The sequence below is a fragment of the Crocodylus siamensis genome, chromosome 1 (genome assembly GCF_052110815.1).
Source record: "Crocodylus siamensis isolate JL-2025a chromosome 1, ASM5211081v1, whole genome shotgun sequence".
Taxonomy (NCBI): domain Eukaryota; kingdom Metazoa; phylum Chordata; order Crocodylia; family Crocodylidae; genus Crocodylus; species Crocodylus siamensis.
The window spans coordinates 274,460,764-274,683,235 of NC_143395.1; the positions used below are offsets into that span (position 1 = coordinate 274,460,764).

General features: G+C 43.0%; 1 protein-coding gene and 1 long non-coding RNA gene across 2 annotated transcripts; both read right to left on the reverse strand.

The window, feature by feature from the left end:
• Window positions 1-15,058: 15,058 nt before the first annotated feature.
• Window positions 15,059-84,884, reverse strand: RAI2 (retinoic acid induced 2). The gene is made up of 2 exons (XM_090062907.1): window positions 84,749-84,884; window positions 15,059-17,839 (listed from the first exon to the last, which is right to left on the reverse strand). Exon 2 carries the CDS (start codon window positions 17,732-17,734, stop codon window positions 16,064-16,066), a length of 1,671 nt encoding a protein of 556 aa, XP_089919033.1. The 5' UTR covers window positions 17,735-17,839; window positions 84,749-84,884; the 3' UTR covers window positions 15,059-16,063.
• A 44,103-nt stretch (window positions 84,885-128,987) lies between these two features.
• Window positions 128,988-146,439, reverse strand: LOC149874506 (uncharacterized). The gene is made up of 4 exons (XR_016439950.1): window positions 146,303-146,439; window positions 136,019-136,136; window positions 135,723-135,836; window positions 128,988-134,453 (listed from the first exon to the last, which is right to left on the reverse strand). It is a non-coding gene; the product is annotated as an uncharacterized LOC149874506 (long non-coding RNA).
• Between the last annotated feature and the right edge of the window lie 76,033 nt (window positions 146,440-222,472).

Below are 222,472 nucleotides of genomic sequence, written 5' to 3' on the forward strand. Positions count from 1 at the left end.
GGTGAAAAATGGTTCCTATTCACTCCCTTCATGATTTTATAGACTTCTGTCATATACCCACCTCAGCCTTCTCCTTTCCAAACTGAAGAGTCCTAGCCTGTTTAGTCTCTCCTGGTATGGAAACTGGTCCATATCCCTGACCATTTTGGTTGCCCTTCTCCATATCTTTTGTAAGTCTACCATATCCTTTTTGAGATGTGAAGACCAGAACTGCACACAGGATTCAAGATACGGATGAAACATGTATTTGTATGATGGCATGATGATGTTCTGTTTTGTTTTCTGTTCTCAATGGCTTTTTTGGTTGCCACTGCACATTGAGCTGAAATTCTTCGAGAACTATTGTCTCCAATGACTTCAAGGTCTCTTTTCCGAGTCATAACATCCAGTCAGAACCAGGCATTGTGTATGTATAATTGGAGTTATTTTCCCCACTTGCATTACCTTGCACTTACTGACATTGAAGTTTATCTGCCTTTTTTTTCCCCCTCAGTTTGGTGAGATTATTCTGCAGCTCCTCTCTGTCATCTTGGTATTTGACTACCTGGAATAAGTTAGTATCATGTGCAAATTTGGAGATTTACTGTTCAGCCTTATTTCTAGGTCATTGAAAATGCTGAACAAAACCTGATCCAGCACAGCTTCCTGCAAGACACCAATTTTGACCTTCCTCCATCCTGAAAGGTGACCATTTAGCCCTATCCTTTGCTTCCTGTTTTTCAACCAACTCTCGGTCCACAAAAGAACTTCCCCTCCAATCCTGTAATAACATTTTTTTTTTTAAATCCTTTGGTGAGGGGCCTTATAGTTTCATAGTTGTTAGGGGCTGGAAGGGACCTTACAGATCATTGGGTCCAGCCCCCCTGCACTTGGACAGGAAAGACTGCTGGGGTCAGATGACCCCAGCAAGATGGGCATCAAGATGCTTTCTGAAGATTGCCTGCGTGGGTGACTGTACCACCACTGGGGGGGGCCCTGTTCCAAACCCTCAATACTTGACTTGTAAGGAAGTTTTTATGTCGAGCCTGAAGCAATCTTCAATCACTTTGTGTCCTCCCCTGGGGGGCCTTGGTGAATAGATGCTCCCCCAGGCCCTGATGTACTCCCCTGATATACTTATAGGCTGCCACCAAGTCCCTTTGTTTCAAAAATCCAAATATATTGGATCCCCTTGTCCATGTACTCATTACCCTCAGCAGATTGGTAAAACTTGATTTCCCTTTTTTGTCATTTTTGAAAAATGAAGTTAAAACGTATACAAACAGAAGACTACATAAAGCAATTAAACAATGATGGATCTTGAATTTCATGTGCCTGCAGATGTGGACTGTTTGGTTGCATCTGATACGTGTTTGGTTGCATCTGTCGGAGCTGGATTTGAGCACCCATAGCTCTCAATAGCTTCTCTTGAAATTCTGATTGCTGGTAGTTGGCCTTTCCGACTGACTAGTTATTCAAACAGTGGACAACACCCAAAGCCTCTGTCCTGCATTAAGCAGAGACCTAAATATTTAAGACAAAGGTTTTAATGCCAAAGAATGCAGACTTCAAAATACTTCAGATTTTATTACTCTTACACAGCAGTCTATTGTTCTGATGCCAGTTCTAGACAATCAGCTTGAAATTTAGAAGTAACTTGATCACGTAAATAGTAATTTCAAAGCAAAAAATGGGGAAAATACAGAACTTGGGGTGTTGTGAATCCCATTGCTCTCAAAATATATTGACTACATACAAAAAGGAAGATTATACATAGAACGTTCTGTCTACCAGGGAGGTATTTTCCTCCCAGCATGGTTACGCTGCTGATCCATTTCCATATTGTTATTTCTCTTGTTTTTATATGACAACACATTTAATAGCGGTGACATAAAATTAAAATTTAACTTCTTGGCATTATGATTAGGGATTATGATACACTTCTACAATATCCTCTCTCGGTAGTCCTGCAACTCTTATTAGCAGAAGGTTGACTGGGAATAACAGAAATGAGTGTTCCATGACACGGCTTTTCAATCATTGCAAATGACATGGTTGCAGCTACAACATATTCATTATAGATAATTGTATAAATATTAAAATGCTCCTTAGGATTTAGGCTAGAACTCAGCAGCATCACATTGTAAATTCATTTGGTTTTCTAAATGCCGTTTTTTGTTTATTTTATTAAAGGTGTTGCATTATTTACTTATGAGGATGCGGGTGGGTGGAAGAGATGTTTATTCAGGCATGTCACTTTAACTGCTTGCAGTATTAATGTAAACACGGCTGTCTTTTTCTCCATTAATAAACAAGATCTGCCTGGAAGCCATACTAGCCTCTCTGGAGTTTTAATTGTTACACAGGGAATACAAAATGCATGTTTCAAGGCTCCTCAATATGGTACCTCATGCTAATGTTTATTTTGTGTTGGATGTTTTTGTACGGTAGAAGATAGAGACTTAACTCAGGGTATCAAAGTCTTGGCCTGGGGGGGGGTGTTCTTTAGTTAGTGGTAGAAAGCTTTTGTTGGACGTTTTAAAGTGGGGATACTCCAAGCTTTATTTGATGGAGTAGATGCTATATTAATAGTTTTGGGGGTGAGTGAATAGGGAAAACCAATCACTCACTGCCATTTTCTAATCTCATAAGGTCCTTGTGTGCTACCCACAGAATTTTTTAGAAGAACTTATAAAATAGTTGGGGATCATTGGGTGTTTTAAACTTCTTTTACTATAACTTAGTAGCCAGAAACTAGTAGAGATCAAACCAAATGTCCAGCCAGTTCTCCTGGGATTGCCAGCAAGTGCTCTGTTTGAGATACTTGCTCTGACACAGATGTACCGTGTGAGAAGCATTTCCCACCATCTCTGTGTTACTAGGTATATTATTATTTTTTAAATTTTGTTTCTGAATTTGCACTGTTTGTGTCTTTCCTAACCATTGCAAACATCTCATATCTACCTGGTGGTTACGTCCATGTTCTCTGCAATGCGTTTAGGAAACTAAAAAGATCACGCTGCTATTGTTCATATATTTTGGTATATTACAGTATTTCACTTGCTATTTTAAATCCACTGCTGAAAGCTTCATTTTGTTTATTCAAAAAGTGATGCTGGCAACCAAATGAAAAGAAATGAGTGCTTGGGATAATACTCCTTAGTATAGATCCTTGAAAAGGGACTTACATGGAAGGATTACATATACAAAGAATTACTGGATTTGTAACAGTACCTTCAATAAACTGTCATGTCTGAGAGATTGCTGTATCCCTGCATTTATCTATAGGAGGATTGTGGAGAGAGTGGCCTATTTTCATCAGTCTTTAAAAAGAAGGGATGGGAGGTGTTTTTATTGATCTTTCATCCTGATTGACCTACAGGCTGTATGGCTTACACAGTAAGACAATCTAGAGTAGGACATGTGAATCCATCCTAATAAAACAGGGTACTCCTGATACAAACAAGGCATCGAATGAAGCTGAAAATATAGAATTCTCCTTACCATTGCAGCACTTCAGTTTGAAATTTTCTTCAACATAGGTAGATCTGTGGGCAATTAGAGTATGCTTAAAAGAAATGAAAATGGTCTCTGAAGGTAGATCTTTAGGGCCACCTCTGTCTGCTTTGGCATTGGTACTGTAGGGAAAATAAACCAACTAGTGAATGAAAATAAGTGTTTGAATTGCCCATGAACTCTGACACTCTAGCAATAACTGAATTGGATTTGGGCTGAAGTTCTGTGTAAAATGCTTTCCTCTTCCTCCTCAGGTTGGATGGTAGTCTTCCATTACTAAAAAGTTGGTTCTTACCCAAACAAGTAAGGATCCATTTCTGTAACTGTGTGTGTTTCTGTTGTAGTAGCCTTGCATGATTTTCTTTCCTTTTAGAAATTGTAGAAAACCTTGATAAATATCACTTCCTCCTCTACCCCCATATAATCCATGCATAACCACTGTAAAACAAGTGTCAGGCTTTAGGAGGCTCTGAGATCCTCAAATTTTAAGAAATGCAGCCTTATTTACTGATTTTATGTGTTTTGCCTCTGAGATGTTCCTAAATCATATACATGTCCACTCTTGATGCTTATGTAGTTGAAGAGAGTCCTAAAAATACTTTAGGTATTATTTCATACACAACCCACTTACCCCTAGGTTTGTTTGCCAGTATTATCCCTGTTTTGCCCATACTGAACCCACTATGCTTATTATTAATTGCAATCACCCCATCTTGTTCTGAAGTAGCATGTTCAAGCCACAGGATTCTCCTGGTCTCTGTGCTCCATGGTACTAGTTAAGGAATTGTGCAGTGAGTTGAAGTTAACTTTATCCATGAAATATATTGCAGGTTTCAATTCAGTCATGACTTACAATGCTAAAATATTTAGTTCTGTGTTCTTAAGGTGGCATGAAGAAATTTTCAACTATCCATGAACGTGGATTGATCTCAGCCTTCTGATCAACTGTTCAAATAAAACTGCCCAGGAAGAAGAGTCTAAACAAAAATACTCCAGGGCAAGAGGCAAGATAGATAACTTTCCTCATTGAGCTGAACATAAAAATGGTATGCTTTAACTCAAAGCCTATTACATTATTTTATTTCTAGTTACAACCGCAAGAGAGTCACAGAGGATGCATTGCGTGACCACCTTGACAACTAATAAGTACCTGTGTGGACAGTCTCAGCAGTGAGGCCAAGGACAAAGAGGCATATGAGGGTAGTTTCATAGATTTCATAGACATCAGGGCTGGAAGGGACCTTGCAGGAGATCGAGTCCAGCCCCCTGCCCAAAGGGCAGGAAGTCAGCTGGGGTCATAGGATCCCAGCAAGATAAGCATCCAATTTACTCTTGAAGGGGTTCAATGTAGGTGCTTGAACCACCTCCGCTGGCAGACTGTTCCAGACCTTGGGGGCTTGGACAGTAAAGAAATTCTTCGTTATGTCCAGCCTGAAACGGTCTTGCAGGAGTTTGTGACCATTCGACCTAGTCATCCCTTGGGGTGCTCTGGTGAACAGACGTTCCCCCAGATCCTGGTGGTCACCCCTGATAAACTTATAGGTGGCTGTCAGATCACCCCTGAGCCTACGCTTTTCCAGGCGTCCCATGTCTCTCAGCCTGTCATCGTAAGATCTGTTTTCCTGACCTCTGATCATGTGTGTGGCTCTCCTCTGCACCCTCTCAAGCTTCTCCACATCCTTTTTGAATTGTGGAGCCCAAAGCTGGACGCAGTACTCCAGCTGCGGCCTCACCAAGGCCGAGTACAAGGGGAGAATGACGTCCCGGGATTTGCTCGAGAAGAATCTATGGATGCAAGCCAGCATTTTGGTTGCTTTACTAGCCGCAGCATCGCACTGGAGGCTCATGTTCATCTTGTGGTCAATGATGACCCCCAAGTCTCTTTCTTCTGTAGTGCTATCCAACGTAGCACTGCCGAGCCTATAAGGGTGCTGCAGTTTTTTCCTCCCAAGGTGGAGAACCTTGCATTTTTCGGTGTTAAACACCATGAGGTTCTCGTCTGCCCATTTGCTGAGCTTGTCCAGGTCAGCCTGGATCACCCGCCTATCTTCTGGCGTGGATGCTTTGCCCCAAAGTTTGGTGTCATCAGAGAACTTGGCCAGTCCACTCCTGACTCCAATGTCCACATCATTAATGAAGATGTTGAACAGTATGGGTCCAAGGACAGAACCTTGAGGGACCCCACTGGTAGGTAGTTAAGGTAGGAAGTGTCCTTTAATGGCAATTGTGACACACAAGCCTTGGAGTATAGAGGCAAGTTAAGGACTGAAGTTCAGGTAAGTGCCCCAAAATGTCTGGTCAACATTTTCCAGCTTCTGTGTGTAGAAGGGTGGGCATCTAATTTTAAGTGGCAAGCTTTTTCAAGAGTTAATTGCTTGTAAAACTATAAGTATCCCAATGCCCTGAAAAATCACACTACTGCAATTCAGGAGCCAAAACTTGCAGTTTTCAGAAGCACTATAGAATAGCCAATTTTTACTCAAATTAACTTAAGTGAGAGCAGGATGAAGCCAGTGCTCAATAGTTTTGAAAGTCCTGCCTGTAATACAGATTTAGGCTTTCCAATTAAGCATCCAAGTTGGAAAAATTGGCTTAGGTATTTTTCCAAGCCTCTAATCATCTTCACCCTTCTAAAAGTGTCTCAAAATGTTGATTCTTACAGTTCTTTGACTAACGTTGCCCACAGCCGCTGCCCACCTTTCCCTCTGGTAACAGTCTCTGCTGGTGCCTTTTCCTTCCTCCCATGTGTATTACACAGGTGGGAAGAAGGGCCATGCAATTAGTTTGATATGGCTATCATCTCCTGAGGCAGCGATGTTCTCTCCTTGGTGGTTGCAGTAGGACAACAGCACTGCTCCCATAATGGATTCCCGCAGTGTTGGGTTTTCCTGGAGTTTTTTTCAAATTGACCATCTCTGAGGTTTCTAAAGCTGGTGTGTGTGCATGGATGGATTATTAGATTATGTATCCTTGCTGAGATCCAAGCTGCCAACCAAGCAGTAGTCCATAGGCTTATTTGTATGACTGATTCTTAGGAACCGGAACAATAATTCAGGTTGGTTTTAGAATTTGGTTTAGGATTTAGCCTCAGTAAAGGCTATGGTTGGATTGCGCTGCCACAAATGAAGCTGGGCAGTTTGTGCTCAAGGGTGGGTACAAAAGTTGCTTTTTTGCCATTTAAAGCACGTTATTGCCATAACTTAACAGAAGTGCATGAGTTTACAGCATGTTGGCTCCAACAGAAGTGCAATTCCTGGGTCTAACTCATGGTATTTGAGAGAGTATGCCATGAGTTAGACTGATCCTCCTCATCCAACAGACATTAGCTGTTGGATTGGGAGATAGCTGATACAGAGGGAGAAGCTGTCTCTGTAGCCTCTTCTCCTAGCTCTGCGCCCCCCCCCCTCCCCCTTTTCTGTCTCAGGATGGAAGGGGAGAAGGCAGGGGAGGGAGGTCTGTTTTGGTATTTCCCCAGCTGTGCTGGAGAGGGGGGAGCCCAACTTCAAGGGGGCTCCAATCCACCTGCCGCACCCTCTAGCACCACCTGGGCAACCCCCAGAATGAGCTTGCTCCACTCCTTTCCTCATCCCCCCATTCTGAAGACAGCGCTGGGATCAGGGCTGAGCTGTCAGCTGAGATGCAAGTTAATGAAGGTGCTCTGCTTTGGAGCGCCTTCCTCTGAACTCTTATGTAATGAGGGCTTAGATTGTTGCAGGATTGGATCCTTTTAAAGTGCTCTGCAGCTGTGCACTTGTGCTTGGTCACAGCAGTAAAATGATTTCAGGGGCCAGATTGGGAGGAAATTGTCACTTCTGTCTGCACCTTTCAAAACTGGGTATAGTGCTTTAAATTAACCCTTGTGAAAATGAAGTATTTAATTTGAAGCTCTGTATTTTACAGCACATTAGCCACCTAAAGTGCTTTAAATAAGTTCTGTAGACTGATCAAATTTCTGACCAGTGAAGAAGCCCCAGGAGGCTGCAGAGTGCCCCCTGCCTCCTAGCCTGAAAAGCATAGGGAGGCTCAGAGGTCTTCCCGCCGACCAAACTCTGCACTTCTGTCATGTTTAAAAGCACTGTAACTTTATAGTGCTATAAAGGGTGCACTAAATTACAGTACTGTAAAAGGTACACAGGGCACTTCTGTACACACCCGCTGTACCTAATGCAGCTTTAGGAAGGGAAACTTCAGTCTTGGGGGCAACAGTTCAACACCTTTCACAAGCTCCAACTAGGGGCCCTTAACCCTGCTGCATTCTGCACCTGCTTTACAGGCAGCAGTTTCCCTTCTGCTTGTGGACTAGTGTTCAGGTTCATCTCCCCTTCCCTTCTGCCCTCAGCTACTGTCATGCCAGCATTAGCCCAAAGATGAAATTGGCACACTTAATCTACCAGCTGAAGCATAGTATCTGCCCTGCCTGAGACCAGCCCTATAGCCTTCAATTATCAGCCTCTCTGATGAAGCTGCCACTTTAATTGAAATTTCCCTGGAGTTTGCCGCCAGATAGTAATTTGCTTACTGAGGGGCCAAGGCAGCATGCTTTCAGTTTAGCCAAAAACAACACCCTAATCTCATGCCCTTGTGCATTGGGTCATACTATGTTGTTAGTAAACCATCCTTGCATGTGTGACATTTGAGTACAGGAAGCAAACAGGTTGGGAAAGATTTAATGTTATCAAAGAAAATAGAAATGTTAACCTGGGGTGAGTGATACAGTCTGCATGCAGTAAACATAGGGAAGAAAATACATGAAGTGTAAAACTATGGCAAAATCAGGATGGACAAAATTAGGTGGGGATATTAAAAATTGACATTAGTCTCAGAGTGGGATTAGCTAGGCTAATTCAATAGTCAGAATGAGAATTGCTGAGCTGCGATTATGTAAGAAAGAGGTTTTAGTGCTATTATCCATTTTAGGAATGCAAAAATAAATGTTCGTAGCTTTGTCTTCTCCAACATGAGCAGTTTTGCTGAACAGTTTTGTTGTCAGGTGGCCAATTATGGAAATTCCCCATTTCTGCGTACTAAAACTGGCCACCGTTACGTCCAAGTTGGAGCACATTTAAAAAAAAAAAGAAAAACCATGTCAGGTGTTTTTTCCATGTGGTTTCTTATCTAAATCTCTAGCCAAAGCATGTCCATGTGGTTCCACCTTGACTTTGAGGCTGAACCCTTGTCTTCGCTTTCCCAGCTCACTCAGTCCTCCTAACTCTACTTTTTAAAGCGGTGTCAAAAGATTCCCACCTCCAGCTCTGTCAGTGAATCATTGCTTCCTCCTCCTCTTCTGAAGTGCCTTTCTGGAGCTAGATCTGTCTTAACTAAGAAACAGAAATCAAAGGCAGATGCGTAGGGGTGAGAATTAATTTGGCCAGTCCTAGTAGAAGCTCAGTTGCTGGAAACCTATAGGCATGGACTAGTTGTCTTTCAAAAAGATAGTTTGTAGTTCAATTGGAAGCTATAGGCTTGATGCAGAAAACACCCGGGGAGATTCTATACTCTGCATTATGCAAACAGGCAGACTGTGTGATCAAACGGTCCCTTGAAGCCTTAAAAAAAAAAAAAAAAAAAAATCTATGAATTATAAAGCACTTTTTCTTTGGGGCCTGCTCCTAGATTCTGTTACTTACCTAAGGATGCATTTGTGGTAATCTCTCGCTGTCTGTTTTTAACTGGTGATAAGAAGATCTAGAGGAAAAGCTTGCTGCTTTTTCTTGTTAAATGTAATCAAAGTATCAAAGTCAGTATGTACAGACCTTTGTGTTATTTAATTAGTTCCATTTACTTAAAAGACGACACAAGATGTGGTAAATGATTATCAGGACAAGTCTGGAATGACTGCATCTTAACATGAATGACTTATGCAGATCTTCCCAAGTGAGGGCTCCTAAACCTTTATTCCAGAACACAACCTCAAGTATTCTTTATAGGCAAAAAAAGTTTGGTATGTTACTTAGAAGAAGGGACTTTTTGATGCATGCCTAGTAATAAAGGATATAACAGCTTTTCCAGGCATAGTGCTGAGTTTTTAAGACTTGTCTTAGAGCACTTCAGGGCTTACAGGTCCTGTGCTGCTATCTGAGAGGGGTTTCCTCTCTCTTGGTACAAATGCCCACTTTCCAGCCCTGCTGCCTTCTATGAAATCGTGTCCATCTTCAGTTCTTTTATTCTTTCATTCTTTCCTTTGTTCTTTAGTAATCAGCTGCTTGGAAGTGGCTGAGAGGTTTGGAATGTCACTAACCCCAGTGGCGAGGTAGGACATACTGCATTTGTCAGTTTACAGCAAAAGCTACAGTATGTTGTAATTAAATAATTGTCCTTTCACTTAAGCTCCATTTCAGCTGGTGTTTTATTACATTTTCTGTAGCCCAGTCTCCTTCTTCACCACCTATGTAAAAAGTATCCTCCTAATACTTCCATTCCACTATGTGGTGGCATCCTCATATAAACACTAAGGTCATAAGATCCAAAGGCATTGTGCTGTATGGTTTTTTTTTAATTTAAATATTTATTTTTCTCCCAAAATGGATAGAGTTTTTCATATCTGAGCATGCTTCTGTGTGGCTGAAATCTGAAGAATAGTTATTCAGTTATTGTTACCTGGATTTCAGCAACAGAGTAAACATTCAGAGTGGATTAATTTATTTTTGAAGCTGGACAGCTCAAAAACTGTCTGGGTTTAAAACTTCAGCTTTAAATATGCACTGCAGCTCAAAGACATACACAGGGTTACCAAGGGAAGAAAAAAATACTTATATGGATTAAAGAAATTAATGGCAACTGCTGTTTCTGTTCTCATGTAAGTGAGCCAGGCTGTCTGGATTGAAGATGGCAGTAACTGATTCCAGTAAGAGTGAAAACACAGTATTTGACTTATGCTTCCATGTTTTTTGTATACAGTTGAGCACCAAGTAGAACTATACTATCTGGCACAAGGACATTAAATGATGTGGGGTTTTTTAGACAATACTATGTTATTGGTGCTTTGTGACTCCAATTGCCATGTAAATTGTTACCAAAAATGATGTTACAGCAGAGCCCATATGGGAGCAGGCTAGTGCAAACTTTTAAAGTTTTTGGCAGGGCTGAAATTCTATTCATGCCAGTTAGTTTGCAGTGTTAAAGGCCAAGCATACCTGAATTTTATCTTGCCACTTAGAAAACACCAGTGGGCCAAATTTTACAGGAACTTCTAACAGGATATAATTTGAATCCATGAAATAGAGGCTGAGCCACAAATGGGAATGCATATTAAAAGAGCTATTCAGTGGGTACATTTTATCAGTTATGGGGAAGCTAATCCATCAAAGAAAAGTAGCCAGTGAAAATATGCATGATCTGTGGGCTCTGCCCTCCAGGCTTCCTGGTACTCATGTTATAGGGAGATGATGAATATTCAACACAAATCAGACTACTTCCACTCTGATGCATGTGTTCAACAGTTTCTGATCACTGCTGCCTTTTTTTCCCCAATGCTTTTCATGCTCTATTTCCCCATCAAGCTGATTTTGCCCAGTCAATAGCTCTGATTTTTCTGCTGCTCTCAATCCCCAACTCCATCCCTTTTCCTTTCTGCCCCTATCTTCTCCATAATCACGACTCAGCTGTACCACTTTCCTCACCCAATCTTACCATTTCCCAGATGTGGCTTTCTTCTCACCTCAGCAAGAGCAGGAGCTGAGATGGCAATCCTGAGCATCTCCAGAGCAAATTCAGCAAAGCTGCCAATTTCCTGTTATATTTGTCCTTTTCTTTTGGCCAAGCAGTCTGGAATTGTTCTCTCTTCTCTCTCCCCTAAGCCTTGCTAACTTTTTTAAAGGCAATATATTGACAGGATCTGGCAGGAGTTCTTCAGGCCCTGCTCTTGACCACCATGTTTACCTCCTAGGACTAAATATAATTTCCCTTCATGTCCCTCAGTGGCATCTATATAGCCTTGTCACTACAGTTTGGGGCACTTGCATGCAGTGTGGGAGTCTATTTGCCTACGTAGTGAAATACAGTCAGCCTGTGCATGAACTTGCTAGGAGTAAAATAGAGTAGGAGGCCCTACCACTTTCCCAGGAAGCTGGAGAGCAGTGGAAGTCTGAACTTGCATTTCTTGCTTCCCAAAGTGCACTGAAACCCAAGCTCCAGCTCAGGGATTTCCCAGACCCCTTGCCAGCCCTCCTGAAGCTGCCCCACTAATGGTCATAGGATAAAAATGGATAAGGAGCATTTGCTAAGTTCCTACTCTATTTGCAGAGAGGCTCAGGCTAGAATCCAGGGTCCATTATTTTCCAGGGCAGCAGCCGTCTCGCTAAGCTACACACAGTCTAGCTTGCATGGTTCCTCCTGGCCTCACATCTCTGTTTCAATTAGAGGCCCTCCCTTTCTACCCCTTCTACTAGGTACCAGTTGGACAGCCCAGCTCTAAATGAAGATGAAGCTGACCATCACTAGGAAACAAATTAATGCAACAGCATACCTACTACCCAGCTCCTGTGAGGTGACCTGACTCAGCAATAGTGCTGCACTGAATCATAGAAAACTAGGGTTGGAAGGGACCTCAGGAGTTCGTCTAGTCGAACCCCCTGCGCAAAGCAGGACCGTCCCCAACTAGATCATTCCAGCCAAAGCTTTGTCTAGACAGGCCTTAAAAACCTCCAAACATGGACAATTCCACCTCCTCTCTGAATTACCTGTTCATGTTTTCTGCCATCCTAATGAGAGAAATTTTCCTAAAATCTAACCCAGTGGTGGGCAAAATGCAGCCTGCCAGGCCATTCCATCCAGCCCGCGGGACCTCTACAACATTTAGAAAATTAATATTAATCTGCCCTGGGCTGCCTGTCATGCAGCCCTCAATGGCTTGCCAAAACTCAGTAAGCAACCCTCTGCCCAAAATAATTGCCTGCCCCTGGTCTAACCTAAACTCGCTTTCCTGCAACTTGAGACCATTGCTCCTTGTTCTGTTGTCTGCCACCACTGAAAACAGTCTAGCTCCAGCCTCTTTGGAACCACCCTTCAGGTAGCTGAAGGCTGCTATTAAATCCCCTCTCAGTCTCCTCTTCTCTAGATTAAGCCCAGTTCCCTCAGTCTTTCCTCATAAGTCATGTCCCCATAAGTCACTGCCTCCTGGCCTGCTCTGCCATTTGCGTCAGTCTCTGGGGAACTCCAGGGTTGCATGGAACAATTTGAAAACCACTACACTACACCATTAAACAAGTATGAGGTCCTACTCTTTATTTATAACCCACTTAACTGCTTGGATGCAAGCTACCATGAAGAGTCATGTATCCAATTCAGGAGTCTCCAAGGCCATTACATGCTTCGAAAAACTGCTTCTGGCTAAGACTGAGGTGGGCCAAAGTATTTGCATATCCCCACCCTTAGCTCTAGAAAACTATATGTAGGATCTATCTAGATAGCCTTAGGATCTTATACTACAAGACTCACCTTTAGAGGTAACAGCACTGACAAGAGAATGTGGGAGAGAGGAGGTGAAGGACAAGTGGACAGAAGGAGAGGGCAGGAAAAAAAGCTACAAACCCCCAAATCCAAACATGAATGAAGGTAATGAGCTTACTATTCAGAGTACACTCTGCTACTACTTCAGTGCCAGAGAGAGCTAAGATAGCACACAGTAAAAACACCTAGGGTAGAAAACATCCCCCTGCTGCCATTATGGCTTAATGACTTTCCTTCCAATTTCAAAGAGGTGCTAATGTCTCTATTAACATCTACCAGAGATGGAAATACCATACATCAACAATACAGCTGTGCTTCCTGGTTCCTGAGCAGAAGTTTTAGAAGCATTACAAAATATAGCAAATGTAAGAAATGTGATGGGCCAACATAGCAAGACTGACTAGAAAGAGCAATGATGCGAGGCAGATGTTCAGTCTCTGAGAGTAATTAGGTGCCTAGTCCTGTGGCTGCATCTCCCACAGGCTGGCAGGATATATAATTTGTGTCCTTGTGATTCGGAATGCTAGCAGAGAAAGAATGAGTCAGGAACATGGCGAGCATAATTTGCTCAAATTACCATTGTGCATTGTGCAGAGAGACTCCTCTTCTTTTATCTTGAGATTTAAAAACAGACATCATGGCAGAAAGGATAAAAAGCAAGTTGTGACAGACCTTACCATTGGGTAAGAAAGTCTTCATAACAGGTCTCCACCCAAGGCTGGGGCTTACAAGCTAAAATCAAGGGCAAGGCAGTTTATAAAGAATGTTCCTCAACTGCCCTTTTCTGATTGTTTGCATTAGGCTGCTCCTATTGATTTGTAATGTAACATTGGGCATGTTAACATTCAATCAGCACTATGGTAGAACAGTAGAGGTGGGCGCTGTACATCTAAATATAGTAGTTAAAAAAGATTTTGAAGCATTTATGCAAAGGGAATATAGTATTTTTATGAGGATCAGTGAACTGCTACTTGCTGCTTCCTGTTTATCACTGTTCTTTGAATTATTTGAGAACTAAACACAACAGCAGCTGATGCTGTGACTTTACTCATTAAAATCTTTCAGTTGTGATAAACTACTATTTTTGGTTTGAAAACATCCCACTTGAAACACAGTGAGTGGAAAAGACACTTGGGAGAGGCATGCCACATGGTTTCTAAATCCCACGTCTCTGTACAGCAAAAAAAAAAAAAAAAAAAAAAAAAAAATCACAATAACCACCTTTCACACGTAATCAGCACTTTCTAGAGCAAGGAAAAAAGCAAATTTTTACTGTGTCACTGAAAACAAAAAGTCTTACGAATAAACGTTAATGGAGTGGCTGACACTTCAGCCTATTTTCCATTCAGCCAGCTCTAGAGGAAGTATAAGGCTAGCTTAAAATGCCTATAACAAAGCAAAAAATAATGGTGAGTTATATTTAAACTCTTGGTCCTCCCAGTAATAAGATGGCACTGCAGATAAACCAAAAAGATTTCTTTACCTTGCAGTTGAAGATGCAACATCTACATTTTTAATTAGACTATACGTTTGGGTCCAAATTTTCCTAAAATTAATCCTAATGGCACCAGGCTGTTGAACATCCAACATTTCTGAAATGTGAGGCCAGGACCTTAAGATCGATTTAGGAATTCAGTGTTAGGCTCCTATTTTTTATAATCTTTATCTTGGTCTCAGGAACTCCCACAAAGAACTGCAAAGCTACCAAGCAGGAAACTGGACACCACTCAGTTGCGGCCCAACAAAATGAGGGTCAATTTACCTGATACAGCATCCAACTTATCTAGTTAGTTTCCTTCGGTCTGTCTTCCCCTCTTTCTTGAATAGAATCAATGCTGCTACCACAGTCTATCACATGACATTCTTAAAATATGAATATAATAATATGTATATAATATACTATATAAAGGGTAAGGATTGAGTATTAAAAGGAAAATGCAACATTCATCTAGATATTCCTCTTCCTCTCATGTTCATCCTAACACCTAGATATGTTACAATGGTAGAAGGTGAGAGTTTAGAAACAGTAGTAACAGTTATATAGCTCAGTATAGCCCAGTAGTAATACAGGTCCAGCCCATTTTCATACACAAGTGCAACCATCACCTAGCAGAATTTTTATTTGAATTTTACATTCACATTTCGCCATTCATGTTGGGTGGCTTTTACACTGTTACGTAATAGTTACATTGTTCTACTCTTTCATGTGCATTGGTTTCAGCCATCAAGAAATGGTAAAACTAACAATGAACAACTGTTCCATATATCTATATTCAGGCTGGGAAAAATTATGAGTTTTTTCCTCACCCGCTGTCAAATTCCCCCGACTTTTAGGTTTTGTTCTGTTTTTCCCTTTTAAATCAGTATTTATGTTTAGCGATTACAAACTGATCTATATTTGTTTCTACTAATCAAGCTGGCATTTCCTGTGCATTTGTTATGTATAACATGAATCTTTTTCTTTCACTTTTATTGAAGACAAATCAAAATGTATCATTACTGGCTGTTCAGAGGTGCTCTCTGATGGTGCTGTTGAGCAATATAATTTTTCTGAGCCTGGTGATCTTAACATTATAGGGCTATAACACAGATAAACTTGTAGTGCTTTACAGTTTACAGACTTTTGCCAAACCTTTCCATAGAATGAAAGCAATTTATAAATGACAAAATACCGCAACCAATTAGCACATACAAACATTTATTTTGAAATGTCCATTCTACCCATTATTAAGAATTACATCAGCAAAGCACTTCATGGCAGTGAAAACAGCTCTCACCCCTCTGACTCATCCATTTTTCCATTAAAGCTGCAAAATGTGCAATCTGCTTGAAAAATAAGTTGCTTTTTATTTACTTTTTCATGAAAAGTAAAAAAAAAAAAAAAAATTTTAAAAAATCAATAACCAGAAAGACCAAACCAAAAAAAAAACCCAAAACAAAAAAAGAAGACAGCCCCAACTTATAGGGAATCTACATATGAACTTCTTCCATTCCCCCCAAAAAATAACTTACAAAGATAGTTTAAAAGTTTTAAATGCATTTTAAACCCAAGTGCATGTTATGTTATTTTATTTCATAATAATAATTATTATTATATCTTAAAATTCTAAAAACTCATAATTTACTTTCTTGGAAAAAAGGCAGCGAGCCGTTGCTTCTTGATTGGAAGAATATGTATTTCCGGTGAGTTCATTTTCTTTAACTTTACACTCCTGTTTTTGACAGGTTTTCTAAGAGCTTCTGCATTATCCCTGGACTCTGGCTGATTCTTCACATCATAACACTGCAGCACAGAGTCCTGTGGCATGTCCCTTTTAAAGGAAAAGTTTTTGGTGGATACTCCCGAGAGGCCTTTTATCTTGCCACAGAAAATAGTGGGCACAGCATCTTTGACAGAGACTATCACTTTGGCTGTCTGTGAAGTGCTCACGATCTCAATATTATTCCCAGCCTTGGGCTCACAGGATGTTCTGCTAGTCTGATCCACCAGCCACTTTTGCTGTTGTCTCAGGAGGTCGGATGAGTTGCTACTGATGATTCTGCTGTCAACCTTGGCTGAGGTTTCATGTGGTTTTGAAGGGATAAAAGGAGCTGCAACACCAGAGAGTTTATCTACCATGGCATGAACAGCACTGTCCATTATGGAGCCAGAGGAAAGGGCACTAGCTGCTTCAGCCTGGACCCCCATACTGCCCATCTTTCTACAGGAAGCAATTGACAAGTCTAAAGCTCCATCTTCAGGTGAGACCTGAGGACTGGCTTCGCTAGCCTTTAGCAAGGGCATCGTTTTCATGGAGAGGTCCAGGGCTTCATTTTCATTGCTCATCTTGATGACAGTGTGGCGATTAAGTTGGGAAAATTCCCTTGTGGGGATGAAGTCAAAGGGTTTTGACTCCTCCTTCTCCAGAGGGGTTTGGGTACCTTTGCAGGAATGTGGAGTGAATGACGGCATCTTGGGGTAGTCCGGATTGACCTTGGATTCAGGACTGTGAGGCACAGGAATAGGGACAGGGATAGGGATGGGGACTGGGACAGGTAAAGGAACAATCACAGGGTATGGTACCAGAAGGGTGGCGGGCGGTACTAATGGAGACAGAGGGGAACCAAAAGCCTGGGGTGGGAGAGAAGAGTAATCAGGAGGTGGCTGACAGGGAGTAGAGCCTAAGGTGCCCTGGGAAGGAAACAAATCCTGAAGGACTGCTGCAAACCCCGGTGTCTGAAACACTGGGGGAAGGACAGGCTCCTGGGTCTGGCTAGATGGTTTCTGATCCAGTAGCTGGGGTTGTGTGACAGGGGTGGAAGAACCCTGGAAAATATTGTTGTGAATGGGATTTGTAGCACAGGGAGCACCCTGAGGTAATACCAATGGAGAATTTAAATGCTGAAACACATGTTGCTCTAAGAGGACAGGTAGTGGAACCGGACCTTGGGTTGTCATAACGTAGGGAGTATTGTTGCTGGGAGTAATCTGAGGGGTGGTACTCCCTGCTACTTGCAAGTGTATTGGCAGAACCACAGGGCTGTCCCCTAAACAAATTGGCTGGAGCACTGTGGCTGCTACTTTAAGAGCGACCCCACTTTGGGACTCAGCAGGTGGGGTGAGGATGGAAGGGGCTGGGACAGTCACTAGTGGAGAAAGTGCTTTCTTCATCAAGTCTGTTGAGTTGATGTTCCAGGCTTCAGCTGTTATCAGCTGAGCAACTCCATTTTCTAGTTTATTGTTGGCTATTGTGGAAGGATTGCTGGTAACATCCATGGGCAGGTTTTGTGTGTCCTTATACAGTTCCTCCATTTTACAGGACTTCTGAGATTCTGCTGAATTCAAGTTTACATTGCTGTCACCAGGATCCGGCGTGTCTCCAGGCTGCCAAAAGGGTCTGCACCAACATAGTTTGGCCTGCAAAACAGAAACATATTTTAAGCAGTGCATAAATCTCTTTCTTAAGCTAATATTTGCAGCTGCCTTTAAAGAGCCACACACACACACACACACACACACACACACACACACACACACACACAGTTAAATGTTTCCACACTTCAGGGTAACTGCTCCATTATACTATACAGTATATACACATATATACTGTGTATACATACAGCTATGAGTGCTATATGAAGAGTTCTGGAGTACTTGTACTTTGCAATAAACACAGATAATTTACAGGACTGAAGAACAACTGCAGTCAAAAGAAAAAGCCTCCAGTATACAGTTTAAATGAGAACTCAGGCACATATATTTCACATTTTTAAACAAAGCTTCATGCCATGACAGTCCACGGCACAGTCAACAGCCACTGCACTGTTTAAACTCAATAAAAAGCACAAAAGCAAGCTTTCCTAAAAATAAACTGTTAGGAAATGTACCACTGTGGGGTTAAGAAGCTTCACAATGAGTGAAGGGTCCTCACTCAGCCTAAAATAATTATCCTTTTCAGTCTTTGAAGATCTTGCTAAAATAAATCAGACAATCTACTCATGCATTCACTAAATAACACGTTCAAAAACTGCTGTTAACAGCATAACAAAGAGCAATTAGTAGCTCAGCAACACAAGTCTGTAGTTTGATCGTATTGTTTATTTGATAAGGATGCTTTTCTTCCTACTAGGAAAACCCCAACACTTGTCCTGCTCCAGAACTAGATAATGACAGTAATATGAACCAGACATCTTATTAATAGGATACCAAAAAAAAAAAATCAAAGCAACTTTAAATTCACTCTGACAGGCTAATCCTTTATCTTAACCAAGCAAATGTCAGTAAAAAGTGCAGAGATCTTTTCCCCATATGAGCACTGAGAAATTTTAGCTTCCTTCTTAAAAAGATTTTCCTTTCTAGAAGGTATTGAATTCATAGGTATGGTTCCCTTCCCCCCCAGTACAAATTATTTCTACCATGAAAGCTGCCACATGCACAACTTGTCTTTAGGGGTTCCTCGTACAGTAGCACAGAACATGCTTCTCCTAATTTAATTGCTGCATCTTGTCATGATAATTGCCGTGGAAATTTGTCCATATTTAGTCTCATTACCCTGGAGAAGAATAAGAGCACCCCGAATTTACATTTCCACTTACACTCAACTGAATTTTATGACCTAAAATTATGCATGCATTAATGTTCAGGCATTTGTTAGGCTTAACAGTTCAGGGGTTTTGTTCCCTTTTATTCATTCAGTAGTGTTTGTTGTTGTGGTAAAATGAAATGCAACTCCAAAATTTGACATTGAGAGCCTGCAAAGCACAAGAGTATTTCCACTGACTCAGTGAGAAGACCCCCTGGTGTAAATTTACTCATGTGTAAGTGTTCATAAGAAGAGAGCTATAACCTGTGAACTAAAGAGGGATAAGAAAACACATGAAAGAATAAAAAAAGGCCAAGGCAGGAAAAAAAAAAATCACCCTTGTTAAGATATTTAAATGCCAAACTCCAGACTTCAGGTACCATAATAGGTGGCAGATCACAAAGTGTAGACTGCTAATAATTTAGGCCGCTTAAGTAATATAGTAACCGTTTATTTATTATTATTTAAGAGAACCTATTTTCCCCTTATTACCATGCGGACCTAAGGGAATAACTGTAATTCCATGATATGCCTTGGATAATATTCACAGTTTCCCCCACTTTCTCAAAACAAAAGATAACTAAAGACAAACAAATATTTATTATTTTCAAAGAGTTAAAAAAAAAAAATCACTGATTCAAAGAATGCCAACTATGCTTGTTCTTTACTCTTCAAAAAGGCTACCTTGATTCTTTCTTATTTCAAACACTTCTTAAAATAAGGACAATGAAGATAAATACTTGGCAGGTTAAGATTTTTAAAACCAACACTTCAATTTCACTAATATTAACAGGTAATCCCTTTAAAAACAAATCTTTCACTCCTTTTTATGCTTCTTTTCTATGTTTAAATCACTTTCAAATTTCTTTCTTACTGTATTATCTAAATATTGAAAGAAACAGCTGAGAATATCAGAACAATGTATTTTATATCACTATGAAATTACACTGCGTGTTTTTGACTGTGTTTATTTGACAAAGTGAGATCTCTGCCCATCAAAAATTAATGACCCAGCAGTGTTAGGAGAGAGCCTTCTAGTCCCCTGAGAAATTCACTTGATACTAAAAAAATGGGGAAAAAATTAAGATGAAGATTATGCTATAGAAGAGACTTGAAGGATTAGTGGGCTGAACTGGCTCAGAGAAGGAAGCAGAGATAAGTGCAGGAGATGACAGTAAAACAATAAAATCCCACTTCACTGCCTTAAAAGTTACTACACTGCAGGCAGAGGAAATAGCTAGACTAGGGAAAGACACCCTCATATATCATAAACAGACACCTTTAAAAAGCCATAGGTATTTCTTCAGCACAGTCAAATAGTGTTTTCCATGCTGAGTCCCATGTGCCTCTATATATTTTGTTGAAAATATTTCTGGCACTGCTAGAGGCTCTGGCCTGCCAGCAACAAGACACAATTTTAAGAGTAGAAACTGCAGTTTTAAAAGTGGTAATTGCAAAGGAGAAAGGTGAAGGGGTGCAGTGTGTTAAAAGGTTATATTATAAGGTAAAGTTGGGTTTGTAGATTTTTTAAAAAATTATTATTATTCATGGCTCAAGTATCCTAGCTGGTAGACAAGGACATATTATAGAACCCTGTGGGCAGCATGGAATAGATAAGATTTTTTTGTTTCACACAATTGCCATTTCTGTCTGTTATAATGAGTCTCCGAATATTTGGGGCTTTTCTTAAGACCCAATTCTTGGAGGACTTTGATTATAGGAAACACTCTCAGGTTTCTTCTTGAAAAAAGCATGTTTTTAGTCCCTATGGTTTAAGGGACATACTTGAAAATGTGATGCCCAAAAAGCTTATAAAACCCTGCGTACTGTTAAAATACCATGATTTTAGAAACTACCCATAGGATTTTGAAAAGCAGGGTGCAGATATTGTGTTGCATCACTGTATATACCAAAACACATTTCGCTCCTGGTAAAAGGAAACTAGAAGCTGTATTGACATGTTAAGGGCCTACAGCTATATTATTCTATTTAAGATCCAAGCAAAACCAAGTATAACTTTATCAGACTGTGCATCAATTTGCTATACCATAGGTTATGTTTTAAAAAACAGTAACTAGGCAAAAGTAACCAAAAGATGTTGCTTTTTTAGTCCTGTAATCATTAGAATTAAATGTATATCTTTTTCAGATTCATAAAAACTCCTGAAGCTTGAGAGTTCATCCAGTGCTTCACTGGAAGTTATTTCCAGACCTGAGTTCATGTTCACTTGGTTTAACATTTTCACACCTAAATTAATATTTTTAGTTAGAGTTAAAAACAGTTTGCATGGCTGTGAAATAGGAGCTACATTACTGGGAGCAGCAGGAACAGCAGAATTGCCGAAGAAAGAATAGCTTGATCAGTGAAATTTTAAGACCATTAAAAATGACACGGGGTCATTAACACCTGTGCAATAAAGACTTTAGAAGGAATCAAGTGGATTATAATAAGCCATGAAGTCAGATGACTCCCTCACAGCTGCTTGACTAGAAATGCTGCTGCCACTCCAGGCAGTTTGTTTTAAACTTTGGGTAGAGCAGGAATCAAAGTGGGGGCCACTATATCCCCTTCCCCCGGGGATCTGCCCCTGAAGTTGCCTTCAATATAGGACAGTAAGATGAAGAAGGCAGAAAGGAAGAGCACAAAATGCAGGTTTATTTAAGGATTGAACGCTGATGAGTTTTGCGGATATGCTCAGAGCATTCCCATCAGATCTGCAAACACACAGAATTGGAGATTCTGCTTTGCAATTTAGTTCGAAATTTGATGGTCCTTGTAGCATGCTGTGGTCTGCCAATACTTCTCTTATGCACACAATATCTGTGCAACTGCTAGAAAACAAAACCACGCCTGTACACAAGATAGACCTCCCTCATTTCCATGATAATTGTCAAGCAATTTATCGCAGGAAGAAAATACAATGTATTTTGAGACCTTTCAAAGCATTGTCGTCTACATTGAAGATATTGGAAACTCAAGCAGAATCATTCACAACATTTCCAAGCCAATCCAATTACACAATTCTTGGTTATATTAAAACTGTGTGACATACTATGCATGCAAAGAGAAACAGATCCAAGGCCCAGACTCCCAAAAGGTATCTAGGGGCTCCTATCCACGTGCAGGAAGCTGGCTCTGACGCACATGGAATCCAGCACTAGCTTGAAATCCAGTGCATCAGAGCAGACTTGAAGAACTGGAAATAAATGTGCTCCTGCAGACTCTGGTGTCACATATATTAATGTCTTCGTGCCGAAAACTGGTGGCTCATTTGATGAGCTTTAGTTCAAAGTGCCCCACTGCCATTTTTCCGCATGGGGGGAAACTGATGCATGTGATGCTTGGGTGCTTTTAATTAGAAGCGCTCACCAATTAATGCCCCCTCCCCTCTCATGCCTCCTGGAGCACATGAAAAAAATGCCCTAGGTGCCTAATTCATGGGACTTATTGCCAAAATACCTGTGGATGTCTGGGACCATGGAAGCAGGGAGGATTTTTTTTTTAAGGGGTCATACTCTCCTCTACATTTTAACACCCAATTAACAAATCAAAAATGAGGCAGTCATCTGGGATAAACCTCAAAAATATGATTCAGCTCATCATACTGAATCATGGCTGTGTTATATTTCTCTCAGCATAAAAATGAATATGGAAAACTTAAAAAATATTCCTCCTGCTTCAATGAATGTTGAATATCTTAAACTTTAGGATAATTTTTCATCACATGCCACTGACATAACGTACACCTAATTATGCAACTTAATATAATTTACTGAAATCACCTTTACTGTACTTTTACTATCTATGAAAAGGCAAGGATTTCCTAGGGTGATATTTTTCACTGGACCAACTATGTAACTGCGACAGAGTTAGACAAGCTTTCAAATGCAAGGCATTCTTTGCCAGGTCTTCAGGTCATCCCAATGTCTTGCCTTTGTCTACCACTATCCCAACCACAGAGTTGGCTCAATAAAAAATATCACCCTAAGAAATCCTTACCTCTTGCATAGCTTCTGGACTGTCATGGCTATATCACTCTTACTATCTACCTTTTACTATCTACCAAGCTTCAGTGTGAGAAGTTCGTTTAACTGCATTTTCCCCACTCACCTGTTTAATATTTGTTTGTTTTAATTGAAAATAAGCTCTCTGCACACTACAGACCTCCTGGGTTCCCTACTGCAGTGGTGACATGACTTAAAAGTGCAGAATATTATGCAGTGATGTATGTTATTCTCTAAGCTGCTACATATTAGTTATATGGAAATACTATTAAAAAGAGTGGTGATGAATTCTGTTGCGTTACGTCCTGATGATAATTGTCCAATTAACTTGCGTCAATACCGCTATGCGCTGTAAGGGGAAATAATAATTTCTCTCTCTAAAATATAATGAAAATATATTTTGCTTGCATGGATTTATCACATCTTTTACCTACTTATATTATTTATTCACACAGCACCCAAAGTATGATAGACATTTTATTTTAAAGAGCCGTCTGCCATGGAGTGTTTTGTTTAGAAGCTTCTGGAAAAGTAGGGTTTTGTTTTAGCACACTCAAGAGCTATGAATAAAACCAGAACCAACAATCCTGCATGGGGAGAAAATTATGGCAGAATTTGGATTCGGGGCGGGGGGGCATTTTAATCCTGTACTCAGCATCATTAATACTTCTGTGAGGAGCAACCTATATTAGGCAGTCTACAGTCCAACAAATTTCCATGGAAATTTGGCCAGTTAGCCACATTCTCCAGGGACAAACAGAGTATTTCCTCTGTGGAGTTTTTCCGATTTATAAAAACTTAACCAAAACTAAAATCTAGTCTGCAGACCAAAAAATCATGTCTACACATTGCCCCTCTCTCTGACAACACACATTGGCAAAAATCGAGAAAATGCTAAATTTTGACATTTACTCCTCACTTGAAAGCAGTATCTTGGAGGTGGTGGGTGGGGGTGTCTGTGTGGAGGGCCTTTGGTAAATCTCTTACTTTTCATTTCTTCATCTTCTCTGACATTTAGCAGACCTTGTTGCCAGTCTGTATGTTTAACTTTCTCTCTGTGGAAGATGACCTAATTGGCTCAGCCAGGGAACACTTTACAGAATCTGCAAAAAGAATCCATTTAATCATTTTAAAATTTAAAAAGTTCTTGCCTGCAGCACCCATGTGTCTGGTATTGTACGGATCCTGGTACTGTATGGATTGCACCCCAGTATTGTATGGATTATGAACAGCACTACAAAAATAAGCCATTTATCTTGATGTTAGTGATGTGACTACAAGGTTAAAGGACTTTCAGTTAATTTAATTAAAAATATAACTAAGTTTGGGCACCCAAATCTCTACTTGGGCAGCCTCTCAGGCTTCCTAATAACTTAGATGTATAGTATTCTGAGTTTAAAAATTCTGTCTCCTGTGTCTCCTTACAATCACGTACTGAATGCAGTCAGTGTTGGCTGAGAATTTTGACTGTGGTGTGTGCCAGTGCTCCTGCTAGGACAAAACGCAGAGGTTCCTGGCTAGATGGTCTTGCTCCTCTACTCGGGGTCAGAGCGATAGCTGTATTTCTGATCAGGAAGGAATTTTATCCCATGGTCAGACTATTCCATTACTAAAACTGCAAAAGGATTTGTAGAGGTTGGTTTGGAGGGATAGATGCCCTCCAGGTGACCTTCCAGCCCTGCTTCTCTAAGATTTCATGAATGCCTCAAATACCAATGGGCAGAAATGTATTCAGTTCATACTGTCCTAATCCATTTGTAGACAAAATAAGAGGTGTGTGTGCATGACACTTTAAAGCAGGCTAAATGCTTTTGCACCGCTTTAATGGTGTCGGTGTTTGCACGCCTCAGCAGCGTATTGCACATTGATTCTGGCCACTGTAGGAAATTTGGTGACATAATGCGCTTTAAATGACTTAGGATGCAACAAAGTAAAACTCCTTCGAAGAGTTTTAGTTTACTACGCCTACAGCTGTGGAGTGAAGCACTGGGCTCTGTGCAGCTCCACGGCTCTGCAAGAAGCCCTGCAGGCAGCCTGGCAGCAGCCCAGGAAAGCAGGCTCTGCCCAAGAAAAGCAGCGTGCCTGATTATTCAAAGGCCTCACAGGAAGCGGTATCACATCAGGAAGTGATGTAATGTGACCTCTGACACCAATGAAGTTGCAGGAAGTGACAATGAAATGGGTCTGGAAATGTGTTTTAAAATCCAAAATAAAAACAATATAAAAGCAAGAATGAAATAATACCAAACACTTGACTAAAATAAACACTTTTGCTTCTACTCACTTCTCAATGAATGAAAGAAGCATAATGTAAGTTGACAGATCAAATGTGGAAAAGATAATCAGCCAGAGTGGAAACTAATCAAAGCAACAAAATATGGGCATTTTTGAGAACAATCTTCAAGAAGATTTACTTTTATTGCATTAATAACTTGTTAGTAACACAACTTTAACAAGTAGTAACAAGTTGAACCCCAATCCCGCACAAAAAGAAACAGAAGCAAAACACAATCCAAACACTGGACAGTATTTTAACAGACCTGGTGCCCAGCCGGCCTGGTGCCATGTCCGGGTTGACATGGTGCTGCAGGAGCCGCCTGGGTAGAACCAGGTTGGCACCTGCCAGAAAAAGCAGCATGCAGCTGAAGTCGGCTTCCCGCATGCTGCTGGGAACAGGAGGCGGCTGCCAGGGCTGCATCAGCCAGCAGAAGCGGCAGTGGAGCCGTGTGCCGCTCGGTACTGACTGCTCCGCCGCCGCTTCTGCTGGCTGGTGCAGCCCTGGCCGAGCTCCTCCCGTCCCCAGCAGCACATGAGAAGCCGCCCCCTTGGGGCCTCATGCGCAGGCAGCCAGGCCTGGAGAGCCGCAGTGCCTGGGGGGAGACTGGCCAGGGGAGCAGGTGCCGCCTTGCTGTGGGGCAGGGAAGGGCAGCGGAGCTGGCTTGAAGCGGGCAGGTGAGGAGGCAGGCACAGGCCGGCGGTGCCAGAGGCCACTGCTTGGACTCCCGCTCGGGGCCGCTCTGGCGGCACAGGGCACGGGCTTGTGTCGGGGCAGGGAGTCGGGGGCAGGAGCACGGGCACTCCTGGTCACCCATCCTCCTCACCAGCGACCGGCATGTCCCGGGCCGCTCCTCCGCCACCCGGAGGCAAAGTTCTCCCATGAAGGCTCCATCCTGCACCTGGCCCGAGCCCATGCGGTGCGTGTGGGAACCTTGTCCCTTCCCCAGCCATTAGGATGCTGCTGAGGGGCTGGGGGAGGGACAAGGGGTGGGAACGAAAGTAAACCATGTTTACTTTTGTTTCCTGTCGCAGCACTGAGGGCCACAGAAAATGCCTTGACAGGCCGCATGGCGGCCCTCGGGCTGTATATTGGACAAGCCTGCCCTAGCAGAAGCATACATGGTGTAGCCCTGTTAGATTACAACAAAAATCTGCAGTCTGCTAAATACCTTGTCACAAGGACATGGGAAATGAAAGCCTTTCCTCACAGGTCACATTTCCCAGACTTCTAATAATTTTTCTTGTACTCTTTCTATTCTGTCCACATGCTTCTTGAAATGTGGGGGCTCAAAACTAGACACAGTACTCCAGGTTTGGCCTCCTTAGGGCTGAATACAGCAGAAAAATCACTTCTTTTGATTTGCAAGGAGCATTCCTGTTAATACAATCCAGTATGCTTGGGACATTTTGCAATAAAAGCAAGCTGTTGGCTAATATGCAGTCCCACCTCTTCCCCGCTCCCCCCAGTCCTTTTCAGTACTGCAGTACTTTCCCGGTCTATATTTGTGAAGGCAATTGTTCTGCCCTGTCTGCAGGGTTTGGCACTTGTCCTTGTTGAGTTTCACCTGATTGATTTAGGACCATTTCCCTAGTTTATCAAGGTCATCCCTCAGAGCATCTGCAGCTCCATCCAGGCTGGTGTCATATGCATAACTGCTAAATTGTACATGCAATCCTTTTCTCCATATAACAGATGAAAGTACAAAACAACATGAGTTCCAGTACAGGCCCCTGGGGAGCACCATGCAACACCTCATCCCAAGTGGACATTGAGATGCTTCTGGTTTCTCACTGCCTCCTCATAAAACAACGCTAAACTAACTAACCCCTTCATTTCAGCTTCCACAAAGTTCTGGTTGAAACCCCAGTATACACCACCCTATAAAGTCTTCACAGCTTTTTAACTCCCATTTTCAGTGAAGAAATAGACTTCATTCAAGAGAAGTGCAAAGCAGTGCCTGATGATCACCATAGCCTGGGCTTGATGACACATGGGAAGACCTAGATACAGTGTAAGATGGCTCTAGGAGGTCTCACCAGTCTGGGGCCAGATTTCCTGTCTGCAAGGCAGACTCTGTGACTTCACCACTATCTGTGGTGGTTAAGGATGACTTTGATCCCTTCAACTTTGCATGCCCAACACCTCCTCAAAGTTTTGCTTCCCTTATACTGTACTCCTGGCTAAGGCTGAGGAATTCACCTCTCATCCCTTCCAGCAAATCAGGATACAAAGAGAGGTCCTCCAGGGAACTCCACTGCTTGACAGAGCCACTGGGAAAGGTTGACATTTCGCTTCCTGGTTTTCTTTAAGATCCCCAGTGACCATCCCTCTGGGTGAGATAGCTAGGAACTCACTGGTGACAGAAATGAATTCAGTCAGCTGTAAACTAGGCACTGAGGAAGCAGCTGAGAGGAGCAGTCCTGGAGGTAATACTGTCATCTGTGCTCTTTGCTTTCTACCTCTTCAGTGTCTCAGCTACACTTGTATTTCCTTACCTGTTTACCAACATGGAGCTCTTACCATCCTTTATGTAGCCATGCAGTGGCCCCTGGTGATTATTTTTTTTCCTTTATGTAGGAAATCTGTTCTGGAATCTAATACGAATACTGTAAAAAAAAAAAAAAATGCCCCTCAATAGCTAGACCATTGAAGGAATACCTTCAGAAATTCCTTCAGAGGAATATCAGAATAATAGCCAAGGTTCTAGTTGCAGAATACGTGAACAGGCATTCCTCTAATAAGGGCTCTTCCTCAGCTCCACTTACATACATTGCATGGTGGATCCATGCCTACCAGTGACAAGGCTCTTTCTCATCCACGTCCAGGGTACTGTCAGGGAAGGAAATCCTTGGAGCAGTACAAAACTGCATGTTATTGATAATATACTGACTGCATGATCTTTATATATGATATGTATGAAGTACAGTATTTCTGAAAAGCAGTAACAGATTCTGCAAGTTTTTAAACATTCATCTCATCCTTTTAAATATGTTAATTTAGAAATACCTAAAAGAGTTGCCTGCTTCATGGACTAATCACCTGCAGAATTATATATTAGCTTGCATGGTAGCATGCCAAGTATCTATAAGCAGTGATCCTTTCTGTGGAGACGGAGGAGGATGAGAACTTTCTTTTAAACCAAAAAATAAGCCTATGCAATTTATTATTAAAAACTTTTTTTTAAAAGTTGCCTCAGGTCTAACATGATCTCTATTGCCAAGGATGAAGTAGGAGGCAAACAATGAATCCTAACGCAAGACCAGAACATGTCTGACAAATGTCAACCTTCAGTGATTTGTTTCACCCAGCTTAACACCTCCCCCTGAAAAAATGTGTTGTAATGGAAATCCCATATTACCCCACACAGCACTCAGGCTGCTGTATTACTAGATGCATTTTCCCTGCCTCAGCCCCATTTACTGACAATGATGATGGCTGGATGAAAAAGCCAAGCAAAGTGATTTTCAAAGTGATCGCTGCTAAAGCAGTACCTAGTATTACATAAAAAGGCACCATAAAAACAGCCAGTTTGAAATTACCTGAGATTAATCTTGCTACTCCCTAAAGCTCAGGTCCCTCATATCCATAACACATTAGAGTTCCTACTACTTCTAAGCCCTAAATGGTTGTGCTATAAAAGGATAGCATCTTGTAACAAGTTCGAAAAAAATCCCAGAAACCACATTTTGTTTCATTTAGTATGGCTGTGCCTCAAAACTAGGAATCTGCTTAGCCTCGAGTAGGCAGAACATTTGATCTGAAGACACTCACTGCATGAAAAAGTACCATCTTAAACATGACTTTATAAAGGCAGAAAATAAAATCAAAGACTGTAATGACTGCTGAGTCATGTGTAAGGTAGATTTTGTTAGCTTCATTCAGTATAACAGCTTTCCAGGCTTGTTAACAGCAGCCTTACTCAGAATTTCAGTTCAAAGAGGCTGATTTTGAAAAATGTCCTAGGCAACCATGAGGTTATTCAGTAAAAGTCAACTTCCCTTCATGTTTCCCAGTGCAATGAAAATCCACATGGACTCCACCCAAGGCCTGATAAAATATTTAATAGGTCAGCAAGTGCCATGTCCTGGTGGTAAAATCACTCAGCTCACACCTGCATAAAAGTGATCCTCTGGTGGAAAGATGCTGCAGTCTTGGCTCTTAGGGTAAGGTCTATGTGGCAGACTGCCATGTAACACAGAGATATCCAAGCTAGCTTGGATACAGAGAGCAATGTAGGCAAGCAGCATCAGACTCCACTAGGGCTAATTTATCCTGCTTCTCAATGCTGAGCTCAGTGCTGCTGTGGTAAGACAGCAGCACAAAGCTGCAAGCTCATGCACCTTTACATTACAAGGCAGTTTGCAGCATAGGCAGTTTGATGGCAGGTATGAGGTGTGGAAAGCACAGCTGAGATGTTAGTATGCCCTGATGAACTCTGCTTGCTCTCACTGTCCCAGGAAGTTGTTGGTAACTGTTATAAGAAGATTTTCCAATTTATACTGGGGACTTGATCAACTATGGGATGGAACTAAGGCTGAGGAAATGCAAACATGGCTTCAAAGCCACCTTTTTGCTCTCTACCCACAATTAAAGGCTTGGGTTGAAACCATGGCTCCAATAAAGTCAGAGGCAAAATTCCCAGGGAGCTCAGTGGGGTTGGGATTTCACCACTGGACATTTGGGCAGATTATTCAGTACCTTATTGTCTGTAGCCATTTCTACTAAGACAAAATGGTTGAGAAGTGCTATCTAATTCTCTCCTTCAATGCAAAAGGGTCTTAATTCCCAGTCTGAATGTCACTAACTCCTATACCTATAACCAGAGAGAACGAAAGAGAGATCATATAAAGTGGATTCTGTTGCACGTGTACAGATTCTTGATTTGGCACTGCAAGAGAACACAAGTTTAGTAAAAATCTCTCAGAAATCTTGGATCAGTGAAAATAGATCAACAGAAATTAGCTGCAAGGAATATAGCATGTTATATTCACTCATACCCTGCACTCGTGTCCACAAGCATGAATTCTTAAGCCCCTGGAAAGCCCTGTTGTTCATACCTGCAGTGGGAATAATATCTCAGATACCTGACTCACGATAACCACCTAGTATAAACCCAATGAGATGTAGTTTCATATTGGTGCTGGTAGTTGAGTAAAGGCCAAAGAGGGGATGGTGCAAGTGTTTTGGATACTAGCTTGGTAGACCCCTCCTTTCTTACAGCCTTCCCAAGTGACCTTGAGTAACTCACTAGGCAGGTCTGGCTTCTGTGACATGGGGATAATTATCCTTCCCCACCTCACACAAATGCTGTGAAGATAAACCCAAAGACTGTAAGATGCTCAGAAACCACAGCAAAGAGGGGCAGATAAGTGCCATGCACAGCTACCATGAATATTTTGATCAGCTTTAGAATCTCGGGATCTCATGCAACCATTTTGGCCAAGACTGAGTAGATGCCACTTTCTGCTACACGTTTTTATAGGAACAGGTGACCTCATTCAATTTTATCTTGAGCTCAGTTAAATGCTGTCTGCATTGAGAATGGTTACGTGAATTCAAAGAGTTTCATTCAGCTTAGGAGATATGGTGGGCAAAGACTGGGAGTGATAGACATCCCTAGAAAAAAATACCCCTGTGTAAAAATATGATCTATTTTTGGGGAAATCGCACGTGTCAGTCTAAAAAGACTAGTTCCCAAGCTCTGCCAAATCTTGCCTTTCACAACTTTCACACACAAAGCGCATTCAACTTTGGGTTGAGCTTCTTGGAAGAATATGGAACTACGTTAGCACTAAGAACGCTTCTTAGACTTGAAAACCAAGCTGCATGATTTTCCTATGGGAAAAATATTTGAAACACTTTTTTCCCCTGTCATAATTAAATCTCCCCATTGACTGATTATTCAGTATCATTTTCCTTCATAACATTATAATCTCCATCAAAGCAAAGAAAAATGAGCTGTTTTGAGAACACAGAGCTAAAAAAAACAAACAAAAGCAAGATTATTTTAAAATACTTTTTAAAACATGCATTTTGTTTTTTTAGCAAATGATAGCTAGATGATAACATAAGGGAAAAAAAGGAAACTAATTAAAATGCAATAGCCAAAAGGAAGGGTGGGGGGAGGCAACTCCAATATGATAAATACTTGCTGCTTTTCCAGTGAGACCTTTGTGAAACAGTTTCCAGAAAGAACTTTGTGAAACAGTTTTTTAAATCATTTCAGTTCCTACAAAGGATTTCAAAAGTTTTATGACAGTTAAATGACCTCAAAGTATTTTTAGTTCCATGTCTAAGGTTTATACTCAGCAAAGAAAGTGTTTGGTTTACTAATTTCTCTTGACTTATTTTCACTGATTCAAGATTTCTTAGATATTTTTACTAAACTTGTGATCTCTTGCAATATCAAATCAAGACTGTACAGATGCAACTGAATCCACTTTATATTTTCTCTTTCCCTCTCTCTGGTTATAGGAGTTACTAACATTTAGAAAGGGAATTAAGACCTTCTGGCATTAAAGGCGAAAAGCTTTGTACATCCAACTTTGCATTAAGCCAGTGTATTCAATGATGAAATTCTAGAGTTGTAATAATTTAACAACTTCATCAGCCCCCTTTTTACCTACTCAAATGATGCATTCTGGCATCTTTCTTCAGGAGTAAATGAATTTAAACTCCCTAAACCTGCACTGTGATCCATTAGTGCAGACCATTTCATCCATGGAGAGATCTGCTGACTTCTCTGGGATTCTGCGATCCATGCCAGCAATCCCAATACAGAGGACGTCAACTCTTTAACTCTATGTGGTAATCTATGTGGAAACTACAAACTGCCTTGTCTTCACTAGTTTGTTCTGTTTAGCCACCTCTGTAAATTAGCACACCCATTTCTATCCTAATCGAAATAAGGCCAAAATGGGAAAAACTTCAAAAAACAGGGAAGAGATTTTCATGAAACTTGACTGGCTTTGTAGAGCTGTTTAACACTTACGATGACCATGAACTAAGTACTTTGGATGGCAAGTATGACTATCTTAATTCTAAAGCTTTGCTGTTACATAGCTTCCTACTGCACTGCTCCACTCTGGCTTACAAAGACAACCTAAAATAAAACCAGAAAAAGTCAAAACAAAGTAAAACGTTCCACCCTGAAATTAAATGTCCACACTAATTGTGAACATTCACATCTAAACCAACTTCAGTAGAGCTTGGCTTGACATAATTAAAACAAGCAAAATACAACAAAAAAGTCTGACAGAAGTCAAATTTGAAAGAGCGAACATGCTTTTGTGCCATTTTTCATGCCAAAATGGTAAATCCCACCTCTCAGTCATGGATAGGAAATGTCAGAAGTCAAGTGGAATCAACCTGGTCGCCGTACGTGGAGAAAGAAGGGAGCAGATTGCAGTCAGTCTAGATAATTAGTAGGCTCCTGTGCACCAAGGGGCAGAACAGGAGCAAGGGGCCTGGCAAGCAGTCATAAATAAAGAGGAACTTGGTTGGACAGGGCAGGACATCTGCGACTGGAGCTCCTCCTATTTCCCCCTCTGTGGCCTGGGTGTCTCATGTTTGAAAGCAATTTCAGACAACAAACTGCAGTAGTGGCAAAGTGCCACTTGGGGGAAGAAGATTCATTCCCCTTAAGCACAGCCTATTTGAGATGCTATCCTTGCTCCACTGAGGTTAGCAATAAAATGTTCCTGGGCTTCACAGTGCAGGTTCAGGCCCTAAATGCATATCCTTACCTTTAGCGGGCCCCTAACCTTTTGGTAAATCAAGCCCAACTTGTTATTGGCCAAGCTTTGGCACTCGTACTCAGTGGAAAGTACAGCTGTGTTAAGTTTCAAACCTTCACCATTTTTTCATAGCCCTATTTAGGTATGTGGGGATAAAATTCTCTGTTTTGTATTCTTCTGTCAGACTCCTCCCCCCTCCCCCTCCCGGTTTCCATTCTTGCAAAAATTCCAAACCACTGAAAGGATTTGACATTTACTGGCCAGGAAAAGGCTCCCGTAATATCTAGCAAAATGCAGTATTCTTATTTTGTTTCATTTCTTGACACTTTAATATACTCATGCTTATCCTAAGCTGCTGCATCAAGAAGTTCATGGCTTTATTTTTTAAAAACAGGCCAAGTGACGTATTCTCTCCTGGGCTGTCAGGTTTAAAACAGTCTTTTGATTGAATTCAAAGTAATGCCAACATGAGATGCAGCTCCACAGTACTGATAGATGAGATCAGAAAGCCTCACAGCTCTTTCAGTGTGCATTCACCCACAGAGTCAAATTTTGCCCTCCTGGAGGACCACACACTTAACTGTGAAATATCTGAGGATGTCTGCATGCCACAAACAATGTATATATAACTCAAGATAGCAAAGATTTGTTTTGATAGCCCTGACTGCCTCTGGGTTTCGATCTCTATGCAGTTAGCTGGCAAAGACATTTATAATCATACATGCACACGTGCATATATCAGCATGTGTAATTACTTCCATTTCACACTCTTCCCGTTCTCTATCAGATTGTGAGTGCTTTGGGACAGAGACTACCTTTTAACATATGTTTTCTATATAATACAATACAATTCCTGGTCCAAGGGAGTCTCCAAATCAGTTAGAGCTTCTATGTGCTACTGTAACTCAAATAATCTTCCACTGTGCCTGTGCACTTACAAATAAAACCTATATTTTCCCAGTAATATAGCCATACAACTCTACTTATCCATTTGTTTCCATATCATGTCTGTACCTAATTTTGTAAAACAGAACGGGCTTCCAGAATTCTTTACTTTTGCTGGTATTTACTATGTTCTTAACTGCAAATAACATTTTCTAAAGTATAACCATGGTGTGCTGTATTATCAGAGTTCCTACAGCTAATCCTAAAGAATATTCCCTGACAGGATATCCTGGTCAAGATTTACATTATGTTCGCACTATTACACAAAGGTAAGATTTATTCTAACCAATGTCCTGAATATACAATCCAGAACATCGTTTTGATTAGCTGCATAGGTTCTGAAATACAAAACAATAATATTTCAGATAATGGAGGTAACACAGCCAGCAAAGCAAACTAGCTAGTGCTATGGCAGGTTAACATAAATATTCTGCTGCTATAAGCCAGCCAATGTGGAAATATTTGTATGGCTGTGTTGGAAGAGACTATTCTGATGAACAACAATGAACTAAAAAAAAAAATCAGTGTGATCCATGCTTTCCTACCAAACCACCGGAGGCTACATGTATCATTAGGAATTAGAATATATAGAATTTTGTAGTAATTCTGTTATCCTAAGGATGCCTACATAGTACCAAAATAAACTCTCTCAACCATATGATACAGAATTCCTGACAAATTTACTGCAACATTTCCACTGCTATGTATGCTATTATGCACCATCTATTCAACCCCCCAAAACTTATAGAAAAGCAGAATATAGGACCACAATGACATCTTTCACAGATGAGACTACTACATTAATGGATCAGTCTAATCCATCATCAGAGTCCTCTGGGGAATGTCACAAGGCCACACTGATCCCCTGACTGCAAAATTTTGTATTGGCTCTCCAGTTCAGTTCAAAGAGGTAGCTTAGAAGTTTTCACTGCACATGAGAAACTCTAAGGGTGAAACATGCTAGATGCACCCCAGCTCTGGGTTTTACACATAATCTTAATTACTCTGCCTGAAAATGTGACAGGGCAAAGATTTTCAGCTTTTGGTTAATTCCTCACAGTTTTATTCAGAGCGGAAACACAGCATGCAGACATCATATTATGAAATAAACGTGGATTGTTTTCTGTGAAATGTAAGCAAAGCGAGTCTCTATTACAGAAGAAAGCAAAGAGGTTTTGTGCTGCCTGAAACATACTTCTGGCAAGCACTCCTTTAAATAAAGGTCAAGTATAATGCTCTCACGACTGAATAAGCATATACACAAAAATCTACACAACTGTAGCACATCCCTACTGCCTACCCTTATAAAAGAAAAGCTAGGGGTCTGATTATCTTCTTAGACACCAATATAAATCAAAATGACTTCTTCCACTGATGCTTTACCAGTAAAAAGATCAGGATAAGAGAATTTCAGGTCCATGGACTCTTTTCTGTGAGGAAGGATGGAGGGAAGCAGGTCTCCACCTTGGGAGGAAAAACCTGCAGCATCCTTACAGGCTCGGCAGTGCTACACTGGCTAGCACTACAGAAGAAAGAGACTTGGGGGTCATCATTGACCACAAGATGAACATGAGCCTGCAATGCAATGCTGTGGCTAATAAAGCGACCAAAACGCTGGCTTGCATCCATAGATGCTTCTCAAACAAATCCCGGGACGTCATTCTCCCCCTGTACTCAGCCTTGGTGAGGCCGCAGCTGGAGTACTGCGTCCAGTTTTGGGCTCCACAATTCAAAAAGGATGTGAAGAAGCTTGAGAGAGTCCAGAGGAGAGCCACGCGCATGATCAGAGGTCAGGAAAACAGATCTTACGATGACAGGCTGAGAGCCATGGGACTCTTTAGCCTGGAAAAGTGTAGGCTCAGAGGTGATCTGATGGCCACCTATAAGTTTATCAGGGGTGACCACCAGGATCTGAGGGAACGTCTGTTCACCAGAGCGCCCAAAGGGATGACGAGGTCGAACGGTCACAAACTCCTGCAAGACCGTTTCAGGCTGGACATAAGGAAGAATTTCTTTACTGTCCGAGCCCCCAAGGTCTGGAACAGTCTGCCAGCGGAGGTGGTTCAAGCACCTACATTGAACCCCTTCAAGAGTAAATTGGATGCTTATCTTGCTGGGATCCTATGAGCCCAGCTGACTTCCTGCCCTTTGGGCAGGGGGCTGGACTCGATGATCTCTCGAGGTCCCTTCCAGCCCTGATGTCTATGAAATTATGGGTGGGTTGTGAAGGTGTCTTGTTTCTCTCTTATTCTGCCTATTCTCTACAACAGATTTTCCAAGATACATCCCTCTTGTTTCTTGACTAGAAAAGATTTTTCTTTGTCGATATTTTATCCATTTTTTCTCCCATTTTAAATTCATAGAATCATAGAATCAATGAGTCAGAAGGGACCTAGACAGATCATCAAGTCCGACCCCCCTGCCATGGGCAAGAAGGAGAACTGGGGGTGGGAGGGGTCATAAGACCCCAGCCAGGTGCCTATCCAGTCTCCTCTTGAAGATTTCCAGGGAAGGTGAGAGCACCACCTCCCTGCGAAGCCTATTCCAGGCTCTGGCCACCCTTACAGTGAAGTAGTTCTTCCTAGCATCTAACCTAAACCTGTCCTCCCTCAGCTTGTGGCCATTGTTCCTAGTGACTCCAAGGGGGGGCCCTGATGAACAGACTTTCCCCGAGTCCCTGCTGGTGGCCCCTGATAAGGTTGTAGGCAGCCACAAGATCCCCCCTCAGTCTCCTCTTGCGGAGACTGAAGAGATTCAGGTCCCTCAGCCTCTCCTTATAGGGCTGGCCCCAGAGGCCCCCAACCATACGAGTGGCCCTCCTCTGGACTCTCTCCAGGTTCCCCACGTCCCTCTTGAAGTGCAGTGCCCAGAACTGGACACAGTACTCCAGCTGCGGCCTGACCAGCGCCACACAGAGGGGGAGCAAGACCTGTCTGGACCTGTTAGTGATGCCCCTGTTGATGCATGACAGGGTGCAGTTGGCTCTGCCTGTTGCTTCGTCACGTTGGCAACTTGTATTCATCCTGGAATCGATCATGACTCCCAGATCCCTCTCTGCTTCTGTGCTGCCGAGAGGGGCAGCCCCTAACCTATAACCATAATGCTGGTTCCCTCTCCCCAGGTGCAGCACTCTGCACTTGTCCTTGTTGAACCGCATCCTGTTCAGCTCCACCCACTTCTCTAACTTATCCAGGTCTGCATGGATGCACTCCCTGCCTGCTGGTATTTCCTGTGTTCAAACATTTGAAAGCCTTTATTTAGCAGGGAAATGCTAGTTCATACTGAAGGGCCTACTTCAGAGACTATTTAAAGGGAAAGAGAAGTGTGCTTTTGCCTTCATGTTCATTCCAGGGCACTGATTCATAACCAGGGTGCTGTGGCACCCTAAGGTGCCTTGAGATCCTTTCAATCGCCTTCATCCTTGTGGGATGCCATGCAATGTTAACACTATCAGGTATGAAAATGTGATTTACGAGTGAAACCTAGAGATTTCAAATGGGAATCCATATAGTCAAAACATTCTGACCTGCTGTGGTCTTCCTAGAGTTCTCTGAAACAGAAAAATAGTCCACTATTTTTCCATAGTCAAGAAACTAGTGAAAACTAAGAGCTGGCATTTTCCTAGAGGTACCATAAGCCTAATGCGAGGTGTCATGCACTTAAAAAAGGTTGTGAACCACTGTTCCAAGCCATCTGAATGGTTCAGCAGGACCCTTCCAACCCAGCAATCTAGCTTCCTTGTTTAAGAAACAGCTGATACTACACAAGAAAGTATGTACAAATTTTCAGCAGAACTGAGGTAAACTGAAACAAAGAAATATTTTCTGTTTCCAGAAAGTGTTCTGTATCCTGCCTAGCTACACAAGCTGTAATGTACTATACACATGTGCCTTGCATCAAGCAAACCTATCCAGAGAATAGCACGGTCACCCACAAAAATCATCCCACTCCCTTTACTGTGGGAAGAAAACCAGCAAGCATCAAGCATACTCGTAGTACTGGTTTTCCCACTAAACAGTTGTCTTAGTTGTCAGAAAGACCTAAAACTTGATTATAAGAGGAAGAGTAGGTGGATCCAGGCAGATGTGACTGATTGGCAGGGCTGTTAACTATCTGTAAATTTATGGACACTATAAAATATGTGAGAAAGCTGCGCTCTTATAAAAACAGGCAGCCACCAGAGCTTCAGTGAAGCTCTGTGGTTGGAAAGAAGCTGGAGACAATGCTGAAGCATAGCTTGAGCACAGCAGCACCACCTGGGCTTGGTACGGATACTCAGGAGGTTACACTGGGTTGAAAATGGCTGCCCGATTGAAACTTAGCTCATCCTGGTGCTGACTTTACATTTACAGACCCTGTCTAAGTGACAAGCTATCAGTCTAAACCTGTAACTGAACAGAAGTTCCATGCACACAAACCAGTCTAAAAATTGCAGAACCTGGTTTAAGATAAACCTGGATCACTATAGTATCAGACTCATTCGATTTAGATCAAACTGTTGCATGGAACTTCTGTCTACTTTCCCTGCTCAGCCCCAGGACTGGAAGAACAAAACCACAGCCCTGGGGCTGCTCTTTTTGCTCCCTCCTTCCCCAGCACTGGGCTATTTTTTGGCCCCCTGGTCCCTTGCTCCCCACCCACCAAGCCATCAATCTTAAACCCCACCCTACAGGCCATTCTGAGTACAGCTGCTTTTATCAGAGTTTGCTGCTGCCAGAGCTGAGCAAGTAAGTCCTGGTGTGGAGAGGGATGGGATGGATGGGGGTGTAGGTTCATTGGGGGGATGCCATCCATGTGTCACATCTACCCCCCTACAGGTTGCACCTGACCCCCCCTACCCCTCATGGCCTTCCCAACACCTTGCAGGTCACACCTGCTCCCTCTACTCCCCCTGCAGGTTGCACCTATCCTCCCCCACCCCATCCCTTGGCAGACCCTCAATCCCCTCCAGCCTGCTGGACTCCCAACCCCACCAGCTAGCTCCCCACCCCGCCCCATCCTGACTTACCTGATATCAGAGAGGCATTCTGAATTGATCTAACCTTAACCTAATGTCCCTGAATGCCTGTACTTAGCAGTGGTGTCTGAATATGAGTGCAAATCCCAAAGGAAGGTCTTTTCAGGGCTTTGTGGCTCACGGGCTTTTCTCTATAGCTCCTTACCCCCCTCCCAACTATGTGCTCTTGCTGCTGCTGCATCCCCTTTGCTTGTAACTGCTTTTCTTACAGGTAGGCAGACAGTAGGTCTTTGCTGGGGTCTGTACCAGGATGGGCGGAGTGGGGCCAGAGGGGGAAGGCTGGGGATGGGTTGGGGGACATGAGTACAGTGAAGGTGTGTTCACCAGGTATCAGAGCCTGGGGGTGAGTAGGGGACACCTGAGGGGTGAGGGAGCATGGTATAAAACTAGTGCTAGTCAAACAGGGTGGCCAATCCAAAGCCTTTTTTTTTTTACTGACCATTTCCAACATTTTATTGAAAAGCAAATTTTTTTTACTATGTTTTATGTTAAATCCCTGAATTTGAACAGTAAAGATGGACATATGTCAGTAAAAAAGTTTGAAGATGGTCAGTAAGAAAAGGAAATTGTTTTGGGCAACCTTGATGGGTAACATCCATGATGTTAGCCCTTTGTTGAGATGCGGTCCACACCATACATGTGTTTTGGAAACTCTGGCAGAGCTGAATTTTCAGACTGGATGGAGATGCCAATTCAAGCCAAATTTAGGACTAGCATTTTTTCATAAGAAAATGGAAGCAATGGCCAAGTAGTGTCCAAAAAAACTCCTTCTGGGAATATCAGCACATTATAGTTTACCTATTAAATGAGCATCTCTGTCCTGCCAGAGCACCATAAATTTTCCTGATATCTCTCTAATTTGATGCATCAATATTTTTAAAATATGAACTTTAACAATAGGCTGTGATAATCTGCAATGTATTGCCTGCATTTGGGCCAGCAAGACTTCCAACAAGTCCTACAAGCACACTTAATCTTAGGAGCAGTTCAATAGGACTGGAGTTGCAGGAGAAATTAAGCTGCACAGAAGGGCTGGCATGATCAGAGGCCTTTCACCAGTGTCACTAGCAACTCCATGTGCTCAAATCTTACTACAACCAGGTTTCAGTCTGCAAAGGAAATGCTCATGCAGCATATCTACAAACACTGTGAAAAAAAAAAATCAGCAGGCTGCATTGACTTGTGCCTGATTTTAGCAATTTTATAATTTTATGTTAACCAAAGTAAGCAGGAGAGCACGAAGCCTACAAAATTAAACACAAAATCCCTAACCCAACCCCAAGTGTACCCGTAGCCCCCTTTTTTCTTGAAAATGATTAAACTGGGACAGGTATACCAGTCCATAAAAGGAATATGTTGAGACAGTACAAGGCTCTGTCTTACCTTAGTTCCCCCCACAAATCTATTGTAGCAACATTCTGCTTTTCACACCTTGAACACTGCGGATAACCACAGAAAAAATGAACATGCTTCTAATACAAAGGTCAAGATCCTCAGCTGCTGTGACCTAAATGGATGATGTGGCCAAAACATGGTTAATAAGCTTTTTATTACACAGCAATAGTTTAAAACATTTAGTTAAAGCAGCTATAGAAAGAGACAGAGAGTGAGAGAGGGAGGAGAGAGAAAGAGATGGAATGGAAAGGGCCGATCCAGTTCCTTAGTTTAACCCACTGCTTGAAGTAACAAGGCTGTTTGCTTTTCCAAATGGACTCTCCAGCATGTGTCACTGCAGAGCAGTTACAGAGACTTGCTATGGCTTCAGAGCATGAGTTCAAAGCCTTAACACAGGACACATGTTGAAGACTGCCCACCCTCTCCCTACAAATTATTCAGCAGTAAATGGGTACTTGGTTGTTTAGGCCAGGGGGGAGGGAGAGGGAAAGGAGTCAAAGGTGTCCTGAACCATGCTAGCTATTCCCATGTTGGCTGCAGTAGCTGGCAGGCCCTTCCCTCACCTGACCTGAGGGGCCATTTAGTTTGAGAGGACCTTTCTCTTATTTTCCTTTTAACAAATGGGCCAGTAACAGGGAAGGGAACAAAAAGAAATAAACGAGCCTCAGTAGACGATGGAGATATGACCAGTAGCTCCATCATTATATAGACCTTCTGGTTTACGCTCACAGGTAGAGGAACACTTATAGCCATAGTCTTTGAGCCCCTTTGCTTTTAACAGCAGCTACACTGGTATTCTGGGAGGAGGGAAGCAGAGGATCTAGTGCTATTTTGCATGAGCGCAATTGCTCTGCATCTTGTGTAGACAAACAGAAAATGAGTGCTTTTACTCCTTTTGCACTAATTAAATGAAATGTGTTTGTCAGAAGTCTGTTTCTCACGAATGAGGAAGAAGAATTGCACATATTAGACACCAGGAAATGAGTTATAAATACAAACTTATGAGTTACGAAAGATGGGAATTTATGCAACTGAGGGTCCTTCTACATGTGCAGGTAAAGGCACAATAGGATCTAAAGCGTGATCCATGCAACTGCCTCCTGTCATGTCACTCATGCACAGTAGGAGGCATAATTGTGGTTGGGTGTAATAGGATCTGATTCACAATCCCATCAGGCTCCCCCTGCACCAGAAAGAAACAAGCTCCTGCAGGTGGGAGCCCTTTCAGTTGACTGGGCTCCTAGCTGTAGCAGCAGCCCGTATACCTCCACACAGCTGGGAGACTGCAGCAGCTGGTCTCCCAGCTGTAGGGGTGCACATGGGCCCCACAAACTGGAAGCTTCAATCAGCTGACAGGGCTTCCAGCTACAGAAATCCCTGGCCCCACATTCAATTAATGGCATGGTAGGAAGCAGCTACAAAGTTATTTCATGTATTTTGTGGAATAACGTAGCTTATTCCTCTTTTTATCATGTCATTTATGGATTGAATGCGTGGCAAGGTGACCGCTTAAGGTGTGAGTGACTGGTTAATCACACCTTAAGTGTATTGTGTAGATGGGGTCTGAGTAATCTCTAATGTGGGAAAGGCACTCTGCTATCCTTCCCACTAACAGATTCTCTGAGGACATTGTACAGGGAATTCCTATTCTACGCTAGAAAAATTCTATGGGAAAAGTACTTCCTGGATCAGGCCCATAGTAATCAATAGACATTCTGCAACAAAAAGGTTATAAAGATGGAGCTATAACTAGAATTAAAAGAGTTCCTTTTTTTTTTTTTTGACAAAGAGTTGGTTCATTTTTAGAGTACCGTGGCTGTTGTTTATTAAGATACAATACCTATTCTAAGCTGAAACAGTTATTTTGGTCTAAGTACACTGGAAATATCAGAGTGAATTTGTTATTTTAGTATCCTTAACATAGCCAATATATATATAAAGGAAGGAAAACAACAAGAACAGAGATTAATGCAATCCTCTCACTGAAAGAAAAAGGAAAAAAAAAACAAAACAAAAATGCAGCAAACACAAGGAGATAAGATAAGATGATATATTTTGTCTTAAGATAATGTTGAGAGCCAGCAACTCACTTGCTTTCTCCACTGACCCGCTCAACCACTGGGATAACAATAGGGTGACCATATGTTCCAGTCTGGCCCAGACAGTCCCAGATTTCATGGGCTATTCTGATGTCCTGGCTGGTTGCTCAGAATTGAAGCAAAAGTCCTAGATTGGTGCCACCCCACCCACACATGCCCAGCCTTGCTCCTCCTAAGCCGACTGGAGGCAGGTGGCAGGCTGGGCTGAATACTGCTCCTCTCCCTGGGGCAGGGTGAGCTGGGAGAAGGGGCCGGGGCTCAGACACCTGCGTTGGGTGAGCCAGGATGGTGGAACGGGGTGGTTGGGACAGGGCAGAGGTTGGATCTGGTTGGAAGCAACCCTTATGCATAACCCCCTGGCCTCTGCCAGCCTGTGCAGCGCAGCCACACAGAGCCTGCCCATCACAGCCAGCAGTCACCAGCAGCTTCATGTTCTACTGTAGCGGCTGCTGCCGAATCTTGGGCTGCACTTGGTGGCCCTGAGCAGCTGCTGCCAGTGGAGGGGAAGCACTATGTGAACATGCAGTATGGACTGGGGAGCCCGGGGGACACTGCAAAGGAACAGCTCCTAGCTGGGTCCAGCTTCTGCTTGCAGGAGTTATAGTCTGGCCATGGGCCTTTGCACTGTCCTGCCCAGTCCCTACTTCACCATCAGGACTCCTGGCAGTTACAGGGTAGCACTGTGTATGCATGTGTCTGCACAGGGAGGGGGTGTGGAGGCAAAGTGTGTGTCTAGGTATTTGGGTGTGCTTGCATGTGAAAATGAGCACCCCTATCCAAGATTTCCCCAAAATTGATATTGTCACCCTAGATAACAACCTTCTCCTGTTGTCAACTATCACAGCTTGTCCTCTAGTTCTGGTACCACCGGTTTGTGCTGCAGTGCTGGCGATTCACAATTCAGATCCTCCAAGTTGAGCTAGACGGCATGCAATGTACATGCACAATTTGGGTTTTTAATTTTTTTTCTTTCAGAAAAACATCTATGGAACCATAACACACAAAAGATGTTAAAAGAATATTATTAAGGCTACATAAGGATATTCAGAAATCAGCAATCTCTTGGTAGAAAACCAAAGGGTGCAGAGATATTCAAGCTTTTCTTCCTAAGCAAGAATGGCCACTCCAGGAAAAAATTAACCCAGAAACAACTGGGGTCAAATTACTCCTGGGAGAGTTTCTCCTGGGAGACTGAATGCCTGCACAATTCCCCTGGCTTAACTCCATGTCAGCACTAGAGGAGGAGTGGAGCCAGGGGAAGGGCTCCTGCACCTTCTCAAGACTGGGGTTACAAGTCTGGAGACACTTCAGAGACCTGCCCTGTAGATCAGAAGGGGAGGGGAGGAGCTAACACAGAGAGCACTGCCTCTTGCCTTCTTCCCCATTCCCCCCAGTCATTCCGCATGGTGAAGAGTTAAGTTTGCACAGGCAACTGTTAATCTAGCATTTCCTACCTTTCAAGTACCACATTTGGTCTGCAAAGTAAATTTTTAATGCAGATATTTTATACATAATCAATATATTCCAATTTTTGGACTTGTTTCATTAAACGTGCAATGAATCTATTTTCAATGGTACTGTATTAATGAGTTTTACTGGTACAAGTTTATTTGCAAGACTGTTTTAGAATTTCTACTGCCTGTTTCTTATGAAGCCAACATGCTCTGTTTTTAATAATCACATTTTTAAACATGTTTATCTGGGTCACTGCTATTTACAGTCTAAGGAGATTTATTGCACTCTGCATCCTGATTAGCTTCAGCTGAATGAAAAAGAAACAGTCTCTCTCTCTCGCTCCCTCTCTCTCACTGAAAAAAAAGGTGGTAGAGATCTTGTGTAGCTTAGTGGATAAATGCTTGAACACCTTTGTCTTCTAGGAATTCAGAAGGAGATCAATCAGTTTGGAAGATTATTCTCATATTTTTCTCACAAATTATGTGATGCAATTGGTAACCTCAAGTTAGAAGAAAGGAAAGGAAAATAACGAAGCGAAATAAATACCGAGAGTAATGATAAAACAGGAATTTTCATTATGATCTCTCTTAAAGTCTTCATTTTTACTATTTTAAATTTCAGACAATAGTGATCCTTAGACATGCCAAAGTATAGAAGCATTTACTTTCAAAACTGTCATTGAGGGGTTGTATTCATTGCCATGTAGTGTTCATTATGAAGCTTAAGCTACATGGAAGCTGGTTTTGATTGTATTACTTAGGAGACATAAAAGGGTAAAGGCTGTGTAGAGAAAAGAAAGCAGGGGATATTGGACATTAAAAGCAATACTTTCCTAGCTTCTGTGGGAGGATTTTTAACACTCTTGGCTTGGCAGAATATTCTGTTTAGTAAATGATTAATTAAAAGAAACTTATGCGGACAAAAAAAAAAATCCATCTGGTAATGACAAACTGTTGAAAGGCAACGTAGAACTCAACATCTAAACATTTTCATGAAGTGAAAACCACAATAAGTACAGCATCATTTTAGCATCACACTGTAAGTCAGATGATATACAGACAACTGATGATGAATTTATTTCAAAATTACTATTAATAAAATTATTTTGTTTTGGTGAAAGTTCCCTTTATTATGGCAAGGAAAGCTGAAAGCTGATACATAATATTTGTTATGTCAGCAGTATGTCACATGCCTTTGGGGATGGGGAAGAAGCAGGGTTAAGGTAGGGGCGAGCCCCATGTGCGTTATGATGAGCTCCAAGCTTGATCTGAGTTTTTCATTTACCACAGAAAAATGTGGTAAAACCTGGAGTTTCTCATTTTAGGGGGAAACGCACAGATTTTCTCCTTCAAAGAAGAAAAACGCAGGAAACAGTGGGTTTCCCCTTGGCAGAATTCCAGCCTGCGAGGTGCTGGGGGGAGTGGAGGAGGGCAGGGGACACCAAGTGTATGTGCGTACATACACATACACATGGCCACCAGGCAGCTTGGAGAGCAGCTCCCACAGGTAAGTTAGCGGGGAGGGGGGAAATTGAGGCCCCCATGGGCAGGGAGGGAGTTGGGTAGGGCGGGAGCAGGAACTGGGGCTGCTGGGCAGTCCGGGCACCGCGTGGGGGTTGGGGCCTGGGGCTAGAATGCACAGCCACAGGGCCCAGGTGGGGAGTGGGATGGAGCTGTGGGCAGCTCATCCAAAGGGTGGGGGGAGTGGGTTGGCTCCCCCACACTGTGCACACTCCTAGGGGGGAACATGGGAGGCACGTGTCCCCCAGATTAGTGCGTGGTACAGGTGCAGGCTGCCCACTGCAGGCTTGGGGCGCTCCACCCTGTTGCCCTCCCCCAGAGCCTCCACAGCCCAGCAGACAAGATCCTGGTGGTACAGGGTTCGCAGCATTGAACTTCCCTGTCCTGCTCTGCCCTGCCATGCCAGGTTCCCCCCACTGGGCTACGGAGGCCCCGAGGGAGGGTAGCAGGGCAGGGAGCCCACACTGCCCCCCGCCATGGGATCTGCTGCAGCCATGCCAGTTGTGGGGGAGGGGGATCCAGGCTCTGCGCTCTGTTCTGCTGCAGCAGCCACTGCCTCCCACCAGCTGCAGCTGGGGCTTGGGTGCTGCTGTGGGGGGCAGGGGTGCTCTGGCAGCACGGGGTTCCTTCCAGCAGGGCTGGGGGGTTGTAGCTTAGGAATGAGGGGCAATGGCATGGGCAGGGCACCAGCATATCAGGACTGCTCAGCGCCACACAGCAGTGTACAGGGGGACAGCCACAACTGGACCCACATCCTGGTAAGCAAAGAGGGCAGGAAGGGCAGGAGATGTTATACATATATGCGTGACATTTCATGCATGGAAAAACATGGATTTGTGGCAGGGGGGTGGCATTAATCTAAGAAAATCTAAGAATTTGCAATTTTTTTTATTCAGGAAAACCAGGATCCCTGATCATGACCTATGAGGTGGGTGGATGAGAATAGGATGGAAGTCTACACAGACAAACACAGGGTACTGCATCTAGGGAGAAGGGACCACCAACACACCGATAGGCTGGGGAACACCCTTCTTGTTAACACAGAGACAGAAAGGGATCTTGGAGTCATTGCTGACTCCAGGATGAACATCAGCTGCCAACGCGAGGAAGCAGTCAGTAAGGCTAGAGGACCCACGTTGTGCACCTACAGATGCATCACAACCATGGAAGTGATCCTTCCCTTCTATGCAACACTGGTCAGGCCGCAGTTGGAGTATTGCATCCAGTTCTGGGCACCGCACTTCAGGAAGGATGTGGCTAGCATTGAGAAGGTCCAGAGGAGGGCCACTCACATGGTCAAGGGCCAGTGGGTCAGGCCCTATGAAGAGAGGCTACAGGGCCTGAATCTATTCAGCCTCCACAAGAGAAGGCTGAGAGGGGATCTGGTGGCCATTTACAAACTCACCAGGGGAGGGACCAGAAGGTATTGGGGGAGGCTCTGTTCCCCCAGACACCACTGGGGCTTACTAGGAATAACGGCCACAAATTGTTAGAGAACAGCTTCAGGCTGGACATTACAAGATATCACTTTACAGTCAGGGCTGCCAGGCTCTGGAATGGACTTCCAAGGGAGGTGGTGCTCTCTCCTACCTTGGGGGTTTTCAAGAGGAGGCTGGACAGATATTGGGCTGGGGTATTATGACCCCACACTTGTTCCTGCCCAGGGCAGGGGGTCGGACCTTATGATCTCTTTAAGTCCCTTCCGACCCTAAACACTATGAAACTATGACCCCAGAAAGTGTGGACAAGCACCCACTAGGTTCATGGAGTTCAGGGCAAAAATGTAGTGTAGCTCTTTCCAATGAGTTCTCACTCCAGAAGGAACAAGTGAGTCTCATGTCTTTTAATTATTAGGGATACTCTTGAAATCTACTGGAGAAAACTAATAATGAAACAGTTTTAAGATGACCCCATTGTTACTATATGGAAGGCAGTTCTTCTGTTTGTACTGGCATCACACAGCTGTCCCTGGTTCACCAAGGCCTTACACTTTAATACCATCCCCAAGCATTCTTCCCAATACTATTGATAAAAGGCTTGTTCTCTTCCCTTTGCTCTTTTTATGGTTGGAGGAGGAGGAGGAGAAGAGGCAGGGAAATAGCTGTCATTTTGGGTTGCTAAACTGCAATTACTGATGGCCTATTTCTGCCTGTGAATAGGAAAGGTCCTTAACTCATTATTGCCTTTGGTGTAGGAGTTAAGAGATGCTCAGCATTGCCAAGGGTTGGGCCCACAGCTTCTTCAGCAGAAAGCTAACAATTGCCATGCAATTACTAAAATGTTGATGTCACAAAAACACTAGGTTGCAGAAGTCATCTCACCATGCAGCGGAGTTAATTAATTCCCAGCTCTGAATACCAGCTACATGAGACAGAAAGAGATGAGTATGTAGTTGGCACTTTGATATTTTTTATTGACTTAACCGTAAGTGACAGGATGTGGTAAATGCCAACTCTAAAATATAACAAAAATGGAGAGGGAAAATGGTGGATTCTCCTCAAATTATTAAAAAACAAAACAGGCGAGTGGCCCATTTTATAATATACTTTGAATTTGGTTGTTATGGAAATATAGGTATGTAACAGGGAACTAGAAGCTCCTGTTACTTTAAGGGACAAGCTGTAGCAGGTAGGTCCCCAGATGGGGGTAAAACAAACCTTAAGGGTTAGCTGCAGGGGAGCAGGCAGCCAGGGATCCCTAGGCTACAAGTGCCTATTGCAGGGTCACCTGCCTAGCAATAGGATAGCAGGGTAGTGCCCCAGTCAGGCAGCATGGGTATTACTATAGTTTGGCCAGGGAAACAGCAGTAGGCTGCACTGGAGGCTGAGGGTACGTACCTATGGCAGGGCAGGAGAGCATGTAAATCGGAAGAGAAGGAGCCCAGGGGATATAAGAAGAGGGTGAGTACAGCCCCTGAACTTGGCAGTGAGAGGAGCTCCTGTCAGCTCAGGTCGGTGAAGACTGGAAACTACAGGCCTTGCCAGGTACTCCCAGGTCTGAATCAAAGACTGGGGAGGAGGTATGACAACCCAGATGGGTACACTTTGAATTTAAATCAGCTGCTTGTATTTTTGTTCTAGTGTATCCCAGAGGGCAGCGTGTGGCTTTAGGAGTGGAATGGAGCCACACAGGGGTACCTGAGGAGCATGTGAGGTTCTGAGCCCTGCCAATGAAAGCAGTCTGGGGCTGACAAGATATTGAGACTGAAAGGTCATGCCAGAGCCAGTAGGCCTAGGATACCAGTCTCTAGCTGTTGTAACCCATAGGTTAAGGCTAAAAAAACCAAACCCTATACAGCAGGAGATTTTCCATCAACTTGAATGGAGCCAGGGTTTAACCTCTACAGGAAAAAGCAGCTACTATTTAAAGGCTTAGAGTAACATTTCAAAAGCAGCTGATAAAGTGACATTAGTGCCCAAGTCCCCCTGAAACCAGCAGAGCCCATGTACTTCTGAAAATGTTGCTCTAGTACTGGTCTGAAGGTCCTGAACACCCAATCTTGTTTTGTTTGTTTGGCTATAGACAAAATTCAGTAAACATCTGGACTGCTTCTTCATGAATCCTTCTTCCCTCCCTATATATCACTTTACTGCCTGACATTTAAAAGTCACCTTCTGATATTACTATTCACTTTGAAAAGTGCCTTATTACAGAAATTGCCCATTGAAATTAATGTGAACAGAGTAGCCTGAGACACTACTCCACATTAGCAAGGGTTCAGGACCTGGACCTTAGTAAAGATTTTATCATAACATTTTTAGATATTTACAACTTCCTGCACATATACCCATACAGATTAAAAGGCAATATAGTTTTAAAATGTGACATGCAGGGCTTCAGTCAAGGAATCAAACTGTAGAGGTAAAATGAAAAAAATAAATTGTCTGAGCTATTTTTTAAAGCAGAGATGATCACCATACTATTCTGTCTGATGGATAGTAACAAAAGTACTGTTAAGCATATTTACCAGAACAAGTCATCATCAAACAGAATTAGGGATCACCTGAAAAGTGTGTAAAACCTTCAATTTTTTTTTTTAACAGGCATCTTGCCCTTTTATTAAATACAGGAGAATGTGTGGGTGATCAGGTGGGTGTCGGTGACCAAGCATGTTAATCTGAAACTAATGTAATAGTGTCCTTTTTCCTAATCAAAAGACTGGTCAAGTCTGCAAGGTCAATATACTCAGATGGATGCCATTTCTCTATTCTGGCATAACATGATAACTTCTGAATGTCACAGTTGGATTAGTCCCAGAATATCAGGAAATATTCTAGGTGCCAATGACCCCCTTTCCCTCCCTCCACCCAAAAAAAATTAATTAGTAAGGCTGTGAAAATTCAGAAAATGAGAAGAAAAGAAACAGGGAGTCCCTAGCATCTCTGTCAATCATCACCATCAAGCAGCTCTGGACTGGGATAGATCAAAGAAACTGCTGATAGCAACCACGAATGCCTTCAAGCATAACAAGAGTGTCCATTATCACAGTAGAATTTTATGTTGATATCATTCAAGACCAATCGGCCAGACAGGAAGAAATAACAGTGGGGAAAGTGGGGGTTACACATGGCTGTAGCATGGGGGCAAGGAACACAGAGGGATCCTGGGATAGGGACCCACCCAGCTCATGCCATGGAGAGGAGAAGAGTGCAGACTTCCTAGCTTCGGGTTAGTAAGAGTATAACCTTGCTATAGGTGAGAAGAGAAAGCAGGCTACATAAAGTGCTTCTAAGTGTGAGGGAAGGGGTAGGGGAGTTGCACAAAGTTTCTGAAGCTGTGGTGGATGGGAACATATACACAGGGAGTTTGGGAATGGACTGGAGGGATGCAGGAAGGCCCCAGAATGTACAGCGAGTTTGTCCTACAGAAATTACACAACATGTGATACTCCATGCTAATTAACAATAATAATGCCTCTGAAAGGTTTTCAATTCAATTTTGTCAAAATATTTAGCAAACACTAAGGAACAAAGCCTCCTGATGGGAAATTGATACTTACTTAGTTTTGCACAGAGCTCACACCTGACTCAAGGACCTACCTGTGCAAATTCAATTGCATGGTTGGGACCTCCAGTGGGTGGCACACCCATGAAAAATAGTTTTTCTCTTTGCTCCCAGGCCATTGCTCTCTCAGCTTTTGCAAAAAAGCATTTGGCACTGGCCTAACTCTGTTCCTAACCAACATAAATAAGAAGTCACTGAGAGAGAGGTTAAGCTGACATCAAATGCTTTAGAGAGGAAAAAAAACAACATACAAGCTGGCAGTCACTACCAGATGGAAAATCTCATTGCACTTCACATTCTGGGAGTAAAAAAATATTGTGCTGAAACCATTTATGAGTAAAAATCTATCCTGTCCACAGAAGTGCCAGTTTTATATAAATACAGTTGTTTACTAAAGCCATTCAGAATATATTATGGTGGCACTGAAGTCAAACTCCTGTAACTGACTTTTACCAGTTATGCCTTACATTCACAAATCAGAGAAAGCAAAAATGATTAGAAAGCCTGCAGGTGGTGCTGTCCAAGAGAAATACGAGAAGCACCCCTTCACTGAAAGGGTAAAATTAATGCAATTTAAATAGTGTGCTGCCATCCCATCTCAGAGGTGGAGACACTAAGGTAAGCAAAATGGAGTCTCAAAAATTCAAATAAACACTCTTTTCAGCTATAATTAACAAGAACAAGACATAGCTGAAGAGCCAAAATCAATTTTCTTTTTAATTATTTTGAGTTAATATAATAATTTGGACACAAACTCTCTCCCTCCCCCTCACATGTACACACCTCAAAATGGCCATTAACACTGGAATTAAATGCACTGTGCTGTGATTTAGGGGTGGAAAGAATGTATGGTTTCACTGTACGGGGAAATATTGCTGTGTAGATATTCTCTCCTGAAAAGCTATTTTCCGATTTCAGTAGCAATATTCAGATAATCAAAATAGTTATTCATCTTCTACCCCAATAGTTGTGTATGTTATCTATATGGATTTATTCACTCCCCCCCCCCAGCTGGGGAATAATTGGGGTCTATTGACACAGGTACTATTGGTACCTGGTACCAACAGACCACAGAGGTACATACACCTGCTTCACTTTAGCTCCCTTTACCTAGATCAGGAGTGCTCAAAGTTGGCCCACAGAGCTCCCCATGGGTTGGGACATTTGACAGCAGGGGAATGGTGGCCACCCTCCTGCCTGTACAATTCCCAAACCCCAAGCCAGTTGAAACCCAACCTCACTGTAGGGCTTCCTTCCCCCTGCAGGGTCCGGCAACTCCCTCTCCTGCTACATTTGGATTGGGGCTAGGCCATGCCCCCTTCCTCACAGGAGTGGGTTGGGGCCAGGCCATGCCTACTCTCCCCTGCAGGGCTTGACCATGCCTCCTTCTCCTCCATCTGCCCCCCATCAGGCCATGTCACCTCCCCTTCCACCCTCTGCCCCTGAGGCCCAGCTTGAGGTCAGGCTGCTTCCCTTCATGCAGCTGGATGGTGCCTTCTGCACCCACCCTGGGCACAGGATTGGGACCACCAGTCCAGATCTGGCCTGTGGACAGACCAAGGATTGCTCATGGGGCTCGCTAGGGCAGAAGCACCACTGACCTAGATAATGATGAGCACCACTGACCTAGACTTCATTTGCAGTCCAATCCTGCAAAACGCTAAGCATCCTCATCTATCACTAAAATGAATGGAAAGAGAAAGAACTCAAATTAGGCCTTTTTAGGAATTGCCTAAAAACTTAAGAGCCAAATGCAGTTCTTTGCAACTCCAATTGTATGAAGATGTAACTCCATTAAGATCAAATGAATTATAGCCACACAAGTCAGAGAGATGAATCAGTCTCAAAGAATGTACTACATTAGCTTTAGAATATATTTCTTTGCTGCATTAAGCAAGAGACTCTCTCTCTTGTTTGAAAAGTGAAATTTGAGTTTCCAATCAAAAGTTGGCTGGTTTTGCAGCCAGGCCATCTGGTGGTTTGATGGAAGACTGGAAACTGGGAATCCAAATCTGATATCATCTGGATTTTTTCAACTTGGAGAAGGGTTCATCACATGATGCCATCCTTCCCACTGTCAGCGGGAGAGCATACTGATGGGATACAGTGCCTGGAGGTGTGGGGGAGATGTGGTAACCTATTCTCCATGAGACAGATGCTGGTCCCCTACCCCCTCTTCAAGTCTTCCACTTTCCCATTGGATGGGGCCAGGGCTGGCTGATTGATTCTTACACACTCCCCTCCTGCATATTTCAAGATTTCCACAGTTCTAAAGTATCCTCTTTTCCATTTTTACTTCCCTAACCTCTCTCTTCTTTCCCTCCCCCCACACACACTTCAAGTAACAGCACAGAAACTGTTTTCAGGATGCTGCAAGTCTGACTCATTTTAGAATCAGGAAAGCCTCTTTCCTTTTGGTTCAGGTTGAGTTCCAGAGGATTTTTCTGCCAAAATAGCATGGAGGGTTGACAGCAATAGGATGTGAAAGTAGTATTAGGGAAGGTAAAACTGTTTAGCTTACTGTACCCAATGCAGGTAAAAACCAAAGGGACAGCTCCCAGAAGAAATAAAACTAGATTCTGCTAGAGAACTTTGTACTTGTTGGAGAATAGAATCACCATAATCTCTGTGGGTTGACATCCTCCCTCTATACTCTGTCCCTCCTAAGTGGAGAGGTCTGACAAGTGAGCCAAGTCCTGAGGAGGGTCTACCAAAAGTTTTCAGCTATGGAGTGGAAGCCCTGCAACATTATCAGAATCTGTAAAATGCCATTTATGTGAAGGGGATGCGCACAAAACACCCCTCTCCAGGGTTAAATTGATAAAGTTGCAGTCTGATCATAGAATCAGAGAAAATGAGGTTTGGAAGAGATCTCAGGAGGTCATCTAGTCCAAGCCCCTGCTCAAAGCAGGATCATCCCTAGGTATATCAGCTCACTTAAGACTTTGTCTAACTAGGTCTTAAAAACCTCCAGTGATAGAGATTCCACAACCTGTTTGGGTAACCTGTTCCAATGTTTTACCACCCTCCTCATGAGAAAGTTTTTCCTAATATCTAACCTAAAACTTCCCCTTTCTGCAACTTGAGACCATTGCTCCTTGTTCTGATTCTCAAGTCCATCCTGGCATCTTTCACTCATTTCATGTTCCAGTTGAAATTAGCCAAATCAGTTCCAAATCATACCGATTGAGCAGAACTCAATCATTCCAAAAACCATATCAATTGAGCAGGCAGAACTCAATCGTTCTAAACACCATGTATGACGGTACAACCAGCGCGCATCCTCCATCCCAGACTCTCATTCTGAGACTTCAGATACTCCCATATCCATTGACAGGCATCCTACGTACAGGCCCAAGCAAAGACATCTTGGGATTCGGATGCCCCTTGCATGACTCAGTTGAGGCCATAGGACAGTTTTTGAAAGGGGGAGTGTGAGTGACCGTAGGTTAATACAGAAAGGATGGAGTGAGGAAGAGAAGAAAGTGTCATCAGGGGTCCTAACGGCTACCACCCTGCCCCCATGGAGTGTCTAGTAAGTCAAGGTGCTTCCAAACTATATCAACCAAGGCCAATTCTGATGTCTGAAAAGCCTTCTAGACGGCTTTTGACTTTGTCCCACTTAATCACAAACAAGCACTCACAGCTCTTATCAACAGATATGCTCCTGTGAACTTCAGAACACAGAGTCCTTCCCTAGTCCCTTGGAGCTTGTAGACAAAGCACGGCACTGTGCCCCTCTTCTGTTCTCAGAACCTTTAAAAACTAAATCCAAGGCTCCGATTCCAAGATTGTTTTTTATTCACATACTCTTCTACAGTAGTGAAAAGTAAACTAGCATGTCAGTAAAAAAGTTACCTGTATGCATTTAGTTCAGGAAATAATGGTTTAAACTATTTATATTGCAAGAGTTATACTGTATTTTCTTTAACACCAAAATGAGTAATATCAGCATTTGATCCAGGTTGTTCATTTTGTTTATAATGCAAGTCATAACAAAAAACTTTGGTGGACAGGTATGCTCGCAGCCATAATACCTTATCTGGAGGGATTATTAATGTTTATGGATGGCAAAGCTAAGCCATCTATATATTCAGTATAAGGACCTGGGAAACAAGAAAACAGAAAACTCTCCTAATGAAATGTCAAAGCCAACTAGCTTCACTAAAGCTAATCCGCAAATCTTGATGACAGTGCAGATTACCCAGGCTGCTAAACTGGCAAGCTTCCAAAACAACTCATCTCCTAGGGATTACACCTCCATTTGGGGTTGCCTTAGTTTGAATTATTTGGAGCAACCCTCTAGGAAACCAATTTCAACTTATCTATTACATTTTCAGTGTTTTCAGTACACCATCCTGCATGATAAAAGTATTAAAAACAGCAGCACACATGAGTGCAAACAAAACCCAGCAAAATTGACAGGATTATGTAACTACCAATGAGTGGAAAAATATCAGACTGCGATGTTGACAGATGCTGAATTATAAACCTCCTAAGAACTTTAAATTTTGGCAAACAAATCCCTTGCTCTTCATCTACACTGCTTTAATACTTGGATTTAAAATGCACCCATGATGAAAGATTATTCCGCCCCCCCCCCACTGGCTAGCTACAGAGTAATTTTTTTTAATTCCCTGTGCTGTGCAGCTCTTAGGTGCCAGACCCAGTGAATCAAAACATTTTATTGTAATTTTATATTGTTTACTTTTGCAAGCTAGGATCTTGGCAGAGATGAGCATTTCCTCAAGGGACTGAGGAGGGGGAGGGAGGAGGAATGGTAGGAAACATGAATACAGCCTTCCTCGTTGTCTCAATAGGGACAGTGGCTGGAACTCAAAAGGAAAGGCGTCTGGGTAGACATCTGCCTACAAATTTAAATGAACAGAAGAAAGAGCACAAAGGTAGACTGAGGCCAGCATATAAGTAAGGATCAGCAATCAAGATTGCTAAAGGAATGCCAACACTTCCTCCTGCCATTCTCGCTTTCTACTCAATAGGCTGCTACTGTCAGCAAGAGTAGGGCAAAGATTTCCATTTGTCATTCTGCAAACAGTAGAAAGAAGGAATTTGACTAGTCAGGTAATCCTTGCTGGGAGGAGATGAGTATAAGGAAAACTTTCCCAATTCATCACTGTCCTGCACTTCAGATAGCCATACAGCCCCCATGCAAAACAAACGTATATTCTGATTTGACACCCTTTATAACTACTTTGCAACAATACTTTGGTGCAGATGGGGAAAGACCTATGCTGGATACCCTGTCCTTACACAACAGTGAGAATGTATGGTCTGAACCTATATGACCTACACAGGCAACATTCCTGCACTTACAGCAGGGTGCTCGACCTGGAGAAGAGCAGCACAAAATGGCTTAATAGATGCATACAGCTGGACTGTTTCTTACAATAAGCCTGGTCCTCTTTATGCCAAATGATGAAGTCTGGCAACTGGCAAAGCCACAGCATCATCAACCCATAATTTTTTTTCCCCTCTTATGCTCTCTTTATGCAACCCGCCCCCATCACCTTTAAAGATTCAGCTCTCAGAGTCTGGTGATTATAAGACAATCACAATTTTCACAAGAGGACAAAAGAGTAAATTTATAGCACTCATCTGGAGAAGGGAGCTTGGAAACAAAGACACTTCCTATATATCAATATTTAAAATTCTCGTGACTTTGGGGAGGTGGAGTACAAGAGGGATGGACTGGAGTTAAGACTCAACTATTACTCCAAGACTCAAGACCCAATTACTATTGGTATTGGACTGCAGTTCTAGGTGATGCTGTATGAAGGATATAAAAGTATTCAGACATACAATTTTTGTTTTGTATAAACAAGACATGTTGAAAGCAGACATTTATAGTATTTTAGTAGCACTGTATGTAGGAAATGGATAAGGGGAGGACAACTACATGGAGGAAATACAAATCCATGATTTATTTATTTATTTTGCTACACAAGGGCTAATTCCCCAGTTACAGTACTCCAACTGGACTGAAACTATTCCATTTTCAACCAGATGGGTGTGTGGTTTCATATGCTCGGACTGAGCATGATACCCTTGAGTTATCAGTGGGTGCCACTGGTGGCCTGCACGACTGTTGTGGAGTAGTATAGCTGAAAAACCTTCCATCCCTCTGTTATGGCACACTGTCTGGTTAACTTTGACAAACCCAAACTGCAAGCTTTCCCTTAAGCATAGCAGGTGTCCCTGCCCACTGGAATAATATATCCAACCCTCCCAAGGTTTGCTACATAGAGAGAGAGGGATCCACAAAGATCCCTTTTGCAAATTCATCATAGCAGTAGACCTACTGCATTTTTTTTTTTTTAAAGAAAAGGTCTTTCAAAACAGCAGTCCCTCCTATTTTATTACTAATGTCTCTCCTCCACAAAAGGCAGGGGGCTGACAATGGCTAATGTTATGTCTGGTATTAACTTGCTGTGAATACCTCTCAGCAACAACAACTGATAGCAAAGCAGTCTACACATCCTCCTGTTTGTACATAATTCCCATTTAAAAGATTGCACCATCCTCACACCAATATTACACAAGCATTTAGGCTCTTAAAGTCAAGTCAGCCAGACAGAATGGTGCCATATAACTACGAACAACGTGGATTTTTTTTTATTACAATGCACTGCACTATTATTTCTAAATGCACTGACAGTAATATGCAGTGCGTAAAAAATATACATTCATCATAAAGAGGTTAGATACTAATTCCTGTAGCTTAATTTTTCGTAAGGGCACCATGCCATTTTTCAATTAAAAGCAGGATAATATTATTAATCATAAAAAATTGCTGATGTGTAAAATGATGTTTCCTTCCTAGCTCTGCTGTGGTTTTATTTTTAATAGTATTCACTGAGAAATGTCAGAGGTACAGCATTTAACTTAAGGCTGGTAGCAATACTGAAACTACATTGTCCTTCAGAATGGGTTAAATCAACTGCTGCTGTGTGGATGGGAGCAAATCTGAGGTAAACGTGAAGATGGACAATTCAGTGCACCTGATGTGGCCCTTTGGCAGGCAGCTTCTGGAGGAGAGCAGCATATGCTCTGACATGGGTAGATCCAGGACTTTAGAAAGGGGGTGTGGGAGCAGCAACCTGCCCTGCAGGGTTGGCTGCACACCAGCTCCCAGCTTTCCCCCACTGGGGGCAGACTGTGCCACAGGACCAGTAGTAAGACTTTTTAAGTCCATCAAGCAGATAAGAATCTTCCCTTTTGCCTCCCTTCCCTTCCAAACTCACTTGTACGTTCCCTCCCATTCTCTTCTGCTCCCACCAAATACTGCTACTGTTCCCAGATAAGCTAGGAATGAAGGGCTCTAGAGCCATTCCTGCCCTCTGCAGCTAGCCTGCACATGGAACTAGCACTGGCTGGAGACAGCAGCTGCAGCAGATGGGCTCTCTTTCCCTGCATCTGCTCTGGGGCTGGCAGGGAACACTAGAGACAGACATTCAAAAAGCCTGAGCCTGAATTGACTCAATCTTTGCAGGTTAGTCTAACCTGGCTAGGCTAAATTAGCTTGTAACTGCACAGATGTCCCAGATATGCAGGCGCATGACTGCAGTGGCTCAGGAGAGAAGGGGGGGAGGGGAGCGCTAGAGCAGCCCTCCCTTGCCTCCCACTATGCTGTACTGAGGGGGGTGTTGCCAGGCTCTGGCAGCACTGACTGGGGGGGGGGGGTTCCCCTCCTTCTGAGTAGCCCAGCAGGGAATTGATAACACAGTGTTTATCACACCTAACTCAGTGTTTATCACCCCATATCACCCCATTAAGAAAACAACTGAGGGACATCTCCAGCTACTTGTTGATTTTGCTTCTGTCCCATCTGCCACAGACTGTAGCCAGCATGTGGTCTGCTAGCTAATGCTGAGTGGTGTCTGTGTAAGGCAGAGGGCATGGGTACAGGAGGGGTGGAGCAGGGGGAAGCCAGGCAGATGCCTGCAGTGTCTGCTGAGGTCCAGTCAGGAAGCAGAGGGGAGGGACCAGCTCTGCTGTGGAACAGAGAGCCCTGCCCAGCCCAGAGATCATGCTGGGATGCTGGGGGAGTCTGGCTTAACTTAAAGCAGCAAGGGGTCTGGGACAGACATTGCATAAACCAATTTGAGCCAAATTGGTTAAAGTCTGATCGATCCTACATTCAACCAGGTTTATCTCAAAGCGGTTTAATTCATTTTCAGACTGGTTTATGTGCACTGAACATCTGTTCTGTTACATGTTTGAACCCATTTCTGATCACTTAAACTGGTTTAGGTGTAATGTCTGTCCTTAGCCCAGGAGGGACTGGGCAGTGAGGCAGAACCTACCTACTTTTCCCACTGTCCCTGCGTGAGCCTAGCTTCTTGCAGAGCCCGCCCACTTCATCAGAAGCAAATCTAAGGGATAGATCCCCTTACTTAGAATTTTTTTCCCCACTCCCCTATCACTGAATGGTTTAGTCTGCAGAAGTGAGGAGCCTTCCCTGACCACTGGGCAAAAAGGGGGAAAGAGAGACAGAGACAGAAATCCTTTTTTTTTTTTTTTTTTTTTTACTTTTTATAAAGGTTTATAAAGGGGGAAAGAGGGTAACAATCCAACAAAAAAAAAAAAAAACTGCCCATGCAGGGGCCCAGGTACAACAGACAGAGCCTACGGCTCTGGCTTGCAAGCCCAGACCTCAGCAGCAAATCTAGAATACTGGGGCCCTCCTCAGACACAAGAAAACGGGTTTCCCTTCCTTCCACTACCTCATGTAAGCTCTGCATGGCCTGAGCCAGTGGATTCAGTTTCAGAGAGCTCAAGAGCAAGTTGCCCATTTCCACACAAATCCCTTACCTTTCCCTTATGGCTTTACATTCAATAGCCCAGCAAGATTAATGTTTTGGGCATATCCCTACCTCCGAAACTTTTCTGTGCCTTTCTCCAGCAAGCAGAGGGCCAAAAGGAATAAATTATGTATTTTTCTCAAAGTTAGATTAGCCACAGCAAATGGATTTTCTCCGAAATTCATGACAGCGCAAAACAACCTCCCCCCCGAAACCCTTAGCCATGAGGCACAAAGCAAAACAGTGGATGTTGCTCACACCTTCTCCGCTGTACTAGGTGGGGAATAGGTGCTGACTTCATTTTTTGGAGGGGAGGTTACTTTTTGGTGGGGGGGTTATGTTTTTTTACATTTTATGTGCAAAGCAAAACCGAAGTATGAAGGGACTCATAATAGGAGAATTTAACCTCTGGCATTCTCTATATTTAAAATATAACAGCATCAGAAATGTATTCGGTGGAAGAGGGTATGGGAGCTTGCCACAAAACACCTCCCTTCCCGCCAGGTTTCTGACCTTGCACCCATCAGCAGACAGAGAAATAAGTCTGCTTTCCTTTTCAGGTACATACTGAAACGCTTCCACAATTGGTTGACAGACGCCATTAAAACACATGCTCATGGAATGAGCGTTGTGCCTCATGAAACTTGCCATTTTGCTGTGTGGCAAACTGTATTTTTCTCTCCCACAGACCCCACTTGACATATTCCCTGACTTCTGCCTAGATTCATAGGCTGTCTAGCTAACTGGCCCTCCCATAATCTAATTAGAGTACTTACCTGCCTTGAAGTTCATCACTTCCCAATTAGCTGAAAAGCCACATTAGCACCACTCCCTTCTTATTGTTCCACCTTCTTACCACCCTTAGCTTCTTTCAGAGAGGCTGCATCCTTTTTGTTTCCCACACTTTCATCACAACAATACTCTTCTGTTTTCTCTGATACCACCTGACCCTACTCGTCTTTACACTTCCTATCATTTCACTAATCCACTTCGTAAGTGTACATTATGTATAGGGACAAGGCAATATGACAAGACCTCCAGAAGACCATCACTACAGTTACATACATGTTACTCTTTCACATAAGTCAGCAAGAGCAAGTCCTGGCCAAAGGAGCATTTTATGTCCAATTTTGCAAAAACAAGTAGAATAATTAAGACCCAAAGGAGGCGGAAGGGAGACACTGATCTCACAAACGTTTCTGGCAGGAGCAGTAGCTCGTGTCCAGACAAGTAGTCCTATTAAGATCAGTGAAGTGTGCTCACATAGCTAAAATTACTGGACTGGGCTTATGCGTGTACCTGGGGTTGATACGACTCACAGATGTTAGGAAGAGGTTAGTAACCTTGGACCACCAAAGCAATAAACAGAGATGGATTAATGGTCAGAGATATGCTGGGCTTCTCAACAAAGACTTCTGATTATCCTCTGTCTAGTGGTGCTTATGGGTGTGCTCACTGACAGTAATTGTTACAAACTACTGAATTGTAGGAAAGAGAGAAAGTACGAGCTTTGAAAAAAAACCCCTAAAACAAAAGGACCCCACTACCTCAGACAAAAGTGCGTAAGGTGAAAGCTAAAGAGCAAGCTTTGTTGAGAGTCTCAGAAATCAAATTCACTGCAACTACTTCACTGCAATCAAATTCATAGCACAAACCCAAGGTTGGCTTCATTACCATGAGAAAATTCAGGCACTGAAATCTTACAATATTAAACCTAGGTAATAATTTTCTATTGATGTTATTTCTTCTTCTCATTTTAAAAGGTGAGAAAAAGCTATGTGCACTGTGAGAATGGGAGAGAAGGATTCCTGTTTGATACTGCCGAAAGCTACACAATCATCCAATCAAATTAATTAATACCATACAGTAGATATGAACAAAATAAAGCCCTGAATAGAAACACATTTGCAAATACGTCTTCTAAATACAAATGTAACATCATATTTCCTGATTTTCCATCACATGCTTTTTCTACAAAAATTAAAATATATAGATGCATATATTTTAATCTTATATATAAAACCCATTATGGAGCTATTTAAATCCACTCCATTTCTGGGATGATTAATCATCTTATTTCCGTGTCATACTGTATGTGAGAGAGTCAGAAGTTCAAGCAAAATGTCTACATTTAATGTGATATTTTAATGAATCTGCCTTTTTGTTTTATTTTATAATAAATACTCTTTAACCTTACTGTAAGACCTAGATGTAGAGCACTCACTGCAATTTCAGCTTCCTTTTTATTCCTTTTCCCTCAAGGTTTCCAGCTATGTTTCTCTGCAGGAGTCAAGTGTGGTAAAAAGGCAGATGAGGCAGGGTTTCTCAACCGCTTTTGATAGAGGCGAGGTGGTCAGCTCTTTACTGACTTTCTGCAGTACTGCAGCTCTGTACAGTACCAACAGTCCTGCTTTACGAGCATGCACCAGACAGGAAACAGACCTGGAAATTTCCAAGCTGCGTTGTTTGATGCACTGTTTGAAAAGCAGCACTACATGCATAGAAAGGACATTAAAGAGAGCATTTTTCAAAAGCTGCAGTTGTGTTGCTAATCCATAAAGCTTCAGCCATAAAATAGATCTAGGGATGGGTTAAGGAAGCCATTTTAAAAATTTAATGCGTTTCAGAATAATAAAAGGGAACTAGCAGCTTATTTTGTGGATGAGCCAAACTGTTGTATGTATTAAACAATCATTTTTAATACTCTAAATAAAGCTATTCCTAATGCCTGTGAAGTACTAACTGCTTAAAAGATTTTAAAATCTGTTTAATTACCTACATATTATAGTCTTCAGTTATGCTCACATGCACCACACACACACAGAGAGAACATGCATCACGATGTAACCCCACCATGGGGTGACTGTATTACTAATGAATGGTCATACATACATCCTCCCAGTTAAGTGACAATTAAAACTGGCTGGCATTTTATGCCACCACGTCACTTATAGCACTGGTTGTTCAGTGTTGCCTCTTTGATTCTCCATTTCTCCTTTATTACGCTTTTTCTGTAATTAGGGAGGGAAAGTCCACTAGTTAGGGCGCTGACCGGGACTCAGGACACTAGCAGCTGGATTTCTGTTCTACCAGAGACTTCCCGTCTGCTCTTCAGCAAGTCGCTTTTGTTTATATTCTAAAGGTATATAGATGTAAATAAATCCTTCTAGGCATCTATCTCCCGGTGAACCTAGGTACCTTTAAAAATTTGGCTACAAGCCTCTGTCTCTCTCCATTACTTACAAAACAAAGCAGGCCCCGGTGTGGAGAGCCGTTCGTGGTGGGACCGGAGAGCGGTCAGAAGGGAGCCGCCTCTCACCTGCAGCGTACCGCATGTTCGTGGGGAACCTGGTGCTAAATCATTCGTAGACGACCTGATTCTGGGTCAGGGTTTCGTGCGTAGCAGAGCAGCTACCTCGCTGCGATCTATTGAAAGTCAGCCCTTGACACAAGCTTTTCCACGGGTGATGACCTGGTGAGGGGGCTGCAGGTGATGGGCCACCTGGGAGACAGTGATCATCGCTTGCTGGAATTCACCATCCAGCGTAAGGTGGCAAAGGGCTGCAGCAAGGCAACAGCCCTAGACTTTAGGAGGGCTGACTTCAACAAGCTAAGGAGGATAGTTGGGGAAGCGCTGAGGACCCAGAGGGGAAGGGAATCAGATGTCGAAGGTGAGTGGTTGCTCCTTAAGGAGACGATCCTCCATGCCCAAAGGGAGGTAATCCCAACAAGGGTCAAAGGGAGCAGGAGGGCACATAAACCCCCATGGCTCACTAAGAGCATCCGGGAATGTCTCCTTGCTAAAAGGGAGGCATATACCCAATGGAGAGATGGGGTCATCGCCAAGAAGGACTATGTTATAGTCGCCCGAGGATGTAGGGGGGCAGTCAGGAGGGCCAAGGCAGAGTTGGAGATAGGACTAGCTTCCCGGATTAAGGACAATAAGAAGTCCTTCTTCAAATACATAGGGGGTAAAAAGAGGGTCCCGGGTAATGTGGGGCCCCTGCAGGACACGATGGGCAACTTAGTCATCACGCCAGATGACAAAGCTAACATATTTAACGATTTCTTTGCCTCTGTCTTCCTAAGTAGGGACCAGTTCAGCCACCTCCCTGCTGGGCCCCCCTCGGGCCCCGAGAGAGACACGCCTGGGCCAAGGGTTAGCGAGGAGTTAGTTAGGGTACTTCTGGAGAAGCTGGACGTGTTCAAGTCCGCTGGTCCGGACGATCTTCACCCTAGGGTTCTACAGGAACTGGCTGAGGTCATTGCGGGACCCCTGGCACGGCTCTATGAGCACTCGTGGTGCTCTGGCGAGGTGCCGGAGGACTGGAAGAGGGCCAATGTGGTCCCTATCTTCAAAAAGGGAAAAAAAGAGGACCCGGGAAATTACAGGCCAGTTAGTCTGACCTCAATCCCGGGTAAGCTCTTTGAAAAAATTATCCTGGCACACATCCAGGAGGGCCTTGCGGGGGAATGCATGCTCAGGGGCAACCAACATGGGTTTATCAGTGGCAGGTCTTGTCAGACCAACCTGGTGGCCTTTTACGATCAGGTCACCAAATCATTAGACGCAGGGGTTGCTGTGGATGTAGTCTTTTTGGACTTCCGGAAGGCTTTCGACACTGTCTCTCACCCTGTCCTCATCAAAAAGCTGAGAGACTGTGGTGTCGATGCCCACACGGTCAAATGGGTCGCCAACTGGTTGGAGGGCCGCACCCAGAGGGTGGTAGTGGATGGGTTCTTCTCGACCTGGAAGGATGTGGGCAGTGGGGTTCCGCAGGGCTCGGTCCTCGGGCCTGCACTGTTCAACATCTTCATCAGTGACTTGGATGAGGGGGTAGAAAGCACCCTGTTCAAGTTTGCTGATGACACTAAGATGTGGGGGGATGTGGGTGCACTAGAAGGGTGCAATAGGCTACAAGCTGACCTTGACAGGTTGCAACGGTGGGCGGATGAGAATAGGATGGGGTTTAACACTGATAAGTGCAAGGTGTTGCACATGGGGAGGAAGAACCGGCACCACACTTACAGGTTGGGGAACTCTCCTCTTGCCAGCACGGAGACGGAAAAGGATCTTGGAGTCGTCATTGACTCCACGATGAACATGGGCCGGCAGTGTGGGGAGGCAGTCAAGAAGGCCAATCGTACCCTATCATGCATCCACAGATGCATCTCGAGCAGGTCCAGGGAGGTGATCCTCCCCCTCTATGCGGCACTGGTCAGGCCGCAGCTGGAGTACTGCGTCCAGTTCTGGGCGCCACACTTCAAGAGGGACGTGGACAATATGGAAAGAGTTCAGAGGAGGGCCACTCGTATGATCAGGGGTCAGCAGGGCAGGCCTTATGAGGATAGGCTACGGGACCTGAACCTGTTTAGCCTCCACAAGAGAAGGCTAAGGGGGGACCTTGTGGCCTGCTACAAACTGGTCAGGGGGGATCAGCAGGTATTGGGGGAGTCCCTGTTCCCCCGTGCGCTGCCAGGAGTGACCAGGAATAACGGTCACAAACTGGCGGAGGGTAAGTTTAGATTAGATATTAGGAGGCGCTACTTCACAGTCAGGGTGGCTAGGGCCTGGAACCAGCTTCCAGGGGAAGTGGTGCAGGCTCCGAGCCTGGGGATTTTTAAAAGGAAGTTAGATGAGCACCTTGCCGGGGTCATCTGACCCCGGTGCTCTTTCCTGCTAAGGCAGGGGGTCGGACTAGATGATCTACCTAGGTCCCTTCCGACTCTAGCTACTATGAAACTATGAAACTATGAAAGATACTACTTCCCTACAATACAGAAGTGTTGCAAGGACAAATATGTTAAAGACTGAAGGATGCTCAAACACTGCAGTAATGGAGGCCTTACAAGTAGTGAAGGGAATGGACAGATGAACTCACACCTTCCTGTAATGTGCTTCAGTTCTGTGCACTGATGTAAATTACACTTGGACCAGAGACAGGTAAACCTGCAGCCATCACAGGGTAGCTCACAAAGTAGGTTTGCAGGTAGGTTACTGGCTGTTTCCCACTACCTGCTTGCCTTGAGCAAATATGAACTCCAGAATAGACATGAACAAGTGAAACCTAAACTGGTCTAATTTATACCAGTAGAGTTTTAACCTTAATTCTTTTGGTGGTAATTCTACAGTGGATTGGGAAAATTTACCCTGGCTTAGAAACTTTCATCATCCGTCTGTTACTGTTCTACATGTGCATACCGTATAATGGATATGGATCCAAATACAGCCAGCCCACCCCTTAAAAATTGTTAACGATCAAGAAACTGCAAATCTTCTAATTGTTATCTAAGGGACACACAGGCAAGAACCCTCTCTTGAACCCAACATATCAAAACACATACAGTACTTACCACACTGTGACGTCTCCCTGTTTAAAGACCTCAACAAAATGAGATATAAAAGCTATACCCCCCCACACAAATAGGATTGGACTATCTTGAATAGCAAACACTCTTGCAACTAGTGTGATACTATCAAACCATATGCTTCTGATTCAGGAAAGAATTAAAAGTAGGCTTAAATTTTATTGACTTCAATGGTACATAGCCACAAAATTAAAGTTAACCAGATCTTTAAGTGTTTTTCTGAATGGAGATGTTCTGCCACATAAGAGTCTTTGATCTGTCAGCCTTTCGTTTTGTGGTTACCTGGATACTGCATCTTTCCCCTCTCTGGGTGCAGCACTAAGCTATTCATACAAGATATCAGTTGTGCAGACAGTTGAGGGAACTTGGTCAAATTTAAAAACAAAACAACTTGCCATTCCAAGAATGTGAACATGACGAGGCATTTCAATGCATTCCTAAATTTTTTTAAGAGTTCATGCTGTTCTATAAATTTTCTGACATTAAATAAAAGTCAACGATGGGCTGTAACACTGGCAAAGGACACTGATGAAGTCAAACAGCTTGGTTGTCTTCCCCTATAAAAATGTCCGTATGCTGCTTACTGAGATCTGATACCATGTACATCACCCCGGTAACTGAGCACCCCTCTAAAATTAAGAAATTAAGTACAAGATTAAGGTCCACCTTCATCCTGCATGCCTTGCCTGGAAAACTGCATTCAAAGGGAATGGGCTTTTGTTATTGTTGAGCAATTTAATTTGCATTCTTTCATGCAGTGTCTCCCTGCAACAATATCTCTGGGTGCCTTCCCCCATGTAATCCTCATGTTGCTATCCCAAACTGGATATTTCTCAGACTAACTATGTGTATTTTGCATCTCGCCTATTTACTCTGACATCAGAAAAAGGCTGCTTCTACATTTTAATCATCTAACATGGCAGAGCCAAAACAGCTCTAGAGACAGCCCTGGATTCCTTTTTTCCTTGTGCAACAATTAAGTGGATAGCTATGGGTCTAGTCCTGGGACAGGTTTAGTGGTCTCAATAACTCTTAATTTCAAAGGGAGGGAAACATTCTCAGTACTTCATGGGATACACTTTTTTAAATAATTTTTTTCAATCAAATGATGCAATCAAACCAAATACATAACTCCTACTCATTGATTATAGTTAAAATAATATTTCTTAAAAGAGGTCGGTGCCATCATTCATGACTTGTTTAAAACAACCAAAGAAAAGGGTACTTCTTTAGGTCGCTGCCTACAGCAAGGCAAGGAACAAGGGGAGGTGTTTTTTGTGACATCCTTTACTGGACCAGTTCTATAGTTGGGAGAAATGTCAGACAAGCTTTTTGGTGCAAAGTGAGACCTAAGGAAGAGCATTTTGTGCCTGAAAGTTGGTCTAACATCTCTCGCAGATATACAACTGGTCCAGTATAAGACATCACCCCCCCAAAAATTCTTCTTCTCACATATTTCCTGGACCATCACGGACAGCTACAACAGAACTTCAACCCTACTATAGCAAAGCAGATATTCTGTTTTTCATAGGTGTAGTTAAATGGTGTTTCAGGCTATGGGCCAAATTTTACCCTCAGTTCATATGTTCAATTCCCACTGGCATCAGTGATAGCTTCACTGGAGACAGAGTTGTATAAATGGGCATAGATAGACATGCTGCTTAAATGGTACGTTCTATGTACTGAATAATTCATTTTAAACTGTTCACAGAAGTCAAAACATTATTGCTAATTTCTAATCAACACAGAGGACTTTTCTTCTCTTGAAGCAAATGTATTTAGCGGGAATTTGGGGAAGGAGAGGGTTCAACAGGGGAATATACCTCACACAATTGTGTGTGAATGCTCCTGAAAAACAACCAGATTTCTTAAAAAACACCTACACAGAATTTGCCTGGCCTTTATCCAGGGCCAGTTTAATACATAGGCAAAACAGGCGCATGCTTAGAGCCCAGAGTTGCAGGGGGCTCCAGTCCTTCCCTTCATGGCAGTGGCATGAATGGCCCTGTCTGCCTCCCTTCCCTTCCCTTCCCCTCCCCTCCACTGGCTTTGCAGCTGCTTCCTAGCAGCAGCTCCAAGTCCCGCTCCCCATGGGTAGCAGTACTGGGGTGGGAAGGGGGTCTCGACTGGCTCAGGGCCTGCAAGTTTGTTGACTAGGGCCCACTAAAGGGTTAATCCAGCCCTGCCTTTGTCTGATTTCCCTCAACATATACCACATACAGATCTGGTGCATCTTTATAGGACTACTACTGGATTTACAGAGTAGATTAAAATCATTAGAAAAAGAACATGTATTTAAATCTTTCTTTTTTTAAAAAGGAGGTCTCCACCAATTCAGCATACTACTTTCTGCAAAAGTTTCTTATGGGATTTATAAACACAAGAGTTAATAGCAAGACTCCGATTTGAATCTCAACAATACCAATGTGAATCAGGCTGGCAGAGGGCAGGGCAGGGTAGCACCTTAGAAACTGATCAGGAGTAAAATTCAGGTTGATGCTACAAAGTATTGCTCATATCACTATATTGACAAAGCCGCATTGTGGAGATACAGTATATGTCGACAGATGACGTTTTCTTGGTAGCATGGGTTCAATCATCTCCTTTAATGACATAAGCCAAGCCTACAAAAGAACTCTTCGTTTGCATCACTAGGTCATTGCTATGGGTTTTGCCAACAGAGCTATGTCAATGAATGGTTTGTAGTTTTTTTGGGCTCCTAACCAATGTACCTATACTGGCAGACCTTTACATAGTAGCCCAAGAGGGGACAGACTCAGTGTCAGAGTTTTAAAACCATATGTTTCATTTTAATAACTAAAAATCCCCATTGCTCAATGCAGCCATTCTCCTGACTGCATGCTATTAAGAAGGAGCTCACTGTACAATATTAGTAAAAGTTGGCAAGAAACCAACATAAGTCAAGTTTCAATTAAAATGGTATCACATGGAAACAAGAATGATATCAGGGTCCTTACTGAATGGGAAGAAAAAACTGGAAAACTTGGTTGCTCTTCTCATTTAGCCTGGTTATATTATTCTTCTCCTGCTATTAGAATTGTTATCAGATCCTCTTACTGAATGTGCTGTGCACAGAATGCAAATGGCATTTTCTGTTCAAGCTTCCAGGAATCACAGGGTATGTATGTCCAAGTCATGGCTGAGAATATTGTATGCACATGCACACACGCACACTTCTATACCATCTCTCACAGGGTCCAAGAATGACAATTAACACATTAAGAAATAACAACTGCCAAGGGAGCAACCAAATATAAACAGCATGTAGCTGATGTAGCAAGATTTCTGGTTGGAGACAGACTGGCCCCCTTGGGGATCAGGAGGCAGAAAAGAACTGAAGCTTCTCTCAGTACTACCTGGCCATTTTGCTGGCAAACACCAAAATCAATTTTACACCTGGGTTTTGTGGGTGGTTTTTGTTTTGTCTTGAATTCTATCACTAATATACATCCCTTACTTTAAACTAGAGCTGGTTGAATGTTTACCAAAAAAAAAAAAAATCATGTTTTTCATTTTGCATGGTTTTTTCTTTTGCAATATTTGTCACAATGTTTCCTGTTAGTTTAAACATCAAAATCTCAGTTTTAAAAAGCAACCCCATCAATAATTTTTTGATAAAATATTGAAAAAAATACACTATTCTTCACAAAAGGACTGTTAAAAAAATCCACAGGTTTGGGTTTTTTAAAAGTTTGTTTGAAAAATATAGTTGGTTTTGGTGTAAGTAGTCCTGTTGATATCAAAAGGAATAAAGGAAGCGTTGAATTTATTAAGGCTTCCATTTGGATATTATAAAGGCTATGTAGTTTCGCAGTTTCAACAAATAGGAGCCAAAAGTCTAGTTCAGCTCCCTTGGAGTTCGGTGAGAGTTCTGCTATTGGCTTCATCAGAACCAGGAGGAGGCCCTAATATTTTTTCACTGAAACTTGAAACCAACACAAAAGGATGGTAAAGAAACAAGATTTATAAAGCGCTGTCTCCCTATTTCTTTCTAGACTGATGTGAAATGCAGTAAGAGGGTTGTAATTACAAACACCTTCATAAAATTCAAACAAACCCAACCTTGTGTGGGGAGAGAAAAGGATGTTGGAGGCAATAAATAAAGGAGATAATAGCAGTTGTGTTAAAAAGCACCTTCTGGGGAAAGGAGACAGATGCTTTTTGCCTGTTATACATTTGGTGAATCTAACTCAGTATTCGAAAAACCTGGATTCCAAGCTGGGTTGAAGCCTTTTTCATCATTTAGAATAAGACTTCTCAGAAAACAACACAACGCTTTGTAAATACAGAACTGTTTTCATTTTCCAATTTGCCATGTTTTGTTTGGTGCTGCTGTGTTTCAGTAAACTGAATAAAAGCAAGCTCCACCTGGAGAACAGTCTTCCAGCATGCTGAGAATAGCAGCAGCCTGTACACTATCTGCTATAAATAAGTGTCATTAAAAAAAGTCCATTTTTTTTCCTCCTTACTATTTGATGTAGGGGAAGCAAAATGCATTTTACCTAACACCTATTAGGGTGGTTTCCATCTTTATGACAAAAAGTTTAGAGTGCTTATTTCACAACCAGTTACGTTACCATCAATTTTATGAACAAAGTATTAGGTCTTGCACATTCCCATATTTCAAATGCAGCAGTACTTGCCACTAGACTGAGCAAAATATAGGCAGTGAATTAAAATCTGATTGCCTTTCATTTTTACTGAACACACAACATAGGCGATCTCCTTAGGTCCACTAGCAAGAGAACTAAAACAATTATTTGTGGGTTTTCTTAAGCTGATAATATATAAATTTTCTTCACTCAAGCACCAAGCCACTATAACTTCCCTATAATTCCCTATAACCAAGCCACTATAATTTTGCTGCAGAAAGAGAATATGGTGTCTAGGTGACAAAATGGGAATAAGCTATTTACAGTAAATTTGTTCTAGAGAAACAAAAATAATTTTTAGCTTAATGGCCAAATTGCAAAAAACAAAAATAAGTTTTTTGTTGTTTCCCATGGGGAAAAATGACTTTATTTTGAAGTAATTTAATCCTTTAAAATAATTAGAGTCAATTTCAAAATGGAAATGCCATTTTGAAAACTCTTTCAATATTCTCCCTCATTTTTTGTGAGAATTTAGCAAATGCTTTCAGATCCCCCGAAACAGCCTGCCTCCTGAAAAAATGTTGCCCACATATTAAGAAGAGGAAGATGTAGGTCTCAAGTGCTGGCCAGTGAGCAGAGGTATGAGACACATGCAGAAAAATAAATATCCTTTGCTTTTAGCTTTTCAATGACCCCCACAAACAGACGCACCTAAAACTCACCTAATGCAACGGGACTCTTAGATTGCAATATGCTTTGGATGAGGCACTTTTAATTAGCAAACAGTAGTTAAATAAGGATGGTCATCAGAATAACTCTACTACCTTTCATTATCAGTTAGTCAGCCAGTGCTGTCAAATCCAAAGAACCTTCTTGACATAAAAGCAACCCTTCACCTTATTTGCCTTTCAGGTCAAGTTCAGAATGATTTCAATGGGACAAGTATTAGGTCTTCCAGCTTTGAAAGGAGGTGGTTCTAGCCTGAAATAAGTTGGAGGGAGGGTAGATTTGCCCCTTATAAATTTAACTAAAATTAGACTTACAGATATATTAAACATAGACTTTACAAGATTTCATAAGCTGAAGTTTACTTCCCATAGTAAAAGCAGCAAGGAGGAAAAAGAAGAGTAAATCTGCTATTTACTTGTATGTAATCCTGTCATAAAAAAACAAGGTTGGTAAAAGGCCAAGGGTTGAATTTAAGGCCAAGAGCAACACAGGCTCTATCACCTGCCTCTAGACCAGTGATTCTCAACCACATGCCTCAAGTCTACTGAGGGGGGGGTCTCTCAAATCTCTTAGGGGCTGCCTTGAGTCTAAAAGGTTGGAAGTCTAGAGCCACAGATCCATTCTGTGTCCAGTTCTAGTTCCCCTTCTCTACATGGAAGCACTAAATCTCTTGAACTGGACTGTTTTTAACTTTGAATTTCCAAATGGGTACTTCATACAGTCACATTTCACACAGACCTGAGGTGGGAGGGGAAGGAGCATATGTATTTGGAGGATGAAGGGGAGAAAAGGAAATTGAACTGTCAATTGTCCTTTTCCTTCCAGTTCTGAAGACCTTACTTATAAAATGTAAAAGAGCATGATTCAGACCTTAAACTATAACACTAAGGAAAAACATATAACACCACGGGGGATGAGAAAGCTGGTGGGGGTCATTGCTGTGCCCTTGGCACGGCTGTATGAGCGATTGTGGTACACATGCCAGGTGCCCGGAGATTGGAAACTAGCTAATGTTGTCCCCATTTATAAGAAAGGGAGAAAGGAAGACCCAGGGAACTATAGGCCCATAAGCCTCACATTGGTCTTGGGAAAAATCCTTGAAAAAATTATAAAGGATCACATCTGTGAGGGGCCAGCAGGGGAGATCATGCCTAGGGGAAATCAACATGGGTTCATCAAAGGCAGGTCCTGCCAGACCAACCTGATGGCCTTTTATGACCAGGTAACTAAATCCCTGGATGATGGTGTCACTGTGGATGTAGTCTTTCTGGACTTTCAGAAGGCCTTTGACACGGTCCCATTCCCATTAATAAATTAAGCGACTGTGGCACTGATGCCTAACACAGCTGGGTCAGAAATTGGCTGATGGGGCGCACCCAGAGAGTGGTGGTGGACGCGTCATACTCGACCTGGCGGGATGTGAATGGTGGGGTCCCCCACGGCTTCGTTCTGGGTCCTACATTGTTCAACATCTTCATCAGCGACTTGGACAAGGGGGTGGAAAACACGTCCAAGTTTGCCAATGACACCAATATCTGCGGAGAGGTAGGCACACTCAAAGGGAGAGAGAGGCTGCAATTAGATTTAGACAGACTACAGAAATGGGCGGGTGATACCGGGATGGGTTCAATGTAAATAAATGCAGGGTGCTGCACTTGGGGAGAAGGAATCCACAGCATACATACAAGCTGCTCCCCCCTTGTGAGCATAGAGGCAGAAAGGGATCTTGGAGTCATTATTGACTCCAAGATGAACATGAGCCACTAATGCCAGACCGCAGCCAGCAAAGCCAACGCACCTCATTGTGCATCCAAAGATGCATCTCAAGCCAGTCCAGAGAGGTCATACTCCCTCTCTATGCAACGTTGGTCAGGCCACAATTGAAGTACTGCGTCCAGTTCTTGGCACCACACTTTAAGAAGGATGTGACCTGCCTTGAGAGGGTTCAGAGGAAGGCCACCCGCTTGGTTGGAGGGCAACAGGGCAGGCCCTATGAGGAGATGCTGAGGGACCTGAACCTGTTCAGCCTCAGCAAGCAGAGGCTGAGAGGGGATTTGGTGGCTGCCTCCAAACTTGTTAGGGGAGATCAGCAGCAAATAGGAAGGACCCTATTCCCCCCAGCAGCACCTGGGGTGACGAGGAACAATGGCCAGAAGCTGCTGGAGAATAGGTTCAGATTAGAGATTAGGAGGCACTATTTCACTGTTAGGGTGGCTAGGATCTAGAACCAACTTCCTAGGGAAGTGGTCCTCGCTCCTACCTTGGGTAAATTCAAAAACAGGTTGGATGATCATTTGTCTGGGGTCATATGATCCCAGCATGTGCTCCGGCCAGTGACGGGGGGTCAGACTAGATGATCTGTTCAGGTCCCTTCTGACCCCAAACTACTATGAAATTATGAAACTATGAATTTACTTTCATCTTTTAAGCTTATAATATTTGTTATTGTCTGTAAAAAAAAAAAAAAAAAAAAAAGCAAAGAAAAGCAAAACCTAATTCTGGTATAATTCGGATCATTCCAATATGGCACGTCAAATGCAGCCTTTGTGAAGTAAGGACATGCTTCCATATAAAATACAGATCTGAAAGTGAATTACCTCTTCTAGGTGTGAGGTCACCTGCATTCTCACTTTGAATACTATGTCACTGGTGAAGCAGCTTACACAGGAAGAACGGTTTAGCCTTAATGGGAGTTTAGCTTTTATTATTTTATTTTTAAAATTCATCAAGAACCAAGAGTAGTAATGAATAACCTCTGAAATAACATTTTCACATAACCAAGCCTCCATCCTGCAAAGAACTAAGCACCATCAGTTCCCATAGAACTTGGCATCTTGCAGGGTCACACGCTAACCATAATAGAAGGATGGGTCTACAGACACCATCCTTTTCTCAAGTCATGCTGAAGTCTCTAAACGGAAAAAAAATATCAAAGACGATACTTAAAAGTTACATGATGATGTTTATCATGGTTGCACCTATAAGTTCACAACAGTAATTGGCAACTATTCCCACTGAAATCGTATGATTCAATTACATTACATTTTATTTGTTTGCGATAGCACCCATGTGTCAGGAACTATACAAAACAAAAAGAGATGCTTTAAAGGCACTTTAAAATATTTTAAATATATTTATCTACAGTTGCCACTTGGATTAGTTAAATTAGTAATATTTATAGAAATATAAGTATTTAAACTTGTTTTCTCAGTGTGAAGACAGGAGTATATTGATTAAGATATGGCTTCATCTTGGAAAGCCTTTTGCATAAGATTTTACTGAAAATCAGGCATGTAGTAAGTCAGGGGCTTTTTTTTTGTTGGTAATAATTTTGCTTTGTTATTGGGGCCTGTAAATGCACACTTCCAAACAATGCACACTTCCAAAGTCTTGTATAATTTTTTTAATATCCATCTTAATTTGGTATCCATTTTAAAGCTTACTTTTGATTTTTTTTAAAAAGATAATACGTTAAAATATGAAAACAATCTATCTTGCATTGTAGACTAAAAATATAAAATTCTTATAATTAACTTCCATGAATATTTGTGCTCTAAAAAAAAAAAAAAAAAAAAAATCACATTAAAACAAAGTACTGACTGTATAACTAGTGCAGTTTTGTACAAATATCTTATGTTCCATAATTCTATTTTAAGCCTTCTTTAAATCACTAACTTTAAATGGCTCTAGAAGTTGATACAAATTGAAATATGCATAACAAATAAGACAGCGATTCTCAACCAGTCTGCCATGGCAGCCTGGAGTGCTGTGAAATCATTTGAAGGGTACCATGACATGAGGAGATAAGCACAGGCTCAATCTTCTCCCTGCCTGCCTGATCCCCACTCCCCACTGCAAGAAGCAGCACTGTAATATATAAATTAGTTTCTGCAATTGGGTGCTATAAATTCACAGTAGTTATGGAAGGGTGACTTGAGTCCAAAAAGGCTGAGAACCACTGAGATAAGAGAACCCAAAATGAACCGTAACAGCTAAAAAAATTGTCCACCATGAAAATGATGGCTCTCCCACATCTAACAACTTCAAATCTTTTAACTTGGCCTCTCAAGAACAGCACAAGAAATAAGTGTAACCCTTACAACATGCTTTAAAGGTCAATAAAAGGGGCAAATGTTATTCGAAAAGGGCAACATTGATGGAAACAACCTTTCTCCTTTCTCCCTTTTATAAAAGATGGTTGTTAGTTGAGGATCTTGACTCACTGGAGGTAGTGGCACCATACTAAAATAAAAGTAGTCCCTGAAACATCGCATCCCAAATGTTTATGGGGGGTTTTTTAATCCACACACAACACCTTCAATTCCATCAAGAAACCAACTGCAAACCAGAGCAAGTGACACCCATACAGCGTAATCATCTCTTTCTAGCGACTAGACTTCACATAAAATGTTTAAACATCTCATACTGCCTCCTGGTCGATGGACATTTTCTTTTTAGCTTAAGTAGCTTAGCTCGGTCCAAGTTCAGTCCCTACAAAAAACTTTTCAGGCCAGTTAAACTCTGTAACATGCTGTGCTGTGCATGTGAATGCTTCATAAGCAAGCAGCCATCTTCTGTGTTATTGCAACAAGTCAGCAACATTAAAAATGGGGAGGGAGCACTCTAATCAATGGCTGCTCCTTGAATATCCAAGAATAGGTAAGGATCTAAAAATGAGGCACAAAACTACAAAACTAAACAAAAGGCAGGTGCACCCCCTCAACAGAAGCTGGACAATTAGTCTTCCTGTTGCTTTTCTCATTACCTCAGTAGCAGCAGGATTGAATCTCAGCCAACTAGACTTTTAAACTGAGCAACTGCTCAATTGTAATGGCTTAGTGAGACAAGACAGAGACAGAGCTGGGCAACATGGAAAACAGGAGATTTATCTTGTCACTACAGCCCTTATCTTTGTGCTAATCCTCACAACAAAAACACAAAAAAAAGCAACAAGATAGAGCTCCTATTTCCATGACATTGTCCACAAGAAAACCATCTAGGCTGTCCTTTAAGTCCACCCGCATCAAAAAGGACAGAAATCACTCAAGATCCACTCCATCTATCCTGCTAGGGACTACAGACATCTTAATAATATATCATGATCCACCATATCAAGAGGCTAAGCTGTGTATTACTTAGAGCATGCTCCTGTGAGGTAATGAGCATCTTTTGCCATACCTTTCTCCAGTCCCTTAAATACAGGCCTTCGAAATGACGTGCTGCCACTACCCTTTGGGATGAGATACTGATCTAGCTAGTATTTGTGAGGACTTCCCAATTATAAATTTCTGTTTGCCAACCATTTTACCTAGCAGATCCAACAAGCTTGGTTGCAAGCGTATTGTTTCAGAAATCTGGAGGATACAGAAGCAGCCTCTTATAAACAAACATGAATTATTTGCCAAAAGGTTTATAATGCTGTGAGAAAGGGATTTAAAAATCAGAGACCTTTATCAACCTCTGGCATTCTCCTCGATCTGGTGTTCCCAGTTTTCTTGGGAACCAATCCTTCTTATGCCATGGCTCTCAGTCAACCTATAACAACTTCCCCATCCATTTCTGCCAGGTGGATATTTAACTGATCAGCATTTTTTGATCTCTAGGTATTCAGCCTTGAATATCCCCATTTCCAATGCTTCTTGGCTTTGCTGGTTGCCACGAGGCCAGAAAGGATTTTTTCCTCTCCTCCTGCTGGTAGGTGGATCAGTATATTTTTTTTCTTGTCTTCCTTAGAAACACTGGGCATTGGTTGCGGCCACGGTCAGGGATTTTGACTGGGGTGTCCCAATACTCCTGCTGGGACTTAAACCAGGAGCTTTCTGGCTAGAGGGTCTTTCCCCTCTGCTCAGTGTCTGACCGACTGCAATACAGGCATACCTTGGAGATATTGTGGGTTTGGTTCCAGACTACCGCAATAAAGCAAATATCGCAATAAAGTGAGTCACATGAATTTTTTGGTTTCCCAGTGCATATAAGAGTTATGTTTACACTATACTGTAGTCTATTAAGCGTGCAATAGCATTATGTCTAAAAAAAACAATGTACACACCTTAATTAAAAAATACTTTATCGCTAAAAAAAATGCGAAGTGAGCAAATGCTGTTGGAAAAATGGCGCCGATCGACTTGCTCAAGGCAGGGCTGCCACAAACCTTCAATTGTAAAAAACCGCAATATCTGTGAAGCACAATAAAGCGAAGTGCAATAAAACGAGGTATGCCTGTACTTGGGGTCAGGAAAAAATTTTACCCTATGGTCACACTGGTATGGACTGTGGGGGTTTCGGTCTTCCTCTGTAGCAGGAGAAATGGCCCTCTGCATGGGATCTCAAATGCATTTTAATGACCCTGGCAGCAAAAGGATATTAGTTGCCATGGTCCCCCTGCTTTACCTGTGGCAGGTATGTCTCCTAGTGGTTGTATTAGGGTTGACTTTAATTTTACTAATAGATTAGACAATGGATTTGTATAGAATGATTTGGATAGGGATGATTCTACCTCTGGCAGGACACTGGACTAGATGACTTCTGAAGGTCCCTTCCAGCCCTACTTTTCTATAAAAGAACAGTCACCAAGGTTGGGACTTCACCTCTCCAAGCCTATTCACCTGGCCTGGAGGTTCTATTATACTAGAACCTTTTTGGGGTGTTCTTATCTGGACCACTGAGTTACCTTTCCATTGTGTTTTTTTTAACAGCTCCACTTTGATCTGGCTTCATAGCAAGTAACTAATCTAAAGAGGCATGCATTAGATTCAGAAAAAATACTACAGATAGGAGTTGAATATGTGGAGAACTGGAAGTTATCAACTTACTGGACCAATCCTTTAGTTAGTAAGTTTAATATGATCAAGAACCATGAATGAAGGATAGGTGTCTCATAACATGTCATTATTCAACGATGCAGTAACCAAAGACTAATAATTTGGCCATTCAACTATAGAAGTCTTCTCCCACAGAGTGACAAAAAACCAGCACACAAATACTTCTATTATATTCCTTTTAAAACTGAGAGTGCAAATGTGTCTAAGTCCGTATGTGCATGTGAGTGTGTGTGAGGGGAGGGCACACCACAGCTAGGAACACAAAGAAAGAGAAATTAGCCACTAGTATCATTAAGGATTCAGAGGCTGAAAAGGACCAATTGGTGAAATGCAACTGGAATGGCTTTTGAGTTAGTAAACTGAATTCTCTTGCCATTAATAAATGTTTCTTTACTGGAATGTAGAACCTGTTTAGTGTACTTCTGGAAATATCCTAGATCTGCTATGTGAAAGAATGTGCTATCTACGGTAGTATACAAGAGCTATTGTTCTCTTACCCTCCTATTAGTCACAGTAGTCCTTTAACCTACTTGTTATCAATGTTGCCATAAAAAACAGGAGGGAAAGTGTTTAATCAATTCCGATGTTTGAATCAAGACTGCTTTTCATACCTAGCCCGATTAAACTAATGTTGAAAAATCCAGCCATAATCTCCAAGTGTCTCACTCCCTCCTCCAGCTCCTCCACACTCCTCCTGAAAGAATTAAGTTCCTAAATCCCTTAAAGTGTTTTGCAGAACACCTGACAAGTTTGTAGCATAAATTATACTAATATGTGGAGCAGACAGAGGACCAGTCTCTCCAGATAGTTGCTGCAAGAGTGCTGTTAGAGAAGCTTGCCACTAGGTGGCATAAAAGCCAGTAATAGCCTGCTTATATTGACCAAATGGCTACCCCATGATAGACACAGACACACAATATCTACACTGATGTCACTGAAACAATGTTTTTTCCCCCAGAATAATGGTACACAGGATTCTAGTAAGTTACATCAGTGTAAAGGTTCCTTGTGTCCAGAACTTCAGCCCAAACCCTAATGTAGACTAAAGACATAGCAATCCAACACATAATAAATTACAGGGCTAGTGGGCATTTCTCTCTCTTGCATCTTAATGGAAGCTTTTCCCAGCAGATTCCCAAGTGAAAAACCTATGGCCGTAGCCAATCCTGGAACTGGTTCAAGGATCAAGTCAGATCAAACCTGCTCTTGAACCAAATGAGCTGTTAGTTCTCTATTTCACAACTGCAGTTGAGCGACTAACTCATTCTGCCTGAAAATGCTTTAGAGTGATGGAGGAAGCGTTGATGAGATCAGATATATAAAGTTTATGCCACAAAGACTGAAAAGGAAACAGAAACAACATGACAGGGTTGAAAACTGCCTGAGAGTTTTGGGTTTGTCTTGAAAACATTCAGCCTTCCACCTAAACTGCAATAGAAGAACTGCCAGAGAATTGGGCTATACCAATAACCATATTTGGTACTGACAGAATTATTCATGAAATAGTATGCCTGAAACTGAGGTGCATATTCAGTAGAACTCAAAGACTGAGCATGATTCACGGTTGCTGAGTGACAGAGAGAGGACAGAGGTTTGTAGCACTGCTGCTGAGTTTCCCCAAGACCCAGCCGGGAACACATGCGCTCAATTTTATACCACAGTCCTGTAAGATTGTTCAACTAGAACTACAAATTAATATCCAATTTAATAGATCAGATTCAGGAAATGTAACCTTGTGCACAAGTGAAAGGATGCTGTGGATAGGTGAGAGTACAGATGAAGGAAAACAGAGAATTGCTAAGCAACATTACCATACCATTGATGTAGTTTCTTCATGCAGCTGACATATACCATCTTTCACGAAAAGGGCAACCAATTTGAAAAACTATGCTATAGGAACTGCTTTGGAAAATTAATAAATGCTAATGACCATTAGGAAGGAAAATGTCTAGGATCTCATGCAAAATCACCTCTACCTTTGTGTCAGCAAACTCTTGTGGAACAATTTAGCATTTCAGGAGGACTTTAAAAACAGAACAATTTTTTTTCCTTCTTTCCTCAAAGACAGTTTGCAAGGGTAAAATGATTTTTTTCTGCTTTAGTGATGTTATAAAAAATTCAGGCCTAAAACAAATACATTCAGAGGTAGCACTATGCACTGCTACATTGACCTTCCTTTCAAACTAAAAAAAAAAGCAAACATCCCTGTAAATCATTTATCCATCACAAGAATATTTGTCAGCTCCCATTTTGCTTCTCTCTCTTGTTCACTGCTCTACCAAACCACCATTTCAGCTCTCTAAGCATACCGGCTTGTGGGCACACAGAGCTACTACAGCTAGAGCATTCTGATTCCCTTAGCTTGGAAAAAAAAAGTTAACTATCTACAAAAAAAAGTGGGGGGGGAAGGGGCGGGAAAGTCTAGGACACTGTATCCTGCATTTGTAGTATTCATAACAAAGTAGGTGACTCAGCTATCTTAAAGACTGAACACACACTCCACAAAGAACAGGTAGGCTTTTGTCAGATAAAAGTGATCTTTTATTTGTCAAACTTTATTTGTTAAAATAATATTTAAAAGGGTTGGGTTTTTTTGTTTTTTGTTACTGGAAGCTGTACAAGGCCAACATCATGTGCACTGTGCATTGGTAAGTGTCAGATGATTTATGTAGAAGTAATTGGGGTTAAACTATCTGTCACATCAACCTCCTTACATCTGGCCCCATCTCTGGAACCTTGAAACATCTGAAATAAATAAACCCATGCGTTACTTAACAGAGCCTGGGTCTAATTAGGACAGTCTTTAAGTTTCACCTTGCAGCTCTTGGTCCATATCTAGCTTGTCTGGTTTTCTGGTACCTAAACGGAAAAAAAAATCCCCTTCCTAGCAAGGGTTTTAACCCTCTGACCAACAAGCAACAGTTACCTTCTTATCTCTGGCTGTCTTCCATGCTAAAAATAAGAATGCTGCTGATATTCCATGACATGACAGCCTCTACTTCCCTTTTCTGTTGGCTTGTATCACTGACTACATGAGAGACCAAGAAGTCCTATTTGCTGACTGCCTCTTTTTTACATTATTACTGATGGTGTGCAATAGTTATGCTTATGATTGTGCTAAAACATTTCACAAAGCCAAAGTGGGAGACAGTCCCTGCCCTAAAATACTTAAATCTAAGGTCTCTCCTTGCAAGGGTTACTACGCTCAAACTAGCCTAGCTCTAGCAAGAGCAGTGACACTATGAAAAAATTTTTGAGCTGTACTGGGCCACTTGATTCGCAGTACAGGCTACAGACAAATAGATGTTTTGCAGCACAGGCCCACACAATACCCTGCAAAAGCCAACATACCCTGCAAAATAGTATTTCTCAGCAACAAAATGCACCCCTTGAATGGGAATAACACTCTTCCCTGGAAATATTGCTGAGGTATGAGACACATGTAGAAAAATAAGTATCCTTTGCGTTTAGCTTTTCAATGACCCACACAAGCAGACACAGCTAAAACTCACCAAATGTAATGGGTAATTTCCAGACCAAGAAAGTTTCTTCTCAGGATGGCTGTTTGCCCCAGAATATTTATATCCAGGCTTTTGCCTCAAGGCTCTGCATCTTGGGCAAGCTTGTGTAGATGTGGCCACAGAGGAAGCAGACTAGCATAGACATTGGATTAGCGGTAGATAAACTATAGTAGTACAAGCTGCTGTGTACCCATGATGTTAGCCAGCTTGAGTGTCCACTGTGTTGGAATTTCAAACCATATCCCCATAACAGACCAGCTGGCTCTAGTTTAAAGTACTAGATAACTTGAGCTAGAGACTTCTGCATGTGGAATGGAGCTGGATGAAGGGATGGGGGAAAAACAACCAAATAACCAACTCCCCCATCCCAAAAACCTTGTATTACAGTTTGCAAGACCAATGCAGCAAATGGAAGCCTTTAATTGATAAGAATGGGAGAACTGAGGTCCAGAAACGGGAAATGGAAGATACCTGATGCCCGACAATGAGATTGACAGATATAGAAACTGAACTTGCATCTCCTGAATCCCAGACTAATACACCTTAACCATCAGACCTACTTTCTTCACTTCCCATGAATGTACCTTTCCCCATCCCCATGTCACATTACTGGGGGTCCTAATCAAGTGCGGGTTTCAAATGCTCTCTTCATGGCAGATCCCAATGCCTTGAAGCTGTATCACGTTCAGTTGGTCACAGACCCCATGCCTCTTTTTAGCCATTGCGATTGGCACTATCCTAGTGGCTATTTTTTTAATGCAATATGACTATTTTAAAAGTGTCTATCACTTGCATTCTAGATCCCCCACCCCCCAAGACTTAAAAACTCTTTCTGGTAGGTCTTTATGTACTAAAACCCAGAGAGCTGTTCTGGAACTCTTCTAGAATTTGACATACACATGGAAACAAAGTGTCATTCAACATTAATTTTAGCATTTAACCCATCTTCAAATTCTGCTTCCTTCATACTACATGGTGAAACGGATTTAGCTGTCTCAGTGTCACAGAGATGGCTGAGCTTTGTCCTTCCTGTTACAGTGACACACTATTGATCAGAGACATCAAAGAAAAAAATATTGAGAGTGCAGGAGATAACAAATGAGCTGCATTGGTAAAGATATATAGGCAAATTTGCACATTACTTGTATCTTGTTGGAACAGATCCTCCAGTACATCTGGCCCATTGTATCTGTAGCTTTTTAGTGGTACCATTAATGGACAGAATGGGAGGAAACAATTTCCCAAATTTACATAGACAGAGAGAGAAAAATATGGAATCACACTGATTTTATTCCCTCTATTTATGCTGGAAATGCTCCCTTCAGTGATATTGAAACAGACTCATCAACTGCCAATGGAAAATATATGTTGTTACTGTCAAGTTTATTGTAGCAAAATTATTTTGCTAGAGGATTTGATGCACTAGAGGGGACTTGCAGAAAAAATAAATGTGTTAAATGTTGACTAAAAATATTCTTGGAGAAGCAAACCAACTTCAGTTCTATTCATAATATATTTTCTTAAAAGGATAAATTACAATTTTACCTCATTGTGCTTTTCTGCATCTTGTGTTCTAAATATGCTTGTATATAAAAACACATTTCCTACTGAGAACAATATCTAATCAAACCACAAGGTAAACACCAGCAAACAAACCCCCGAAGAAACAATTTCTTAAGAAAAAGATATCAAAAACATGGTGACCTGCATCAATTTATTTCTTTGCCTACATGCCACCATCACTGAGAATGTCATTTGGTTGGTCTACAACTTCTTGAGTAAAATATTTACATACACTTAAATATCCAAGATGATGTACATCCAAAACACACACCACTGACACGAACGGCACATAACCTATAATTACCTAGTCCAGAAGAAACAATTAACTCCAACCAGTATAGATGCAAAGAGCACAGGTGACAATTTATCTTCCTGGCAACCTTCATTATGACTCTGAACAACAAAACCAGGAATCACTTCAACTTTGGGAGCATAATTCTTCCCTATATTGCACTACCAACTATGAAAAATAACTGCATTACTGCCAACCTTTACATGCATCATACATTTTTAATTTTCTGCTTCCAAGTTCTTCCTTTATTTCACTGTTCCAAGTGCTTAAACCTCTGTAAACCAGAAAAGGTTCGTTTACTGGAAAAGCTGGACTACCTCATCTGAACAGCACCTCACTGCTGACACACAACCCCTCTCCCCAAGTATTATTTTTAAAAGTTTTTCTAAGGGAAGTGCTTTGTGGGTATTTACATGCTCTTCACCCTTATCAGCTTCTTTTTTCATCGTTTCTACACCATCTCTCCCTAACTGTGTCCAAAACCCGCTCCCGGGACATCTACAATTGAAACACAAAGCAGCAGCTGTTTGGCAACAATTTCTCGCCCTAAACAGGAACTGTGATGGGATTTCATTTCACCAAATGGGCAAGACCTCATTCAGTGCTATGCAAAATAACAGTCACAGCTTATATATATAAGCTATGACTATTACACACACACATTTTATTTATATACATACACACACACACACAGAGTTATATATGATATACCCTGATTATATATGCATACATATAACAGTATACACTATATATAATATGTATATGCATGTGAGTATATACTAATTGCATATATATGCATTGTAATCAGTATACACACAAGCACATATATACATATATATAAACTATATACACAGGTATGTGTATCCTGTTTTTATACATACACATATATACACACACACACACACACACATACATATATATGCATTCTATATATACACACACATATACACAGTGTTATACAGGGGCATGCATGTAGGTGTACACATACACTCCTATGCCAGCACATCATTGCATGCCCATCACTGCAGACGCATGTGGTGTGCGTGTGTATGTATATACACGTATGCAGTGATGCCCGGTGGGTGTGTACATACACACGCACACATCACTGCATACGTGTACATACACACGCACACGTTTACACGCACACGCACACACACTATATCTGACAGACAGGCACGCGCAGCCACACGTCCGTCCCCATCCGCACCTACCCCCGGGCGAGGCGCGGGCGGCGGGCGCGGGCGAGGCCGGGTGCGGGGCCGCCCGGCGTTCCCCCCCCCGCCCGGCGCTCGCGCCACCTGCGCCTCCGCGTCCCCCCCCGCCGCGGCCCGCGGGAAGCCACAAAGCGCAGCGCCGGGTGGGGCTCCACGGCCAAGTTCACCTCCAGCCGCAGGGCCCCGCGGGGGCGGGGGGCGCCCTCAGCTTTGTTCCCGGGGACGGAGCCAGCCGCCTCCCTCCCCCGGCCCTGCGCTGCAGCGGCAGCGGCAGGGCTCGGCCGCTGTCACCCGGCTGCAACCTGCCCCGCCCGCCGCCCGCCGCCCGCGGCAATGGCCTTCACCTTGCAGCCGGGCTCTGGGCGCGTGGCAGGGGCAGCCCGCAGCGCCTAGCGCGGCTCCATGCCCCGCCGTCGGGCTGCGGCTGCCCCGCTCCGCGCTGTCAGGACGTGCCCTCCGCCTCCGCCTCCTCTGCCGCTGTCTGCGGCTCCGGCCCCTCCTCCTGCTCCTGCGGGGCTGGGGAGGGCCAGCCCCGCCTCCCGGGCGTGCCCATGCCGGGGGTGGTGCCGCCCCGCCCCTTCCCGAGCCCACCCCTGCCAACGGCCGCTGGGCGCATGTCCGCGGGCCCAGGGCGAAGGACGGCGCAGGTGGAGGGCGGCGGTGTGGGAGGAGAAGCAGGTGGGGAGGGAAAGGCTCCGACCCACCCCGGGGGACACTGCACAGGCAGGGCTAGGTGCTGCCGCCTCCGCAAGCTGCCTGCCCCGTGTCGTGGGGCAAACGAGTGATAAAAAATGAGGCCTCTTGAAGGCTCCGATCTAGGTAGTGGCGGCTTAACCTGGCAGGAGAAAGACCGTGTATCTGTGTCCAAGAAGGCAGGTTTCCTGAAGCGCTCCGCAGGAGAATTGCTCTTCTGGGGTGGTTCATGTACCCGCCAGCCGGGGTGCAGCAGCTTTAAGGCCAGTTTATGGAAATGGGGGGCTCCTCCCTTACTTTGCTGCAAGCGCCTTAGGGCTAAGGGCAAGCAAAACTGGGGAGCATCCGAAGCCCAAGTAGGATGCCCGCCAAAGGTTTTGGAAACATCTGAAGCCCCAGGTGCGAGTAGGGCCACTTCTGGTTCTGGACTCTTGGATCTGGAATTGGGTTTGGCTAATTTGGCCTCAGATTCAAATTATGTTTAAAAAAAAAAAGAAGGGTCAGAAGGGACCTCAGGAGGTGAGGCAAGACCATCCCAACCTGCTGGAGGCAAGACCTGCTCCAGCCCTTTATTATCCTTCTCATGAGAGAGCTTTCCCTCATGTCTAACCCAGTATTTCCCAACCTTTTCCAGCCCAAGGCACACTTACATTAATACAAATTTTCCACAGCACACCTGCTGAAGCATTCCCCATCCTCATACTTACTGTAGCTCATTGCCATGGCAAAATTCTGCCTCACACCTGTTCATTTCTGACAGCAGGCTTTTGTGCTGCGGCACACTGTTTGGGAAACACTGGTCTGATCTAATCTTCCCTTGGTGCAACTTGAGACCATTGCTCCTTGTTCTGTCATCTGTCACCACTGAGAACAGCTTAGCTCCTTGCCTGGAATGACAGGGGCAGGGCAATGAGTCCCGATGCTGGCAGCCTCATGACAGCAACCCTGAAACTTGCCTGTTGCCCCCCAGGTGCTCCCCTTTGGCCAATAGTTTAGATAAGGGATTCTCAAATGGGGCAGAGCTGGGGGGCGAGAGCCTTTTAAGGGCACGGCAGGGTGCCGTGCAATGTGAGGTACGCACACACACAAGATGAAGCCAGAGATTTCAAATAGGAATCTGACCTTAAAACTGGCACCTTACTGTGAAATGCAATTCTGCAAAAGGTTTTATGTTTAATAACCCAGATAAACCCAGCGATTTCAAATAGGAATCCATACCGTCAGAAATATGTCTGCCCTGTTGTGGTCTTCCTGAGCTCTTTGCAACGAAACAGTCACTCTCTTCTTTTTCAGTAGCTGAAAACCAAATGAAAGCAAAGAACTGGCATTATCCTGTAGGTACCTTGAAGTTGAGACCCACTGGCACAGACATTGTGTCCTCTCTGTTTTGCCCCTGACATCTTGTCTCGTATCTCTTCTAACTATTAGGATGGTTTATTAACAAGCATCACAGTACCAAACAAACTTTGCTTTTTACATTTCCCCTGTCCAAAATGCAACCATATCCTTTTATATTCTTTCTGGTCCCCTGCTGCTGTTTTTCCTCCGCATCTTTGTTGGCCCCTGCAACTCCCATAGCTCATGCCCAAGTTTTACTGCATCCATCCCCCTTTTGAAGTGTTTTTGAGGATGGTGCACAGTCTTCCCGACTTCAGATTTTAGGATGGTTTGGCTTGTTGGACAGTTCAGTGCATTAAAGTATATCCGCTTCCCAAATGACATCATATGGCCTCACAAAAGATTAATGTAATTCCATCTGGATTTCTGTTGATATTAACAAGCTGCTCAAGATTTCCTCTTGTGGTTTAATACACTTTAGAACATTTGATGGGACCTGGATCAAACAGATTACGAATTAAGAAATCCTGAAATGCGTGTACTCATAGCATGTCAAGAATTGGTGAGGAAAACTCACCAGGTCAACCCTCTAGTCCATCTCCCAAACAATGCTGAAGTGTCCCTAACAGTATATCCTGTAGTCATTTATTCTGTTCTGTTTCAAATACTCCAAATTTGTGGTTTCCTCTCCTTGCCTTAGAAATCTAGGTCAAATCTCCCTGACAGTAACTACAGTAGCTTCTTATGATTTATCACCTAGTTCTGTGGTTTTCCAAGCCACTATTGCCTGGATGCAGCTGCAAATCCATTTCCTATTTAGAAATATGGGATGGATAAGGTGCTTTTAAGTTTTTCTAATGTGTTCATCCCCAGGGGCAAGACCCTGCCACCAACAAACCCAAATTCTGTGGCATGTTTTCTCGAGCAGTGCCCTGATGCAGTCAAAAGGAGGGTTAGAGCACATTCATTGAAATTGAAAATGGTGGATCTTAATTATTGAAACAGGCAAATAAATAATGGAGTCAGTGAGAGCCCCTATCATTTCACCTGATACTGAATTTTTTTTGCACTACTTTTTAAATTTCAGAAATCTGCAGAATTTCATACAGAAAATGCAGAATGGCTCTATGGAAGTGATCTGTGGGAATAAACTGGAGGATGTTGTGTAGGACAGTTGAATAGCAGATACTTGGGGCATCTGGCACAAGGGAGGGCAGCTTAGGGCTATCTTTGCAGGGCTGATCAGCAGTACTACAGAAATGTATGTAAACTGGCATCCTTGAAGTTCAGAATTAACACACCATGAAGATGAAAGCCAGCTGTTGTTTCAAGATTGTTAGTTTTCTTAGGACTGTATTTTTTTACAGACTTTTCTGGATTCACATTTCCAAAGCTCCCCCCTCCCTCTCAACTGGACATAGTGGAATAGAATCATTATTAAAAACAAAAAAACCTTAGATTCTTTCTGGAGCACAATTCTGTGCAAGGGATGGATATAGAACACATGCCCTGGCTATGGATCAAGGAACATATATAAGGGGGCTTACTGCCGATGATCACTTCTGTATTTTTAGATGTATTGTACAGCGTCTGGATAGGCAAGTTTTCATTCTTCAGTATTTTGAGACTATTACAACTCTAATTTAAAGGAGAAGAAGCCCTAGAATTACAATACATTTTATGGACAATTAGATATTTGTATATTATAATATATAACTAATATACTTTTGCAGAACTGTTTCACAGTATCATGCCAATTTTAAGGACACATTCTGCATCATTATGAAAGATTCTGTTGTTTTTCAGATATTTGGAATAATAGATGAGGATGTTTGTAGTGATGGCATAAAATGCAGGAACCTATTATTCAAATGCACAAGCTGCTTGATATTGTCAGTGGGACAGTAGCAATGTTACATGGACCACATATCATGGAAGTTTGCAGGGTCACAGCCTACTGGTAAAAACCCTTATGACCCATGGAGTCACCAAGGATGTTGTTGCTCACATATTTCTATCACACTTCTAAAATATGCCAGAAATAATCAAATCTAGTTGTAGCCTGGGGACAGAGACCTTAATTTAAAATCAATCAAAATCCCTGCATCAATGACAGCTGATCGCCCTGTTCACATGTCTCTAGACTGATGCTGTCTCAGGCCTGCCACAGTCAATGTCACTAAACAAGTTGGTAGGTGTTATGTCATCTTGTGTCTCCCTTGAGGAGAGAGAGATAGTGTGGCCTCAAGCACTTCGCTGTGTTACTGAGAGAGGACTTATTTTTATGTATTCATTTCTATGGGTCAGTAGGTGGGCCTCAGCAGATCCACCTCATCTATCTATATCTATATGATTTCCTAAAGTACCTATCAGCTTAACAGCTTAAGCACTGACACTGCTACAACAGACTCCCGTTTCTGTCAGAACTGACCTTTTTTGGTTGCTGTGCAAAGGACAAACAAAGGCCCTCAAATCGGCAAACACTTCCATGCACGAATAACTTCAGTGGTGTGATTCACACCCATTAATCTTCACAGGTCTGGGCCCCAGTACTGTTTTTGCTGCCTTAATGAATTTGTATATCTTTAGGTGACAAAAGGAAAAGCTACAAAATGCTTCCAGTTCCTGCATCAGTACTCTACATGTTTTCTAGTGTGGGTGTGCACTTCTAGACTGAGAAGCAGGACTTTAGTCTGCCCTTGTTTTAAAAGTGAAATAGGAACAGTAATTTTTCATATGTATATGTTACATAGATTGTGTGTGCTATTTTTAGTGTAATCATAATGACTGACTCATTATTTCCAATTACAAAGCACTAAAAGTATTCAGAGACATAGTTAGCTGTGTTGGTCTGAAGTTAGGCAGATGGCAGGGTGAGGTGGCACCTTATTAGAGACCAACTCATTCAGAGTAACATGAGCTTTCATAGGCTACAGCCCCCCTTGTCAGATGCTCCAAATGGACTATGAATTAAAGTATTCAGTTAGGTCAGTAATCTCTGTCTTACTCTTGATCTCGTAGAAACACTATATGATAGTAAAAGAACTTCTGTCAGGTGTTGTTATTAATTCAGCAATCTAAGATGGACAAGACTTAAATTGAATTCATGAATTATAACCACTGGTTATGCTACAAACTATGGGGGGGTTCAGAACACAGTGTATGCATATTATCTGTTTTAAATTTTCCAGTGGTGCAAAAGGGCTTGTAGTCTATATGATGACAATTCTGAACAGATGCAAGATTTGTAGTGACAGAAATAATTTTCAGTTTTTGATCCAACAAGGAATAGACAGCAAGAAGCCAGCAGCATGAACCAATTGAGTAGTAAGGCACTTTAAAAATTATTTAAGGCATTGTATATTATAAAGAAATGCAAAGCTATCCTTCTATTAGTTGAGCTTTCACAAGGTCATCATCCATTTGATCTTCAGAGTTTGTTTCATCACTGTAGTTTTTCACTGGAATTATCATTACTGTTTTACAAGGTTTTAGTGACATAAAATACAACGAAGATGGGATTTGTAAATTATGATGTCAAAATAAAATATCTTGTTCTCAACAAGTGATATCATTTCAGTAGATTCATTTTTAACTTGTTTTTTAAGATTAGCTATGAAATTAATGGGCAGTGTTTTACTGGTTTTCTTCTTACATATTTTAAAACTATTTTGTTTCTGAAACCCGTAAAGTTGTAGACATTGCATATGGGAACAACCAGAATTTATAATAAACACTATCAAGAATAGGGACATGAAATAATTGTGTCTCACCTCTCCCAATCATTATTTTTTTAAAAAATAAATTTAATGTCTTTTTATGGAATGCTCCTTTGGATTTGGGATCATACTGCATCCCATATTACAGCAGTTATCCGAGGCTATCATGAAAATCACAGGTAAACCAGGTAGATTAGTATGTATTTTTAAAAAAGGCTAAATGTGGGGAGGTTAATAACAAGTACGTTTGTTGGATAAAAATAAAGCACAACATCTTGTTGCTTTTTCAGCTCATTCTGAGCACTTTATTGTGCTGTTTTCCAAGGAGCTTCATAATGGACCCCATGCTAGTTCACGAATGGATATTGGTAACATCTAATATTGGTAGCATCTAAGAGGATTAGTCGTCTAAAAGATATACAGCTGAAGCCAATTTATTGTCACAGGTAAAAATTACACAGTACTGGACTCAAAACAGGTATAACCTGCCTTAAGGAACTTCAGTCAAGCTGTGCTTGAATCTAGCAGACTTTCTTTAATATAGTTCCCTAAGCTTGATTGTTTGATGGCGTTTCAAGTCCTCAAACAACTGTGTAGTTCTTATTTTGACCAAGAACAGCAAAAAAATTGCTCCTGTGTCTAACATGATATTGTCTATCATATGGGAGAGGCTTAGCATGATACCTTTATAAATAAGATCTGGTTAAAAAATTCCAAACTGATAAAAGTCCAAAACATGTTGGGTGAACCACAAAAAAAATCTTTCATCTCTACCTGGTCTAAGACTGTTTTACAGTATAGCAAACATTAGACATTTTATTTATTTAGCTTTTTAAACTGTGTTGATGACAACGGACTTTGAATGACTTACAAAAACTTCCATTTATATGTTACAACTATCTTGAATACCTTAAGTTTTTTTGTCTTCCTAATATCTTGGGGGGGCAAGGAGGAATTAAGTCAAATGAATAGGTTTTGTATTTTGTGTGGGAAATCAACCTGATCAGTGCTTTTTATGACATGCTTAGGAGTAAGTTGCACAGTCTCAAGCAGCCAACTGAGAAGATAGAAACGTTGGCAGTAACCATTCCATGAGTTTAATCACATATTTGTAATTCGTGTTATAAAAGAGGTGGGAAATGCATTTATTGCACTGGGGAAATGGATGTAGCACCAGAAAAATCTCAGGCCAATATGTGACTAAAAAGGCAAGCTGAACTTGATGTAGTCCTCCAGCAGCATTCAGACACTTTTGCATTCCTTTGATCACAGGGCAGTCTTATAAAAATATCTCAGTAATGAAAAATCTATTAAGGTGAGTTTCACTAGAATGCCGTAAGCCCACCAAGTCAGTATGCTGTTCATCTCAAAGAAGGCCCAAGGCCAAAATGACAATCTCTGTACTCTTGCTTCACCACTTAGTAGTGAATAATGCATTAGTTTTGCTTTAAGCATCTTTAAAAAAATACATTTTAGCTGGAATTATTAGCTTTCTTGTAGCATGCATGGCTGAACTGAGGTCACAATAAGATCCCATCTACTGCCAATGCCTTAGATGGCTGGTGCAGAATGGTATCAAAAGCAGTTCAGCTTGTGGGAATGGCTGTAGGATCTCAGTGTCTCCAGGCTTACAGGGCATGATCCAAAGCTCATGGAGGTCAATGGGCATCTTCCAGTAGTTTTTGGATTAGGCCAATAGAGAACAGAAGAAACTATAAGACTCTTTCTGCTATTACATCATGGGAAGATTTCTCTATTCTCTGCCTAACAGACTGCACCATTGTCTCATGACCAAAGTCCTGAGATGCTCTTTCCTAGGTAAGTGACACTGACTCATGTGAGTTACACTATTAAGAACAACCACAGTCCTATTAATATTTATTTGCAGAGCAACTGTTCCCCATTTTAGCACCCTGGACCACTATTCATCATTTCAGGGGGTGCTCTTAAAGGTGTAAGCCCTGATGCTGTCCAACTGCTTGTTGGGGTTAGGATAGATAGCAGGAAACCTCCTCTATAACACTTAGGACCAGACCCAATTTCACCTGTTAGGCACCTAAGTTGATTTAGGAACTATAGTGTGATCTCATACCACCTTGCTCAGGCCCCCAAAACAATGAGCACAAAAGGTAGGTGGATTTTCCTCTTAACTTGCTGCTTTTTCGGGACTTCTCTTAATACTAATGTGATAGTATGGTACAAAAGTAGGCATGGTACCATTTTGTCAGGCACTTGAGCAGGGTGGAATAGCATCGCACTTAGGCATGTTCCAGTAGGTGGAATAGTATCTGGTCCTTAGTCCTTTGTATGGTCTGTGGTGACCTGTGCCTAACACTGGTCACCAGACATGGCAGTAACAGGTACAGGTACAGCACTGGCTTAGGGATCATAAATTATTATTGATCTCTAAAACAGCAGCATTTGCTCCTTCAGTGATTGTGATGGTCTAAAAAGAGAGTTAACCTGAAAGAAGCTATTAAGATGAGGCTGTTTGAAGTACTAGGCACCATTTGCAAAAGAGCAATTGTTTCCAGTCCCCAGCTCTGATTTAAGTTTATGTAGCTATTCTTAGTGCAATGCAGCCAGCTGTTGAATCTTAAATAGCAACTAATACATGTAACACACTCTCTATATTAACATTTGAAAGGGACAGTTTCTTGGGAAGATGGAAGTTTGACAGGATATGAATATGTCTGAGGCTGCATTAGAGACTAATTCAGCAGGTCTCTTTCTGAAAGAGATGAAGAAGCAGGAGAGAATGAAGAAGGAGAGAAACTCTTCAGATTTGAGCTGATTGTTAATTCTGATGAAAAGCCCTTATTTTTTTTCAATGATTGTTAATTACCTCCAGAAATTTGCATTTTTTCCCCCAGAAATGCTCTTCAGATGTCAATAGAGAAAGGGTGCGTTCTCCAGTAGGTGGGGATGAATACCAGGTCATTTTGACCAGCTGGGTTTTCTCCTGTGATATCTGGCTCATGAGACAGGGTTAATATGACATATTCCTTTTAAAATGAGAGCTAGAGAAGTCTTTTCTCTTGAATTTACAAACCACAATTCAATTGCAGTCCTTTAGGAATGAATGCTGGAATAGTATAGTGCTTTCATCCAAGATACAAGTTCACTGGGTCCAAAGAAATGTCCAGAGAATATTGCAAAAAGAGGATCGGGTGCCTATAGTAGAGATTTGGAAAGAAAATTTAGGAAGGCTACTTAGCCACACTGAAGTAGAATTAGTTGATGATTCAGATCAAATGTATTTTGTCTTAGGTCATAGGCAAAAACAGTTTGAACCAAAAACTACAACTATACATGTAGGGCCAACCTTTGGGGATGGAGTGAATTGGGGTGATCACCCTGGGCCCTGCACTTTGCGGGAGCCCACAGAGCAGCTGCAACCCTACCTCTCGCGGTGTTAAAGGGGCCTCACACAGACTGATTTGTCCCGGGCCTCACACCTCCATACAGTCATCTCTGTATACATGGTATCCACAGAAAAAAGTGCTAACTCATACCCCTGCTTAAAATTGGGTCACACGTAGGATATTTTTTTTTGAATCTCCTATATTTAATGGTGTTCCTAATCTGCTTTCATCATTTTATACTGCATTACTGGATAATGCCTGTTCCATTCCTCAAGAAATTATTTCCAGTATCTATAATTTTATACCATTCACTCTCTCTTTATGGATAAAAAATACTAGAAGGCAATGCCTTTATTTGTTTATTGACGTATCAGATTCTTGATTTGTAATTGAAAGAGAAAAGATTTTGGGTTGGTTTACAAACCCAGATAAGATGGTAAATAAAAATGGCACAAGATACTAGATGAAATGGAGGGAAATCAGTGAGAGGCACAAAGAGGAGAGAGGATATAGCTGCTTCTATCACAGTAGCAAAGAGAAAGTGCAGCAGTTCTGAAGAGAGTCAGCAAGATGGATAGGTTAAAGAGGCAGATTTCCAGAAAACAACCTAGTAGTGAGACAGCTCTCAGCCACTGCACAGAGAAGCCAGCTGCAGTCAATCAAAAACCAGTAGGTCAGCCAGCTCACAAGTTTGCCCACTATTCATGGTACAAGCCAAACATCTTGTGGGAAGCTATTCTGCGCAACACCTGAGCAAGAGGCTGGGATCAGCCAAGAGACTTTGCCAGTCCAAATTGTGACAGCTGGGCTGGGAGACTGATTCCAATTTAAGCCAGCTTCCCTGCAGCAGTCTGAATGATCAAGTCAACCCAAATGGATGCCTGTCTGAACCAGAGCTTTCTGAATGTGACAGTTTGGACTTAGAATAAGCTTACTAGATGGTTATCTTTAGATGCTAGGGGCTGGAATCTGGTGTAACTATTACAACTCTGAAAACCTGGAGCAAGCACGAGGGATTAGAAACAGGCCCTATATATCATAATAATGAAAAATCCAATACTTGCTGCTGATTTTTTCCACTTAAGGTTTTATTAAAGTATGCCAACATAGTAAAATTTTGATTTAACAGAGACATGGGGGAGAATTTGTTTCACCTGGTGAATGACCAAAATGCAGCTTGTGACTGAGTTGCCCGACCAAACTCCAGCCTCTGTGCCCATTTTTGGCTTGGTGGAAAGAGAATGCATGGGGTACCATTGTATCTTTCTGAGGTCTGCAGGGAGCTACACTTATGACTTGGGGTCCCTCCCTTTCCATCTTTCCCTCTTTTTAGGAAAAATTCAAAAGTTTCTCAAAGAGCTTTGAATCTAACCCCTGAAGTTTATGACATAGTTGTTCACTTTATGTTTTCATTGCCATAATAATTTGCATGCTCTCCTGAATAACTTGAGGGTGGTAGGGAGAAGAGTACTTTAATGCTAATCATTATTTTAAAACAGAATATTTAAGGAACTTAATTTCCATGTGGCCTATTGATGCTTTCCTCAGTTATACAGTGATGCCATGGGGAGGTGCCACAGGAGTTTTAAGAAGCTCGAAGTGCATCCAAACCAGGAGTGCTTTACCAAGTCAAGACTACTCATGTGCTAGCTCATCAAAGTGCTCATGTGCCTGTAGTGTTATCAGCAAAGCTACATTTGCACCAGCAGAGTAAAAACCACACACAACGAAGAAAACAAGATACGCTGCTAAGAGCCCAGTTTTGTCAGTAATCCCCACACAGTTTTGCCAAAGCCTTCTGCTGTCCACAGTGCTGGATGTAGATGGCACTTCTTCATACCTCTAATCAGCACACCTGCAGTGTTAGAGGACTGTAGGATAATGGGTTTGCTAACTGATTTTTACCCATTGTTTTTGTCTTTATCCCAGAAAACAATAAACTACAGCTTTTTTATAATTGTTTGGCTGTAGATTTGCTTACTCTGCTTGTTAGGGAAATAACGCTTAGATAAGAATATGTTTTATAATAATAGTCTCTTCCACACCGGAAGTTTTTTCAGTGTCTACAGCTATCAAATAATCATGTACTACTACCTGTGTCTATATTACACTGTCCTAACAATAAAATAGCCCAGTCTTGGAGGCACAGGATCCTCCAGCACAGTCAGATATTTCATAATAGAATCTGCCAGTCAGACTTTGAAGGTACTAGAAAGCCCAAATTCCCACTCCCTGTGTGCATCTACACATGCAATTAGCACATAGCAATAAATTCTGGTGCAGTATGTGCTGGAATTTATCACTCCCAAGTACATGGGCACCTGGGACCATAACACATTGAGCTGGGGTGGTGTCAGCCTGCAGCCCAGGGCTGCTCCACCTAGGCTCAACATGCTGCAGAAGGGCTGGCTAGTGCATGAGGTTGCTACAGTGCAGGGCTAGTTGGCAGGCAGCCCTGCACTGTAGCACCTTGATACCCTAGGCAGCCCTAGTCATCATCTACATGTGCATTTTGGTGCGTGTAACTACCCTACTGTAGGACAGTACTTGTCCCAGACAGTAGTATCCTACAGCTGAGTTAATTAATTTACTATGCCCTAATATGGTCATATGTGTAGACAGTAATACTTTATTGCAGAGCTAATTACCCTGAGATGCAGCTTAGAGCTGAAAACCAGCTCATTCTGAGACCAAAACCTATCAGTATTAGATTTTCAAGTTTGTTCACTAGATGCCATGAGGTCCAAAGGGCTAGGGAGAGGAGGAGGTGTCGGAAGGGCTGACTTGAATTTTTTACTCTACCCAGTTGATCTCTTAGCTTCAGTTTCTCCATCTATAGAATAAGGAAAAATGATATCTGTGGTGAAATCCTGGTCTCATTGAAGCTAATGGAAAAATTCTCTTTACTTCAATAGGATCAATATGTTACTCCTATCCTCCTTCGTAGAATGCTATCCTCCTTCATAGAATGCATTGAATGAAAAGCATCACATGCAGGTATCTACTGTACAGTGCCTGAGCTGTGCTGTAATATATTGACTAACAGCACGTTGTGCCCATAATTAATGCGGAGAATAAGAGTGCAGAGTTCAGTGGGGGAAGAAATTCTGGGGAAGAAAGCTGAATAATCTAAAGACAACCCAAAATGTAGAATAAAAGATTAAACTGACAGAGAAGACAGGATGGTAAGGGGAGGAGGAGGGAAAATAGATGTGAATTTTTTTAAAGCTTTTTATAAAGGAGAAAAAAGGAAAGTCAGTACAGTTTAGTAGAAATATAATGGGAATGTGGGGAAAAGCTCCTAGGACCCACTCCAAACTACAGCTGTGTGCAGTGTGGAATTTTTTGTTCTGTGGCCAAACTGAAAAATCAATAAAACTTTTGTTCTGGGTCATCCCAAAAAGTAAAAAAGTTTTATTTTGATTTTTAGGCTACTTAATCTCTTAAAAGTAGGCCAAATATGAACTGAAAATGTCACTTGAAAATGAAGAGCTGCAGTGTTTCACTTAAACTGATTTTTCTCCTCTGTCCTTTTTGGCCAAAACTATTAGCCAAATTTAACACAGTTTCATGAAGAATTTAGCCTTCCCTGTCCCAAAACTGCATATGGTGCCATATTAATCCACAGCCCATTTAATTAAATGGAATAACTCTCATCTGGCTTTAGCTTGGGCTCTTTAAAACAGCAAATACATCTTTCTGCATACTTTCATAAAGTTATTTGATTCATCCATACTCTCCAGTCCTGTGAAGAAGCAAGAAAGTATAGAGCAAAACACACAGGGAACTACCTAGTCAGATTTATTTCATTGTCAGCTATGGAGGCAAAGATCCTGGTACTTATACCAAGAGGTCATGAAATCGCCTTTTGCTGTCTTAGGGCATGCCACTGTACTGCACACAGAGACACATTATAAGGACAAATAAATAAACTCAAACACAGCAGAAAGTAATGCATGTAACCAAGCTAAAAATGATGAAGACAGCTAAAAATTTCAAGCAGGTTTAAACCTGCTTCCAGCTTGTCTACATTACAAAAAATCATGTATATTAAACAGACTAAATACATGTCTACAATAATAGAGCTTATTGCAGACATGGCTTTAAAATTTGCATGTGGAAAAGTAACTTCTCAAGTTCTACTTCCAGATGACATACATATATAAAATAAACACCAGATAACTTGTTCAACACACAGTTGATATATGAATATATATACCTACTCACACATATTGTATTATGTATTTAATACATCCCTCTTTTTATGGTCCAGGTTTGGATTTCTTCACCAGAGTATATGCCAAATGCTTCTTATAACATCCCCCCAAGTACTGCTACATAGCTCAGAGAAAGTTGGCACTGCCCAGTTGCTTTGTGACAGCTCATACAAAGACAGCCTGCAAATGAGTACTATTCCGTGCCTAGCACCCAATGTCATGGTGATGGTATGTGATATTATGATGCAAATGCACTGTGATCCAAATGGCATATAATATATCAAATGTGTAACGTGTGTAAAAATGATCCCAGTAACATACAATGTAAATAAATTTGTTGTGATGTTAATGATATACAATTTAGATGTCATATTGACTGAGAAATTGGGGTCTGAAGAAAGTGACCTTTGTACGGTGCCAAAATTGTCCTTGGGCACATTACTTTATACATTTATTACTGCGTTACACAGTAAAGCATCATAGCTACACAAATAAGTCTATTGTCTGTAGTTTGAACTCTTCAAACACACTGTAAAAATGATGCAATGCAACTATTATGCCACAAAAACACAATGTAATCTGCAAAGAATGCCATTTGCCAATATGCATGACAATCTAATCAGCTGGAGACTAATGCGCTGCAACGTAACCACCACGATCATTTGAGACACGCTGATTCCAAGCATGATGTGGTCCATTGTGCTCTCAGTATGATGAAATCAAATCATCATGTATAATGATCAGTTTAACAACTACCTTTACACCCTGTATGTGGTTGTGTTTTAATAGCTAAATGCTCGAGACCAGTACATACAGGCATATGGGTAGGCTGTGTGCTGAGGATCTGTCGCAAGGGAAGGGTTAACAAATCCTTAGTTCACAAAGTGGCAGCAAAACCATTGTGCCCCAGTATTGAAGGTTTCCAGTTGTAGCATTCCATGAGACCAATTACATGGGAGAATGGCTAGCAGATCCTCATAGCAGGGACCCCTGTCTCCCCACAAACATATTTCTCCCAAAGCTCCAGCATTCACTGGGAATGTGAACCCCTACATCTGGGCTTGCATGGGGACTGCTCTGATTCAGTACCAAAAGAAATATATCTATCACTGAAGTGTTCTGCTTATTTAACTGCATCAACAAGGAGGGATTTAAACAGGGAGCCATAGCTCTATAATTAATCTCACAACCAGCTCTTGCAATTATATAGCTGTTTCAAAGATAGTCAGTTTTGCAAATAAGTGACTGTGACAAGTTCATGCCCCAGGGGCAGTCGTGATGCCCCCTGATGGCCATGCAATTACTGCCCTGGCTCTAGCTCTAGTGTCCCTCAGCTCTTTTATTCTCTCACCGTGCTTATGATGTAAATGTTTAGAAAGGAGGGAGGCTGCCTGAGGGGCTTAGAGCCTGCTGCTGTTCCTGTCTCGGGCTGCAGCCTTCTCAGCCTTCGCCCTCTTTCTCTTGCTGGGCCTTCTAGCTCTAGTCCATTGAGCTTCAGGGTTCCCAGCTTCCGGTCTGGCCCTTAACGTCCTTTATCTCTGTTCCTTCTCAGGCTGCTGAGCCTCCCTGGGCTCTCTCTCCATCCAGGTCCCTGGCCCTATCTCTACCTTTCTCTGGGCGCTGAGGCCTTTGGCCCCAAAGTCCAAGACCTGCCCTTTCTTGGGCTATGGACCCACTGGCCCTCAGTCTGTGCTTCCTGTGGCCTCTAGTCACACTCCATGGCTTTACATTCTACACAGCGCATCTCAAGTTTAGGGTGCTCCCCCACCCCCAGTCATGTCCTTTCTATAGCCTCCACTACCTCTACAGCCACAACCCATTCCTCCAGGAAGGGAGAGGGGCATGAAAGCCCCAAAATGCAAGCACCAATCCTGGCTCAAAAAGAATGTCCCACCTGGGGTTCACTGCACCCTTGGTGGCAGGCTCCACATACAAAAACAAAAGCCAAAAGCCAGAAAATGCCCAGGGTACTTAGCTGGGTTTCCATACTGGGTCCCAGCTTATCTTCACTCAGGGCTTCCTCCTGAGTCCTCTCCACACTCTGGGCTCCAGTCCTTACACCTTGCACAAAGGGTTTCCTTCCCAAACAGCTTCCACGGTTATCTGGCCCAAGACATGGGCTTATACAGGGCTCTCTGGGTTACCTGACTCCTCTACTTCTCTTCCTGGGTAATCAGGCTCTGCCTACACCTGGATCCAGTGGCTATCTTGTTGCAGGTCCCTTCTGCCACTGGGTTGAGCACTGTGCTGACTATTGGGACAAAGGCAAAGAAGGAGAGAGGTAGAAGTAGAAGAAAGTGAGGGACACCAGAGAGGGAAGGTACCTTCAGCAGGGGAAAGACCCCAGCAAGCACATAACAAGGTAGTGGAGGGAAAATTGCAAGAAGGGAAAGGGGGCAAATAAGGAGGGAATGGGTCAGGGCTGTGTGGCCCCTTCCTCCTTCTAGTAAAGGGGTGGGGGGGCCCATTACAGTGATGCATACCAGTAGGTATTCCATACATTTCTAAGTGAGGCAGCAAAGAGAAAGCAGTATAATGTAAATGAAGAGAACAGCCTTTTTCATACTGTATGTCCACCAATGCTAATGGCAGACTGAATATGTGAACAGAATATATCTAAAGTTTAAGGCTGTAAGGTATGCATGAAGCACTACCTTTAGAGTGAAAGGATTTTCTTGTATAGTAAAACGTAGTTCAAAGTAGGAAGTATTAAAAATACGGAACTATGTCTTGGCAATGAAAGCTGTACAGAAGTAAATTAACAGATGGTTATGACTTTTAGTTGTGCTTTTATGAGCTATTCCATAGATACTGTACCTTGTATCATAGCTTTTAACCAGTGTGTGACCAGCTCTGTTTGTACCATAGGAATTAATAATTGACTATGTCAAATTTTTGTCAATATTTATTTTTAAATGAATTAGTGTTCATAAAAGATGCCAGATGGACCATCCTGGGGAATTAAGTTCTGTGTTTATCAAGCAGCAGGCAGATCAAGGGCTGTGACAGTGAAGGCTCCTCCATATTGTCCTGTCAAGAAACCTCATCCCCAAACTGAGGAAGCCAGCTCTAGCAAAGTGTTGTTGTGCAGCCTCCCTGCCTAGTCTTTCCTTCATTCAACTGTCACATAGCATAGAGGATCAGGCAGATAGCAGCCATTTTCTTTTGATGACACCTTCCATTGGCTTCAAACCAATGGAAAGCATGATACATGTGAGATATGTATGAAAAGCTTTGGGTCCCACTGCCAAAAGCTCATGCCATCTAGTTGTCAGAGAGATGTAATTTAAAAGAACTCGGAAATTATAAATATGTGAAACAAACCGGGCGGGGGGGGATTTCCAAAATTACCACTCTAAGTCCTGTATTTATCTTTTGAATTTTTTGTAGGCATAATTTATTTTGCCAGCTGTATCTCGCCTACCTGAAGGGACTATCTATCTGTGTTTAATACGTTTTTGGTGTTTGGATATGTAAAATATATGGACACATGGTGAAAATATTTATGACAGTGCATATCTGTCCTTGAGTCATTGACAAAGCTCCTATTAGTATTAATAATATTTGAGTGGTCAAAGACTGTGAATATACATCATACATTCCATCTCTATGACTAATTTAATTTAGTCCAGGGAGGAGTCAGATAATCCACTGATGATTTAAAGATGTTCCCATTCTGTTCTTTTAAAATATGTCCATATATATGATTTATGAATGCCAGTTTTGACCTTATATTTCCCAGTATTGATGGCTATATTAGACATGCTTCCATGGGGTATCATCACCATTGGCAGCCATCTGTCTTGGGAGATCATGGAGACTGCACCTTTGGTGGGTTCCCTTGTAACACCACAGCTTCTTGAATGGATGAGGAGTCCAATGTGTGACAAGCAGACCCTCTGGCAAGTTACACATACACACTTGGTTGAGCTTGCACTGGCATGCTGAATAGGTCTTGCCTGCCTCTGATGCCACTTCTCTATCTCTTCATTGACCCTCTCCATCTTAAGGTGATGTAGGCCTTGCTTCATGGTGGCTTTCTACTCGCGGCAGTCTCAAGTGATTTATTCCCAACATTGGCCTTCGATGAACAACACACGAAGGTTTTTCTTTCAGGCATCAACAAAACAGTTTGGGCCATCCAAGTTGACGTTTGCCAGTGGCCAGCTCACCACAGAGTGTGTCCTTGGGGATTTGGCCATTACTCATACAATTCACATGTCCTAACCAATGCAGGTGTCTTTATCTCAGGAGCATGAACATACTGTGAATATATTGCACGAACATACAAACATAGGGTATAATTTCAAAGGAATGGCAAAGTTTTGATGGTGTCTTTTCCCCCTTTTCAGTACAGGGAAGCTTTATGATTCTCATTATTATTATTATTGTATATAACAAGCCCTTGGAATATTAGAAGACTAGGGGACAGACCTAGAGCTGATCTATACTGGCATAGCTATCTCAAAGGTGTTGGCAATTATGAGTTTATACCAGCTGAGGATCGGGATCTCCAAGACACAGTCCCTTGTAATTCTATTTATACTGTGCAAGCTGAGTAATTATACAATGGATTTCATGAGACCTGCTCAAAGCCATAAGAATCCCTTCCAGCTCCATCAATGGTGCAGAATAGATCAAATGGAGACATTGTTTTGGGGATGGTACTATTTCAGGGTCAAAATTAACTGAAGATGCTCCCCCACTTCAATTTACAATTGAGAATTGTTTCAGAATTTATTTAATCTTCAAGAACAGGAGGTCTCCCTTGCTACACTTATCCCTATTAAGGGTCCGAACTCAGGGATACTCCATAGAATAAATATTGATATCCAGTTTACATTCAAACCCAGAAACCTTTACAAGTAGAGAACTGATATTCTGCCTCATTTAGCTCAGGCAAAAAAGTGTTGGTGTTAAAACACTAACGGCACTTGTTTTTATTTAATGTTGGGTCTAGCAGATTCTTTTTGATAAGGATTTTTTTTTATCAAATGCTCGAAATTATGCACGTAATTGCAATGGCTTTATTTTGGCTTTTGCTGCTTTCAAATTTTTTTACATTTGTCATACAGAAATGGCTTAACTTGGAAAAAAAGAATTGTAATATCTACAGATTTTTGGATTATGCATTAAAAATCACTCTGAAATATTACCCCAGATTAATATAGCATGACCAGAGACAACCCCTATTTCAATTTCCATTAAAAAGGGAAAGGAAAAACCCATACAGAGTTAACTAGCAGAGAGGCTGCTTAACAAGAAAGCATGCAAATTATAAGGACAGATATTCAATACTTCCCTTTAAAATATTGAGTCTAGAAAGTCTGAATAGGTGGAATGTTCTCATGCAAGTCTGGAAGGGGGAGAACTATGTTTTACATTAACAGCATTCCAGAGAATATCTGGAATTCAGCCTATGCAGCCTTTCAGGGGCAAAATAAATATAGAGTGAATACAATTAAATCGGGTTAACTTGTACCTAGATTTTGGAGAGCCTAGCATTTGTTTTTTTTATTCAAACTTTCTAAAACCACAAGGATTTTAAAAATATACATAGAAACATTTTTGCCCCTGATTTTCCTCAACCACTTGCATTTCCTCTGTGCTGCTAGAATAGCTAGAAGACAATTGGAAGCTATTTTTAGACTGTCTCATTCTGTAAAGCTGAAATTTTGTAGGTTAGGTTTAATAGTCGCTAACTGCTTCCTATTTTTGTTCTTTCTTCACAACTGTCTTTCTAAATGGCTGGCCTCTGTAAGAATGAAGGTACAATATCTATATTGTATCACCCAATATTTTAAATCAGTCTGACTTCACTAAGGCATCATTTAAAAGACACAGAATTAAATCATACACCTACACAGAGAAAAGATTGGAAAAGCCCAAGGAAGCATCACTGCCTTGATTTGCTTTACTGTACATCAGATCTGCTTTAAATGGAGCATAAAGCATTCAATATCCCTTTAAAATGTCCAGCTCTCTGAGAAAAATGAAACACTGTAGTGATATATGACATTTCCTTCACTTTTTCAAGATCCAGCAACACAAAAAACCCCCTCCCAAAACACAAGGCATGCTTTTGCCATTTAGTAAAATACAAATGAGAGTGAGAAAGCAGAAATAGAGAATATGCTTTCCCGCACACAGTACATACAGTCTTGTTTACATGGATGAATAGAAAGTTATAGCAACTAGAAGCTGCAGCTGGAGTGTGGCAGCTTCTCTTGGCCCCCCCAGAGTGCACAGGATGTTCTGATGAGTGGCTCATTCCCACGGGGGCTTATCTTTGGACATATTTTGCTCATTTTATGGCACCATTGCTAGTGTAGGTAATAAACTCCAGAAAAAAAATTAATTTGCTGCTTGGTTCTGTAGCCTGTAGTACCTTCCTTTGGGGAATAATATGTGAGCAAGCACATGGCACTCATAGTGTGCACTGTAAAATAGGAATATACACCATTAATTGGGCAGAAGACCACAAGGCACAGGTGTGGAGGTTTAAAGGCTAGTTATGAAACCAGGAAACATGCTAAAAGTACAAATGACTAACACTAAACTAGAGGGGGACAAAGGCGTAATTCGCAAGTGTTGCACCCTGGGCAAAACTCCCCTGCACCCTGCGGGGAGGAGTGCCAACTGATGGAGAAAGAGGGGAACAGGAAAGGGTGGGAGGATGGTCAGTCTTATTTGTCCAAGGGACTCAAAGACCCCTGCTGCCATGTTCCTACATTGGACTTCTGTGGAGGGCAGCGCCATGCTGCTCCTGCCCTTTCCCTATGGCCAGACAGCATAGGGTTGCTCCTACCACAGCAAAGACTCCTTCAGGGCTGGTGCCTGGGACTGATGCTCTGCTCACCCCCTCCTTGCTACGCTACTAGCAGGGGAAAAGACTGTTGCTGTCATCAGACATCAGTATTAACATAGTCTGCCCTTAGCACTAGTACTCCCTGTTACAATCTCAAAGCCCTCAAATAGATTTGGCAAGCAGCAGTGCAAGCATTATTCCACTCTAAATGAAAGCTTCACTAAAGCCCTTTTCCAGTCAGGCACCTTTCTTTTCCCAGTCCTTTCCAGTAACTATTTTTTAACCTGATGCCTTTGAACAAATTACAGCAGAAATAAAGCCAAGTACAAAATTATTTAGGACCAAATACTTTTGCTGTGCACAGTCCAGGCAGGCCCTGTGCCAGGTGAAATGCTGGGAGTAGCTGAAATCCACCCCTCCCCTGCCAGCCTTCACCAATATAGGGTTAGAATGCAGCTCCTCACCCTAGCTCAGGGCTGTTACTATGGTTTAGGGGTTGGAGTACCAGCCACAATACCTTCATATTGCTTGAACCAGGCTGCTGGAGCTACTGAATTTGCATAATCACAGATCCTGTGGGTCCTTCTCTGTCTGGCTACAAAGACATCCTTTCACAGAAGACTACACAGGATTTGTCCAGAATGCCTTTCCATGGCAGAGAAGGGAAATGCAGACAGCCCTGTACACCCTTACCTAATAATATTTAACAGGACACTTAGCACTTTCAATCTGAAGGCACTTTATTGAGAATTAAGTATTCTCCTGCTTTACTGAAGGGGAACCAGTCAGCGATTAAGGCAACAGTATCTGAAATTAGCATTAATAAATACCTGCTTTCTATTCCTTTGTATCTGAAAGCTTGCAAAGAAGAATTTTCCCAACTATTTGAGTTGGTCTAATAAAAGATATCAGATTTAGCCAAAAAACCTTGTCTCCCTATGTCCTTAGCCCAACACAGCTACAACCTACACCACTGCCTTCTATTCCTGCACTCTTCTTGTATACCCTGCTTTTTTCTCCATTTGCAAATATCATTCCTTGAACTGATTAAAACAATAAACTTATATTCTTTGCTTCCTTCCCTTATACCTTGAACCAGATCATATAGATTATGCAAAACAGTTTAAAATGTACATATTCACCAAAAGTTGAAAGTAACAACTTCTCTGTTTCCACCAATCGATATACTTTTCTTGACAGTTAGTATGTTGACTAGGAGAGCGAATGTGCCTTGGCTCACACCCACATGAGCGCAGCTTCTTCCCTATTGCAAAGTCTCAGATTAGTTTGGGAGGCCATTCTGAAGGGAAGTCAGGGTGTGCCTGTTTTTCTTATCTCTCTGACAGAGGAAGCATGAATGCAACCATAGGAGGTAAACTGCCTGTGTGCACTCTTCTGGCAGCATGGTTCTTTTGTTAATGAACTTATGCCTGCTGTCTTATTTTCAGAGTTTGGGCTGATTATGCTAAAGTCCAGTAAATAGATCACTAGGTCACACAGCAAAAGCATCCTTTCTCTCACAACATCACAATTATATTACAATGCAGTCTGTTATGTCTCCCTTCCTCTACATCACTCCAGGTAGAACTAAAAAAAAAGTTCCTGAAGTTTCCAGTCGTAGAAACAGCTAACCAAATTACATAGAAATTAAACAAAATGCTTCAATCAATTAATCATTCAATCAATTAATAGTGCCTGGTGGATTCTAACCTGGTAGGCAGTACTGGTTCCAATACAGCTAGGTAGAGACATTCAAAAAGCCTGAGCAGAATCCATCTAAGTTATGCAGTTTTCTGTAAGCAATATAGTTTAGATCAGTAGCAAACAGAGCACACATGCACCCTTTGATGGGAGGAAGGGGCAAATCTTAGGCCAGGTTCCACCATTTTTAAACTAGTCTATATGTGCCAAAGTTCTATTCTGTTATGGGCATAGACTAGTTTCCAATCATGTATCTATGGTAAAAGTGTAATATCTGTACCTGGTTTATGTTTGACAATAAATGTTGCTAAATATATTCTAGGAAGGTTGATTGTATTATCTTAGGAATAGGTTAGACAAGGATTTGTTTTGATAGGGATGGTTTGCACAGGGATGATCTTGCCTTGAGCAGGAGGTTGGACTAGATGACCTCTGGAGGTACCTCCCAGCCCTAATTTTCTGATCCTAAGAGTGCAGCTAATATTGTCACAAATAGCAATAACTCTCTCACCATAGAGAACTTGATCTTGAATTCTTTGCCACCCAAAATTGCCAGTGAAGTCACTGAGAATATTTAGTTTGGCCATAAACTTATCTTTAAATATTTATTTATAATAGTATACTACATTCCCAAATTGTTAACAGAGAAGACTGACTAAAAAGATCTTTACAAGGTATTAATCTAACTTTAAGCACAGTAGCAAGCAGAGATTTACCATCAAGCATTACAAACCAACATTCATTTTCTATTATGCAAATATAATTGCACACTATGACACATCTGTAAGGCTTCATTTGGTTTCCCCTCGGCATAGTCAGCATCTGCTACTTTAATGCATTTGATATACTGTATTTGATTAGATTAAAGATGATATTTATAGTAATTTCAGTAATGTCATTAACTGTCACTGGAATATCCTTCCCTATTTCGTTTTCTCCATGTGTCTTGCAAAAGAGCTAATGAAATTTGACTGTCCTGTAGCCTGGCTATAATTGTGTTGTTTAGGACCAGGGCTTTTTGTGATTGGTCACTGTGAAGCACATGGTGATGGTGATAAACAAGTGGATTTTACAAGCCATATAGAAACAAATGCATCCTTGGCATCACTGTGCTATTCATCTTTTCTCCATATTTTAAGAATTTGTCTTCTTTGAAAATGCACTTAAAAGTCATTTTTCCCCAAACATTCCTACCAATAAACTCAGTTTACCGAAAGCAAGCTCAAAAGGTAGGCTGAAAAATGCAAGCAAATACTAAAACAAAACAGAACAAACCCTTTATATTGTTGCAGAGGAGGGTGAGTATTCACTTAGTTCCAGCATTCAGGCCTCTATCCTGCCCTGAGCAGTAGAAGTGTGGATCATTACACTGAAGGGAACACAACTAGTATATGGTATCAGTGAGACTCTTCATGTGAGATGGGTTCAATCATGGGGCTTTTGCAGGTTTAAAACATTAGCACAGACAAGGAAATATAGGACTGATGGTAGATAGCCTAGTAACACAACTGGAAAAAGAATACATTAGTGTTTTCCAGCATTTATATAGGGGTAATCATACATAGACTTATAGAGGTAGCTTCTCTGGAGCCACATGTAACTATATCTTTCTTGTGTATACAGCACTCCAGAAAGATGAAAGTCACACAAGGTCTTATGGAAAAGACTTATGAGGAGAGAATGAGGAAGCCCAATTTATTTAGTGTGGAAAGAGAAAGTCTCTGGGGGATGTGATAACAGGCAATACATATCATCAAGGTAATATAATAAATGAAGGTAAGGAATTATTTATGATAGGACAATAAGCTATGGCAAGAAGGGAAGGAAGAGAGAGTTTAGGTTAGACATTAGGAAAAAAAAGTAATATGAAGAGAAATTGGAAAAGGAAGTGGCCAAAGCAGCCATCATAGTCACGGCAGATGCTGTGTTCCAGGGCAGCTGAGAGGCACACGATCCTGAGGTAGCCAAGTGCCCAGCAAATCACCCTGAGCAGGCAGGTGAACACAATCAGACCCAGAGTTGGACCTGGCCAGACCCAATGCAGTATAAACCATAACAGACCTGACCTGACCCAACCCTGACCAAACTGGACTAGACCACACCTAGATGCAACCCCACCCCACCTGACCCTGACCAGATATGACCCTAAACCAAATGGGCCAGACCCAGACTGTATTCATAGATCCACACAGCGTGGCAGAGCCAGCTCCTCCTGCTGCTGCTTATAACCAGTCCAGTAACTGAACCCAGGCAGAGGTCAAGGTCTACGTTGCCCTCTGAGGCAATAACAGAATCAGGAGGATCTCTGCAAGAGCCACTGGAATAAGGAGGAGGATCTGCAGGGCACCATGATGAGAGTGTGAGTGCCAGGGACTCTCGTCAGGCAGGAGACCCTGGGTCAAGTACCTCAGCCGCCACATTCGTAGTAAGCCTCAGCCAATGAACTCTGCCTCAGTTTTAGGAGCAGCAAGCATCCAGATTGGCTGCTCTGAGTGCTGCCTATCCATTTAACACCAGCTGGGGCCCTATGTTTGCAGGCCAGTCAATAGTTTTGCTGTGGCAAGCCTCCTGGTTCCTGACCTTGGTTTTGGCTTATTTCTGGACTTTGGCTTTGGATTTCTCTGTGAATTTTCTCTTGGCTTCTGATCCCTGTTTGTCTTTGTTCTTGAACTTTGCCCTGTGGATTATCCCTCAGACTGGTACTCAGCCTCTGATCCCTGGATCCTGATCCTTGACTGTGTTGTGGATTCTGCCCTCTGGTTTTGGTAATATGGCTCCCACTCTCTGACCGAGCCCCAGACCTCTGCTTTCCCTCAGTGATCTAACCGTTAGGCAAGACTATCTATATTTTGGCCCCTTACAGTGAGGCCACAGCCAGGATTGGGAGCAGTACTGGGGCAAGACCAAAGGGATGTGCATCTGCTACCAGAAGGTCTGTGACAGCAACTGAACCTCTGGAGGCACCAGGCACACCACACTTTTTTCAGTGAGCTCTTCTACATCCTTGAGTGGGGCCAGGGTACATCTACCAGGCACACCTCTGATGCTAAAAAGGTGCAGAGACTGGGAAGCTGGGAGCTGCTCCCCAAGAGCAGGAATGGGGAAGAGGGCCCCTGGGGTCCAGCTTCATCTCAGGTACAGCTGAAACTAGAACTGCAAGTGATGTCCCTTGACCTGTTCTCAAGCCAGGTTCTTGACACTGAGGCACAGGGCATAGTAGACAGCTCTGACAAGACATGCAGGGCATGGACTGCAATGTTGTGCCAGCCATGTTACAGATAACCCGGGGAAAGGCATCCGTTTCCTCATGGACCTCAATCCCAGAGAACTACAGTGATACCGTGTGCCCAGACACCTCCTTTCCCCCATTGTCCTTTCCATGAATGGCACCTCACAGCCCTTGCCACTAACTTGGGAACCAGCTCTTGCTCCTCCCGTTTCCAGTGCCAAGGGGAACAAACCCAAAATCCATCCCACTGAGCACATCGGTATGGGCCCACAGTCCTCTGCATGGACATGCTGGAGACATCAATGTAGAGGAACCTTTGTCTCCCCCCAGAAAGCAGGATGGGAGGTATGTACAGGTAGCCTGTAGCATGTCAGTGTCAGGTGGTGACTTCAGGGTGGTTCCCCACCCCTATAGCTCCTGAGCTGGCTCCTGGGCCAACTTGTGGTGGTCCATGCAGCCATGGCTCCCTCCCACCCTGCCCTTGTCTTCAAAGGGAGCAGTGCAGAGATGGAGGGCTGTTTTGAGGGGATGGGAGCACTATTAAGCCGTGTCCTTGGATGGACAAAGTCAGAGGCCCCGGTGATAATGTCTGTGCATTCACTCAATTGGTATAAACCTGGCACACCACTGGTTTCCTACCTACCCTGGCCAACTCTTCCCCCCACCCACTCCCAGTTCATTTTTCACTTTAAGACAAGAACAAGAGGCATTGTCTGGAAAAAAGGAAAATGTTTTATTTTTTTTTCAATAAAAGAAGCTATGCTTTGTTAATGAAATAAGATAGACTGAGGCACATCTCATTCCTGCACCCTACTCCTGCACAGATTAATGTACTTTGTGGTTTAATGCAAGTTCTTCTCATAAGTATGCACATGAATTTTCCATTGGTTTACATGAAAATTGCATAGCAATATTAAAGGACAATGCTAATGCCACAGTTTCTTCAGATTTTTTGAAAAATGAATGCTATCCCTACCTAGCAATTTATTGCAATTTTATTTCTTGAATCATTCCATCTGTTATTTTTAGAAACCTCACTTTCTCACCTTATTTCACATGCACTGTAAAGAGTAACTGCTGAGCAGGTTTTTGATCCATTAATCTGTGAAGTAAAGATCAATGAAAAGAAAACATTAGGTTTGCTGCCATTTCATAACCATGTCTTTGACTGTTCCCTTTACACACTTGTGATCTACAAGAGCCCCGAATTCTTTGGCAAGTATGCTAATTCTCAAAGGAAGGATCAGTTCAATATTCAGTTCAATATTTATTGATTGTTCACATTTCCTCTTAATCATTTTATGTTGAATAGTGCTTTTTTTGTTATTATGGTAGCATCTAGAGAAGTATTCTCTCAGTCAGGATGCCATAGCTCCTTGGGGTGCTGTGAGATCCTTTTAAGGGTGTTGCAGGATGCTTTGGAATATTACATGTCCAAACCAGACAGAAGAAGACTACTTTCCTCCCCACCCCCTTGCATTCACACACACATTTGAGGTCAACCAAAACTTTTTCTTTTTTAACTCGAAACATAACATTTTTTATTTTTTTAACCCTCTTCTGTTATCTCTAATTAAGTTTTGGCAAGTTTCAAAATGAAAATGTTTAAATGTTTTCCTTTAAAAAATTAAAACATGTTTCACCTTTCCTAAAAATTGACATAAATGTTTGGTCCAAATTTTGTGCTAGATTTGCCTGAAATTTCTAAATAGTTTCAGCTACCCCAAATTCTCATTTTGCCATGAATAATCTACTGACTTTGCTTCAGGCGTAACTGGTTCTGGCCACCTTCTTTCACTGATTCCCTCACTCTAACCAAGTGCTAATCTTGTGGTGTATTACTCTGACCTCCCTGTTTTCATCAGCAAGCTGCTTGTATCAAAGGCATTTGTTCCTGTTCTGCTGTTTTAGGTACTCCTTAATTTCTACTCAAACCAAATGGCTTTATCAGTAGGGAATCCCTCTGTTTATGCCTCAGTCCTTCTGACTTCTTGGCTCAGAGCCTCTCCTTAAAAGTTATTTCAATTTGTTAATAAGCCCATGGCTAGCTGTGGTAATTCATGTATTTCAATGTTAAATCCTATACACAAGAGTAAAAAGAAATACACTCGGCATCAGGCTACTGAGATATGAGAGATGTTGATTGTTATCGCGTTCTTCAATTCTCTTGGCTAATTATCATCTCATGGAAAGAGGCTTGTCTAAAATTGGTACTTTCAGGCTCTGGAAGCAAATCCTGTACCAAACAGCTTTTGTCAATACCTATAGTCTTTATCTTCGTTGGACTCCCGGTGATAATGGGTGGAGCTCATATTTTTAATGTTCCCTCTTTCACTATTTTAAATGCAGTCCCTTAGAAGTGACAAAAAACCAAAAGCCAGTTATATTACTTGGTAGATGTACTATAAATGTTGAGCTGATTTGAAAACAAAGGATGCTAGGCCTAATATAAATTAAAATAGTATTAAAACACAAAAGAGGAAAACCATATATCTTGTCACCAGGTGTCTCGAAGAATATTATAAGGAGGGGGAGGAAGAAAACCTTGAGCTGTATTGTCTATGTTGTGTTACAGCCCAATTGCATCCAATGAAACTTGGTAAACAAGTAAGTGGAACACCCATTTCTTTCCCTGATTATCTTTTAATGGTATAGGCAGGCTAAGAGTCGTACTGTAGCTGACTAAATGACATCCTTGACTATATATCCTATAGCTGGATCTCTCTATATCAAAAACTGTTTAATAGTTAAGGCTGCCAAAATATTTTAATTGTAACCTGATTTTAACAGGCTAAGAGTATTCTCAAGCTTTCACCTTTTCGGATGAGGGGGAAGAGACATTTTTCATATTGTACCATAGGTTTTGACCACATTTAAAAATATAACTCCAGCTCCACCACTACCATGCAGAGTCTGACATTCAAAAGTGAAAATTCACACAGATAGTGCATCACCTTGTATTTTGTACTATTCAGTTTCATCCTTTTTCTATTACTCTATTTCTCAAGGTCACCCAGTTTCTCCTGTAAGATACTCTTCAAGAGTCTTTCAGGACCAGATCCTTGGCAGTTCTTGTGGAGGGCATTAGGGAAGTTAGAGGAGGGGGAACGTGACCTTAAACCTTGCCAATGGAAGATTTTTTAAAAGAAACTCCATGAGCAAAAGCTACCAATGTTTCCTCACAATTTGTGGAGGAAAACTGAATAAGATCCTATGGGATCTTGTGTTTATTGTTTTTTGCACAAAGAACAACTGATTTAGATTATGCTATCAAAACACTAGTCTAAACAGAGGCTGTTTTCAGTGCTATAAACAGTCACCAGCAACAGTAGCAGATATGGAACCAGTAGACAGATGATACATACTTTGCAAAACCCAACCCTATATTCCCCAATGGTAATATTGGTTTGGATTTCTGGAGGATTTAAACAATTAAACAAACTTATGTCTAGCCCACTGATACAGAACTATGCCCTAACTCTGCCCTAATAGAACCTATGTCTGACTCTTTTACAGCCCTACTGTCCATCACTATAACTATACAACATTCACTTACACCATGTTTTATCTTCAGCTTTAGTGGAGGGAGAGAGAGTTCACAAAATAACTGCCCCATCTCAATTTTTGACAATATACCTTGGCATTATACACGGCCAAAATGGTACTCCAGAAAGGCAAGTGTTATAACAAGGAAAAGTAAACCAAACCAAAACAGTTATGGTCAATGTTTCATTCTCTTTGCCCTTCTGCATATAAGTTCTAACTCACCACTAGTCACAGTGTAGCAAAACCCCCAGTTTTTCTTTTTTTTCTTTTAAAATGCATTCCCTCCCCATCCCCAACTATTTCTGACTTTTTCTTTCCCTCTTTATTCCCTATAGATAAGTATAAGTGAGCTAAGACATAGGATAAGCTGCAGTATTTTATTTTGGTAGCAAGTTGTATTTGTTTTGTTTTTTTTCTCCTTTATATTGAATAATTATTATGTTTATATTGATTTTTACTCTTTCATATTACTGTTTTACTGGTACTATATGATTTAGGACTACATATATAAGGTAGCTAAATTAATGACCATTAGGCTGTGCTAATGCACAGTAGCGTAATTAGCACATTAGCATAATGTCACAGGTTTTTACATGATGCTTTAATGTACAGTAAAATAGTCTACTGAGCATTAAAGCACATGTGTAGATGTGTCCACTGCGTCCCCCATTAAGTTGGGTCATGGATTGATTGATGTCCATCCCCTTCAGCAATGATATTCCATGTCCCATGGCAAGGTTGTACAAGGTTGATAACCTAGGAATATTCAGGGTAATCTTTTTGGAAATATACAATAATGTGGCATCAATTTGAATTTCATTTTGACAAGGCAGAATATTCCCTTTCTGGCAGTAGTGGAATTAGGGGTAGACTGTCAGGGCATCAGCCCCAGGCACCAAATTTGAAGGAACGCAAGAATGGCAGCTACCACCACTGGCTCAGTCACTGCCACCACCCAGAGCACAGAAGCTCCATTTGCAGATCAGGGAATTACAACACTTTGCTTCAGAAGGATGGTAGCATGACAATTAAATTGTATACCACCTTAAAATTTTAAGCATCATACGTACCAAATATTATAATCATCCTAAATTTGATGTGGGGCTCACCCATGTATTTTTGCAGCTCTAGAATCATATTTGACTTTCCTTGTTTTAATTAACAAATTTAATTTCACATTATGAGGGAAAACAAGAATAAAAATAGAACTGCATATGTTTTATTACAAATTATTGTTATCAGCTGCCCAGCAGGACTCCAGTCAGCACTAAATGTGAACAGTGGATAAATTACAGGGGTCATTCAATGAGCATGATCAAAATTCAAACACTTTTCTTTTACGCAATTCAGGGAGAAAAATTAAGAATCCTTTAGCCTCCTTGGAGCCACTAAGATTGAAGAGAAATGTATGAAGTAAACTATAAAACTGATTACTAGGCTCAAAAAGGCTAACATGCAATTTGTGTTCTTTTTATGTAGATTAAATGCATTCACTGGAGCTCACAGAGCTTAGATGCTCAGCAGGGATTCAGAGGGCTGGGTATCAGTCAACCACAGCCAGCCGCTAAACCACAGGGCAAAATCTGCTATTGTACATTAGAATAGTCACTTAATCTACCTTAATGGGTGAAAAACCCCTGGGACAAATGTATATTAAAATCAGCAAGTTAGTTGTAATTTTTTTTAAAGCTGTAAATATTTATTTTTGGTGATAACAATGAAAAACATTATTAATGAGCCAGAAACCCTTGTGAACATCTTCACATTTAGCTCTTGAAAATATGACAGTCTAGCAGTCCCTTGATGGAAAGGAAACCCAAAGCCTCTAACACTCACCAGAAGGCTGTGTATGAAATAAACAAAGCAGAATCAGGCCGGATTTTCTTTCGCAATCTGAAGGAAATGGTGCTGATCATTTTCTGTTAGGCACATTTCATGTGCTGCTCATACTCTATGGCTTAACCTGAAAAGGTGTGGATATGGCTACTAGGATATTAATGTTAGAAGCAACCAGAGAACTAGCTTTTAGAAAGGCACTATACTAATGAAAAGGTAGCATGCATAGCATGAGTCCCTACCTCATACTCAACAGATCATTTAAACCCTGCAAGAATTTGGCTTTATTGAGAACTCACCTCCCTCCCCCCAAGCCACCTCCACCTAAAGCACACAGCATAAATCTTAACTAAATATTTATACCCTGTTTAGCTGTGCTTAAAATCCCTAAGAAGCTTTTATTCTAGATTTCTACATTACAAAAGTCATGTTCCTCCACACTGCTCCATCTTATTTGGAGCTAATTGGGCCCACCTCCCATCATGACTCAAATAATTACTCAAATAATTAACCTCAAACCAGGGTTTTTGCACCTGGGCCTAAAGTAACTCAACAAAAGTGCCCTGCATTCTTATGTAGGATCCTAGAATCTGCCATTTTGTAATGAAGGAGCACAGACACTAGTCCAAAGAGTTTATAATCTACATTGCATAGTTGTATTCCCAAATTAAAATCCTCCAGAAATGCCCCAAACCAATATTACCATTGTGGAATACGGGGTTGGGTTTTGCAAAGTATGTATTATCCATCTGTCTACTGGTTCCATATCTGCTACTGTTGCTGGTGACTATTTATACCACTGAAAACCACCTCTGTTTAAACCAGTGTTTTGATAGCATAATTTAAATTAGTTGTTCTTTTTGCTAAAAACAATAAACACAAGATCCCATAGGATCCAATTCAGTTTCCCTCCACAAATTATGAGGAAACATTGGCAGTTTTTGCTCATGGAGTTTCTTAAACAAAAATCTTCCATTGGCAAGGTTTAAGGCCATGTCCCCCCTCCTCTAACTTCCCTAATGCCCTCCACAAGAACTGCCAAAGACCTGGTCCTGAAAGGCCCTTGAAGAGTATCTTACAGGAAAAATGGGATGACTTTGAGGAATAGAGTAGTAGAAAAAGGATGAAATTGAATAGTACAAAATACAAGGTGATGCACTTGAGAACTACCGCTAATACTAAAAGGTTCTGCTATAAGTAGGGAGCTCATTGGTTGGAAATAGCAAAGGAGGAGAAAGACCGGGGTGTACTGATTAGTCACAAGATAACGATGAGCCACTAAACTGATTAGCAATAAAAAATGGAAAATGTTACCTAAGGATATATCAGCCTGTATCTCTGTTATAGAAGAATGCTTAACAAGTGCACTGCAGTCAACTTCAGGTGCCACAGGTTTCTGCGATTCAGTTTTTTTCCTTCTCTCAAAACTCTGTTAAGAGTTCTTCCTTCCTTTTGCTTAACAAATCTCTTGTTATTTGTGAGAATTGAAAAACACCTTTCTAAATTCTCTTACATGTTAACAGAGTGCAGTATTTATTTGCATACCACATGCACCCCTGTTTCTGAAAATTAGCCATTCAAAACTGGGATTCATGACTTACGTGAGGAAACTGATTTTTGTGCCAAAACAGAGGCAAGAGAACAGCAGGATGGCAGCAGGGAGCTAAGCTCAGGTTCTGCTCAGTCAGGGCTGAACACTCTGGCTTGATGGGGCCAACACAGCTCCAGGTTTAGCCCTCTCACAGTTGCTGCCAAATTGACAGTAGCTCTTTCCTCTTCCCTCTGTGCACTTACATATGTAGAAGGTCTCTTTGGGCTGAGCCTGAAGACTGGAATAGTACATCAGATCCACTGTGCTCTATTCACTATGGGTTGGGGCGAGAGAGGTCTTCAAACAGATTTTTCTACCTTCTTTTTATGCTCATGCCTAGACTTCTCAAACGGGGCCCCATTATGCCAGCTGTATTACCAATGTGTAGCGAGAAACAGTCCTAGCATCAGAGTTTAACACTCTGAAACCCTGATCCTGTAAATACTTAAACATGTGCTTAACTTCAGACTATTTGTGATAGCAAAGGTAAACACATGGATGTTTGCAGAACTGGACCTGAATAGATAAGCTAGAAATGGGCGAGAAGGAAATAGCCTTCTCTGTAGGGGTGGGACCGAGGGGAGGGGGAGAGAGGGTGTCACATAGTCTAGCATTTGTAAGCATGGAAGAATCCCATTTATGTACTGCATCCAGATGAATACTCCACTTAAGCCACTTATCTGTGATCTACATGGCAGATCTGATGGAAGAATTTAGCCCTGGAAGATTTATGCATTTATACACCATGAAATACATTTAATAAAGTGAAGCACTATGGTGTCTTTCTTTTCCATTGCTTTTACAGAGCTCCTATTCTTTCCAAGCATGTGATGCGTAGGATGCCCTGCTGGGTTTGGATAATCTGCCTTATCTTTATCCACTTGGCCTCTGAACATCTCCTCATATTTCATACCACATAATGTACAGTAGATTGCCTTTCCCCAAGATCATTTATTCTTATCTCCAATACAGTGATAATCTGCCTTGCACCTTTATATTAGCGCTGATATAATTTTATATTTTATTTAGAGGAATTGTGCCTCTTACCCTTTAGAAATTTAAAACTACCCTAATATTAATTTCAGGGGACATTTTATTTGTCTGTTATATGTATGCTATGTTAAGGCAGGTTTTCATGTTGATAATTAATCCTTCCTTCCTATAGGCGGCATGGCAAGAACTGCACATTCCTTTCATTTAGACCATCCTATTTTGAATATAACCTTACAGTCTTTTTCACTCTTTGGTCATAATCCTCCATGATCGAACCACTATGCTAAAAACACCTGCGAACTATGATTTCCTTAATGCTATCACAAGGTGACTACACACATTCCAGACACACTGCATCTGCTCTGTCATTTAAGTTCATTCAGCTGTTATATTCCAAAGAGGGTAAGACACAACTATCTGACTTAGCAGAAGCTCTTGAAGATTTGTCAGTAATATTTTTATAATTTAACCCAGAAATTCAGGAAGACTGCATTATCTGATACTCCATCCTTTTGTGAAATGCCCGTTACTGTAGTTTACATGTAATAACACACTTGCTAATAGAATACTCACGAGTGTATAATGACATTTAGATTATACTGAGATTATGTTTATCAAGACAGAAATCACTTTTGCTTAAAATTAGTCAGGCCAGAAGAAAAATAAGCTCTGATGCTCACAAAAATACAAGTGGTTTTCAAAGTGTGGATATTTTGCAAGACAATGAATTTGAACAAGGATGATGATTTCTGCTGATCTTTTCCAATATTAACTTTTTTAAATGGCAATGTTTTTCTCTTTTATGTGATACTCATCTTCCAGATATCATTGTGTTGTCTACCCAAAACTGGAAACTGCAATGTCTCAGAATTGCGCGGTTTGAGATCTTCCAGCTATCCTCACTATTTGAAATGCTGATATATACACTGAATTTTTTACTGTTTGTGGAGAAAGGTTTGTCACCATTTTTTGTTACAAAAATTTGAGGGGAATTGCCTCCACTCTGTAAAGCAGGGGTGAGCAAAATGGAGGCCCGGGCCCATGGCAGACTCCATTTCTCAGCAACCCCTGCCCCTACTGCTGCAGCCAGCTGCCATGGAGACCCCAGGAGCAGCTGCTCCAGGGCTGGGATCTTGCAGCGATGACAGTGTGGTCCGGAGCTGAGCCGGAGCCATTGTCTGCTGCCTGCACACCCCTGCCCAGGGTGTGCGGGAAGCAGATCACAACTCTGCCCCAGCTCTGGAGCACGCAGTCACTGCTGCAAGATCCCAGGCCTGGAGCAGCTCCTCACCCAGCCGTGTGCCCTGCCAGTGTTTCTGGGGCTGGTCTCCAGGCAAACCCTGGCTGTCATGGCACTGCCACTCCTGGGGCCTCCATGGAAATTTCCTGTAGCGATGCAGGCAAGAGCTGCTGGGAAATGGAGTCTGCCATGGGCCCAATCCAGTACATGGGCCAGACTTTGCCCACCCTTGATCAACAGAAACATAGATGGTCCCTATTCTTAAGAAGGCCTGAAATGCTGGGCTTCTGCAACTTTCACTAACTCAGAAGGCTCATAGTATATACTTCTGTTAAAGGCCACAAATTCTCTCCCTAGTTCCCTCACTTTGCTTAACCTTTGGAGCAGTATCTCATGGGTACCATCCCGCTGGTCCAGGCCTACAAGGACTTTGAAATCCTTGCTCAGTGATGCAACTGTTAAACAGCACCACATATCCCTGTTTCTGGAGGCACTTATGTGTTGCATTTATGGTTAATTTGGGTGGAAAAAATTGACAACAGCTTACATCCATAATCACTAGTAACAGTTAAAGTGTAAAAAAGTAAGGGCTACCAGTTTTAAGATGACCAATGATTCACATTGTAGTTTTTACCTCTAGTTCTTTGAAATAGTAATGATTCCTATGAGGCTATTGTACTCTAGATGCCAACTCAAAATATACATCAGTTACTAGAGCTATTGTATTCATGCATATTTACTAGCATATTCCCCGATGCTTAGAATGTCATGGTCATTGCTAAATTGTATTCCATGGTTTTTGTGGCTTGTCTGACAAATTTGCTTTGAAAGCCCAAGCCCCCTCCTTGAGCTAAAAGAGAATCTGGCTTAGCTCTTAGCAATATAAAGTGCAGGATGTAAAGTTGAATAATTCTGATTGTAACCTAATGTGTTCTGCTAAATGAATGCATATAAAACCTTTATAGATATACCAGTCCATTGTGCATGCTGAATATGCCAAAACATATTAGGAGTAATAGTTTAAGCAAGTTTTTAAAAGTTATTGTGCCTGCTTTTGTAGTCTCCCATCTGTAAATTCAAGTGCCTCAGGTATCATGAGTCCATTTACACACATTTTCAAGAGCCATAAAACCCACAAAAATAAGCTGAAATGGTGTTTTTAAAATATTTGAGGTCTCACCTTTAAAATCTTGAGCCCTTCCAGGTTCAAAAGTGAATGCCACTAGAGGGCTGGGAAACTTCCTTTCCCAATAGTATAAACCTTCATTTCTAGCTCTGCAGAACATTTTGGTTTAGGTTTTAGGTTAGATTAGGTTTTAATGTCACATGGTGCAATTCTCTGCAGTCCTGGACACAAGGTGCTGTGATTTATATCAGCAGGGCTAGAAGGCTAGCAAGTCAGAATAATGCCTTTTATGCTTACTTTGCAGAGGTGGACATCATTGCAGCAATGGAAGATCAGGCCCATTTATAGGAAAATCTTTACTAGTGCAGAATTGAACTCTCAGGCCAAAATTTGGAAATTCTGCCTTGTGGAAGTTCCGTATCTGGAGTGAGGAAACATTTCTCCAGCAGGTAGTTGTTTTATAAATTGTAGCTGCTCAAAGGAAAGTTAGAATAAATCCTGGAAGATGGAGTAAGAGTCACATGGGAGATGATGCTGTTAGAGGTGCAATACAAATTCATTTAGCGTATTGCTTTGCAATTTATCACCTGGATTCCACCTCCATATATATGGTGCACGTTATACATCTAGGGCAAGGATGGAGGGCATGGTGACAATACATAGCTGTTTTGCCATTTTTTGCATCCACCAATCACATTTAAAATAGGAAGCTCTTTACTGATGTTTTCACTTTTGAATTTATGTTGAATTGGGTGGTGTTAGAAGAATAATGTGTGTTACAGAATCAGGGTGAAGTGAACTGCATTTCAACAGTTCATCAAACCAGCTGGGGTTGGGCTCCAAATGTAAGCTTTTATTAAGCCTCTATTCTAGTGAAGATAGCATTCAAAATGTGAATAATCTGGCGTCAGCTTGGGTCTGAGGAAAACATGAAGCAATGCTTCTAAGAAGTTAGAATAGCCTCTATTTACCTCAACACAATGAGTTTAATATCTACCAGTTTATTTGCTGATTAAAACATAGCAAAGAGAGAGAAATCATTTGTGTTAAGGTAAAACTTAGGGATGTTGTGACTTGTATTCATGGGGAAGCTAGTCACTGCAAAGTAATCTAGGGCATTAATTTACATTGTACTAGCTGTTCTGTGCTAACTCCCTGCGTGGACTCTCTGACTGTGCAGTAAGTCTGAGGTCACTTGACATATTTTCTCACATACAACATGTCCGTAGATAAAACACATTTTGTTTTTGGAAGGCAGAATACAGATTTTTCTTTTCCCCAGAGTCATGGCTAACTGTGTGACATAGAGCAGTAAGTCCTCCGGGGAATATAATGTCCAGGAAGTGTGTTACCAGGAACTTTCTGGTACCCAATTAAGGTTGTCATCATAGAGGACATTCTGGTTTTCTGCTACTCTGTTTTCTGTCCTCTATTGATATGAAACCCAATGCCTGTATGTCCTCTATATTTCTCTTCAAGAGAAAAATAGAGGACATAAAAGGTGTCCAGTTTTGTATCAATAGAGGACAACCGGACTGTCCTCTATGATGGCCACCCTATGCCTCACCCAGACTGTGTCTTGGAATGCCACACTTCATACATAGTCTGTTCCCAGGAGGACTTACTCTATGTCGCACAAGTTTAGGCCCCAGACCCTTGCAAAGACAGTAAAATTGTTTATCCTTTACTGTACGCAGTTATTTATATAAGGTCTTGTAAACAAAGTGTTGTTTCCACATCACTGACCTTATCAAGATACATTGGCAGCCCACTTGCTGCTTGAGGCACAATAGCTATGGCTGTGAGAGGGTGATCATGGGACTCTGTCAGCTTGGCAACCATCTGAGTGCCTGCATGGCATGTGCAGGGTCTCTGAGCTTGCTTCTTTTCCAGCTTGCATACTTAAAACACACACCTACATTTTTGGGGACTGATTTGGGTTAAAATATTGCATGTTGTATATGAGAAAATATGGTATTCCACTTTCACAAGTGAAATAGGTAGTGCGCTATAAGTGCCCCACCCTTGCTTATTTCAGAGTAACTTCCCCCGTAGACCAGCCTTCAATCAAGAATTAGAGCTCCATCCATTGTTGTAGGCACTGTACCAGCAAGAAACAATGACAGTTCTTTCTCATGGGACTTTCCAGTCTGTATTTTACACAGGATATAACAGGTGAGCAAGCCAGACAAATTAGGTATGGATGGATTGGGAAGATAAGGAAACAATAAAACAAACAGTTAACAGAAAACCAGAAATCACAGCTCATACTTGCCTAACCAATGCCATATGTGAGAGATTTGTAGGCATCATGGCTGAGGCAGGCTTTCAGGAAAAACTGAAAAGAGGAAGAGGTAGCAGCTCTGTGAACATTTTGACAGGGTGCTTTTCTTATGCATGGAAGAAAGTGTAGAAGGGCTTCAGTGAGAGACAGACAAGCAAGCAAGCAAACAAGGCAGAGCAAAGAGGGGGTTGATTGTAAGTATAATTTGATGCAGTATTGCTACTTTATTTCCCTTGAATCTCATCCCAGATCTGTAAAAAATAATGTTTGTTATTCTGTCATATGTAAACCCATTTTTTAAAAATAGCACTGGGAAAAACCTGAGGATTTAGGGTGTATACAGAAGTTGCTTTTTTGCCATTTAAAGCACTTTATTGCTGTGACTTAACAGAAGTGCACAGCTTTACAGCACTTTAAAAAATGGGTACACTGCTTTAAATTAACCTTTGTTAAATGCAGTATTGAATTTGAAACACTGTATTTTATATAGTGCTATAAAAATGCTCTAAATTGCAGCACTGTAAAATGTGCACAGACCACTTCTGTACACATAGGCCTCATCTACATGAGAAGCTGACTGTGCTGTCATTCAGTACTTGTATATATGGAGTTACTTATGTAACCAGAGTCACTGCACAGTAGCATCGCCGAACATGACCACACTGGGAAGTAAAATCCCTTCACATTAAAGTCAGTGGAAGTTTTGCTCACTTTCTTACAACTGACTGACACCACAATTTGGTCCCTTGTTTGGAATGCTGGACAGCCCTAGGCTTGTGGTGAACCCCTTGATAATAACCATTTGTTTTAAAATTGTTTGCAATCTAAAGAAGAAAGATCAAGTGATGCAGCCTTGTAAAACTGCAGTGCAAACACAGGGACTGTTAGGAAATTTCATACGTTTAGGATTTCTAGGATTTCAAAAAGAAATTGTGATTGTCCTTTTCCCATTTGCCTGGAGCAGTCGAATCAAGAAACTTCTGAAGCAATAATTTATTGTGTCTTTACTGAGTCAGTGAAGCGTTTATGAATATAGCCCAAAGTCTCTTGACATTAGGTGCCCGATATATTGTTTCATACAAGAACTTGAAGAGTAAACTTGGCTTTCTGTTCAAAGACATAAATGCTACACAAACCCACACAGCCAAATAGGCTGTCAGGACTACGGGTAAAAAAAGGTTTCACTCCTTATTTAACCCTTATCTGACCCACCTTCCTCCATCATGTTGCATTTATCAGATTTGTTTCAGTCAGATGTGATGGGGTTTTCTGCTCTCATATAGAACAAGTAGACTTGTTCCTTTGGGACAGCATTAGGAATGTTTGGGCTCCTCTGTGACCTTTTTATGTGAGCAGAGGCTGAAAGGAGGAAGGTAGGACAGAGAATGTGTCCCTCAGAGGCTGAGGAAGCCAGAGGTTTATACTGAGTTTCATTTGCAGATTTTTTCGTCACTGGTCAAAAATGAGATCACAAATCAGAATCTGCAGCTGACAGGACAAAGGGAAAAAAATTTGAAATTATGGGTAGAAAACTATGATCAAAAGACCTGAAAGGGGGGCTCCCAGAGAAAGATACAGAGAAAGATTCATTTCTGTCATTCTTCTAATCAGTCTGTCTTTGAAACAGCACTGGAGTGCCTCCCTATCAGCCCAGCCATGACACAGCTTTAATTAAATATAGTGGTTAAATACTGATAGTATTTATTATGCCAAATCCTGGAAATACTGAACTCCTTAAACCTGGTTCTACAAAGTGCTATGTAATGCCTACAATAGAAATTGTGGTCATGTGATATCTTGCAGGATCAAGTCCATTGTTTGACAGATCTTAATAGGTGCTTGAAGAGACACCCACTCCCCATATTGATTTTAATCTCTTGGGCTAGGGACAGACATTGCATATAAACCAGTTTAAGAGATCAGAAACTGGCTTAATCCTGTAACAGAAAAGATGTTCAGGGCACATAAACCAGTTTGAAAATAGCTGAAACTGGTTTGAGATAAACCTGATTGAATGTAGTATCAGACTTAACTGATTTGGGTCAAACCAGTTTATGCAATGTGTGTCCCAGACCCCTTGCTGGTTTAAGATAAACCAGACTCCCCCAACATCCAGGCATGGTCCCTGGGCTGGGCAGGGCTCTCTGGTCCACGGGAGAGCTGGCTCCTCCCCTTTACTCCATGGCTGGAGCTCCAGCAGAGACTGCAGGCAGAGTGTCTGCCTGGCTTCTCTATGCTAAGCAGGAATTATTCAGCCCTCCCCTCTGCTTTATGCAGACACCTCAGCATTAGGTAGCAGACCACATGCTCACTACAGTCTGTGCTGTGGGAGACGACAAAGGCAGACGGGATCTTTGGAGCTAATCAACAGGTAGCTTAATGTCCTTTCTTGGAAGAGCTGTTTAAGAAGATCCATCTAAGAAGATTAGTTAATGGGAGGAGGCTTTGCTTTCTTAATGGGTTTGGAAACACTGAGTTAAGGGAGATAAACATTTCCTGTTGGGCTGCTCAGGAGCAGTGTTCCTTCTAAGCTGCATAGCATGCATAGCTGTGCAGGTGCGCTCATGCTGCGATGCCAGGCACACCTGCGTGGCCATGCATGCTGCACAACTTAGAGGGAATGCTGCTCAGGAGGAGGGGGAATAATAAGGGCATCCTGCTGGGGCCTGGCCATACCCCGCTCAGCTCAGCGCTATAGAAGGAAAGGGAGGGCTGCTCTAGCACCCCTTGACTTCTACCCTGAGCCACTGCAGGCATGTGCCTGCATTTTTTCAGTCCAGAAGGGATGTCTTTACGGTTACAAACCGCTTTAGCCTAGCCAGGTTGGACTAACCTGCAAGGATTGAATCGATTCAGGCTCAGGCTGTTTGATGTCTGTCCCTAGCTTTGGAAAACATTCACGTGTGGCATCATATTGAACATGAGAGAAAAATTAAGAGGGCCATTTCTGCTTAACAAAACAGTACCTATTAACTTATTTGACACTGAAAATCACAGCCTTAAGGGTGCCTATACACATATTGGGAGGCTTCTCTGATGTGCTGTAATTGCCATGCGTCAGAGCAGACTCAGTTAATCAAGTCTGCTGGAGTATGGTAATTACTGCGCTCCAGCCAGCCTCCGCATCTCATGTATCAGCATCCCTGTGCTTCAAAATGGTGGTGGGGGCACTTTTACTGAAGCTTGTCCAACAAGCTTTAGACAAAGCACCCCTACTACCATTTTGAAGCACAGGGATGCTGATACATGAGACACTCAGAGTGGCTTTCAGAAGTGGTTAGGGCATGAAAAACAGGGTGTGTAAAAATGCCCTAAATTACTATGTAATGAAGCCTAAACAAATTAGGCACTTGACTTCTTTAATCTCCTTTTATAATCCCAGGCTAAAATCCAGAGCCTGTTTATGCTTCTAGGGATATCTACCATGAAACTCACTTGGATGTCAATCAGAAGTTAGGTCCAGTGTTGACCATGAGACAACAACCCTGAATGTACAGAAAGAGATCCTGCTCTAGTTTAGTTAAACGTTTACATCCATTTTGCACTGGTGAGACTGACTGCAAGGCAGGGGACAACTGCACTTGGCATGGCAAAGTCATACAGAAAGCAGAGCTAAAGAGAGAACCTAGATCTTCCCTTTTAGCCAGCAAATGTATATTCAAAACACTGAACGGTTTTAAAATGAGTTGTTTTTAAATGTATAGGACCAGATAATTTATACCCAGGTATAAATTAAACAAGTTGGCTGAGGAGTTATTTGAACTGTAGTGATCACCATGTTCAGTAAACACAGGCATACCAAACCACACACTTTAATTTATAGAGCAGTGAGCATTTGTAATCCCTGTCTGCCTCTGACTAACACACTAGCTCACAGCTACAACCTAAGTAGGTAGCTGCTACCTGAGGGACCATCTCCCAATTCCTAACTCCACCAGATTCATGTTAGAGAGCTCCTCTAAATTATAACCATCGCTACATCTTCTCTCTTATCAAATGTACAAAAATAAACACAAAATATCATTAATCACCCATCTACAGAGGAGAGGTTACTAGCACATCACTCTGGGTGACTCTTTACCACTCACTTTCCCAACCCCCCTTTCCTGTAGCCCTTTTAATAAGTCTCTACTGGGGGGGGAGGGGGGGTTGAAGGTTTCACTTTCTTAGATGGGCAAAGTCTCAAATCCAGTTCTTGATTTGTTTTTGCTGGGAAGGTTTTTCTTTAAGTCTTGATAGACCCAATTCCTTATCCTGGGATCTGACTGACTTTTGGCAGCTTTGCTTCTGCAGACAACACAAAGTTCATTAGCTATAGATTGCTGAGGCTGTTTTCTTTCTGCAAGATGATATTTGCGTTTGTGTCCACAGGTACATTTCATCCTATAAGGAAATGGTTGCTTCTTGTCTTCTGAAATAAGTAGTTCCTTCCTAAGAAACTCAAGAATTGGGCTGTGACAGCCAAAAGGATCATCAGAAAGCATGGATGCTGTCTTTTTTTATTGCAAGCACACTCTTACCTAGACTTGGTTTTTCACAAGCTGCCAGACCCAAAACTGGTGTTACCTCCGTAACTACCACAATGAATAGGAGTTTGTATACTCTGTTTTTATATTGGATGCTAACAATGCATCTCCTTTTCACTGAGTAGCAGGTTATTTTGATGTCTGTTGGACTCATCTTTGGTCTCAATTTTAATTTTCAATATTCATGTTTTAGTAAAATATTAATCTGACCTCCAGTGTCCAATTTAAGTAAAACTATTTTTCCTTGCTCGTCCACTGACAAAAATCCAGTCCCACTCATCAATTTGCTTGATTCTACCATATCTATATAAAATTCCTCTTCCAGTGTATGCTCAACTGTGTGCCCTTGAGGTTTGTGTTTGGGGTCTGCAGCACCTGGCTAAATCATTCCTCTTGTTATGTTTGAAACAGCTTTCTGAATGCAGCACAATGATTGGGGCCATGTTGCTTACCACACCTGCTGCCTGGGTGATAACCTATCTTCCCTTCAGAGGCTCTTTGTCAGTGGAAAATTCCACCTCGTGAGTTGGCTTTTTCTGGTCATATACTTTCATTCCCAATACATGCATGACCCCTTTTGGTGTATTTAGCTCTGTAGCCTGGGCCTTCAGTGCTTGCTGCTCTGCATACTTGGACAGTTTTTTCTAGGCCAAGTCTCCCTCATACAGTATTTTTACTTCTAATGCCACATCTGCAGTGGCACAAATAATCCATCTCTAATCAGATATTCTGTCCAGCTCCCAAAACCAACTGAGTTTTTACTCAATTTCTTTAGTTCAGTAACACACTGAAATATACTCTCTTCTGTTGTTTATCTGCACATAAAAAGTCCGTCTTATTCTGTTCTGGCTGGAAGTACTCCTCTAATATGGACAGCATGACACTTAATTTCATATGCTGAACTTTTCAAAAGGTAAGGTTGTTATACACAGCCCGGAAAGCTGGCCCCTCCCCATTGCTCCCTGGCTGGACTTCTTCCTCTACAGTATGCAAGAAGGTTGGGGATTTGACTTTTCCATTTTTCTCTTCTGCCCCTGTGGCTGCTAGGTACTACAGCTGTGTGAAGCTTCGGTCCCTGATTCGATTTGGTAGAGATTCGGCCCGATTTGGTGGCCGAATCTCCAAACCCAAATCAAATCAAGAGGGCCCTTTAATCTCTCCAAATTGAATCAGAACCCTCTGAATCGATCTGGACATATTCGGAAAGATTCAGCGATTCAGTCACAGAGACAGCCTTAAATGTTTTTTCTACATACCTCTAGGTAGCAGGTGGCTTGTGAATACTGTGATGCTGGGGCGCATGGAGCGTCCCACAGGAGCACGGGGGGCTCCCCAGCACTCTTGGCAGCAGACCTGGAAGTGGACCAGAAGCAGGACCCTCCCTCTCCCCCCGGCCTCCTGGCTCAGTGACTGGTGCCTCCTGGGTTCCGGGGGGGGGCGGGGCACCTGGGGTCCCCCTGTGGCTGATTGCTAAGCTGGAGGGGTGCAGGGGGGGGGCCTCTGCATGCTCCCTGGCAGACTCAGAAGTGGACTGGAAGTACTTACGGTCCACTTCCAGGTTCTCTGCCGAGCATGTGGAGGGCCCTCCTGCACTGCTGTGGGATGCCCCATCTGCCCCAGCATCACAGCGTTCACAAGCCACGCTGGTACCTTGAGGTATGTAGAAAAAACTTTTAAAGCTGTGTCTGTGTCTGAATCACTGATTCTCTGAATCAGCATCAAATCTTCAGCTTTGTATTCAGCTGAATTGAATCAGGGACAGTGATCCGAATCAACAAATCAAATCAGTGTCTCCGATTCAGGCCAAATCTGAATTGAATAGGGTCTACTTCGCACACCTCTACTAGATACTACTCAAACTTTTGCTGAATGCCCTCTGGTTCTCTGCTACATTGCCTAACAGTAGAAGGGCAGGTGGAGGTTACAACATTTCCATGACCAACTGTACTTAGACAATAACTTGGGCAGGCAGATCATTTATGTAGACCCTTGCTCCTCCATATGGCTGCATTGCTTACTTTTTTGATCTTCTTAATCAGTTTGGGTCTCAAAGTCTTTCAAAGTCTTTCTTATTCACCACACCTGACACCATATAGTGATCATGGGATTAAATAACTATAGGCATACATGAATAAGAAGAATAACACAACAGGTTTTATTCTGGAGCAGTAAACAACACTTGCAAAACTAAGTAATTGGTTAGCTACTTAACTGATGAGCCATCTCCCAATTCCTAACAACATGTTGTCCAGGAGCTGCATGCAGCCAGTCAGGGACATCTGAGAGGCCTTCCATAATTTTTTATTTGGTTTCAAAACTATTTATTCAATAACTCCTTTTAATAACTCTCAGAAGGTTTCTGAGAACCAAGAAAGGTTTGAGGAGCAAATCCAACCAAAATTAAATACTCACAGTATAAGAATATTTAATTTTTCAATAGCACATTCAATAACAAAGTACAGAAAAGATATGACTAAATAGTACAGATAAGGCATATCAAGAAACATGTTTAAAATGTATAATATACACATTTATTTCAAGGCATAACAACCTTATTAATATTTGAAAGCAATTCAATCTCAAAATTTCTTCAGTCTTAAAATCTTAAAAAGCTTCTAATGGGTGACCAGCCCATTAGGGAAAGGACCTTCTTACCTCAGTTTCAAAACTAAGGTGCTAAATAGTATTAACTGGGTATATTTGCACTGTAGTTCAAGACTGAAGAGCAAAAAATCCCAGAGTGAACCTGGTTTTTATACCCTTTTGCTTAGCTAAAATATAAAAAACTTACTAAATAAGGTAAAAGAAAAAATAAAAGCACTCCTAATAGATGCCACTATACTTAATGTTCAGATGCCCAATTCTGTTCCCTACATACGTTTTTATCTTGTCTAAAATTTGCCTTGTCTATCATCAAACCACCAAACATTTGAGGCAACCTTGCAATCTTTACCCTAGTTTTGGTCCTTCTATTTCACATGACTTTTCTAAAATGTTTTACACCTTGTGTCCTTCTCTCACCTTAGCAGTTCTTTGCCTGCTCTTCTCTTAACCAAGCCATAGCCAAGCAGATACAAATAACTCTATGCTATACTATTATTAGACAGCTGAAGGCCTACCTACTATAGTCTATACTTTGCTGCTGTTCCAAGAGAAAAAAAAGTGAAATATCTGAAAAACTGAATCACTCTTCTGCAGCCCAAATTGTGTCCTCACTGCACATTTATCAATCTGCTTCTGCATGTTCAGTCCATTTTTCCCCTTGCCATGTATTGTGTCCCCACTAGTTGTGGCCCTTCATTGGAAAGTGCACTCTGCAACTCCTCCTCAACAGAGTTCCACCTTGCTTGTTACCACAATAGGTGAATGGGCCACAGAATAAGAGAAGTAAGGCTGGCAGGGCCTCAGGAAGTCATCTAGCCAAACCCCCCCATTCAAAGCAAGATCATTCCCGTCTAAATGGTACCAGCCAAGTCCTCCTCTTTCTCTCTGCTTTTTGTAACTTAGTTTTAAAATAAAATATAAGTTTGATATAAAAGAAGAAGTACTAATGTTTTTCCAGGGACTTGAACAGGGTGAAATAGGAGAACACTTTAAGTCCTCAAATCAGGTAAGAATTTTGCACCTCCCCCCTGGCAATCAACATCATCATCATCATCATCACTGTATACTACAACATAGAAAAAAGTAGACCAAAGCTGGACTGTTAGCCACAGAGAACTAGGACCTTTTTGATAGCCTCTAAAATGATAACTATCACGTGATGGGGTCCCCAGGGATACTCCTAGGGCTCCTTGACCGTCCCAATCCTGCCCAACAGGCACCCTCTTTCTTGTCCACTGTGTCTTGCTGGTACTTTTCATATAGGGAGGCTGCCCTTGATTTTATTGTCTGGTAACAGTCTTGCTGGACCCCACCAAACTCTGTGGGTTCTTAGACCCCTTGGCGTCCCGCTTCAAAATGGATGATTCACGGGACACCCTCAGTCTTATGGGCTAGATACGTAGCTCCAAAACTAGCCCTTTACCACACCCCAAGCCTCGCAGATGGTATTGACTTTGTCTCTCCTGGGCCTTGCTATAACTCTGCCCCTTGTCCTCACTGGGCTCTCCACAGCCCTGTCTCTGTGCCCCACACTGGTGCTGGGGTCTGCTTACCCCCTTATTGCTGTGCCCCTTTTTGACACTGGGGTCCCCACACTGTGGTGGGCCCTCAGTGAGGCCTTATCCTTCCCCAATAGCTTCAACCCAACCCACCGGTCAAACAGCAACTAAAATCTGAGCCCCTAGGCTATAACATAATATAAGCGGTTCTGAGTGTGCTCTGTCCCTTTAAAACATCAAATTTCTCCCAGCACTAAGTGCCTTACAAGCTAGGGTCTCTGGTGAGCTCCTGGAGCCCCTTAATCCTACCCAGAGTAGAACAGGCAGCCAAGCCTCTCCGGTGAGCTTCTTCTCCTTCGGCTGCTGACAGAGAACTCACTCTCTACTCCCAGCCCTGGGGTTTGTATTTGCCCAGGGCCCTGCCTCTTCCTGTCAGCTGACTGGGTGCAGATGCAGGCTAACTACTCGTTAGCCTGTTGCCATAGTAACCTGCACCTGCAGGCTTCTGTCTGGCTCTTAGGACCCTCTCCCTTAGTGCCCTGCGACAATAACATATAAGAACAATCTTATACTAAAATAGGGAAACTAATTCTTTTAGCCTTAGTTAAAAATAAAAGACAAGACACATTTTGTGTGTGTTGCTACCATTGGCGACACATAGGGGGTGCACGTGGGTGTATGTGCACCCCTGAGTTTGGCAGTGCATCCCTTGCAAAAAGCCTGATGGCAGTCACCACTCACCACCCCCCTTGCTGCTGACACCACCAGCAGCGTCTGTGTGCAATCCCTGATTGCCACTGGCCACCACCGCCACCGCCAGCGGCATCTGCGGGTGGTTGCCAACTGCTGGTTGGTGCTTGCCACCACCCTCCCCCACCACTGTGGCTGCCTGTAGGAGCCTGTGGGAGCTCCCTGCTTGCTGCCACCATGCCCCCACTGCTGCCATTGCGGCCGTCGCCTGTGGGTGGTTGCCATCCCCCCCCAGCCTCTGGGGGCATGCAGCATTCATATCTGCTACTGTATTGATTTCAATCTATATTGGAGAAATGGATTGGCTTGAAAACTGTCAAAACAGTGCAAGTAGAGAAGAACATGGGATCAGAGGTTTCTTTTCCACAATTACTTTAGGGAGAATATGTAATCAATTCTATGAACTCAGAAAAATTCTGGTGCAAGCATTTTACAAGGTGAAATCAAAAGTCTGAGAGATCCTGAGCTAACAGGAGTATGCATGTGCATGCATACATTCTGGTATATAATTGGTATACACTTCCACATCCCTTGTCAGATCAAGAGAATTGCTTTTGGAAGAAATTAACTACAAAATGGGGTGTTTGCCTTGCAAACAGGCCATAAACACTTTGAAAGATACACATTCCTAAGGATGGACAAAGTGTGTGCTTTATCTGAAAAGTAAGCAGAAACAGGCCCGAACTATTTTATTGCCCATTCCATCTAGTCCTTACTGACCTGCATATTCCATTGGCTTTGGTGGGACTAACTACTCAGATGCACAAGGATCACTCACATGATTAATGACTTGCAACTCTAGCCCCTAAAATTCCTAGTTTTCTCAAAATAAAAATTATTGTTACCACAAGTTATTTTCCTATCAAGAAACAGTCAAAAGAGAAAACAGAGGATATACAAAATCTTCTTCTTTGGCAATCCCTCATAGATGCAGATGATTGTCTTCCATGACTGTCTTATTTGTGGGTCCAAAGATGGCTGATGAGGCTGATCTGGGATGACTCTGTTACAATGTGTTTCCATGTGGAATCTGTGTCTCTGGATTCTTGATTTGGTCCAGCACATGTGGTTTCTGCTGCTCCAACTTTTCCATCTCCTGTTGTTGTTGTATGGTTTCAAGAACTGAGATCCTTGTAGAAGACTCTTCCTCCATCTAGGGTAGTCCTGCGTGATAATCTCCCATGAGCTGATGTTGATGTTGCATTTTTTTCAAATTGGCCTTGAGGATATCCTTGAAGCGTTTTCTCTGTCCTCCTTTTTATGTATGTCTGCACTGAGCTGGAAGAATAAAACTTGCTTTGGGAGTCTGGAGCTGGACTTCCAGATTATATGGCCAATCAAACAAAGTTGATGTTGGATGATCATTGCCTTGATATTTGTGGTGTTTGCTTGCAAGGGTATGCCAATGTTGGTGTGTCTATCTTCCCACTGGATTCGAAGGATCTTCTGCAGGCAGCATTAATGGTATTTTTCCAATGACTTGAGGTGTCTCTTGTACATTGTCCATGCCTCAGCTCCATACAGTAAAATGGGGATCACAACTGCCTGATAAACCAAGAGCTTCATAGAATCATAGAATCATAGAAGTAGGGTTGGAAGGGACCTTGTAGATCTTCAAGTCCAACCCCCAGCTCGGCAGGAGAAAAACTGGGCTAGTGAGTTTATACACGGTCACCAGGTCCCCCCTCAGCCTTCTCTTGCGAAGGCTGAACAGATTCAGGTCCCGCAGTCTTTCATTGTAGGGCCTGCCCTGTTGTCCCTGGATCATGCGGGTGGGCCTCCTCTGGACCCTCTCAGTGTTGTCCACATCCCTCCTGAAGTGTGGTGCACAGAACTGGACACAGTACTCCAGCTGTGGCCTGACCAGTGTTGCGTAGAGGGGGAGGATCACCTCCTTGGCCATACTTGAAATGTATCTGCGGAAGCACGACAAGGTCCGGTTAGCCCTGCCAACCGGGACCTTGCATTGTCGGCCCATGTTCATCTTGGAGTCAGTAATGACTCCAAGATCCCTTTCTGCCTCCATGCTCTCAAGAAGGGAGTTTCCCATTCTATAAGTGTGCTGCTGGTTACTACTACACAAGTGCAGCACCCTTCACTTGTCAGTATTGAAACGCATCCTGTTTTTGTTAGCCCACCCCTGTAACCTATCCAGGTCTTGCTGCAGTCTTTCCCTCCCTACTAGCATGCTCACCTCACCCCAAATTTTGGTATCATCAGCAAATTTAAACAGGCTGCTTTTCACCCCATTGTCCAAATCGCTGATAAAGAAATTGAACAGCACAGGCCCAAGGACTGAGCCCTGGGGGACTCCGCTACCCACTTCTCCCCAGGTTGAATATGACCCATCCACCACCACTCTCTGAGTACGACCCTTCAGCCAATCTGCAATCCATCTGACTGTGTAGGCATCAATGCCACAGTCGCCTAGTTTTTTAATGAGGATGGGGTGGGAGATGGTGTCAAAGGCCTTGCTGAAGTCCAGAAAGACTATGTCCATGGCAACACCTGCATCCAATGCTTTTGTGACCTGATCGTAAAAGGCAATCAGGTTGGACTGACATGACCTGCCCCTAATGAAACCATGCTGGTTGCCCTTGAGCATCATCTCTGAGGCCAGCCGATCACAGATGTGCTCCTTGATGATCTTCTCAAAGAGTTTCCCTAGGATTGAGGTAAGACTGACGGGCGTATAGTTGCCTGGGTCCTCCATCCTCCCTTTTTTAAAGATGGGCTATCTTCCAATTATCTGGCACCTGGCCAGAGCACCACGAGCACTCGTAAAGCCATGCCAAGGACCCTGCAATAACCCCTGCTAGCTCCCTGGGATGGAGAGCATCACCCTGGGATGGAGAGCATCTGGACCCACTGATTTGAACACGTCCAGCCCCTCCAGAAGCTCTCGAACCCGGTCCTCCCCAACCTGAGGTCTGGAGGTGTTCCCCTCAAGCCCATCTTGCATCACGGTGGGGAAGTCCCGGTCCCTGCACAAGAAAATGGAGGTGAAGAATTGGTTAAAGAGGTCTGATTTCTCCTCTGGTGCAACCACTAGATTTCCCAGAGGATCTTGCAGGGGCCCCACATTACCCGGTGCCTTGTTCATCCTCCCTATATATTTGAAAAAGGACTTTTTATTATCCTTGATCTTGGACGCTAGTCCTAGCTCTATGTCCACCATAGCTTTCCTAACAGCCCCCCTACAGGCCTGAGCAGAAGAGGTATACTCCTCTTTGGAGATAGCACCCCCCTTCCACTGGGTGCACGCTGCCTTTTTGGCAATCAGGCATTCCTGTACACCCTTGGTGAGCCAGGGGGGCTTTCGGGCACTCCTGCCCCCCTTGCTTCTTGTTGGGATGGTCACCCCTTGGGCCCAGAGTATCATCTCCTTAAGGAATGACCACTCATCTTGGGCACTGAGTTCCCTTGCTCTCAAGAACCCCAGCACCTCTCCCACTAATCTCAACTCATTGAAGCTGGCTCTCTTGAAGTCTAGGGCTACTGCCTTGCTGCAGGCCCTTGATACCCTGCGCTGGATGGTGAATTCCAGCAAGCGATGATTGCTATCACCCAGGTGGTCAAGAACCTGGAGGCCCCTTACCAGGTTGTTGCCTGTGGCCAGGACCAGGACCAGGTCCAACAGGGCATTTCCTCTGATGGGACTGTGCATCTCCTGAATTAAGTGGAGGTTCTGTATCTCAGCCAGGAACCTCCTGGAACGGTCCGACCTGGCTGATTGTTCCTCTCAGCAGATGTCCAGGTAGTTTAAATCTCCCATGGCAACTACATCCCTTGCCTTAAGTGCCTCTGCAAGCTGGCCTGAAAATTCCTGGTCCAGGTCCTCCCCTTGGTTGGGGGGTCTGTAGTAGACCCCCACCATTAAATCCCTCTCCCCACAGCCCTCTTGTATCTTGACCCAGAGCACTTCTGCTTGCCCCTCTGACCCCATTTTGCTGGCAAAGGATGTGTATTGCTCCTTGACATACAGCACCACACCCCCGCCTTTCCTTCCTTCTCTATCCTGCCTGTAAAGCCTATAGTCCCTAATGCTAACTGCCCAGTCGTGGGATGAATCCTACCATGTTTCTTCTTCATGTAAGCCCTATTATGTCTGGGTCTGAACTGGCTATTCAGAGGGCAAGTTCCTCCTGCTTATTCCCCATACTATGAGCATTGGTATATAGGCATTTAAGGCCCTGCCTACCTGCGTGTGCCACCCTCCAATTTGGGAGACTGTTTGGACCCCTGTTTCTTACCTGGGCACTCCTTGCATTTGTCACCTGTCTTGCTCGGGTGGTGTCTCCTCGTCTTCCTGTGGACCCCTTCCCTGGCGATGCTAGTTTAAAGCTCGCCGTCCGAGATCAGCCAACCTGGAAGAGAAGATATGCTTGCCTTTAGGAGAGAGGTGAAGCCCATCCCACCCCAGCAAGTCCCCCACCCAAAAGCATGGGTCATTATCAAGGAACCCAAGGCCTGCCTGGTGGCACCAACTGCATAAGCGCTGGTTGACCTCACCAATGCAAGCCTCGTGTCACCGTCCCCACCTACTCACCGGAAGAAGAGAGGAGAATACCACCTGCGTCCCCATCTCCTTAAGCTTGTCCCCCAGAGCCTTGAAATCCTTCATAATGTGGTCAGGGTTGCCCCTGGCCGCGTCATTCGTCCCCAAGCTTGTTTGTAGTCAGATGTAGCATTGCAGTAAGGAATACCAAGAAAAGTGTTAAAGCAATGACACTCCAAAATACAGTACCAAAATACAATAATAAGGTACAGAGAATATGGCATAATTATGGATTATTATAAACATATTTCTATAAATTAATACATTGTTTTTAATTATTATTTTACTAAAAGTGTTGGAGTCAAATAGTTTGTTTTTTTCCTAAGAAATGATCAGGTGGAAAACTGTACTTCAAGTAGAATATAGATAGAAAAAAGAATACTCTGTGAGTCTACCTATATGGAATGATATAATCAATTGCTCAAGAGTATGCCTTAAGCAACAAAAGCATTGCCAGTCACAGATTCTTGAAGAAGTTAGCTGCCTTTCAACCTAATGCTTGTCACTAGTGAATTAGTGAAAGTAGCTAGCATTTGATATCAATTACTAATAAAGTAAGAAAATGCTGATGCCTCCAGGCTAATATCTTTGTGCAACTGAATGGCTCTCTCAACTTGAAGAACTGGAGCAGACATATACAACTGCTCATATGGCCACAACATAAGGAGTTTCCAAATAGTTTAAATCTTCCGTATTTTAAAAGTAGGATGTTCTTTATTGCATAAGTATAAGGATAGGTAGTAAAAATTAAGTGGAAGTCGGTCCTCATTCTCTTATTGCCCGTAGATATATGCACAATAAGTTCAAAGCAGGACTGGATTCATAAAGCAGCACTCCACTAATCTGTATTCGGGTCTCAAGCGTATTATCTGTAATTTACAACCAATTTAAATGGCATTAACAGTCTTCCCCTTATGGGAATTTAAATTTGCATCCTACCATTGAATTAAACACTGATTGCATATTTTCTATAGGGGACGTAATGCTCTTTGAAGCTCATTTTGAATAATAAAACATCTATTCATGCACATGGTGCAATGTGCTTCTTTGTCCTCAATGTAACTGGAGTAAAATGTGAGTTAAAGGGATTTCTCCTTTAGCCACAGGTTTGTTGATTGGCATCTATTCAAAATTGAAAAAGAAAAAGAAAAATACAGTAATCTTTTCCTGTATTGGAACCTAATTTATTTGCTTTCCTGAGAGCTTTTGAGATGAACAATCAGGAGGTCAAGTTTCAGCCTGTCTTTGGGAAAGGGGAATCAAAGCCTTAAAAAGTCCACAAACAAATGACACAGTGTACAGAAAACACTACCTGCTAACATATAGAAGAAGAATCTTTAGCAGTATGTGACAGCTCAGAGCCATTGTCAACTAACAACACCCAAGGAGTAGAAGAAGCGGAAGATTTAAGAAAAAAGACAGAAAAGTAGGGAAAATAACATTATTGACCATTTTGTCTAATTTCTGCACGATTAATAATTGATTCATGGTGATAAGTTTAATACAGTTTATTCCTCTGAAGAGCTTAGAGTTACAACTGGAGAAGGAATCCAGGGCTTGCAGCATATTTGGAATTCAAGTCTTTGAGCATGTTCACTTATCAGTGAGTTTTAGTAGTTTCTGTTCACTACATGCATTCCAAAGTTTAAAAACAGAGGAATTTTGAAATCCCATTTCCCTGGCTCAGTATGAAAAAAAAGAGATTCCTTTCATAAAAGGACACCTATCAAGTTGAAATCTAGCTCATTTTAGAAAGTAGTCTCTGATTCATTACTTGACAGTTTTTTTCTGGCATTGTAGACAGTTTTCTATTAGGGCTGTGCAAAGCTTTGGTCCCTGATTCGATTCGGTGGAGATTTGGCCTGATTTGGTGGCCAACTCTCTGAATCCAAATCAAATCAGAGGACCCTTTAATCTCTCCGAATCAAATTGGAACCGTCCAAATCAATTCAGAGAGATTCATAAAGATTTGGAGATTCGGATACAGACACAGCTTTAAACGTTTTTCTACATACCTCTAGGTAGCAGGTGGCTCATGAATGCTGAGATGCTAGGGTGCATGGAGCATCCCACAGAAGTGCGGGGTACTCCCCAGTGTGCTCAGCAGCAGATCCAGAAGTGGACCAAAAGCACTTCTGGGCCACTTCCAGGTCTGCTGGAGAGCATGCCGGGGGTGCCCTGGCACCTCCAAAGCTCAGCGACCGGTGCCTCCTGGGTCTGCAAGGGCACCTGGGGTCCCCCCCCATGGCCAATCAACAAGCCATGGGGAATGTGGGGCCCCCCACAGCGTGCTCCCCAGCGGACCCAGAAGTGGACCAGAAGTACTTCCAGTCCACTTTTGGGTTTGCCGCCAATTATGTAGAGGGCCCCCCTGGGCTCCTGTGGGACGCTTCATCTGCTCCAGCATTGCAGCATTCATGAGCCACACTAGTACCTTGAGGTATGTAGAAAAAACATTTAAAGCTGTGACTATGTCTGAATTCAGATTCAGCCGAATCGAATCAGGGACAGTGATCCGAATCAATGAATCGAATCACTGTGCTTGATTCGGGCCAAATCTGAATCTGAATCGAACAGGGCCTGCTTCACACACCCCTATTTTCTATATCTAAATCATTGTTCTTTCCATTGTTTGCATGGTAGATGACTTGTGAAAAAACAGGGATAACTAGATGATGAGTCAGACGTGGGAATAGCAAAAATGTGTCTTTTGACAGTACTTTTTACATTCTCAGAGTAAACAAACAGAAAAAAATCCCTACCCTATGTGTCATGGTAACTGTAGGTAAAAATGTCTCCAGCAAGTTTCAATAGATCTTTTAAAAATAATAAGCATTTCCGACTGTGGGTATGATCATGTCAAACAAAGTGATATAGATGGGTAAGTAACCGCAATATGTATGAACCTTTCATTTATCCAGACTTGATAGAAGAGGCAAAAAACATTAAATATATTCTGTCATTTGATGATGTGTGCTGAGTGAACCAATGTAAACAATAATTTGTTTTGGTGCCTTTTGTTTTATCAGGTGCTGGTATCTTATTTCTTGAAAAAGTGAAAGTTGTCTCTAAAGAATTCTCTGTCATCACTGAAGCCTCTTTGAAATATGTACTCTGCCAGATATCTAAGCACTCTCTAACAATTGGTGTGTTTCTCAATCTAAAAGATGACTTTATGACTCCTAGAGGGAAGCATGGTGGTAAAACCTGACAGTGACATTTTAGGAAGAGCTTGGGAGAATTTTTCAAAATGCCCCTTCTACCTTGTTCCAGTTTAGTCTTATAGGTGTGGGATAACAATTGCAAATAGACCTCTGTGCTTAAAGAAATTGTACGGATTTCCTCTATGGTATATCATAAATTACCTGAAGTTAATATAAGTATAAGGATAGGTAGGAAAATGTAGGTGAATATTGAACTGTAGTGATGCTGTTGTTCCACACTTAGCTAAGATATAAGGCTGTGTGTTGCTACATTGGCTGCCCCCCGCCCCCCTCCAGATGTAGTGAGGCAGTCAAATAATCTCTGTAACCTTCAAAAGCATTTTCAGCATATCATGTGCATTCGAGGGGTATGGTAGTGGCAGGCTGGTCCCTAGATACCTTGTGACTAATTGTCATTTTGTTCAATTTGCTTAATAGGGAAGTTTAAGCATGACAAATATGCGGCTGAAAACAGTACAGTATCACTGGTGTAGAAGATCTTAGTGTTGTCCACTGATTGTCTGTCAAAAGTTTGCTTTTTTCTGTTATAATCACAAAGGCAGGAATTTGAAGAGAGAAAAGAAAGAACCGTTAAACACATGCATATACCCATCTGCAGTCTGCAACCCCAAGGGCACCTTGTACTAGCTTTGTGCACTGGCTGTTATCTACAATGATAGCATAGCATGGACAATTGTATGACTCTCATGAAGGACAGAGCAAGAATTTATTCCTGATGTGAAGCTGTAGTTTTTAAGAAGCCTTTTCAGTTCAAGAAAAACATTCACTTAGAACGTTTATGCTCTTGGTGCAAGAGCAAATCTTTATAGTAGTGTGACTTTTACTGCATTTAGAATGAATATTAATAATATTTATTGTTTATATAGTGCTATTTGTGTTTAGTCATTAAGGGCTAGGTCCAGGAAGGGACATAGGCGCAGCATGGAGTCCAGATCCCTGACTTAGGTGCCTGGGCCCCCAACATAGGATGTGATGAGACTGAGGTGCTTCAAAGTGGTAAGCCAAGAACCCACCTGTTCAGTAGGGTGGTGAGAACCTAGAGGTAGCCAAGGAAATGCTGAGGACGAAGGCATGCCTGAAATTACACCTTTCTCTGGAATTTAGGTTCCTCACTTGGGGCTACAAGGAGACCTCTTCATTTACTTGGGGTCTGCAACTCAGAATCCTCGCCTGAGCATCTACAATCATTTTCTGACAGTAGGGGGAAGGGCTCACTCTTTTTTTTTAAGATGTGGCTGAAAATAGTGGTGGTGCTCGTAAAATTGAAAGAACCTAATGGGGTTTTTTTAATTCTGTGATTTTTTGGAGTGCTGAATTTCTAATTTTTTTCAGTTTAGGTGTGGCTGTACCACATATTTTTATTTATTAAATGGTAGATACTGTCTTCATAGATTTCATAGACATTTAGGCCAGAGGATCATTGAGTCCAGCCCCCTGCCCCAGGGGCAGGAAGTCAGCAGGGATCATAGGATCCCAGCAAGATAAGCATCCAAATGTGTCTTGAAGGCGTTCAAAGTGGGTGCTTGAACTGCCTCCGGTGGTAGTCTGTTCCAAACTTTGGGGGCTCAGACAGTGAAGAAGTTCTTTCTTATGTTTTGTTCCCTTCAGTGTTGAAATCTCTCCATGCATAACATCATGGCCTCATGAGTAGGTGAAGCTTACATGCAATATAATATTCTAAGAACTCATACTGGGGAGTAAGCAATCCAGCAGACCTTAAGCATTTTCTTATGTTTCATTAGAATAGGAGGATGAAACATCAGCTCATCACATGACAGGAACATGTACACTATATATATCACAAGTCCAGATGTGGATGATGAAGTACTTTCCTTCTATTGGCAATTAAAGATGTGCATTTTTAAATGAACAGGCCTAGATAACTTGCACTCAAGAGTCCTTAAAGAGTCATGTAGGGAGGCTGATGTGAATTTTAATAGATCTTAGAATACTATGGAAACTCCAGAAGATTGTAAGGGTGTTAAAGGTGTTGCAATATTAAAAAGGGAAAAGCACAATGAACTGGATGACCAGGAGTAACTTATTTAACCTGAAAAAGTTGATACAGGATTCAAATTAATACAGAATTAAAAGACAGGAATATGGTTAATGGCTATCAACATGGTTTTATGGAAAACGGGTCTTGTCAAACAGACTTGATTTCATCTTTTGATGGAATAAAAAGGATGTTTGCTAAACATAACTACATAGACTTGGAGTTACACATTTTAAGGCATTTGACTTAGTTCTATATAATCTGATGAAGAAAATTAGCACTATTGTACTAAAACAGTAACACTTAGAATTAATATTAGCAATAATTTATATGAGTAATACACACATGAAATGGATTAATAACTGGCTAATTGACACATCTCAAGAAGTAGTGGTCAGTGGCAAATTTTATAGTACAGGGAAATGTGCTAAGGCCAGTGGTATTAAACATTTTCATCAGTGTTCTGGAAGTACATCTATAATCTCTGCTGATAACAGTTGTGGCTCAACAAAGATGGGCAGAGTGGTAAATAATGCTGAGCAAACATACAGAGCAATCCAGCTCACTTGGTAAACTGGCTAATTCAGAGAAAATGTGTTTTATTATAGCCAAATGCAAATATATGCATCTAGGAACAAAGAATGTAGGTCAGACCTACAGAATGGGCAATTATATCCAGGACAGCAGTGACTTTGTGTCCTGGAAGCAGGAATCACAGTGGACAGGCAACTGAATATAAGCTCTCAGTGAGATGCTATAGCAGAAAGGGCTCATGGGTAGGCACCTTCTTCATTTGCAGTTTTGTGGATTTCACAGAAACAGCGAAATCCAGGATTGCCTACAAAATCCATGAAATTGAGGGGAAAAAAACTTAATAAAAATAAAATGCTGGCTCCCCAGTAGTCCTTGCTGCTGGGAGGGAAAAGTGCCAAGGAATCAATCAGTGCTAAGGGGTGGGGCTCCTGCAAAACGACTGCAGAATAAGAATGCTACACTGTCATCAACCTGCAAAAATTGTAAGTTCCTTTGTGATTTAGGTAGACCCCTTACTCATGAGATCCTGGGATATAGGAATAGGGGACTGTAAGTAGCAGCCAGAAGGTGATCTTGCCTCTGTGTCTAGCCTGGGTAACACTGGTGCTGGAATATGGCAAACAATTTTGGTGTCCCCACTTAAAATGATGTTGAAAAATTGGAGAAGGTACAGAAAAGAACCACCAAAATAACTGAAGGGCTGGAGAAACTGCTTTTCAATGAGCGATTTAGCAAGTTCAACCTGCTTAACATATCAAGAAGATTGAGAGGTGATTTGATTACAGAGTATAAGTACCTCCATGGGGAGAAAATACCTGGTGCTAAAGGGCTCTTTAATCTAGCAGGGAAAACCATAACAAGAATCTCTGGCTGGAAACTGAAGCCAGACACATTCAAATTGGAAATGAGGCACCAAACAGTGAGGGCAATTAACCCTTGAAACAAACCAACCAAGGGAAGTGGTGAATTCTTCATTTTTGATGCCTTCAGTTCAGCACTGCACACCTATCTGGAAGATATGCTTTAGCCGTACACAATATATTTGGCCCAATACAGAATTAATTGGGTGAAATTTAAGGGCCTGTGAGGCACAGAATTCGTACTTAGAAGATGGAGTGACTATTCCTGTTCTTAAACTTAATGAAAATGAAATCAATTTAATCACATTGTTAATAGGTGTGTGTGTGTGTGTGTGTAGCTGTGTATATATAGTATACATGCACATATCTATGCACTACATACAGATAAATAAATGAAAGAGGGGATTTGTTCCCCTCATCTATTTTCCAGGCCTTTGCAGTATGAATGTGTGTTTTAAAAAAATAGCAGGACAAAGGTGACGAAGCAGACTTAAACATTTCCATTACCATAGCAACAACAGCATTAGTCTGACACAGCAACAGAAACCAAAATATAGCCTTGCACAAAATGTGCTGCAAGTTAGGATTTTATGAAATGCAGGGCCATTCAGTCCATATACAGCACACAACATAAATAACCAAATGTAAATGGCTTCAAGTTACTTAATAAAATGACTAATTGCTACTTAAAACTAGATTTTCTGCAAATAAATAGCATTTTAATTGTGTATAAAATCAATTTCCCTTGACATTAGCAGCAAAAGAAAAAACAATCACATCATGTACATATACAAACAATGCAGGCAGTATGTAATTTTATCTTTCTCTTTCCAGAATCTAAAGCTATTAATGTGATATTTCTATTCTTTTCTGTGCTATTCTTCTATTGCCCTTTCACCAGAGATTCAGAGTGCCTTCCAGTATTGCATTAAGCAATGTGGCTAATATCTGTCATGTGTGGTTCGTTCTTTCTCTCATCTACTCCCCAGAGGGAGAATCGTGTGTGTGCGTATGTGTGCAGTGGACTGTGTTTTGTTTGGGAAATGTTTTAATGTGCACACAGATACGTGTTTATATTAGAGAAGGCTAGGTCAAAGAAGTGTACCTTGCAGTTGAAGCAGATGGTGGCAAGGTTTGTGACAGCCCTTAATTCTGGGGGAATTCTGTTCCACACTCTTGGACTGGCTGCCAAAAATCTCTAGTCTGCTGTATAAGTGAGTTTTATCCTTACAGTAAAAAGTTCCATTGTCTCTGAGAAGCAGAGCTATCAGTCACAGTCCTCATCTCAGTGCCGCCTGAATGATATTTTAGATAGAACTGGGCCAAAAATTGAGCACCTTAAAACAGGAATTAGTACCCTGTGGCCCTCAGATTGAATCTGGCCCACAGAACCATTGGACCTCGCCCACAGACTTACGGCTTCTGAGACTACCAGCAGTGGGGGGGTTGCTGTAGGTGTCCTCCCCATGCCACTGCAGTGAAGCATGTTGGTGGTGTGCACATCCTAGTGCCTGCCCATCCACCTATCTCTGAGCTAGGGTTGGTCATTCCAGCCCCCAGCCAATAAGGGTTTCCTACCCCTGCCTTAAACGTTTAGAACAGAAACTTTGAACTTGATTTGGAAGCTAATGTAGAAGACAGGTCGATGTCTTTACAGCATCCAGGTTGCTGAGGAGATTCCCTGCAGCATACTGAAATGTTGGAGTTTCCTAACCTTGGACAACTTCATGCTCAGGTATGAAGCTGTAGTCCACGTGAGAACTGATTAAGGTATGTATAACTGAGAAAGGTTATCATTCACCATGATGTGATGGAGGCTCCTGGACAAACAGAGATGGCTATACCTGAGGCTATGGAGCTTAGTTTAAGTAAGGAATGAAGAAGCACACCTAAATTGTGGACTAAATAGACCCAGTGCTGGTATGAACTTTCTGTCAAAGGAGATTGCTCTGCATCTGCAAACTCCATTGAGTGACTTCCTTCTGCCCACAGTGTAACCTCCACCTCCCTCAGATTTATCTTCTTTCATGAGCGAATCTCATCCAGCTGCTGGGTTTTCTTGGTAGTGATGGTATGAGCTAAAGGTGGGTTAAAGCTGTGTGCTATCTGCACTATAATGGTACCCAAGTCCTTTTTACTTTTGCACAAAATAGCTATACATTTTACTGGGGCTGCAAAGAGAACTGATCCTTGTGGGACTCCACATGCATGAGTTCTAGCAGCAAAGGTGCCATGTCCTTGATATATGTCTATTAAGGTTCAGTGTCTTACCTTGGCTTTTATAACTTTGAAATAATATGGCAAATACCTGTTCAGCTTTAGCTACATGGATGCATTAGAGATATTATAGTATTCCTTTTAGAGCTGACCAATTGCTGCTCTATAATTTCATGATCTGGTTCATAACTGTTTACATGGTATTAGCATATATGACATTTATTTTTGTCCCAGGTGTTAGGTTCCAGGTTTGCCCACAGCCTCACAGCTGAACCCCTTAGGAGTTTAGCTCTTCTCAAGCAATCATTTGTTTTTTAATTCATATTTTTCCAGGGCACAGGCAATTTATTGTGTTAAAGACAAAAGAACTAAGCTTGTATATCTAATCTCCTGGAAGCTAAAAAGAGAGAAGACAGATTGGATGTTGTTATGCAGTCCAAGATGCCAAAGAGATGTCCTGTACCATTTTGTACTAGTTAAGAGTTTCCTAAGCATGGATGGCTTCATGCCCAGGTATACTAGACTGCTAGAGCCCACTGGGGACTTGATTAAGGTATGTATAATCAAGGTCTCTGCTAAGGAAAAGTAGAGCTGAAACCAATTTAAAGCACAATAGGCTTTTCACATGCATGCCAAAAAGAGAGAAAGAAGGAGAAACTGGCACTGGGTGAAGTTTACGGAAGAAACTAGGTCCCTCTGCCTTCTATAAATAAGCTAAGAGGAAATATTTTAGCTTAGTGTCTTCAGAAAGAAATAAAACAATTTCCCATGACCTCAGTTTGCCTTTCCTTAATTACAACCTTCATTTCCTCCTCCCCTTTGCTTCCATTTCCTTCATTTCCTCTCCTCTTGGATCTCTAGCATTTCAGATTCTGCACTCTCCAATACAATGAAACTGCTCCTATCAAGGTCAACAATAACCTCATTCTGTCCAAATCAAAAGCCTGCTTCTCTGTTCTCATTCTTTACCACCCAGCAAATGCTTTCAGCACAACCAATCTGTCCTTCCAGGTCTTTGTGTTTCCTCCTCAGGCCTTTGTGTTTCTGAGCTCTCCAACTGCTTCTACAATATCCGTCCTCCTTCTGTCACTGCGTTCTTTAGACCTGCCCTCTGGGTCCTGTCCTTATTTTCTACTCTCTCTTTATAAACTAGCCCTAATTTCTCTCTCCTGCTCTCACAGTTTCAGCTAAGATCTCTAGCTCTTTAGGTTATCCCTGACTCTGAAACTGTTCTTCCTGCCTCATTTATCCCCCATTTTACTAGCGCAACCTCATCCAGTTCAGCCAAAAATCCTCTTGCTCTTCTATTTGACCATGTTGCTCCCTCTCTTCACCTCTCACCTCGTACAAAATAGTTCAAGCTTACTCACTAAATCTTGGTACAAAATCTGATCCACTCTTATCTTTTACTCGCTCCTTTTTTCTTTCCAGCACTTCTTCTTACCTGCCCTGTTTCTATCTCCTTTCAACCACAACTTCATATCTTCTTCCGTGCTGCCACTTTACTCATTAGTCTTCCTCTGCTGTTTTCTTTCCATCTGCAAAAGGGAGCCTTTCAACAGTGATGTCTACAAGATTTCCAAATAAGTTTCCATTCATGTCTGAACTTTTGCATCTGTCTGAGACATAAGGAATAGTATTCACTTTATAACCATATTGTGCTGAACAGTCTGTGCTTTATAAATAATCCATGAAGGTGCTTCCTTCTCCTGGTGATGAATGGTATTGGTAGAGAGCTCACTCCCTCTGTAATGAGCTGAGCAAAGCAGGGATAGCAAAGAACGGTTCCCAAAATAAAAAAGCTACAAGTGTTGGATGGGTTTTTTCCATCTTTTTCACATCAGTTTAAAAAATATCAGTCATCTTCTATTACTATTAATCATACCATACTCATCCTATGAACTTTCAGAAATGGTAGACTAGCAGATACATGGTCCAGGGCACAACCAATTACCTTACTGGAGCTCTTTAGGGAAAGTGAGAGAGCTACCCTAATTGCCCCACAGCAAGTGTAAAAGGTTGTCTTGGCCTTCCTAAAGGTGGTCCTTCTATCTTGAATAGTGCAATGCTGCTGAAGGTAACCCTATCATTTCATCAGGCCTACTGTTGTCAGGTAGAAAACACCAGATGTGATGAGGTGTCTGGATCCAGGTCTATCTGCCTCTGTCGTATATCCTCCATGATAATGAATTCCTTTCCAGACAATTGCTGTGCAACACCCAGGTATGTAAATGGGAAAAAGCACAGCAGAAAGAATACTGGTTTCATTTTGTTTAACTTCTTTCTCAGGAAGATAGATATTAATAGACTTTGAGAAGTCCTTTACAGTCTACATGTAACATTGTCCTGGTCCAATCTAAGGGGATAAAATGGAATTCATCCTAAATAAATGTGGAATTATGTTCATAGAAAGCAGTGTAGAGGGTGATCCCAGCAATGGCTGATGGAAAAAAATGTTCACGAGCATCTTCCAAGGGAGAATAAATGAGATTGTGGTCACAATAAATAAACTAAGAGTTCTTTTTCTCAGTTGGAGGAAGCTTCTGCATGGGTTAAAGCATATGTTAGAGTTACTTGGAGGTGTCCAGGGAATGAAATAGAGTGGAAACTTGGCCACACTTATCTCCTTTTCTTGGCTGCCCTCATAGCCACATCCAAAACTGAGTATATGCCAAAAGTGACATTTAGGTGCATAAAGAGTAATAGAGTTCAAGGCTGCATCCCCTCTGTGGTACCCATGGAGGAAGTATGCTTTATGTGGGTTCCACCAACATTACTTTTAATCTGCATTTCTGTAACATCACCATTTCATTAGTATGACAGACATGGAATAAAGGGAGCAACAAAACAAAAGAAAGGTAAAATAAGACAATCAACCTGGTGTTTAATGCTCCCAGTATGGTTCTATTAGCCACTAAATCTAACATCTTCTGTATTTCACTAATTTCCATAATCAATTAATTCTGTGAGATGACTTTAAAAAATGTAGATAAACCAGAGACATTGCCCCTAAAGGGATATAAATTCTTTCAGAAACTCAGCCCTACTCAGAGGCTTATTGAAGACTACCACACACTCAGGGGGTGAAATACTATGTTCTCTTGAAAAGTTATATGAGGATAATTTCAGGTCTAGGTCAAGGACTTAGAAACTAGCCCATCATAGATGTTTAAACTCCTTCCATTTCTCTTAAGAAACAGCTGCTTGTAAGAAAGATTACTACAGCCATTGCAAATGCCATTCAGGTTTATTTTCTTTAATCATCAGAATAAAATGGAGCATGATTTGAAGTGGAAAGGAAAGTGGAAAGGGGGGGAGAAGTATTTCCTCTCATTTGCCTGGAGCTCAGAAAAGCCTGGAAGGAGCCACTTAGTTACTAAAATGCAGCCACCTTTACAAAGAGAGATGTCGGCTCCTCATGAATCCAGTTATAACACCGTCTGCCCTTTTAACTAGGGATGGCCAGAGCCACTTTGAAATGGAAAGATTTCCAAGTTGAGAGATATATAAATCCCTTCCAATTACCCATTTCCTTCTTTTTTCCTTCTATCATGTCAGACATTGCCCACTCTTATCCATTTGAATTGCCTTTTAATAGTTTAAGAGAGCACAGCTCATATTTCAGGCAGGCAGATAGGGAAAAGCAATGATAATGTCCATCTTGAGAAGCACATTATTTCCATTGACAGTTGCTTAATGCATAATGCTGTGTTGGATTTCAGAAGCTGAAATCCCTTTTGTTCTAGGTTTTTTTACATCAATTTATGAGATAAGTTATTGCTCCTGTGAGTAGGCAGGAGGGGAAAAATCGAGTCTTTACTTGACTTCTCTTTATATGAATCTGAGAGTCAAACATTGTAATAAAATGATAGCCAAGTATATTTATGTTAATGCTTCCCACCACGGTTTTAATGATCTCTGACCACTTTAGAATCTGTTTGGTTTCCTTGCCAAATGGTTTGCTCCACTCAGTTTCCTTCTAAACCTGGCTATGGGGCATGGCATTTTTCATGTGGGGACACATGAAAGAAAAATATTAAAGCATTTTCTTCATAAATGTTGGGTTTTCTTTACTTTTCAAATAAAAAGAGTACCTTATGCCTAGGTACCATTGCCCTGCATTACTCTATACCCTGAAATATGTCTCATACTTCTTTGATTTTTTGGCATTGAAGACCTGTCGTAATCTTGACAACAGTGCTTTTCAGTTTTGGTTCAATTTCCCATGATCAATTAATTAAGCTTCAAAGCACCACTTTGATTATATTAATTTCCCCAGTGAAACTTAGAAAATGAACTGTACTCTGTTTCCTATAGGTTCTATTCCATACCCAAAGCCAAGCCACAACTGCTTTTCCAAATCAGGAACCTCTGCATTTCATACAGAGCTCCCAGCCATTGAACTGCTAATCTCCTAAGAAGGTTCATGACTTGACTTTATGGTGCTTGCTCTTCAAGAAAAGGGGGCATTCAGTATCAAAATCAATCCTTTTGGGAAGGGGCTCAATAAATTGAATCAATTCTTATGAATCTACAACTTTCTAAAACATCCTAAAAAAAATGGCAAATAAAATTTGCAGACATGAGCTGTGATTTGGGGGACTGAATTTGAGCTTTTCTAAAAGAACCTGGCTTTTGTACTCTGAAAATCAAATTTCTCAAGTTGAGCATCCACTTCTTGAGGAACCCTCAACTAACTAATAACTTGTCTATTACCTGTTGGGAGTAACTAATAAGCAGGTCTAGACACCTGAGCTGAGGACAGATTATCTGTCTCTCTTCTTGGCTCAGTGATCACAATGCTGGGATCCTTTGGCCCTAGCTGACTTCCTACCCCTTGGGTCTTACAAGGTCCCTTCCAGCCCTGCCTGATGATCTTACAAGGTCCCTTTCAGCCCTAATGTCTATGAAATCTATGAAATCTTCATCCCAGGCCCCAGACATTGTGAAAAAGAAAGCTGCTTGATTTGACACAGAGAAAGGAGAAAAGCTAGGCAAGTAGTGCACACTCTACAGGTAGTCTGAGGCAAGAAGCCTGGGATGTGGGAAAGGGAAGTTAGAGTTAAACAGTGGCAGACGTGGGGAGAGAAGAAATTGGTGCCTGGGAGCCATTGCATGGAGACAGGCTGGATGAGGAAGATGGGGTAGGACTGGGGTTAGGGGTAGAGGGGGAATGGAAGGATAGGCGACATCAGAATAGGAATAGGAAAGGAGACAGGGATTGTAACGGTCAACATATCCTGGGAGGAGGGCAGAGGGAAGAAAAACTAATGGAAAAAAGGTATGTTATTATTGTGTTTGTAAAAATGCCAGTATTAAGGTTGCTGGTCCAGCCTAACTTCTGTCCCTTGTATTTGTCTGGTATTCTGTAATTAGTGGTACATGATCACCCTGCGTCTTCTAAGGGTCTCTGTCTTATTCAGACAACAAAAAGGATGGTGTACATTTAATGAGAAGTTAATTGATAACTTTTCTCCCCATAGTTCAACAGTTAGTCATATTTACTATACATTATTCAAACTTGGAAGACAGAATGGTTAATTTCTTTATGGACTTTTCTTTGAAGCTCACTAGTATACAGTCCATATACTGCTGCTCACAAACACTAATTAATTTTTTCTTTCTATTTCTCTCTCTCTCTCCCTCCCCTCCCCACACACCTGTGAAGTGGGTTTTTCCCCCCAGAACTTACCAGTGGAAGACTGAGTCACAAAGACATTAAAGTCCAAAGTATCTGATAATTTTGGGTGCCAAGTTTGACCCCTGAGGAAAGCTTAGTTAAGGTTTGCCAAGTATCTCATCTGTGGCAGAGCCAGGGATAGAATCCAACCCCTTTCATTCAACTACCTCCAGTTGAGCCTGTACTTTCTCTTCCTGTAACCTCCTGCACATTCTTCATCCAATTTCTGCAAAAAATGGAGCAGGGTTCCTAAAATGGAGCAGGGTTCCTAAAGTCTCTTCCAATACATAAACTTGATTCATCCTCCAGCATTACCTATCCTTTGCAGGAAATAAGGCAGAACAAAATAATAGGCACTCTTTCAGGGAATGAAAGATGGTATCATATGTTCACATCATAGAATTGTAAAGAACTGGAGCTGGAAGGGACCTCTGGAGGTCATCTAATCCTACCCTCTGCTTGAAGCAGGCCAACCCATGTATAAAAGGGATGAATTAAAGTTGGATGGCAGCTCGAATTCCATCATTTCTTGACATTGAGTGCATGACTTGGCAACCTTAATAAGGGTTTTTTAACATATGGGGGGGTGCATGTGCATGTGCGTATAAAATTCCCTAGTTTCTCAGAAAAGCCGACGTGCAATCATATTGACAGCCATCGAGGTCACGAGAAGGGTTGAAACTTGTAGAACTACCACATAGATCTCTGCTATTTGAGCTAAACGAACAAGTGATAGCACAAGTATATTGTCATCCTGTATACAAGGTAATGGAACATTTTTTCTGTGACTTTCTCAAGTGTTTGCTGGGATCAGAGCGATGGTTAGCCTGAGGAATCTTCAGTCCCATTCCAGGGGATAAGGGAGAGCATGCTTCAGTAGGCACAGATTTTTCTGCCAGTTTCCTTGAACTCTGACCTCTTCTATTTTGTGCGCTTTAACCTGTCCTTGGTTCAGTCCTGTCTCATCTGACCCTCTAGGTCCTTGTCCCTTTTTCTTCCCCAAGCAATCTCAATCTCCATTCAGTGTCCTTGCCCAGAAAATTCCACTCTCCTCCAGCTTCCAGTTTTCCACCTTGCATTCCCACCAGCATCCGGTCCTAGGCTCAGCCTGTCTTGTTCCTGGTTCCAGTCTACTCCCTCCCCACTCTACATTACCTCCTCTATGCTGCCTGGCCCAGAAGTGGGTCAGGATAGACAGTTTCCTTGATATCAGCTTTAGCACCTGGATCTAGAATTACCATGGCTTGAAGACACTTTGTTCTGTGACTTCAAGTGGTGATCTCTAGATTAGAGTATGCCCAGTGGAGAACATATCCTCTGCTGAGACTTTAGCTGAGCAGGTATGACCTTCAGTTTTTCAAAGGCTTATAACTTGACCAAATTTGGCTAGATTTTAATGGGACCCAGCAGAAGGCCCAAATGTGATATAAAAGCTGTGCCTCTGCCAGATTTCAAGGACTTACTCTAAAGTAACAGAGCTACTAGAGCTCCACAAAGAAAGGATTTCAGAGTTTTCTAACTTGGACAAAGCTATTTCTCCCTTAGTCTTAGTCTTGGAAACAGTGAAATGATTTTGGATGAATTCCACCCCCCCCAAAAATCAGCCTGTAGCAGATAACAGGCATGGAAACTTTCAGCCCAAATAGTTAAGTTTTGGCAATGTTACAAGCAACTGGAAATAGCATATTATAGTGGAACATATCGTGGAGTCATCTATAACATACACCCACATATACACACTTCCCGCATATACACCACACACACACGCAGTGTGTATTCTGGACTGGCCCTGTGCACCACATATGCTTTTCTGGCATGCTCCTCATGAGCTGAATCTAGTCCATGGGCCACAGCTTTGATACCCCTGCTCTATGGAGTATAGTTAAAGTAATTCTCATTTCACATATTACGTGTAACTCCAAAAGTGAGGAAGTCAGGGTTTTCACTGATTGGGTTGGATAAAAGATATTTATTAGACCACAGACATTAGGAAATAACTGGCTTGAAACAGCAGAAATACCCAATAGCATAGTACCTGTTAGGGCTGTGCGAAGCTTCAGTCCCTGATTCAATTTGGTGGCCAAATCTCTGAATCTGAATCGAATCAGAGGACCCTTTAATCGATTCGGGGAGATTCGGAAAGATTTGGCAATTTGGACATAGACACAGCTTTAAATGTTTTTTCTACATATCTCTAGGTAGCAGGGGCTTATGAATGCTGTGATGGTGGGATGCATGGAGCATCCCACAGAAGCCTGGGGGGCTCCCCAGTGTGCTTGGCAGCGGACCCAGAAGTGGACCAGAAGCACTTCCGATCCACTTGCAGGTCCGCCGGAGAGTGCACTGGGGGATCCCCCTGCGCCACCGCCCCCCCCCACCCCGGCTCAGCAACTGGTGTCCCCTGCCTCCCCCCCACCCCCGCATGCTGTCCAGTGGACCCAGAAGTGGACCGGAAGTAGTTCCGGTCCGCTTCCGGGTTCGCTGGTGAGCATGTGGGGACCCCCCCGCACTCCTTTGGGATGGTCCATCCACCCCACCATCGCAGTGTTCATGAGCCACGCCTGGTACCCTGAGGTGTTTTGAAAAATCATTTAAAGCTGTGTCTATGGCCGAATTGCTGCTTCTCTGAATTAGCATCGGATCTTCAGATTTGGATTTGGCCGAATTGAATTGGAGACACTGATCTGAATCAATGAAACAAATCACTGTCCCCGATTCAGCCCGAATCTGAATCGAATAGGGCCTGTTTCATACACTCCTAGTGCCTGTCAAGCTTTAACAAAGCTTCCCTCCCTTCTCAGTGCAAATCCACATTGTTCCTTATTCCCTATGCCAAAGAGGAAAAAAAAAGAAAGCAGATCCATAATTTATGGATTATATACTTTCCTTGAGGTTTCCCTTAGTTTAATATTTCTGAACATTTTTGCATTAATGTGCTCAGAACTCAGGGGGAATTTGCCGCAGAGTTTATTTTCCAATTATTTTCCCTTTTTTTGCAGTTATGTGCTGCTCTTTGACTGTACGATGTATACATGTATAATATATAAAAAGGGTGAATAACCCCAGGGAGTGAATTCTGACAAGAGATGGGTGGTGGGATGAGAGAGTGTTTCCCCCTTTTCCCTCCCCTGTGTGGGATGAAGCATCTCTTTTTTCCTCTTTGCTCCTGGGCAAGACAGTCAAGAAACTGTTACCTTTCCCTTTCCCTGCCCCACCTCCTAATGGGAAGTTCTGTCCCACTAGGGGAGAGGTGTTGACTCTGGTTTCAATATGGGTCTCATTATAGTAGGTCTGTTTTCTCAACTGAATAAAGATAGGGGGCTCACTTGCTTTGGGTAGTGTTAGAGCAGCTCTCTCCTCCCAAAGATAATGGGCATTATTCAACTCCCCTTGTTCTCAAAAGACACACACAGTAATGTCAGTGGGAGTTTGACTGAGCCTAGACTGCGAAACATATAACCAGCGTTCCAGTTCTAGGTTGATTCACAGAACTAAGTTTGTGCCCAGTGCTCTCCATCCACTTCTCTGGTTCTTCTAACGCTTCTGACATCAAGTGACCCAAACCAGTAAGGACCCAGACCAGTGTAAGTATAATGTTTCAATTTGTCATTTCCCTAAAAATAGTGCAAGGACACCCACGTTACCCTTTAATGTCTTCACCAGTTGATTTTCTAAAATATCGAAGTACCAAAACTAATTGGACAAGTGATTTCCAAATTTCCTCATAGTGAGGCCCTTTAATCTATACAGGAACCCAATATCCCTACTCCCCATTTTTTCTTTCCCATTCACATCTGCCATTCAAGTTCCAAGTAAAAGCAGCATGGTTGTGATCCAGCAGCTGTTCCCAACCCCCCTGTGGGCTTTCCCCATAGTGTGAGAACTCTGCATCAAATCATATTATCTACTTATCATTTTCTACATTTCATTGGCTAATAACTACCGAAAAACTTTGGGTTTATAATGGAAGTACTGAAGCAGGCTTAACTGTTGGCTCTGTGAACACCACACAACACCAACCAGTCAGTTCTCAAGAAAGACGTTATCTCTTGGAAATACAGTGGAGAATACACATAGGGAGCACAAATGAGAGAAAATATAATGAAAGTCATCTTTAATAAAAAAACTGAAGTGTGTAGAGTGAACCCTTAGACGCATATGTAAATATTTGATGGATGGATGGAAAATGAGACCAAAATGCTGGCAAGTGAACTAAGGCAAGTCTTTTAATGGCTTAATAATAGGAACACTTTAGGAACCAGTGAGGTTAATACAGAAATGACATAAAACAGTGGGGGGTCCTGGACTAAATTTATCCTGAATACTAATTGAAGGACACTGAATAGCAGATAATGGATGAAAATGGGGTTGTGGCTCTCTCCGCTTCTGCTCATTCACAAAGGATGATCTGGCAGAATTTAATAGCTTCACAATATCAGCAAGGGTGACACTTTAATAGGGAACAAAATACACTATTGCAGTGCAATATAAGAGGAAGCCAGAAGAAAGAAAAATTACAAATGAATTTAACTGAAGATGACATGGCAACCTCCTGTTTAGAGGGAGATGGGATTCCCTAGTCGTGCTTTATTTCAATTAGGAGAAATATTTCAAAACAGTATTTTTGGGTATCCGACATGATGTTATCTAATTATATCTTGCCTCACAATTAGATTTTGTAACAAGTATTTTTAAAAGCTTGAGACCAACAGAAACTACTCCATAATTGTCTTGTTAAAATGGCTCACCATACTAAGAGCCGGCAAGTTAAGTAGTGTATAAAGAGGGAAGCTGTTTTCATTGATTCCTGTTGTCCAAGCTGAGAGAAAAATTACACAAAGACCACAAAGAGTGACAAGAAATTTTTTTTTTTTAAATTTGTGACTATTAAAAAAACTCTAGATGTAATTAGCGATATAAAAAAGACATCTATTTAATTTTTTTAGCCAGGAATATAACTTTGAAATATGTGGTCACTTGTTATGATAGCTCTCACTAATAAATGAAACCATTGTGAGAGAAAGGGTATCATTAAAATGTTATTTTGTACAGCTGATAATATGTCCACACAGAAACACTGTTTTTTAGAGTCAACTCACAGCCTAACAGTTCACACCAAAAACTGTATAAAATCATGAAGGAAATGGTCTTATAAAATCTTATCCTTCCAAATCAAAGTGGGAATACTGGTTCATTGTTTATTTTCAGTAATTCTGTATGTGTGCAGGGAGGGTCTGCCTGAGTAATTAGATATAAATAAATAAAGACTCAACTAAACACTAATCCGCGGAGCTCAAAGCACTTAAATCTTTCTCCACTGCATTTTCCACATCTGTAAAATGGGGATAATAATACTTGCCTTCTTTCAAATGTTTTTTCCCCAGGTCAAGGGATGAGTCAAGTACAGAGATAAGAACAGAGCCTGGGTTTCTTGATTCCCTATGCCTGTGACCAGACAATTAAGCAAAGTTGACCCTCCCTCCACATTATTTCATCTGCAATTTAGAGTAACATATAGATATTTAGGGGAAGATCTTAACAGAGCTGCCTCTTAGAGCCAATGAAGGCCATGAAGCTAAAGCTTAGTTCAAAAATAATATCTTCTCTGTGCAAAAAGAGGAAATGTGAAATAAATTAGCTAATCTCTTGTAATAGTTATTTGTTAGGCTGGTGTAAAATACAATTGATGACATACTTTACCATGCAGCTAGGCAAACTTAAGATAAAGGAAATCATAGAGAAGTAGAGTGAGACAGGAACCCTAGAAGTCCTACTCCCTGCCAGGGATCATCCCTATCCAAACCATCCTAACAATCCATGGTCTAATCTCCTAGCAAAATTACACAAGCTAGATACAACACAAGACATAACACCTTAATCTTCCATAGGTAAAGCCGGGAGGCCACAGTGGCCAACATCCTGCTGCTGCAACTGTTGTTAAAATACTCTTGAGAGATCCCGGGAAGAGGGCCACACAGATATTTCTGTCTTAAAACCAAGATTACTTGCGTGAGTTGAGAATGTAATATTATTGGAAGGCACCAGGTAGCCATCCTACAACTACTTTATTTAGTCCTGTGTCTCTGAACATATTTGACTGAGACAGCAAAAGAAATGCCTGTTGTCAGCTGTGGTGCAATTCTTTACAGGCCGAGTATACCAGGGAAATATGTTCTCCTTGAATCTCTGACTGAAGATCTTGTTTCACAGATATAGATATTTGCTTATTATATTGATTATCACCCAAGAAGGAATTTTCCCACTGGTCAGGTTGGCAAGAATCTGGCAGGAGTTTGGCCTTCCTCTGCAGCATGGAGTGAGTCATCCTGTTGGGATCATTTGGGCATATTTCTATCACTTGGAGCGCTACAGTTTGACATGGCCTCTGCTTTCCTTTGCTGGTGGCAGACCATTTCAATTTTTTCTGGAGCTGAAACACTTTGGTCTAAATGGAATCTGTGGGTCTGATACCTGATACCTAGGTGTCACTCACTGGCCTGTGGTTCAGGCTAGATTATCTGATAGACCGTTTTGGCTTTAACCTCTGTGAATTGGGAAAACTTTCCAAGAAACTCTCATTACAGAATGTGCATGAAGCTGCATATTTAATATTCTTAAAGGGACTATTAGAACTTGTGAAAAATACTAATTTAGTAGGCCTAGACACTGTCTGCTTTTGTCCACAGAAAGGTGGTTGTAGCCTGACAAAGATCCACTGTTGGAACTAAGAAAGTTAGACCAAAAGGAGCAGAAGTTGAGAGGTGGTGGTTGTACTCCTAATCTGTCCTGAGACACTGGAATGATTCATCTGTATCTCAATAAGGCTAGCTGTTACACTGTGCAAGATCTCACTGAGAATCACATGTTGCTGCTGAGCTGGTTGGGGGAAGAAATTAAATTTTAAAAATCTACAGCACTTGTTTTACAGTTGTGTTAGAAATGCGCAGCTTGCATCTTGTACCTGATAAGAAAGAAATACTGCCCAAGGCTCCTTTCTCCCCCGGTCCCGCCTTAGTCTTTCTCATGCTGATACAGAAGCTGGAATTCAATTGACTGTGGCCTTGGGGTATGAACTTTTGGCGAACTGTTGTAGTTTCTGGGCATGCTTAATGAGCTGATGCACATTTACCTCTCCGCCCTGCATACTTAAGTAGCTAATTATACTATACATGCGATGTATGTAATGATGTAACTACATGTACGCTTGTATGAAACGGAAGTAGCTGTAAGAGTTCCGGTGTCTGCACACGTGCCCAGGAGAGAGAAGATAAATTCCGCTTGCAAACACAATTAGTTTGTCAGAAGCTGATTTGGGCATCAATGCCCCACTCTGACCTTGTTTGCAAACAAATACAACCTTTTGTACCAACTGATGTTTGTGTGTCTGTGATCTTTGCGGGCCTCCAAAGAAATGAACCGCTTTTTGCAACAATCTGGCAAGCTAGCCGGAGTTCTTTGGATCACCTCGAGACCCAGTGACAAGATCGTGCCTGCCGCCACGGGGAGTGCGCACCGAGCCACCTTTTTGGGCTCGCCCAGGGGGCTTGAGACGGGAGATTAAAGGCTACCTGTGCAAAATTTTTGGTTTCTGAGGACGCCAGACACACATTCCGGCATTCTGATCGAGATCTCTAGGATACCTGAGTGATTATACGAATTCCCTTGCCCAATTTGGTTTCTGGATCCGGGGGCAAAGATTTGTTCGATTGGTTTTGTACCGGGGGATTTTTGGCCCGGTATTTGGTGTGCGTAAGACGTACTTTTGTGAACGGTCTGTGACTACGATCTTTTGGTATTTGGTGTGCGTTGGGCGCACTTTTGTGGGCATTAATATGGGTGCGGGTAGCTCCCGTGTAGAAAACTCAGGTACTCCTTTGGGTTGTGTTTTATGGAACTTTAGCAAATTTGCAAAGCAGGCAGATTATGGGGTGAAGATGAAAAAGGATGATTTAATTAAGTTTTGTCAACTCAAGTGGCCAACATTCGGGGTCCACTGGACCCCGAAAGGATCCTGTGTAGTAAAAGAAGTGATAGCTATCCATGAAATAGTTATGCAGGATGGACATTGGGATCAATTTCCTTATATAGATTGTTGGCTAGGAGTGGTTCAAAATCAGCCACCTTGGATTAAGAAATGCTTAGTAAAGTCTCATGTGATGGTTGTTAAAGGAAAGACTCGAGGAGGACCACCTGTACTCCCTGAGTCTGATGAGGGGGGGAGGGATCCTGAATTAGCCGAGTACCAGGCTCATTCTCCTGTCACCCTAACAAGTAGCGAGGATGAATCAGACACCTCCTCAGGATCCAGTCCCTCTGCACCACCGCTCTCTCCCTCAGGGAAACCACCACCGGCGTACCAAAGCATACCTAATGATTCAGAGCATGTGCCTCAGCCAAGTGCCCCATCTGAATCAGGGAATAAGGGCTATTATTTGCGCAAGACTGTAGAATCACGGCTGGTGCTGAACTGCCCAATGTGAGAGGTTATTGGAGAGGGGGGCAATGCAACTTTTGTCTACACCCCACTTAGTACTTCAGATTTATTTAACTGGAAGAATCAAAGCCCCTCTTTTCGTGAAGACCCTGAAAAGATGAGGGACTTGTTTCGATCCATTGGGCAAACCCATCGACCCACTTGGGCTGATGTCCAGATGATGCTCCAAACCCTCCTGACCCCGGAGGAGAGGAGATTAGTATTGGGGACGGCAGAGCGCATTGCAGCAGCAAGGGTAGAAGCGGAGGGAGCTGCTGGTCGTACCTTGCGTGATACCTGCCCTGTTGAGGAACCGAGATGGGATAATCATACCGCAGAAGGAAGAGAGCTGACTGCACGGTATCTGGGGATTATAGTGGAAGCAATGGGGAAGGCAGTGCCTTGGGTTACTAATCTGTCTAAATTGTATGAAGTGAGACAGGGAAAAGAAGAGGATCCCTCAGCTTTCCTCGGGAGGCTGTATGAGGCGTTCCGCAGGTTTTCGGACCTAGATCCAGAAGCCCCAGATAATCAATGCATGGTAAATCTTATGTTTATTGGTCAATCCGCTGCTGATATTCGTAGGAAGCTACAGAAAACTGGGGGAGGTCCTGGGAAACTGATTTCAGAGCTGGTGGAAATTGCATATAAGGTATATGGGAATCGTGAGCAGGCACAGGAGCGCAAGGAGGATAAAAAGGCTCAGCGACAGATGGCAGTGCTGGCAGCTGCTATAACTGGAGGTAACCCTGGAAAGCCTGGGATACAGAAAGGGAAAGGAGAAAGAGTGGGAGCAGACGTTTGTGCTTACTGCAGGGAGAAAGGACACTGGAAGAGGGAATGCCCAAAGTTGAAGGAGAAGAGAGAGGGTGAACCAAGAGGTCACCTCATGCGGGCAGAGGAAAAGGGTGAGGACACAGAATGAAGGGGATGGGGATCTAAGACCACTACCCTTCGGGTTGGAGCCCGAGAAGATCCCATGGTAACCATTAGGGTTGGTGGCAAAAACTTTGAAGCATTGGTGGATACTGGGGCTACATTTTCAATGATTCCAGAAAACCCCCCCTGTGCAAGAGCTAGTGAGCAGCATGTTCTTGTGGAAGGGATTGAGGGAACGCAATCCCGACTCCCTGTTTGTAAGCCACTCCTCACCGAAGTGGGGGACCATTTGCTTGAGCACTCCTTTGTATATTCTCCAAGTTGCCCGGTTGCACTACTTGGGCGGGACCTACTCACAAAACTGCAAGCTGAGATATTTTTCAGAGACGATCAGATGGTGGTCCAGTTACCTGTCAAGCAGAGCTCGAATTATCAGATGGCTCTCCTGGAGGACCAACGCCCTGTAGTAAGTTCTAAAGATCACATGACTGGAGTAGACCCTTCGGTATGGGCTGATGGAACCCCTGCGTGAGCTAAGTCGATCTCCCCGGTAAGGATCATACTCAAGGATGGGGAGGGGCCCGTTCAGGTAAAGCAGTATCCACTCAGCCGAGCGGCCAGAGTTGGACTCAAGCCGTTAATAGAGAAATACAAGAAGTGCGGATGGCTAGTGGAAGGGTCCTCACCCTATAATACCCCCATTCTTGGAGTGCCGAAGGCAGATGGGGTCTCATACAGACTGGTCCAAGACTTGTGAGCAGTAAATAAGAAGGTCCTTTCAGACCACCCTGTAGTCCTGAACCCACACACAATTTTGACACAAGTACTGGGAGAAGCTGAAATATTTTCAGTGCTAGATTTGAAAGATGCTTTCTTCTCCATTCCCCTTCACCGAGAGAGTCAAAAATTGTTTGCTTTTGAATGGGCGGACCCAGATACTTTCCATAAAGCCCAGCTCATGTGGACAGTTCTCCCACAAGGATTTATAGCAGCCCCCCATATTTTCGGACTTGCCCTTCAGAAGGACTTGGAGGAGTGGAAGGGATCACACCCCGCAGTGACTCTCTTCCAGTATGTGGATGACCTGCTAGTTGCAAGCCCAAATTTGCAACTCTGCGAGGAAGCCACCAGATCACTGCTAAACACCCTAGGGGAAAAAGGATATAAAGTCTCTAGAGAGAAAGCCCAAATATGTCAGCCTCAAGTTACATTTTTGGGATATAAGCTCTCAAAAGGAGTCAGAGCCCTGAGTGCAGATTGCATACAGGCAATCCAAGGTCTAACCTCACCTAAGTCACCCAAGGAGCTGTGGGCATTCCTAGGGCTAACTGGGTTCTGTCCACTATGGATACCAGATTATGGTGGAAAGGCTAGACCACTGTATGACTCACTGACTAAGGAGAGTCTCACTGAATGGAAATGGACTAAAGAAATGCAGCATGCCTTTGATTTGCTTAAGGCAGGATTAACCCAGCCCCCTGCCTTGGCCATCCCAAATAATAAAAAGCCATATTGACTGTATGTTCATGAGAATTGAAGGGTTGCATCGGGGTGCTGACGCAGCCATCAGGCCCAACCTGGAGACCTGTGGGATATCACTCAAAGGTTCTAGATCCGGTTGTACTCGGGTGGCCAGCCTGTCTTCGGGCTGTGGCAGCCACAGCAGTGGTTGTCGAAGAAGCCCAGAAGATAGTCATGGGTGCGGACATGGAAGTACACACCCCACATGGAGTTCCCCAGATTCTAGGGACTGAGGGAGGAAAGTTTCTCAACCCTTCCAGACAATCACGGTATGAGATATTTTTGCTCTCTAATCCAGGACTTACTTTCAAACACACTACAGCCTTGAACCCTGCAACCTTGCTGCCGGAACCAGGGAGACCAACGCATGACTGCCTTGAGGTCCTGAATCAAACCACACAGGTGCGACCTGATCTTGCTGAGGACCCAATTGAAAACCTAGATGCTGAATACTTCGTAGACGGTTCCAGCTCTGTCATCGATGGAAAAAGACGAACAGGAAGTGCAGTGGTAACCTTGGATAAGGTAGTATGGAGGGAATCATTGCCGAGCTCATGGTTGGCACAGGCCGCAGAACTCACTGCGCTCACCCGAGCATTACAGTTGGGGACAGGCCGGCGGGTTAATGTATATACTGATTCTCGCTATGCTTTTTCTACGGTTCATGCGCATGGACTATTGTGGAAAGAAAGGGGTTTCATTACGGCTTCTGGGAATAGAATTGCTAACGGCCCTCAGATTATCAAGCTGCTAGATGCACTCCACCAGCCTAAAGAGGTAGCAGTCATTCATGTGCGGGCCCATGGGAAGGCTGCTGAGGAAAAGCATAAGCTTGGAAATGCAAGGGCTGATGCGGCAGCAAAGGAAGCCGCATTTATTGGAGGAGAGACGGAGGAAATATCCAGGCAGGCCTTGTCCCATGCTGTATGGCCATACGTCCGGGATCTAGTCCCGCAGTATTCCCCTGAAGAGGATAAATTTGCACAGGAGGCTTGCACAGAAAAGAACTCCCATGGGTGGTGGATAGTACCAGGAGGGAAAGTCATGATACCTAGGCCATTGCTTCGGGAGGTGCTGCATCAGCTCCATGCAAGTACCCACATGGGAGGCTTGGCTATGGGTGATCTAATGATCCACCAAGCAGTAGCCCCAGGGCTATATGTAGAAGCTCAGCGCATTGCTACCAGGTGCATCACATGTCAGAAAGTAAACCCTCGAATGAAACCTCCTGTGCCAATGGGAGGTAGACCCTGGGCAGCGTACCCTGGACAAGCATGGCAGATTGATTTTGCCGAGCTCCCACGGTCCGGACATCATAAGTTTTTACTTGTCATGGTAGACCAGCTCTCCAGTTGGGTTGAGGCATGGCCCACCAGGACTGCCACTGCGGCTACAGTAGTGAAGTATCTGTTGCAGGAAATCATTCCCCGGTATTCTCTGCCTGAATCCATCGAGTCAGAGCAAGGACAACACTTTGTGGGAAAAGTAGTTCAAGAGGTCGCACAAGCCCTCAAGATCACTTGGAAACTACACACACCATGGAGACCACAGAGTTCAGGACAAGTGGAACGCATGAATAGGACCTTAAAAACTCTACTCACCAAGATTTGTATTGAAGCACACCTTAAGTGGCCTCAAGCATTGCCGCTAGCTCTTACTTGCATTCAAAACACTCCCTGACGGGGCATTAAATTAACCCCATATGAAATTATGTTTGGCAAGCCTCCTCAAGTCTTACCCCCTGGGATGTGAGAAAATGTAACTTTTGAATTAGGTAATAGCGAGCTTCACATGTACATTATTGCTTTGCAGTCTGTCTTGTCTTCTCTTCACAGATATGCAGCCTCCTTTCAACGTCTGCCTTTAGACGTCCCGGTACATGACTTCCGCCCGGGAGACTGGGTCTTGGTGCAGCAGTGGAAAAAGGAACCTTTGACTGAGAGGTGGAGTGGCCCTTTCCAGGTACTTCTAACAACCCACACCACTGTAAAGATTGCTGGCCATGACCGTTGGATACACCATACCCGTGTGAAACGACATCCACGAGCATCAGAGGACATCAGCTCCCAGGACGAGCTCACTCCGGAAGCTGAGCCGTTCTCGGAACAAGAAGCCAGCAGGTGGAGCTGTGAACCTACTGGTGATCTCCAAGTGCACCTGAGACGGCTTAATCAGAGTCCAGAAAATCAAATAAGGAAGTAACAAAGAAAAAGTTTAGGCTGTATTTGATCTCAAGAGAGGGAGGATATGGCCGGAGTCTTAATATGCCTTGTTGTTATCTATGTAGTAAAAGAGGCAGGATTGAGCAGCCCTAGCCGCCACCCTATATCCCCGTTTCCCCCAATTGCTCCCCCAGAAGCAAATTTGTATGTTGACATGATGGAAAGAATTGCAGGTAACTTCAATCTCACCAACTGCTGGGCCTGTGGGGGACTCCAAGAGGCCGGAGGCTGGTGGCCTTGGAGGGCTTTTCCTTTAGCCCCAAAGTGGCTAGTAAGTAGTAAGGCAGATGTTAAGAGTACTAGTTAAGAATGGGGAACAGAAAGCATCTTGAAGGGGGAATATTGTTAGAAATGCGCAGCTTGCATCTTGCACCTGATAAGAAAGAAATACTGCCCAAGGCTCCTTTCTCCCCCGGTCCCGCCTTAGTCTTTCTCATGCTGATACAGAAGCTGGAATTCAATTGACTGTGGCCTTGGGGTATGAACTTTTGGCGAACTGTTGTAGTTTCTGGGCATGCTTAATGAGCTGATGCATATTTACCTCTCCGCCCTGCATACTTAAGTAGCTAATTATACTATACATGCGATGTATGTAATGATGTAACTACATGTACGCTTGTATGAAACGGAAGTAGCTGTAAGAGTTCCGGTGTCTGCACACGTGCCCAGGAGAGAGAAGATAAATTCCGCTTGCAAACACAATTAGTTTGTCAGAAGCTGATTTGGGCATCAATGCCCCACTCTGACCTTGTTTGCAAACAAATACAACCTTTTGTACCAACTGATGTTTGTGTGTCTGTGATCTTTGCGGGCCTCCAAAGAAATGAACCGCTTTTTGCAACAGTTGGATGCCATATCTTGTTTGTTTGTTAGAAGCCTTGGTTCCAAATTGTCATTACAGCACTGGAGAAGCACAAGCTTCAATATAAATTGATGGCATCCCTGAAAGTCAGGATCCGGTGAAAGGCAGTAGATATATATTCCAGCCATGGGAAATCTCACATGGCTAATATCAGAGTAGCAGAGGAGAGAAAGCAAAAAAGCAGGAAGAGCAACATTTTATGAGTTGTTTTGGAATTTTCTGATAAACTACAATAATCAAAATGGCAATACACTGTGTTGCTGCATAGTTTCTGTTCCTCCAGAGAAACAGCCTGCAAGTCAGCTGTTGATTTCTTTTCAGTGCACAGACTTTTCTTTATTCTTTTTTTGAGCGGCTATCGTGATATGGGAATGTCCAATTTACAAGACCAAACTTTGCCCCTAGACATCCTAATGTGAAGATTATCATTACTGCATGACAGAAAGAGCTGTCAGATCAAGAATCTAATTGAAAGTGCTGACCAAATTTCCTGTGGAGAGACTACTCTCTTTTCATAATGAGAAATCAAACAAAGCTCTGGGGTGTTCATCAGCCTGAGTAACAGCACGAATGAAGTGTTCAAAATGTCCTTCTTCTCCTCTGTCAGTTGCTTAGTTTCATCGACACAGTAGAAATGAGAGCGAGGGAAGTTGTTTGCAGCAAGCCAAAATGCCAGCTAATGCTGATGTACATTTAAAACAGAAGAGCAGAAAAGATGGGTATTTTTGTGAAAGCCTTCAGATTTATGCTTTTAATTCTAGAGGCCCCTTTGAGACTCTCAAGATGGTACCAGTTCTTGAGTGGCTAATTCAGAGACCCTTAGTTTATATTATTAAATACCACATTACGTTCTTTTCATATTTTTTTGTTTGACTTTTGTTCAAAGGTATGCTAAAAGAAGGCTTTGGTGCATAGGGATGCAGTGGGTAGATCAAGAGAAGTTATTTATCTCAAATATTATTTCACATACTATGCTGATTGCTAATTTGTAGCCAATGATATTGCTAGATCATTTGCGGAATATTATCTTCTCCTTTTACTTTTATCATTAGCAGGTTTCATTTTTTAATCCAAACTGCTTTCTTCCCTTAGTCTTAAAATGGGCAATGGGCTTCCATGAATTCTTCTTATGGCCGTAATTAATCATTACTAATGTTACTTATATATTAATAAGCAATATGCTTGTATTATTGATATTACTGTGAGGCATCAACTGAGGTGTGCTTGGTGCTGTACAAAGACTTGGTAAGGGACACTTCCTACTGCAAAGGCAATCTGAACAGCTGAGACAGGCCAAGAACAGTGGAGAAATAGAAGCACAGGAAAGTAAGGTGACATGCAGTACAGAGCAGCGGTCATAGTAGGAATATTGCTTAGATCCCTAAAGCCCAGCCCCCTGCCTCAACCACTTGAACGTGCTGTTCCCCAGGCAACACAGCCAAAAGTTTTCAAAACTGAGTACCAATTTTGACACCACTTAAGGAGGCTTGGTTTTCAGTAGGTGTCAAGCACCTTCTCCTGCCTACCCCCTCTGCAAATGAGGACTTCCTGGCTGCCACAAGTTGGACACCTAAAAATCACAAGTTGCTTTGACAATATTAGCGTGAGATTTGATGGTTAGAATCAAAATTCCAATTTCATCCTCGGATTCTATTCATTGATGCCCACCTTGACCAGCAGCTACCTGAATTCTTAATTAAACTGGTTTGAGCTGACTGACTGCAGTCGTTCCCTTGATAGAAGCTGCACTTTTCCATGCTCCACCTAGGGGCCAACAGTCTTTGATGGAGCCTAGAAAGCTGGTCAAACCAGGCCGTGGATAAATTAGGACAACATATTGTGGTAGGCACACTCTGCAAAAGCTCCTTTGGCAGGGGTCCTCATGCTTCGAGGAGAGGCAGGCTGAATAAAGCATCTAGGTCCAGAGGCGGGAGACTGCTGCTGCTGCTCTGAGCTCTCTGCTGCCACCCTGCTGGATATGAAAAGCTATTCTCTTATTCTTGTGCTATTCCTCCTGTAGTTGCCACTGTCACTGTTGCTCTTTGGCCTCACTGCCAATTTCTGCTGCTGCCAATTTCCACAAATTCTATGGTGTGAAAATTGGTGGCTGCAGAAAAGAGGTGTGAGCAGGGAGGGCTGTGATGACAGCCCTGCTGAAAAAAATTTCGCAAAGACAGAGGAACATGACTACACCGCTTTCCCCTGCCACAGAATTGCTGCCAACATCCCAGGTCCATGGGATGTATGCAATAGCTTAGTGCAGGGGTGCTCAACCTGTAACCTGCAGGCCAGATGTGACCCTCAGAGCCATGACACCCAGCCCATGGAACTCCCTATGGACAGTGGAGGAACAGGGGCAATACCACTGCCATCCCCTGCTTCCAAATTCACAGGCCCCCTGTGTTAGGGGTTGGAGCTAGGCCATGCCTTCTCCACATTGCAGACTGGGGCTGGACTGTGCCTGCTCTCCTGCCCCCCTCAGCAGGGCCAGGTCAGGACAAGGCCATCCCCCATCTCCCCCTTTGGAGCTGGGCCACACTCCTTCCCCCTTGCATAGCCAGATTGGGGCTAGGCTGCCTCCTGCCCCCATCTATGTGGGAGGATGGGGCTCCAACACACTTGCCCTGGTGCTGGATCTGGACCACTAGCATTACCCATTTGGCCCTTTGGGGAACAAGGTTGAGCACCACTGACTTAGTGGACTGCATCTGGCCTATAGGCTGTAGGAGGCCAACCCCTGCCATATGGCACAGCCCCACACACTCCCTCCTTGGGATAGCAGTGCAGTGGGTTTTAGAATTAAGACAAACAGAGCAGATCTTATCTGTTGCATCTGTTTTTAACATTATTTGCAGATTCCGGCAAGCATCTATCATTTGCAAGTCGTATTTTCAAACTTTTCTTTCCATGAAAGCTAGAACATAATTTTGCTTAAAAAATGTAAACTGATATTCTCAGTGGATTACTGCAGTAGCTGGAGCCTTTAGTGCCTGTACCTTAGTCCAGCCTACGGACAGGACAGAAACAGAAAATTTCTTTCTCATGGCAGAAGCCCCAAGGGGAACAGGAAGTGTTTCCCTCTAGCCTCCCCCAGGGCTGAATTCTCTCCTTAGGTCTAGAGAGTGCCACCAGCAAGATGGGCTCTTTAAATCACTGTCAAAGTATCCCTGAGCTATCAGAATGTAATGCTATCTGATTTTTTCTGGCGCTGGGATGAAGCTTGATATCATGTACTTCACATAGCTTGATGATTTCTTTTATCAAACAAACATTTCCCTTTTAAGGATGACTAGTATGTCAAATTCATGTCAGTTTTACAAAGGTCAGACAACCAACTAGGCAACATGAGACAGCCTCAGGGGTGCAATCTTGTGTGTGAAGAGGATTTTCTGTAGGAGATCCAGTGGAACAAGTGCACGCAGTGCTGTAGCAAGGGTGGGGGTGAGTGGGTGCCAAAGAGAAGGGGCACCAACAGGGGGCCTGAGGACAGGGGGAAGGTGGTTCCTACTGCTGTGTGCACTCCTGGGCAAGCATGGGGGAGTATATGCCCCCCAGATCTGTGCATGGGGCGAGGGCGAGCTGCCATTGTGGGCTTTGCTCTGGGCACCAAACTTTGTTAGTATGGCACTGAGTGCATAGCCCAGCCCGCTCTTAAAGCTAGTACAAGTTGAGGCAGGGTGTACTTTCCAGGTTGAACTTCTAAACTTCACAAAGCTTAACTGCATAGTTGTGGGATGGGGGCAAATTCCCCATTTTCCTTGCTGAAGCTGTTTCATTGTAGTTGCTATTTCATCCTATTCGGGTGTTCTTGGCACCTGAATTCAGATACCTATTGATCCTCTGATGACACATTCAGAATTGTCATAAAGCTTGCCTTCTTGTAGCTGAGGAGGTAAGGAAGAGAGGTGAGGAAGAAAAATCTTCCAGCTTCTTTGTAAAACTCCTCTGCTCACAGTCTTCTTTCTGCTCTGGGTTACCACAGGATTTATGTAGCATGGAATGTCTACTTCAATCTGGCCCTGTCTCTTACAAGCAGGTCCGGCAGCAGGGGCGGGCAATTATTTTGGGTGGAGGGCCGCTTACTGAGTTTTGGCAAACCATCGAAGGCTACATGACAGGCAGACAGGGTAAGATAAATATTAATTTTCTAAATGTTTAGGGGCCCTGTGGACTGGATAGAATGGCCTGGCCCATGTGCCACATTTTGCCCACCCCTGTCCTATAGGTACATCACAATATAGCAGTACCAGGGCATGATGTCTCCACATTGAATCTCACTGCTCCACTGGCGTTGGGTGCCCCTGCTCTCACTCTGAAGTGGGACACTTCTCCCCTCTCAGAAAGTCAGGGACAGCAAAGTCCCCTCTACCACTCTGGCAGGGCACCAGGGCCCTTTGTAGTTTCCTTATCAACCAGGTTTATCCACTCTGGTGAATGGGCAGGGCCTGCTGAACTCCTCTTCTCTTGCCACACATAATGTCTTCTGCTGAAGTAGTATTTTCAAGGGCCACCAGAGTTGTGGGATTTGGAACCAACATCCCGTTGATTAGATGCATGGGGGAGTTCATTCTGCTCAGAGTTGTCTTTTCCGCCTGTCTTCATATTAGCAGTTATATAGGAACTGGTTACACTTGGGTCTCATTTTCAGACTTTTCTTAACAACCAAGGGGGTGGAAAATTTACCTTTTTTCCCTGAGAAAAATTAAATCTTAGACTCTGCTGTTTTCATGTCACTCCAGAAGCTGGAGCCGACAGCTAGATATACACTGCCTTTGCCTTAATTCAGCCTTGGCAACAGGCATTTCAAAAAGAGGTGACATTCACTAAACAAATCTAGCTCTCAGATGTGATGAAGGGACTTTTCTAATTAAGTAATACTCCTCTGTGGTTTAGCTACCAACTGGGAATCCAAAGTTCACTAGATGCATGTACAATTAGGCAAAGTTGAGGATCTCAGCCATTTTATGGGAATTAAGCCCACATCAATTACTCCAGGATCTCAATGCTATAAAGCTTTAGAACCAATAGTTTCCTAGGCAAAATCTACCAGGCATGCCACTATTGTTGCTTCCACTGTTCGCATTTTCTAACATTAAGAATTGCACAACTTTAAATACTGTTTCCAAGAATAGCAAGGGCAAATGAACTGCAAATTGCTAAATTCCTTTTATTGCTAGGAGCTACAAAGTAATTTCAATTAGTTTCAGTCTAAAGTGAACTGTGGGTTAAGATGGGAAAATAAAATACATGGTGACATTTTAGGGACACATTTTATTATTATCTAAAGAAAATATGTCATTTCACTCCAGTGGTCTGAGTTATCTTTTCCAAGACATTTTGCAAGAATTCTTTGCTCTGCCTAAGTCCTATCCCTTTTCAGTGTGCTTGTTGTTGCGAAGGGGGAGGGTGTACGTATATCTGAAAGAGAGACATGGATAACAAAAATGTCATTTATCCATATGGAACCTAGGCTTTAAATAGCACAGAAATGGACTGTATGCAAATGCAATTTAATACATGCTCACATGGAATATTGGCATTTACATTAGGTTTTGATTACATACTGTTCTTTTTCATTCTTGTCTATAAGTAGCTTTACTGGGTATATATGTAAAAATAATGATCTTGCATATTGTTCTAACGGCTTCCTGCTGCAGGAACTACTTTTGGATCCCTGCTGTGTTTTTTGATTAATGTTCTACCTGTGACTTCAGCAGATCTGGGCTGTTTTTTGCTTCTGCAGGCAATGGAAAGGGTGAAGCATAAGCTACAGCACCTGGCGCCATATCATCATGGCTGGAAAGTAGAATTCATAAAGTGCTCAGACATCTAATTATTATGTACTTAATAAACACTCCTCTCTTTATATGACAACAATGTGAAAACAGTAAGGGTGAAGTGGTATAAATGCACATGCTTTGCCACTGATTACAACGACAACTACAAGCTTGACATTTTAGAATGACCCCTCTTCATTCTCTCACAATACCTTATTTTTGGGTGCAGGGCACTTCATCTTTCAGCCCAACAAAATCAAAGTATAGAATTTGCTTTCTTTTAAAATAATGTTTCACAGACCAGAATGACTGAGCACAATACAAAGAGACTATGGTAAGGTAGTGGAAAGCTTTCAGTCAAGTGGAGATAACTTCTTCATGGTACAAAGCATGTTCTATGACCCCAATGTCCTAAATGTAAAGCAATATGTTGTTAGTATATAACAGAAAGTGGGTCACTTGGGTCTACAGAAGTGAAAGGACACGGAGATCAAGGATATCATTTCAGGAAACATTTCAGGGGATGAAGGTGGCAAGAAATAGCCAGAGGTTTTCCTGTATCCTGTATTTTTGGGTTTCTAACTTGTTCTAGGAAGTGTCATTTTTGTTTCTTTTGTTTTTAACATAATTAACACATGCCTTGCTCCTAGCAAATAGACTGTGGAGGAGCAAAGAAGGGAAAATTTTAGGGACATGCTTCCAGGGAATTTTTTTTGAGAAGGAAAAGTGGCAAAATATTTGGCTCTGAAAGTAAACTGGAAACAAGCTGAGATGGTACTGTGGGAGCACAGCATCAAGGTCTGACCACAGTATACAAGCTACCAAAATTTCTTGCTATTAAAATTCATGGGCTAGGGCCAGACATTACACATAAACCAGTTTCAAAATGGCTGAAACTGGTTTGAGATAAACCTGGTTGAATGTAGTATCAGACTTAACTGATTTGGCTCAAACTGGTTTATGCAATATTTGTCCCAGACTCGCTCCTGCCTTAAGTTAAACCAGACTCCCCCAGCATCCCAGCATGCTCTCTGGGTAGAGCTCTGCTGCAGTGCTGGGCTGGCCTCTCCCCTCTGCTCTGTAACCAAAGCAGGGATGTGACATGGTGAGACACTGGCCAGCATGGCCCCATTAAGGCCAAGTGAGCAGGGATGGGATTAATTCTTCCTTCCTTTCCCTCCTTCCCCATCGCACCTGGGGTCTGCCTGTCAGCCAGGGAACAGAGGGGAGGGGGCTGCAGTGGTGGTCCCGGGGACTGGCAGACCCCGGCTGCAGGGCAGAAGGGACCAGAAGGGACGGAGGGAGGAATTAACCCTTCTCCCTGCCCCCTTCACCTTAATGTCGCCATGCTGGGATGGTTGTCCTGTGGGGTAGGGAGTGGGGCTCTGTTCTGTGCTGGGGGGGATGCTTTCCGCTCCTTCTCCTCCCCATAGGGTAGGAAAGCGGGGCTCTGTGGGGCACTGGAGGGAAACTACTCCTCTTCCTCCCCCTTTCCTTCCCCACAGCTACTGCAGGGCTGGGAGCGGGGGGAGGCTCTATGTAAGGCTGCGTGGCCCTGGAGAAAGACTCTTCCCTGCTCTTCACCCCTGCGGCTATGGCTCAGTTATAGCCACTCCCCATGCCTTGGATGGGCAGTGCTGCACAGAGCCCCACCCCACCCCATGGGCAGGGGGAAGTGCCTCCTCTGGGGCTGGGGCTGGGCTGGGCAGCCTCACATAGAGCTCCTCTCCCATCTTCCCACTGTTCCTCCCCTGCTGCCACGGGTTGGGGAGGGGGGAAGAGCCCCCACGTACCACCAAACAGAGCCCCTCTCCTGGCCCTGCAGTGGTGGGGGAGAAGGAGGAGGGGGAAGAGTTCCCCCCTGGGGCTGGGCAGCCCTGTGTGCCAGGATTGCTCCCAGCTGTCAGGGAGCCACTGGGCTGGGCAGAGCTCTCTCCTCCTCCTCCTTCCCCTCCCCCGCAGCCGATGCTCCCTGTTATCCCACCCTCCAAACCCCGCAGGCCAAGGTGGGGGTTTAAACCCGTCTCCAATCTTACTCAGGCCTGCTGGGGCCTGGCCATGCAACCCCTCCTCAGCTCAGCTTCCCTGCTGGAAGGGAGGGCTGCTCTAGTGGCCCAGGCTTCTGGCTTGGGCCACTGCAGGCATGTGCCAAACGTCTGTCCACTTGCAAACCGGTTCACTCTCTGCAGGTTGGACTGACCTTCAAAGATTGAATCAATTCAGGCTTGGGCTTTTTGAATGTTTATCCCTAGCCGTAAGTGTCGAAGAGAGAAAGCTACTCAACTCGGCAGCAGCCTGTGAGGCTACAGTTCACTGAAAACCTGGTTCCCCTCTAAAACTTTACTGCTGATGGAAGAACACACTACACGCCACATAGACAGCATTCATTTTGCACTCCAATCTCCTTTACATTGTTCTTGTGCTCTCACACCAATATCAAGTCTTTCCATCTCCAGATCCTTCCAAATCTCCCCTTGGGTTTCCTTCATGGGTCAGTCTCTAGGGTTCCTAAACCTATTTATTTTCTTTGCCTGTCTGGAAAAGCCTTATTGTGTCCCAGAAGCCTCCTGGGACATATTAGAACTGCTTCAGATGGACAGGCAATGGACAGAAAGTAAATGGAGTCAGGAGCTCTGGGAACATAAAATAAACCGTTAAACGGTATCATGAAAGGGCATTCTACCTCTTCAGCTGATGGATGCTCTAAGAATATTAAGGAGGAAATAGCAATGCCTCAAGCAGGACATTTTCTCAAACACTTCCAGGTGTGAGTGACCTTAGGAACACAGCAGCTATTGATGACTGTGGAGTGGCCCAGTGGGAGAGGTCCTATTTTTACTTCTATTTATTTGCTTAGAGCATTGTGGCAGGCCAGGTATTTATCAAAATACAACCTTCTGGGAGGCAGGATGAGAAAAAACCAAGGCTATGCAGTGACCTTCTGGTTAGGTAGGAATGGGTCTGAATGTCTATACTAAACTATGTTTTGGATGGCTTTGCAGTTCTCAAACCATGGACCACAGGACTACTCACTAGACAGAACTAACTGGCTGTATGCCCATGCCTCCTCACCAGTGGCATCTACAAGCATCTAAAGCAGACACCTGGGGCAGCAGAGGAGGAGCAAATGTGGACACCTGAGCAAAGGGCTGTTGCAAACATAGTCAAAAAAAAAAAAGAAGCTACCAGAAGCAAGGAAAGCTGCTAGAAGTAAAGAAACCAGAGGTTTCTGGAATGAAATGCTGAGAAATGTTTGAATACTAGGCAATGGAGAAATATTGTGGAATGGGAGAGAAGGGGGTCGGACTCATGGCAGGGGGTTGGACTTGGCATGGCAGGGGGTTGGACTAGACAATCTACTCAGGTCCCTTCCGACCCTAGAAACTATGAAAAAAAAATTTAAAAAAAAGAGGTTGGGGGTGCATGTGAGTGGGGAGAGGATATTGGGGAGTTGTGGATGTATCACAGTGGAGTTGTGTGTAAGGTGGGGTCCCCATAGGAGGATGTGTGTGTGTGTTGGGGAGGATCTAGTGGAGGAAGGTGTGTGTGCATGTGTGTGTGTCATTACAGGCAACAGGCGTACCAGTGGAGTATGAAAAATGAAAGAGTGAGTGGGGAGTTGAAATGAATTAAAGGGGACTGGAGTGTCATTTTGGGGGAAGAACAAAAACTCAGTTTTAATGTTCATTAGTTGTTCACAGATAGGAGCAAAGATAGGTTTTGATAGGGGCGCTGATGTGCATATCTGCATCTACTGTTTACTGTAGCTGAAACAGAGCTAGCATAAAGTTGGGAATGGGCCAGGACCAGAAAGGTGATTATTACTGGATGTTCTTTCATTGTCAGTGGGGTGGGAGGGGGGTGGCCCACACTGTGAACACCGTCTGAGAACCTTTGGGATATCTATATCCTGAATGGCTCACAGTGGTGTGACTGTCTCAGGTGAGTCAAAAACAGCCTTTGCAGGCTAACTTCTCTTCAATGACGTGGGAAATAGCTAAAAGGCAGTGAAGCATCGCTGAGGGTAAATCAACCAGAGCTATCTCACTGTAGCTATCCCCAAATGCTTCTGCTTTGTATACTTTCTTTTCTTTTTGTGAAATGGGCAAAAGGCCCTCAGCACAGGTAAATGTCAAATCAGCAAAATACACTCTCCTTGTTCATCTCAAGACTGGCAGCCTCCAGCATTTTCCTTGCAGAGGGTTCAATGTTTGCAGCTCTACAGATATGACAAAGGATTTTCTTTTGTTCTTTTAAAGGCTGAAGTGGGGGATTGTGTAGCTATTTAGCACCTAAAGAAAGCTTCCATATATATATCAATCCCATAGCCCAAAGAATTCTATGCTCCTTAACATTTAAGTGCAGAGTGGCAGGACCACATTCCCAATGTTGCTCTGGCAACATGTATCAGCCTTGACCTGAGTGGATCACCTCCAAGGATAAGAAAGAAATTCAATCTCCAAGCTTATTTAAATTTTACCCCTCTAAAAATCTAAGGGAGTCAAGTGTGCTCACCATAACAAGCTGCCTGCTGGAAACTGAACTGAGACCACAAAGTTAGGGTTACCATATTTCCAGGTCCAAAAAAGAGGACACCTGTTGAGGGGGAGGTGGAGAGGCAGGGAGAATATGAGGCGGGAGGCAGTGACATGCTGGTGCTCCTGTCCCTGCCCATTCTGTTGCCCCCCGCCAGCCCTGCTGCTGCCCTTCACTCTGGATCCACTGACCCCAGCCCTGCCAGTGTCCCTCACTCCCAAACAGTAGTACCCTGTCCCCCACCCCTTGCTGGTGCCCCTCACTCCTGACCTGCAGCCTCCTGGCTCTCCTAGGGCCCTTCACACCCAACCCACGGTTACCCATCCCATCCCCTGTGCCCCTCCCTCCTGATCCACAGCCTCCTGCCCCCCTCCCAGCCCTGCTGGTGCCCCTCACTCCTGACCTGCAGCCCCCTGCCCTGCCCCCAGCCCTGTTGCTGCCCCTTACTCCCAACCCACAGACCCCTGCCCCCCAGCCCTGCTGCTGAAGCAGCTCCTGCATTGCGCGCACACCCTCTCTGTCACTCTCTCTCTCTCTCTCTTTGGCTTACTGAAGCCCATGCAAGGAGCATGTGATCCCTGCAGGCCAATGCTCTTGTCTGCTGATCCCAGCCCAAGCAGCCAGACCTGGAGAGCAGAAAACCCAGACATTTGCTCTTATTTCAAAAACCCACCTGGATGCAGCACAAGTGTCCAAAAAAGAGGAAATGTCCAGTAAAACCCAGATGTATGGTAACCCTAGAAGTCATTTGGCATTGGTGAAAAAGCAGCCATTATTTGGTAACCACAGACCAAACAGGCACCTGCAGTGGTGACAAAAGGGGATGGAGGACATTACATCCCACTTTCTACCTCCTGATCTTAAAGTCTCGCATATATTAGTTGCTTTAAACTTGGGCTGGGTTTCTCATTTAAACATAAAGGTGAAATTTTGCTTTTGCGCCCTTCTGAAAGTGATGCCTCTAATTTAAATACAGATAGGTTTAACACTAAAGAAAATTAACCTGAATTGCTAAATCTAACATCATGTTAAAAAAGGACACAATCAAAAGATGACTATTGCACATTGAAATAGAGGCTTTTGAGTAGTGAGAAGTGGATAAATAAGTCTAATGCCTTGAGTATTTTTATTTATTTATTTATTTTTGCTCATGATGCCATCACAACTCCAGCATCCCCTGCATGAGGAAGTAAACACTTGCTTGCCTTTCCCTGTCCTCTGTGCTTCCCACAGCACCCACGTTTTAAATTCCATCTCTGTTCCAATGCAAATCTTCACCAACACAAATTTAAAAATTGGTATCTACACATGTACATTTTTTTATAGTACAAATACAAGGTGCAACTACATGAGACATTTATGGTGGAGTTGCCTAATTAGATCCTCAGTAAAGTCTCAGCATCTACACATATGGCCCTATTAGGCTGCAGTAACTAATTAACTCTGGGGTAGGTAGTACTTGTAAATATCTTGTAATACTTGTAAATGCAAGTACTATCCTGTGGCAGCATTATTTAGTGTGCTGCAATGCACACGTAGATGCTGATGGGGCTGGCTGGTGCACAGGGGTGCTTCAGTGTGGGGGCTGCCTGCCAGCTAGCCCCACACTGAAGCATGCGCGCGTCAAAGCCAGCCCCTCTGCAGCACATTGAGCCAGGTTGAAACAGCCTTGGGTGGCAGGCTGACCCCCCGGGGCTGCTCTCACCCAGCTGAATGTGCTGCAGTGCCAGGTACACATGTAAGCACGGCACCTGGGAGCAATAAACTCCAGCATGAGACGTGCTGGAGTTTATTCAGTCAACTTAATTGCATGTGGACAGGTGCCTGCAGAGCACAAACATACAAGGGGCACAAGTATAACTGATGTCAACCGGTTACAAAAATTCAAGGGAATGTTTTCAGAAATTCTTTTTACATCATTTACAGACTGTACCTTTAAAAAATCCCTTTCCACACAGACAACTGAAATACATTTACTGCTGTGTAGCGATAATTGCCATTGATGAACTGAAACGGATAATTTAGTGCTTAAGAAAGCAAGGCAAAACATAATAGGAAATAGTTAATATTAATACAGAGATCTTCTGTCTTATGCTTTCAAAAAGCTTGTTCTCTTATTCTGTGGTAACTATGGAGAAATTGTCCCAGTTTGGGCTGTGTGTTTACCATCCAGGCAGAGGATATGGCCATCCTGCATACTGCAGTGGCCTAGCCATGGCAGCAAGGAATTCTGTTTGGGCTGATGTAGAAAAGCAGTATAAATTAACCCACGTGGAGCTTGTCTGTTTGCTACCCAGGGGCACAACCACACATGCAGGCATGTGCACTTGCAGCAGCTCATATAGGAGTGGCACAAATTTGAGCTTGGCATTTTTACCTTAGCACATGTGCCCAGACACACACTTTGGTGTGAGGCAAGGTGTGCCACTTGGGGCAAAATAACCATACCCAGTTCCTCCTGGATCTGCAGCCAGGGAGAGCTAGAGCCTGTCATATAAAAGCTGCCATGGTGAGCAGCTCAGGGCTACCTGCTCCCAGGAGCTTCTGGTGGGAAGCTGGCCATGCTTCTTCCTGCCCCAGGCTGCTGCTGTCACCCCCCCCTCCCATGGGGGGGTACTCTGCCACATATAGCTAACCCCCCAGGGGAGCCACCACACCCCAGCTTCTGCACATTTGTTCCTGCCTGCTGCTCAGCCTGCTGCCAAGCCACGGCTGGGGGACAGCCTGGGAAGAGGGCCTGTGCTGCCTGCAGACGCCTCCCCCACCACCACTAACCACACCTAAGGCTGCCTTGGCTGCCCCAGGCAGAACTTCACCTTCACCTGAAACATGCCTTGGGTGGCTGACCTGATGGCTGCTACCACCACTGCTCCTGCTGCTGCTGCCCCCCACTCAGGAGGGGGAGGATTCCCTGCTGCCCCACTTTGCACCGCCTTGCACTAAATTACTTTCCTAATTGACTTTGCTCCTGCACTCTCTCGCAGTTGCCTCACCGTGTCTGATCCTGTGCTTTGTTTCCTGCCTGCTGCTAGGTGCTTGGCTGGAGGCCTGAGGGCCTCCTGGACTTAGCTCTGACCAATGAAGCCCCTCCACCGCTCCAGCCATCCGTTACAGCTGTCTCAGCAGCCCTCCCCTGTGTGTTTTGCCCTTGTATGGTAAGTCCTGTGGTCCACTCCCCCTGCCCTGATGTTTGGCTGAGTAAGCCAGCTGGAGACACGTGTGTGTGTCCTTGCTCCCACACCTTTCCCAGGCATGGCCTGCCTAGCTTCTTGTGGGGCTGTAGTTTAGTGAGCTGCAGCTCCCTTTCTCCCCCCCACCCCACAGCCCCAGCCTGCCCCTGTTGGATTCACCCTCTGTGTTTTTCTTTTTTTGTTTCCCTCTCCCTTATGTGAAGCAATGGCAAGGCAGGACCCTCCTGGGGGGGCAGACACTCCTGCAGAACTTCCTCAGCCCCCACCCTGGGGGCAGAGTCCAAACGATGCCCTCTGGGAGCAGACAAGCCTGTAACCCCCCCTGCTGCGGGGGCAAACAGGACTCTAATAGGGGGTCAAGGGATCTCCCCCAGCCAGGCCCTCCCTGGAAGTGCTCCCAAGCCATGCCCCCCCCCCCCATCATGGACCCAGGACAAGGGCAGTGGGGTGCCCTTGCCACTGGCACCCCAGCCCCATCACCCAGCCCCCCACCAGTGAGCTCAGGTGACCCCGTGCCCCAACTAAGTTTGGTGGAGTCTCCTTGGTAGATGGGCCCTGTGTACCACCAGGCTGGGCTGCTTCTGTGCACAGGACTCAGCCAGCATGATGGGCAGTCCTCATAAGCAGCGCAGGGTCCCAGGTGACAGCCCAAGTGACCTGGAACTGCACAAAGGCACATGGCCCTGTGCTGAGCCAAGCCAGGCCAGGCCTGTGCAATGTGGCACAGGCAGTGCTGGGTGCCAGGCAGCCATGGCAGAGCCATGCTGTCCCATGCCATGTTTACTCCGGTGAGCTGTGAGCCATGCGGGGCGGGGGAAGGGGGCTGGGGCTGTGTGGGGGGCCATGCAGGTCCTGCAGGGGGTGGGCAGGGGACCCACCCCTCCTCAACTGCCTTCCCCCACAGTTCCTTGCACCTCCACAGCCCCCCCCACCAACTCTCTACTTACCTGGAATGGAGCCCAGGTCCAGGTCACTGCAGCCTGCACTGCTGTTTGCCCTGCATGAGCAGGCAGCATGCTACAGCACTGGGGCAAGACGCAGGCATAGAGATGCTCTGGCCAGCTACCAGAGAACCCAAGCCTCCAGTTGCCTCTGGACACAGTCCTGGACCAGGCCCTGTCCTGCTCTTTTTCACGGGGAGGAGGGGTTGATACCTGGATATCCTGGTGTCAGATTCTGAGCCCGTGCTGCAAATATGCAGTGCAGGGACCATTTTTTTTTGTTCCCATAGTGCCTCTTGCCACATTTCAAACTGCTTTGAGACGTGGCAAGAGGCACATGTGGGCTTGTATGGATGCACCCCAGGAGTCTGCAGGGTCAGATAACTTCCAGTCCAGGCTCTGTATAATAAGCAGTGACCTGGTTTTGTTCACAAGGTTGAGATGGCCACCAACCTCTATGCTGGCTGGATTCTTACTCCTAGCTGATTTTTGTTTTCATCCCCGTTTGCCTTAGGAAGATGAATCAGAGGAGTGAGGGAAGCTGAACCTGCTGGTGTTCCCATGGCCCTACAGAACAAGCTTTGGAAGGCAAAGCCAAGGAGCCAGCAGAGCAGAGAAGAAAGAGCACAGAAAGGAAGATTCCTCTGCCATTTGCAATGATGAGATTGGACCTGAAAAGGGAAGGAAGCTTTAAAGGCTTGATGCTTCTGACCCCAGAGCTGTATTTCAGAATAAGAATATATTTCTATTTCGTGCCTATAGACTGGGGAGAGGAAGTTTTTCCCCTTAGGCCTGTTCTATTTGTTATTCCTTTCCTTCCCTTTGAGGGAGGGAAAGGGGAAGACATCACCTAATTGCATCTTTTGACAGGAACAAACCAGTAAGAGCAGCTGCATGCTTCTGTGCTTCATATAATAGTGAAAACTCTGGTCTGCTTAGTCTGGAGACACTGGGGCCAAAGCATGCAATCAGAGAGGCGCTTGGCTACTGGGGGGAAAGCTCTGTACTGCCAAATTACCATCCTATGCAGTCCTTCTGCTGAGCTTCACCCTGTTCTCCTGGCCCCAGGCTCATCATCAGAAGTGCAACAGGAGTCAGGGCGTCCAGGCGGTGTGGGGCAGTCACTCTACTCTAAATACAAGCTGAGTTTGAGTTGGACAGCTGCCTTGGAGCCTTTTGTAAAGGACACCACTTCTGGATTGTTTGTTTGTAAAGCAATAAAGCACTACCAGGATCATTACAGCGAGTTAAAACATATTAAACAAAAACAAAGAGTAGCAGCAATAGAGCTGTCTTGAAAGGTTACTGCTGGAGGCCCCTTAGTCTCTGCCAAACTCCTTCAGTTCTGCCATTCTGAATTTGGATTTTACTTGGGTGCCATAAAGCTAAAAGTGAAAGCAGGTTTGCAGCATACTAGGGCAAACAAAGAAAATAGGATGTTTTTTTAAAATTAAAATTAAAACCAAGGTGTGCAATCTCTAGTTCCTTTTTTCCTCTTTGCTCTGAAGCATAAGCCAACCTGCCTCAGAGCTGTCTGTGCTACATATTAAAATAATAACACATGAAGTAATCTTCCTGGAAGGTCACAGTGCTCTCAGTCTCAGCACAAAATTCTCACTTAAGCTGGTGTTGCTGGCTCCTCCCTTGTTGTAACTGGGGAAGCCAGGCATTTTGCCTGATACAGGCATGATGTTCCATCAGTTTACTCATCTCCACTTAGCCTCATACCAAGTGCATGTGAACAAATAAATGCTGTTGATCAGACAAAGCAAATTCAAGGACACAGCTCAATGGAAGGATTTAAAGAGTGTTGCATTATTCTAAACACACTGAACTGAATTTTGCTCCTATTTATATCAGGTTAAGTTTTACTGAAGTGAACAGAACAGGTATATACTAACATGCATGAGTGCTGAATGTGGGTCAGTAAGTAAAAATCTAGGTTGGGATTTTCAAGAGTGCCTAAGGGAATTTGAATTTCAATGGGATTTGGACACTTCACTCCCTTAGATGCCTGAGCTGTAATGCTTTTCTACAGTTGAGCGACACATGGGAGTTGCTACAAAATGTGACCTCTCATAAATTGGCTCAAAAACAAATGTAGTGATAAAGAGAGGGGTCCTTTTGTAAATGAGTGCAGCTCTATTCAACAGTCCTCTGCCAACACAGTTGGGGTTGACTGAGGGGAAAAAAACAGCAGTCTCTGTGTCTGGACTGAGGCATATCTGTTGGGTAGTTGTTTGCTGTCCTTCCCTTATAACCTCACACCATCCAAAGAACAGCCTGGGAGATGTCTGCACATAGCACAGAGGCCATGCCTTGGGTTAGGTCCTCAAGGGACTGGTGTTGTAATGCTGAATGTCTCAGCACCTAACTTTAAGGTGTTTAGCTCAATAAAAAAATGGAAAAATTCTGTACACTGTTAGAGGGAATGAAGGTACAGAGTGTCAGGGCTGTGCAAGCTAATTCTGTGTACTCATTATAGTGACAGAAGTTGTAATTTAAAGATGCTCCCTAACTAGGAAGACTACAAAGGTTGGGAGTTGGGAGGTGGTCTCTGAGTCAGGGTAGTTAGGGCCAGAAAAGGGTCTGGTGCCTAATTTACAGGCTTAGATGCACATAGAATGAGTGTAAGCGGGCAGGGCTCGGCTTCCCTGACACGCTCTCACAGCTCACCCCAGAGGCGGTATACATAGAGCCTCAGAAGCAGAACTTCAAATGCCCGGTGAATTTTATTGGTCAAAGTGTAGGCACTGGTGGACTTTAGATGCCTCTAGGATTACATGGGATTTTGATTGTAGCCCTGTTGGTCTAAGGACATAGGCAGGCAAGGTTCTTTGGGGTTAATGTGATATCGTTCATTAGACCAACTGAGTAGTTGGAAAAAAGTCCTTAGCAAGATTTTGGGTGCAATCACCCTTGTTCAGGCACAGGAAGTCTGCTGTTCTGAGACTCCAAGGAATGAGAGAAGCTAAAAGTGTGACAGGATGTCAGTGAGAATGTAAATAGGTAGGAGTTAGGAAAACAGAAGGTAAAGCAGGGAGGGGAGTGTGGGGGAAGCAGGAGGGAAAAAAAGCCAAAGGTGAGTCAGGGAGACTCTACAATAGTAGTAATTCAAGGTAGAAAAGAGGTTGTCTGAGAAAAAGAAAAGAGCTGGAAATTAGGAAGACAAAGGGCAGAAAAGTAGGGGAAGGGAGTGGGGGAAAAAACCAGTTACACTTTTCCACCCAGGGTGGGTTTACTCTAGAGTAAATTAATCTGGAGTAAACCCATCCTGTAGCATTTGTGTGTGTAAACACATCTCCAGTGATGGCTAGGAAACTCAGCAGCAGCGCTTCGTTGGGAGAGGGAAGAGTTACAGAGGCTTTAGTGGCCAGAAAGCCCTGGCAGATGGTTCACTGCAGGGCTTTCAGCAGTGCTCCTGCTTAGACACCAGGAGGCACTGCTCTGCTCTCTCTGTCCAGCATCAGTGCTTGTATTTATTGAGCTCCATTGCAATGGATACTGAAACAAGCTCAGTGTTTCTGATTTTTATGGATGGCTTAATTTTTCTTGCAGACATCACAGACAGGCATTTTTAGGCTATTTTTTATGGACTGTCTGTAAATTTATGGGCAGTTGGCAACCCTGATGGAACGTCACAGAAGATGGACCAGGAATCAGAACATTTAGGAAATGTTTTAAACACATTATAAACCTCATGACAAGTGTCTTCAGCTTTAGCTGTTCATATTTTAACTCATTTAGAATAATTCCTTAGAAACATTTCTTTGCCAGAAAAAAAGAAGTGCTAAGAGGGTAGATGCACATAGTTGTGAGCTCTGGCCACTAGTGCAGCTCTTCTTTACCCTTGGTGGGAGGTGGGGAGGGAACTTTGGAGGTGCACATGAAAACAAAGGGGTTTGGAAGCTAGTACCAAATCAAAAGTAGGCCAATTGCTGGCCTTATTAATTATGATCCAGTCTCCATTTTTAAAAGCAGCAGCTAAAATGGATTAACTGGGTTTTTGAACATTTTTTATAATGGAGTGCTTTCTGTGATCTCAGGTTGGTAAGAGGCCATAAATGAACATCACTAAGAAAAGTATCACAATCTCCAAAAAATGGGAGTCCTCATGAAATAGGGAATAAAGGTGTGACGGTGACGGTGGCTTCCAGAGCCTTTTCGAACAGAATCCCATGCTTTGTTTGCAGATCTGTCAAGTACGGAGGGAGGTAGACATGCTAAAACTGCAGAAAATCAAGACCTATTGCCCAGACAGAATAGACTCTCCATTAACTTCTACATGAGCTGGAAGGACTTACTGAGGGAGAAGGGCCTATAAAGGACATAGCTATCTCTTTTTACTCTATTATGCATAGAGTCAGGCACAAGTAGTAGTATATGTAGGTTGGGTCTGAGAACATTAGTAAAAATATTGCATCTATATACCTGGTTTCCTCCTAAAGCTAAGTATCATCAGGCCACTAATTCACCAAAATGGGAATCCTTTACAAACTGGTCTAAATATACCTGCTTACCAGATCTGAAGATCTTCACTGGGATAGATCGTGAATGCCTTCTGAAGTTAGTGAAGCTTTTCTGTAGACTTTGAGGGGTGGTAGTTTGGATGCTGAAAGCATACAGGATAAAACTCCTTCTTCGGGTAATTGGTAGAACTTGCTCAGAACAGAAGCCCTTTTTCCTGTAAAAATATTAAAGTTAGCTTTTGTTCCAAACTGCTCAAAATAGATCTCTTGGGGATTCTTTGAAATTTGGGAGTTAAAGTATCAAAATGATTATTGAAATTACTCATTTACCAAAATGCTGAGTCTGGGGAAGTAGAAAAGAAAAGAAGTATTAATGCTTTCATTAAACATGTTTAAGACACAATATTTTCCACACAAAAAAAGAAAATATCCCCACAATTTTTCATAAACAAATTTAAGTATGGGAAATTTTTCAGTTGAAAAGAATATTTTTTTCCAGCGAAAACCGTATTTGGTAAAAAATAAATAAATAAATAAATACAATTCTGAGCAGATCTGTTTGATGAATGTGCTGCAGGATTTGAAAAGCAGCAAAAGAAACTGCAGCTTTGAACAGAGGCAAAAAGTTTAGACAAGAACTTAGTGTTCTTGCCATGCCATGTTTCTTTCCTCCACGTAGGTAGACAGACTTAAATGGGTTGCATGACCTCCTTCTGTCAGAAATGGTTATTCATGTTATGCTACTAATGCTCCTGGCTAGATCATCTGCCAAATCCTACATTTAAAACAAAAAAAAAATCAAAAGTCATCTGGGTCCCTTTTCATCTCTTTGGACCACTGACTGCCACAGGCCCTGTGATAACATAACTGTTCACATACGTTCTTACTTACTGATTGGCTTATGGCCAGTTAGAACTACTGTGGTAATCAGGCTGGCTGGTGAAGGGAAAAGTGGTGTGGGGAAATGCTTTTCTGGCAGCTGACAGTCTGTTGTGTTGACAAGGTGACTGAGCAGGAGCAGATAACTATAGACACACCTCTCCATCTGTACTGAAGCCCAGAGGCTTCCTGAGCCTGATTTTTCTCATATGTTATGCTCTTCTCCTACCATCTCACAAACCTATTCTGTAAACCTCAGACTGTTTCTACTTTTACTTTTACTTTGCAAAACTATGGAGGCCTACTGGTTTGCACAAGTCATGATTCCATAACGCAAATCTTCTGGTCACAGAGAACTGGATACAATTTCCTTAAAGTGAGCAGCTCTGCATATGCACAAAGCAATGTGTGTCCTAGAAGCTAAAGGAAAACTAACTTCAGTATCTTCAGGCCCTACTAGATTGTTTTAGATAGCAAAAAGATCCGTCCGTTGTATCATCAGAGGGTTCAATATGTCCCAAGGAAAGATTTGTGTTGTATATAGAGAAGCCTCCAAAATTTGGGCCATAACTCTTTAGAAAGTAATAGACCTCTGAGGATAAGTCTCGGTTAGGAACTACCCACATACAGTATTGCACATGAAGCACCAAACAGCAGCAGTTCTGTGCCTCTGACCTTAGTGGTTGTTCAGAAAAGCTATATAGACATATATGATTTTGCTATTCAATGTTTGATGGAGCTTTTCTTTTTCCCTAAATTAAGTCACTTCTTCCTTTAATAGAGCTTCCTTCCTTTCCTGTCTTTTAACCAATATCTAAAGCTTCTTGGACACATCTACACAAGATGTTTTACTGCACAGTAGATCTAATTGCTGCGTAGTAAGTGTCACTGTCTACAGATGCTGTCCCTTACTGCACAGTAATTTACTGGAGGGGGTGGGAGCAGACTGCTGCCAGGAGCAGCAAATCTGCTCCTGAATCCCTGCATGTGTAAACACCTTGCCAGGGTGGGTTTACTCTAGAGTAATTTACATGATATGAAAATGCGAGTGTATTTTAGATGCTCAAGGGGCATCTACACAATCAAATGATGCAGGGTGGGTTTATTTTAGAGGCAGAGAGAAGCAGCGGCTTCCTTACGTAAGTAGTCATAGCTGGCAATAAGGTTCTGGATCTTCTGACTCCCAACATGGTGCTTGCTTCTCCAGATAATAATGTAATTTTAAAACAAGTGAAAAAGCCACTGAGATATCTGTTGTTCCCTCTGTTTCTGCAACCAGATCCTATTTCCAACTACTGGAGCCCTGCCTCTCCCCTTTTTTTTTTCTTTCAGGCTTACCTTTCTTACTTTTGCCTCCTTTGCTCTTCCTTACCTCAGAATATTACTTCTCCTCTCACCTTCTCTCATTACAAATATTTCCCAGTACTTCAACTGCTTATCTCACTCCTGGAGCTCTGACTGAAAGGCAGCCCTCTGTTTATTGTCCTACTCAATTCCTGGAATAGAGCAGCTCATCTAGAACAAGTGAGGTCTCACAAATACTTAGGTTTAATTTGAAAATGTTGAAATTGCATTATTTGAGAAATGATCAGAATTGCACAAACATTCCTTCTGCCCCGAACACAGTGGGTAGGTGGGGAAAGGGTAGAGCTGAGTAACATTTTAAAATAACTTCCGTAAAAACGCGAAGGGCATTTCTTTGTCATACTGAAGTTTTTCCTTTGGAGGAAACACTATTTGAAGGTCCAGCAAAGGCCTAAGGCCCAAGAATCTTGTAGACTGAGTTTCATTTCTTGTTCTGCTGACACTTGTGGCTAAATTATTTTGTTTTTCTGTGCCTTGGTTTCCCTATCTATGACATTGGGATAGTACCTTATAGGAGATGTTATAGTGCTTGCTTAACATTTGCAAAGTGCCTAGCTATCCCTTGCTAGACAGTGCTAAAAACAATGATTAATTGTCCTAGATGTAAGATCCAATGTTCTACATAAGGCATAATGGATTATTTAAACATAAGACTGCATATAGTAAACTTCCCACTTACTACTCTATGTATGGGAATAAGTGTCCAAACTGCTTTTTAAGAAGTGGTTAGATTAGTCATGGTTTCAATTGGTAAAGATTCCTATTATGAAGAGAATTGAAAGTAAATTCAGTTTAACAAGTCAAATGTACAATCCAGTATGACACTTTTCAAAAGGCAATACAGACAAAAGGGCAGAGAATAGCTAACGTCAAGCATGCCAGTCCTTTGGGACTGCAGAGGTATCTATATGTGCCTCCTATCTCGGCAAGTTAAAAGCTCCCAGTACTCCCAGTAGGAGTATGTTTATCTTGTTTTCATTTGAGCTCTGACTCAGGAAGGTAATAAAAATAACTCTTCTGAGTGTTCTTGTACCTTTGTGTGTATTTTTATAGGAATTCAAAGACACCTGAAAAGGATATTTGCAAACTGACCTATGATCCTTAACCCATGGTACACACAATAAATCTGCCACCTTAACCATTGCCAGCCCTGTTGAATGAATAGCTGTATTATAAAGGCACATATGTACAGCTACAGGGCTGTATATCTTATTGGCCCTAATTCTCAAATCAACATTTAAAAAAAAATCTATATACAATTATCTCTACATAAATTCTTTAACAAAGGTATGACTCTCCCTTATCTCTTCATCCCTTTAATCTCTGATGTCAGGTTTATTATGGTAGAGGTATCAGTAAACATCCCTTATCAATTGCTCCTCCAGCCCAGTCTTCAAAAGACATTGGATATGACCCACCAAGGATGTAATGAGATATGTTTCAACTTTTCATCATTACAGCACTTCAATGCATGTTTCATAACTAGGAAATCAATAATGCATAGGACTAAGGTCTGAAAATGTTGGTCACCAAAACAAAGTCAGATGTTGGTGCTTCATGGTAGAATCCTAAATTCATCTGTAGACACCTGAACAGACATCACCAGAGGCTGGAATTGTTTGGCAGCTCTCAGAATTAGGATACTTCCACTTATATGTGTCAGTATAAATTTAAGTTGGGGGTGCATGAATATTTGGGGTGTTTTTGTTTTGTTGTTTGGGAATTGAACCCGGGGGGGGAGGGGAACAAGACGGGGGAGAGGAAGGAATCAGGTTAGATCAACCTGAAGTAATTCAATAATTCTTGTTTGTTTGTTTTCCTCATTAAAACAAGAAATATGGATCCCCTTTTGGATCAAAAGAAACATTCTGTTTGAGCCAAAAGGGAATGCTTTCTATGTGGAACCTGTAATAAAAGTCAAAGAAATGGAGAGCCAGATTCAGAGGACTGTCAGCTTTAGAGTTCCTTTTACCAGGTAGCTCACTGGTTAAAGAGACTGGACTCAGCTCACTGTCTGAAGGAAATAGAAGCCAAATTGCCAATATCCCAAGAGAATGCCCTTACTACCATACTGTAAGGCTTTCTGGAATCTCCTTACCTCTTCTGTTAAAGCTGGGTTTTTTTCATTAACCATGTACATATTCAGTCAGAATGAAAATGACTATTTACCCCACTCATTCAAGTACTCTAAGCAGTGAAAGATTTTGGCTCAAATCTCTGCTCTGAATTGGGAAAAATAGGTTTGAAGAAGGCCTTCAACCTCTTTGGGAAGTGCTCTAACAGGCAAGAAGGTCATAGTCCCTCTCCTCATTCAATGAATATTTAAGGGTACCTACAGGCTTTCCATTTAGATTGGCCTAACCAGTAGGCCTGTGCAAATAGAGAAGTACTCGAGTCGGATTTAGCCGATTCAGAGGACAGTGATTCAATTCAGAGATTCAGATCACTGTCCTGAAACGATTCAACCAAATCAGCTTTGGAAGATTCAGCACTGATTTGGAGAGATTCAGTGATTTGGATCGGCCAGGGAGAAGCAGGCAGAGCTGGGCAGCTCCTCCAGCTGTTCCTGCCTTTCCCCAGGTGGAGGGAGCCGCAGGAGAAGCTCCCATGGCTGCTCTGCCTGGACCCATCTGCTCCCTGGCCCCAGCCTAGTCCCCACACTTAAAGCCCCGCATTCACTGGCTGCAGAAGCGGCCATCAGGGGCCTCTGGGCTCTTGTGGCAGAGTCCCCCCATGCAGTGCAGAGCAGTGGGGGACAGCGGGGATCACCCCCCCTTTGGCACCCCATGTGGCAGCTGCTCCATGGGGTCAGTTCAACGTAGCTCAGCAGGGCACTGAACACTGCCTGGGAGCTGGGGTTGCTGGGGCTGAGCGGTGCCAGACTCTGGGTGACTGCTGGAGCCATCCCAGCTCCCAGATAGTGTGTAGCACTCTGCTGAGCCACACTGAACCCACACCATGGGGCAGCTGCCACATGGGTGTCAAGCGGGGGGGAAGAACCCCGCTGCCCCCCACTGCCCCATATGGAGGGGGCTCTGCTATGAGTGCCCAGAAGCCCCAATCCCCACTGCCAGATCCTGTGAGTGTGGGGCTTTTTTTTTTTTTTTTTTTTTGCTTTTTTTTTTTTTAAGTGCCAGGAAGCTGGGCTGGGCTGGGGATGGGGCTGGACAAGGCATCCATGGGGGCTTCTGTGGCTTCTCAGGCTGTGCCTGCCTCTGCCCTTGTGGTGTGAGCTGCAGGGTCTAAGTCCTGCTGCTGCTTGCCCAGCTGGTGCAGGGGTGGGGCGGGTGGGGCGCAATGCAGATGAGGCTTGCTCCAGGTAGCAGCAGGGCTGCTGCTTGTTAGCCAGCGCAGGAGGTGCAGGATGTGGGTGCGGCAGCACTGGGAGCGGGGGCTATGCCCTGCTGGTGCTTGCCCCTTCTGTCTAGAGCAAGCCTCACCAGCATCCTGCCCCCCCTGCCCCTATCTGGGCAAGGGCAGCAGGGCAGAGCCCCCAATCCCAGTGCTGCTATGCCTGCATCCCACCCCCCACCTCCTCCCTGAGTAATGCACCCCCTGCCCCAGCTGGGCAGCTTATCCCAGCCCCAATCCCTCCCCCCCACCCCAGCAGATGTGCTAGCTGGAGGCAGCTGTCAGCTGTCTGTTTAATCTAGGATCAAATCTCCAAATGGGCCGAATCTTTTCTGAAGCTTTTGCAAATTGATTCAGATGCTTCAAATCAATTTGGAGCTTTTCTTTGGTCTCCCAATTTGATTCAGATTTGGATATTTGATCCCTGAATTGGGCCAAATCTACTCCAAATTGAATCCACTACTGAAGCTTCACACAGCCCTACTAGCCAGGCTTTAAATGCTTGATTGTAGAGGGCTTAAATCACCCCAAAATGGCAAACCCAATCTACATTAGTTCACCTGAGTAAATGTACTAATTTGGAGATCAGATTAACCTGATCTAAGAAAGGGTTAACCTGACATCTGGAACACCTGCATGCATTTGCAGTGAAGCCCTAGGGTGGGGAGAGCCATTAACCATTAACTCTAGCCCCAGGGCTGTGCTATTTTCACCCATCGCCCAGCCCTGACTGGGCTATTTTTAGCCCTTTGAAATCCCTTCTGTGCATACCCCTAACTGGGTAACCCTCTCCCATAGACCCACTAACTCCCTGTGGACCCACCAGCCCCTGTCCCACTAATCTTGCCCACGCCCCACCCATGACCTGCCAAACCTTGCCACAGAACCCACTGGACCCCAGTCCATCCTGCTCATCCCCCCACCCCGAGTTATTTACACCAGGCTCCCCACATGGCCCACAGGAACAATGAAAGGCTGCAAATGCTATTCCCAGCACTCCTGAGCAAGCAATGGGGGGGGTATATGCCCCCCAGATCTGTGCACAGGGTGAGGGCAGGCTGCCACTGCGGCCTTTGCTCAGACATCAAGCTTGATTGGTACAGCACTGCCCAGCACTCCTCCAATGACCTGCTCCCAGTGTAGGTGTAGTCAGCTTAAAGCAAGCTGCCTTAATCCAAACCGGGTGCAGCAAATACTTGTTTACACCCCAAGTAAGGTATACAAAGTGGAACAACCTCAAAAGGAGATTTTGAGAAAGCCTCACCCCAGGATATCCATCAACATAGTGGTCTGGGCACCCTCCTAAGATGTGGGTCTAAAGCCCTACAGGCAGCAGAGGGAAGTGGCCTTCCACATCCTGAGTGAGGTTGCCAATAATTGAGCTTTGACATGCACCCTCATTACTTATTTCTTTCTGAATCAAACACATCACTATCATGGCTGTATTATGAGTCCCTGAAAATAAAATGTTGGAAATGTTGAAGCAGTTCATTTTACAAGGATCAAAATGGAATTTTGCAATATTTCCAAAACATTGTCATTTGTTGTTTGGTTGAAATAACAGTTTTAGCTTTAGATATCCCTGTGCAGCATCTTTAAATAATTTGGCTTTAATTTAGGAGACTAATTTTAGGCAGTTATGAATGTTGGCCAATCAAAGGAGCTGGCCAACATAAAGAAAAATCAAGATTCCTGAGTGTAGTTCCAGACTTTCTGTAGAAAAAACTAGTTACTGCATAGAATTTATCTGAAGTTCTGTTTGAAAAAATCCATGACATTTATTAGCAACAATCAGTGCTTCAAATAACTAAAATAATGTTTATCTTTGCTTATCTTTTCATTAACTTTAATTTCCCAGCCCTGGTTGTATGTCTTTATATATAACTAATACACACATGCTTTCCCTGGATAAAACCCTGGGAGATACTAAGCACCCTATACTCTTTCCAGTTTCTAGGTGCTTTACCATCATATTTAAAACACAAATAAAAATACCTAAATACATGGTATTCAGCAGGGACCTTTATGCTTAACAAAGGTGTTCAGCAGGGTCCCTTATGTTTACCAGGGAATATTTTCCATGTGAAAATATTGGCATTTTGAATAGTTTTATTCTAAGTCAGAACAAAAAGCCAACCTTTTAAAATAATCTGAAAAACAAACTTTTTTGTTGTCCTGCCAATTTTTGCATCTAGCTGTGGATGTCATCAGACCACTTCCTCCCAGATTACTACATGGTGCAAAGAATTTAAAAACCAAACCTGTGGCTGAAATGAGCCATAACCTTCAAGTATCACATCCCGGAGCCCACATCCCAGAGCCGGCAAAGGATTCTTATGCTTCCTCGGAGGTGCTGGAGCAGCACAAGTTGGGTTTGATCACCAATGGTTACTGGAGCAGCCCCAGGGACCACTGTAATTTATGCCATCATCGCAACCGTCACAGGGAAGGTCTTGCAACTTAGAGAGGCACCCACAATATGCCTCCCCTTATTCTAAGCAAGCCCTTAGGGCCAGGGCCTGCAAGCATAGTAGAAAAGGGCTGGTCATTCACCCTCCTGGAGGTTGGATTAGATGATCCTTGAATTCCCCTCCAGCAGTCAGATTCTTTGCAAGGTAAATTCCCCAGAGTACATGAGAGGACTGCACAATACAGCTAGTCTTTTTTTTTTTTTTTTAGTGAGAGGGTGGGTTGCTTTCTTATTTTTCAAGCAACTGACATCATAAGCAAAAAATAGTAGGAATAAGACAGTTCAACTTTGTTAGCTAACACAAGGATAAAGTGGCTTAATATAAGGATGGGTGGCTGAGTGGGGTACAAACCCTAGCTCTGCCTAAGCATGGTGGGGGAGGGTACCAGCATGGACCAGGGGCTGCCTCCCTCTCCTGCCTCTCCCTAGCTTCAGCTTGAGCTCTAGGATAGGGAGAGCACAGCAGCAATATCAGTGCAGAAGCCTGTTTCAGTTAAGGGGTGTAGGTTGTAGCCATGTTGGTCTAAGGACATAGGCAGACAAGGTTTTTGGGTGAATCTGATATCTTTTATTAGACCAACTTAAATAGTTGAGGAAAAAAAATTAGCATGCTTTCAGGTTTAAAAACCCTTTGCGTCAGGCTGAGGAGGTCTCTGAAGTTGATGTGTGCTCTTCCTGGATGGAATGAATGGTATTCAGTAGTTTTCAATTAGTATTTCAATTCATTTGTCAATTAGTTTCAAATAGAATAGTTTCAATTAAGGGCATTCTGAGAAGTGTAGCTTCTTCTGGGGGGTGGGAGGGGAGAGTTAGGTGTCACCTCCTTTTTTTTCCTACCAGAGCCATTGTTTTTTGACTGCTGGACATGTGTTCCTGCAGCAAAAAACTGAGGTACCATCTCCCCGCAGCAGCAGCAAACTCCAGTTGCTGCTCCACCAATGTTTTCCCCCTCTCTGTTAGAGCCTCTGGAGCCAGAGCCAAAAGTTTTGCAAGGAAGGCACAAAGGGAGAAGGAGAGGAGGCGAGAGTGGACTGTCCAGGCGACAGCCGTGGCCAGTTACACCTTTGAGCTAATCTTTCAGGGTCGTGCACATCTTTTACTGGTAATCTAACCCATCTGCAGAAGGTGCAGTCCATCAAGCAGGTCCTTTTCTGGTGAGAGGAACATGTACATTTTAAAAGACTCTAGTAATAGATTATTATTTTTAGATTAAGACTAAAACACAAAACGGTTCTACCAAGGAAGATTTTGAGGGGAAAAAAATGTGATAAGCCACAGAAAAGAGGAGTGGTATATAGAGTTCCAGTTGTAACTGATGTTGATGAGCTGGTAATGGCCCTGCTATAACTACTAGCTAAGTACGGGCATGCTTGGCACTCTGCAGTAAAACACACAATGCCTTGGCCCACGGAGTTTATAATGGCGGGCTACATCCTGCAATTAGTGATGCCTAATGTACAACCAGGAACTCTGAATAGCAGGGTCATGGCCTCATATCTATGAATATTACAATCTAGATTTGTATGGCTAGCAACAACTAAGTACAATGGAAGCTAGTGGGCGTTGATATCTTTTGAAAATCTGACTGCCACATCATATGCTGTGGGCATTGGGCAGCCCTGAACAACAACAATCCAGGCAGTCCTGGATAAGGCCAGAGAAGTCCATCTTCAGTTCTGATAAGATCTTTTTTTCTAACTCAGCTGTAATTTTTCTAATTCCCTCTTGCAGGGGAAGCGCAGAAGGGCTGAAATCCTTCAGATCTTCATAAAAGTGCAGAAATGAAAATACTATACTGGTGTCCTAGTTCTGCTGAATATCCTCTGTGGGAGCTGCAGGGGGAACAGGCAGTTTGGGAGGGAGCAGGACCTGTTAAATAGTGACATCTTCCTCATCCTGGTGTTCATGAGGGACCAGTTGCCCAGTATGTTAATGCTGACCAGTTCAGCATCATCTGGTGAACAAAGTGTTGTTGCGGGCAAAGCAGCCAAGAGGAGACCTTCTGGTACCTCAGCTCATACATTACATTGCCAAGGGGATGGCAGGTATGGAAAGAGCTGCCCTTCACTTCCATAATGAGTTAAATCTTAATGCCTACATCGGGTTAACCTGAGTGAGGATAGTGATCTATGGCTACTGTTCCAGACACATTGCAAAAGTCTCTGCTTGCACAGGACTGCAAAAGGCCTTGGCCCTGTGTGGAATTGTTGAGTACAGAAGCTTATTTACTGGGGCTGCAGGTCTAGGCTCAACTTCCATGCAGTTTCTCTTTAATGATATACAGTGCCTGTAACCTGCTAACATTCATGGCTTCACATCATCCATAAGATGACAGAAGAGGCCAAAATAACCAGAAGTTATCTGGCATAGCCTTGCTTTAGTTTATAACCTTTTAAGGAGAGAACACCCTTCTTCTAATGGAATGACCTGCGTGAGCCGTACAGTGCCGGGCAATGCAGATTTCATGGTATCAGGAGAGCAATGCAAAAAGCAAGAGGGTCTCAGCAGGCTGAGGGGTTTCAAATGCTGAGCAACTGAAAATGTAGCACTATTTATAATCATTACATGGATGATTCATAACTTAGATGGTTAAGCCATTAAGAGAAGCATTAGCCCTGAACCCTTTATGCACCAACATTAGAAAAAGCTGAAAAACAGTCCTCTGAAAGGACTCTGTCAGCTTCCCTAGCTCATGAAATGGTCTCTTACGCCAACACCATACATTTCAATTACCATACACAAGCATTTCTACCTCTTTCCACATCTCATAAAAATCACAGCCAATAAACACAAATCTCCACCTGAAGGAAGAGATGCTTTCCTCTGACTTTAATATACTCACCCATACTTCAAAGAAATGTTGAGAGATTCTCGTATCTGCATTGCCCAGCTTCTTAGTCGTAGGTAAGGATTAGCCATGTGTGCACTTGGAACAATCTGCTCTTAGTTTTCTTTAACATGTTTTTTATCCTTCTAAATCATGCTCAGCCATTTGACCTGACAGCAGGCTAATACATGACCTGTTCAATGGTGGGGGAGGGGGATTAGGGGGGAATAAGGGAGGAAGGAGGGCATTTTTTTTAACAGGAAACCCTACTTACATCTGTAACAGAGCTTTTTCTTCTGTTACTGCTCCCATTTCATATATTTTGTACTTAATCTATTCTTTCCCAAAGGCAGCTCTGGGAACATTTGAGAATGCCAAGTTCATGGCAATGATTGCAAGGCTCTGCAATGAGAAACTAAAACAGAAAGTAACAAGGGATAAGAAGTAAGGAAGGAAGGAAACTGCATCGTTACCTTTAATTGTGGTGGATGCTGGTGACTGTGGATAGGATGCGAATGTTTTTGAGCAGTAGGTCCATGTTAAATGCATGCCATTGGCTTCTATCTTTTATATGCTTCTGTTGCCTTTTCAGTACATTATGTCTTAGAGTACTGCCAGCTGATCTTGCCATTGCTTTTTGGCAAATGGCATAACTGGGTGAATGATTTCTACTGCTGTAATTCTTTATTTACAGCAAGGTCTTTCCGTAAATGTAACTGCCTGACATTGCACTCATACAGTTCAAATTTGAGGTGAAGGCAGGAGTGAGTTTACAGACTCAGCCTTTCCTTCATTCTATATTCCTTGAAGGTCACTATGTTAACAGGTGTGAAGTGCTCAAGTCTAGTAACCATAACTATGTTTTGTTAGCACTTATTCAGCCAGTTATTTCTTCCCTTTTATCCCCCTTCCCCAGTCACATTCCAAACTTGAAACCCATGATTTGAACAAAGTGAATGCTCTGGAATATTAAACAAAAGTAGCTTTTCATTTGGGACTCTTCTGGAAAGTAGCTGCACTTGAAAAATTTCAAAGTGTTGCATGAGATTTTAGCCATGTGACTCCTATTAAAGTCAATATGAGTCATGTGGTGAACAACCCCCAGAACGCTTTGAAGATATACTTCAATTTATGTTTTTCTGATCTCGGTTTAAAAAAAAAAACCCTATTGTAGAACAGGACTTCAAGGAAGGCTTTTCAAGAGTGATTTTCTTGCTTCAGTTCCTCCTAAACATGGAGCATGGAGAGGAAAAAAAGGCCACCAGCTAGTCTGTTATTTGAATAAGGCATGTCAGTACTTGGATGTGAAAAAAAAGAATGTCATTGCAATGCCATGTATTTGTTATTTAAACCTGGTGTAAAAACAGTGATTGTGAATACATGAATATATAATGAGCAGAGCACTCAGACACTGCCAGCTTAGATAGCTCTTTTTCATCTGACAATGATAGAAGAAGGCAGTGGTAGCAAACAAGCAATCCCAGTTTTTACTTCCTAGAAAGGACCACTTTGGGCTATAGCATGGTGGCATCAGCAGCAGGGCACAGCACTAGAGGAGATGGAGCACAAGCTACCTATTTGTATTTGTGGGCAAACTCCTGACTGCAAAGTTCCCCAAAGAGGCTGCTCCAGGATTGCCCCCAGCACCCACTCTCTTCACCCAGCACCTGGGTGAAGTTTCTGGTCATTTGTTTGCTGAAGCACAGATATGCCTTGCATTTCTCTGAAGTTGTTGCTGCTTCTTCCCCTTCCATCAGGCAGTACAGTCTGCACAGACTGCTCAGAAGCTAGGTACAATGGGAAGAATCTAGAGGGCAACATAAGTCTGTCCTTCTGGATAGACACCAGGCTGCCAGAAAAGGATTGTACATTGTTTTCCCAATCTCCTCTTGGCAGTAAAGTAACCATGGTGTGCCAGCTTCAGAGTGGGTGGGCAGAGGGCCTAAAAGAGCAGCCTTCTGCACTGCTGACCTGGCCACTGCCACTGCCAGCAATCCAGCTGCACCTGCTGCTCCAGCGCATCACTGATACGCCCAGCTACACCTCTGCTTCTTGGGCAGAGTATCTTGCACCATCCCCAGTGTGTGTCTGTGCCGAAACATCAAAGACAACTAATACACTCCTCCCTCCACTTCCATAACTTCTCTTCCCTGACTAATATAAAAAAGCAAGCTTGTGTGAAGGCTGCTTAGAGACAGGCATTTCCCACTCTAAGATTTCCATGCTAGTTGTCCTCAAGAACTCTTCATTGCTCTGTCAGCCATGCCACCTTCCTGCTGCTGTGTCAACTCTACTGGAGTATATTGTGTGCAAAAAGTAGGCTTGATACTAGTATCTTCACTCAAGCATAGTTGTCAGTCATCCAAAGATACTCAGGGTGTTACAGTGAGGTTTTTTTGGTAGCAGCAATGCACCTGCATGATCTTAGATGGTCGACCTAACACAAAAACTAAAGTAGAGCCCAGCTCTAATTTCTCAATCAGTTTCAAGCCTGGACTGTGCAAACGGTCTTGCCTAAGTCTTTGCCCTATGAGATGTAGAAAGCTTCTTCAAAGGCTGTCAGCCAAAATCCAAAAGACAACTGTGGAGTGAGAAAGGTAAAAAAAAGCCCACCATGCAAATCTTCCCTACTTCAAGCTTAGATCTTCAACTGGTTCTCCAGTGAGTTAGAAGCCAGCAGGCCTCTCTGGGTGAGTGCTGCCTTGGCAGCACTTTGAAGATGCCCTTTGAGTGTGACCAAGGCAGAGTTTGGGGGTCTTTCTTTTTCTGTTACTTTTTTGTTAGGGCTCTTTGGAATTCAGCATTGTATCTGTTCGGGGAGGAGGTGACAGCTGCAGCCCCACTGTAGGAGAGCAGGTATGAACTTAGAGAGGAAGTTGGCAGAGGGTAGGGGGAGATCTCCTTTGGGGTTAAGGCAGGTCAATGGGACTGTGTGGGTAAGGACTGGAGTTTGGGGTGGGAAAAGGGCTTCTTGTAGCTATATGTGAGTGTCAGTTGAGAGCTCTGGTTGGAATTGGTGAGGGAGTTTGCTGTTGGGGGGGTTGTGCAGGGAGACAGTGGATGTGGGGAAGGGGGAAGTTAGAATACTCTGGTTTTGGGGCACTGATTGAGGAATCTTCTCTGTGGGTTGTTTGTTTATTGCAAGCTGCTCAGAAGGTTTTGGCCAGGGTGGGATAGAATAGAGATAGGAAAATCAGGCTGGAAGGGTCCAGGCCCCTGTTCAAGGAAGCATCATCTCTGACTAAACCAGCAAAGAGTCTGTCCAACCTGCTCTTGAACATTTCTGCAGATGGAGAGTCCACAGCTTCTCTAGGTAGCCTGTTCCAGCCCTGGGCCCCACTCATAATCAGAAGGTTCCTCCTAATCTCCAACCTAAATTTCCTTTGCTGCAGCTTGAGACCATTGCTCCTAGTCCTGTCTCCTAGCCATAGATAATAGTCCATCTTCGTCTTCTCTGTAATCACTCTTCAGGTGTCTGAGGACCCATATCAAACACTCCTCAGTCTTCTCATTTTCAGACCTAATAACCCTAGCTCCTTCAGCCTTTCCTCGTAAGTCTTGCTTCCCAGACCCCTAATAATTTCTGTTGCTCTCTGCTGGACTCTTTCCAACCTGTGCTCTCCACTGGATTCTTTCCTTCTTGGTGTGTGGGGCCCAAAACTGGGCAGAGTACTCCAGGTGAGGTCTCATTAGTGCTGAATAGAGTGTAAGAAATTACTTCCCTTGATTTACAAGCGACACTCCTGATGAAACAACCTAGTATGATATTGGCTTTTTTTACATCAAGAGCACACTGTTAGCTCAGGTTCAGCTTATGGCCCGCTGTATCCCCCAGGTCCTTTTCTGCAGTACTGCAGCCTATAGACATTCCCCACCCTCTTTTTGTGCATGCAATTATTCCATCCCAAATGCAGGACTTTGCACTTGTCCTTGTTGAATCTCATCTTATTAATTGCAGGTTATTTTTCCAGTCTATCCAGGTCATTCGATCCTAGCCCTGCCCTCCAAAGTGTCTGCAGCTCCACCCAACTTGGTGTCACCCACAAATTTGCGAACTGTGCACCCAATCCCATCATCCAAAACGTTAATGAAGATGTTGAACAGTACAGGACCCAGGACAGATCTTTAGGAACCGCACTTGACACCTCCTCCCTACTAGACATTGGGGAACTGAAGACTACTAATTGAGCATAATGATCCAACAAGTTACGTATCCATGTTACAGTATTTTTGTCTAGTATTTTTGTGTAGATTACATTTCCTTAGCTTGTTAATGAAAATGTCATGGGAGAAAGTGTCAAAAACCTAGTTAAAATCAAGGTATATCACATCCACTGCTCTCCTTTCATCCACAGAGCCTGTTATCTTACCATAGAAGGAAATCAGATTGGTCAGGCATGACTTGTTCTTGGTAAATCCATACTAGTTGCTCCTGATCACCTTGTTTTCCTCTAGGTGCTTCACAGTAGATGCCTGGAGGACCTGCTCCATGACCTTTCTAGGTATCAAGGTCAGGCTGACTGGTCTATAATTCTGCAGATCCTCCTTGTTCCCTTTGTGGAAAACAAATTTATGTTTCAATCAAAAATCTTCTCGAGAAGCTCTACCCAGAGCTTCTGTACCAGAAGAGTCAGAAAAGGTAGCAAACAATGTATTCAGCCATGAAGCTTTTATAAGTCACTCTAGACTAACTGCTTACTGCTAGAATGATGATGCTTTTCTCCAGATCCTAAAGGACAGAAGTACAGATGTCTTAAAAACTGTTAGGACCTTATCTGTGACCTGCTGCCTCTGTATTGCACACTGCACAGAAACTTGACAACAACTATACTGTTAAAACCCTTCACTGGTGAAAACCAACTACCAGTGGTAAGACTGTATCTAAGGAGTGTTTCCAATACACTTAACCCTGTTTGCCTTAGCTTGTTGCAACTATTTCAGAATTCCTGTCACAGCTCCCTCTAGCTAACATGGACTTGTACCTCTTTACATTTTGGGTTTTTACTGCTGGATGCTTCAGACAATTCCACTCTGCACACAAGTAACACAAGGATCCTGCCAGATCCTTACATCACATTGTGGCATAGAGTCACAAGCTTCCCCCAACCCACTGATGGGTTAATTCTGTACCTGGAGGCCAAGCATTACTGTGATAAAGAGCCCAAATACATCAGCATGACAGCGGGGGAAGGAAATTGATTTAATTATTATTGACTTGCCAAAAGAAAAGAAGGACACTGAATAGGGTCATGCCCACATCCTTGCATCAATGCAGCATCAACTCTGTGAGCTCTGATACCCAATATAGAACTGTGCTTTCTTTTTTTTTGCAAATCATGAATGAACCAAAAAGCAGAGCTTCTGGGGGAACTGTTTTCAGCTTATTTCTTTGTTGCACTTTATTAAATCATGTATATTCCTTCCTCAAAATACAGCAAGGCTTTTTTAAACACACAACAGACTGTTCCGGACTTTGTTTTGGGTATCATATTTCAAGCCACAACCATCAAAGCTGCAATATAAATCACTAGGATGGCTTGGACTTGCTTTTATATGGTTTTCTTAACTACTGAAATGTATATAACCAGAAAGTGAATGGTTCTGGCTCAGACATCATTTAGATTTTTTGAGTGCATTACTAGCATGTAGCTTGGATGAATTCAAGAGGTGGAGCAAGGGGAGTGCATTCGCATTTTTCCATCCCAGTTAAGTTCCTTCACACATCTAATTTCACAGCTATTTCCATGACAACAGATTTTAGGCTGACATTTTTTGATGGCAAGTGAATTTTACAGACCAAGGATTTATTGTTTAAGTATCCTTGTTAAGTGCTGCACCAGGATTAGACAAGTGTAGCACACTTTTCTGAGATAATTCATAGTTGGCTTTCAGGAGAACCTAGTTCTTTGCAAAATAATAAAGTTAACATCCATACTGCCACTATTTTGCTTGATATAATCCATGCACATTTGATCATTGATAAGCGGAAATCAGCTATAATGTTTCACAAATCACTCAGGATTTTCTCTTCTACATTTTAGTGGCTTTATTGTATTCTATTACATCATCCAGCATATAGGATAATCAATTAAATCTTTATGTAAGTGCTATTCTGAAAATAAAAGAAACAGTGTAACCAAATTGCTTGAGCAGGGGCCGGCGGCTTGGTAAAAGCAAATACCAGGGACAGAAGTGGAACATACAACAGTTCCTGTCACTCCTTGCAACTGGTCTGACACCGCCTATATATGATTTCACATTTTCTTCATTAAAGCATTGAAGATTTTAAAGAATTCCAGGAATCAGCAAGAAAGAATAATTTATAATATCAAGGATGCCCTTGACAAAAACTCATCTAACTGAAGCAGTTAGAAGAGATACCACACTAGAAAGAAAATAACATTTAACCAAAAACTTGACTGAGCAAGACACACCTTGGAAGCAGTTGGTCAAATTCATAATGACAGCCATAGGGCAAATAGGGGTTGTTCATACCCATGAAACAATATGTGACACAGTAAAAGAGTTTGCAAATTCAGAGTGGAGAAAAGACAGTGTCTGGCTGTAAGTAACGGCTTGCAACTCTTATATCTTAAGTGTCAGGAACCAGCAGCCCCACCAGTAACACTACTGGAGTCTGATTAAGGAAACCCACTATGTGACAGAAGTGTTAACCTCTCTCTGGGCTTGTGTACACATTCATTGATGTGCCTTAGTTACAGAATTAATGCTCAATATACCCGGCAAATGAGTTTTTCAGATGCTAACTGTGCAGTAACCTAATACTACTGTGCAGTAGCATATTAGAACAGGTTTTGCCCAGCCAGCACACTATTGTGCAGTGTTATTAGGCTACTGCGCAGTTAGCATCTCGTGTAGATATACTGCTGTGACCCCAGGCAACTATTTTTAAAGACGAGCCTTCCATCAGCACTCCTTTTTTCAGGTCCTATTTTTAATTATGACAAGACCCATCCTCATACTTCAAGCTTGGTCATCAAGAGGGTCGAGCAACAGAAAATTCTGTGATAAACTACCACCAATTCAAAAAGATACTTTATGATGGCACTCACACCTTGTGGATATGAGAGACAAGTCAATTGCTTCACCAGGTTGATATCCTTCACATAGTAGTTTGTTCTCCCATTGCTTCCCAGAGATGGAAAAGTTGCCAACAACCGTTTCATGCCCTTGATTGTTTCACTTTTAGCAGCCATTTCCTCATTTTTCTTCATGAGGAAGCACTTTTCTTGCTCTTTATTTCCATTAAGAAAATGTACAAGTCTGATAGTTACTAAAAAGAAGGTGACTAAAGCTATTCTAATGTTTTTATGGACTCATTAAAGGTCTTATTAATTTTCCCTGTATTGGAAAAAATCTAATTTTTTACTTGTGACATACTCAGGACCTGTACCCAGGTTTTCAGAGGTGAAACGTTAGCATGTTAACCTATTATTCCATTTAAAGTGATCATTCTTGTGAACTAACTTAACTACAAATCATTCCTTTGCTTGTAAAGAGGCCCTTCTTCTAGTAAAGTCTTTTATTTTCCTTTGTGCAGAATATATGGCACTGACATTGCATGTGCATGCGCATACTCTGGTGTGCTAGAACCAAGGTGACTTGTCAAGGGTTAGAATGACAAAGCTTTAGTATTCTGCCCAGCTTGACATAATTGTATCTGTACAATGGTAGAGTGGTATGTAGAGTTTATGCCCTTTTAAGTCATGTGCCATCTCAGATTAGACTTTCAACAGCATGACTTTGAGTCCAGCTCTGTACTTGGAAATGTAGCTTCCACTGAAGCACCTTTTCCTTTTCATGCTGCCTGTGCTGCATATCTGCATGTTTCTCCACTGTGCATCTTACATTTGGAATGGTCCCTGAATCAAATCTGTTATATTCTTCCTGCTCCTCCTTTAAAGACCACATAAATTTACGGATTCACAGAAGTTTAGGGCTGGAAGGGACCTCATGAGATCATCAGGTCCAGCCCTCCCTCTTCTGGGAGGGAAAGATTGCTGGGGTCATTCCATTTCTTCCATGAAAAATATGAGGTATAGAAACCCCACCCAATGCCAGGGTATGTTTCTCCTGTATTGTTTTGGTTCAGTTTGTATCTATATACTTCAGGGCAAGGGTAATGTGCTTATTAGACAATATTTACCATTTATCCTCCACTGTATTGCTATATACAAGTACATTTAGAAATTAACCTTCCATGATTTTTTCTAGCTTGGTCATAAGACGTTAAAAAACAAGATCAACTCAATTTCTTAATGGAACTGTGCCTACTACACTGCTATAGCCTTGGAGTTCACCCTTCAGCGCAAGGGAACCCCTGCAAAAGAACTCACCTGATTCTCTTCCTAAAACAATCACTCATTTATCTTGAGGTGCCAGGGCTATAAAATTGGCATTCAGAGATGCTAAGGATAAATAGATTTAGGGAATCAATCACCTTTTATCAGAGAGAGAAACATGATCCAATGCCAAGCTATCCATTTCCATAATAACTCAGGGGTGAAGCAGGAAAAGCTAAACAACATTGCTTCTTCCTTTAGCATATTCCAGCAAAGATGCTAAGAGAATCACTGATGAGTTTTAATAAAAAAATCTATGGTTGCCAGATGTCAGATTTACAGGGATCATTTGTAAAGCCCAGGTGTTGCCTTACCAGAGGCACCTACATTTCTATCTTTAAGTGTTTTCAAAGCTGCCTAAGCACTGGTGCTACCCTATGGCAAGTAACTACAGCCCAAACGGTTGGCAGCATGTAGTAAAGGCATAGACCCCATGAGCAAAACACCTGCACACATGCATCTACCATTTTTCAGACACCTAGCTTGAGCAGAAGGCCATCGAGCAGCATTTTCAGACCAGGCAGGGGATTTCTGTCTTGCCATCAGGGTCCAATCACCAGGTGCCACAGCAACAGGGTACTTACAGACCATCAAAAGCAAAAGATCTGCCCAGAAGTCAAATGGCATCACTGAGAAACCTAGCATAGGCAGAGAGAAAGGCAGAATACTAGAGTGCTAGGTTAGCTGGCTAGGGATGGGGAATAAGGCACAGAGGGATGCAGAGGAGGGGTTAGATACTCTTGTGTTAGCAAGACAAGATAGGGAAAAGGACATACAAGTAGTCAGGGCCTGGTGGAAACTGAAGGAAGAAAGAGACTGGGTAGGGGGTGTGAAGGCCAGTAAGAAGGAAACACTGATCCATATGTGGTGGACTTACCTGCTTAAGCCCCCATGCGTCCTGGGCTCAAGAATTCTCAGTTTCAATTGGTTGAGCCCATCCACCAATTGGGGAGAGTGGGGAGGAGCTGGCGCCACCCCTTTCCTGAAGGGAGGGGACAAGGAGCTCCCGGACCAAGTTCGGACTTTCAGGTCTGCTGGACTTCAGGGGCTGGAGCCCCCTGACAGTATAAAAGGAGCTGCGTGTGCTGCCCAGAAAGGCGGCAAGGGACATCATGGAGGGAAGCTCCTGAAAAGGGCCTCCACCAGGATCCTTTCTTTGCCCCACCAGTCTGCAGATCAGCGCACGGGGCTCAAGCTCTGGGAGCTATGGCGGGGCAGCTCGAGCCTGCATCCCCAGCAGGGGGCCAGACTGAGCAGTGTGCAGAGCCAGCCCTGGGAGCACCTCAAGGCCGTTCGGGCCCCACGCTGGTGTGCAGACCAGCACATGGAGAGCTGGCTCTGGGAGCAGCTTGAGGCTGCTCAGGTTAGCCCTGGCATAGGCCAGATAGCCAGAGCCCTGCATTGTGGCCTGCCCAAGGAGCTAAAAGAGCCCCGGGGCCTAGAGCAGGGCCCAGGAAAGGGACGGCCTGAGCATAAGGCTAGGTAAACCCAGCCAGCAGTGGCTAGATCCCACTCCCTGAGAGGCGGAAGAACCCTTGGTGCCCAAAGCATGGCACAGGACCAGGAGGGGAGGTTTTGGCATGAGGAAGATAGCGCCGAGGGCCTCTGACTGAGTGGAGGACCCCGAGGCCCAGTCAATAGCTCCTTGGAGAGGACTGTGGGTCGCTAATGGAATCGGGTCCTGTAGGGGAGGCATTCCTAAAATAAGGCCCCCCCCAGAGGGAAGCCCCGGGTGAAAGGTTCCCTCCCAGGACGACCTGTAGGAGGGGAGGTACCCCTTGCTAAATGGAATCCAAGGGTAGACACACCTTATATCGTGTAAAGCTGAGCCTTATATTTTGGAAGACTGTTATCATGATTATGGATATATTATACAACATGTGATGGGATTGGCTTTGTTTTGTATAATTGGTTCCTCATCGGTGTGCTGCCTGCTCACACCTTTCCCCGCCTCCTTCCTTTTTTCTACCTGGATGTACTCTGCCAATGGTTCCTCTGGGTTCCCTGTAAACTACCCGTTGACCCTAACTTACCTGGGTCACCCATCTGGGTATCCACCCCTCCTCCTCGCACGGGCATCCTGAGGACTCACCAGTTGCGCCAAGCCTCAGTAGGGTGTAGGGTTGAGAAGGCCATCCCTGAGGTGGGTTGCCCATTAGGACAAGCAGTTCCAGGAGGTGGCTCCTGGCTTACCATATTGTAAATACTTATCTGTATACCCTTAGTGTTGTTGAATGATATCATTGGAAATACTTACCAGAAGTTTTCCTTTATTTGTTGGGTGATATCCACTGAAATACTTACCTGTATATATTGGATAAGAATAGTTTGTATATTATTATAATTTAATAAACTGTAAATAGTTAAGACCATTGGTGTGAAGCTGACTCTACAGAGGAAAGAGGGACCCAGGCTCAAATCACAGTTGTCCCTCTCACAGCCCTGTTGCCTGCCTCATCTATCCCTTCCAACAGAGGACAGGCACACCCTTGGGTGTTCCTGGGTTACAAATATTACACAGAAGTTTGAACTGGTGCAGGAGAGAGCTTGTAGAACCAGCTGACAGGAGTATAGCCACTTCTGCCTCTATCAGTTTTCCTTAGTTCTCCTTCCAAGAAACTAGAATTCCATCCAGCACCCATGTCTGAACAGTGATCTCAGCAGTACTACACACAGGAGCCAGGCACTTTGCAACTGTCCAGGTCAGTACTGCCTTAAGAATCCTGGTCACTGGATCAGTTATCCTGCAACAACTTCTGAGAGCCCTCCTGAGCTAATACCATGGATTACCTGTTCAGCTTATCACAGACACAGGCACACAGAAGAGACATGTGGGAATCCTAATACAGTGGGGAACTGTATGATATGGTAAGAATTCTGGTTAACACATATATCAGCATCATGACACTTGCCAGGATGTACATGCCTACAGCAGATTTTGCACATGTGCCACATGCACACAATGGCAACATGGAATGCACTAAAATTCATGGACGTAACTGTGAAGTTCCTTGAATCCCTCTGTCACTCGAGCATGGGCAATCTCCAGCCTCAGAAACCATTTCAGTGAAAGACAATTGCTTAATGGATGGTTGATTGCCTTTTACCCATACACTCTCCTTTCTACAGTGCATCCCATCAGCCATACCATTTGTTCACAGGTTGTATCCATCGTTTACTCTTTCCTCATGAAAGTGAGACCCTTCCATAATGACATGTGTCCTACTTTCTTGCTGATGTGCTACTTGCCAGTGTCAGGATACCCTGATTGTGTGGCTGAATAGACAGGTACAATTATATTCAAAGAAACACTCAGTCAGTAAATCAAGAGCCTTCAGCATCCTAAGGATGCTAGCATTTGACCCATCTAGTGCTACTTAGTAGTACAGGTTTAGAAGGATCAAGAGTATATTGGTTACAAGCTGCATCCTGCATAACAGCATTTCAGCATGGAATATCTTGCCTGTGAGGTTGGGTGCAGGAGGAAGGGGGGGGGGTGGGCATGGACAAAGAGAAGGAAAGAAGGGTTTGGGGACCTGGAGAAGGAGGTGGCAGGGAACAAATCCCCACACAGTTTCTTTGTTCCCAGTAACTCCAAGAGCTGCTCAGTGGCTCAGAGAATGGGACCTAGCACTGCAGAAAATGTTCTAGATCTAGATATGTGTTTATTGAAAAAGCATTGCTGGTAAAGGAAGCCAGGGCCCAAAAGAGACATACAGGTAAAACAAAAACCTGTACACCTGTACAGTGATTTCACAGATTTCATAGACATTAGAGCTGGAAGGGACCTCAGAAGATCATTGAGTCCAGCCCCCCACCCAAAGGGCAGGAAGTCAGCTGGGGTCATAGGATCCCAGCAAGATAAGCATCCGATTTGCTCTTGAAGGTGTTCAATGTAGGTGCTTGAACCACCTCCGATGGCAGACTGTTCCAGACCTTGGGGGCTCGGACAGTAAAGAAATTCTTCCTTATGTCCAGCCTGAAATGGTCTTGCAGGAGTTTATAACCGTTCGACCTTGTCATCCCTTGGGGCGCTCTGGTGAGCAAACGTTCCCCCAGGTACTGGTGGTCACCCCTGATAAACTTAAAGGTGGCCATCAGATCACCCCTGAGCCTACACTTTTCCAGGCTAAAGAGCCCCATGGCTCTCAGCCTGTCGTCATAAGGTCTGTTTTCCTGACCTCTGATCATGCGCGTGGCTCTCCTCTGGACTCTCTCAAGCTTCTCCACATCCTTTTTGAATTGTGGAGCCCAAAACTGGACGCAGTACTCCAGCTGCGGCCTCACCAAGGCCGAGTACAAGGGGAGAATGACGTCCCAGGATTTGCTCGAGAAGCATCTATGGATGCAAGCCAGCATTTTGGTCGCTTTACTAGCCACAGCATCGCACTGCAGGCTCATGTTCATCTTGTGGTCAATGGAGTACCATTGAACAGGTGCTGGGGAGTGGTAGTGGAGACCTCCCCCCACCCATCCATTTTTATCTTTTTTTTTAAGTGGCTATCAGCTCAGAGCCTGATAATTGAGCTCTTTGGCTCATTCCAGTCATTCAGCTGTACTTCAAGATCAGCAGGGAGACATGTTAGGTCTTGAGATGCTATCCTCCTCCTCCCCTCTGCCCCCAGACACACGTAACACAGGGGGCCCAATGGCCTGGAAGGTCCATCACAATACAGCTACATTCTTCATTACTCTAGACTTGCAGGAGCTACACGGGTGAAAGTAACAGGATCTGGGGACGGAGCTCCCTTCAGGAAACCCTTCACCAGGGGACAGGCAAGTACATTTTGCAGTCTGCACACACATTTCAAAATGGCCGCAGGGGCGCTTTAACTAAACCTTGTTGAATTAGAGTTAGTTAAAGCACCCCTGTGGATATATTGAAATGGGGGGATCCTCATACACATGATAGTGAGCTGTTTTAATTGGAGCAGCTGCCCAGGAACTGTTCTAATTCAAACGGCCCCCTCTCCCACCTCCAAGCACCTGTATAGCCAGCAGTACAGCAGGGTTTTGTGCCAGGAGGCATGAAGAGCAGGGTTTGTGCCCTGCAGGGGTTCCATAAGTAGGGCTGTGGGACAGGCGCAGAAGTCTTACCTGCACTGGGGACTCAAAAAACAAGACGTCTCAATAGCTGCAGCACAGTCTGCAGAGGTGCAGCATTCCTACAATATCATGGGGCTTCTGCTACCAGGGCATGGACTCTGTGGGGTAGAGACTACTATTCTAGTGCCTGTACTAAGTTGGTGCCCAGGGGTGGTGCCCTGCTTGCTCACCCCTAATTACCTTACTGCCTGCCCCGACCCACTATATCTGCTACTGGCAGCAAGTTTAGTGTGTACATTCTGTGTGTCTCCTGAGGGATGAAATGCTTCACCTTCAAAAGTAGTAGACCATTATGACTGATCTTTTCTAAAGCAAATGTTTCAGGTCTGCACTGGTGTATAGAGCTTGACCTGTCTTTCACTGTAATTTCCAATTTTTAAAAGTGCACATTTTGCTAGCTGCCTTCACTGCAACAAGCTACAGAGGGTTGCAATGAAGAGAGGAGTACCAGCTGCAAATTTAAGGATTTGATCTGATATTATAGCATTCATCCAGAGAAGCTACATAAGCTCAACCTGCCAGACACACACCAAACAGTGGAGGAGGGGAGGGTTGGAGAAGGCAAGATCCACATCTTTTAGCAACGATCAGATGTCATTACCACTTTCCTGTTTTGTTTCTTAATTTTACTTGAAACTAATGAGTGCACCTTTGTGGTAGGTGTGTCACAAATTAGCTCTGAGGGCCACCCTGATCCCCTTCCCCTGCCTGATTTGCTGTTCTGCTTTCTGCCTTGTGCTGCCTACCCAATCTGCTGCCCTGCTTTCTGCTTCATTCCCTGTGCTTCCTGCCCCATCAGCTGCTCTGCCATATCTGCCACATCTGCCACTGTGGTGCTGCTTGCTCCCTCTCTGATCTGCCACGTGCCACAGAGAGGCAGCCCTCAGGGCATGCAAGGTGGCTACCCCTGCTTTAGACCAATGTAGTATAACATAGATCTCAGGGCTGACTACTTCTACCCACTGCTTCCCAAGAAAGGCCCATCTGCCACAAACTCCTGTTGGCTATAATGAGTCAGCAAGAATCCATGAGCTTTTTTCCCGTTAACAGAATAAGTCAGTTTTCTGTCCCTAAAAGGGTTATAATAACCTTACATTTAAAATGACACTTATTAGTGGGAACATTTCTTTAGAAAGCACTAGCAAACTAATACAAAGCCTGCCTTCATTCCACAAAGTGCAGTCACCTCTCAGAACGTGTCAATTGTTAAATGATATTCAAGAAATCCCGCAGATTTTTTTAGAAAGTAAAGATAATAAGACCACTGAAGGAATTTTAAAATGGCACACTTGAAAATTTAGCTAGAATGCTTGATTCTTTGGAAATAGCTGCAGGATTTGTAACTATCTCCTAAAAAATAGATCCCAAAGTTTTTCCTTTTATTGACTGTCTCCCAGTTACATGCATGCCACTGCCTCTAGCAAAGATCATCAACAAAACATGTTCCACCTCCAAATAAAAAATATGTTAAAGCATCTTTAAGTAAGTTAGATGTGTTCAGGTCAGCAGGGGCTGGTGAAACATACCCTAGAGTACTTAAGGAATTAGCTGAAGCAATCTAAGAACCATTAGTGATTATCTTAAAAAATTCATGGAGGATAGAAAACCCAGAGGGCCGGAGAAGGGCAAATCTGGAGAAAGGGGAAAGGGAAGACCTCAGGGAATTGTAAAACAGTCAGGCTAGCTTCATTACCTGGGAAGATACTAGAGCAATGGATTGTAAACGCTTGGAGGATAATACAGTGATTGACAGCCAACATGGATTGGTGAAAGAAAACAAATCATGTCAAATCAATATACTTTCCTTCTTTGACAGCATAACTGATCTAGTGGATGAGGAGGAAGAAGTCCATGTGATATCTTGACTTCAGGAAGGCTTCTGACATAGTTCTGTTGCATTTTTTTTAGCAAAGTTGGGAAATACGGTCTAGATGGTGTTACTGTTAGGTGTGCACACAACTCACGGATAGCAAACTATTGATAATTACTCCAAGTACATTGTTTTTTCAAACTGGCAGGACATATGAAGAGAATCCTGCAGCGATCTGGTACCATTTGGTATTTTTGTCAGTGTCAGGCATAAGGGAATACTTAACATTTGCATATGACACCATGCTGAGAAGTTTTACAAGCACTTTGGAGGAGAGGATTAAAATTCAAAATGATCTTGTTAAGATGGTGAAACAATTTAGCATCAGTAAGATGAAATAAAGACAATCAAGTTTACATGAACAAAATGGGAAATAACTGACTGAATGGAACTGAACTTACAATGTGACGGTGATACAAAAAAGGCTATAAGTCCTGTTACGACATCCCAAAATAACAAAAAGGCCAGCATTCCTCTTTAGTTGGCAGAGTGAGAAATGTGGTTTCGGACAGGCATGGGCAGTAAGCAACAGGGTCCCCCCGCCAATCAGCAGGAGGGGTTGTATGGGGGAAACTTCAAGATTAAAGAAGCTGTCATGCTGCACATTTCTGGAGTGAATTCCAGAGATCCCAAGAAGTTTAGAAAAACATGACATATGAGGAAGACTGAAGAAACTGGATTTGCAGACTCTATAGCAGAAGATGGAGGGGGGACACAATTACACTCTTCAAATATATAGGAGGAGGTTATAGATAAAATGATGATCAATTAGACCCCATATCTACCAAAAGATATGACAAAAAGTAATCAGCTATCTTTTCAGTAGGGGAGATTTCAGGTAGATATTAGGGAAGGCTTTCTAAATCCAAGGCCAGCTCAATACTAGCATGGGGTATCTAGAAAGGCATGTTATATGTGTAACCTGTTAGACAGACATATGTGAAGGATGCTCTAGGTATTCTTGATCCTGTCTCTGAGCATGGGAAGGACTTGATAAGCTTCTAAGGTCTCTTCTATCCCTGCAGTTTACGATTTTTATGAAATCAAGGTAATTACTAAATGTTTGATCAAAGCAGAACGTTTCCACAAGAGACCTAATGACAAATAAGTGTCTCCTAGGAAAAGGCTTCTTAACTTGTCCCTGTTATTGGTGGTTAATATTTTAGGTTAATTAGCTGCACCTGCAACTATTTACATCAACCAGCCGGGCTTACTAAGCAATATATGACAGGGATTGTCAGCGCTGTCTTTTCTTTAACCAGTCAGTTTGACATCTAATCTCTATTCCTCCTCTTTTCTGTGTATCGCATTAAATAGTTGAAGAGTAAATCATGGAGTCATAGAAAAATCAAGCCATGAGAGACAGAAGCCATACAACACAGCTCATGCTCAAGGCGGCATCATTTTAATATAAGACAACCCAGATAAGCATTTGTCTAACCAGCACTTTATTAATAAGAAGAATACATTATTTAAATAAGTGGTAGAATATGAATATCTTTATTTTGCAGATATGTACACTGACATTTCTGTCTTGTCATATAACCATTCTTTACCCTGTACAGTGTCTGTTGCAGTATTAAAGAAGAGCAATGATTAAAAATAGAAATATTGGTCACTGAAACCTAGTATATGGATCAGACATTTTTGCGTAGGAAAAAAGGCTTCTCTTTGAAAACAAATAAATGTGGGTTTTTTCCAACTCTTTCAGATTTGAAGGAACTCTAAGAACTTTTTTTTGGAAAGTTCCCTCCCCCAAAAAAGTATTTCCACAGAAAGATGAAGTTTTAAAAAATCTTCTTTTGAAATTTTTTCACAGAAAATACCATTTTCTGACCAACTCTCCCTCAATACTTATCATGGTATTTATGAATGGAAGGCTGAGGGAGGGTTCAGTTTCAGGACTTCTGTGGCTACAAGATGGGGAAGTCACAAAAGCACAACCAGCAATCAGCTAACCTTTAACTGACAATCTCAATCTGAACAAAAAGTGTATATGAAGTAGGTCTTTGGAGGATTATTAGTGAAAGTTAAAAGCCTAGTAGTAATAACTGGAACAGTGTTTCCTTAGCCAGAATGTGACTCCCTACAAACCAAATTAAATATGATCCAACTTAAAATGATGCCATGAACTGGAAGGCAGCTTGGGAGATATCCATGTATGTAAGTGATCGTGGTGTACCCACCATACATGAGAACGCAGGTTCAAAACCCTGCTCTTAACCAGGAAGGGGTAGAGATTTAACTGCAGGTTTCTATATCTCAGTGGTATGTTCGAACCAGTGGGCTTTTGGGTATTCTTCAGAAGGGAACTTTTATTTTGCAACAGTTGAGCCATATTGTTGTCCCCTGCCCTCAGTTTTTCAGGACCCAATTGCAGGAGAGGTTTCATAGCTGCTATATAGAGGGCCTTAGCTCTGTCCCTTCCCTCTATATTTTACTTCTGACTAACTTACATGGGGCTCCCTACTCATGTGGTTTCTAAGGATCTCTTCATTAGGTTCCTAATTTTCCCTTAGTCATTGTATGGTGAGTCTAGTAGCCTAACTCATGGCTGAGGATTTTATCGTGTACTAGGCTAATCAGTGCTTAACACAGACCTCTGAGAGGCTGGACCTTGAGAGCCAACCCCTAGAATGACAGGAAATCATTCAGAAAACCTGTCTAAAGACCTTGGAATCCATCACTAGTTTCTTCTTTAGTTTTAATGCAAAAGCCCCTTTTCATGTTTTTCAAAAATGAGAAGGGACTGGAGACTTAGGTTTCTCTAGTCTACAGGGAGTCTATTAGTGGTGAAATCTCACTTTCCAGTTTGAGAAGGATAGACCAACTGAGCCAGACTGCCCATTGGCCTGATATGGTTAAGACACACCTGTTTCTTAGCCAAGGGCACACAAGGGAGTGACACAGCACGAATCATATCCAGCCATATTTGACTCTCCAGCCTAAAACACCAGGGACACTTTAGCAGCTGGGTCAACAGGGATCAGCCTTTGACATGAATCCAAAATGAAACTTGAACTCATCATGCCTGTGGAGCTGTTGTGAGCATAACCAGTGTTTGCTCTAGTGTTTGAGAATGCTACAGCATTTTGGGTCAGCAACTAGAAGTGAATAAGGGCTTGATTTAGACTTCATGGGTACTGGTGCAAATCCACTGACTTAGTGGAGTTACTCGTAGTTTACACTGAGAGTGAGTACAGATGCAGAGATTGATTATAAATTGTGTTTGTTGGCAGCTCAGAGATTTGGAGGAAGGAAAAAATAAAAGGCCTAGTTACAGTTAGGCCCAATAGGTAGGGAAGTGAAAGAGCCTTCCCTCCCTAAGCTTTATGTCAAGTCAGTCATTTTTATGTAGGAGCACCTAGATGCCTCATACAGGTTAGGGCTGTAGCATGCTGTGTGCTGCACAAACATCATGGATGACAGTATCAGCATCAAGGAGCTTGTAGCCAACAGACTGGTCATGACAAGTCAATGAAAATCTTAATTTGCACCTTACTCTGCACAAGAAAGCTGTGCTATGGCAATCAAGGTTTTGGAGAGGATCTGACATAAACCTTTTAAAAAATTTTCTTTAATTGAAAAACCATGATGCACTCAAGATTTAAGAGGAAGGAATGTGAAAAACTGGCATATTAGAACTCGCTCTGGAGAGACAGGATCACAGGGTCCTTCTTATGAGCAGATAGAAAGGAAAGACAAAGTAAATAAGATTATTATTTGTATATCCCTTATTTATCATAATGCCCAATTGTGCTTATGGTATTTTAACTCCTGATGACCATTTTAGAGGGATAGTTTGAAGATGCAATTCCAGGGGACAGCTTGCTGGGTTAGTAAGGTCATTTTCCGCTGAGCTGGAGAATTCTGCAGCTTATCAGAATGCTAAAAGCTGAGTGAGCATGGATTTGCTGGTCCACTGGGAGAGACTGTGACTATATTTGACATTGGAAAGGAGGATTAAATCTGCTGGGAAAGTCAAAAGAGACTAGGAGGGACTTCTGTACAAGAAGCAGTATTATTTCTTTATCTTCTTTCCTGTAGGTCCGGGTGCTCCCTGGAGTGTTTATACTTTGACCCTATTTAATTTTGACTGGACTGTTGTCATGGTTTAAAAGTTCAGGCTTGTAGGTAGACAACAGTCACATCACTTTCAAAAATATTAGCTGAGAAATAGGTCTGAGTAATGCAATTATGTGGGCTCAAAGCTAACTCAGCTTAAAGTCAATTAGCATACTGCCATTACATCTAATGGGAATTAAATCAGACCATAAGTTTCTCAGGGTACTTTATGCCAGAGGCATGGAGGGCAGGCCAGGGCAGATGTTCTTGAATAAACATTTGACATAGTTACCTACAATCAGAAGGAACTGAACTCAGTCATCGATGTAGTCTCTTATAGTTTTTTTCCTATGCTACATGAACAGGTGCGAGTCCAGATTGCTTTTAGATTCAGCGTATCCCTGTTTTCCAACCATAAATTTGTTCTGAATAGATAAACATGCACCCTGTATTAGATTCACACAGCAAAGCCTGAGCAGTTGCCAACTGAAGGGAGCCTGAAACTCTATCCAGTTGCTCCTGGATCTCATGGCTGGGCACCTATCTGCAAGAAGGTACAGCAGCTCAGACTGTGGGTGCAGTTAAGATACTGATTAAATCCCACACAAGCTACTTATGTTTTATGGGCTTCAGATTTGATCTGCAGTGGCCTTTGTTGAAGCAAAGGTACCCACAGACTTCAGATTTTTCTCCTAGTAACTAAGCCAAGTGTTAATGTTATTGTCTGGCAGTCTCATTTCTTCTCCGGTCTTGCAGATGCCCAGAAATGGAGGGCTGCTCCTTAAACTGCTCCCGGATGAATAGATTCGTAAGTGGTTACTTCCTTAGCACTTTATATTCCTCAGAAACCAATTATTTTTATTTCAGGAACTGTGAGTCCTGGAAAGCTCTCTCCTCATTCCAAACCGTACCTGATAGCAGCAGTGTTGTAAATTAATGTCTTCTAATTAGCTTTTAAAATATGGAAGCTAGGCAGAAGAACGGAAGCTATAGCTGTTACAGTACATCAGGCTTTTTACAAGGTTTTTCTCCCAAATACTATTTTATTAGCAAATTAGAAGTATGCATGGTATATTTCCTACTCCATAGGCAAAGGAATCACTAGAATTTTCTTAAAGCTGAAAGCTGCCAATAAAAATCCTCTCCTCTACCCCCTCCTTATTTGAAGACTTGCTTATATGTTCTGGCTTGTTCAAACACCTGCTTTGGGAAGGCTGGTTTAGGAGGCAGCCTGATCTCATTCGGGGGTTCCAGGTACTACACTCCATACAGTCTCACCTTGCCCCAGTGGACACATGGTTTTCTACCTGGGTGAAGTATGGTCATTCTAAAGACATTAGTGACCGCACATGCTTACTTTTAATTATTTCATCCAAGCCCCTTAGAATTCATCTAGCTCAATTATCTGGATGGATTCTATCCTGCTTCAGTCACCCTCTAAAGAATGAAAAATGATGAGAGAGAGAAAGTAATTGTAATAGTAAAAGGTATAACATAATGCAACAAATAAAACACATCATACATACCAAGGACTCCTTAATGGAACAGGAGGACATAAGAGAAATGAAACAAGCACATTGGTTTTAATATATAGTCAGAATAATTTAATAGGAAGATTAAGCCTCAAGACCTCCATGTTGCCAACAGCAGTCCCCCCTGACCCTCCCTTTAAGCAGTAGACATCAAAGATTCACTCAAACCAAACAGCCTGTCAGTCTAGTGGATGCTGGTTTCTACAGCCAATGGTACACAGTAGAGTGGTGGGGCTAGCATCACATGCAACATGAGTTCACAATCCAAATGACTAGATATCTTTCTATAGCTGGATTGACTGTGGACAGCCATTAGCATGACTCTAGAGCAGGACTTGAAGCAAACAAAAGCACTGAAGTTAATGATGGTAAATGGGACATAATCATACTTCATTCTGAGATCCTGACTGATGGACTCTTTCTCTCTGCCTGCAACTGCACTGGAACTATATTCTTCCATCCTGCCAAGTACAATCACTTTAGTGGAAGTTGGCAGTATCTCAGCTTTTGCCTCACAATACTGCTAAGGGACAAGGTTACCGAAAGTCTTTGAACATGAATATTCCAAAAAAAAATGGCAATACAGTAGTTAGTTGTCACCAACCCCAAATGTAGTGGCTCATTTGAAACTTCCAATGCACTCACCTTACTGGTTTGATTCATTTTTATTAAGTTATCTTGTCAGCATTCTCATCCAATTAAAGTCAGTGTAGTTAATTAAAAAGACATGATTGGATATGGAGACATGACTGGATGGATATTAGCCAGGAAACTCTGGGAGTCCATACCGAGAATGTTTAGCAAAGTGTTTGACTTGAGGATGATATGACACATCTCTGCTAAGCTCCCAGAAGCAAATGGCTACATAAACACCCCCTGACCTATGAACAATCTAGACATTTTGAGTCACATTTTCAGCCATGCTCAGCACCCACCAGCTCCCACTGAGAACAATCTAAAAGCTGAGAACAGCGTAAGCCTGCGGGCGTTCAGCACTACGGAAAATCTGGACAATTTATTTAGGGCATAAATAAGAGCTGCTGGGTGTTTATCCCCTGGAGAAGTACACAAATCAGAGGGTGCTGTGTAGAGACTTTAACTGTCTGCAACACAGGAAGACTTGAGTACAGGAGATTGAAAAATGAATAGATGTACCACATAGCAATTGTATTTCTTGCTAAGGTGATGGATTAACGCTTTTGTTTCCACTGCTTTGCTTAATTACTGTGTGAAAAACAAGAGATACTTCAGAGTCTGTGAGGATGTGGAGGAATTTGGGTAAATAATAAACTCAAAGTAATTACAAAAATGGAACATAGCACTGAGTAAAAATGTTGCAATTATTACAATAATAATAACTTGATATGGCTCTTGACCGCTGCCTGAACACTCCTTCGCACCACCTGGTGTCTGAGAGCTGTTTTAGAGAGCATTAGGTTACACTGGGTACATGGGTTGGGAGCTGGGGTGTGCATATGGAAATTGGTTCATGGCCTTATGGAATAGGTATTTTTCAGCTACAGTCGGATCACTGTCTGAAGAGAATAATCTGTACAATAGGTAATTGAAACCTAAAACCCACCACTGTGGCTAAAACTGGGGTAGCTTCCTGGTTCAAAATAAGACGGGTCAGTAAGAGCTGGTCAGCAAGGATGGACCAGCAGATGGGCTTTCCTAGCAAGTAAGGAACATTCTTCAGTATCCCCATCCTATCAACACTGGTGCTAAAGCCAGAAGGTGAGCAATTTCTAAGCTTACAGTGCTGTAACAGAGGGACCTCTACAGGGATCTAGGACTGAGCTCTGCAGTTGCTCCTGCAGTTCACAGTCTCCACATGAGTCGATGCAGCATTTGTAAATTCAGCAGGGACTGAAGCAACTGGTGGGGGTGTGAGCTCCATCTCAGTGCCTGTGAATATCCAGACTATCATTCTTCCCAAAGGTTTATGCAAGTTCCCTCCCTGTGCAGACCATTCTCCAAGCCTGCACTGATTACAGTTTCTACATTGTATGTGAAAAGTTGTAAAATCCACCAAAGGTCAGTTTAAAAGCTCTTCAGTCCCATCAGTTCCCAGAGAATTTGCTATGGGCCTAATCATTGAAGCTGAAATTGTAAACTGTACAGGGACCTGGTTGTGCATAGCCAGGAAGGGAGGAATATTCAGTGGAAAATGACAGCCCAATTAAGCAGTATTGCCAGATTAAAATGGCAGTCCACCCCAGTAAATAGGGGAAAAAACTATCTGGATTGACATACAGGAATATTGACCAGAAAAAAATGTGTTAGAGTAATCAAGAAAGGAATAATGGGATGAAATGTCAACTGTAATGGAAAGGTTTTCCCTCCCCCTTTCAGTTTAATGAGGGAAATGAAATGTAAAAATATCTGTTAATGCAACATTGAGATTGAAAATTTAAACACACACAGGGGCCCAAGCATTCAAAAGTTAAAGCTCCCAGGGCAATGTTAATTCAGCCTCACTGGAGATTCACATTGCATATGGTCAAAATGGCCTTTCCTAATTCAGTTCCTCAAATGTGCAACATATAATACGTGGCCATTATTTGAGAATAATTGCTACAGTACATACAGCTCCTTACGGAGCCATCCAGGAAACAAATGTAAAAGCATGCATTGTCTGCATAAAAGACACTTGAGCAAAGACACAGTTCTTCCCACTAGTCCTTAAGTGTCACATGGCTCTGCTCATTCATTTACTTCAGACTTTGGACATAATTTCCTAAGAATAGGTATAATTTATTATATTTTTTAAAAGCTGTCAATACATTATTCCCCACTTACTGCCCTCAGAGGAATCTGTAGGATGTAGTTTCTCAGTCAGCAAATGGGTCTTTGATTGTTTCAAATCCCTACAATAATAATAATAAAAATAATAATAATGGAGACATTAATATATTCTTCAGATTTGGTTTTTTGCTTTTTTTCTGCTTGACTCACAAGTTAAAAAAGGCTAGAAGCACAACAGGTTAAGAAATGCATACACACTGCCTTAGAAGTTTCAGAATCCTGCTGCTAACATCTCTCTGCTTTCCCCTTCTTCCTACTCCCATGTAAATTAGGCACATCAGTACTAACTTCAATACTAAAACTTTTATTACTGGTCCAGTAATCCACTAGGAGTAATAAATGTGCATCCACGCTGCACACCTGCTCTCTTTTTTAAGCTCCCCTTTATTTGCACAGCTATTAAAGGAAGAAATTCAGTTTCAGACCACAATCAGCTTAAGTTCTTTATAAGGGAATCAAATGAAAACAAACCTTCACAGTTACGGTGACACACTTTTTTATGTCCGTTGTGATGAATGAGGATGCCTTGCAACTTGTGTGTTAAGTGTGGGGGATCAGCCAATGGCTTTTATTATTTATCTTACATATAGATCTTCTGCCCTCCCCCTCCCAAATCTCTCATGTTGATGACTTTTCCTTTTCTGCATGATCATAAAAGTTGCAGTGAACTACCCAGCAGAGCTGGACTAATTAATTCTTAAGGAGTCCGAAAGGAGAATAGATGGTAGTTTACGAGCTTCACCCTACAAAATGCTAGGCACTCTGACCCTCAGGACAGAGTACATCAGTACGTGCTCAAGTATTTTACAGTGTCAAGGCCAGAGCCTTGCAGGACCATGTCCTCATAAAGATTGTGATGCTATGAAAAATCACTGTAAGTGCCTAAGGCAGAGCTGAGGCCAAGTGTCATTCCCTTACTGAGCTTCAACAGACCAGCATTTGATTCCCTGGTCCTTTCTACCCAAAAGAAAAAAAAGTCAAACCCTTCCTCCACACACATCAAGGTACTTGGCAGTCCATGGGCATAGATGAAGGGAAATAATTCTTACTAGAACGTTGCATTTAGAGAGAAGGAAATAAAAATCTCAGCCTTTAAAGAGCTTGCAAATTCAGCATTAGACAACTAACCTTATGTTAATTTACAGCTAAAAGACCCAAATGATCTTCACTCCGATTTGATAGAGATGCCAGGCATCTATCTTCTGTCCTTTGTGGGTGGAGTGTTGAAAATATACACCACAGATTAGTAGTCTTGTAATTGGTTTCGTCATCATGCTGACCTTTGTGTTTTTCATGTACATACTATAATTTCAAGATCTGTGCCCAGGCAATTCGCCTATAGAGATAAAAAATATTAAAACTAAATCTGTGTCTAATGTGGCCAGATCACTTAGGATGCTCAATAACATGGAGTATCAGGCCAATAATAAAAAGGAGGAAATGGCTGACTTCTGGCTTTTCTTTGGCTAGCCAGAAGTCTATTAGGAAGTGTAAACACAATAGGTTTAAGACTGCAACATTCGAAGTCTATAGTTCTCTACAGTTTTCTATTTAAAAAGTTCCCCATCCAGCTCAACTTCTCTCATCAAAACCCACAACTTAGTTGAAAGCAAAATGCATTGGTTTCAATGGGCACGTCTATGCGTTCATTAGTGCCCAGTAGCACGAACAATGCATGCCCCTGGGGGCTAGGTGGGTATGGTGGTTGCCTGCACACAGCAGCAGTAGTGGTGATGGCAGTAGGGGCATAGTGGTGGTGAGCGGGAGCTCCCGCAGGTGGCTACAGCGGTGTTGGCAGCTGTGGGGAAGGGGTGGCAGGCACTGACTGGTGGTTGGTGACCACTAACAGATGCTGCCAGCATCATCAACAACCAACGGCAATGGGCGACTGCCCACAGATGCTGCCAGTGGTGATGGTGGCGAGGGGTGGGTGGCAAGCAGCAACCGTTCGCAGGCACTGCCGGCAGCAGCGGCAATTGCCAGTCACAGGGATGCACTGCCAACCTCAGGGGGTTCATATGTATCCATGTGCACCCCAATGCATTGCCAATGCCTAATAGTTACCATGCATTTAGTTTAGTACTTCCTTAATTAAGTACTAACTAAATGTGCAGTAATTACAGTTACTGTGCAGTAGTGCTGGCACATGGGTTTTTTGTGATGCTTACTGTGCAATAGCCTAATAATACTACATAGTAGCATATTAAGACAGTTTTTGACTGGCATGCTACTGAGAAATGTTATTAGGCTACCACACAGTAAGCATCTTGTGTAAATGTGCCCAATGAAACTCTTGTCAGGAAGGTTTCTCAGGTCCAGTATGATATTTGCAAAAGCCCTCCAGAGTAGCCAGTATCCTGGTAGATGTGGCATAGTATGTGGGAGACCAGAGTCCTAGTTACCACTCTACATAGCCATCAGCCAGCAGAGTCTCTGCCCTGATTCAGATCAAGGTGCAGATTGCTATCTCCTGTGATCCAGGAGAATGTCCTCGCTAGTAGGTTTGGAGTGTTGTTTTATTGTGATGGTCTGGGACATGGCGACTGGTGCTACTTTAGTCAGGGGGAGCATGTGCCCCCCCCAGTAACCAGTCAGTGACCGGGGGCAAGGGTCCCCCAGGGCCAATCTTGCTGATGGGGGAGGGGGGCGATCATGAGATGGTTGATCACTGTGGCTGACTGCTGTGGCTGCTGCTGGAAGTGGATACAGCTGCTTCTGGGCGTGCCACGGTGCTCAACTCTGTGGCCGAAGCTTGCAGGGGGGGCACAAGCACTCCTGCCTGCCCCCATCCCTGTCACCTAAGTAGTGAGCACGGTTGGTCGGGGGTGCACCGGCGCTCTCAGGGTGTGCACATGCACCCCTGTGCATCCCCTAAGCATCACCACTGGTCCAGGAAATACACAAGAAATGTATGACCTGACATTTGCCTAACATTACTCTCAACTATACAGTTGGTCCAATAAAAGATATCACCAAAAAAGCCTTGTTCTTAACTATCAGGTGATTAACAGATGGCTACTCAGGATCAGTTGGTTGGTCTCTCAATTCTTTTTTCTTTGAAAAATTTCTAGAGGGCTCAGGTTTGTCCTGCATCAGAATGGAAACAAACATTGAGTCACCTCTCATGTCTGTATCGAGAACAGAATGCTTGCTTTTGGGCCAGCCCACCTGACCAGATCCTTGGTGCAATAAGGATCGAATCTAGATTTCTCATTTCCTAATAAAATTGGCTGGCAGGAGGGGAGGGAGGGGGTGTGTAGAGTGAAGGTAACCAGAGAAACCTCCTTTGCCAATTTCCATACTTTTGAGCATTTGGGAATACTGTAAATTTTAAAAAATTGCTTGTTCATGATCTCAGTTAGATCCTCAGAAATTCACAACAGAACTTAAAGCTGCTAAAGGCACCATATGAAGCCCCCTTCCCCCAAGCTTTACAGGGAAATCTTCAGCTCCTGTGAGTCCACCTGTCTCTGCAACCTCTAAACCATGTCCTGTAGGCATTAGGGGCATGTTGTGGGATGGGTGAAGGCAGTACCAGATCATGGTGTGCTGGGATGATCCTTGAGAATACTGTCTGTGTGAGTTACAACAGTCAACTTGGCCAACAGCAACCCTGCAGCCAGGGGTGGGGGAAAGAAAGCCATATCTTCTGCCCATCCAAAAGCTACACTCAAGCATAGCTCTGGTGCATGTGGGGACCAAGGATCATGATTTCCTGAAGAACTAAAATGTAGAATTCTTGCTATCCTGCATCCAGACTTCTGGGGATGGTAGGACCACAGCTTCTTTCACGGTCCTCTCCACCCTCCTTCTCTTCTCTTTCCTGCATCTAGTCCTTTAATAGCTCTCATGGGTCATTCACATTTTCTCCTTTTATGAAAGGTGGTAAAAACCTACATAGAGGAGGTGTGAAATCAGGGAAGAGAGATGGGAAGACCAAGGGATGGAAAATATTCTGCCATGATGGAAAACAGCCCTCCTGCCATCATTTCTCAGAAAACGTGACTCTCTGGGGCCAGAAACTCCAGCCCTAGGAAACCAAATATTCATTCTGTCTCAGGGCCATCTGAGCAAGCGTCTCTAGAGAATCCTTCCCAGATGTTATATTCTGCTTACTGCAGACAGGGGAGGAAGCTGGAATTTAATTTCTGCTGGGTGGACGCTCATGAAGCACAGAGATGATCAATGATTTGATTTAAAGCACTCCTGATAACTGCTGATCAAGCAATCCCTACCAACTTATCCCATCAGGCAAACACGTGTGCAAATAGCTCGGCAGCATGTCCCAAAGGCCAACAAATTCTATCTCTGTCAAACAGAAAGAGAAGTGCAGCTTCCAGGTCTGGGGCACTAAGGGGCACTGCATCCACACACACCTGGTAACTGGTAGTTCAGTCTGCCAAACTGATTATTCTCCTCTGCAGTGG

Excerpts from the sequence above, each read along its gene's own strand:
- RAI2 (XM_090062907.1), bottom strand. The coding sequence starts at position 17,734 with ATGGAGGAACTGTATAAGGACACACAAAACCTGCCCATGGATGTTACC.